Genomic DNA, 284707 nt, shown 5'->3' with positions numbered 1-284707 from the left:
TTGCTGGGAACGCCTGTAATTCATGTGAACAATAACTCCCGCTGATGAGTGGGCAGGCCCTCCCGTTCACTGCTGGCTAACAGCCAGTAACAGTTATTTCCAGGAGCGGGCCCTAGGGTCGTGCCATGTACGCAACCCCATAAATGCACACTGGAACATGAATGGAACTCCCTGTGCCCAGTAAAATGCCCATGTACTCCCACGCCCCGGAGATGCCAGCTCAAATCCCAGAACAGCTGTCAAGGCTGGGTCACGAAGCACAGTCCGTTCTGTGCTGGAAGAGGGGGGCAGTGGAGTGGTTTAGAAGCGGTTCCCAGTGAAAAGAAACAAGACTTCAAAGGACTTCTCCTCCTCTGAGTGGGAGGGAAGTTTATTAAATCATGCAGTGCAGCGGGGCGAGGACAACGGTCCTCTGGCCAGGCTGATCAGAGATTCGCTATGGAGAAAGTCAGTAGCTGATTTCACACCCCGGCTCCGACGCTGGCCCACACAACGCTAACTCAGCGGGCAGGGCTACAACGCTCCCTTATTCCTGGGCTCCTCGCAGTCAATCAATGGAAAGTGGAAGCTCCTTCACGGACACAAGCAACAGACAGTGCTGAGCTCTGATTGCCACGGAGGGGGCTGGCATGGTAAGGAGACATGCTGGCCCTCACCTCCAGACCAGGAGTTCACAGGCAACTCAGGCCAGCAGTGACTACTTTGTAGCCATCTAGTGGCCGTTTGCTGGCGTGTGTGAAGTAAGCCAGTGGGTCCCATCCTGGTTCCTTGTGGACACCCAGGTCACATAACCCTTTAGGGCCTTCCTTTGCAACAGAAAGGCAAAGGAACCAAGGAGGCAGAGACCATAACCTCCTCCCTTTTAGCAGGTCCCAATTCAGCAAGACACTTAAGCACGTGCTTTACTTTAAGCACATTTAGCCCCACTGATTTCAGTGGGACCATCGTATGCTTAGAGGGAGGCATGTGCCCTCGCACCCTGCTGAACCGGGCACATTGTGGAGGCATGTGGGAGAAGTCTTTTCTGGCACTCGGCCTGTGCTGTCCTTGTTCTGTGGTTAAACAGAGCAACCAGCATTCAGGGCTGTCAAGACAAGACCTTTCACCAGCAACAAGGGGCAGGCTTGCAAAGGCTCACAGGACAGTTACGCACCCAGCCCCCATCCAGCTAGGGGGCTCACTACCGCCTATGGCTTGGGAAGTCTCCCCTCTAAAATAATCTGATTGCTGGTTCAGATGACATGCTCGCCCATGGCCGTGTGACCTGTGGATCTCCTGGGCACGCATGTGGCTTCACTTTTAGAAAGCTGCGGGTTCATTTTGGCTTCCCCAGGACAGCATGTCTACTTGGAGCAGCCTTCTCCAGGTCTGCGTGGGTCTACCTTTTTGAGCTGTGCTTGTGAAGAACTGTCAGGCTTAGGGTCTCGATTCAAACTCTGGCCTCTCTCTCGATTTTTTTTTTTTTTAATTTGGTCAATTGGGTTCGCAGAAAGTTGAACTGATTTCATTAAACAATATGGGTGCAATGTCCTTTGACGACGACACCGTCCCAGCTGTCATCCTTTATTGGCTGGCCCATAGAAGAGTGTGAGGTTGCAATGTTTGCTCTGCAGCAACCACAGACAATGGGACGAACCCTGCTCTCTGTTTACACCAATCTAAATCCACTAGCTTCAGTGGAGTTACTCCAGATTTAGGCCAGTGTCACCTGGGAACAGAGCCTAGCCTACTATTCCTAGGCACAGGCTGTGATGCATACCAAGAGATCTCAAGCCCAGGGTCGCCAACAGGTGTCAGAGGGTCACAGAAACCCTCCTGTTCTACTTCTCAGCAGTAAGGATGTCCCATCTAGATCCAAGTTAGATGGGGTGGGGAGGAAGGCAAGGGTCCTAATATGGGAAAAATTGAGAACTCCTGATTGATATTGATGGTGCATTAGGAACAGGCAGGGTTGTTTAGTGGTTAGCAAGTGGCACTGGAGAATCAGGATCCATAGCTCCCTTCCTCTCTTGCTTTGGCTAAGTCACGTATGTTTTCCTAGAGCTGTGTATTACACCCTTCCTTCACGTGGTTGTGAGTGCTTAATGTTAGGCACCTCAATAAACATGACCTGATTTTGAAAAGTGCTGGGTACCCAAAAGACCCAGTGAAGTCAATGAGAGCTGCAGGTGCTTGAGGTAATGCACTGGGGTGTGTGTGTGTGCGTGTGTGTGCGTGTGCGTGCGTGCGTCTCTCTCTCTCTCTCTCAGGTCCCGCTCTGTGCCAATCTGCAGACGATACGACTTACAGCTCCCAGCTACATAGCATTGGCTCCTTAGCTCAAGCACTTGCAACTTATGGTTTTTGCTCTGGAGGTCAGTTCCTGGTGGCTCCGCCATCACTCAGCACCTCTGAAAATCAGCCCACTCATTTAGGTGCCCACACGCAGATGTAGGAGCCCAACTTTAGGCAGCCAAGTTTGAATATTCTGACCTTAACTCTCTCCCTTTGTGCAAGTGGGAATACTACCGACCCCCCTGGGATGCGGTAATTTATTTACGTTTGCAGTGTTGTGATTTCCTCACCTACAGGATGCTATCGAGGCAAAGTGCCGCTATTGTTGCAACAAAAAGGAAGTAAACCCAAGAATTGTGTGTGGCACAAAATAAACAATATCACAGGGCTGCTGCAAACAGAGACCCGCTGAAAAAATAAATAACTAAACAAACACCATTGGGAGGAAGAAATGTTTATCTTAGAGCTTTTGCAGGGCTTAGTATGAAAAAAGAAATGGAGGTTAACACAACAATTGGAAAGTATATAAAAAAGAGCAACTGACAAGATCCTTCGAAGGGATAAAATAAATCTCAGAGGAGCGGCATATGCTATTGGGCTTCGCAGCCTCACTCGAGTCGTTAACTGTGTAAACTCTGAAAAGGTTCCTCTGCCGGAAATGATTCAAGAAGAGCGTTAGCAGCCAAAGCCCCTCTGGAAAAGTCCATTTGCTGCGTGCCGCACGAGCAGGGTGCAGTGCCATTAACGGATGCTAGGGACATGAGGGCGAAGACTTGGCAGTTGGCTCATGGAGACCTCCCCTTCCACTACTGTGACTTGGCTGCTGCAAAGGCCACCATATCTACCTACCTTAAGGATCCCTCCGAGTCTCTGTGGCAGCCCATTAGGCCCAATCCTGCAAATACTTAGGCGCAGGTGTAGCTTTCATTACATGATGTGTTCCAATGGGGTTTGGACTGTAAGATCCTCAGGACAGGGACTGTCTCTCTGTTCTGTGTTTGTACAGCCCCTAGCGTCCTGAGGTCCTGCTCCACGACTAAGGCCCCTATATACTACTCTAGTACAACAACAGGGTTAGGGCCTTTATTTTCCAGGGATTGATAACCTGGCTATGATATTCTCCACCCCACCCCACCCATCAATGCTAATCTTGGTTTAAAAGAACAGAGCCTTGTACAGCTTAGCTGTCTGTTTGCCCAAGGGATCTATTTGCATTTCTGTTGTAGACAAGTAAAGAATAATCATCACTGTGCTCAAGATGGATGAGCAAACTGTGTGCCTCGGTTTTAACCATGCCTTTGCAAAACTGGTCTAGTATTTTAAACAAAACCTGCTCAGCCAATTCTAAATTACAGGTTTGCGGGGGGGGGGGGGGGAGTGCAAAGAATGCACTATATTATACACACACACATTTATGTCTATACATAGTTTGGAGGAGCAGTACGTGGTGTGTGTATACATGTATGCCAGCGTCACTTGGAATTGGCTGCATTTTGGGACTAATTACATTTTAGTTCGGCATTATATAGTTTTAAAAGTTAGCATTATGTTATTCCAAAATACAGACTAGACTACTTTTGCACTGGAAAGTGGAGGGGTTTGTTTCTTTGTTTTTAAATGCACGCCCACACAAATGATTAAGGCTCCGATCCTGCAACTGGCTATGCTTGAGTGCACCCCACAGATAGTACAGAGTCTCATTGAAGTCAAATCCGTGTGGCCGCAGGGATCTGCTCACATGGAGCAGGTAGCAGGATCGGGGCCTAAATATGAAATTGTAGCCACTTTTATAAAACATGTTTAAAGATGTGTGTCTGTAGTAATGTCACAATTGGAACAGGCCGACTGGAACAGGGGAAAGAGGGTTAGGTTTCAGGAGGGACCTAATTCAGTCTGATCCCTGGAGCTCAGCAATGCAAGCTGGTGCCCACGCCGCTACCAGACATGCAAAGGCCTCTTGGCATGTAACCCTGGCCTCTCTAAAAATCTCTTTCCTACAACTCTGCCTGTCTGTCTGCCCCATCACTTATTACTAATGAAACAATAATCATGTCATATTTTGGAGATCTAGCATATGGTGTGCTATCTATTTAGCAACCTCTGAGTATTTTCAGATCAAACTCCTCTAGTTTATTTCATTAGACCCCTGTAGAGATACTGGCCAAGACTGTCAAAAGTGACTGGTGATTTTGAGTGCCTCCATTTTTGAAGGCCCAAACTAAGACACTTTTAAGGGAGCTGATTTTCACAGAGTGCTGAAATGCGGCCCTCTGAAAACCAGGTCTCTTTCACAGTGTATAAAAGTGGGCATCTAAGAACTGAAGCCCACAAAATCACTAGCCGCTTTTAAATACTGGCTGTTTATGCAATGGATCTGAATTGTTCCAAACATTTATTAGGGCTGGGATTTTCCAAGGAGGCTATGGGAGTTAGGAACAAAAGTCCCATTGGATTTCAATGGGAATTAAATGTCCAACTTTCTCAGGCTCCTTTCAAAATCTCACCCTACGCGACTAATAGACATTTTAAAATGTGTCATTGCAGATCTACTTGAAATAAGGCTGAATCAACTGTTCTGAACAGTTACCCTTTCACACATACACAGCAGAGGTATGACAAATCCCTGATGGAGCACACAACTCAGTATTAAAGCTGGAAGAGTCTTTAAATGGGCCAGCTGTACCTAAATAATTTATGAGGTCTCTATGCTCCTGGTGATCTTACATTTGTGTTCTAATAATCAGGCACACTGATAGGATAAGGCTAGAGAAAGAGAATTCCCTTCACGCTGCAATCCCTGGGATTGATGAGTTTAAAAAAAAAAAACACAACCCACAGGGCGACCCTGAACGTTATCTGAATGCAATTTAATTTTATCTACCACATCCATTATTGCTTCAAAACTTTTATTTCCTCTTCAACTTGTAACCTGCTCTCTATAGCACTTTGCAATATCCTGCATGAAGGACACTACACAACCCAATCAATTCTATTATCGTCACCTATGAAGCAACGTACGCAGCACAAGGTAACTCAGATTAAACTTTCCAATTTACGCTGAGGACCTGTGGGTCAACTCTGACAGTTAGATTTCAGTTGTAGGGAACTGTGTAGACCCTGGTTTGCTCTTATAAAACCTGCGCCTACATCTGTTGCCAGCAAAACTCAGGAGATTTTGTTCCAGTCAGTTGTCAAGTTTGGACCTGGACTCCTCCTGTTTCAACCCTAATGAAATTTACCTTGAAGGCCCAACCTGGGAAAGCAACTTAGACCAGGTGCTTTAGAAGCTGGTAGAGCAACCTCTCCAGAGCTCGCACTCATCACCCGGCCGGGCTGTTTCTAAAGATTTCAGGCTCTATTATGCAGCTGTCTTAATGTTTTAGCACTACCAAGCTATGTGCTAGACAGCTGTACTTTATCAGTGGAGCTACACAAAGCTTCCTTACAGCATGAAAATCAAAGGAAGAGACTGCAAAAGAAGAGGTGATAACAGAACTTCCGCAGACAATTCTCTTGCAGAAAACATCTTTAATACTACCTCCCCCATAGTTTATCCCTGGAGGACGCCTGCTTGACCTCCATTTATCTAAAATGAGAAAGAGAACTTTGCCAGGATCCGACTATCCTACAGGCCAACACAGCAACAGCTCAGAGAGCTACTAGCCGCCCCATGCCAAATGGACACAGACAAACAATAATCTGTCATTGTTAAATCACTGGAAAAGAATGCACTGTTAAATAATTGAACTCCAAGACAGCCCTTCTCACTCCAACTAACTGGAGAAGGGGGAGCATCATGTGCATATGGGGGTTTAACTAGGTCAAAGGGTGTGAAGGAAACAAAGACCTTGGAGGTTTGCAAAGCCATACGCCCAATTTCCAGTGTAGTCCAACAGGCACTTCTTGTCCTGAGCAGAACTATAGTTAGAACTACAACTAAAGGGTAGGCGAAACAGCGGGTGAAAGTCAGCCACGCATACTGCTCAAATACAATTTAGACCATCAAATGGTGCTTAGGTCCTGGGCAGACTCTGCAAAGGAGTGCCCGTCACCTGATGAGGTGTGCCCATATTGCTACATGACACACATTACTGATGTTTATTGGTTTGCTTTGGTCTTTGAGCAAAACACAATGCCCCCAACAAAGTGCACGGCCTTTATCAACAGGGAAGTAGATGGCAGGGTTTATCTGCCTGTTGGCAGAGGAAACAGATTGGAAATGTAATTACACTCATTAATTTTATATCTTTAATTCATCTGTTTTTATATGCTGCAATTTCAAAACAAGCCTCCAGGCACTAGTAAAACGATGATGCAAAGAAAGCAGTTATTTTATCCTGTCGAGAGGAGGGTTTGCACTAAATACTCGTGTTTTGCATACAGGGAGTTAGGCCTCCTGGGATCCTGAACACAGCACATAGTGCTCTCTGGAAATTCTCCCCCTGCCTGGACTCTGCTTTATAAAAAGTTCACACAATTTCCTTGAATCATCAGGGTTTGATGCAATCAGCTGTGAAGCATTAGCTCTAAATATACGACGGGGAGGCCAGTTCTGTCTCAGTGCACACACCAATCCCGCCACCCCCATTCTAACTGTCAAGAATGCCAAAGCAGAGAACACAACTTGCAAGAGTAAAACTCTCCCCCCCCCCAACACCCCCCCCCTCCCCAAAATAAACCACCTCTCCACCAATCCAAATGAGCTTCAGGAAAAACAAGAGCTAGCTATCAGGGCTCACCAACATTCTATCTTTTGGTGTGAGCAAAGATAAAGGGCACATTGGCAGGAAATGAAGGAATCCTAGCTACCTACAGACATCATGTAAAGCAGCTCCTGTCCTTGTTTGCTAAACTGGGGCTGCAAAAGAACATTCTGCTTTGTAAACTTGCTTAGGTGATTGCTGGCCATTCAAGTCATATACATGGTTCAAATCCCAAGCACACCAAGGGATAACTAAAAAAAGTTATGTTCAGTCCAAGAGACACAAAATCCAACCTCCACAAGGGAAGTAAACTGGTCTGTAAAGACAGCCCAAGTTCACAGCTAGGTCATTACCGCTCAGCAGCTTTCTCTCTTCGCACAATAAACACATTTTCCTCCTTCAGCCCACTTGTGCTTAAGGAACAAAATAATCATCAGAAGCATTTAGAGCAAGAGGGAATTTGCTGGTATCACTTTCTCGGTCAACAGCTGTAAAGTGGATGTGCATGAAACTTGCAGCCCCTTCTGTTACACTTTGGTGGTGATGCCAACATATTCCTCGCTCGACTGGCAGCACCAAACCCTGCCTAAGGTCTTTTTTTTTTAACCTGTCATTAAGCATCCACTTTTGGTCCAGTTCACTGAGCTGTTTCTCCTGTTTTTTAATTACCTGTTGAAAATAGAGCAACACTGCAACTACTTGCAGTCAGAAAATCCTTACACGCAACTCACACACCAGTTTAGCACTAGAGCTAAAAACACTGCCTTGAAGAAGCCATTTTTGGCACCAACAGCTGACTCTGAGCACTTGTTTGCTTCTGGAACAGGTGGACTGTATATTAAACAAAAATCAGGAGACTTTTACCGTATAGTTTACAAATATAAATGATTGTAGAATCAAACATATTAGTGAACAAACAAACTTAACCCAAGTCAAAATAAGTCGAGTCAAATACCAATCGATTACAATGAAGCATCCATACATATATTTTCATGCGAGACGGGTACAAATCCAACCTGTGGGTCCAAATGCCTCCGAATTTTCAGAGAGTTGAGGGGGGGGTCATTCAAAATCCAAACTTGGATCTGAATTCCAGAAAGGGTTGTTATAAACCATGGAATGTTCAAACTCCAGCTAGAGGCCTGTCTATATTAGCTGTTTGCAGCGTTGTAGTCTCAGGATAGGAGCGAGCAGATCTGACGAAGAACACTGTGCAGCTCGAAAGCTTGTCTCTTCCACCAACAGAAGTTGGTCCATTAAGATATTACCTTACCCGCCTTGTCTCTATATTAGAGAAGTTTATTCTAGTGTAGCAAATCTGATGTAGCTGTATCGCATTGATGTAAAACAGGGCTTGCATCGACACAACTTACTCCACTGGTGTAGTTGCATTAGTGCACATTTCCCTAATGTAGACAGGCTCTTCAGATTTTCTACAGTGCCCATAACTGTATTATTATTATTTATTCGGATTACGGTAGTACTTCAAGGCCACAATGGAGATCAAGGCCCCTCTGTGCTAGGTGCTGTACATACACAGAGTAAGAGGCAGTCCCTGCCCCAAAAAGCTCACAGACTAAGGCCTGGTGTACACTTAAAAATTAGATCGACCAAGCTACGTTGCTCAGAGCTGTGACAAATGTCATACCCTAAGCACCAAAGTTAAGTCGACCTAACCTCCAGTGTAGATGCGTCTAGGTCGACGAAAGGATTCTTCCGGCAACCTAGCTACCGCCTCTCGGAAAGGTGGATTAACTACATCCAAGGAAAAACCCTTTCCGTTGATGTACGAAACGGCTACACTGCGGTGCTCCAGCGCACAGCTGCAGCGCCGTAGCTGTGCCACTGTGGTGTAGACATCATCTAAACCTGGCTGCGAGTACCCAAATGCTCCAAGCCTTGAGTTTTGCAGCCTGGGGCCTCGGCATGTTTGTAGAAGGGCATTTTAGCAACCAGCCAGGTGTCCAAGCCACTGCCAATTACTGGGGTGGACTATCAATTATTCTGGTTGTTGCATTTAGCCATTTAGTAGGCCTTTGCAGAAACTTAGCATAACTAAGGCGAGGGGGGAGGGCGCTTTAGCTATCACAGGAAATGGGCTTGACACTACAACCTCCCTGATATGCTGGGGTAAGCATCTGTGAAAAACAGGAAGTCTGGATATATTTCTGAACTGCTGTTCTAGGGAAATATGATGCCCAGACTGACTGCTTGCTTAACAATTATTTTTTTAAAATAATATATTTGTGTAACACCTGCTTTTTGCCTACTGACTGATTCTGTTTGGTCAGCCATGTAACATTTTCTTGTTTGACATGTCTCGTAACTTTTCAGGTATAAGAGGGGAACTGTGGGTTTGGGTCAAGCGGATCGCCTCGTGGACTTATCAAGACCTCCAGCCACAGACGAAAGGTTGGTTACCGGAAACCTGCAGTTGAGTCCCCCGAATACCGCTCCAAACTCCTGAGGGGTAATTATCTGCTTAGGGTGTTCTATAACCTATGGTGTTTGTACGTGCTGGAGACTAATAAAGTGTCTGGCTTTAAAGTGAAAGCACATGGTTTAGGTTTGTTTGTGTCAGCCATACAGCAGACGGAAGTGCTGCATCTCCCTTGGTTTATCCTAATACCACCTTGCATAGATTAAAGTTACCAAGAGCTTTGGGCTCAGGGGAACCTCGGGTAACATGTTGACAAGTTTTAAGAGTAGAATTTTCCATCCAAATCTCCTCTTCTATTTGGTTTTCAAATACTCAACTGGCATCAAACATGTCCTGAAAGTCTCAGAATCAGCTGCCCCCTTTCTCTGGGGCATCAAGGCCACAGCCGTGCCAAGACTTATGCACTTCCTTAACTTTATGCCTCATGAGGCATTCTATTGACTTTGACAGGGCTGCAGGCAGCACATAAAGTTAAGCGTAAGTATGCGTAAGTCTGTTCAGGCTCAGGGCCTATGCGATAGTACCCTAGTAAGCATTCCGCACCCACCCACGTCCACAAATACTGATTTCTCCTTCAGTGTGCTGTCTGCAGAGAGCAGCGGGGCGGGGCGGGGCGGGGCGGGGGGGGAGGGCAAGGCTCAGGCACACTGGCTGCCACCTGACCCTGTCCTGCCTTTATTCATAGCCAGACAAGTGAGTCCAAACTCATTCCTGAACTGCATTAGCAAATGTTTCTGCAATTAAAGCTGCCAACATTCATGTGGGGCCCCCTAAACAATAGGGGCCTGTGCCCTGGATTGAATAGGCTCTACTGTCCCGCCTGCCTGCCTGCCTGCAGAGGCTGCACATTCCTGACACCCTCTGGGACTAGGGCTGACTGAGATATAGATATATTCTTAAAACCATCTTGATTCCAAGGCCACAGACACCGACACTCCCCATCGCCCTGCCCCGGTCCCTGCAGGCCGGGGCATCTCTCAGCCCAGCCCTCCTGAACAGCAACCCCTGAGGGTGCCTGCAAGCCCCTCCCTGGCCCCCAAGGCAGAGTGGCATATACTGCGGTGCGGAGTCCCTGGCCCCTCTGAACCTAGAAATGGGGGTGTATAGGGAGCGCTAAACACAGGCAGCCTCTGGAGAGAGCGCTCTGCCCCAGGGGGCTGCTCAATTGGCTCCCAGCCCAGCCAGGGACCCGAGCCCAGAGCAGCCGGGATGTTCCTCCCGCTTTCTGAGCTAGGCCCGCTGCCTGAGGACCCCCTCCCCTGCTACCCCATGCACTGGGGGGCAGCTGATCCCCTCTCCCCTGAGACCCCATGCACCTGGGCGCAGTGAGTCCCCACCTTCCCTGCCCTCCTCATGCACCGGGGCACGGCAGGTCCCCCCCCCCCGCTCCTCCGTGCAGCGGGGGGGCAGCCAGTCCCCCCTTCCCTGCCCTCCTCCTGCACTGGGGCACGGCAGGTTCCCCCCCCCCACGCTCCCCCGTGCAGCGGGGGGGCAGCCAGTCCCCCCCTTCCCTGCCCTCCTCATGCACCGGGGCACGGCAGGTCCCCCCCCCCCCCCGCTACTCCGTGCAGCAGGACACGGCCGCTCCCCCGCCCCGGGGCATTATCATGTCCCAGACTCGGCGTCTCGCTGCCTCTCCCCGGCCGGGACTCACCGAGCATCGGCAGCAGCAGTAGCAGCAGCGTCCGCCGCCTGAGCGCCATGATGGGATGTGCAGAGCCCCTGCTGGCTGCCGGCGCCGGAGATTGCGCACTCCCGGTCTGGACAGGTCCCAGCCCGGGAGGCGGGGAGTTGAAGAGGAGGGGAGGGAAGGATGCTGCTCAGGCCTCGGCTACCAGGGCAACAGTATCTAGGAGACAGGGGATGCCGGAGCTTCGTTGTCGGGGCAACGGTATCCAGGACACAAGTCGGTTGGAGCCTGGGTATCCGGGGAACTCCATCTAGGTTACAAGAGATGCTGGAACTTGCTTACCATGGCAACACAATAATAGAACATAAGAACATAACAGCCATACTGGTCAGACCAAAGGTCTGTCTAGTCCAGTATCCTGTCCTCTGACAGTGGCTGATGCCAGGTGCTTCAGAGGGAATGAACAGACCAGGTAGTGCCAGGTGCCCCAGAGGGAATGAGCAGAACAGGTAATCATCAAGTGATCCATTCCCTGTCGCCCATTCCCAGCTTCTCGCAAACAGAGGCTAGGGACACCATCCCTGCCCATCCTGGCTAATAGCCATTGATGGACCTATCCTCCATAAATTTAGTTCTTTTTTGAATCCTGTTACAGTCTTGGCCTTCAAAGCATCCTCTGGCAAGGAAGGATAGGCTCCCAACAGGTTCCCCAAGTCTTAATAAATCTAAACTCCTCCTCACTACACCATCATCTCATCCACGCTTTGAGACCCTGCAGCTCTGCCAGTCTAACTGGCCCTGCATGTGGAACTGGAAGCATTTCAGAGAATGCTACCATGGAGGTCCTGGACTTCAGTCTCTTACCTAGCAGCCTAAATTTGGCCTCCAGGACCTCTCTCCTATCCTTCCCTATGTCATTGGTATCTACATGTACCACGGCCACTGTCTCCTCCCCACCACTACACATAAGTCTGTCTAGATGACTCGAGAGATCCTCGCAATGGGATTTCCCTATACCTCCCCTAGGGAGGGTTTACACACACACACCCATGAATTTCGCCATCTCCCCCCCCCCACACACACACACACCTCCCAGTGGTCAACTAGTTACATTTTGCCACATCAGTTATGAAAGTAAAACATTTGCTTGAGCCGCAGCACCTAATTGCTTGAGACCTCTTTCATTACAAATTAAGCACTGGTCACCCTCAACTGAACTGCAGTTGCTAAGCAGGGGATTTGGATGCCAGATCCCTTTGGGGAGAGAGAGAGAAGAGACATGTGTTTTGCTTGGTGGTGTGGGCTCTGTGTAAGAGTCACAGGCACTATTTGACCTGCCCCTCTCCCCATATAAAGGTAGACCTGATTAGGCTCCATAGAGAGTCTTTTGTTAAGTGACCATTAGAGCTGAAATCACTGATAATCAGGTCTAAGTGCTGAGATCTGCTGTGGGACAATGTTTCTGTGGAAGAGACTGTCCAGCCTTGAACTAGCAGTGAGGTTCCCTCGCTGAGAGCGGAAATCACTGAGACCTGGGTGGAACCTCAAGCAGGGCCAGCCTTAGGGAAAATGGTACCCTGGGCAAACTTGTATTTTGACACCCCTGGACCTGTCGGTTCAGTGCCCCCCCTTGCTCCTGTGGGTGCCCCCAATTGTCCCTGGCCCCTGTGGACTCCCCACTCCCCCTTTGCCCCTAAACCCTGCACTGTTCCCCCTTTGCCCCAACCCCTGCATTCCCCCCTTTGTCCCTAACACCTGTACCCCTCCTCCTGCACCCCTAATCCCTGCACTGTGCCCCCTTCATCCCTAATCCCTGCACCCCCTCCTGCACCCACATAGGGAAACTGAGATGGATGCATGGAGCAGCTGGCATTACTGCTCACGCCTCCTCTCAAATGCTGCTCCTTCACGCACCTGTCGGGAGCTGGGGGGGGGAGAGGAGCAATGTCAGGGCTCCCTGCATCCAGGTCACTTTCCCCACCCGGGCTGCGTAAGGGGAGGGCAGGTAGCAGGGAGAAATCTGGGCAACCCCCCCCCCCCATACACACACAGCACTCCCCTGCCAGCTGGGAACAGTTTCTCACTACACCGGTAGCGCACACCTCTGCACTGCTGCGCAGCATCCTCTTGGCCACCAGCACCTCTAGGCAGTTGCCCGGGTGGCCCACCCCCAAGGCCAGCCCTGCCCCAAGACAGCAACTTGCAGAGGTCACGGTGGCAGATGGCAGCAAAAGTTGATGGTGCAGGACCATCGGTGAGGGAGTGGTGGAGTGAACGGTGGCATGACGAACAACAGTGGCCAGAGTGAGTGGCAAACAGCTGGAGGAACCAGCGAAGTGCCTTCTCCCCCCCATACCCAAGCATGGGAGGTGAAATCACATGAAAGCACCTCTGTACCCGCTGACCAAGGACAAGGACTGTGAGTGGGGTGTGGTGGAGGGAGGAGGGAGGGGCATATTAAAGGAACATTTGTTTGTTGGACTGTGTTTTAGTGACTTTGCTCCAGAATGCTAGATTTGTGACTGGGAAACATATAGAAATATGTAGGCCAAGATTATTTGCCAAGGTCCATTATCTCACATCCTTACTATCTCGAGAGGTCGTTACCTTGGGGAGTTCCTGTACAGTACTAAACATTTTTTTTATTATAATTATTTTTTACATATGAATGGCCATACTGGTCAGACCAAAGGTCCATCTAGTCCAGTATCCTGTCTTCTGACAGTGGCCAATGCCAGGTGCCCCAGAGGGAATGAACAGACAGGTTATCATCAAGTGATCCATCCCCTGTCGTCCATTCCCAGCTTCTGGCAAACAGAGGCTAGGGATGCTCAGAGCATGGTATTGCATCCCTGCCCATCCTGGCTAATAGCCATTGATGGACCTATCCTCCATGAACTTATCTAGTTCTTTTTTGAACCCTGCTATAGTCTTGGCCTTCACAGCATCCTCTGGCAAGGAGTTCCACAGATCAACTGAGCATTGTGTGAAAATGTACTTCCTTTTGTTTGTTTTAAACTTGCTGCCTATTAATTTCATTGGGTGACCCCTGGTTCTTGTGTTAAGGGAAGGGGTAAATAACATTTCCTTATTCACTTTCTCAACATCAGACAAGATTTAATAGACCGCTGTCATATCCCCTCTTAGTCATCTCTTTTCCAAGCTGAAAAGTCCCAGTCTTTTTAATCTCTCCTCAGATGGAAACTGGTCCATACCCCTAATCATTTTAGTTCTCTGTACCTTTTCCAATTTCACTATATCTTTTTTGAGATGGGGCCACCAGAACTGCATGCAGTATTCAAGATGTGAGCATATCATGGATTTATATAGTAAAAGAGGAGGAGCTTGGTTTGCCAAACCAATCAGCAAAACCTATACTGACAACCTACATGAAAAGGCTTCAAAGCACCACGCCTCTGGATTGCATGGACATGCAGAAAGCCTTACAAGCCAGTGACTGTCAAGGCCAATTTTAGAAGTACATAATGAGGCTGTTAAGAATGCTGGAGGCACAACACAATGTATGCAAACAAACATGGCTGTCGCATCATACTTTCTATTTAAGCAAGAGATACCACACTCTACAAACTGGAGGCCAATGTTAAGTGCATTGTCTCTTGTAAATCCTGAAGTTGGACACTGGTTCCGAACAAGACAGGCAAATGCTCACTATTTTTCTGCAAAAAACTCAAATGACTGGTTAGAAGCATGTGGTGCAATGGTGAAAGACTCAGCAGTTGAAAAAGCGAAGATCTCTCTTACTACATGCAAAAAATGTGCGTACATGGCTGAAGAATACACCGATGCAAACGGGCATGTAGTATTAAGTCATTGTGTAACTTATCTTGATGTCAGTGGTAGGTCAACAGATTCTTTTCTAGATGGTCAGGTTATAGAAAACACATTGGCTGCATCTCTGACAACACACATCTTAGAAGAGTTAAATGCTTGTAAATTGAACCCCAAAGAGAGGGCTGCTTGTGACTCAACTCTGTCCCCCAGGCTGCACCACCCTGCAAGAGAGGGTGGCCTCAGTGACTTGACTGTGTCCCCCGGACCGCGCCACCCTGCGAGGGATGGTGGCTGCTGTGACTTGACTGTGTCCCCTGGACCGCGCCACCCTGCAAGGGATGGCGGCTGCTGTGACTGGACTCTGTGATCTGGGCTGTGCCACCCTGCGAGGGAGGGCGGCCGCAGTGACTGTACGTTGTGACCCAGGTCATGCCACCCTGCGAGGGAGGGCAGCCACAGTCACTTGACTGTGTACCCCGGACCGTACTGCCCTGCGAGGGAGGGTGGCCACAGTGACTTGACTGTGTACCCCAGACCACGCCACACTGCGATGGATGGCGGCTGCTGTGACTGGATTCTGTGATCTGGGCCATGCCACCCTGCGAGGGAGGGCGGCTGTCGTGAATTGACTCTCTCCTCTGGACCGCGCCGTCCTGCGAGGGAGAGTGGCCACAGTGACTTGACTCTGTCCCCGGTCCCGATCCATGCCCCCCTGCCAGGGAGGGTGGCTGCAGTGACTTGACTCTGTCTCCCAGGCTGCACCGTCCTGAGGTTAAGGGTTGTCCGGTGGACCCAGCTGTGGGGCTATAATGCCACTTCCCCCGCCCCAGAGGGGGACAGGTTGTATTTGCGGTACGACACTGTCCGATAGGCTGGTTTCAAGAATAGTGTAGGAGTTAGCTAGAGTCTTTGTTTCAATTCCCTGCTCTGAAACATGCTTTCTGTGTGACCGTGGGCAAATCACTTAACCTCTCTGGGCCTCATGTGCCAATGGTTAAAATGGTGATTGTAGCTGCTGCTTAGGGATTGTTGTCAGGATCAATACATTAAAGACTGTGAGGTGTTCAGATACTATCATTTTGAATGCTGTATATAAAGATAAATACGCTTTTAAAGATCCACATGAGAGCTGATTGGATTTTTTCCACATGAAAAATGTCAATGAAAACATTTTTTTTTTCCGTTTTGATGAAAATTCTTCTTTTCAAATGTTTAGGATTTGATCAAATCAAAATCTTGAGAAACAAAAAAAAATATTTTTCAGCAAACAAATCTGACAATTTTCAGTTTTCAGTTGCAACAATTTTCTGTTTTCTGTCTTTCGAGAAAAACCCAAACCTTTTTAATGAACATTCTTTGTTGTGGAAATTCCCATTTGATTTAAGAGCTATTTTCTATTGAAAAAATGTTTTGACGTAAAATTTTCAACCTAGTCAAAACCAACTCCTTAGATTCTATCCGTAAATCAACAGGCAGCCAGTACAGATCCCAGAGCACTGGTGTAATGTCCTTCTGGTTAGAAACTCCGTTCAACAGACACGCTGCATCAGCTTGTTTCTGCGATGACACAAGCTCAGTTTATTACTTCAAAAAAAAATGTGGTTCTGCCCTGAACAGTCATTCTGTGCAAGAGCATCACAAGCTTTCATGTCTATCATCTTTCAGTGACCCCAGAACCAATCTCCTCAATTCACAAGTAGAAAGATGTTTATTTTTCCAAACTGCCAGCCCTGCAAACTCACTGTGAGTTCTGAGAGTCAAGCTGGGTTGATTTTAGCTCTTGCATCACCACCTTTCAATATTCTGTGATTAGAACTTAGTTAATGATCCGTTGGTAATGCACCAGCTGGACTAAACTCCAGCTCCCTCTCCTTTCATTAGATTGGTTCTGCAGAGCTACCAGGAGTGAAAAGTAGTAACAACTTGTTTTAATTGGTAAAGTGAGTAGTTCTGACTCAGGATACCCATAGGAAGTGGGTTAGGGGCTTGAATGAATGGAAAAATTCCCATTGACTTCAATGGACTTTGGATCAGGCCCCAGTTGAGTAAGGAACCATTTGGACATAGTCACTTTTCATCTATCACTGCAGCTTTGATAGAAGTGCTAATAGTGCTTCATTGTGCGTTGGCTCAAGTGGCTCTCCAAAGGACCCTACTCCTGTTTCTAGTAGCAGTGGGAGAAGAGAAGGAAGGGAAGAAGAGAATAGGAGAGACAGGACGAAAGAAGAATAAGAGGGCCAACAGATCATCACTTATGCCTATGAACTGCCTGGTGCCTGTAAGAGGATAACATCAATGCATAACACCGTAAACATGCCCTTTAATGTAGCATCCATGCGCTAGAAATGAGGTGCATGAGATAATTGCAGAGCTCATAGAATTTTCACTAACCCTGGCCTCCTACTTTACCTTGCCTTCAGGGCCGGCTCTGGCTTTCTGGCCGCCCCAAGCAAAAAAAAAAAAAACAAAAAACCTGCGTCGGCCAGAACAGCAAAGCAAAAAAAAAAAACCTGCGGCGCGGCTGGAGCGCGGGTGCAGGGGGACTCCCTGCCCTGCAGATGTGTCCCGGCTAGCAGGGGGAGGGAGCGGGGGGAGAGAGAGAAGGGGGGCGGCCAGGGCTTCAGCGGGGCACTGCCACGCGGCCCCTCCCGCCGTGCCCCCTGCTGGGAGGGCTCCGCACCGCTCCGGTCGGCGGAGAGGGAAGGACGCGGGCTGCCCTGCTGGACTTGCTGCAGGGCGCTCCCGTCCTCCACGCCGCTGCCCCCTACAGGGCAGCCGGAGCGGAACAACAACAACAACAACAAAAAGCGGCCGTGCCGCCCTAGGATTGGGCGGAATGCCGCCTCCTACAAGCTGCCGCCCCAAGCACCAGCTTGCTCGGCTGGTGCCTGGAGCCAGCCCTGCTTGCCTCCACCGTGTTTGCATTAGAGCAATGTTCTGCCTTTTAATCTGCCATCGCCACTAAGGAGTCATTTGAAATGTGAAACCAGACAAGCAAACCTAGTCACAATTTATACAAGGGCCACAGTTCCCATCAAGCCGGGATGGTGAAGCGCTGCAGTGTAAAACATTGATTTTTCACACACAAATGGAGCTCACGTTTTATTATTTAATGCTGAAACAAGTGAGTAGAATAAAATATGGGCTAAGAGTTGATCTGGGAAGGATAGAGCTGCATTCTGCTGTGATGGGGGGCAGCATAAACCTGTCTCTCTCTGTGATTTCATTGCTCTCTGAAGAGCTCTCCGACTATGATTGGAATGAAAAGAGAGGTATCTGCAGGAGGTGTCAGAAGAGAAAGGGTATGTGATGAGGAGGAGCTCGGCCAAGTCTGCAGCTAACGTTTGCAATGAGGAGTGACGGAGGTGAAGCAAGTGAATGAACAATTTGCCCTAATACAAACAGCTTTTTCGTCAGGGGTGCTGGGAAAAGAAATGCAGAATAAGACAATATGGCCTAAATCCTGACTCGAGTGGCTGTCGCCTGGGTCAGAACTGAGTAAAGATGACAAGAGAACGAGGGAGAAGAGAAACCTGTGGGGATTTGTGGAGGTTGGTAGGAGAGGCGTGCAGCGGGTTTGGGATTTGAATGCTGCCTAAGGAAACAGGAAGACAATTATGATTATATTATTATTTGTGGTGCCTAGTGGCCCAAAAGGAGATCAAAGCCCCATTGTGCAGTCACATAGTGGGAGATAGTCCCTGCCCTGAGGACGGAGCTTGCACTTCAAGACAGGCAGAGTAAGTGTTATGATCCCCCTTTTGCAGGTGGGAAACCAAAACACAGAAGGGTGAAGTGATTTGCCCAAGGTGACATAGGAAGTCTATGTCAGATCTGGGAACTGAACCTAGATCTACTGAGCGCCAGTCTAATGTGGCCACAAGACCAACCTTCCTCTCAACTTGTGCTTTAAAAAAGACCCAGCCCCTTTGAGCTGTCTTTTCTTAGGGAGGTGAATGGCTCAGGGGATCGAACAGCTCCTCAGCTTTTCTCCCCTAGTTTCCCAGTTCATGTCTAGCCCAGGGGCTCAGTTCTACAAGTCTCCTGCACAGAAAATCTCCCTTTGAAATCAGCAAGTGTCCCACAGGCAGAGAGCTTGCAGGAAGTGGTCATAGATTGGTAGCACCTGGAAGGTGTGACCATGCAGTGGGTAATGAATTAGAGTCCTAGGCCAGTTCTGAATGGACACGAATGTTAACAGCCCAAATGGCCCCTCGTTGGAAGCCTCCTCAAAGAAGCCAGGGAGTGAATGGGCCATGGGATTAATTAGGGACGGAGATAGAGCACGTGTGCACTGCCATGGCCCATACTCAGCTGCGACGGGGGTGTACAAAACTCCAGTCTGGCCAGGGGTAAAGGAGAGTCTGTGGGTTCAATTAGCACTGCCATCTATACATGCTGTAGGTCTTAGGCCTGGAAGGAGGAACTAAACCCAGTCTGGTTGTGGGGCTGGCTGGCAAAGGGAGCAGGTCTCGCTCTAGCTCTTACTTGGTGAAAGAAATCTGGCTGGACCTAGGAAGCAGTGTTGGCTTGCTGCCTGTCCGAACCTCCCTGAGGGAAGGTAGGTCTGAATCAGGGAGCCCAGGAAAGTGTTAACTAGAAAAGACAGATGGAGAGGAAGGGCTGGGCTCAGCCAGGGATACCACGATAGATGTCCCTCCTGTTTGTTTTTGTTATATTTTGGAACTTGGAGACCCTGGAGGGCTGAGGACCCTGTTGGAGGTGGCTGCTAACCATTGGAGACCCACAGAGAAGCTGAGGCAGGGTGAGCAGTCCCATGGTGCGCTGCCAGGGGGTGCTGTGGAGACTGCCACATCAGGGTCCCTCATTCTGCAGTCAGGCAAGCTGCACTTTGCTGTGGAATTGTGCCACGAGAATTTGTTAACTATTTCACAACTGATTGTTTAGAAGAAACACTCAGCAGATGTGTTTATCCCACAATCCCAAACTGCCAATAACCTTAGATGCCCAAACCACCAGCCTACTCCTACTCCCCCCACAACTGTGTCTGCGATGCAGTTATGTGTAATCAATAGAGAAACCCCAAACTTCTGCCATGTTTGCTTAGACTGTGAGCTCTTGGGACCTGGGATCATCCATTTGTTCTGTGTTTGCACAATGGGGCCCTGGGGCTGTTGCTATTCAAATAATAGTCTTGGTGCAGTGCTAGTTGCCGTATGCATTTCCATACTTATCTCCTCTGGAAAAGAAAAAAAAACCCTTTTATACAAAAATGAAATGAAGATACTGCCAAATTTCCAGCCCAACACACCAGGGACCCAGCCCCAGAGCCATGCTGCACCTGTTGTGTGCGTAACCAGACATCTCCGTCTCCAGGGCTGTCCGCTTGGCACCTTTCGCCGGCATTAGAGTCACTACAGGTTGTTTTTAAAGATCTTCTAGTTGTGACAAGTTTCTGTTCTGCAGCCCATTTCTGGGGCTGATGTCCTGTCAGAAGATCTCAGAGGCTGGGAGCTTTGTGTAGGCTCATCACATTGCCCGGTGGATAGAACACCAGCCCTGAGGTTAGACCATTTCATTTGAGACGATGGGAAATTCCTCTTAAAACAACAGGAGGCTTGTGGCAATGCTGTTCAGTCAAGAGACAAATTTCAACAGACGGACTGGTGTTGGAAGGCCTGGATCCTTTCCCGGGCTCATCCACTCTTGTGTGCCTAATTGGTGACACAGTCAAATCATCAGGGAGTGATGGTATCTCGCTCAACCGTATTAGGAATAGCCCAGTGAGCAGCACTCTGCACTCCCAGCTGAGAGGGAATCCATTGCACTTGGGCATGGCTTTTACCCCACATTGGGCCAAATCACATGGCCCTTCCTACTCGGTTCTTCATCACTGAAGCCGATGGCAGATTTGCCTGAGTAAGGATTGTACCGGAACTTCTGGATCGCACCCACTGTGAGGCTATTTGAAAGCAAAATCCCACCTTCCATTGGTGAGTTTCCTGGATAACTTTTGGCCTCTGCACCTTTCATAGCACCTTTCATCTGAGCATCTCAGAGAACTTCACTGTTGTTGGCTGGTCGTCCAGCGCTGACGATGATGATCATATTATCGTAGTTCCCATCTATGGCTACGCATATGACTCCCAAGTCCGAACCCTAATGCACGGAGTCAGCCACGCTGAGGGCATGGGAAGGCCGTATCTATGATGTTTGATGATGCCTGGAGATGATTTTGTTGATCCTGCTCAATCCTGTTACATGCTGATCTTGTCAGAGACCACCAGTGAGTCCTGTTCTGAGCCATTTGCTCAAATTCTTTGGGACTGATGTCAGCCCACTGGAGACTGCTCTTCAGGTTATCTTTGAAGCTCTTATATGGATGACGCTTCTTTCTTTTGCCCTGCCTCAGCAGCCCATACAAGATCTGTTTTGGGAGATAGCGGTCCGCCATTCTGATGACATGTCCAATCCAGCTAAGTTGTGCTCTCAATAGCATTTCCTCAATGCTGGTTGTGTTTGCTCTCTCAAGGATCTTAATACTGGTCACTCTGTCCTGCCAGCGAATGCTCATTACTGAGCGAAGGGAGGGCATGTGAAATTGCTCAAGCTGTGTAATGTGACGTCTATAAAGAGTCCACGTCTCAGATCCATACAGGAGAGATGTTAGAACCACTGCATTCTAGAGCTTCAATTTGGTGGAGAGACAACTGTTGCGTTGGTTAAGGACTTTTGTTTGGAGTCGGCCAAAGGCCTGGCTGGCTTTACTAATTCTGAAGGAAATTTCCTTATCAAAGAAATTTCCTTATCACTCAAGACAGTGCTGTCCAAATACTTGAACTGAGCCATATTTTTCAGCTGTGTGCCTTGGCTGAATATGGCTGGCTCTGGAGCATTGGAATGAGGTGCTGGTTGGAACAAGACCTCTGTCTTCCTGAGACTGATGGTAAGGCCAAAGAGCTGAGATGCAGTAATTCATTAAGCCTTGCACCCCTGTATGAGTCAACCAATGGAGGGGAAACTGAGGCACACCAATATTCATGATTTTGCCTGAGGTCACACAGCAAGTCATTAGCAGAGCCAGGAATAATTAGCAGAGCCATTAATGATCTGGAGGATGGTGTGGACTGCACCCTCAGCAAGTTTGCAGATGACACTAAACTGCGAGGAGTGGTAGATACGCTGGAGGGTAGGGACAGGATCCAGAGGGACCTAGACAAATTAGGGGATTGGGCCAAAAGAAATCTGATGAGGTTCAACAAGGACAAGTGCAGATTCCTGCACTTAGGATGGAAGAATCCCATGCACTGCTACAGACTAGGGACCGAGTGGCTAGGTAGCAGTTCTGCAGAAAAGGACCTAGGGGTTACAGTGGATGAGAAGCTGGATATGAGTCAACAGTGTGCCCTTGTTGCCAAGAAGGCCAACGGCATTTTGGGCTGTATAAGTAGGAGCATTGCCAGCAGATCGAGGGACGTGATCATTCCCCTCTATTCGACATTGGTGAGGCCTCATCTGGAGTACTGTGTCCAGTTTGGGCCCCACACTACAAGAAGGATGTGGAAAAATTGGAAAGAGTCCAGCGGAGGGCAACAAAAATGATTAGGGGGCTGGAGCACATGATTTATGAGGAGTGGCTGAGGGAACTGGGATTATTTAGTCTGCAGAAGAGAAGAATGAGGGGGGATTTGATAGCTGCTTTCAAGTACCTGAAAGGGGGTTCCAAAGAGGATGGATCTAGACTGTTCTCAGTGGTAGCAGATGACAGAACAAGGAGTAATGGTCTCAAGTTGCAGTGCGGGAGGTTTAGGTTGGATATTAGGAAAAACTTTTTTACTAGGAGGGTGGTGAAGCACTGGAATGGGTTACCTAGGGAGGTGGTGGAATCTCCTTCCTTAGAGGTTTTTAAGGTCAGGCTTGACAAAGCCCTGGCTGGGATGATTTAGTTGGGGATTGGTCCTGCTTTGAGCAGGGGGTTGGACTAGATGACCTCCTGAGGTCCCTTCCAACCCTGGTATTTTATGATTCTATGAATAGATCCAGGAGTGCTGCTCCCTCCCATCTTGGTCCTGCTAGTGAAGGCAGGGGGCTGGACTTGACGACCTTTCGGGGTCCCTTCCAGTTCTATGAGATAGGTATATCTCCATATATAATAATAATAATAATAATTAATAAATCTCTGGGTAAGTACGAGCTGCTATCCCCCCTCCCTCTTGCACAGCTTCATACAGATGCAGTTGAATTTACAAATGTATCCCACTTAGGTCAGGAAAATAAGGGTTAAAGGAACACAGTAAGTTTCTCTGAGGTAAAACAGCCTCAGAAATCAACGTTAAGGTTACACCTAAAATACCCAATGCCCCCAGGAATTAAGAAGGATGAGAAATCCCAGTTAGTTAAGGCCACTCCTTGTATCCCATGTGCTTTCTGGGTAAGACTGTCCTGAATGTCTTGCTATCTGGTAAACTACCTACAGCCATTCACATAATTCCTGGCCCTTTCTCTTTGACTTTCCGTAGCTGTGAAATCCCTGCTATCCCCAAGTCAAACTGAGCACCCCACCCCTGCTATCCCAGAGGCAACTTGGGTCCCCACCCTGCCCCCACTCCAGCACAGCTTACTTCTCAGGAATATTCAGATCCTTGAAAATATATCTGTATGTGCCAAGCTGCTCAGCTCCTAAGCCTGGCTCCCCAACCTGGTGCGTGCTGCCTGCTCGCCTTTGTTTATGGATGTTGGGTATTTTTAACCCAGCCCTCCAATTTGAAATTGTTTCTCTGTTCATACTGCTCCTCACCCATCTCCTGTCCGAGATCAGCGGGAGTGACAGAGGGCCACAATCCTTGCCCAGTGGGGTTCATTGGGCATTGAAACCTAACCTTTTCATGTTCTCTGTATGTATATATGTCTCCTCACTATATGTTCCATTCTATGCATCCAATGAAGTGGGCTGTAGCCCACGAAAGCTTATGCTCAAATAAATTTGTTAGTCTCTAAGGTGCCACAAGTACTCCTGTTCTTTTTGCAGATACAGACTAACACGGCTGCTACTCTGAAACCTCAGGATAAACACCATTCCACTCCCCACTGGTGCAGTCCCTGGAGGCCTGGATATGGTAAGCCCCGCCCCAGGGGTGAGTCCACACTCCCTGAGTGTCCAGACACACCAGCTTGCAGCAGCGTGGCTGGTGGAATCACGACTACATGAGGTCACCAGTTAACTCCCCCATGGAGAAGGGACACAGCTGCTTTAGAGTTCTAGCAGCCCAGTGGATGTAGCAGCTGTCACCAAACAGCACTCCTTGCATGCCACAGCCTGGAGGGGTCTGTCCCCCATGGGGCATCCCTGAGTGAAAACTCATTAACGCAGGCTTGGTGCGGTGGGGGAGGATTCAGCCCTTGGGGATCACACTTAGACATGGCCTCAAAACGGGTGCTCTGAACTGGACTCCCTGAACTTTGGATTCCCTTTGGCAACAACAAAAGCCAGCTGATAAGGTTTTGCAAAAGCACAACCAGCATCATCCTTGTTTTTGCCTGTGTGGCCCATAATGACCCCACTGAGTCTCTCGCCAGCCCCAGAAAAGCCCAGGTGAGGTGAGGAAGCTGCAGCTTGCACATGGTGTATGCAATGGATGCTCTCCCTGAAAAATCAGCATCTGTTTTGAGAAATCATGCCCCACAGGCTGGCAGCACAGCTCTGCAGCTTTCCTTTGGCTTAGTTCACAGCCAGCTCCTCTCTCACCCACCCCTTTCCCCAGCAAACCACAGAGTTGCACATTACAAGGCCAGCTGGTCATGATCACATTAGGCTGCTCAGTTCCCAGGGCCATGAAGTGCTTGGGAGAGGGCACTGATTCTCTAAAGCCTTATCCTGAGTACCAGGCTTCCAGGCTAGCCAGCAAGCAGGGGCTCACAGCCCATCTGGGTTCCAGAGGCCACCAAGGTTCCTTTTCCTCTCTCAGGGGTGTGGAATCAGGCAAGAAAGGGTTACGTGTTTGGGGAGCAGCTACACCTGGGGCGCCTTACCCTGCTGGGTAGCCAGGTATAAAAGGAGGAGGAAACTAGCCTTCGGGAGAAGGCGCGTGCTGGGAAGGGCCACGGGTCACTCTGGCAGTATCCCAAAATAACAATCAATACCAAAATATTAATAACATTGGGGCTGTTGTTCTGAGGCCCCAAACCTGCAGTCTTTTCCCAGGCAAATTAAATTCTGCTTCCTGACTCTGAGTCCTGTGCTTGGCGTGCACGTGCTGCATCGGTGAGCTGGCAACCCCGATTCTACAGCGTAACTTCCAGCAGGACCCTGTGTCTTGGCCCTTCTTGGCTTCTTCTGTGGGTAAGTGTCAACAGCAGCTGTGTTATCTGCTCATTGCCCCCCACATTGTATTAGTGCCTGATTCTCTTCCTGTCTCCCACACCCCACTGTTTTCACTCCTTCCCCGGTTAGGTGCTGTTTATCCTGGCACAAGATGAGGCAGAGAGGCGTTTTGGTTTTCCAAAAATAACGATGTAACTTTCCAAGCTGTCCATTGCAATTGTTTATACATGCTTGAATTGTAATATACCATGTCAGCCAAGGGCCTTCCTGCCCCCGCCCTGCTTCAATAGCCAACTAACACACACCCTGGTATGGCTTATCGCTTAACCACCTGTGACGAAGTGGGGGTTTTTCTTGTTTTCTGTGGAGTTTCAATGGTTTGCATGCAGAGGGGGTGGGACTCAGTTTCCCTGGGTGTTACTGGTTTAACGAGGTGAGGGGAGAGGGAGTGTGTTTTGCAGAGGACCGGAGAGAGGACTTGGGGACCCAGCCGATGGCTGGGAGGATGGATACCCCAGCGACCGGTGACCTGGCGACCTGGTGACCCGGAGGCCCAGCTGAGGAGACGCAGCCGGTTCTGGCCAGTGGGAGGACAATGGGCTCCAGAGTGAGGACCCAGTGACCTAACCATCCGGTTCCAGCCAGAGGACAGAAGCGAGGAGAGGAGGCCCCGGTTTACAACCCTGTTTCCCTGAAGAGAAGACAATGGACAGAGGCGGGGCCTGGGGCCGGTGATCTCAGATGCCCAGCTGGGAGCAGGGGGGCTCTGGGCTGGAGAGGGGGAGCAGGCAGAGCCCACCTGGATGCAGAGAGACTGGGATGTGCTGGGCTGAGGGAGGCCAGGCCTGAGGCCCTGAGAGTTTCCTGTGCTGTGTTCAACTCTCAATAAACCCTCCTGTTTCATGCTGGCTGAGAGTCACTCCGGTCTAGAGAACAGGGTGGCATCAACCCCTTTGGGGGTGGAGGCCCGGGGGGTCCAGAGCGAGTGGACTCCCCGAGGGGGCCCACGGCGAGAAACAGGTGTGCTAGGGCTCCGAGAGGTGCGGATCCAGGAGGTGGAGGGGCCTGACCCCGAGAGAGAGTGGACCCCCAAGAAGGGCTGTCTCACTAAAAGGGGCACCCCCCACGGACCGCACGGGGCCAAGAGTGGGCACGATCTGTGAGTCCGTGACACCACCCTCAACCACCAACTTGCTTTTACCCAGTGCAGCTCTCCTTTGAGTTCCCGGCTAGTGAACAAGTCCATGCCCTGCCCTGCAAGCTCTCCATGTGCCAAACTCCCCATAGACGTCAACGGGAGCAGCACCTGGGCACAGTCAATCCCAGGCTGGTTGCTGCTGTAATAAGCAGTAGGCTGGAGTCACCTTCCTTAGACATGGGCGTGCAGGTTGTGAAGAACAGCCTCTCTGGGGGCAGTGTGTTCTAGTGGGTAGGGCACTCTGCTGGGAGGCAGAAGTCCTGGGTTTTGTTCCTGGCTCTGCCAGTGACCTCTCTTTCCTCACCTGTATGAGGATACATATATATATACTTTATATGCTGTATAAAGTGCATTGAGAGCTAGACATGGAGTGCTCTTGTGTGTGCATTGTTACATTAAAGGAAAGACCCATCCCATACCTGGAGCCCCTGGATGGGCCAAGCTCCCACATGGGCTAGTGAGACTGAGTATGGATTTTGGTATTAGCCCCTGAATGAATGTGGCAACTGTACTTCCTTTGTGCCCTGCATGGGTGGGGCAGCTGCACTCACCATAGGCAGCTCTAGAAGGCTTTGAACTTAGAGCCATTGCCCCAGTATGGACATTGAACTAATGGGGAAATATCTGCCCCTCACTTTCATGCAGTATTTTCAGACTGGTTTGGAGGAGAAATCCCCCTGAAGAAAACAGCTGCATCTGGGTCTGAGGCCCTGGGCCCACAGGCATACATTTGTAACGGTGGGAGTAATTAGTCATTGGAACAATTTACCAAGTGTCATGGTGGATTCTCCATTACTGACCATTTTGCCACCAGGATGGGATCTTTTTATAAAAGCTCTGCCCTAGGAATGGTTTCTGGGGCAGGTCTCTGGCCTACGTGATACAGGAGACCAGACTAGATGATCACAATGGTCCCTTCTGGCCTTGGAATCTATGAAACCTCAAAGGTATCTAGGCTCCTAAATCCCATTGATTTTAGTGGAAGTGAAGCTCCCCAATACCTTTTGAGGCTCTGGGCCTCGGTGCCTTAATCTCAGCCAGTTCAGTCGCTGTTGCAAAGGCGATTAGACATACGCTGCCTAATTCATGGTAATCGGGATGGAGGGAGAATTTGCCACTTATAAATGGCAGATGAGCAAACACATCGATCCTGTCATGCTTCGCTAATGCGCAGAGACACACACCCAGTTTAGCTGCAAATTTCTCATTGCTAATCCCACCTGTCAGTGTCTCTCCTTTCCTCCATATCCTTGCCTTTTTTCCCCTCCTCCTTTCTTTCCTTTTCTCCTTCATTCTTTCTCCCAGTACTTGCAACCCTGGGGCCTCTTCCAGCAGTAAAGTCCCACAGCACCCCTGTCTCCTTCACAGTCACTATTGTTCTCCTGACTTTCCAAGTTGTCAGTGACTAGGGAAGTGAAGACTCCCGGGTCTCCCGTGTGTGTCTCTGCCGAAGACAAGGGATGTGTGGGAAATCTCTGCAGCCTCTCGCGATGGAGGAATATTACCCCCTCTCCCCGTTATGCTGTGGGTCTCAGTACCAAATGATCAGGGTCTCTGTTACACTCTCTGCCCTTCCAGGTGCTGCTAGATCACACCCTCTTTCAGAATGTACATTGCTATATCCTAAAAATTCTCTGGCTCCGTGGGACGCCCTTCTAGAGGGGCAAGCAGAACTGTCAGTATTAACAGCCCTGGCCTTTGAAACATCCTCTAGTCTTCCAAGGGATTTCCTGCTGTCTGGGGTGAACTTCACTGAACAATGCTGAGTTCCTGTAAAATAGGCTGTGCACATCCTTGCAAGAAAGGTGGGATTTTAAGGGGTCAGGACCATTTTAACCCTTGCAGCCCTCCGGTGGGGTGCGTAAGTGACCTTCTCTCTAGTTTACATAGGGGGGAAATGGAGGTACAAAGGCGAATTGACTTGAATTGGCTACACTGGGAATCTCTGTCAGAGCTGGGATTAGCACTTGATAGCTCCTGGCTCCTAGCCCTGTGCTCAGACCATTAGGCCAGGCTGCCTCCCTGCGAGTGGCTCAGTACTTGTTTCATGGCTTTGGATGTATGTTAGTGGGAGAGATGGGAAGGAACAATAGCTTGGTCCAAGGGCATTTACCCTTTGCAGTTCCCAGATTTTTTTCCTCCCAGGTTGGAGGAAGGGCCATGAAGGGGTCTCTTGCTTCCTTTGTGCTGCCACCCACCCCAACGACACCCCTTGTGCACTGCCTCTGCTCAGCGTGTGTGTGCTGCCTCGGTGACATTGCTTAAAGAGTTGTCCGGAGATTAGCTCTCTGAGGGGATTAAACAAGCCACCAGGGAGCTCTGTGCTCTTTGCAGCAGGCCCCTCTCTGCATTTCCTTATGTCCATGCAACTCCACTAGCACCTGGATCACACAAAGGGTAGGTGCTGGCAGAATTTGGTGCTAATCTGTTCCCAGCAGCAAATATGGGACCTTCTTAAACTGGTCTACCAGTGAGGAAGCAGCCCTGCTACATCGCCCCCTTACCTGGGGGACAGAGGTCTGCTCTAACTCTGCTGTCATCAGAGTTAAAGAGCAAAATCCCCCCTGTGGGCCTGGGAAGAGGGGTGGGTGTGGGACTGCGGCACAGAAGTGTGCAGAGACTCTGATAGAGATGAGCTCTAGAGCCAAATCCCAATGTCAGATAGTTACAGAGAAAAATTCCAGAACATCTGGCCTGGGTAACCTGCATCCAGCACAGACCAATGCCTGACACTGCTGCCGAGCATGGAAAACATTCCAAGATGCTTGGCAAACTGCAATGCTGCCCCTCACGGGATGGGAGTCCTTCCTGGGTACCCTCAACCCAACCTCCAGCTCCACACACGAATTAGCCCTTGTCAGCAGATAGCATTGTCCAGTGATCAGAGTAAGGTGCCCTGGGGTCTATGCCCAACTCCCTCTGTGGGCTGCAGCAAGGTACCATTTCTTCAAAACAATGTCAGATACACAGAGCTTGGCAGCACCTGGTTTTTTTTCCCATTCCTCAGGATATTCCAGGATTTTTTTAAAAAAAATCCCAAATGGAACAAAAACAAGCTGAAACTTCCTGCAAAACAAAACTCAGAGGAAAGTTTTGTTTCAGGTCAAACAAAACATTTTTATTTTGACAATCAAAATATTTTGTTCCAATGTCAACCTTCCTTAACCTTTCTTTAAAAAAGAGGTAGAGGCCAATGAATTTCACTTAGGAATAAAAAATCAATACTTTTCATTCCAAAAATGTTGAGATCGGAGGTTTCTACATAACTGGAAGGCTTCATTTGGGGCTTTTTAAATGAAATGTTGTCAAAATGGACACATCTTTGCAACATTTCAATGTAGACATAAATTGCATTTTTTGTTTTCAAAAAAATATGTTTTTGTTTTAGGTACCAGGTGGGTGAGGAAACATCTTTTATTGGCGCAACTTCTGCGGGTGAAAGACAAGTGTTTGAGCTACACCGAGCTCTTCTTCAGCTCCAAGAAAGGTACTCCAGATACTTTTGTTGTCTCTTCTGGACAAGTTTCCAACTAGGTCTACTTTCAGATCCTCAGGTGAAAGGCAAAGTATTAGTTTCACGAAAATCTAGGGAGCTGTTGCCATTTGAAACAGGTCTGTGCCTGGCGTAAGTCAGGGTATATACAGAGGAGAATGCAGCCAAAGCTTCTTCTGGTTTTTCCTTTCCAGAAGGACGTGGGAGCCATGAGAGAGAGAGATTTTTTGATAGAGAGAAATTCTGACCCCGACTGTGTCCAGCCTGCAAACTCCCGGCTATCCCCTTTCAAAGGGCTGGCACAGTATGTTGTGTATCAGCGTTCCCAAAAACGAAGGGAGAGCTCTAAAGGTGAAGGCTGGAATGGAAAAATAAAACCCACAGCAAGGTGTTTTGGTTGGCTGTGCTACTCCCCAAACAATGTAATGGCTACAAATTAAGACTCTCCTTGGCTTTGTTAATAAACAGGCACTCCTTAATTCCTCTGATCCAAAGGCGTTCCACACGTGGGAACACGTATTGAATCGTAAATAGTCCCCTCAGGGTCATGAGCAAGCCTGGGGCTGCGTTTTAGTAGCCTCTGTGCCCATCAGTTAGGGGAGGTGAAGGGGCCAGGGTGAGACTCGACCCGCTTCTGCAGCAATAGCCAAATGTAGCCAGGGACCCCTGCAGCCAGCATCATGCGTCCGCATGGCCCTGGCTGTGCTTGTACAGACCAGACCAGCATCCTCATTACCTGATGAAAGGGACTTGCAGGATAAGTGCAACAGGGAGGGCTGGACCCTGCAAAATGGGCACCCAGCACCCTAAAAGAGGAACCATCCCGTCTTCAACAGGATCCTAGTAGATGGAGACTGTCCCCCTGCAAGAGCAGGATCTTCTAGTCCCTCTGATAAAGGGTGCATTGGATACGGGACACGGCTTTGGCTTGAGGCATGGTGAGGAGCTAGGCTGGCTTTGCTGCAGGGGTTTTAGCACAGGGGCTGCCTATCTCCCTCAGGAAGAATTTCTTCCAGCTCAGGGGCTCCCTCTTGTGTCAATAACAAGTTGTTATACTCTGCTCCCCCAGCTGGCATTCCCCAGTAAAACCGAACTATTGCATGTATTTCAAATGATTTATGAGGGGGGAAGGGGATTCCAGGATAGCCAACCACAGCCTGTCAGGGATGGAAATAATAGTGTTGCCTTCTAAATGAGCCCAGAGGGCTGTTTAAGATGCTGGCATCTCCCCAACTCAGCTGCATTTGAAATACACAAACAGCAGTATTACGGTAGTGTCCCGAGGCCCCAGCTGAGATCTGGGCCCCGCCGGGCTAGGTGCTGTGTATACATGTGGTAAGGGCCAGTCTCTCTTCTCTGAAGAACTTATAAGACACAGGGGAGGAAGGGCAACAGGCACCGAGAGGAGGTGACTTGCTCAAGACAGCAGTTGAGCGGGGAACAGAACGCAGGTGTCCTGATGCCCTGATCACGGGATCACGTTTCCTCTGTATAGTAACGCCCCCCACCCCACACACACCCCATGGTTTACAATACACTATGCAGAGTACTGTGGGCCATTGCTGCAGAACATCATGCTAGTGGTCTTAAGGTCACCGGTCTCAGGCGTGCATGTTATAGGGTTAGTGTGTAAAGTGCATTGAATGTCTACAGGGCTAGATAGTGGTAAAGTTTTGATGATTTATTATCTGAATGGCAACACCTGCTTCCAAGGGAGAGGTCACAGAGGGATCAGCAGGGTGAGGCTGTGTCTGCTAAGGGAGCTTGGCTAAAATCACCCCCGTTGCTCCCTGGGTTTGGCGAGCGCTAGGTCAGATAGGGCTCCAGGCAGTGGCTAACTCCAAGCAGGGGTCTGGGATTCTGTGTCACTGGCACCTGGCCCACAGCGGATCTTCCACTTTCCCTGCAGCAGCAGGGAATTTGAGTGCAGCTGAGGGCCAGGAGATGCAGTGCTGAGGAGAGGCTGAATCCTGCCTGTAGGGGGGCTGGGCACTTTCATGCCCCTCTTGTGCAGGGGCACCATAAGAGATCTGCTCCACTGGGGCTGTGAGCCTCTCCCCGCTCAGGTACATCAGCTGAGACTCTGGCTTTGCTCACCTATGGCTCTCTCTGCTTCTGGATTTCTCTAGCCTCCTCTCTGTGCTGGGTGCCCCTGTCCCACGCTTGGCGTGGGATGTTGGGGCAGGATGTGGGCTCTCCCTGGGGCCCCCAGGATGGGTGGGGTGTTGTCCCCTGGGTGGGGCCAAGCATGCTATTGTTGGGGAGGGCAGTGATCTCTCAGGCAGGGTGCCCAGGAAGCAGGCCCTGGGCTGGCTCCCCTGATTAGCTCCTCTCTGGCAGGCATGGCCCCTATGTCCCCGCTCCTGGCCTTTCAGAGCCCCCTCTCGGGTGGTGGTGGGGGGGCAGTGCCATAAACAGGAAAGTGCAAGTTCCCTGCACCCTTTGATGTGTCAGCAGATTTTCCCCATAATCATGAATACCACCTCCAAGCTGCAGGTGGGCGAGTCGTGCCCCCCCACCGGGATCAGAGTTTATTAATGTCTACGCGGGGGAGGATGTTAGTCACTGCTCCCACGGAGCCTAAACAGCAGCCTCTCCTCTTGCCACAGGGACAGAAGGATCCTTTGAGCTCGTGAAGTGTCCTCAAAATACTTCCGAGGCGTTGAGGCAGCAGCTCCCTGTTAGTCACACTTGGCACGAGGGCCGTGTTCCAGCGCCCACTGCAGGAGCTGATGTTCCACAGAGCCGTGTGACAGGCGCTGCGAGGGCTGCCAGAGCACGGTGCCCACTGCTGGGCAAGGACTGTGGGATCGAAACTCCTCCAGCTGGCCCCACTCCTTCAGCAGTCTGCATGTCTGCCCTGTCTAAAACTAAACAAACTTACAGCCTGTGGGGCTGGTAGATCAGCATCGTTATCCATAGGTGGGGGAAACTGAGGCAGAGGGAGATTAGCAACCTGGCCAAGGACACATGGTGGGTTTGTGGCAGGACAGGGAACATAACCCAGCTCTGCTGATGTCTAGGTGTTCAGGCAGCACAGTGCAGCTTAGCCCTTCCAGGTATGTCTACACAGCCCAGGGCAGAGAGCCTCCGAGCCTGGGTCGTGCAGAAAATAGCTACGCAGACGCTGTGGCTTGGGCTCTGATACCCCTGTCTCGGCTTCAGACCTTCAGCTTCAGCCTGAGCCATCTACACCGCCACCGTGAGCCCGAGTCTGCCAATGTGGGCTCGGAGACTCTCTGCTGCTCGCCATGTAGACGTACCCTTCCAGAGTAGGTTGTTCCCAGCACTGCACCTACCTGGGCTAGAAGAACTCTTCACTATGACAAGGCTGGGCAACATGAGATTTTTTTTATCAATAAAGGTCAATTTCACCATATGCAGATAAACTGCTGGACAACAAAAGTACAATCAGGCAAAGTAAGAAAAATGCAGCTTGAGAACTTAGGGTTGGATTGAGGGATATTTACTTTGTCTGTTTCGATGTGTGATGTTGACAGCTTGTGCTTTAATGGTTATGAAGCTTTATCTTTTTGAAACTTTCTCTTCCCCCCATAACTTCCCACAGCTGTGAAAATTTTAAATCCATAAAAATGGAAAAAAGCTTAATACAGGGATGTTTGTAAAAATTATTTTAAAAAATGGAACCTACCCCAGTCTATATATGATCATGCTGGAGACTTAACAAGATGAATGGGATGCGACTGAACAAAGGGACTGTAATAGACAGGAATAGGGCAGTACCCCTTGGAATAAGTCTGAATCTACGAGTGGTGCTCTTCATGTTTCGGAAGCAGCCGGAGCACCAGTCTAGACATAGTGAGGTCGGGCTGGGTATGTTTGTATGTAATTGGTAAACACGGTGACTGCTTGGGATTCAACTGTGCCCCTATGGTTCCTTCAGGCTGTTGTGTAAAGAGCAAAAGGCCCAACAGGGATAATTTTGTCTGGGCAGTAGGGAAGGCACCCCTCCCCTTGGGAAAGCCCAGCCTAGTAGATGGCATGGTAGGGAATGCCCCCCCATCCTTTGATACTCTGTCAACTGGACTAGACGAAGCAGTGCAGATCCGGCTGTAGGCAACAGCCCTGACTGTCTTGAGAGAGCGAGAGGGAGCTGATCTAAGGCTTACAGGACAAAATTGTACCTGGAAGCCCTGGAGTGCGGACGGATTGTGCATGTCGGTCAGGAGCTGTTCTACCTGACAATGTGCCACCTGTGCATTGGGGATTATATTTACCCACCTTGAAGGTGCAAAGGCCCATTTCAGTGCCAAATGCTATTGGTAGCCCCTCTAATGGGACTCCTCCCTCCGGGTCCAACATCCTCAGGTCCATGACACTTGCATGAGATTTAAGATGAGAAGTTTTTAAGGACTTTTTTAGCATCAAATTTTAAACAATACAGAAAACCTGACAGTCTGTGTTCGAAGGGGGCAGCTTAGCAGCCTCAGCAGTGGGGGACACACAAGTGGGGTGCCTATGTCCCCTCAGGTTTGAATGCTGAAGAGCTCATTGGGGAGGGGAGTACGCAGCTTAGTGTCTGAACCTGAGTTCCTCCTCCAGTGGCCTGGTTTCAGGGACAACTGAGGGCCCCCAGGGGAGTCAATGGGAGCTGTATTTACTCTCCACCCCTGAAAACCTGCACTGCTCTGGTCCTTGTTTGAAGAAACACGGGGGATGATTGATCACATTTTCGTCCCCAGTTTCCCATCCCTGCCCCTGTACTGCACCCCATTTTTGGGGTGCTGTATGAGTTTGCACAGCAATCTAAGGGTTTGTAAGAGTCATCACCACTTAGGGCTTTGTAGCTGTCACTGTGCTGTGTACTATGGCTATACTGAACTTCATAATGGCAGCAAGGGGGGGATTCTGCTCCTCCTACTCTGAAAGCTCAGGCTGCTGCAGAGGGAACTCCCCATTCGTTGTTAACATTATAGGGCATGTGACACACACAAGCTAGGTCACTGTAATATTGAGTCATATTTATAATTTCTCTGGGAGAGAGCATCCTATCTCCTCTACCTGTTGGCATTTCCCAGGGATGCTTTGTATCTCTCCACCCCTTTCCCTGCCCTGGATTTGGGGCCTGTAGCACTACCCATGATCAGCATTTCAGATGGCTCAGATCAGAACCCCACCAAGACTGTGCAGTGGCAGCTGTTGATCCAGCAGGATGGGGGAGGGTTTAACAGGAAAGGAGAAGAGAGGAATGAGGCGGTGCTGTCTCTGCCCATTTAAACGCATGGGGCTTTCTCTGGGCCCACTAGAGATGTTCCTGAGCATTTCACCAGGGGACAAAAATCCCGCCCGAGGGACCTGCCTTCTAAGTGTGGAAGCTGCAATATACAAAGCTTGAATTAAGCATCTCTTTGGTGCTTTGAGATGGGATTTTCCTGGGAGGGAGAAGGGGCTGACTTTAGCCTGAAGCAGAAAGATGTTGCAAAGTTTCCTGCAGTGTGGAGAGCCCCCTGCCCCCAGTTGATAAAGTGCTGCCAAGGCCCCCGTGGGGGCAGCGGAAGGGGCTCACCCCAGTGTCCTGGCCCCTCATTCGGAGCAGGTGTAGCAGCAGGAGGCGAATGCAGCAATGGCACATACTCTGCCATCTGGGTTTGCTCAGCTCCAGAATATCCAGCTTCCTAGCTGTAGTGAGGGCTTAAGGAACTGGGGGAAAAGATCCAGCACCTGTCCTGCTGGGGAATGTCCCTCCACCAGAGCTGTAGCCAAGTGATGGGAGGTAACTAGCCCTGGCCCAGCCTCAGCCCCCAAGCCAGCGCCCACTGCCTCCTGGTCACCCGTCATCCTCGGTATGCCTGGCTGCTTGGGTCGCTCTGACTTCCATTCCTTCTCCAGCCTGGCTGGTGCTTGAGCTGCTGTAGCCAGCATGAGCTGGCAGAGTCTGAGCTGGACAGCCCTGATTTCTACGTAGGCTGAGCGTCGCCAGCTCCAAAGGTGTGGTGGGTGCTCGGTGCCACAGAACCAGGCCCTAGAGGGGTTGGAGCATGAGTGGTGTAGGGGAGCAACATCCTGGCCCCAGTGCAGGGGCAGAAATGGGGAAGCCCAGGGTTAACAAGGGAGCCCTGTTAGCTGGTGCAGGCAGCCCCTGTCCAGCAGGTTGGGGTCTGGGGCGAGCCCCAGTTTCACTCTCTGCCTTGGTGCTTTGTTATTTCTGAAGGGGGTGTGTGTGTTCTCCCCCTGAAAACCAGCCCCTTGGCGGGCTCAGGGGCACATCGATGCCCTCCTAGCCCCTCTGCCTAGCTCTGGGTTCACTGGAGCGTTGCTTTGACAGGTGCTGTTGGAAAAGGTTCCCCATTTCCACTCTGTAGAACCAGGGGCCCACGGCAGCAACTGCCTAGGGGAAGAACGATGCTTTCCCCTACGTGCTCCCCACAGCATGCCTCCTTTCCCCTGGAATCCATTATCTGGCCTCACCCCCTTCTGCATAGGGTTGCCAACCTGCCGGGATTGTCCTGGAGTCTCCAACCAAAATTGGCAACCCTGCTTCCGCAGCTCCCCCGCCTGACCCACGGCACAGAGTGACAGGGCCACTCAACCAGCCTCCCTTTCTGGTGCCCGGCAGAATGGGCCTGTCCATGGGTTAACTCTGTCTGCCTGGCTGGGGCTGGCCTGCATGGCCCCTCAGCTGGGGAAAGCAGAGCTGCCTTCGTGGATGGCTTGGAAACAGCTGGCACTTGAAAACGTGACCCGAAACTCCCCCCGATGTGCGGCTGCCACCGGTCACAAGTGAGACCCCCCTGGAAGGGGAAGTCCTCCCGTTCCAGGTGTCCCCTGCAGGGCTTGCTGCCGCTAAGTCATGATCCCAACGTCACCACCTCCTTGTGTGCTGCAGGCTCATCCCCTCTGCAGAATAGGCCCCTTCTTTCCTGCAGGGGCAGCTGGGAGTATCAGGGACTGTCTGGGGGAGCAGGGCATTGATTCTGAGGAGGCCCCATCAGAACAGGGGGCTGGAAGAGGGGGCCCAAAGGGCTGTGCTAGCAGCTTGCCAGTAGCCGGAGGGCACCAAATAGTGCACACTCCATAAGCCATAATGAATGAGTGCCTGCAGCCCTGTCTCCCATCGGCCCCGTCTGCTGTGACTTTGGGCATCTTTCTGTACCTCAGTTTCCCTGTCTGTGTAAAGGGAGGGTAATGATACTTACCCTCTTTTGCAAAGCGCTTTGAGATCTATGGAGGAGAAGTGCCAGTGAAGAAGAGCGAGGTGGAGTTATTAACTGACCGCACAGTACAGTCTTGCCTTAAAGCTGTGACTTCCCAGATAGCAAACCCCATGTGCAAGGGAGAATAGCATCTACCCTTTCTGCCCAAAGCTCTTCACAGACTGCTGATTCTACACATGGTGCAGCCACCTTTGGGGTGATGGGAAGCAGCCAGCCAACAAATGGCAAGGGGACAGTTCTGGGCAAAGACACTTGGTCTAATCCCTGCTCTGGGTGGATCTTTAATGTCCACACTCAGCAGACAGGATGTTGGTATGCGAGGCCTCATCTGAATAAGCCTCGTAGTAAACTGCTTGGTCCTTGGTTTATCGGATCTGCCTTGGAGGTCTCCTTGTACCCTGCTGGGGTTTGAACCTCTGACTCTAAGGCACCTAGGAGATAATCAGCGAGAGGTCCGTCTGGTACAGCTCCTCACAAGTTAGGGCTGCTTACACCAGAGCTGAAGCTGTCCCCTTGGTGTATTGTACCTGCTGTTGAGGCCAGGGTATCTGGTCCTTTCCAGCAGCACTCCCAAATGGTCCTGCTACAGCACACCACCACTGAGAAAGGGCCATTTCCTCTCTGGTTCCCATAGCAATCGGGCAGCAGCTGCCTCTGCTGTTTAATTAGATTTTCTGTCCTAGGCACTTGTCAGGGAACGAGATGAAACCTGGAATTGGCCTGAGCCACAAGAGGGAGCCCTGGCTCATTGCGTGGAAATGCGGCTAAGGAGACAGGCGCCCCAGAGTAAGGGTTAGCTAGGAATAATCGGTCAGCAGCAGGGGTATTGGAACAATGTGTATAGCGGGGGTGCTGAGAGCCATTGAACCAAACTGTAAACCCTGTATGTGATGGAAACCACTTCAAGCCAGCAGCACCCCTAGGTCCAGCAGGGTAGACGATTGGCCAGTGATGGGAGCCAGCGGAGGAGGCTGGGTGGGCCCGGGGAGGTACAGCACAGGTGTCAAGGTGAAATCACCTCCGTGGGGAGCATGGGAGCAAGTTGCAATATCTGGATTTGCACATGGGGTTGGATCAGACAGAACTGGGAGGTGAGCACGTGGGTCTGGTGTTTGGGATTGGCCATTTATAGCCGGGGGCTGGGGGGCAGATGTGATACTCAGCTGCGGATTGGAGATGGGATCCTGATCGCCACCTGCCTGGCTGCCTCCTGGATTGTTGGTATAGCACACGTCAATGACAATCAGTTACATTAATGGGGGAGTGGAGGCAGGGGTTGAGTGCCCGTCCAGTCACTTCACCTGCTACACTTGTCTCGCTTCAGGAGTGCTCATTAGGGAAGATGAAGTGGCCTCGAATGCCTGGGTTCTCTCCCTGGGTCTGCCATTGCCTTGCTGTGTGACCTTGGGCAAGTCACTGGTCTTTCTCTGTTCCTCCGTTTCTCCCTTGATTTCAATGGAAATGAGGAGCCTAAATACCTTTGAGGATCTGGGCCTAATGTTCTTTGAGATCCTTGCCTGAAAGAGGCTGTCAAAGAACCAAGTGCTACTGGGATGGGACGAGTCCTCCTGCCCTGGCATTTCTGGATGCTTCTCTCCCTTCATTGTCTCTGCAGTGGCTGGACCGCCCCACCCCAACCGGTCCCTCTGGCAATCGGAAAGGCAGTCGCCTGGTGGCATCCCCGGGACCCCTGCAGCGTCGCAGTGGGAGTTCAGCAGGGCCTGCTCTGCTCTTGGCAGTGTTGGAAGGAAAATGGATTTGATTGCAGAGACACTGCTCTGCAGGCCTGGCTCCCAGCTGCTAGCATTGCCTGAGCCTGGAGACCCCCTCACCCCCTCTACCTCCGACCTATCCCTTCGCCAGCCGGAACCACAGCCAGACATCACCCTACAGAGAGAGAGAGAGGGTTTAACACTGTGCAGGACTGTGTCCTTGGGCGCTAACTGATCACAAGGAGCATATCAGGGCAAGGATCTGCTTTCATTTGAAGTCCCTTCCCTCCTGACTTTGTCTCTCTTTCGATCAGGGCCCACATCTCCAGTGGGTGAAGGGGAATGTGTTGGCTTTGCACCTGGCAGGTTGGCCTGATCTCTCCCTCCTTGCCAGCTGTCTGTCTGTGCTAGAGTCCAGATCAGCCAGCGAGGTGAGAGACCACTCTTGCCCTGAGCCATTGGGTAAGGCTGTCCCTGGATGCCAGGTGAGATGAGGGTAGACCCTCTTTCCCTTGAGCTTTCTTATAGCGATGGGGACCAGATCATCACCCCTGCCCAAGTCAGACGGGCAGGAGTCTGGCTCAGCTGTAGAGCTGAGTTCCACCCACCCTATTGCCCTGGCTGATACAGCCACGGGACAGGGAGCTGGATTCAGTTCTGTCTCATGCCTCCCTAGCCCGGTTCCCTTGGCACGATCCTCATGCCTGGCGATGCTGCCGGGAAGCACCAAAAGCCCAACTGGGTTCTCATTCCTGCAGTTGAATCTGTGGCACCCGTGTTAGAGGAACTGACCGACTGGGTCTAGAACCGCCCAGAGAAGGTTGGGCTAGTGACTTGAGCTCAGGTATGGGAGTCAGGACTCCTGGGTTCTATTCCCAGCTTTTCCCTTGACTTGCTATGTGACTTTGGGCAAGTCTCTGTGCCTCAGTTTCCCCACGTGTGACATAGTGATAATGATCCTGACCTACCTCACAGAGGAGTTGAGAGTTGGTTCAGGTTTCCAAACTGCTTACAGATCCTCCCAAAGAGGGGGTTAAAGATGTGCAGGGAATTATCCAGGGTGTAACCGACCCCCCACCATGCCATGCCACTCGTTTCTCTGACCAGACCTGCCCTGGGCTCTGCTCAGCCCCTTCCTGAAGGACACGGCAAGGTTTAGACTCTGTTAAATAGCTTGAGCTCTCTGCCTTTTCCTTTCTCTGACGTGAAAACCGCTCACAATCCCCTGAGGGGCAGGGGTAACTTTGCTGCAGATGGGAGGCTGCTGTGGAGTTTGCAGTGCTAAGGTCTGACCTGATGGGAGCAGAAGAGGAGAGAGCAGTGTGTGAGTGAGTGAGCGAGCATGCATATAGGTGTCCCTGTGTGTGAAGGCGTGTGCATGCATGCTGCGGACCTGGCTGCGTGAGCACAGTCGTGCGTTGGGAGGGGATTCTCTGTGGTGGGGCATGTCATTTCTCTCTTGGGTCCTCTCCTTGGGGAGGGAATAGCAGGGGGCCATCCTTCCCCACCCAGGCAGGTGGGACACTTGCCCAGGCTGATCTGCAGACAGCCATACGTGTCTCCCACCCACCCTTGTACCGGAGAGAAGAGAAGGAACACGACTTTGGGAGCGCCTGCCCCCTCTTCTCTCTCTCAGCTGGTGCTCTGCAGGCAGGCAAACAGCCTGTCCACAACCCCCTGTCGTCAGCCTCCCACTCCTTGCGGGAGGCTGGGCTACAGGCCAGCATTGCCGCAGTTCACTGGGGGAGTGTGACCTCAGAGACCTCCGGCACTGTGCTGCCACCACCGGTACGGAGCCCACCAAAGCACTTTCTCCCCCAGCCAGGCTGGGCAGAGGAGGGATCATTTGTCTCATGGTCTGAGTGCCCTTTATGAACAGGAATAATCGTAATAATACTACCTGGCTCTTCTATAGCGCCGTTCCGCCATAGATCTCAAAGCACTTTACAAAGGTCAGTAGCATTATCCTCATTTTACAGAGGGGGAACTGAGGCACAGTGAGGTGCAGTGACTTGCCCAAGGCCACTCAGCAAATCAGCTGTGGAACAGTAGTCCTGACTCCCAGTTCATCCCACGCTAACCACTACCCTGCGCCCCTTCCCCGCCCCTTCCCTGTGTCCAGGGCTCTAACCACTACCCTGTACTTCCTCAGTGCTAGGACTAGAACCTAGACCTGGCGCCCTGCTCTAACCACTAGACCACATGGAGCATAAGAAAAGCTGTAAATATATGTCCGACAGGACGTCCCAGAAAGCTCGAGAGATTTCCAGGCCAAAGGGTTCTGAAAGCATTGGAGTGTTGGAACTGACCCTTCTGCCATTGGCACATCTCTGCTGTTCACTTTTTCTCCCATTACTTCAGCATTTGGATGGTTTTTTTTTTGTCATCCAAGTTTCTTTTTCCTTTTTAAATCCATTCGAAGGGCAGCAGCTCAGCTCCCATCCCATGTGAGCACCGCCTGCCATCCTAACCCCTTGCATAGTGGCTTTCATAACAAGGCGCGTTACAAATCAGCATCTGAAATGCAGCCAGGTCTGGGGTGTGTGGTGATAACGAGCCGGCCCATTGCACACCAGTGCTGGCAGGAGGGTAATTTTGGCCAAGGACGCTGGAGCAAATCCCTGCACTTGTGGTCCTGTTCATTCTGTAATGCCCACAACACCCCACCCCCCCTTTATAAAAATGGTTTTATCTGCCGAGGAGTTGGTTCACTGCTTTACATGGATGAAGGGCTCATCTAATACTACTGGGAATAGTAACATTCAGTGCTTACCAGCCATGGCTTGCACGGGCTCTACAAAGGAGGATAAGTATAATTTTACAGCTGGGAAAACTGAGGCATGGTGAGACCAAGTGACTTGCCCAAGGGCACATAGGAGGTCAGTGGCAGAGCTAGGATTAGAACACAGCTCTCCCATGTCCTAGGGGAGTGCCCTACTCACCCTCCCCCCCCCCCCCGCACTAGGTATTTGAACCCCCATGCTTAGCCTGCCAAGCCACCGCCTCTGCTCAATGTATGTGTTTGTGCTGGAGAGGAGCATGTTGGCAGCTCTCCTCATGTGGCCTGTGCATCCATGTCACTCCCTCTCTGCCTCCCTTGGCCCCTCTGTCAGCTCCAATCCCACTGCAGGCAGTGGCGCTGAAAGGGTGCCTGCAGGTCCCAGGTGTCGGTCTGACACCGACAAGGCGATTGCTGGCACTGGCTGATTCTCGGGTGCCTGAAGCCCTGCGAGCAGCTGTCTGGGGCCCATTATTCACTGCCGAGGGGCTGAGGGAAGCCCATCCTGGGGGATGGAGGAGAGAGAGAGGTGAAGCAGAGCAGACGCAAGAGGGGCAGGGGCATACAGCTATGCCAGGAGAGGCAGGCACAGGGACTGGCATGTGGCCAGCTCCCTTTCATTCGCTGAGTCCTCAGGCTCAGACCTCATTGCACCACCCACAAATGACCTGCCACGGCCATGCCCCGCTCCCAATGCCACAGCTGCTCCCACTCACTCAGCGTGCGGCCGTTCAGCCTCCTCGAGAAGAGCCAGCCCAGATAAGCTGCAGCGCACACCTGTCTTTTCTCCAGCTTGGTTCCTCTGAGCCCTCGGCCTCTGCTGCTTTGCCTGGGGGCTTTGACTTCTGGCCAGCCAGTGTAAGCAGGGAGCGAAGCTTAGCAGCAAGAGCACAGCACTGGGCCTCGGCTCTCCCAGCCCTAGGAAGGAGAAGGGTGGGCTAGCGGTTAGAACTCGGCAGCGGAGCTCTGGGGTTTGCAGTGAGCAGCTTTCAGGCAGGCAAATGACTGGTAGGGAGTATGGGTTAGAGCAAGGGGGAAATTAGGACTCGTGTTCCCTGCTCCGCCACTGACTTATGGTGTGACCTTGGGCACGTCTCTTAACTCTTTCGTGCTACAATAATCTACCCTGCTTTCAAAGCAGCCCCTCCCCACCAGGACTGCCTTTCGCCCATGGGTTCTTCTGGATAGATAGAATCACAGAAAGGACTGGAAGGGACCTCGAGGAGTCATTAAGTCCACCCCCTGCGCCGAGGCAGGACAAGTCAATCTAGACCATCCCTGACAGGTGTTTGGCCAACCTGTTCTTAACAACCTCCAATGACTGTGGAATACCTATCTCCCTTGGAAGCCTATTCCAGAGCTTAACTACATCTCCCTTAGTGCAGATTGAGCCCTTTACTTCTTGCCCTACCTTCAGTGGACATTAGGGTTACCATACGTCCGTTTTTTCCCGGACATGTCCGGCTTTTTGGTAATCAAACCCCCATCCGGGGGGAATTTCCAAAAAGCCGAACATGTCCGGGAAAAATACTCCCTGGCTTACCTTAGAACGGGTGCTGGGGGCTGCTGTGCTCCCTGACTCCTGGGCTCTGTAAGAGCCGAGCTGCCCGAGCGCTACCAGCTTCGGGCAGCCCCCAGGTCTCCAGACCCTGCGCCGCCAGCTGGGCGCTTCCCCTCCCGGGCTCCAGCTGTGCTGGGGAAGCGCCGGACGGGGGCGCAGAGTCTGGGGGCTGCCCGGCAAACCGTGAAGCCGGTAGCGCTCGGGCAGCCCTTTTCGCGTGGCTGGGAAGGAGGAGGAGGAATGCGGGGTGCTCAGGGGAGGGGGCGGGGTTAGGGCGGGGACTTTGGGGAAGGGGCGGAGTTGGGGTGGGGCTGGGGGCGGGAAAGGGGCGGGGCCAGGGCCCCATGGAGTGTCCTCTTTTTTTATTTTTTAACTATGGTAACCCTAGTGGACATGAAGGATCTGAATGTAAGCAATTCCCCCTCTTCCCCTCCCCCCCCCATGCTATGCCGAGGTCTGAGAGTCATCTCATCAGCACATTAAAAACTCATCTCACACCGGCCTTAACCAGGGTCGCCGAATTCTTGTTAGATGCTGGAATTATACAACTTCCCCCGTTGAGGAGGGAAGTGGATAAAGGCGCTCACAGAAATCGCCTCCTTTCAGAGATGATAAGGCCAAGGAGACCGAGAGGAGGGAATCTGGCAGCCATTCAGGGAATTTATTAACAAAAGCCACAGCCCCAGGAAAGAAGGCACGGATTCAATTAACTCAGCAGTGCGGGCCGGATCCCGCTGTCCGTGCCACTGCTGTGAATCCTGAGTATGTCTGATGTATGAGGAGTTTGACTGCAGAATCTGGCCCAGGGGTTTCACTGCATACAGGGGCAGGCTCTTAAAGCCCAGGCCATCACCCTGCTTTGCTTCTTGGCCCTCAGATCCCCAGTTCCACCTGCCTGTACCACTCAGGGTTTGACGCTGAAGAAGCTGTCCCCAAGTGGCCAGTGTTGGGGACCAGCATGACCTGCTGGGATGAGAGTGGATATGAAATGTCACCTGGTGGTTTAAAAAAACAATAGTGATGAATGTGAAATAGCGACCAGCCCCAGGCCCTACAGATGGAGCAGAAAGGGCTCCAGGGAGCCGTTGTAGCCCCAGGGTTAATTCCTGGCCTGTGCAGATCTGATAACCCTGCATAGGATGCTGTCTCCCTCTCATGGTGACCCCAGTAGCTGTGATTCTCTGCCAGCCGGGCTGATCCCAACTGATGACCTCCTGTACGTATGTGGCCACAGTTCATTAGCACCATGGAAACATGCGAGTGGCTGGGGGATGAAAACTACCCCTCGATCTGCCGTTCCTGAGCTTGAATAGTCCATGCTCATCCCCTGAGCTGGAGTTTGTGGATCAGTGAAAACACAGCCCGGGAGTGCCCCGTGCAGGGGGTCCGCTGCACCTTCTCCGAGTGAATGTCACCTCCCGTGAACCTGGCCACAGCAAAGCTCATTATGCTGAAAGCCCTTGCTCATCTTGGGGCATCTCTGGGTGCAAGCTGCAACCTCCACTCCACAGCTGTCTGGGGTTGGGGGGGGGGGAATGGAGCCTGCTCTGCAGGGCTGCACAGTATGTTTCTGTTCTTCCTTTGCCTTTTTTACCTTTCCCCACTGAACTGCCAGGGCCCCAGGTGTGGCCTCATTCAGGGAGGAGAAGCCCCAGGGGGAGTGTTGAGTGCAGATAAGCGGCAGGATCGGGGCCCTACAGGGGAGTGGTCTCGCTTGACAGCTTTCAGATTTGAAATCAAAGCTACTTTGGAGGAAGAGGAGTTGTGATGGGGCACGGCCCCGCCCCAATCAGGAAGAAGCTAATGAGCTCTGGGCCCAGCCAGGACAGACTAGACACACCTGCAGTGCCTGCCCCACTTAGAGGAAGAAAGCTTAAAAGAGGGTTTGCCAGAGCAAGCAGGTGATAAGCTAGGGGAAGGGCTGCTGTGCCACAGAGTTAGTGAAAGAGCTGCTGGGAGGAACACAGCTTGTGAGTCTCTGCCGCCCAGATGGGCCTACCAGGCCAGGTACAAGCCAATTGCAGCAGAGCAGGGTTGAAGATGAGCCCTGACCTGGTGTCTAGCTGTACTTACCTTTCATAAACAAGCCAGGCTTCTCTAGACCTTTGAACCCCTTGGTTACTGAGTGTGCCCATAATTGGAAGAGATTTTGATGGGGAAAGGTCTCTGAACCTACCCAAATGTGACCTAAAAAAGCCCTGGGGTGAAAACATAAGTATCTACCTGTTTTAGGGTTTTGCTTTGCTGCACACCCCTGTGGTAGCTGGGTCAATTGTGTGTGAATTAGACTGCCACTAGCCCAGTCCCTGAGGGAGTTCATGGAGCCTCTGGCTCTTCCCTTGCAACACGGTGCAGAGAGGTCTGCTGGTGTCTCCTTTTTGGGGAAGGAGCGCAATAGACTGGTGAATCTCATTCTTGGGGGGGAGGGAGAAGAACCTTTAGCAGAAAGGAAGGGAAATGGCATCCCATTCAGAGGGCTGTGGAGAGGTTTAGTTAGTGAACACGTGCAGGGATAATAAATAGTAGCAGGCCTGGTGCCTTTTGTTTTGAGCGATTCCCATTTGATTCTTGTAAACAATTCCTTTTCTTTGCCAAGTCTCTGCTCAAAGTGACATTTTAGAGATGGTGCCAAAAATCTTTCCCCAGAAGCTGCAGTGATTAGTCCTGAGTGGGGATTTCTCACCAGCTGTGCAGATGCTGTGTCTCCCCAACCCCACGTGTCTCAGGAATTGTCTGGTATTTGCCCCCCTCGCACTTTGCACTCGGTGGTGTGCATGCACACACGCTAATGTGTTTTGCAGTCACCTCCAGAGGTCCCAGCCCCATTGTGCTAGGTGATGTACATACATATAGTGAGGGACAGAAGGTGCCACTAAGTGCATACAATTGAAATAGTCAAGACACACGAAGGAATAGTCCATTTTACAGATTAAGTGATTTACCCCAGGATGTCGGTGGCAGAGCTGGGAATTGAATCCAGATCTCCTGGGTGCTTAACCACAAGGTCATCCTTCCTCTTGTGCTCAGATGCGTGCACACGGTCATGGGCCCAGCAGGGGTTAATGTCCTGACACTGCAGTCTCCTACTCTGCTGCCTGCCCACTAGTACTCCAGGTACAGAAACACACATGGAAAAACCTCATTTAAAAAAAAAATTAGCCTATAGTATGGAGATGAGCATAGGAGAGTGGGTGCCAGGACTCCTGGGTTCTATTTCTAGCTCTGTCACTAATAGCCTTAGGCAAGTCAGTTCTCTCTGTGCCTCAATTTCCCCCATTGCTAACATGAGGACAATGATAGTTTGCTGAGTCCCTGGGATGAAAAGCACTGTTAAAAAGAGGGAAGTAAAACTGGCCTCAAAGTGGGTGGAATCACTGAGCTGACAGGGGCTGGAACATAGCAGGGGAGCATGGGGGCATGTGCCAGAGAGGGATGGAGGAGGGGGAGTTATCTATGGAGGTGACTTAAGCACAAGCAAAGGGAACAGAGGGCAATCCAGCCGTGCTGGAATCCAAGGCGAGGGAGCCAAGCAGCTGTGCGTCTGAGCAAGCAAGCCTTGCTTTCCAATTACGGCGCCAGACAAAGAGCCTGCGCTCAGCACCCGCCGTGTCTGTCTCCAAACCCAAACCCACCCGCCAAAATAGAAAGAGAAGCGAATCCGCATCAGCAGAGGGATAAAAATATCCCAGCTCCACCTCTCCGCATCGGCCGGGTTTCTGGTGAGTCAGTGCTTTTGGGGGCGCGTTCACTCACACGCACCCCAGCAGCTGGGCCATGAGTAATGGGGGAGTCAGCAAGGCGGTGTGTAGGCCCAAAGGACATGCAGCTGCCTTGCCCTCCACCTTCCGCGCTCTCCTTTTCCCTGGGATCTGCCTCATTATCTCCTGAGTCATCGACTTCCACCTCTGCTTGGGTGCCAGAAGCTGCAGGCGTGAAGTGTTCCTGCCCAGCGGGGGGCAATTACCTGGCATTGCTGCAAAAGGCCGGCGAGGGCCAGCCCCCCTGTGAGAATGGAGAGCGGCGTTCGGCCCTAGCAAGTGCCTGTGAGGGTTGGTGGGCTGAGCCCTGCACAGGGTTGTGCCCATCCCCACTCTGTCCTCATCCTGCTGTCCAGCGGGTGGCCCGTGGAATCCTCTACGGGGCAGGCCCTGAGCACCAGTGCACAGAGCAAAAGCCCTGCCTCTGGCCCGCTGGGGAAGCCCATGCAAGATTTGGGAGTGTGCTCTGTTAACAGCATTAGGCTAGGGCATGGGCGGGCAAACTTTTTGGCCTGAGGGCCACATCGGGTTTCCGAAATTGTATGGAGGGCCAGTTAGGGGAGGCTGTGCCTCCCCAAACAGCCAGGCATGGCCCGGCCCCCGCCCCCTATCTGACCTCCCCTGCTTCTTGCCCCCTGATTGCCCCCTGATGGCCCCCCTGGTACTCCTGCCCCATCCACCCCCCCCCATTCCCTGACTGCCCCTGGAGCACCCACCCCTGACTGTCCCCCGCTGCCCCGTCCAACCCCTCCTCTCATTCCTGACTGCCTCCCCATGGACCCCTACCCCCATTCAACCCTCCTGTTCCCCACCCCCTAACCACCACCCCAAACTCCCCTGCCCCCTTACCGCGCTGCCTGGAGCACCGGTGGCTGGCGGCGCTACAGCCACGCCACCCAGAGCACCAGGACAGGCAGCCACGCTGTCGGGCTGGAGCCAGCCATGCACCGCGGAGCACAGAGCACCGGGTCAGCAGCCACGCCACCGCACAGCACAGAGCACCGGGTCAGCAGCCACGCCACCGCACAGCACAGAGCACCGGGTCAGCAGCCACGCCACCGCACAGCACAGAGCACCGGGTCAGCAGCCACGCCACCGCGCAGCACAGAGCACCGGGTCAGCAGCCACGCCACCGCGCAGCACAGAGCACCGGGTCAGCAGCCACGCCACCGCGCAGCACAGAGCACCGGGTCAGCAGCCACGCCACCGCACAGCACAGAGCACCAGGACAGGCAGCCGCGCCATCGGGCTGGAGCCAGCCATGCACCGTGCAGCACAGAGCACCGGGTCAGGCCGCAGCTTTGCAGCTGCGCTGCCCGGCAAGAGCTCGCTGCCCCGCCTCCCAGAACATTGCGCTGGCAGCGAAGTGAGCTGTGGGGGAAGGGGAGCCGCAGGGGAGGGGCCGGGGGCGAGCCTCCTGGGCCAGGAGCTCAGGGGCCGGGCAGGAGGGTCCCGCGGGCCGTAGTTTGCCCACCTCTGGGCTAGGGGCTTCGCAGAGGGGTGGGCTATGCATGGGCCTGAAACCAGCCCTGGCTGAGGAGTGGGGGGGGTGACTGCACTGCTCGGAGAGCTTGGGCTGATGCTACAGCACAGTATATCCAGCTTGCCTCAGCTTGCTCCCTCCTTTTCTCTCCCCGTTCGTCTCCATCTCTAGATGAACTCCTTTCTCTCGCTTTTCTTCTCTTGCCTTTCTTCTCTGTCCCTGCAGACAGTCCTTCCCTTCCTCCCAGTTCCACGCTCTTCCCCTCCTCCGGCTCTCTCTCAGGCCAGGTCTAAGTGAGGCATGCTTTGCTGGTGGAGTGATCCCGGCACACTATACTGTCCAAGTGCTCCTAGGATGGATGCAGCTTGTCCCGCTAGAACTTAGTTCAGCCCCGACCTGCCCAGCAAAACAAGCTTAGCTGGTATAACTGTGTCTGCACTGGGGGCTATTCCTGGCATAGCTACGGTGGTCAAGGATCACTCCCCTTCCCAGCCCTGAGTGAGAGAGCTGGGCTGGCAGAAATCGGTAGACCTGGCTCTAGGTCTTTTCCCCCTAGATCCGCCTATAGAAGTTTGACTTTGTTTTAATGAGAGCTGGGAGAAGCCAAACAGATCCTGCTGCGTTCACCCACTGGCTTTGTTTTCACCACGGATGAATCTGACCCCTCTCGACTGACCAAGTGACGAAAGGAGTATGTGAAAACAGCCAGCAGACTGGGGCTAGACTTATCAGGGAGCTTGGCACATTGGGAACTGAGTTCTCTGCAAAAGCTGGCCCTGTTTGCAGCATTGCTGATTCTTACCAGATTAGTCTGAGTCTCATGACGTTTGGCATCTGGTTTTTTAAAGCCCCAGCTCCTGGAGTCAAGTGATTAAGTATGTGAGAATCTCAGCTTACATTTAAAAAAAAAAAAAAGATAGACCATTGTTAGCTTGGTGGCTGCAGAGAGAGGCTGGGAAATGTGACCCTTAAAGACTCAAACCCCCAGAAGGCAAAGAAACCGAACCCAGCATTGATACATACTTTCTAAAATCTCATGATTTTATAGCTAGTCTCAGAATACTTTTGGGGGTGGGAGGGCTGGCTCATGATGTCTGAGAGCTGGGCTGGCAATACTGCATTTGTGAATGCCAGGCACTTAGAAAATCTGCCAAATATCTCCCAGCAGGGAGGCGATTGTTCTAGGGCGCTCTGGGGAGTGGGGATATTACAGGTAAGGGGGGAGAAATGAGGGAAGGGGACATGTAGGCTGAGCATCAGGGAGAGCTTCCCACCAGAGAGAGCTACTGAGTTGTGGGTATAGCATCCCCAAGGGAAGGGATGGGGGCTGTGTTGCTTGGACTCGGAGCATCAGAAACCCAACTGGACAAAATGCTAGAAGACGGATGATGGGGAGGTGCTGAGAACTGGCTGTAAGGGCTGGGCCAGAGGGGCCCTAATTCATAGACTTGAAGGCCAGAAAGGACCATTAGATCATCTGGTCTGACCTTCTGTAGAACACAGGCTGGAAAACATCACCCAGTTACCCCTGCACTGAGCCCAGTAACTTGTTTGGTTAAAGCCTGTCTTCTGGAAAGGCCTCTGGTCTTGATTTGAGTTTCTGTCCTAGTCCGTGTAGGTTCTTCTCCCAAACATGTCAGCCTGGAGACTCCACCAATTCCCTGGGGAGTCTGTCCCAAATGGCTAACCTCCCTCTCTGGTAACCAATTTGTGCCTCGTTTCATTCTAATTTGCATTTGTCTGGCTTCAGCTTCCAATCTTTGCTTCTTGTTCTGCCTTTCTCTGCTCGATTAAAGAATTCTTTAGTGCCTGGTATCTTCTCCTCAGGAAGATCCTTATACACGATAATCAAGTCACCTTGATCGTTTTGATAACACTGATTGGGATCATTAACTCTCTCACTGTAAGAGGTGTTCTCCAGCCCTTGGATCATTTGGGTGGCTCTTCTCTGCACCATCTCCAATTTTTCAATATCCTAATGGGTCTCTTTTTGAAATATCTCTGGCTTCAGGTTGTATGAGGAGCCTCTCCCACTGTGTCAAAGCACCAGGTTTCCCCTTCTGGGAACCTGTGATCTTTTTGAGGTTCAAAAGCATTGAGTTAACTTACCCTCTCCCTTCCGCTCCCCATTATTCTGGATCTGGACTCTCCTCCCTATGCTTGATTTGTACCCACCCTTCTTTGGCTTTTTAAACAGCCCAGCTCATGAGTGCTGGGTAAGGAGCCCAGGCAGGGCCTGCCTTGTCACCCGGAATGGAGTCTTCTCCCGCCTGCTCTGTCTGTTTCTCTTCCTCAGATCCGAGCACAGAGACCCAGCTGGGTCCACTAGGGTTCTTGAAATCTCCCTGCCTCGTTCTCTCCCTCAGGGATGTGGGAGACACTTGTGCTGCCCAAGCAATGAAATCCCGCCAGGTAGTGGCCTTATGTCCTGGCCTGTATTCTCAATGTCTCCTCTACCCATCTCCTCCCCTCCCATCCCTGGTGCTGCCCCATCCCCAGCTCCAGAGCCCCTGACTTGAGCTGCTCCTGGCAGATGTAAGGACTGTGATGGATGATCAGTGTGAGAAGTGATAAAAGGGTGAAACCCTGGCAAGAGCCAATCAGATTAGCGTGACAAACAATTTGTCAGAATCATTTGGAGGGGCAGTGGTGGCTGATAGCACCTGTCCAGCGCATCTCGCTGTGCTTCTGTCTGTTTTATGCCAAGCCGATGCTGAAACAGAGGTGCTGCTAGCAGTTCAAACCATGCATTTCCACGCGCACACACGTCATCTGCCCCTGCAGCTGCATCTTCTTAATCTGCCATTTACAGTATGATTGGTGTTAAATAAGTGCCTTATCCAATGGCTTCTTTTCATCCAGTAACTAAAGGGTTTACCCTGCCCTTGTTCTCGGTTCATTACATATGGGTTAGCTAGAGAAACAGATGCCCCTCGGTTCCTATTGGCTCAAGGGGCGTCTGGGCAACAGTGTTGCAAGGAATGTTCTAGCTTGCACCTGTGACTAAATAATTTTGTCTGAACTGGTATAGAAAGTGCTCTGCTTTGGATCTTGGGCCCAGATCCTCAGGTATTTAGGAGCCTAACTGACATTGAAATCAAGGGGAGTTAGATGCCTACATACTTCTAAGGATATGGGAGACCCTTTGGAACTTCTTTGTGGGCCAAAATCTAAGAGGTGTTGATCGCCTGCTGCTCAGTGCTTCCCACAGCTTGGACCTCAGTCTGTAATCGGATTATTATCATTTATTATTTGTATTACAGTATGTGACGTTGTACTCCATTATGATTTTATGGAAATATGCTAATGAGTGTGAATATAATGTAACTGGAATACGTTTCATGCAAAAGGTCTCTTGTAAGCTATCATTACAAAGCTTATAATCTGAGTGTGGTCATCCTATTTGTATGAATGTATCATTCTTGTATCCGAAACTAGGAATATGAAGCATATCTCTGAGGTCCTATTGTAATTATGCAAAGTGTGGGCCATTAATGGTGGTTTAGAATCTTGATGGCTCCCATTGACTAGGACAATTGATTGCAGATGGTTCTGTTTACCTGCAAGCCTCCACTGCATATGTGTGGGCCAGTCCTAGAAAAATGGAGGGGGGCTCACAGGACATGTCCCATGATACTGGAATCCATCTTTAACCTGGTGCTTTTCCATTTAGAAGGAGGGGTGGGAACCCAGAGAGAGACAAAAGATTCCCGCCTTGTGCCAAAGTTATAAAATGGGGTGGAACTGAACAAAGGAGGGTGACCAGTTATGAGAAATCCCCTAGTTACCACCTGAGCTGGAACTGACAAGAATTGTACCAGGGGAAAGGATTGGGCCCAGACTAGGAAGGAGTCTAGTCTGTGAAAGAAGCATATTGGCACATCTAAGGGTGAGATTTACTTGTATTCAGTTTCTTAATGTATTAGGCTTAGATTTGCGTGTTTTGTTTTATTTTGCTTGGTAACTTACTTAGTTCTGACTGTTATTACTTGGAACCACTTAAATCCTACTTTTTATACTTAATCAAATCACTTTTGTTTATTAATTAACCTATAGTAAGTGATTAATACCTGGGGGAGCAAACAGCTGTGCATATCTCTCTATCACTGTTATAGAGAGCAGACAATTTGAGTTTACCCTGTATAAGCTTTATACAGAGTAAAACAGTTTTATTTGGGGTTTGGATCCCATTGGGAACTGGGTGTCTGGGTGCTAGAGATAGGTGACCTGCTGAGCAGTTTTTGGTTAAAGTCTGCAGCTTTGGGGGCGTGGAGCAGACCTGGGTCTGTGTTGCAGCAGGCTTGCGTGTCTGGCTTAACATGGCAGGGTTCTGGAGTCCCAAGCTGGCAGGGAGAACAGGCACAGAGGTAAATTCAGCATATCAGGTGACAGTCCCAAGGGGGTCTCTGTGACCGAACCCATCACACAGTAGATTTAACAGCTGAGATCAGGGCCCCACTGCAGTAGGGACTGTACATACACGTAGCAAGAGACAGTCCTTGCCCTGAAGAAGGTAGTCTAAACAGATCGGACCAAGGGCAGGAGGAGACACAGGCAGAGAGAGGGGAAGTGACTTACACAAGGTCACCCATTTTTTGAGGAAATCCAGGTGGTGCCAGGTGATTCCTCAGTGCACCAAGAAACATGGCTACAGAAATTGCAGTTACTGAGATCGAGCAGGCTGATAATGAAAGCCCTCCTGAGTAGAAATGGATCACTCCCACCCCTGGGGCATGGCTTGTGCCTTAAGGTTAACTTCGCTCCTGCAATGGGAGAAGGGGTCCTTGAGTTCTCCTCCCATCTCTGCTATTGACTCCTTGTGTGACCTTGGGCCAGTCACAGTCTCGCACGGTGCCTCAGTTTCCCCATCTGGAAATTTGAATAATGGGATACTCACCAGCTGCCCAAGGTAGGTTTTGAAGCTTAGTATTTGTAAAGTGCTTTGAGATCCCCAGATGGAAGGCACTGTGCAACGACTTGATTTTTGTGAAACAGGGCACTGCCATAATTTAGATTTGTGGTTTATAATTAATGTCACCCATGCTGGAGCAGCACAGCTCTTGGAATGATTATAATATGTGAGGAAGCCTTCCAAGGGGGTAACGAGCAATTTGAAATGCGTATGGGCACCAGCTGTGCCATAGCCCTCTACAATATCCCCATAATCTCCCAGAGCAGACATATTATTCCGCACAACCTGATCACTAACCAGCGGGGGCCCCTTAGATAGAGAGATCTAGCCGTGTGTGTTAATCAAAGCGCGAGCAAGAAAAACAAGATGATGCCGGTTACCATAAGAAATGCTGCCCCCAGGAAATGAAGAAGCAGATGCTGGGAAGTGATGTGTCCCTCTGCGTAAGGCTCCTGGAATATTGTGTTCAGTTCTCCGGTCTCCCTCCCCAAAAGATAGTGACAAATGGGAAGGAGCTCAGAACAAAGAAGCGTAGAAATGATGGAGGAGAAAATTAAATGAGAGAGAGTTTGGCTGAGTAACAGCTTCCTGAAGACAGGAGAGTAATCTACATGTATGTGAAGGGTTCGAAAAGCAAAGGGAAGGAGGAATATTAGGATACTGAGAGGACGGCTGGCCTTGTGGTCAAGGCACTAGACCGGGACTCAGGAAATCTGTCTTCAGTTCCCATCTCTGACACAGAATTTCTTGTGTGACTTTGGGCGAGCAACTTCCCCCTGGCCTCAGTTTCCCCGTCTGTAAAATGGGGATAACACTTCATTCTCCCCCTCACACACACACTTTGTGTATGTTGTACATTTAAATTGCAAGCTCTCCAGGGAAGGGGCTGTCTTAAGAGGTGTGTACAGTGCCTACCACAGTGGAGCCCCAAACTCAGCTGAGGCATGTAGGTGCGAATGGAGACCAATAATTAATAATAGTCATAGTGCCAGGGAGCAGAACTACAGGTAATGGGATAGAATTAGGAAAGAACAATGCTGGCTGCACTTCAGGAAGAAAGTCCTGACAGAGATTTTTAGGGACGATTACAGTTGGCATATGTGAAAAGCCATCTTGCTGAGACTCTCAATGTATTCACGAGACTATTAGATCTATTTTACAGATGGGGAAACTGAGGCATCAAGCTGGGAAGGGACTTGCCAGTGGTCACAGACTTTCAAAAGAGCCCAGCTGCCCTTTAGGTACCAAAATAAGTGGCTGGTATTTCAGAAGTGGGTGTGAGCTGCTGGGGGCTGGGCACTTGAAAACCTCCCCTTATATAGGTGCCTAAAAGGGAGCTGGGCTCTTGAAAATTTGACTCTGCATGACCAGGAACAGATCTTCTTCTGTGCCCTATCCATGACCTGTAGATCGTGCTTTCAATCAGGCAGTGCAACAATCTCCCAGGGAAATGATGCAAGCCCCCCTCATCTTGTGGCAGGGTTTCAGATCCTGGGCTACAGCCTGAGTATAACATCTACACAGCTAGTTTTAGCCCCGTAGCATGAGCCTGAGTCCCTTGAGCTGGGCTCTGAGACTTGCTGTTGCAGGTTGGTTTTTTTTTTTTTTTTGCTGGGTAGACGTGCGCACTGATGCCTAGGATTCATGAAAGAGGCAGGACTGATCCTGCTCCAACCCATAGGAGGGACCATTGCACAGAATCTTAGAGGTTGGGGATGGAAATGATCCACCTGTGTCTGTGCAGCCTGGCAGCGTGCGGGGTGTGCCGTTCTCTCTGGATAAGAGTTTGGAAGGAGTTTCTGCAGCAGAGGGAACTAGGGGCAGGGACAGAGAGGTCCTGCACTGATCAACAGCCAGGGTCAGGGCAAGCTCAGGCGGCAATGCTTGTTGTTCAGGGTAATCCTAGAGGCTTGCGCAGAGAGGGGGGAGATTTGTGTGTGTGGTGGTAGGAGCAGGTTGAGATCAGCAGCGGTCTTTGGGCTAGACATGGACTGGTTTATTTTTAGAAAGATGTGTTCTGCTGTTCACCTCTCTCTCCTCCCATGGGATCAGCCCTGTGTAACTCATGGTTTCCATAATAGGGAACCAAATGAACAGAAAATGCTAAGGTAGGACTATGCTGCAAATGGAGATGTGATCGTAGCATGGACAGACATACCTGTGCTGGCTTTCATCTAGTAACAACAGTAGCAAACATGTGGAAGCACAGATTTCCACCCAGGTTAGGTGCCCAGTACAAACCTGACCAGGATCCTGGGTACATACGTGGGGTTGCCAGCCCTGCCGGTGTCCAGGCTGACCTGTCTTCGCTAGCGGTAAAGCTTTGCCTACTTTGCTACAGTCTCGCCTTCATTTGCAGTGTAGACGTACGGTAAATGACAACCCCCACCCGCAATAACCTTCCTTTTCCAGTGGTCCCCAAATGCTGCATCAGCTCTGTGCTGACAACGCCGTGACAGAGCTGGATGGCACCAATGCCTCGTCCAAGACCCTCCCTTGTCCCAGCATCACTTATGAAGGGGGGGGGGGAGAGTTGGCCTGTATTCTCTGTGGGGCCGTGAACAGGAAGATGAAGTGCTGCTGGCTCTGATTGCTAATCATGTGCAGGGACCGCACACCTCACTGGTTCCAGTTCTCCCTGCCCCAGCTCCTCCAATGCACCTGAACCCTGTCCCTCTAGTCCTCTCCTCTCCTACCCAAACCATGCCAAAGCGCCTTGTCTGTGCCCCAGGGCACCCACTATCATTCCAGTTCTACCCACCTCAACCCTGACCCACGGCAGCCTCTGCTGTTGCAGTACTGGCCCTAGGCACAAAGACCGTCTGGATTCTCCTGGAGCATTACACTCCTATTCTGTCCTCCTTCAGCATGAGTCTCTGCTGCCCTGAGCTATGTGGAGTCATTTATACCAGTGCAAAGAGGGCATCAAACCCTTACTAAGGGCTTGGCTACTCATGAAAGTTAATCTGGAGTAAAGTAGGGTGTGCATTTAAAGTGAATTAACTATTCCAGATTAGCTCCATGTGTGGACACTGTTATTCCAAGTGGATTTAGCTAATTTGGAATATGGCCCTCTTATTCCAGAATAACCACATCCACACATGGAGTTGAGCTGGCATAGATATTCCAGAGCACCTCTGCACATAGACAAGTGCTGAATCACATTAGCTTTTCACACTCATTTTGCATTGGAGTAACTGCTGGAGGGGCAACAGGTCGCCAGACCCTGTGCGCACATTAATCCAGACTTGTGCTGCGCCCCGTCACCCTGCTCTTTGCCGGAGCCTCTTGCAAATATGCCGTGTCTCTTTCTGGGGGAGGCGACTGGCTGGCGTGTATTTCTGGCTGCGCTGCAGCTGCCTTGCTTCCCTAGCCTTTATTAATCTCCAAGGTGCACTCACACTCTCCTGGACAATCTGCACGGCATGGAAAATGGGCTCTTTACACGCAGAAAACAAATCACTCTCTGCAGACAGCTGTTCCCTGAGGAACAGAGCCTGGCTGGGTTAAGAAGTCTTTTCCGGAGCCCTAGAAGTCTGTGACCACTTTGGGCCCTGGGTGGCTTTGGCACAGGAGCAGCAGCTTTCTGGGGGGCAGCTGGACCCCCTTGATTCAGGTGGAGCTGGAAGGAGTATGCTTCTGAAAGTCAATCCCGGGCAAAAGCAACGGAGAGCAATACCCCCTCCATCCTGATATTGGCGCGTTTTTTCTAGGGGATTCCCTTTCGTCTGTGATCTGAGGATCTCCAAGCTTTTGACACACACAAGGCTTCACAACGTGCTTGGCAGGTAGGCGGGTATTATCTCCATCTCACGGCTGGGGAAAAGGGATGAGCGGTTCAGTTATTGCCTTTATTTGTATTACCGTATTGCTTAGGAGCCCCTGCCACAGACCAGGACCCCACTGTGCGAGGCTCTGAACAAACACAACAAAGAGATGGTCCCTGCCCTGGAGAGCTTATAATATAAGTTGAGAGATGACAGGTGGCTGCAGGCAGATGAGGCAGCACAAGGAAACAAGTGGGTGACTGGTTAAGCAGAGATAGTGTGGTGCAGTAGATAGGGACCCAGAAGACTTGGTTTCTCTCACTGACTCACTATGTGGTGGTGGTGGCGCCCTGTGCCTCAGTTTCCCCATCTGTATAATGATATACCTGCCTCTGGAGCTCTGTGTTTGACTTAAGGTCACATGGTGAGTCAGTGGCAGAGCTGGCGATAGAGCCCGGGAGTCCTGATCCTCCGCATTGCCCCTCGTTGGGCCAAACTTTGCTCGCAGCTGTGGCCCTCTTTGTGTCGATGGGGCTGCGGTCGGGTGAGTGAAAGCCTAATGTTGTTCTGCCCCTTTCAGAAGGGAAAAAGGAAGGGTTGGCAGGTGTGATGGGCATTAGTAACACCGGTAGCTAGCTGGCAGACTGAGGTGGGTGATCAGAGGTCATGTATCTGTGTTTTAGCTGATCAGCTGCTATAGGCATCAGGAAGGACACTTGCACCCCATATCCTACCTCCCGCCGCCTCTGGAAAAGCCTTGCACTATGGGCTTGGTCCATTACTGGCTATTTCCTCTAAAGCATCAGGTACTGATGGCTGTGGAAAGCAGGATACAGGGCTTGACGGACCAACAGTCTGATCCGATCTGACAAATCCTGCGTTCCTCCATCCGTGGCCACATCTTCGGGTAATGGAAACGGCAGAGAGGGGGGGAAACAAACAACCCAACCTCCAGCCTTGATCCACCTATCAGCTTCCTGAGGAACCAAGAGAGACGACAACCTGCTGGCAGAGAGTGGGGAAGCTGCCCAAGTGGAGAGGCTGCCAGGGTGGGGATCTGTTAAACAGGGAGCTGTTCTCTTGCTAAGAATAACTTGCTGCCCTGGCTGCCTCTTGCTCACTGGAGCTGCTCCTTGGCTGTGCTATCGCCTTGTAACCAAGCCATTAAGGCTCATGTTTCTGGCCTGCCTCAGCCACCACAGCAACCCAACAAGCCACCCTGGGGCATTGGAGCAAACCCGTCCCGTTTCTGTGCCTAGGGTAGCTGGCAGGCAGCCTGCAGCCTGTCTGAGCATGAGCCAGTGCATCAGGGATCTGATAAAGCACTGGGGAGGAGAGGCCCTAAATAAACATAGGCGCCCAAGCCATATGCCAGGGGTCACACGCCTCCTCTGGGGCCCTGTGCCAAGGGGGATCTGCTGGGCTGTGAGACCCATGGGAGTTCTCCTAGCGGTGTGCCAGGGGGAATGCTCTTGGGCCTTGATCTGAGGAGAACCTTAGTCTCTGTGTGAAGGTGCAGAGAGGAATATCACCATAGCCATCGCGTCAGTCCACACCACTCTACCCTCATGGACACAGGATCCACCCCACGGTCCTGTCCAGCCTTCCCAGCCAGAACACTCTTCCCGCTGCCTGCCTTCACCCTGGGTAAGTGCTGCTCCAAACCGCAGACAGGCATTGGAATTGGAGACCAACTGACCTGCTAGGAACTGACCGAAGCCCCAGCCTCACCAGAACTGAGAGTGAACCCTGGCCCTGAGCCCCACGCCTCCCACTGGGGCTGGAAAATGCTTTGAGGAAATCTGGCCACCAGTTATGGTGCTTAAATGGGGGCTGATCCCTTTTGAAAACTTGGCCCATTATACTTCGCTTCCAGTTCCAGCCTGGGGGGGGAGGGGGAAGGAGAGGGTTTGTGATACTAAATTCATTCATGGCTTTAAAGAGCTGAGAGAGCCTCTGATGGAAGGTTCCATAGACATGCAAAGTGTTTTAATTGTGTGCGCTGTGCCTGACTCTCATGCAGTACAAGGCAATGACATGAATACACCGGCTTTTACGAATAATAATCGCCAGAAGAAGTGGGGGGAGGAAAGTAGGGCATGAAATGCAGGGGAGTGAGACCAGCGCCTGCAGTGACACCATCTAGGATATACACTACAGTGGCTTTCAGTCCTCAGGCTTCAGGGCATGAACTGAATCCCAGCTAGGGTCAGGAACAAACTCCCCCGTCGCCTGGATTGAACTGCACAGTGCGTTATTAGGGTGTTAATTCCTTCTTTAGATGCATCCTGCACTGGCCGCTCTGAGATGGGGTCTGGGACTAGACACACTGGGGGTTCCTACGTTCTTAGGCACTTGGGCCAGGCAGAGTTCTGTATACAACAATACCCCCTGCCGGAGGAAAGGAAGCAAGGCTGGTGCTCGGACATAGAGGAGAGAGATGCTCTCTGCTGTCCTAGCTGGGGTCTAGTTAAGAATTAGTTGGGTTTATTTAGCTTGCTAGCAGAGCATGAATCCACAGTGCGGATGGCCTTGGCCCTAGAGAAGGGGAGCTCTCCCAGCTCTGCGTAGAACTGGGCCAGGTGCTTGGTCTTTTCTCCAGCCTGGGTGCTTCCTGACAGCCTTTCCCCAGATTTACCACCCTTTGGGATGAGTGAATCTGGAGTCATCGTCATTCGTTACCTATGTTATAGCTGCATAGACCAGGCTGGCGTCTGCGGGTGCACGCATGGCTCCCTGGGGGGCGAGGATCCAGAGAGCGAACAGCAGGGACTAGACGGGGAGCTCTGGGTGCATGCGTGCAGGGTGTGCAGTCAGGTCTGTGTATGTACACTTCCATAGGCAGGCTTGACACTCTACCCCCAAGCCCGACTCTTCTTCCTGACCCCTCACCTCCCAGGATGGGCTCTTGTCCTGAGTCCTTCAAGGCCCTCTCTGCCCTCTCTTCCTCCTTGCTTGTTGCTAAGGTCCCTGCCGCTGCTCACGCTTTACGTGTGCTGTGTCTGACATGCAGGCGTGATCCGGCCGGGAGGTGTCCCTCATTGAGTCTGGGAGTGGTGAGTTCTCTGGACGCCACATGCCAGGATCACTGGCCCCACACACGCGTAGCCGGATAGGGGATAACAGCATGGGTGTGTCTGAGGACAGGGCTCTGGCCCGTGCCTTTATACCCCACCCCGATTCTTCGCAATCCGCTCCACCTTTTCCATCCTCTTTCTCTTCAGTGCTGCCAGTTCCCCGGCTGTTAATGTTCGCTGTAATTGATCATCTCCTATGCGATAGCTATGTGTGTACTGGCAATGCTGCAGTCCCACTCCGCCTGCTGCAGAACGGGGCACAAAGGGCAGCGTCAGACCTGGCTTTTCAGATGGTTGTTTCTGTGCCTGTGCTGCTAGCAGCGTCCTTGCATCGCTATTCCTGAGAAGGCTGGCACAGGCTCTCCTTCAAGGGGCAGCTGGTATTTTAGGCAGGAGGCAGCTACCATGCTAAGAGGTTACTCCTTGATTAAAGATCCTAATCTCCAGGTCTCCCAACATAGAAGCAGCCCAGCCCCCTACCGGCTTTTTCCCTTCCTTGGGTTCTCTGTGCCCCCAGTTCACAGACCCATGACGATGGAATGAGCAATGGGTTAATGCGCTGGTGCCGCCGCTTCTTGAGAACTAGGTTCAAACCCTGATGGGACACAAGTGACATGAGTCTGGCCCAGTCTCAGCCTTGTTCGTGTTTTTGCACATCTCCGAAAGCACCAGGGATTGGCAGTTTCTGTTTGGGAGGGGCCCAGGAATGGAGGAGCAAGGGGAGGCTGCAGGGCAGGAGCGTGCTGCATTCATAGAGCTGGGGGCTGCAGATCGGAGCTGGGCTACACCGACAGGGCTGGGCTGCACGTGGGAGCCCTGGACTGCTATAGCCGGGGGCGCTGCAGGCTAGCATTGAAATGCATTGGCAGAGCTGTGTGCGGGTGCTCTGGAAGGGGATAGCAGGAGGCGCTATGGGTCATGAGGATTAAGCAGCCATGTAGGCCAAGTGGCTGTGAGCCTCTGCAGTGCTCTGCTGAGGAGCTGGTAGCATCTCAATAGGTGTCAATAGACACACACCAGCTCTATTTATAACTCTGACAACAGGCCAAAGCTACTTGGCTGGGGGAGCTAATCCCTTACACTGCTCGCCTTTGTCTCCTTCTCCCCGGCTGCTTCCGCCCAGCGGATGCACACGCTTCCCATTCTAGTGCAGCAACTGGAAGCAGTACCCCAGCACAGAGGGCAAATGGCTACTACTGGCCATGCAGAGTGCAAGCTGTCCCCTTTCCCTAGTGTCCTGCCCCTGACATTGTCACCTGTGGGGCTGCCTAGACAGTAAAAACGTGTGGCACTGAAGGTGCAGGTGAAGGATGGCCTGGTGGTTGGAGTGCGGGCTGGGGATGTGGGAGACCAGGGCTCTACCACAGCTGCCTTGTATGACTTTGGGCAAATTACTTAACCTCTCTGTGCCTCTGTTGCTTATCTGTACAATGGGGATAATAGCACTACCCTGCTTCCCAGGGGTGTTGTGAGGCTACAGACATTAGACTGGGGGAGGGGCTCAGATACTGCAGCGATGGAGGCCAGATAAGTACCATAGATCGATGTATGTACATGCAACACAACGGGGTATGTGGACAGGCGTTTGCATGGCTACTCTAGGGTCCAAGGGCCAGCATGCCCCTCCCCTCAGTGGTTCTGAGAGCCAGCCTGCCCCCCCCCCTCTGCTTCAGTGCTTCATTTGTAATGAAAGAGGTGCCAGGGTTCAAGCAAGTGTTTTACATTCATAACTGATGCAGCAAGCCCAGAGGTGCCGGGGCTATGAACTGCCAAGCCGAGAAGTGCCAGAGTTCAGCCCTGCAAGCCCTGGCACAAATTAAGCACGGCTGTGCTCCCCGGAGGCTATGGATAAATCTGAACCCCGACACGAGGCTGGTGATTTGGAAGGAGTGAACGGAAGCCCATGGGAAGTGTCCATGCTCCGCTCCTCGGGACAGGATTGGGCCTGTGTCTGTCTCTCTCCCCCCCAGTAGCCATCCTGCCAATGCAGAAACACAGGTTGTTCCTGGCAACCGTTAGGAATGTGTTAGCATCTGGCTGGGGAGAGATGCTGCCATTGAAAAGCCATGTACTTGTGTAATGGGGCAGCTGCCTGCCCTGTCCAGAGCTGGGGAACAAGGAGAGGGGTGTGAGGCCCCTGCTGCCTCTGGAAGATATCCAGGGATCAGGAATACATGCTTCTGGGGCAGGGTGGGCCTTTCAGGGGCACTAGGCTACTGTGCTGATTTAACAGCCTCTGGGCACTGTCCTGAGCAATTAATCTGGGTCATGACATTCGGAGAGCAAATCGGAGAGCCCGGGTCTCCTTAGCACCGGGGCTAACGCCGCCAGGGAAATGCACAGCGCAGCTCCCCGCTTCCCGCCTGCTTATTATTCCGGGCAAGTAGAGCACAGTGCACAAGGTACGAACACTGCGGCATTGGAAAGTTCCCCTTCAAATGCAACCCTCAACGGGCTCGCGCCCAGCAGCGCATTCATGGGCGGGAGGGCTGGGAGGGTGTGCAGGGAGACGCCAAAAGGCTTGCGGGATGGATATACAGGTGGCCAGGCAAGCTAAGGTTAGGTTCGCCGGTGGGAGTGCAGTTGAGCGATGCCTGCGGGCTATGGTGGGCTCACAGCCCAGCTGGCTGGGATTGGGGTGGGGGGTGGGGGGAGACTCTCTAAGCTCCATGCCCAGCTGGTGGGGAGTTTAGGGCTGGTGTGTGTGGGGTGGGGGGGGAGGAGAGGACCTGGAGTTAGGAGAGGGGACCTGGTGGGATCAGAGCCCTTGGCTAGGGTCCAGGGTAGCTGGTGGCCGAGTGCCCAGCTAGCAGAGCAGTGAGTGGCTGTTCATGTCTCACCCCACTGGAGCAGAATGGCTCTGTTTTAAACACCATATTCCCCAAGCATGTAAGATATCCCCCCCACCCCCCACACAAAACGCACATCCTGGCGTGATTTGGAAACAGGACCCGGCTCCTGTGCTCTTATTTGGTTCCAAGCCCACGTCAGAGGCAGCAGCTGGGCTGGGGAACAGGCCTAGAGAGGCGAGGCAGGTGTGAAATCAAGAAAGGATGGTGTCAGCGCTTGCATCCCATCCGCCAGCTAATCTCTTCTCCCCCCCCACACACACACATTAGCCAGTCTTAAGGATGACATCACAGCTACAAGGGGCTCAGAACGGGATTTTTCTAATTAGCAGGGAAGCGCTGCATTGCATGACTCAAGGACTTTTGAGGGTCTCAGCCACTCTTGGTTGGTTTTTTTTCTTCCCTTTTGCATCAGCTGCCTGAGTCCTCGGTGATGACCTATATCTGTAGCCAGCCCTGTCACACAAGGCACCTGGGTAATAACTTTTTCCTTCTATTCAAGGATCTACAACCACTCTTAACGCATGCTAATTACTAAGCCTTGAATCGCCACACCAGGCGAAAATTAACTGAGGCACAGGGAGGTGAAGTGACTTGCCCAAGGTGGCACAGTGAGCCAGTGGCGGAACTGAACATTGAGCCTAGGACTCCTGATTCCCGTTCTCCTGCTCTAACCACTAAAGAACGCTCCCTCCTTGAGCTGAGAATCCATCCCAGCAATCCTGACTCTCCTCTCCTCCTCTGTTCAAAGCACTAGAACGCACTCGCTCCGAGAGCTACGAACTCTGGTTTCCTAACACCCAGGCCCCTACTCTAACCACAATCACGTCCTCCCTTCTTGGAGACGAGACCAGAACCCTGGTTGGGATTTCCAGTCCCTGGCTCTGTCTGCTTCATCACATTTCACTTCCCCCCGCCCTGCATGCTGCTGAGGAACATGGAGGCTAGAACTGGGTGGCTTTGTGCTGCAGGGTTTCCAAGCTGCCCTCTAGATCTGAGCTGGGGGAATTTTGCACCCTCAGAGTGTTGGCCTGGAACAAGGTTCATTTAAATCCCAGTGGGATCCACCTGGTTTCACAGCAAAGCTCCAAGCTGGGTCAGCTTTGCCCAAGGAGTGAGGGTGGAGTGTGGGACAAAACCCTCAACCCTCAACCAGGCAAATATCTAGTGCTGTATACCCCACTTGCTCTGGGGTGCCCTGATCCCCTGCCCGTTGGTGCCCCACCCCTGTCCTCTTGTTTTTGTGGTGCCTGTCCCCCTTGGCCTGCAGTGTCCCATCCACAATTTTGGAACATAGATTCCGAGCTCACAAGCAAAGATCCCAAGTCTCTGGCTGAGATTGGGGTTGAAGACCCGGGAGCGGAGATCCAAGTTTGGGATGCGGGGTCTGTGTCTGGGGTGAGTGGTTTGGATTAGGGCTGAAAGGCTTGATTTGGGGGGTCTGGGATTGGCTTGATTTTGAGGAGTGGAGGGGGGAAAGGTTTGGGGTGAGTAGGTTTGATTTTTGGCCTTCAGCTTTGAGGCAAGGGTCTTGGATGTGGGGTCTGCTTTTGGGCCTAGGTGAAAAGACGAGGGCCTGAGTTTTTTGGGGTGGGGCTTTGGCTCTGAATTTGGGGTGACTGGGTTGCCTTTATCTAAACCAGCTGAAGCCTCCTTGCGAACTAACTCCAAAGCGCAGTTCCTTCTCTGATTGCTTTGGGAACAGCTGCTGTCTGCCCTCTCCTGGCCAGGCTGCAGTGAGGCGGCATCTCTGGCCCTTCCCCACTCCAGATCTGTGGGCTTGACTTTCCTTTCACCAATCAGACTTCTAGGCTTCATGGAGGGTTTTGCCATCCCCTCTCAAATGCAGATGTTGCGTTAGGGTGTTCTCTGCTGCTAGCAGCTTTAGACTGGCGAGAGTTATAGCCTGAGCCAGGAGAAACAACACATTCATGAGGAAGCTGCTGACGCAGAGGCAGATGGGGTAACGCTTTCCCGACCAGGATCCTGCTTTTTTTTCACCCTTGACAGAGACTCATCAACTCAGGCTAATAATGAGAAAATATTGTCGCATTTGTACTGCCCGGGAGCAGGGATTGGATGGGAGGGAGCCGGCTGGAGTGGGGAAGTGAATGATTTAAGAGGCCAGGAGTGAGAAGCACAAATTACAGTGGCAGAGACCCAGAGCCCTGGGCTGGGAGGGAAGAGCCAACCCTGAATTGTTCTATTATGGTTCTCGTGCCACACCCATCACCGTGGAATCTGGATGCCTGTAACAGAAAAGCAGCATGGGCTACTGTAATGAGCACTCAGCACTGGTGGGGTCTATTCTCAGCTCTGCCCTGACGCGTAGCACGGCTTCGTTTCTCCGTGCCCCGGCCTTGCCCTCTGTAAAATGGGATCATTGAAACCGCCCTACCAAGGAGGGGGCTTGTGGGGAGCAGTTAGTTAATGTTTGTGTGAGGCTAAGCTGGGCTGTTATTGCTTTGCATATTGCAGGTGGTGGGAGCGGAGAGAAGCCAGGCAGACCTTGGCTGCGCGTTCCTCCTGGATCCCTTCACGTCCCAAGGTTCTTCAGGAGGATCATAACATGGTGTGCATTGATGTCGTGCTTTCCATCCCATGGGATTCCCAAGACGGGCTGCAATAGGTTATAAGTCACGATGGCGTTTAGCTTTCTCTGTGTACATCAATATATAGGTATAAATAGTTAGACAGATATATCAGCTTCTTGCTCGTTATTGAAATGCGGCTGCTTCTGGGCTGGAGGGGAGCAGCCATTTGCCAGCGCACAGCAATGCCGTACAGGAGTTTAAGACAGCAAGTCAAGACAAATTCTGTACTCAGGTGAAACTGCCAAGGTTTTTAGCTCATCCGAATGCTGTTACCCATGCAGGAATTTGCCTCCTGTTAAAAGTGCCATGGGACCGTTAATGATCTCAGGTGGTCAAAACATCATTTTTATAACTCTTCTGCAAGTCCTGGTAGAGCAGTGCCTCCTAGCATCATGCTGGGGAATTGGCGCTTTCCTAACTCAGTGGGAAGTTTCCCATTTCCGGAGTCCATGTCGCCACATCCAAGAATGCCACGGCGAGGTGGCTGTTCTTGGCCTGCCACACACACATGGCCCGTATGTTTATGAATGGCATCCCAGGGGGAGGATGGGGAGTGGGCAGCTGCCAGTCAATCCTGTGTCCAGATGGGTGGCTCACAGGACCCCAGAAAGAATGACTGATGGAGCGGAGAAGAAGAGTGCTAGTTCCCATTAAAACAGGGGTGGGCAAACTTTTTGGCCTGACAGCCACATCTGGAGATGGAAATTGTATGGCTGGCCATGAATGCTCATGAAAGTGGGGCTTGGGGTGCAGGCTCCGGCTTGGGGTGTGGGCTCTGGGGTGGGGCTGGGAACAAGGGATTTGGGGTGCAGGAGGGTGCTCCAGGCTGCAACCGAGGGGTTCAGAGGGCAGGAGGGAGATCAGGGCTGGGGTTGGGTTGCGGGAGGAGGTCAGGGGTGCAGGCTCTGGGCGGCGCTTACCTCAACAGCTCCCAGAAGCAGCAGCATGTCCCCCATCCAACTCCTACACGGAGGTGCGGCGCCGGCCAGATGGCTCTGCCCCGTCCGCAAGCGCTGCCCCTGCAGCTCCCATTGGCCATGGTTCCTGGCCAATGGGAGCTGCAGAGCCGGGGCTTGAAGTGGGGGCAGCTTGTGGAGCCCCCAGCTGCCCCAATGCGTTAGAGCCGGAGGGTGGACATGCCACTGCTTCCGGGAGCCACTTGGAGCCACAGCACACATGGAGCGGGGCAAGCCCCTGACCCTGCTCTCCGGCGGGAGCTCGAGGGCCGGATTAAAAGGTCTCCTGTGAGATACATTAGGAAGGAAACCACCCAGCTGACAGGTGGATTATTCCCTGTTTGGATCTCTAGGGTCTGGTGTTTGGCTCCTCAACAAACAGGGCTCTGTGCTCCTGCTTCCATCAACTGAGAATCCTGTGCAGGCATCTGCTCCCCAAACACAACTCCTCCCCACGCACACAGCTAGCATTGCCCCACAGTGTGAGTGACTTTTCACGCACCTGTCCCTTCATCTGTCTGTCTCCTTGCCTTTCTCTGCTCTTCCTCCATCGCTCGATCTTCTCCATTCCCATTCATCCCTCCCCCCAGCCATGCGGAGCTCGCTTTCTCATCCATATTCAGAGACACGGTGAGACCTGCCTTGATTTTATCTGCTGTAGGAATACATTGATTCAAGGGCTATAAACCACGGTGTGCAGCCAGCAAACACAAGCCTCTGTAGACCAGCATGCAGCAAAAGAGCTTCCAGAGGGATGTCCCTTCTCCAGCCCTGCCAGCAGCTTTGGAGCAGAATCGACTTGCAGCTTGGAGCTGCTGAGAGCTAAGGCATCAATGGCCCACACTTTGGGAGTAAGTTTCCCCCTCCCCCAAGTACCGCACTCTTCCCTGGAGCTGCCGCTGAAGAAGCGCTGGGGTGGGGAGTCTGTTCTCCCTCACAGCACTGAGGAGATGCTGTGGAAAGGGCAGCATGGATTGTGAGCGCTGTGGGGCACCAACTGTCTTTTTCATTCTGAGTTTGTACAGCACCGAGCACAATAGGGTCCTGGCCCATGACAGGCTCCTAGGCACTATTGTGATACACACAATGTGCGTACAGGGCCGGTGCTACCATTAAGGCAAAGTAGGCGGTTGCCTAGGGCGCCAAGATTTTGGGGGGGCCAAAAAGCGGTGCCCCCAATTTTTTTTTTTACAGCGTTCCTACGCCCCCTCCCCGAGCGCGTGGTCGCTGCTCCACTTCTCCCACCTCCCAGGCTTGCGGCGCCAATCAGCTGTTTGGCACCGCAAGCTTGGGAGGGGAGGAGAATTAGAGCCGGGGCGGCGTGCTCCGGGAGGAGGTGGAGCAGAGGTGAGCTGGGGTGGGGAGCTGTGGCACGGCTCCCCGGGCCGGGGAGAGGTGGAGAGCTGCCGGAGGGGTGCCTCAGGGCGGGGGGGGGAGCTGGCGCAGGGCTCCCCACCCCAGCTCACCTCTGCTACGCCCCCTCCCCGAGCACGCCGTCGCTGCTCCACTTCTCCCGCCTCCCAGGCTTGCGGCGCCAATCAGCTGTTTGGCGCTGCAAGCCTGGGAGGGGAGTAGAATTAGAGCAGCAACGGCGTGCTCGGGCAGGAGGCGTAGCAGAGGGGAGCTGGGGAGGGGAGCTGCTGCACGGCTCCCCGGGAGGGGGCGCTGCCACGGGGGGGGGCGCCTCAGGGCGGGGGGGGGGGGGGCAGGGAGCTACCGTAGAGCTTGGGGGGAGCGCAAGGTGGAAGTTTCGCCTAGGGCGCGAAACTTTCTTGCACTGGCCCTGTGTGCATAGTGGGAATGATGGAGATTGTGTGGGTGAAATTCTGGCCTGGTTCCTGTCCAGGGGCCCAGGATTCCGCCACATGAGTCCTTGCATTGATGGGAGCTGGCTCCAGTTCCGCTCCCCAGCTCTGTCACCCTCCTGCCTCTCTCACCCAAGGGCGGAGGCATGGGGAGACCCCACCTCTTCCAAAGCTGGAAAAAAGGGAGAGTGGAAGGATTTGGCCCACTAGCTCCATGGAGCAGGATGTGATCCCTGGGTGCAGCATATGCTGGCTTTCCCCTGGGGATGGGATGGGTTCCGATGGTGGAAGGAGATGGTTAGAAGCCCACGTGCCCTAGAGATCTGTGCACATCCTGCTTGACTCTAAAATGCTTCTTGATCATTGAACCCTCCAGGCTGCTGTGAGCCCAACCACTGGCCCATCCTGCTTCTGCGTGGAGAACATGCCTTGCTGCCTGCCTCATCCTGTAGGGCTCAGCTACTCCACGGCTGTCGCTGGGGTGCCCTAGAGAAGCATGCCCTGCATCTATCCACGGAGCAGGTACAGCATGGGGAATAGCAGGGCAAGCCTCCCCTCACCAGTGTCCCTTCAGCAGGCATCAGCTCAGAGCAGGACGATCCACCTGGAGTGACAGCGAGGGAGGTCCGGGTTCAGGAGCCACTCCGCCCGTGGCGCGTCTGCTGAGCCTGCCCACATCGTTGCCAGCCGAGCTGGTGGGTTTTTGTGATGCGGACGCGGGGAATGCACATAGGTGTCTGGAGAGGCAGTAGGCATGGGGAGGAGTGTTAAAAGATGGCGTGAGCGAGACGTATGGAGGAGCTAGGAGCTGTGACGAGCATGGTTAGAGAGGAACAACCCCCAGGATGGGGAGCGGTAGGTGTGAGCAGGGCCGGCTCTCGGTTTTTTGCCGCCCCAAGCAAAAAATTTTTTGGCTGCCCCCCCCACCCCTGGGCTCTCTCCCCCACCCCACCCGCACCCCCTGCCGCCCCAGCGCTGGGCTCTCTCCCCCACCCCACCCACACCCCGTGCCGCCCCAGCCCTGGGCTCTCCCCCACCAGTGCTGACTCCACCCGCTCCCCCCTCACCTCTAGCCGGTCCGGCGCTGGCAGGGTCTGGGTAAGCAGCGGGGCTCCCGGGCCGTGCCTCAGCCCAGGGTTCCTCCATCCAGGGCTTCCGCCTCCAGGACCGGCCGGGACCCGAGAGGGCAGAGCCGGGTGACCGCTCTGGCAGGGGGATGAGGAGCCGGGGCAGGGTAGCCCCAGAGGGAGGGGAGCCCCGGAGAGTGGGATGCGGGCCCCGCAGGACAGCGCCCCTCCCTCTATAGCCCCGCTGCTGCTGCTGCTTCTGGCCGCCCTGCCGCAGTCCCTGGGCGGCTCGGGCCGCTTCGCCCAGCCCCAGCTGTGGCCCTGGGGGGGCGGCCGCACTGCAGCATCTGCAGGCGGCTCCGTGCGCCATGAGGGGCGGCCCCCAGCCCAAGTGTCCCCGCTAGGAGCCTGCCCGGCCCAGCCACAAGGTGCGGCGCTGCTCCCCCGCGGCGCGAACCGCAGCGGCCTCAGGGCGCCCCCCGCACACAACGCGCTGCTGCTGCCAGGGCTGGCTCTTGGCTTTTGCTGCCTGAAGAAAAAAAAAAAAAGATGGCCAGAATGCCGCCCTAGAAAATGTGCCGCCCCAAGCACGTGCTTGGTTTGCTGGTGCCTAGAGCCGGCCCTGGGTGTGAGCCAGTGCAGTGAGTGCAGAAAGAACAGGGGGAGATGTGATTGGAGGGGCAGGGAGAGTGGTAGCCTGGGGCAACTGGTATGTTACATGGGTTAACATGGTGTACATGGAGCATGGTCGGGGTGGGAGGAGAGGCAGGGCGGGTATGGGGCATGTATGACATGATCAGGGGCTAGCTACAGGCTTGCAGATCACAAGATGGGGTCAGGACGGTGACAGTGGGGCATCCCATCTCTAGCCCCCTTGGCAAGGCAGACACCACCTCTCTGAACTCTGGCCACGGCACAGTAGACCATTCGCTGGGTGCTGAAGCAGGCCATGGAGAGACATCAGCCAGGCTGTGGGCCCATTCTGCGTTAGTGTGTCTGTGATACAGGTGGCAGGGAGAGGTGGATTCAAATGCAAGGCTTTCTCTCTCTGGCTGGTGGTTGGGTACCGGGCTAGCAGACACTGCCTCTGGGTGACAGAGACTGTTGTAAGTCTCTTGGCATGTGTCAGAACAGCTTTCCCTGCACCCCCATCAATTACATGGCAGCACCTCAGCAAGCGGCTTCATTGCTTCATTGGGGAGAGGAGTTCCCCACAGCCTCGCTTAAGGGGAGCGATTACTGCCACTCTTCACGCTGTCCCCTCCTCCATCTGTCACTTCTCTTGCTCCTTCTCCTCCATCCCTCCATCCAATTTGTCTTCTGCTTCCCTTTGTCTCTCCTCCACTTTCTCCTCTCCATTTCTCTCTCTCCTTCATTCTGTCTCTTTCCCTGCTGAGATAGGAGGCTGCAGCCCCCCCTTGGGTCAGACCGAGGTTGCTGATCTAATAGGGGCTGGCTGCTTGTTTCAGAGGCGGGTGCACAATTCCTCTGACTCTCTAGATTGTGCTGACTGTGAAGGACTGTCTGTCAGTGCTGCAGGGATGGGGTCACCCAGCTCTAGGCTACAGGGCAGAGCTGGCCCCTTGCTATGGATAGCATTGACAGCATCCCATCCCTTAGACCCAGCTCTCAGTCAGCCTGGCCCTTGAGTCTGCTCCCTGAACTTTAATCCAGCCAATTAACTCATTTGCTTCTGGTCCTTCAGTGCACCTGCCGTGCTGCCAGCACCCATTAGCCAAGCAGCAAGGATCTGGGGAAATCCGAACACACTCAGCTATGCAGCAGGGTCTTTCTCCTGGCTGATTCCAGTACTTAGAGTGCAAGCTCTTTCGGGCAGGGACCATCTTTTTGTTCTGTGTTTGTACAGCACCTGGCACGCTGGAGTTCTAGGTGCTTTTGTAATACTACTCCTGATGATGCAGCCAGACACACAGTATGGGCCTTTCCCCGGCGCACCTCGGATGATCAGCAGCAGCCCAGGGGAGAAGGAAAACCTGCCACAGGGAAGAGGATCTCAGGTTTGTCCCCTGCTCTCCCATCAGATGTCTGGGACTTTGTCCATCTGTTTGGCTAGCAAAAAACCCGTGGGTGCCTCCTTGAGAGAGTGATGCCAGTGTCTAGCTCTATTGGAACCCACCAGGGTGACGGACTGGACCAAACACCCCCATCTGGGTTGGCTGGAATATCCCTTGCTACACACCGAGGCGTGAGAGCTGTGCTGAATTCGCTCACCGAGCCCTCCTCACTCTCTTTGGCTCCCTGTCCCCAGGGCCTGCTGCTGCACAGAGCTAATATTGACATTTTCCAGTCCTTACGTTTGCTCCAGCCTGATGGGTTTGTTAAATGTTTCAGGAGCCCCTGAGCCCGCCTGCCCGCCTCTCTCCCTCCTCCCTTTGTTCTCTTGATGTTGTCACTCTCCTGTCTCTTCCACACAGTATTTGCTTTCAGGATTTATTTTAACTGTAACAATCAAAGGGGGGAAAAATACCCCGTCCCCCCCGCAGCTCCTCTGCCACTCCACCCTGAGCGCAGCACTGAGGGATGCCCTGACGTCTCCGTGAGGTACAAAGGCTCCGAATGCTCTATCCAAAAGGCACCTGCTTTTCTTGCAGGCTCAAAACGTCCTTTGTGGCTGCCGCCTCCCACTTCTCAAGGTTTTATTTATAGTCTGTCTTGCTCTTGCTTTCTCTCCGGCACAGCTGAGCTGCTGAACTCTTAATATCTTGGAAATGCTTCTTTGTCAGCTCAGCTATGCTCAGGCATTGGAAAGGTAGCAGCTAAAAGCGGGGGGAAAATCACCTCAGGTACTGCCAAGGGTCCTCACTAGCACCGCTGATTGCTTCAGCTGTCTGCCCAGTGCTCGTGGGAGCTGGCGGGGGGGGGGGGGTGTCTCAGCCCTGCTACTCCCTCATGGCTGGTCACCTCTCTGATCCAGGGCAAGTCTGAGCTGATTCCACTAGAGCTGCATGCATCTATCAGGAGTGGCGTCATCCGTGTCACAGGGATGGGAACAGATTCTCCCCTGGAGACTGGCCCAGATCCTCCATGCTACTTAGGTGCCTAATTCCCCATTGATGTCCGTGGGAGTTAGGTGCCTCGGTACCTTTGAGGATCTGGGCCAGTGTGGGTGAGGCTAGGTGGATGGTTCCACTGGCCCAGCATTGTATGGTGCAGGAGAGCGAGTCCATTTCTCACCTGGGAGAAGTTGGGCCCTTACAGGTTGGGGGTGGGGAATTGGAGCCTGAATCTCCTCCCCAGCCATCAATGTGAGTCTTCAAGGCAAAGGGTTGTAGCTGGGCTGCATCGCAGAAGAGGCTTCATCTGTCCCTCAGCATTGGGTGCTTCTGCCTCCTTATGACCCTCCTATAGATTGAGACAGTGCCCCTAAAGCCCACTGTGCAGTCAGAAGTCCCAGCCGTGAGGGCAGAGTCCAGCCCCGGCCTCCCGCAGTGGAGACGCGAGGCAGCACAGGCTGCGTTGTTTGACATGCCGGCCAGCGAGAACCTCTGGGTCCGGGTGTGTCCAGCAGCCTCATTAAGAAATGTGTATTATTCATGTTGGCTGAGCCCCCTCTTCTCTAGGGGTCTGGATGGCCTCCTCTCAGGCTGGTATGTAACTCCCCATGCTTCCTCCATGAAATCGATTCCCCAGAGGTGCTACTCACTCCTCCTGCCTGGAGAGGACTGAATGCTCCTTCCCCAAGAAATCTGGGCTAGTCCATCCCTAGCTGGTGGAAGGGAGGAGCTACTGGAGGGAAGCCGCAATGGGTGAGGCTGGGGCAGGGGAGAAAGGGAAACTGGGGGGCCAGGGAGTCTGGCAGGGACAGTGTGGAAGGAGCAAATCAGAGCTATAGGAGCAGAAGGGGTGAAATATGAGAGTGGTGGAGTGTGATGAACTCAATGGCAGAAGGGAATGGGATACAATAGCACCTGGAGAAATGACCCCAGTAGGCAGAGTGGTGAGAAAATCGGTCGGAATTGAATAACAACACCTAGTTCTGATCCATAGATCTCAAAGCACTTCACAAAGGACGCCAGTAGCATTATCCCCATGTTACAGATGGGAAAGCTGAGACACAGGCAAGTGAAAGACTTGCCCAAGGTCACCTAGCAAACCAATGGCAGAGCCAGGAATTGAGTCCAGTGCTCCTGGGTCCCAGTCCAGTGATCTCTCCACTAGGCCACACTGCCTCCCTTTGATTCAAATGCTTTGGGGTCCTTAGCACTAAAGGCTCATGGGAATCTCTGTGTTGAGCATTAATTCCCCCTTTTCCCGAGGATGCGTTAGCTAGCAGCTGCAGGAGCACCGCTTTGGGATCGACAGAGACACTCCGCCACTGCGTCTAAGAGAACATGAAAGGCTTGGACGTTACAGCCGATTTTTCCTTGGCTTCCTTTCAAGCATATTAATGACTTCATTAGGCTCTATCATAGCAATTCCTGTGTGCCTATTGCCCACCTATTATTTGAGAAGCCTCAGTAGTCACTGTTGCCTAGGTCCCTTGGTATTTCTCGCGGTGCTGGTCGGTTTCCTTGTGCTGCAGTAAAGTCAAAGCTGAACAAAGCCCTATCTGGGCTGGCCCTAATCCTTACACACAGCAGGCTGCCACGGGCTGGAGCTGGGCCCTCGGTTTGTTTGTAATCTTTAAAGGTGTAAGTCAGCCATGTGCAAAGAGCCAGCACAAAGGCCAGGCCCCACTCAAGTCCTGTTTAAACCCGATTGTCAGGATTGGAGTGAGCACAGGCCATGTTCTGGTCCCACTGCAGGGGGACACTTCACCCCATAAGGGAATGGCACAGTGGGAGAGGATGAGGGCTTGACGGCCTTGCAGGATGAAGCCCTCTGTTTGCCCACAGAAGAGGGACAGCATGGGTAGTGGCCATACAAGCTCCCCACTGCTCCCTTTGTCCCCGTCTGCTCTACCAGTGCACCCCAACCTTGACCTAGAAGGACCGCCTTTAAGGTGGAGAGGGGAGATCAGACTCTGTGCTTCAATGCTATGGTGACTGGTGCTACAATACAGACATATAGTTCTACCATAGAGAGAAGGATAGGTAGCTAGGTGGACAGATGGCATGCATGGTGGTTGGCAGGTAGGTAGAGCAATGGTGAAAGGTAGGCAGGCAGATAGCTGATATGCGTGGTGAGAGGTCATCAGTCATTCCTTGGTCTCCAACTGGCACTGACCCCAGTGAGGCCAATCAATGCCAGTCAGTTGTGTGATGTCATCTGTCCACAGGGAATTTGACTAAGACCCACCAAGCTCATGGGCCTAAACAGCCCTCAGGCGGCGCTGGCTTTCAGTCACTCTCCTCCTGGGTTCTGTGCTGCGTCACAGAACAGCTGGGAGTGACACTACATGGGTGAGGTAGTTTGTGAGGAATAAATTACCTAGATTGTTTTACCCTTGGGAGACCCATTAACCAATGTGGTAGGTTATGCACATGGAGGTGCTGCAGCTCCTGTGTGATTTTTTTTTTTTGCCTGCCCCCCCCCCCACTTCCCCGCTAGTGTACCCAGAGCAGGAAAACTACCTGAACCTACAGCTGCTGGGCTTGCTCACCCCAGGCCTCTATCTCTGAGATAGGTCACTGGAGGAGGCAGTGAACTGTGTCCCCTTTTGGCTTCTCCAGCCTGCCAGCAGCTCTGCCTGTGAGTTTAGGCTGGAGACAGGAGACCTGAGCCAAGGAGATGAACGTCCCAGGATTGAGTGGCAGACTATAGGGCTATGGGTGGAGCAATGCAAGGGGAGCCCAGGGATCAGTGTGGGGACTGTGGTGTCTTTCAGCTCACAGTCCGGTGACTGCATTCCTCTTGGAGCAGGTGTCCCTCCATGGCAGGGTCAGTGGAGCGTGCATGCAGAGCAAACAATGAGGTATGGCTAATATTTCCCAAAGGGGACCACTGATTGTGGGGGCTGCAGTTTTGAGAGCCCAAATCAAAACACCTCAAAGGGTTTCCAGAAACAGCTGAGCTCCTGTTGGCTTCCATTAGCTCTGTGGATGCTGGCAATCAGGCCCTGCGGAGGTGTCCCAAGTTGCCTCCCTCCCCAAAAGAAGATGCCCAAATCAATGAAAAATTGAGGATAAAGACTAAGAGGTGAGCTCCCTCCCTGTCCATCTGCTTCAGCGGGAGTCGAGGGGACACAGCAGGTTGGGGTCGCTGCTGTGGGACAGGTTTGGGGCTGATGAGAGAGGCGGTGGGGGGTGAGATGACCGGCTGTTGTCTCCTCAACTTTCTGTGCTACCAGGCTGAATTCCCCCGCACCTAGTTCATCCTCTCGCAACCATGTCCTCCTCTCACTGGGGCCTGGGGGAGGGAAATTCATAAAAATAACCACCAAAAAATAAACATGATCACCCAGCAAGAGGCTGCCATCTGCTGTGTGGGCGAGAGAGCACGAGATGAGCTGCTGGCGCCCGGCGAGGCGGCTTGGCGAGTGGCGATGCCAAGTGATGAAGTGTAAGAGCAGGAATACACCGCGTTCCCCTGGGATTCCTCAGCGGTTGGCTCCCTTCGGTTCCTGTTCCCTTATCGTCCCTGCCACAGCGTGATGGGGCTGAAATACGGTGCTGCACCCTTCCCTCTTCTCTCCCCAGAGCACTCTGGGGATGGTGGTTGCTGGGCAGTAGGGGGTGATCACAGCCGGGGTGCAGGCTGCTAAGGGGCAACAGGTGGGACTGTAGGTACGGACAGGCAGCCGAGGTGGGGTGAGCTCTGATTGTGCCTAGGGAGAGATGAAGAAGTGAGCACATGCAGCTCCAAGTGGAGTCAAGAGGAGCTTCAGGAGTTTCAGCTCTGTGCTTGTCTCTGTCCCCTGCCCACGGCTCCCTGTCCCTTGCCATCTCCTGCCGTGTATTTCATTTACTCTAATCTCCCTCTCTCTCTGTCACTTGCACACACTTTGATCCAGCAAAGATCTTCCTTTTCCTCCTCGAACACACACTTTGATCCAGCAAAGATCTTCCTTTTCCTCCTCGAAACACAAAGCAGCCCCCAGGATGTCACTGACCAGGCAGCTCTGGTGCCCCTCGCAGTTACCCAGTCTCCCCTGCTTCTCCACTAGCTGGCTCACAGGGAATACATTCTGGCTGGTGTCAAACCCTTCACTCCTCAATTAGTTGCTTTAAAAAAAAAAAGTGTTATTGAATATTTTTGAAGGAACGGTGTTTCCATGGTACCCAGTCAGGAGGTGCGTTGCCGTAGGTTTAGTGCTTCGCAGGGATCAGTGAGCACTGGAGATTGGCCTGAATTGACTCTCCTCCTGCTCTACCACACGCACACGCGCACACGCACACAGGTGTTCACAGGCATGCACACAGAGATAGACACAAGCCATCACATGCGTGTGCATGTGTCAAGGCTGCTTCCCCACTTTGAACTTTAGGGTACAAATGTGGGGGCCTGCATGAAGACTTCTAAGCTTAACTACCAGCTTAGATCTGGTCCGCTGCCACCATTCCCAAAGCTAATTCCCTTCCCTGGGAAGCCTTGAGAAACCTTTCACCAATTCCCTGGTGAATACAGATCCAAACCCCTTGGATCTTAAGACAAGGAGAAATTAACCATCCCCCTTCTTTCTCCCACCAACTCCTGGTGAATACAGATCCAACCCCCTTGGATCTAAAACAAGGAAAAATTAATCAGGTTCTTAAAAAGAAGGCTTTTAATTAAAGAAAAAGGTAAAAATCATCTTTGTAAAATCAGTATGGAAAATAACTTTACAGGGTAATCAAACTTAAAGAGCTCAGAGGATCCCCCTCTAGTCTTAGGTTCAAAGTACAGCAAACAGAGATAAACACTGTAGTAAAAGGTACATTTACAAGTTGAGAAAACAAAGGAAAACTAATACGCCTTGCCTGGCTGTTTACCTACAAGTTTGAAATAGGAGAGATTTGTTTAGAAAGATGTGGAGAACCTGGATTGATGTCGGGTCCCTCTCAGTCCCAAGAGCGAACAACAACCAAAACAAAGAGCACAAACAAAAGCCTTCCCCCCCCAAGATTTGAAAGTATCTTGTCCCCTTATTGGTCCTTTGGGTCAGGTGTCAGCCAGGTTACCCGAGCTTCTTAACCCTTTATAGGTAAAAGGATTTTGGAGTCTCTGGCCAGGAGGGATTTTATAGTACTGTCCACAGGAGAGGTGTTACCCTTCCCTTCATAGTTATGACAGCATGCTCATACACACATGTACTAATACACAGACGTGTGCATACTTGTACACTCCTGGCCACTCACGCTCTGTCCCCGACCTCTTGACAAAAAAAGTTCCCTTTAATAATTCTCTGGTGGTGGTGGTGGTGGGTAATTGATCCTCATTTAATTAAGATCATAGGAGAAGGGGAATTTGACACAGTCTTGCTCTTGCCCCAGGAGGAATAAAGCAACGGGCACAGGAACAGCAAATGAGTGCATCCCAGCGATTATGGCACAGAGCCACAGGCTGTGGGTGAAAGGTGCCCACCCAGCACTCAGGAAGGACCAGGAGTTAATCAGCCCGGTGGCTCAGTGCCAATCGTGCTGGACACCCAGTCTGAGTAGTAGTCAAGGTCTAACTGGACATCAGTGTCAAGGAAGTTGCACCTGCTTTTGCCCCTAGTGACTGTGGCCCACAATGATTGCAATTTGGGAACCTCTAGCCTAGGGATTAGAGCTGGGTGTCAGGACTCCTGGGCTCTGTTCCTGACTCTGCCACTGGCCCACTGTGTGTCCTTGAGCAAGTCACTTCCCCTAGTGCTTAGAGCACTGGATTGGGACTCAGGAGATCTGGATTCAGTTCCTGACTCTGCTGCGGGGTGAACACGGGCAAGCCCCTTCCCTGCCTGGTGCCTCAGTTTCCCCATCTGTAAAATGGAGGTGATTCTAACCTCCTTTGCAAAATGTGCTGAGATCTACGGATGAAAATTTGTTATGTACGAGCTAGAGGTTGTTGTTACAATGGGCTGGGAATATTAGGCTGACCTATGCTTCGGAGGGAGGGGGGGTTTGCGAGGCAAAAATGTTAAGGCATCTTTGCAGCTGCTAGGTGAAAGCAGCTACTGAAGGACAAGGTATTTGGGAGGGAGGCCAGCCTGTGATGCTGCAGGGCAGATGGAAGTGGAAGATGGTTGATCAACGTCAACATCAGTGATGCAGCACTTACGGCCTGGCCCAGTGCTGCCCTGTGTTGCATAGGTGCATGGGGGAAGGATGGCATAGGGATGCTCTTCTTGCTCTAGAGTTGAAGTGGCCCAGAGCCCCAAGGGCCTGGCCTGCCAGCGAAGGGGTGTTACCAGGTTCCAAGTGGCTTGTGCACGTGCTGCCCGGTCAGCTGGCAGCCAAGCACTGTTCTTTTTGAACGGTCCAGCCAAATGCATCCCTCTACTGAGGTATGCCCAGGCCCTGCCCCGGGTGTGATGGCTATCGGCGTGGGTACACATGCCCTGTGGTGCTCTGGTTCCCCTCTCCCACCTTAACGCTTCCACTAGGCAGGGCAGGATTTTGTCCTCAGTCGCGAAAGCTGCTGCTGCTTTTCGGCCCCTCCCAGTGGAAGTTCCCTGTTTGTTCTGTGAACAGAGCGGAAGGGCTGCTGCTGGAGTTCAAGGCCCAGATTTTCATGCTCAAGCTCACAGCCCTGAAGGGACAGGCCCCTCCTCTCACACACACACACCATCCACCCCTGCATCCCCACCAGCTGTATACAGACCCCCGCAGCAGCAGTGTTCTCCAAAGGGAGTCCCATCTGTGGCCTACTCAGCTGGGCTGTAGGGTTGACCGCACCATACAAAGCCCCAAAGAGGGGACAGGTAAAGCAGTTTATTCCCCTTGGCCAGGAGCAGAAGGGGCAGCTACTCCAGGGACATCTTGCTTGCTGTGCAGAAGTGCCAACGTAGAGCAAGTAATGCATCATCTGGAATCTCTCTCTCCATCCCCGTTAGCCTTCTTAACCCCGAGAGTCAGAGCCAGCGTGGATCTGACCTCAAAGGCACCGCGTTCTCCTGCAGAAGGCAGTGCCAGCAACCCCTCTCCGCTGAGGGAAACAAAAGCTTTGCTACTCACTGCCGGAGAGGAACAGAACGGCACATCACTCAATGGCTTTGGCAAGAGGCGGCTGTTCTTCTCTGTGCATCAACATGGGGGAATGAGATTTTTGATTGCTGACAGCCCACCTACCCCATCCTCCTTCTCCCCTCCCCGCCCTGAGCCCTGGTACATGTGACAAAGAGCTCTGCTGTGCTGAACAGATGGGGGAAAAGCAGGCTGAGCTGAGCGATGAGCATTCCCGAGCCCACGGGCAAGGTAAGGTGGCCCTGAGTCACAGCGCTGTGATGGTGCAAACACCTTGCTCACGGGAAGAGGGACAGGGCTGTGGGAGGGGTGGGGGGCGAATGCGTCAGAAAGAGAGCTGCAGATCAGGGGGGGGGGAGCGAGGGATGGACAATAGGAGAGAGGGTTTGAACGCACTCATTAGAGGCACTAATTGGAGGTGATTAAGCCGAGGAGGAGATTCTGTAGTCAGCACTGACACACATGTAAGGCAGTGCCAGGTCCTTGCAATGTGGCTCTGGCTCATTCCCACGTCACCCTGCTCTGCTCCTCTACAAAACTTTCTCTGCTGTGGGCTGAGTTCTAGGGAGAAATGATGCATAGGGCAGAGGGGGGATGTGGTGGGGGGGAAGAAGGTGGGACACAGCACTAGGCACTGCTATGCACGGCATAGGCCTCCTGCACTTCAGCATGTGTTAAACTTTCAGCCCTATTGACTTCAATGGGACGGGAGGACCTCCTTAACTTTCAGCCTGCACAGAAGTGCTTTGGTGGATAGGGATGGACTTAAGCCCGTGTTTTAGTGCTTTGCTGAATCGGGGCCCCTGAGGAAAGGGAGAGGGGTGGGTGGGGTCTCCAGGGCCTGCCTGAGACATGAATTTGTCTCAGACCCTCGCACAGCAAGCCGACTGGGGGTCCCAGTTTGCTGACCCCAGGAGGGGCTGGAATTTGGCATTGCAGGGAGGGAAGAGAGATACTTCTGGCCCTGACGCTTAGGCCACCAAGCCACCCGCTCTTGGGAATGGGCCACGAAGCGCTGCAGGTCTGGATGTGCTTTTCTGCCTCTTCTGTGGGCTTCCTCTCTTCCTCGCTTGGTTTCCCAGCTCTGACTGTGTGGCTGCAGCCTCCATTGTTCCAAGCGCCTCTCTCTCCAGTCTCTGCACCTGCCTCCCAGGGCCCCTTGGAGGACACAGACCTGTTGTGTTGGAGCTGTCTCTACTGCAGCAGCAGCCGCCCCAGGAGCATCTGAATCCCCCGGCTCTGCTCGGTCGTCAGCTCGACAAGGTTCAGGCGCTGGGAGCTGTCAGGCGGAACTAATGCTGCTGCTCCGAGGCCGAGGCCAGGGACGCGGGGAAGGAGATCCCCATCAGAGCCAGCATGGAACATGCCTGTCAGCGGGAGCCGAGAGAGCTGGAACGTGGGCCTGACGGCTGCCTCTGCGGTCTGGGAGTCTGTATCAGAGCACGCATGATCGGAGAGAGGGCTTGTGAGCATGGGAGGAGGTGGTGTGAACAATAACACTGCACCAGCCTGAGTGCCTGGGGTTAAAGCAGCAGCGACACTGGGGTTAGCCACTCAGATTAAGTGAAAAGAACAGGAGTACTTGTGGCACCTTAGAGACTAACAAATTTATTAGAGCATAAGCTTTCGTGGGCTACAACCCACTTCTTCGGATGCATATGCATCCGAAGAAGTGGGTTGTAGCCCACGAAAGCTTATGCTCTAATAAATTTGTTAGTCTCTAAGGTGCCACAAGTACTCCTGTTCTTTTTGCGGATACAGACTAACGCGGCTGCTACTCTGAAACCTAATACATGGAGATGAACCACCATCAGCATATAGATTGAAGTGCTAATGGAGCAGAGCTAGAGATGATGGGAGCAGCTTCCAGAGTGAAACCTGCTTATGAATGGCGTGAAATGATGAGCAGACCATCAAACTTGGGAAGGGAAGCTGGCCCTTGAAAGGGGAAGTCCCTGCTTTGTTACTAAGGAGGCCCTACAGGGAGATGGTGCTCAGTGTGCAGAGGATGAATGGCGAAGGCATTTCCAGGGTTACCACTGTCCTGGCTGGAGGGAGCTGTGGTAGGAGGGGGAACATGGCGGAGGGATCCAGGAGGGGCCAAAACTCATTTATTCTTCTAAGTGTTTGCTCTTCTACCAATTTGTCACACTATGTCTTTTATCAGCTGGGGGGTGTTGGTGAAAGATGAGGTGGACCCATGTGCTGCTGTTTATCCACAGAGCAGGAGTAAACTCTCCTGCCCGTAGACCAACACACTCCACCCCCTGACCCAAAGGGCCATTGTTCCTCATGGTGGCCTGGCTAGGCCTTGGCCTCAGCTGCTGGGGAGGGTGGTTTCCATGCTGGGGATACTCATCCACCAGGAACAGGACAGAGACCCCCACACCTCATTTCACATAGGCCACTGGCCAGCTGTCAGGTGGCTGGAGCTGGCTTAGACTCAAGCCGGTGGCCTAGAGGCAAGGCTCTGTCCCTTATTCCCAGTTATTCTTCTAAGGAGGCCTCCTGGTACAAAGAGCTGCTGCTCAAAGGGGATGCAGAGACTGCTGTCAGCGATGGATTCCGATGACGTAGGGGCTGCTTGTGAGTCAAGTCTGTTGCTTAGACTTCCCATCCATGTGAACCTTGTTACTAAGTAACGAGGTAATGGGACATCACACAATGAAGTTGCAACACCATCTCATTGTAACACTGTAAGGTTATGTTCCAAATAAACACAGGGTTAATCCATTGTTCCAGGGCCCCTGGGGCACAGGAGATACCTCAACACAGAGGGACGTGTACGTTGGTGGCACCAAATAAGTGCCAGAAGTAGTTGATACCACCCCAACAACACGGGGCCAAACTCCCTGCTGCAGTGACTCCATGAGCTCTAGGGGTGTTGTCCCACAAGAGGATATAGCCCCAGATTTTTATTGTGGAAACAAAACATCAAAGGGGAGAATGTGATTGGGTGTCTACCCCATACTGGCCTTGAAGGGGTTAATGGAGGCCAGCTGGACCAATTATCCTCGTTGGCTGAAGGCTGAGAGGAAAACCCTAATTAGGGGAAGCTCACCTGTGTGGGAACAGGTAGGGCTTCTATAAAGCCAGGAAGTTGAGCCCAGCCAAGGGGCTGTAGGGAGGTAATCTGCAGCTGTTTCCTGGGAAAAGGGAGGTGTGTTTGGGGGCTGAAGTGGTAAGTAGCCCCAGTTGCTCCCTGGGAGGAGGAAGTAGAGCAGTTGGCAAACCCCACAGAGGAGGAAGTGCTGGGGAGTAAGCAGCAAGCTTGGGGACTGAGCAGATTGGCTGCATGTTGACGGGGCCCTGGGTTAAAACCTGGAGTAGAGGGCAGACCTGGGTTCCTCTCCCTACCACTGGGGCAGTGGTACTGGTGGGGTAGTGAACTGGAAGCCTGTCTGAGTTGCTGTGGGAGTAACAGAGACTGAAGGATTATAGCTGGGGGGGAGGAAGGCTGAGTGACCTGGCCAGAGGGCTGAGTCCTGACAAGGATGCTACAATTCCTGGAGTGAGTGAGAATGAGGCAGCAGACAGGTGACAGAAGGATGGTGTGACTGCATACAAACTGTAGAAGAGGGCGTTGACCTCGAAAGTTAATCACCAGTGTGATCATGAGGCAGCATCAGACAAGTGGTAAGTGGAGCACTGTGTGACAGAAACAAAGAGGCAGGCTTGCCTCCAAAGCACTAGCCCTATACCAGTGGTGTTACCCCCTGGAAGACCTCTGTGTACCCCCAGGGTACTGCTGGGGGATGTTAACTCATCTAGATGTTTGCCTAGTTTTACAACAGGTTACATAGAAAGCTGTAATGAAGCTGTAATAAACTAAAAATGCATACAGACAATGAGTTGTTTATACTGTTCTATATACTATACACAGAAATGCAAGTATTTATATTCCAATTGATTTATCTTATTTTTATATGGCAAAACTGAGAAAATCAGCAATTTTTCAGTAAGTGTGCTGACACTCTTTTGTATTATGTCTGATTTTGTAAGTAAGTAGTTAAGTGAGCTCAAATCTGGGGGTATGCAAGACAAATCAGACTCCTGAATGGGTACAGTTGTCTGGGAAGGTTGAGAGCCACTGCCTGGGGGACATGTCCTATGCAAAGGACTGGCCTTCACACAGGTAGGAAGTCAATCTGCCTACCCCCAGTTGTTTCTTCTTTGCCTGCCTGCCCTATCCTCTCCTCTGGCTTCACTTTCTTATAGGAGCCCCTCCCAATATGCTCTTGTGCTGGTTCTCCCTTGAAATGGGAGAGAGATAGCAGCAGCCACCCTAAGTGACTGTCTTGTCTGCTGTGGATTGCATCTTTCCCACCCTTTTAGCTGGTGAGTATTTTTTACTCCATGTAGTTCTCACCACCTAGGGTTTAAATGCCCACCACCCTGGGCTGTGATCCTGCTGGATCTCGTGCTAAGGTTGCATCTAGCCAGTCCTTGCAGTGGAGGCAGGCAAGAAATGTGCAGGAAGTGGTTTAGGCAGGCTCTCTCAGAACTGACTCCATGTGTCTGTATGGTGCTCGTGCTGTGTTGCTACAGGTGCTCTCTAAATGTATTGTAATAGGATGGTGCATTGTCTAGGAAATGGACCTGTTGACAGTGGATGTCAGCAACAGGGGGTAGCTGGGTTGTTTTACTGCAGAGTAATAATAAAAATATATGGAGATATACCTATCTCATAGAGCTGGAAGGGATCCCGAAAGGTCAAGTCCAGCCCCCTGCCTTCACGAGCAGGACCAATTTTGCCCAAGATCCTTAAGTGGTCCCCTCAAGGATTGAACTCACAACCCTGGGTTTAGCAGGCCAATGTTCAAACCACTGAGCTATCCCTCCCCCATCCCACAGGACCAACCAAGGGTCAATGTCTTCTAATATTGAATCAAGGGGTGATTTGTAAAGCATCACTTTAAGCCAGGGGTGCCCAATTTATGGCCTGTGGGCCCTATATGGCCCATCAGAGCATTTCATAAGGCCCAGGGCCTGCTTCACCACAATATATTAATGGCCAATTCATTAGCGTTTTGTTGTCATGTTTACATCATTTTAGCTTTCACAAGTGTGTAAATAGGCTGTTTCTATGTATTGTCTGTCCAAATATAAAGCAAGCTGAACTTAAAATATAAATCCATACAGGTGACTCTAAATCTTATTAAAATACGTAGAATCTGTAGGGCCCCACCCAAGCTTGTGCTTAGGTTTATGTGACTGTCCTGTGTAGTAAGGTTGGGCCCCATTGCCTTTAAGCTGTGAGAGTAATTCAGCCCCGGTAAAGGAGCCTTGAGCTCTCATTTGCAGTACTTCAGAGCTCCTTTCTGATCCAGCATATAACTTGGGTCTGGATTGGGGTAGCTAGCACCCCAAGGTTTGTTAGCATTTGGCTCTGTCTAAAACTTTAGCTCCAGAATAAAATTACCCAAGGGGGAATTTACCATGCTGCTAATGTAGTGAACAGCTGGTTCTCCATGGACTTTGGATTGGCTCTTAGCGGGAGTTATGGCCAATGGGATCTGCCTCAGCCATTCAGGTTACCAGAGATGGTTTGTGTGCAATGGTGCTTGGTCACGCTGTGGTATTAGGATGTGACTCTAGATTGGAGCTTTCCCAAAGCATGAGGCATTCTGGGCTGGCATGCCAGTTCTGGCTAATCTTCTACGTTTATATATTCATGCCCTTTCCTCTGCAGCTCTCTAATGCTTTACAAACATTAATGAAAGAAGCCATACCGCCTTCCTCCTAGAAGCTAGGGAAGTCTGATGATCCCTCATTTTACAGACGGGAAAACTGAGGCAATGGACAGGAAAAGGGAATGGCCTAAAGCCGATGTGACTTGTGGGGGTTCATCCAGACCAGTTGGGCTCTGTCACTGCCTGCCCTGTAAGCCTGGGTGCCTCTGTGCTGTGCAGCTTTGGCTCAGAGCCCTGACCCAGCGGCCTGCGTACAGCACAGTGCTCTCCCCCTAGCTTCCTTCAGTCCAGTTACTCCTTGCAAGGTGTCCCCGGCAAACCTTCTGGTCTAGAATCTCTCCAAAATGGTCTCCCCTGCACTGTGCAGTCGTTCTTCCTGTAAGCTCAGTTTGCTGCCTCAAAAGCCCCAGTGAACCCAACCGCTTATTAGCTCAGCCGGGGTTAAACACCTCACCTTAATACACAGCACTGAGGTGGTTCGTAGGAAAAATAAGAATAAATTTATTAACCAAGAACATAGATTAAAGTTGTTTCAAGCAAGGGGGAAAGATAGGAAAGGGTTACCAGCAAAACACAAATAACAGGCTTTTTAGTGTCTAAAACTTGCTTCTAGCAAGATGCACCTTTGCCTACCACAGTTTCTTACTCACACTGTCAGCATTCTCCAGCTTGTTTAGCAAGTTGACCCATCTTTCATAGATACAAAGGGCTGGCTTCTTTGTTTTCTCAAGTGACAAATCCCCCCCCAAAATTTACCTTTGTCTTCAAATTCAGCAGGCCCTCCTGGTGCTGGGGGTGGGGTGGGGTCAGCTTTCCCTGTCCACCAGGGAGCCAATGCCATGTTAACTTTGCAATGTCCTGTGATTCACAATGCACATGATCTTCCTATAACTTTAGATGCAAATGAATAGCTCATTGTCCCTGTTCTTGGTTGCAACTGAGCCTGAGGTGTTGGCCTCTGGAAGAAAAAAAACCTGTTTTGCCTCCTTTGTCTGTTTACAGGCTCCAAAACCTAACACCAGAGCATGTCCATAATTTCACATACAGCATTGTGACACATTTCACAGTGATATTCATGGCTTGTAATAGATCATTTGGAAACCACTACCACACTGGTCTCCATTCCACAGCATATATTACAAGACCTCCTTCAAATGAATATCATGACAACAGTGCATGAGGTGTATTGAGCTGGCCAGCTGAGCTTTACTGTTGCATCGCGGGGAACCTTTTGCCACCTGGCATTGGGGAGCTGGCAGGATCACAGCCAAACAGCGAGCTCTTGGTAGGGCCAGGAATAAAACCCAGTAGTCCTGACTATAGTTCTGGTGGTGACCACTAGGCAGCCTTCCCGCCTAGCATTAGGAGTAGAATTAAGAATAGGTTAGGAGTCAGGCCTCCTGATCACCAGACTAGACTCCCTCCTGCAGCCAGCTGTAGAACTGCGGAATTCTCACTCAGAATTCCTTGTTTGCCTGTAATACTTAATATCCCCCCACACACAATCCCCCAGAGCAATTAAAAACCAAATTATCCATAAAAATACAATGGACAATGTAATGCTGAACTTTTACCAATAAGCATGTTACCGACTGGCACAAGCAGGTGAACCGCATCCATTCTCTAAGCCAATCAGAGTGGAGTGTGATGTATCGTTTTAAACGGTTGCCTCAGCAACTGTCACTCTTGCGGCAGCATCCATCATGCTGAGCATCTCCGAGCCATTATCATTCCTTCAGAATAGCGAAGCTGCAGTAAGCAGCATTCATTTAGGTACCTTAAGGGATAAATGTGACTCGCATCACCTTGCAATTTATCTAGCAGTGGGCATAAATATCCCGTGGCAGAAGTATAATCGCACTGACATAATCTCTTCACCTAGCGGAGCTAGCCGTGCAAAGAACGGCCCATCCGGAGACCCATGGCGAAGGAAGATTTCAGCGGAAAACAAATTACATTTTTAGAAACCAATGAGTTCTGCTAATTGAGTTTCTCCTTCTAAATGAATAAAGTGTGAGCTTGTTTTACTGTGAATGCGTGTGTGAATTTAGTTTGGGTCTATTTAAATCCTGGGGGTGGGCAGACCAAAGCAATGGAAGACCCCAGCCCCTCAGATGAGGGAGGGGCCACAGAAGGCAGCGCTTAACTGATTATAGGGGATGAAGAATGAAAAAAGGCAGGTTGCAGGTGACACCAAGCACAGAACACCAGACAGCATCCACCCTCCTGGGAAGTTCAGGGAGTCAGTGAAGGCCTCCCAGAGGAATTCTGCAGGGAGGAGGGACCAGAAAAAAACTCCCCAGTCAGAACCTGCTATTCCATCCCCCTGACCAGCTTCTTCCTCCTGGAGTTATGGTCTATTTGAAATCCTGGAAGGGTGGGCAGAGCCCACCAGGATAAAAGGTCCATCACCTCAAATAGGGGAAAGGCCACGGAGCCAGGAATTGACCTATGCATAGAGGATAACAAGTGGTAAGACAAGAGCGGGGTGTGTGGCTGAAGGTGTAAAACAAGGGAGCCGAATGCGGGCACTGAGCAGAGAATCCAGATAATGCCCATAACTGTGTGAAGGCATCCCAGGAGTCCATGGATGCTGCTCAGAGATGGAAAATGTCCAGGGAATGGAAATAGGTCCCCCAGTCATAGAGCTCATCCCTGCTAAGTTTTGTCTTCCTGGGCTGATGGATGGACTGTTCTGGAGACTGAAGTCCTCTGTCTATCCACAGAGCATGGTTGCAATGCAGGCATCAGCAGGACAATCTTCCCTCTCCACATCTGTCCCCTGCCAACGTGCTTCCTTCTTTCCTGGAGGGACGGTTTCCAAGTATCCTGCTCCACTGCTTGTTCAGACTATGGCTTCTGAGTGTGCCACTAGGTCACCAGTGAGGGAATATAGTATAGTGATGCCTGAGCATGACACATGCCAGGAAAAGCTGGGCTGTGAGCACTTAACTCATTTCCCACAGTCCACGGGGGGAAAAAACACCCAATTGTGCCAACTTTTGGTTGCTACTCATGCACCAGCAGCCTGGTGGTGAAAGGTTCTACTGCCGACTACATCACCCCTTGGGCTAAGCAAGCCCCACGGGGTTATTCTCTCAAGTGCCACTTCCACATGCCCATGAGCCTGTGCCCTTCTGAAACAAAACATAGGGCTTGTCTACATGGGGACACTCAGGAAAGCTAATCCAAATGAACCAAAACTCTGGATTTTAAAGTGAATTAATTAAACTTCATTAAACCCCTGCATGGGCACTCATTCAGAATGCATGTGGCTTTAGTTTAGTTTATCTTAATTCCCTTCCAAAGTGACTGAAGTCAATGGGACTGTGGCAACTTGCGCTAGCAGAGAGTTCAACCCTGCATGTGATCTTCAGGACCTAATAGTCCAGCAGGAGTTCATGGCCTGCTGAGGGTAAATTCATAACACCTAGGTGGTCCCAATTGTTTGCTCCCCTGCACCTTCTACACCAGTGCAAAATACTCCCCAATCCTACGGGGGTGCATTGCCTCCATTTGGCGCTCTGCTCTCACTGCCTGGGCAAGGTGCAGGGGTGTGGAGTGAGACAGTATTTTAGTAGTATGGCTAGTGTGCTCAGCACTGTACAGACTGACATGGAGAACAATAGCTCTGTCATTAAGACAACAGCAACAGTCCCCTGGATGCTGCACAAGGGAATAACCCCTAATACAATATCGTTGTCAGATGCCAGCCTCCAGTGTGTATACACACAATGCAAGAAAGGGGCTGGCAGGGAAGGTGATAAATATTGGGCCATCTGGCACTGTTCCAAAAGCAGGCTGCGGGAGGGGTGTGTGGTGGTGGTTTTAAGGGGAAGGGACAGGTTGGAGGAGGGAGGGAGTTCAATGCTGCGGGGCCCACCATAACAAAAGGGCATTTGCTGGTTGACCTCCGAGGCAGTGGGTGGAGTGAGTGCATGTGCTAGTGCAGGATAAGACTAAAGGAGCGGGACTTAGCCTGCCTCAAGCAGCTTGCAGACTAGATCTGGGCTCAAACCAAGAGTACAGACCCACACTACTTCTCTGAAATTTGTGGTGATTCCATGCTGGATTCCTGGCTGGGCAGCATCTCTGGAAGCAAGTGAACCCAACCCCCCATGTATTTATAATTTATATTATGGTAGCATCTAGAGGTCCCAAATTCAATTGGAGGCCCTGCTGTGTTAGGAGCTGTACAAACAAAAGTACCCTGCCCCAAAGCATGGGAGGGGAACAGAGGCACAGAGGTGAAGTGACCTTCCCAGGGTTAGTGGCAGAGCTGGGAAAAGATGCCAGGTCTCCTTACCCGAGGCTAGTCCCTGAACCACTTGGCAGTGTTGCTTCCCTGACCGTGTGGGCAGGTTGGCTCTGGGCTTGTCTTGCCCTTCTCTTATCTCAAGTCACTTTGAGCACATACTGTTGCCCCCTGCTCTAAGTTGGTCTTGCCTTAGTCACCCCCAAGGAACTGTTGTAAGGAGGGTCTGACTCTGACAGGTCCAGGCTGAATGAGCAGCTCCCTCCTCTGTGATCACTCATAAGGAGTCAGTTCGAGGCCCTATCCCTATATCTGGTTCCCAGGCTGGGCCCTGCACTGCAGTTGTGCTGCTTTCTCCTAATGGCTCAAACCCTCAGGTCCTCGCTCAGTTCTCGTTCAGGCACAAATTCCGCTGACTTCCATGGACTGGTCCATTCGCAGTCCGAGGCTGTAGCAGCAGGAGAACATTATGCAGTCTCAGCCAGGCGGGCTATAGATATGAGTGTAGTGTCCCAGATCGCCCAGAGCCTGGAAGTCACACCCAGAGATGTGGTATTAAAGAGACACTGCTAGTGCGCCAGCCAGATTAAGAAAACATCCTTACCAGTAATAGCTCCTCTAATTATTAAAGCAAAATTTTTCCTAGTTTACTTTTCACCATTGAGATGGTTGGCTGGCTTTTTCAGCATTCCACCCGGCTCAGAGGGTGCAGTTTGTGTCTCCCCAGAAGAACAAATGGAGATCAGTCAGTTTTGCTATCCCGTTCTCTAGCCTGATGCTGCTGTGTTTGGGTTGCAAGGGGCACGTTGACGTTTTCTCTCTCCCTCTCTCTCTGTGTCAAGAACGTCCATTTAGAGTGAAATTCATTGGAAATAAATGAAGTTATGATGAGAAGCCACGTCCTCAGTGGGTGTAAATCAGCAGTGTGGTGGAGCTGTCAATTTATGCCAGGTGAGGATTTGGCCCTGTATTTATAGTGAGCTGTGCAACTCCACCCTCCCTCTATTTTTTAACACTGAAATTTAAATTTTGGCCCAGATGGTTCACCCCAAGGGAAACCCCAAATAAATTTTTGCAGAAAGGACCAGCTCAGCTTAAAGTTTAGACCTCCTCCAAGATGCTGTAAATAGTGTGTGTAAAATGCAGAACGGGCTGTTTGAACACAAGGCGTCGTGCAAGCACGAACACAAGGCGTCGTGCAAGCACGAACACAAGGCGTCGTGCAAGCACGAACACAAGGCATTGCACCCCTGGTTTGCTGTGATGGCCTTTTGCCTACTTTAGACCGTGCTTAACGTACGTGTGTGTGTGTGTGTGTGTTTGGGGGGTGGGGGAGCACAAGGGGTTGCTGACCTGGCAAAAGGAAAGAAAATTAACAATTGAGCTGCCCCTCTGAGAGGTGCATATTAAGCGCTGTTTTACCAAAATGGCCACTCCTACATTATGATAGACCCCTCCACGTTTTTTCAGACCACATGAGGCACAGACTGCAGACATGGCCTTCCCTTATGTTTAATTTCTTCTGTACCACTCAGGCATCCAGGCTAAAGCAGCGCAGCTAGCAACCTTGGGCTTCCTACCACATGCTTAAACCATTGCTTGCAATGGTTGGCTGCACGATGCCTTGTGTCCACACATGTTCCATGCATTTTACAAGTACTGGCTCCACCAGCGGGAGCCCCTGGGCCTTAAACTCAGATCCTCTTAACCGGGACCATGTACAATGGTGTGGATGGGAAGCTGCAAGTGTCGCAGCGTCACTGGTTCATCTGTTCTTCCTAGCCCCGTTCCACAATGTTGTGTCTTGCACTGGAAATTAACCTGCCTCTTCCGTTGCTGCTGAGCACTGTGGGATAGATGCTGTGGTGTCCCAGAATGCCCTGGGGTAGATGTGGCTACAAGACACCTAAGAATTGAGGGCCCTGCAATAGCTTCCTCGTGGTTCTCTACCTGATGCATGTTGAGTGTCTGCAGCTTCCAGTGGAGTCAATGGGAGCTCCAGGAGCTCAGCACCTCTTAGGATCAGACCCTTCCTGTAGACAATGGGGGAAATCCTGGTCTTCTTGAAGTCAATGGGAATCTTGCCATTTCATTCAAGATAGAGGCTCTCAGGGACTGGATTCCTCTATCCCACCCCTTCCTCCTCCACTGCTGAGTTCTCTGAATATTTCATTCCAAAGACAGCCAGGGAGGTCTCCGCAGATGGCTGGCAGGAGCACAGTTTGAGACTCATTGTCACCGGTTGGCTGGCCCTTTAAGGGGAGCTGGGCCCCACCTCACCTGTGACTGATCAGCAAGAGGGCACTGTTGGGGTGGAGAGCTATAGGAAGTAGATTGTCTCCAGTGGCAGGCCTGGTACTCATGTGAGTGGCTGGTACAGAGGACCGTGTAGGGAATAGGTTGGCCCCTGAGGAAGACCCAGGCTCAGGGGTGATTAATGGGTTTATCACTGGAACGATGCTGAATTGTTATATTGTGAAGTCATAAAGCTGAAGTCCTGAGAAAGAGGCGGGGCTGGAGCAGACTAGAGGATGGTGTCAGTCCTATCAGGCCAGTAGCTTATGCTCACTGAGTGCCTCTAGCAGGGAGTGGGGTCACACTGGGCATGACTAGGACATATTGTGCCAATGGGATCAATGCACAAAGCAATAGCATCTGCCTTGCCCAGAGCACCAGCAGGTTCTGTTCCAGTGTCTAAGGCAGTGACACCCTATCCCCCACCCCTTTGGCTGCCACAAGAACAAGGGCATTTCATAAGGGGGAAGAGACATGAACCGCCAACCCAACGTAGCGTCATTCTCACCGTGCAGCAGGAAAAGGCTCATCCCTGCTGGCGTTTGGGAGCTAATTGTAGTGCAGCAGCTGCTGCTTGGAGCGGGGAGACCGCAGGTCAGTTGGGGGCAAAGGGAGGGAGGAGGCTGAAATGTCAGCAGCGTGTGGCGCTCGTGGGGTCAGCTCTGGAAGTGCCACAGCGAATGTTTAAAAAGCACTTAAGAGGAGCCTCCTTAACCCTCTAAATTTTCTGATGAGTAGCACAATGCTGCAGCACCAATAGCTTGTTAACTCCCCGGCCTCAGATGAGTGGGAGGCAGCGTGAGGAGGCGGGAGCAGGGGCTCTTGCTGTTGATTGTGGGTTTTTTTTTTTTTTTTCATATCTTCTTAGGTTGGTTTGTTTGAATTTTTTTTTCATGGCTTTAAAAATAACCTGGTGTCTCCCTGAGGTCTGCCAATGCACTAATTGCACAGCTGTCTTGTAGGCGCCTGTTGCATCCGCGGTCCCCATGGATGGGCAGCCTTAGGGTGCCTGTCTGGGCCTGATGACGGGATAGTCCCGGGCTAGCTGGGATCCTTTTGCTGCCTTTGCTTAGAAAAGGACCTCCTTCCTGGCTTGCGGTGCCCTGGATTAGAATGCTCCCCTTTGTTGCTATAACAACCATGCATGGTGGGACCTTGATTTGACACCTCAGCCCAAAGACCTCGCCCTGCTGAGATACTGGTTCAGTGCTAATGCCGAGAAAAGGTGACACCTCCAGCATCCTCTTTGCAAGGTCTCCCATCCGATTTACCTTGCTTCCCTTATGAACTGCAGCAAGGTCGTATCCGACCAAGGTCAACAAATTAATGATACTGGGTCAACTGTTTATTCCAGCAGATCTCCCATGGGCTTCAGTGGTTGGTTCAGCTGAGTAAGACCTGCAGGACAGTTCCCCTGTTGGTTTTAGAAGTTATTGGCCAAGCCCATACTGCTGCCCTAAAGGCTGTGAGTGAGGTCCCATGTGTTTTTTTGCCAAGTGAGTTTTGCTTTGTAAGCTGTTATCTTCTGCATTCATTGGATGGATGGATGCAGCAGCGCGTGGGCAGCTGGGCTGTTTGCATAATAGGTATTTTGCAGGAACAGTTTTGTTTCTTTTTAAAAAAAAAAATCTTGCACAATGTGGCTGGTTGGAATATATCAAGAATCAGCTGTGAACCACTGCTTGTCAAGCAGGAGTCCAAGGTCGCACTGTCTGTCCTCTGCAAGGTGATGTTCCTCACCCCTGTCTGCTCCCCCGCCCCCCAGATTTGCAGTAAGATCTTGGATCTCACCTATCGCCTTGTGAGCAGCTAAGATACCGTGGAGATGAGTGAGGACTAATGTCAGGATGGTGGATGCATGGAAAGAGGGAGATAGTTGTGGGGTATTGATGGTTTCCATACTGTTGTTTTCCATACACTTACTAAAAGGCTGTTTTTAGTTTTCATGGATGTGCCCAATTCATTGTTACTCTGCAGCCTGTTTGCACAAGGTAAGGGGCCTCAAATCTGCCTCAAGTTCCCTGTAAGGAACGCCTTTGGCATAGGGAGCCCTGCACTACTGCCTTGGGCACGAAGGGCATTGGTGGGCTAGAGGAGAGATGGGTGGGAGGGGACAGGGTCAAAGCAGATCTACACCCTGGTGATTCTGCAAAGCCCCATAGGGATCATGGCAGCAGGGGCACAGATTAGGGCAGCTCTAGCCTACGCCAACAGTGAACCCAGTCCCGCCGTCTGTGCAGTGTAGGGATGACTGTCCCACAGCCATTACAACGGGCCAGCTCCGAGGCAGTTGCCCTGTGGGTACTCGAGTAAGTCTCATGTAAATGGGTGGGAGCTGGGATTCCAGTGCATGTGAGGACCTGCAGATTGGGCCCATTGCTATTCCTTTACCAGAACGGACTCGGCAGCCGTCACTAATTCCTAGTGTCTCTCTCTTGGCCACAGGTGTGAGATAGACACAAGGACCATCAGTACTGTGCCTTTCCAGCTGATGGTGTCTCTGATGTAAAGATCCCTTGAAGCCCCAAAACAAGAGGGAGAGAGTCAGGCGTTCAGCTCAGCTGTTTGAGGGTTTCGTCCACACAGTTTGGCATTAGGTAGAGTCCGCAGGGGACTGTTTGACCTCTGCATGTCCTGCTGCTGTTGCTGCCTCACAGTGCAATAGGCCACACAACCCTTGTGGAGCAGAGGGGACCCTTTAACACAGCCGAAGCAGACGGGCTATGCCCAGAGGGCTGGGGAGAGAAAGCAGCCGGTGCTGGGGCAGTGTTTGGACTGGGAGAAGACTGGCGAGCTGGTGTCATCGCCTCGTAACATTGAAGGCCAGGTCTCAAGGTTGGATTGAGGGTGTATGGAGCTCTGGGAAATGAGACCCTGAAATGAGCAGCAAAGCATGGCTGTACTGGGACACTGATGTACCAGAGCCATGGGCCCAAAGCCCGGTGACACAACAGCGGACCCTCGCACTGTGGTACGGCACAGCTATGGAAAGGCACTGCGGCGACGGCACGGGCTTGCAACGCTGCAGTGCTGTGTAACCATTTAGCCTGATATTTATTGGGGACATTACTACTCGATATTAAGTCCTGCTATCGGAAGGCTGCTGTCCCCTACAGCTCTCACCTCCATCTACCTTGCAATTAACTCAGCACGGCTTAGTGAGCTCAAACAGCAGCTGTAAATATGGCTGTTTCTCTTTACATCCGATCGAACAATGCTGCTCGGCTATGACAGTTCAACGTGCCCTGGTGATCCTGTAGGACTTGGTTTGTTTTAGCAGCAGCAACCTCTGGAGCCCTTTCTGAAATCATGCTTGTACTTCAATAAGGTAGTGAGAGAACTGCTTCCACCTGCTTTCAGGAGCATAAATCTGGGCCTGTTTTTTTTTTTTTTTTTGCGCAGCATTAATGGGCGTTGTTTACAAGGTGCTCTACAAGTTCTTTCCTCCTTCCCATGAAATATTTGCATATTCAAATACCCTTTTCTGCCAGCACTGAAAGGCACCGCTTGGTTTGTTTGTTTCAATTTAAAAAATTTCCTATGAGCTTCATGCTAATGAAGAGCGGAGCGGAGCCCACCTGGCAAAGGCAAATGGAAATGTGTTAGGAGAACAGGCAGGGCTGACAGCCCTGGAGACAGAAATCCAACTGGGTCACTACCCTGTCTCAACCCTTGTTTGGAAAATGGACCCTTCTATGGGTAAGAGAGGAGCCCACTGGCCCATTCAATCCTTGCCCCGTCTACTGAGGTGGCCAGCAACGGGGCCGTTAGTCTCAGTTGTGGTAGTGTTGAGTTTGTGATGCTGGCACCAGTGCCAGTGGGGAACTGGAGAGGCTTCTATTAGGACAGCTGCTAGAGCCTTCAGCTCAGGTCTGGGCCCTATTATGCTTGGTACTGTACATCCATGTAGTAAAAGACAAGCCTTGCCTGGAAGAGTTTGCAGCCTGACAAGACAAAGAGTTGGAGAAAAGAAATACCATTGTCCCCATTTTAAAGATGAACTGAGGCCCGGAGATGATGTGACTTGCCTGTGGTCACACAAGGCGTCTATGGCAGAGCTGGGAATGAACGCAGATTACCAGAATCCCAGCGCCGTATGCGCCAAAACATCTTTCCTCCAATTCCTTCCCTATCCTGGCCATGATCACTAGGATGTCAGTGCAGGTGCAGGACAGCTCAGAGGTGAGAGGCCCCTTGCTAAAACTCCCCGCTATCCAGTGCTTTTCAGTCTGTCCTGGAAACTGTTCCCAGAGCATGTGCCTTTGCAGTAGTCATTCAGCGTTGAGCAATGTGCCTTCTGTAAGCATTGGGCAGGAAGAGAGATGGTAGAGAGGGAATCATGGCTCAAGTCTGATGGAAGCTACAGCAGCAGTAAAACAATATTTGTTTTTGCTGCAACAGCTTTCTAACAGATTCTTTTGGCGGAGCTGACTGCAAACTGTAATCTTAACTGTAGGACAGCTCCCGTTTCCAGCCTTTGGAATGTGAGAGACAAATTGTTTGGGTTACAAAAACATATGAAAAGCAACACATTTTGTTTTTGCAATATATATCGCTCTTCATGCCAATTTTTTAGGAATGAATTTCTAATCCACTTTGCAGATGCTTTTTAATAACTCCTTGTGTAGCTAATTGCTATGGCTCATTTCAAAGCGCTGAGCATGGGGCTCCCGCTTACATGATCCCCACTGACTTTCACATGTCTCACAGATGCAATCAAACGCAATGATAGGAAATCTATGATGGATATGTCCCAGTATAGGAACAGAGGGGTTGCCACATGGATCCAACCAGGCCAGTATCCTGTCTCTGATAGTAGCTAATACCAGTTACTTCAGAGGACGATGCAGGGAACCCCATAATCAGAATTATGGAATAACCTGCAGACTTTTCTTCCTAGCCAGTTGGTCTTGTGCTCTGAAAGCATGAGGGGTTTATACCCTTTACATATTTATCTAATGTAACTGTTTTCATTATTCATATAAATAACTGTGATACTTTAGGGTTTAACCCAGACCAGTAAGGGGTCGTGTTACCACCTGCCCTGTAACACTGGGTGTCTCTGTGCTGCGCAGCCTTGCTTCAGAGCCAGGGCCGGCTCCAGGCACCGGCGCACCAAGCGCGTGCCTGGGGCGGCAAGCCGCGGGGGTGGCCTGCCGGTCCCTGTGAGGGTGGCAGTCAGGCTGCCTTCGGCGGTGTGCCCGCGGGAGGTCTGCCGGTCCTGCGGATCCGGCGGCAATTTGGCGGAGGGGACGCCGAAGGCGCGGCACCGGCGGACCTCCCACAGGCATGCCGCTGAATCGGCGTGACCAGGGGACCGCCTGCAGGCGCGCCGCCGAAAGCTGCCTGCCTGCCGTGCTTGGGGCGGCAAAACACATGGAGCAGCCCCGTTCAGAGCTCACAGCACAATGGCCTCACCCTGGCTTCCACTGGCCCAGTTACTCTTTGCAGAGTGAAACCAACACCCTCCCAGTCCTGAATTTCCCCAGTAGCCCTCTTACTGAACACATACAGAGTTATGTTTGCTGTTCCCTTCAAGGGACAGTACCCAGCATCTTATTCCTTTAACTGGGATTAAAACACTCTACTTTAATCAAAGCACTGACTGAACTGGTTCATATAAAGTAAAACAAGTTTATTAAATAAAAATACATAGGTTTAAGTATTACCAAGTATAAGGAATAAAGGTAGAAAGGGTTACAAGCAAACAAAAGTAACAATACACTTCTAAGACCAACACTTGATTTTAACAAACTAGAGTTTCTTGTTCAAAGGAGTGTTCTCACCAAGTCTCTTTCCCAGCATGGCTGACCAGACTCTCTGGCCAGGATCCTTCACAGAGCTCAAAGTATATGGTTTCTTTGTCTCCTCAGTTGAAGGATAACTTAAGCTTCTCTCCTCCTCTAGTTATACTCCAAGAAATCCTTGAAATGTATTCTTCTGAAGGGTGTTCACAGAGAAAATCCCTTTCTCCTGCTGGCTGTAGACACCAGGCTGGTTCCTCCACTGCTGGTGACTTTTACAATGTGAATGATCTCTTCCTGCAACCTCGGATACAAATGAATAGCCCTGAATTTGGCCACACCTGGTTTAAGGTGTTGGCCTCTTTCCTTTGTCTGGAGAAAACCTGTTGATCTCTCCCCCCCCCCCCCCTCCCCACAATGCCTGGTGAAAACATGTTTTAGTCACACATGTCCAGCACTTTTGCACAGTTCTTTGTGGTTAACATGTCAAGGTGTGTCATCCTCAGGGCAGACTGTGAAGAGCAGGTCACAAACCCCAAACTGGTTATGAGTGCTAGACTTAGATTTCATCAACTGAGTGTCAACTCCTCAAGCACTGTGACAGACAGCCTTGGAATGGAGTCACAGACAGTCCCCTTGGGTTCTCAGATCTATCTTGCCACCCAAAGCTTGCCTTCATGATAAATGGTCCTGTACACCAAAAATCACAACAATTTTCAGGTTAGTCCCTTACCCCAAGTCCATTGCACCTGCAATCTTATACCAAAGACAATGCTTGTAGCCAATCCCATAATAAATTAACACAAGATTTATTAACTTTAAAAAAGTTATAAGGTTAAAGCAAGTAAACATGCACACACAAATGAGGTTTCAAAAGGCGATAAAAGCTGCTGTGATACACAAGCTGTGTGTGTCCTTAAGGGCTAACCCAGGTTAAGCAGCTGGAGATCCCTTGTTTATGCTTAGAAATCTTTTGCCCTTCAGCGTGAAAAGGTGATGGGACAAGTTCACCTGCACATCTGCTCTTCATGGGTGTGGGGAGAGCAATCAACAAAGTCTTTTGTCCTCAGATGTTTCACAATAGCTTGTCTAGTGTCTATGGGCCTACTTTTGCTGGACAGGAGATGATACTTCTTGTGAGAAACTAGTATTTCACACTTGGCAATGCTTCTCTCCTGACTTTGGGGGATAGGGGGGTTTAACTGTTTCAGAGCAAACATCTAAATACTACCTTTATAACATAGGATATAGATATTACAGGTGAGATTAACGCATGCAACAACTCACAAGAATTTCATAAAGGTAAACACATTTTAATAAATTTAATAAATAATAAATAATAAAAAAATAATAAATTTTTTTACAATACTAACACACAGGTGAGCCAGACTGGTTTCCAGTTCTGCGTTTGTCAGTGTTGAGTGAGGCCGAGGAGCCTGGCATGAGCTGGCACCTGGTCTCCCAGTATCACAATTCATATGTACATAATGCAAGAATATCAATGATCAGTGAGTTGTTAGTTTTCCATTGCTATATTACATGCCAACCTTTGGGTAAATATCATGCCAATAGTGTGCCAGCTGGCAGTGGGGTGCTCTTAACATCACAATGTCTTGTATTTTATTGAATCCTGCTATATTCTTTGTCTAAATGCTATCTTGTGGCAGAGAGTTCCACAGGAGTCATGGTTACAGGGTTAGCTGCACCTCTGACCCTTCTCTAAACTCTCCAAAGGTCTCAGGCCTCATGCCGGGCGTGGAATCCTACAATTCTCCCACTCTTAGCCTGAAATACTGCACCCTGTATGTCAACTGTGCTTTCCCAGTATGTCTGACTGGGTTCAGGTACCTGCGGTTCTTCCCTTTTGTGAGTCTGTAGCCAGCAGCAAATAATACAGTGACCCCAAAGGGCCTTCTTAAACCAAATATTGTTTAATCTCAAGAGTAGGAACAAAGCTTAACAAAAGAGAAGGATTTTTGAAACAACAAAAGGTCTACACACAACTGTCTCTCCTAGAGTCCTAGGCAGGTCTGTCTTACCCCAAACTCTGAACCTGTGGGATTCTGGGACTTGGTCTGTTCTCTTTCACTCCTTCTCTGCCTCTGAGGGCCTCTCTTTAAATCCACCCACAGTTTTTTGTTCTCTCAGTTCTCACGCTTGAACCTGCTGTCCAAAACCAGTTTGAGCTCTGCCGGGAGTCCGAACCAGAGCTGCCAAAGCAAATGGCTCTTGAGCTGTGCCGGCATTTGCTGGGAAGCGTGTATCTGGTTCTAGCTCCCACTGCCCTTCCTGGGTGCATTTCCTGACCATCCTGCTGTGCACAATAACCATGTATAAGTCATAAATTATTATGGGCAACTTTGAATCTGTTCTAACAGACTAAGTATGCGTTGTGTTTAAAATCCAAAGGTTTTCTTTGATCCACTTAAAATGTATTGTCTTCTCTTCCATGGAAGGTCCCTTTGCTCTCTTGAGGGAGTGTCTGGTTTCCCGTCTCTGTTGTGTTCCTTATTCTGTATACCTTTCTCACATCTCCCTTTTTCATCTCCTTGCTCATCGGTCCTTATGTTTGCCATCTCCTCCAGGCTTTGGAGCTCCTCTAGCACATCTCAGAGCCCTTTCTATTTCTGCTGTTTGTTTTTCGGAAATGAGATGATCAGAATGGAACCCAGCATGCTTTTGGCAACGTGTTTGTCCAAGCTGGCATCAGCCGCTCTTCACATAACAAAAAATGGCCACAGACTAATTACAAACCAGTTTTTTTTTTTAAATTAAAGTTCTTCTATTAGAGAAGTACCAAAGAACCCTAGAAAGTTGACTATTTTTTCTATATTTAATTCCATTGCTTGTGTTTTCCTCAGTGACTGGAGTTCCAATTAAAACAACCTCCTTATTAAACCATCAGCTCTTCAATAAAAGCAGGAGCTAAAAATACAGCAACCCAACTCCCCCCCCCTTCTCCTACATTTATGGCTCTGTATCCATCTGAGTCCTGATAACTGCATCTGCTTTTCTGCCCCCCCTTTTTTTAAATGGAGATATCCTGTCTCCTAGAACTGGAAGGGACCCTGAAAGGTCATTGAGTCCAGCCCCCTGCCTTCACTAGGAGGACCAAGTGCTGATTTTGCCCCAGATCCCTAAGTGGCCCCCTCAAGGATTGAACTCACAACCTTGGGTTTAGCAGGCCAATGCTCAAACCACTGAGCTATCCGTCCCCCCCCATAATGTCAGTTGAGCAGCATCAGGATTTGCCACTCTTGCAGTTGCTGCTTGTGGTCACTATGTCAGCCTGGCAGTCAGGACTCCCGAGATCTATCTATCCTCCTCACTGTGTGTGACATCGGGCAAGTCGCTTACTCAGCACTTTCCATCCAGATGCATCCTAAAGCACATTGCAGATTGCAGGTGAAATCCTGGCTCTGTTGAAGCCAATGGCAAAACTCCCTTTGACCGCCATCGAACCAGGATTTCTCCCTGCATACACAGGAAAGGCTTCACCTTCCGATGACGTGCGGCCGCTTCTGGGGTTGAACGGCAGCGGCTGTTGTACATCACGCGGCAGTTGGGGATGGGAAGTGAAGAACTGGAATAATTTTGCCCACTGAAGTTTACTGGGAGTTGGGAGTGGAATTTATGGAGGAAGAATGTAGTTATCCAGACTAGAAGGTGTCCATGACACTGGACTTCACACTCTATTCTTACAAGCGCTATGATATAATAGCCACAGATGGTCAGGATCTCCATTTTACATCTCATCTAACAGGCAGATCAAATCTCACTAAAGATCAAGCCAGTGCATGTGCAAGCAGCTGTCTGTAAATTACGTGACACATTCTTTGGTGATTTTTTTTCAAGACTCCCTCCCTCCTTGTTACACTGAAACAAACAGTCATACATAATGAAGGACCCCCGCACCTCCAATGCGTTATGTAATATATGGACCGCCCCCAACTGCAAAACAAGACTCCAAATCCTTTAGAGAGAGACAGAGTGACTTGCTTTCATTACTGCACAATACACTCAATGATTCCTCCTATCTTGCCATTAATCTGCCTGTAACATTAAAATGCAGCAGTTCTTAGCTGACCCTGGGAGCTGTTGTTGAACTTCCCCTTCTAACCATATGTCTAGAGACACGGCAGGTAAATAGCCATTAACTAATAACCAGAGTCAAGCCCACATGGCAAAGCAAAAAATGTGTAGGCAATTGAAAGATCATGAAAATGGCTTAGATTTACAGCCAGAGAAATTCAGTCAGACCCTTCAGCCCTGTTTGGCATTACCCAACTCTTGCAAATAAAATAAAGCCGAGGGAATTATACACCGAGAACCAGCTTTGCCTTTGTAATTGAGGCACAGGGTGGCCTGCCTGGAAAAGTGGCTCAGAGCAGCTTAATAACAATGATTGTATACTTGTGCGTCGTGCCTGTATCCAGCAGGATCACAAAGGGGCTGTACGTCTCAGCCTGCCATGGCTCAAATGAGGGACTGCAGACGGAAACGGGGAAATCATCGTCGAGAGGGTGTGATTTCTGTGGGGCCCTACAGGGATGGGTTCCTGGCCCTACGATAGTTAATATTTTTGTCAATGACCGGGAAGAAAATATAACATCTCTGATAAAGTTCGCCGGTGACCCAAATTGGGAGAGTGGTAAATAATGAAGAGGACAGGTCACTGATACAGAGCAATCCGCATTGCTTGGTAAGTTGAGAACAGTCAAACTATGCATTTTAATACGGCAAAATGTAAATGTGTACATCTAGGAGCAAAGAACATAGGCCGTACTTAGAGGATGGGGGGGACTCTGTCCTGGGAAGCAGGGATTGAAAAAGATTTGGGGGCCGTGGTTGATAACCAGCTGAACATGAACTCCCAGAGCAATGCTTGAGTCAAAAAGGCTAATGGGATCTTGGTTGCATAAACAGGGGGATCTCGAGTTGGAGTAGAGAAGTTATTTTACCTCTGTTTTGGCACTGCTCTGACCAATGCTGGAATCCTGTGTCCAGTTCTGGTGCCCACAGTTCAAGAGGGATGCTGATAAATTTGGGTTCAGAGAAGAGCCACAAGAATGATTAAAGGATTAGAACATATGCCTTAGTGATCAACTCAAAGCTCAAGCTATTTAGCTTAACAAATAGAAGGCTATGGGGTGACTTGATTCATGTATAGGTGTCTACATGGGGAACAAATATTTGATAATGGGATTTTTCAGTCTAATAGAGAGAGGTGTAATATGATCCAACGGCTAGAAACTGAAGCTAGACAAATTCTAAAAGATCTGTTCTTGGAATTATTTTGAAGACAGTCTCTGGCCTGCATTACACAGGAGGTCAGACTAGATGATCACAATGGTCCCTTCTGGCCTTGGAATCTATAAATCTGTGACCCTTCTAGGTGCTACTGTAATATTAATAGCATGCTCATCTTCAAGGTATCAGGTATTATTATTACAAATGGCCAAGCTCTCATATAGCATTCTTCAACAGCAGATCTCAAAGCACTTTACACAGGAAGTCAGTATCATTAGCCCCATTTTACAGTTGGGGAAATTGAGGCACAGAGCAGTGAGGTGACTAGCCCAAGCTCACCCAGTGGCAGAGGCGGGAATAGAACTCAGGGTGCACTGTCCTCTAGGTACTCTTATTGCCAAGAGGCGGGACATGGAACGTTGCAGATAGGGTAACCAGACAGCAAGTGTAAAAAATCGGGACAGGGATGGGGGGTAATATAGGAGCTTATATAAGAAAAAGCCCCAAATATCGGGACTGTCCCTATACAATTGGGACATCTGGTCACTCTAGTTGCAGAGCACAGACACTGAGGTAAGAGCACAGCTTCACGGGACTGAATCTTACCAAGGTAAGAGCTGAGCTGCACGGGAAAAAAATGTAGCACAAAATCGTATGTTCTTTATCCTTGATGGCTGCTTTCTGAGCAGGGCCAGCTTTGTAGGATAACTGTCTATTCTCAGCCCTTGTGGTCTACTTGAGTTGCAGATCCATAATCTCTTTACTCTTTTGCCGTTTGTGCAAGAATCCGTTCAGGACGGATGGTGCCCTTTCAGGTTCAGGCCTTTTCCTACGGTCACTAAATGCTCTTTGCCTTTTGAATCTCATTATCATTATTTCACTTCTCTTAAACTCTACATGGTGTAAGTCTCAAAACAACCACATCTAAGAAATCATTTAAAAAACCCTCCTGAGCTAACTCAGTACAGCTAGCAGGGCTCTCAGGATGACATAGGAACCATTCCCAGCAGTAAGCGATTGAAGGGAATCTGAGTGTAGCGCCATTTCTTTTAACCAGCCTCTAGGCCCGAGCTTGATACCCCTCCCACGGGGGTGAAACTATGCTCAAGTGTTAAGTCAGAGAGAGTCACCCAACAATCCGACTGTGTTTGGTGTATGTCAACTGGAGCTGGGACTGTAAGGGTTTGTCTACACTGCATTGTAACCCCGGGTCTGTGGGGCCTGGGCTTGTGGTCTGTGTGTATATCTACATTGCAAAGAAAAGCAAACAGAACTGAGTCTCAGACCTTAAGCCCTGGATTAATTGACTCAGACTTGCAGGGCCTGGGCTGCAGGGACTAGAAAGCCCAGGCTCTGAGACCATCTCCCTCTCTGGGGAGAGCCTCCAGCCCAAGCAGGCAGGTCCACAAATGCTATTTTTTAGCCTTGCAACCCAAGCTCTGTGAACCCGAGTTAATTGGCGCCAGCTGTGAAACTTGGTACCATGGGTTTGTCTTTGCAGTGTAGACACACCCAGTGCTTCCACTACGCTGCATTGTAAACCTGGGCTTACAATCGACGGACTTGGGTCTCTTAGCCACACTAACGCCTCCGTACTGCACTGGGCAGGGACCCAAGTCAGAGTGGGACTTGGGCTCTGAGCCACTCCCCAGCAGGGTCCTGGTCCCAGGTCCTGAGCGCTTGCTGACCCGAGTCAGACTGATTTGAGTGTTGACGGAAGGGGGATTTGGGTTCAAACCTGATTCAGAGCCTGGGCTTATTGTGCAGCATAGATGACCCTTCTGTACCTTGGGATTTGGGGCGGCAATTCGGCAGGAGGTCCTTCGCTCGGAGCGGGAGTGAGGGACCGTCTGCCGAATTGCCGCCGAATAGCTGGACGTGCCGCCCCCTCCGGAGTGGCCGCCCCAAGCACCTGCTTGCCAGGCTGGTGCCTGGAGCCGGCCCTGGTACCAGCATTGGGCTGGTTGGGGCATTGCATCTTTCTGGTCAGAGGCTTCCAGCAGTGTTCAAAACAGATGGTGGTGGCTGGCTAAGCCAGACTCTTCTGAGACAGAAGGAAAAAGAAGAGGGTTATAAAGAGGAAATAAGATGGAAAAGGATGCACAGAGAGTGATGTGTGACACAGCCTCACATTCCAGATGGTGGTTAGGATTTAGCTAGAGGTGGCAGTGTCATTTGGGTCCCTCTTTCTGGCCCACTTTGGCCAGGACATCTTTCAGAATCAGGATCAGGAAAGTCCAGGGTCCCGGGAGACAGTGGGAGTGGCAGGTGTGATGGAAGCTAGTTCTTTCCACTTTTGTCAGTCAGTGTCGCAATAGCCAGCTTTCCCCCCCAAAGTCCTTTAAGGACCCCAAAAGGGCGGAACAGCCCATCCCCTTGTTACGTTATCAATCAATTAGGCCTACTTTCCGATGTGTCAATTTTGGTTCATGGATTTCTGGTCTCACACTGTTTACCAAGCGTGATCTTAACGCAGTCCTTGAGTTACATCCGTCAGCCTTTTTGCTTTGACTAATTCAGCGTTTGTCTTGCTTTTGAACCTTCTCCCGTCGGCATTTGTTCCTAGGTCATTGTGATATTTTGTGAACTTTCACTCTTTTCAGTTGAACTCACAATTAAGGTAAATTTATAGGTGCAATTACTACAAGTGGCCGTATCTAGGCTCAGGGCCCCATTGTGCTAGGTGCTGTACAAATATATAGTCCGAGACCAGCCCTGCTCTGAAGAAGTTGCAAGAGAAACTGAGGCACAGACCAGGGACTTGACCTGCCTGAGGTTACCCAGGAGACTAGTGGCAAGGTTGTGATTTGAACTCAGGACTCTGGAGGCAGAGTTGCAGCCTCTCAGCTACCTTTCTTGAGCGCTAAGGTACCTTTGGAAGAGTGATGTACGGGACATTTGATTGCTGTTGCTGTGAGCTGGGTTGGGAGCGATGACTTGGCTCCATCTCTCATGTCAACTCTTCTGAGTCATTCTGTGCTCCTCTTGTGGTTTTGTCTGTAGGCTCACTGCAGAGCCAGTGCTAGACGGGTGCCCAGCTCATACCCAGGAAAAGCCACTTACTACCTCGGCAGCCTGTGCCCGCGCACACTAGGGTTGCCACCATTGAGGTATAAAAAGGGGGATACCCGGGATATTTCTGAGCCTATGAAACCAGACAGCTGGCAATACGTAGTGAGCACTCTTACAGATTTCCTGGGACAGTTTCCTCAAAAAGGGATGATCCTGGGAAAACCTGGACAGGTGGCAATCGTAACGCATACAAGCGCACCCGCTGCTGTCTCCATTTTTTTTGGTCCGAATGTGCCATTAGCATCTGATAAGAAGTTAACTGCGATGATCTCAGTCGTGAGGGAAAGTGACAGGCCTGGGAAGAGGGGAATCCATCACTGTCATGTCCAGAACTACTGGGAGATCCTTCTTAATGTCGCCCGGGCCCAACTCTGCAGCTGCTGAGGCCAGTGAAAATCGAGGTGGTGGAGAAATAAACAAACTGGGAAAGTCACTATTGCCCATGTATTCCTCCTTGTCTCTCGGGATTTGAATGCTAAAGTTCTAATGATGCAGCCGATCATTTTCACTTAGGTGGAGAATTCCCCCCCATACACACATACACGCCGCTCTTCTCCCTGATGAGCCATTTGTTCCTCTGCCATTCTTTCTTGATATCTTTCTCCCTTCCCCCGTTTCTCATCAGTGGATTTGATCTCGCCTTCTGTCTCCAGGGTTACACAAGCTGCCAGACCCTTGGAGAGAGCCTCTTCTTACTGAATCCAAAGCAGGGAAGACACCATTTGTTTGTTTCACAGACGCTAATGCTTACTGAGCGCTCCCTGTGTGGGAGGGTGTGTGTGGTCTGTGGGTCAGGCCGGGGGGGGTGTCAGCAGGGCTGGATGGGGCAGGAATTGGCTGCAGGTTGGGACTGTGGTGCATCATCAGAACTGGATGGGGGGAGGGAAACAGGGTGCTGCAGGGTGTGGGTTGAAGCCCCACACAACAGCACAGGCCCCAATCTCATTGACAGGCACTGCAAGCCCAGTCTGGGACGGCTTTCCTGGGGGAGCTTAAATCCACAAATGGATGCCCCCTGTTCTGTTCTCATTCAGGGGCAAGGGAATGCCAAGAGGGGCACCGACACTGGAGTGGCCTATTGTAGGGTTACCATATTTCAGCAAGCAAAAAAGAGGACGGGAGGAGCCCCGCCCCTGCCCCTTCCACTCCCTCCCACTTCCCGCCCCCCTCATAACCCCCAACCCTCCCCCCGCTCCTTGTCCCCTGACTGCCCCCTCCTGGGACCCCTGCCCCTAACTGCCCCCCAGGACTCCAACCCCTACCTAAGCCTCCCTGCTCCTTGTCCCCTGACTGCCCCTTCCTGAGACCCTCCCCCCACCCTAACTGCCCCCCTAGAACCCTACCCCCTACCTGTACCCTGACTGCCCAAAACCTTATCCACCCCCCCCACCCCCAGAAAGCCCCCCCGAACTCCCGACCCCCCCGTCTCTTGACTGCCCCCTCCAGAACCTCCCTGCCCCTTCTCCGACCCCCTGGCCCCCTTACCCTGCCTCTCAGACCAGCGTGCCGGGGAGGAGGAGCAGGGGGAGGAGCTCCAGACTGCGGGTGCGAACGGCTGGCTGGTGATCTGCGAATGCAGGGAGGGAGGGAGTGCTCTCAGCTGCAGGGGAGAGAAGGGGGAAGCGGAGGAGGGGCTCTCTCTGGCTGTCGGAGCCCCATGTAAGTGGCACCATCCGGCCGGCTGCCCTGTCAGCCGCACGCGCTCTGCATGGCGGGGGAAGTTCGGACATTTACAAATTCCCCCCGGATGCTATTTTTAACTCTAAAAGCCGGACATGTCCGGGGGAATCCGGACGAATGGTAACCCTACCTATTGGTAAAGGAAGCAAAAAGTTGGCGTCTAATTGGACTGAGCCAGTACCTGCTTCCGTCGTGTGGGCCAATGATCTGTAGGTCTCAGCACAAACTTGGGAGCTAGGAACACCTGAGTGCTAATCCCAGCTGTGTGACTGACCTGCTGGATGACACCTGCCCTCTCTGGGCCTCGATTTTCCCAGCTGTACAATGGGAATATCTGCTTTCCTATCTTCTAGGGGGAATGGGACAACTAATTGCTCGGAAGATGAAAAGTAGGAGGTTGTCAGTAGTGCAGCTGATTTCACTTGGAGTATTTCTCCTTAACTCTCCCACTATGTGCTGAGCAGACCTTGGGGCTTTAACCCACTTCAGCTGTGACACAAGCTCTGCAGGCCAGATTTTTGAAGGTATTTAGACATCTAAAGATGCAGAGGGGCCTCGCAGGATTTCCAAAAGCACTGACTGGGAGTTAGACACCTAACAGGGTTAACAAAGTACCTATCTGCATCTTTAGGCCCTTCGTTCACATGCCCATGCACTAAATCTAGGTGACCGGCTAAGTGCATGCCAAGTTTGGGGAGGTAAAAGCCTCTCTCCGTTTCCAGGCAAGCGAGCAAACGCTATAAACAAAAGAACTCGCCCTGGGCCTGAAAGCTCTAATCTCAATGCACTTGGTGTCCCTTTCTCGTGCGTCTCACATCCTGTCCCGCCTCCCCAACCTCTGAAGCCTTTTGTAGAATCTGAGTCACTCCAAAGGCCTCTGCAGAGCAGCTTGGATTCCAGCCCCTCTTCTCCACACCTGGCTGTTGCTTAGTGTCGGTTCGGCTGATTTGTACCGAATGCCCTAGATCACTGAGTTACTCTGCCTCATGAACAGCCAGCTAGGTAGGGTCTGATCCACTGGCTTTAGAGAGAAGGGGGAATTTTGCTAGGGACTTTGCTGAAGGCAGGATTGGGTCCATGAACGCCACCGTGTTTCACGTCTTGCTTGTAGTTCAGACCCAACTCCCAGGCAGGGCCTGTTGAAATCGGATTACCCCTGCCTGCCCTGGGTTTAGTTCAAGCACCAGTTTAATTGTGTTGCTTTTCCAAACAGCCCACATGGCTGATAATTTTTTCCCAACCCTTTCCTTTCTCTGTGATGGAGAGAAGCAATTTTTGGGGTGTGGGTGGGTGTGTGCTCATAGCGAGCCTGGTGGATGCACCGAGTAGTAGTAGTCATGAGGAGAGGGGCTCTGCTCTTCCATTTCACGCACAGCACTGAGTCAGGCAATGCAGCCAGCCAGCACCCAGAGCCAAGAAGGTGCGTGCAGCCCTCGCGTTAGTGTGTTGGTAACACATGGGTGTGCGTGTGGTGATTGATCATAGGGACAAGAATAGGACGATGCCATATGTATTGTGCTAAGTCTGGATAGTGAAATACCATGGTCGCTTGTACAAAGGGAGCTGCCGCGTGGCTAATCTGTTATGATTCTTTGCATTCGTATGGTGAGGACCTCAGTGCTTGGCCAACGTGCATTAATCCGAGTCACAGCTCCCACCAAGGGATCTCCATCTTATAGATGAGGAAACAGAGGGGAAAGAAGTGGGAACGGGGCAGAACCAGGAATAGAACCCAGGAGTCCTGACCCCAATCTCTTTGCTGTACCCAGTAGCTTGCACACTCCTCCTTCGCCAAGCTAGTATCACGGGGGAAAGCAACAATAGGAAGAAGAAGGTGCCGGATGTACTTGTTAGATTGCTGTGATTACGGCACATGCTGAAGTTGGAGGTCTCCATAAAATCCAGCGATTTCCAATTAACGGTTGCTTAATTAACTTCATGAATATTCAGAAGCCTCTCGCCTTCTCACCAGCTCCTCATGTGGCTGCGCTCTCCCCTGGACTCTCTCCATTCGATTCCATTAGCCATGCCCTGCCTGATCGGGAGGGATTGTAAGAGACTCATTCTCCCTCTGCCAAAGTCCCAGTCGAAGATTGTTGCAATTTGCCACCTCGGTGAGCACTGCCTCCTGCTGGGATGCTAGGTGCTTGTGGGTGTTTGGAGGAAATGGTGTAACTGCAGGCGTGAGACTAAAGGCTTTTCTACCTGGAACGCTAGTGCACAGGAGCACCTCGGAGCACACTACAGGACTTTCAGTGTGCTGCAGCAGGGGCCGCGTGGGACGTTACTGTGCGGCCAGCTAGTGTGCTCTAGATTCACACCCTGGCTTGCTGCACAGAACTGTCCTGTGTAGACAAACCGTAAGGAATCCAGGGGCGTTCACTTTGCATCCGAGTGATGGGTAGAACAGGCCGAGCTGCCTGATGCTATGTGTAACAGGTGCTTTTAGTTGTATGTTTCCTGTGTGTGAATCAGTGCTGCTGAGAGGTGCCAGATTCAGCACAGGTAAAAGGTACTTGGGGGCTTGTGGCCTCTATCAGTCCACAGAGCAGGTACGAGACAGACAACCGCACCACAGGCCTGGTCTCCGTCTCGTCTCTGCGAGAGTGGCCCAGCCCTGCCCTGCCGGACCTGCTAGCACTAAGAGGAGAGTGAAATCTCCATTCGGCCTTTGGTCTCACCACTGAGGCTGCCAAGTTTTCCAGCCAGTGCCAGCGGTTTGTTGTGCTCTGGATTCCTCTAGGAGCTTGGCTGAAACCCACCCAACCTCATTTCACATGGGTCACTGAATACAAACAACTTTCTCTCGCCGCCAGCCTGATGTGGATTTCGGGCCCCGTGACTTCGGCCTTGTTTGTAGCTGGTGTTCCGGGCGTAGAATTTGCTCTGGTGCAGCTAAGTGTAGACAAGGGGGGAGATGATTTGTACCAGCTGGGTTTAGTGCTGCTTGAAAATGGAATGAGCTCAACCAGCACAAATCCTGGCTTACCTTGTCAGGACACTCTGCCGTGCCTAGAGACTCTATCTGAGACCAGTGTCCCTTTGTGATGGGTGCTGCACAAACGTACGTTGAGAGACGGTGATTCCTGGAGGACTCGCAGGAAGCAAACTTGTATCAGAGGGGTAGCCATGTTAGTCTGTATCCACAAAAACAACAAGGAGTCCGGGGGCACCTTAAAGACTAACAGATTTATTTGGGCATAAGCTTTCATGGGTAAAAAAACCCACTTCAGCTGCATGGAGGAATTGAACTTGGGTCTCCCGCGTTGCAGTCCAGCCTCTTACCCACAAGACACTTCCTGCAGACAAGCCCCCAGGCAAATGGCCGTGGAGCCCCTTCCCAGTCCCCTAAGCCATCCTGCCACACTCCTAGCACTGTGGCATTGAGCCTGAACTCCCAGATCCCACTCTCTGTATCGAAGTGCAGGCTCCCAATTCTGCCCCGAGGGCCTCCCAGTTCTGCCCCTAGCACAGCATCCCTGCCCTTGAAGAAGGTGACAGACTTAGACAGACTGTCTCTTGCCTCCAAGGCGTTTCATTTGCTGCGATCTCTGTTTAACTGGGAGGTAATTTCCCAGAGGTGCCTGCGGTTGCCTTAATGTGAGCTGTCAAAATGATGTAAAATTGCACGGTGCAGGCTGCACCGCTCCCTTTATTCCGATACATCTAATGTGACAATTTTGTCAAAGCTCATTTTAAAAAGCTGTTTTGACTGGGTGCTAATGGCTTCTTCCTAATCAGCCAATTGCTGGCGCTGATTTCCTCCAGCTCGGCTGTTGGGAAGTGATTTTTACGAGAGAGTAAGCGCTCCCGTCCCGGGGACAGCGCTGGGCCAAGTGCAGGTATCCCGATGGCCCCGCTAATGTCACGTGACCTTTCCCGATGCCTGCAAATGTGTTGTGAAGGCTGGGCACTTCGACTGGCGCGCTTAGTGTTAGTGTATGGGATGCTGTGAACGCCTGCACTGATGTGTCTGCTGCAGCTCAGGTTCCGAGGAATGTGGGGAAAAGCCGGGGTGGGGGGGGTGGGGGTGTGTCAAGCAGTGAGTTAATGCACCAGCCTCTCCTCTCTGGAGGCCAGAATGTAAATGAACGGCTTGCAGATCATCAGTCTCCTCGATGCAGGACAGAGCTGGTTACATGATATTGCACTGGAAATGAGCAGGGGCCTCAGACCGGGAGCGCAGAAGGTGCCACAGGGCAGGATGGAGGTTCACTGCCAAAGGCTTGGATGGGGGTGTGTCGGGGCTGCGCTCGGGACTAAAACAGCAGCAGGTGCTGTAGGACAGGATGAAGGTGCATCGGCGGAGCTGCATGGATGCATCCGGGGGTGAAATCCTAGGCATTGCTGTGGGTCAGGACTGAGGTGCATTGGGGGCGGAGGGCGCAGTGGAAGGCTGGAACGAATGGGATACTGCAGGTTTGGGACTGAGGTGTGCTGGGGGAGGGCAGGCAAGAGTGGCCCAGGACTGGAACAGCAGGGGGTGCTGCAGATTAGGCTCAGGATGCATTGACCGGGGCAACTTTGAATAGAATAGCCAGGGCGCAGAAAGTCCAGGCTGAGATGCATTGGCAGGGCATTACATGTTACATGTTCTTCCAGGATGGAGTGAAGGGCAAGAGAACAAGATTTGGGGCAGCTGTCAAGATGGGTACTTGGGAAATGAATCTGGAGCGGAGTAGGGGCTGGGCAGGGCATGTGCAAGGGAAGCTGGGTGGGGAAGGGGATAGGGCCTGGCCTGCCTTCCCAATGGGGGCGCTATCATGCAGTTGTGTGTAGAAACTGGGAGAATGCTACTTTTGGGAAGTGCTTGGTTGGGAGAGACCGGCACATAGAGGCAGGAATAAAGCCTGAATGTCACATGATCTTGACTCTCCTGCTTGAACGCTGCACGGTCCTGACATTGGCCGCTCCCAATGAAGCCGGTGCTTGGCATCTCTCAGGATCTGACCCAAAGGGCAGGCTACGCCGCAGGCCTGTGTGACAGCTGCTCTCCCGGCCAACGCCAGGGATCTCCGGTGTCAGGAGCAGGAGTGTCTACAGTCTGACCTAAAGAGCCAGGCTGAGAGTTGTAACAGGCCCACATTGACAGGGACGCAGTGCTCACATGGGCCAGTGGGTTCCATTCTGTCAGGTCCCATTCAGGCCAGAGAGGCTCAGCATGATTGAGTGTGGGCAGGTCCCCTGGCCATCTGAGCCCAATCTACCCGAACCACTGGGAGACTAGAAGGGATACCAGGTGGCCCGCGGGCCACAAGAATGGGGCTGATGCCTGTGCTCTCCTTAATAACGTGAGTTAAAAATAAAAATCAATAAATGTCAGATTACCAAAATGGGATTAATATAACATTTAAAAAAAAATCCAGCTAATGAGATTTGGAGGCTACATAATCAAGGCAGAGGATTAGAGATGATCAAAATAAATCCCAAATGATGAGGGACATTTCCAGTGTATCTCTGTAAAATGCGTCTCAGCCGAGCTGAACCTGGCTGTCAAGGTGGGTTTGTGAGCGCCACATGGCGTCCTCTGCAAATGCCAGGTTGCCTGGGGGTGGATGATGTGAGAACTGTGGGTGGGAATTCTCACCTGTACGGCAGCCGCACCGTTCGCGCTTGACACATATTAGGGTGCGGCTGTAATCGCACAAGCAAGTGGCTGCCTTTCTGCAAGTGTGAGAGCTGGATGGTGTAGTCAGCTGAAAGATCTGACAATCGCTTCCGTGGCGTGGCAGTAAGAGAGATGAAGGGCTGTTTGGGGGCAGTGGTTTCCGATGGACACCGAACAGGAATGCCATTTGATAGTGAATCGGCTGCTTGAGAGGCAGGGTGCATGGGGACCTGGTCACATTAATCAGGATGTTCCGTTCTGTGAGTGAGATGAACAGCCGTCTACATGCCCCTCTACTTATGAACTGGCTGCAGTTGGTGAGGATAGGATGCTCCCATTTCTGCAAGGTGAAGGAAAATCTGCATTGAATGGAGCATCCTCTCTTGGCTTCAGACCCAGCTGGGCATTTCCTTCTTGTAAGCCGTTTCCACCCCTACAGCTGCATTTTCCCTTCATGTCCCCCTTATTCCCCAACTCAGCGCACGCTGGCATGCAGATCCCCCCCACCCCCAAAGTGGCCACTACCTGCCTGTAACCCTAACCCTCTCCTGGAAATTGTCCATACAGCACCTCCTGTATAGACGCCCGCAGACAACACTGCTGCTAGATGCATCCCAGACACACACGGAAAATTGGGATTAGAACCCTCCTCCTCCTCCAAAAATGCAGGCCGTGGCCACGTAAGTCAAAGAACACCAGTGCCAGGTGGTAATAGTAGGTCTCTTATACCCTCTGCCTTGAGAAGGAGACATCCCCTAGATGCGCACACCTCCTCGTTCTCCCCTTGCATTGCAGCCCTTGGCTACCTGTAGCCACGTTCTCCATGCCATACCTCTTGGCTTCTAATACGTCTCTTCCTTTCCAGTTTCTGGCTTAATACCCTTGTGCGTGTTTTAATGGCTCTGCATCACTTTAAGCCTTTCTGTACCCAAAAGCCAAATGCTCCTTGTGGAATTGGTACGTCTCCTCTGTGGATTAGACATGATGGCTGCAAAAGTAGGGGATGATTCTCCTGGAGATTTATCAGGAGCAGGTTGGGTGGGGGGAGAGGATCTGTGCACATTTCCCATCTGTGCAATAATCGGCTGGGAATGAGGTTTAGCGAACGATCCCTCATAGTCACTGATTCAATTGTTCCCCGCTGCAGGTTCGTTTGTGGTTACCCAGGAAAATAACCCCGGGACCTGATTCAATTTCCCACTTGCCACATCATCAGTTCCCTAGGGAAAGGGAAGAACAGACATAACCCTGAGCTCTGCAAAGGCAGGCCTGAGATCCCAGCTGGCAGGGCCGGCTCCAGGGTTTTGGCCGCCCCAAGCAGCCCCCCCCCCCCCCCCAAAAGCCGCGATCTGCGGCGGCAATTCGGCGGGAGGTCCTTCGCTCCGAGCGGGAGTGAGGGACCGTCTGCCGAATTGCCGCCGAATAGCTGGACGTGCCGCCCCCTCCGGAGTGGCCGCCCTAAGCACCTGCTTGCCAGGCTGGTGCCTGGAGCCGGCCCTGCCAGCTGGGGATCCCTCGCTGCACAGTGAAAGAAACCTGAGCAAGGTCTGCGCTGCGCTGGGGGAAACAGGCTCAGGAACAGCCCCCCCCCCCTTGCCATAGCCAGGGCCCCAGGAAGAACTCAGGCTAGGGGATGCTGAGGGCATCTGGCTGGTTTGGGGCTTTGTGTGCTTCTCCTCTGCTCCTCCTGCCGGAGGTGGTGGTTGATTGCAGCAGAGCCCAGAAGCAGCAGGGGCATTGGGACCCCACTGGGCTCTGCAGGTGCAGAATGAGTGAGCTTGCAACCTAGATTCTATGGGACTGGCTTGTGCCTCGTGGTGGGCCCCAGAGTGGTTTTCCTCCCTTCCTCTCAGCAGCCGAGACCTCTGTGCTCTCGAGTACCTGAGCCTGCATTTGGGCCATGACATGGGGATGCTCTGTGTAGTGGCCCTCGTCCATGAGCCTGCCCAGGAGCTAGACTGAGAGAATCCCATGGTTGGTCTGTGTCCAGCAGCCTCGGTAAAGAATCCCCTTTGTGTTTGCCACAGCCGGGTCTTGGCTCTTCTTTACCCCGAGGGACACAGCACGGCCCATTCCGCAAAGCTCAGAGGCGGATTCAACTTTCCCACAGCTCACCGGTGTTTGGATCTGGGGTCTTGCTTGGACCATCCTTACTCGCTGCATGGACCTAAAGGCTGCTGCTGCTTCTGCTTTAAATCCTACTTCCCCCACCAAGCAGTAACTGCCCATCTTCCTGTTCCTCTGGCAGCTGTTCTCCCTCAGACCTCACCCCAGCGTCCTTCTCCGTGGGAGCAGCAGGGCCTATAGAGGGCAGCGAGTAAAGCTCTCCGGAGAATGACGTTTCTCCCCTCACAGCTGGGCTCTCATTCTAATCCCCTGCCATGGGGAAATAGCCAATGTGTGTTCTCAGGTCAATCATCTCCAGTATTGATTCTAGCCGGAGATTCCTGTGGGCATTGGCGTGTTAAATTAATTACTTGAGGAGAGGAGCTCGCTGTGTCCTTGGTAGGTTGAAGATCTAGGGAAAACTCATCCTTTCTCCAGGTGGGAGCTGAAAGGTCCTTGGTGCCCTGACCCTGGGAAGGGGTTTTACATTCCCAGCAGGTCTGGTTCCTCCACGGAGGGCGGGGGGATGCAGCGTAATCCGATTGCCTGGTCGGATGGGTGACCCTCCAACCTGATGCACTGGGATTCCTCAGAATGATACTGGGCACTTGTTGATGGAGAACGGCCCTGGGCTAAGGCAGAGGCATTGCTGGGCAGGCTGAGGTGCTGTGCTGCTCTGACAGGGGACTTGGGATAAGACTTCCCTGTCTAGTCTCTTGCCCATTCCAGATCTAACTGGCCTGCTTTACCACTAAGGAGCTGTCTTTTCCCTATCTGCCCGCACCTCGCAAACCGAGAGTGCAGCTGGGCTCTTTCTGGCTGATGCAGCTTCACCAGTAGATTCGGCTGGACAAATGCCGCTCAGAGTGATGCTGGGGTAACCCCATTGGGCCTCATTTTCTCCTGCCCTGTGCCGTGGGCAGCCACTTACACCCGTGACAATGGGTACAAAATGCCATCCTGTCAGAATGCTGGAGTAAATGACTATGTGGGGTGCAGGGCACTGGGGAATCAGGCTCCCAGCATTCACTGAAAGGTGGGGGAGATGCAAGTGAGAGGAAGGATGGCTCAGTGGTTAGGGTGCTAGCTTGGGACACTTGGATTCAATATCTTGCCCTGTCACAGACTCAGTGTGTGTGACCCTGAGGAAGTGACCTAGTCTCTCTGTGCTTGAAAAAGGTTGTTTAGTAGGCGTGAAGCTTGGAAAAGACCATAAGGTTCAGGTAGCCTGTTCTCCTGCCTATCCCAGGTTATGAGAAGGCACCAAGTCACTTTGACACCATGCCCATAACTTCTGGATCAAGCCCTTATTTTGTGTCAGTGGGCGAGACACCCCCCTTATTAGGAAGCTCCCCTTTCCTCCTTCTGGTGTCTTTGGGGGGGCTCTGGCCAAAACGAAACACTTATATTTTGGTTATTGGGGAAAAAAATGAAAACTTCTAACAAAATGAAAAAACAATTTCTTCTGGCTTCTCTTCATGCAATATATGCATCTCTCTTTGACCAGCTCCAGTACAGAATTCACTTTCAATACCATCTCCTTGGTCTGGGATGCAGTTTGAAGACTTTTAACGCATCGTCTGGCTCTGAGCATCCTGGTGGCTCTTTCACCCTCTCCGGGTCTTTCTTAATTCCCTCCTTGCTCCCCGTCTAGCAGAACTGTCATCCCGGTTAATCAGTTGCCCTCGCTATTAAGTATCATTAAGGCGTAATTCTGTTCCCTTGGAAGTGTCTTGCTTATTAAGTGGAATCGCTGATTAAGCGGGTTTGGAGTAAGGGCGAAATCCTTCCTTTACGGATGGGAGCAGAGGCACTAGGTGGCGGGCCGGGGGCAGGCATGGAAGCATTGACTTCCATGGGTGCTGGGGGTTGTGTTCTGTAGTGTCTGGGTGATCATCTAATGCCCCTCTTCTCTTCCACTTACCTGGCCCGGCCTCCCCGGGACCTGCAGTTCCGTGCCTTGCTGGCGAGCCTCCTCATTGCCCTGCACAGCTCTCGGTCTCCCAGGCCAGCAGCGGGAGCGCTAATGAGCTAAGCAGTGCCGCAGACCATGCTGAAGCTTTACAGTGCGTTTCCTCACCTCGTAGATTTACTCGACATTTGCCCTATAAATAAAAGCCAATTAGGTTGTTTGCTTGTACAGTAAATAATGGGCCAGTGACCTAGGAATCGCCCATTCATCTTGGCCAGTGACAGCCGGCAGGCGCTGTCATGGGACAGTACGTGGCCAGAGGACAGACCAGCCTGCTAACAGAGAGAGCTGGATTCATGTCACGCCTCTGCGGCACCTGAGCTGGGCTGCTTTCTGCCTCCACGTAATGGCAGCAGCTGTCAGACTCTTGTGGCGAGGATCACCCTCCCCTTGGGGGGCTGTTGAATGAGGAGTGGCCAATCTACTTCCTCAACCCCCATTCACAGCCAATAGCAGCATGTGCCCGTGACTAGGCACTGGGCTGGGACTCAGGAGACCTGGTTCTGTTCCTGCTGTGTGATTTTTTTGGGGCGAGCCTGTCTGTTTGCCCTCCCACACCTGCCATCACAATGGTCCCTTTGCTACCTGTTCAGGATTCCACCTCAGTCTGTGCCAGGAGAGTGTAGCAGCTAGACCAGGTCCTGAGTGCCTCCGGCTGCTGGGGCTGGGCAGAGGGTTGCAGTAGGGCAGGCTGTGTCTAGGGGAAGGCTAGGATTTCATTGGGAGGATGCTGTGAGGGTCAGGGAGGCGTTTCTGCTTACAGCACAGAAGGGGGTGAGACTTGTTTTGCCCAGGCTGCAGTGGGGAAGGCAGGGGCAGTGTTTTGAGGAGGTTGCATTGGACAGAGCAGGTGTTGTATTTGGGGAGGTGGCACTGGGTAAGGGGAGGGGAAGGTCTCTTGCTGGGAGGTGGCACGGGAGAGGGGCACCCTGTTGCCAGGAGATGGCTGGGTAAGGGCTGGAGCCAGAAGTTCAGATCTGGAGCCAGAGTCCCAAAGGGTTTTGATATGAGCCTGGGGCACAACACCCCCACCTCCTCCCATCACACCACCGCAGGCCCTCCTCCCTGCTCTGAGCTTCACACCTCCAGCTGCTGGGGCCTGCGACCCAGCACTCCCTAGTGCTCAGCACTTTCAGTGCACTGGAGGGGACTGGGTGTGCTCACGTGGGGGGTGAAATGGGAAAGGGAGGTGTTCGTTTGTTGGGGATTGCACTGGGGGTCCTGATGAGTAGCTAGGGGAGCTGCCCTGGGGGAGAAAGACATGTGGCCCTCCTTCGTTTGAGGGGCGGGGTCCGGGGAAGGTCTGTTTGATTATTTCTACAGTGCCCTAGGGGTGTGTGCGCTTGCTGCTGCATGGAGGGGTAGCACAGTTTAGCTGGGTGATTGCAGTGCACCAGAGGGCTCAGATCAGGGAGCTGCATTTAATGCATCCCTGACACTGATTTTAGGCGTCACATTCCTCCTGCAAGCGCTGATGGCAGAGCTGTCACCTAAGGCAGCGTAAGGGCTGCTGGAACGCTGCTGTGCAATCTGTTCTGGGTGGAGAAACAACAGCGGGAAAGACAAGGGGGTAAGGAGGAAGAGCTGGAGGCTGAGGGAAGGGAGTCAAGGTGTGTCTTTGCAGATAAAGCACTGAGGAGGCCGTGTTGCTTAGTGGTTAGTGGACACAACTGGGAGGCAGCACCACTGGGTTCTGTTCTTGTTCTGCCCGTATGACTTTGGCTGAGTCACTTTTCCCATCTGTAAAATGGGGCTAATAAAACTTGGTGCCTTTTACCTATAACCGCTTGTCCTCTGGAGAAATTGTCGTGTGCCCTATCCCGCTGGCTAGAAGTAGGCAGGCTGGGTTGGGATGGGCAGCCCCGGTTCTGGATCCCTGCTCACCCGGAATGTCAATATCCTTACCACACAGTCGCGCTCCATCATGCAGGCCTGGTAGGAGACTGTTGTCCTTGAAGAAGAGCATTTGTGCAGGAAATCCAGCTTGTGACAATGGTGGGGCCCACAAACCCAGCATGCTGCCAGACGGGAGGAGGGGTGGTGAGAGCAGCATGACAGGTAACCTCACACTGCCCTGGTTCACATGCTGCTCTGCTGCTCCTTGGCACCCCTTAGCCAGTGCAGAATGGGCCCTCTGTGGCTAGTGAGTAGGGTCTTGACCCAACTCCTGTCCATGTCCACGCAACGTCGCCTCTTAACTTCAGTGGTGCGGGCTCAGCTCCTGGCTGTTACTTCGCCCATTAGCTGCTCGCACGCTGCTGCCCTGAACGGATCTGGACTCCGGCTCCACAAGCACAGCCGTGTGAGAAACACAGGGCTGGCTGGGGCAGCTGCTTGGGTGGGCAGCTGCTGCACCGTGTGTCCTGAAGGAGCCGTGGCCTCCGTGTGGAGAGGCCGCTGGCTCCTTAAAGAGGTGTGGGCTCGGATTTGTCTTTCTGATGCGCTGGTCGATGCCATCGATCAGGTAGGAGTGAGGAATCAATTGTAATTTGGTTGAAGGACCCACTGCAGGAGCATGAGAGGAGTAATTAAAACAGCAGAGACAGTGTGCGCCGAGGCCTCCATGAGACATGGGCATCAGGGGCTGCTTAATGGAGTCTGCAGCCAATTGAATAGTTATTAAGGTGAGAATGGGGTGTCATCTGGGTGGGTGGGTGTCGGGGGCAGGACAGATCTCAGCCTCTCTCTCTCTCTCTCTCTCTCTCTCTCTGATTCTGATTCCCTGCCATGCAGGCTGGCTAGCCACAATGCAGGCTCTTGGGTGGGGGCTGAGGGGAAGAAGAATGGGGAGGGGGTGCGTGGTAGGATTGTGATGGACCGTGCAAAGGGATTAAGAAAGAAGATGGAAATGGGGAGGAGGCTCACAGGGCCAGATTCTTTCTTGGAATAAAGGGGGCTGATTTACACCAGGAGAGGCCCTGGGAAATGCAAGAATTAAGAGTATTTTTTTGGGAATGCTTTTCCCCCACCGTAGCATGTGCAATGAGTAGGCCTCAAAGCACTTCAGAAACATCCATGACCTACGTCTCCCCACCTCCCTCCCCCTACAGGTAGGGAACTGGCATTTGCTAGAGATGGGGAAACCGAGGCAGCGAGCTGGGATGTTATTTGCCCAAAGTCACCCAGTGATTCAGCAGCAGGGCTGCAAATAGAACCCAGGAATCCTGCTGCCTGGTTCTGCGCCTTGATCACATTCTTCCTCCCCCAACCAATGCCATCTTTCTACCCCTTCCCCCCACCCTAAAAACCTCGAAGTGTACATTTTGCAGATGCAACCGAACATATTGCTAAGTAAAACCACTATCAAAATAACAGCAAAATCACAGAATTCCAGTGGCACTGAACTCTTGGCAGCATGCAGGGTCGAGGGGGTGGGGAGGGAAGACCTTTCATTGAAGCACTAAACTAAAGTGAAAGAAACCAGCCAATGTGTTTAAAGTCCCATTTCCCCTGCCCTCCCCACAACTGCCTGGCAAGTTCCTCCCACGCAGCAAAAGGCGGCTGATTCCCAGAGCTCTGACTTTATAGGCGCTCCGATGAAAAGGCCTTTCTGACACTCCCCGGCAAGAATTACAGACCATCTGGAATTTGAAAGAGCAGGGAGGCAGACCAGTTAATTGTAAGCTCCTTCTACTAGATGTAAGGAGCACTTCTACCCAAGGGAGAGCTCCTCAGCAGTGTGTGTGTGGGGGGGGTGGGGGAGACACCAGTGAGTGTGATGGTTGGGCTTGGGGGTTTGGTGGGTTGTTGTGAGGGGGGGTCTGGAGCTGTGGGTGTAGGGGAGGAAGAGAGAGTACGTGAGCTCGGGAAAAGGTCATGGAGACTATAAATAAAGGGGATTCGGGGAAGGAAGTGTCATTGTGAAGCATGAGTAACACAATGCCTGGGATAGGGAGGGAGAGGAGGCGGTCCACCAGGATGTGCGGGAAGAATCAGGTGGGGTCATGGGCCATAATGTTTGTGTTGATGCACCCCAAGATCGGGGTAAGCAAATCTCCTGCTTCAGGGCATATGCTGACTGCTACAGCCCCCAGGCAGGTGTCTCCACTCCCCGCAGCCAGCCCGGGATGGACAGAGCTGCAGAACTGGCCCCAGTTGCCTTCCCTCAGAGCATCTGGAACTGGCCAGGCTGGGAGGCTGGATACCATGGCAAAAAGCCCAGTGGTCTGATCCACTGTGTTGCATGAAACCAGAGAGGGAGGGTCCTGTGGGATCCAGGCTGTAGCCCCTTGTCAGGACTGATGGCTCCTCTCAGTGACCTTCCTCAGCAAAGGAGAGCGAGGGAGATGGAAGGGGAACAAAGATGGAGAGGTGGGAGGGGAGAGAAGTCAGGGGAGGACGGTCTTCCTAGGAGAGTTAATAGAGACAGATTGGTACCATTCTCGATTAAAGACCTGTATCCAGTCTGCTGTTGCCCAGTGAGTGCGGTGTACAAGCTGGCCTGGTAATGAATTAATTGGCTGGGCATGTGGCTGTCGTATTGCTTGTGGTGGTGTTAAAGGTACCCATAAAGCCAAGCGGGGCTGAAATCTGGTGGCTCTGCCATTGTCCATCACAGCCCACCCCAGGCTTCCTTTCTAGAAGGGTGAGAGGGGAGCCTGCTGAGATTTGAAGGGGAAAGACTGGCTAGAGCATGGGTTTCTGCCCAAGGATTTCGCACCCCAGCTAGCTGGGATCTAGCCAGCGTAGCAAGGTGGGAAGAGCTGTGTGTCACCTGTTTGTGATCCCCCGAGTTGAGAGGCCAGGGATTAGAGCGATGTGCAGGCTGGAGACAAACGGAGCAATAGACAGGACACTTGAACTTTCTCCAAGCACTGGGCTGGACTTATTGCTTTGGTCACACTGTTGCAATTCTGGGGTACACCCCCCCCTTTCCCGAGCAGGGATGGCAGCACGGGACTTGTCCTGGGCCTAGCGCTCCAGAATATTAAAGCTAGAATCAGGGCTACAGGAGTTTCTCTGCAGCCGGCTTTCCTTTCCTTTCCAAGTCGGGCTCTCCGAGACAAGGGAGTGAGCGGAGTCAGAGCAGAGGAAATGCTGACAAAATGCTAGTGACTTCAAATGCACATTAAAGGATGGGGTTGGCTGCTTATTTGGATTGGGCTAGCACCTAAGGACACCAACCAAGGCTCAGGGCCCCATTGTGCAGCCAAAGTTTTAAAAAAAACAGACCTATTCTTGGCTTGGATAGGTCAGGAGCTCTTTGGGGTGGGGGCCTTGCCCTTTGACATAGTCCTAATTCAGTCTGTGCTGAGCAGCATTACTAAAGGGGTGGTGGGTGATCTCCAGCCAGTCACTTTGGCTTTCTGTGTCTGAGGTGCTCAGCGGCAAATGGGGTGATACTCTCTTCCTCCCATGCTTTGGCTGTCTTGTCTATTTAGATGGTTAGCGCTTTGGGGCAGGGCCTGTCCCTCACTCTGTAGTTACAGTGCTGAACATAACAAGGCTTTGAACTTGGCTGGGGCTTCTGTGTGCTACCGAAATCAAAATACAGAAGGGGTTAAGGTGGCCAGGTAGGCTGATTAACTCCACAGGCTGCACCTGGAGGAAGATCCAGGGAGCAGGGAGTTGATTGCAAGCAGGGTCAGCTGGGCAGGAACAGGTGGGGCCTAAAAAGCCAGGAAGCTGGCAACAGACAGGGCTTCTGGGAAAGGGCAGTTGCTCCCTGGGAGGAGGGTTGGAGCTGGTATACTGTGGGAACAGAGTAGTGGGAAGCAGTCCAAGGAAGGAGCAGTGAGGGCTGGGAGAGGAAAGGCCAGAACTGCTGGGTTGAGGTTTCCTGGACTGGAACCAGAGTAGAGAGCGGGCCCAGATTCCCCTACCAGCCACTGAGGGATTGGCACCATGGGGCAATGAGTGAGAAGACTGCCTAGGGCTGCTGAAGGAAAGACTTCAATGTACCCTGGAAGGGGGGGGGGGAGATGCTGAGTGACCTGGCCAGAGGGCTGGGGCATGAAGAGGATACTGCTGTCCCTGGAGTGAGAGGGGGCACAGACCAGGGAGAGACGACATGATGGCGTCCAACTATGGGAAGGGGAGTTGACCACATGAGCTAATCCCCAGAGCGGCCAGGAGGAGGCATCAGACTAGCAGTGAGTGATGCGCTGTCACAGCTGCCCTGGGGCGGGGGGGGGGGGGGGTGCTTCGCCTGGGGGCTGAGGGAGGATAAATAACCCCATGGGGGGGGGATGGTGCTTTGGAGGAGCTGCCCTTTGGATGGTGGGGCCCCGTCAGGCTTTCCCCCACTGTACAGACCCTCGGAGGCATTCAGCGGTGGTTCCATCCTGGGGAGTTTCCCGATGTGTTGCTGCCTCAGATGGAAGGCCCCGCACTCTCCTGTACAGCGCCTCAGTCTCTTCTCCCCCCCCCCCCCCCCGGGCCACACCACTGCAGGCTGGCAGCCCATTTCCCAGGCTGTTAAAAACCAGACCAGAGACGGCACTAGTGGCTGTCGAGAACAGCCCTGGGCTGCTGGAAGGACCAGCAGGTGTCTGCCATGGCTCATTCCTATGATCCAGTCTGCTAGTGCATGCTGCCTTCCCAGCACTGTGGGCTGGGCACGCTTTGGAATCATTGCATGGGATTGGGACCAATCCAACAAGATGCTGAGTGCCCTCGGTTCCTGGTGAACTCGGTGGGAATGGGGGCACTCGGCAGTGCTCAGCGCTTGGCAGGACTGAAAGCTGCTGTATTGGCTGAGCGATAGCCAGAACCTGGAGTGGGTTCGGCCCTTCGGGTGGGCTGTGCTTACAGGGAGGCTGGGCTCAGGGCCGGTCTGTGTCCTGTATGCTGTGGCAGATGAGAACAGAACCGCTGCTATGGCAGAGAGCCTGGAATGGATAGACGCAGGGGCCCCGTTCTCCTTGGGAGAGGGGCAGGCAGCAGCTCCAGGTGGCGAGGGAGAAGGAAGCCGTCTCCTGGCTCAGCAGCTTGCATGGCTGAGTGGGCAGGATCTGGTCTAACCTGTGGAAGTTGCTCTGTGCAGATCTCTTATGGGGGTTATGCTCTGTAGAGGCAAGGCCCTAGTTGATGCACTGTGAACTGTCCGTGGTCCTGCTGCTCCCAGGGCCAGGAGGGGAGCGGGTGGCTTGGGCTGGCCAGAATCCGGTAGTGGAAAAGGTATAATTAATACACTCTGGCATGGCTGCGCAGGGAGGAGGGGCGGATCAACTGCTTCTTTTTCCTAAATTTCTCCTCCACCTGCCTTGTAAAGGGTCCCTCCCCCAGGCTCTCCCGAGAAGGGTCTGAAGAGGATTAGAGATATGCAGAGAGCGCTGATTGCTCACTGGGTTAGAGCTGTCACCAGGTTTGGGTTTGAGAGAGATTTCCCCCCCCCCATATGGGCAGGGACTGGGGGCTTTATGCATCTTCTGGAGCACTGACTGGGGATTGGCCAGGTGGGGATATCCCAAAGGATCAATACCAATCCATCCCCTTTTTCTACATGTCTGGCCCACAGAATTCCAGCCTGGCAAGGAGAAACTGCAGCTATTGCAGTGTTCTTCCTCCTTCCCCCAAGCCAAAATATACCAGGAAGGGAGGGTGGTTGTACGTTTCCTTTTGTGGGCTGGAGGAGAACTATAGAACTGATTAGTAGGGTGTCTCCCCCCGGCTTCTGGCCTTCTCCTGCAGCCCCTGCCCTGAGCTGGAGATGCAGCCAAAGCCTGGCGTGCCTCAGCTCTGAGTGCAAGGAGTGCTCTGGAACGACAGCCCACTCAGTCCTTGGCCTCGCCTATCCTAGTGAATGTCTGGGCTCTGTCCACCTGGGCTGAGACCCACCCAACTCATCTCACCCCGCAGAGCCAGGTCCTTTTCTTGGTGAACATCGCCCAAACAGTCTGTTGTTTGGAGGCATTTGCAGGGTGAATTTGCCAATCTTTATTTCTCTTTATATTAAGAGCATCAGGTCCCAGCCCAAGGGGGGTGGGGCAGGGCACAGAGTGGGGGGGCAGCCATGAAAAGCAAGAGACTGGAACATGAAAGAAAAATCTTTGGGCAGTGAGAGAGCTGGCCCTACCTTCACAAGGCCCTTCGCTTCCTGCCCTCCCCCATGCACCTGTCTTGCAGCATCTGGCAGGCGATGGATAAGCAAAGGCTCATGTTCAGCTATGCACGTGTAGACCGGGGAGGGGTGCTCTGGGACTCTGAGCCTGGCTATTTCCCCCCTCCTTTCTCTGTTTTTCATTTGACTTTCTTCCTGAGTCACTGAGCCCGTCTGCTCTGAAGTCGAGGCCACACCCGCTACAGGGGGGCTTCCCAGCAGGCCAGACAAAACCACTCCCATGCCTGACACGGACTAGCTGTGCCAGCAGAAGTGCCAGGACCGGACAGCTCCCAACAGCCCTTGGGGCTTCAGGTGCGTCCCCTGCAATATAAAACAGTGGCTCTCAACCTTTCCAGATGACTGTACCCCTTTCAGGAGTCTGATTTGTCTTGTGTACCCCCAAGTTTCACCTCACTTAAAAACAACTTGCTTATAAAAGCAGACACAAAAATACAAAAGTGTCACAACACACTATTACTGAAAAATTGTTGACTTTCTCATCTTTACCCTATAATTACAAAAAAAATCAATTGGAATATAAATATTGTTCTAACATTTTAGTGTATAGTATACAGAGCAGTATAAACAACTCATTCTGTATGAAATTTTAGTTTGTACTGACTTTGCTAGAGCTTTTTATGTAGCTTTTTATGTAAAACTAGGCAAATATCTACCCCCTGGAAGACCTCTGCGTACCCCAGGCGTACACGTACCCAGTGGCGCTGGAGCAGTTTTCAGAGTGGGGGTGCTGAGCTGCACCCCCCTTACCTCTGTCCGTGCCCCTCGCTGCCCCCTAGAGCTGGGGCCAGGAGCAGGGCCGTGGCTCCGGAAGGGATGAACGCTGAGGGGGTAAGGTGGCTGAGCCCGGAGGCCACAGCTGGGGGCTGGCAGCCGAGTCCCTGGGCGTGGGGCTGGCAGCCGAGTCCCTGCACAAAACCTGGTGGTGCTGCAGCACCTCCCACGCCCCTAGTTCGGCGCCTATGCATGTACCCCTCGCTGAGAACCACTGATACAGAAGAGTGAATGTCTGTGCCAGTGGCCAGGTCCTGCCTGGTTTCCCAGCCAGAGGGAAAGGTGAGATGCGCACTCCCAGGCAGAAGCAGTCCGGCTCCGTGCTCTTTGTTTCAGTATCACCGTCCTTGCCCACGCTGGGATGCCTCTGTGCAGGTACTAAGGTGAGGGAGATCTGCAGGGGTCACGTGTCTCTCTCTGCCCTGCAGCAGAATCTCTGTCCTTGGACTCCAGGGCTTTTCATCTCCCCACGTGGAAACGTGCTTGTCCTGCTGCTGTGACCTGCAGAGGGAACAAACCCCTTGCTTAGTCCTACCAATCCAAGGAACAGGCTGAGTGACCTAGAGTAGGCCTGCCCCATCCCCTTCCCGGTCACTCCGTCTGCAGAAGCCAGCCTGGCTGAATCTATCCAGAACCGCTTGCTTCAGTCCCCTTCCCCACCAGCTGCATTGCTCTGGCATGAGGGGTTTCTGCTTCGGTTCACTTCCTCCTGGATCTTCTCTGCCAAGAGTCCCAGCCTGCCCATGGTCCTTGTGTCCCAGAAATGCATCCTGGCTGAGTGATGGTGGGTGCGTGGCCCAGCTGCTTGAGAAGTGCGACCACGGGACAATCCCGAAGTGGGAGGGGTGGATAAAGGCCAGCGCCACAGAATGTGCATGATTTATGGATTTGTTTTTATCATTATTGCAGCTATTAGCTAGATATGATTCCCCCTGGCGCCACCTGCTGGCCACTGACCTTTAGTGCTGGCAAAGTGCTACACGAGTCCCTGGTGAAAACAGGTGGAAGTCCATAGACTACACAGCCAGGGTGACTTTGGGTCAAGGTGCTGGGTAAAAGTTTGGCATTAAGAAAACCAAGATCTTGAAGGAACATTGGGTACCTGTTGAGTCCCTTAGTGGTATAGCAATCCTGGAAGATTGGGCTGTGTCTAATCTTCCATCTAGACCCCCTAAACATACACACAGTCTACGCTCTTTCTATCTGCACATTTTGATGTCGACTATAATAGAGGGTTTTTTAAAATTTTATCTAAAGAAAATGACTCCGCTAATTAGAGAGATGAGGCATCTTCTGGAGATGCTGTATGGCAGATAGATTTGGGGTTGGAAGACAAACCTGTGGCCAATGACACTTTAAAACATGGATTTTTAGAGAGAAGAAAATGTGATTCAGTGGCTGGTGCATGTAACTGCTGCTGGGAGTTCTATTTCCCACTCTGCCACAGATTCGCTGGGGAATACCTCACTCTGTGCCTCAGTTTCCCCATCTGTGAAATGGGAATAAGCATAGGGTTAGGATTCAGTGTTTGCAAAGAACTTTGAAGATGATCAGGGATGAGCATTATTTCATTTGTAGGGGGGAAAGGTGAATATCATCTAAACACTCTCCATTTAGAGAAGATTAGAAAAAACAACTGTTTTTTCTGTCTTCCATGAGCAGATTTTTTTTTTTTCTCTTGGGAGCTCTGTTAGCTGATTCAATTTGATTCTAGTTCTTGTATTGCCCCACTTGTCGTGGCATCTGAGCATCAGCTACGATCAAGAATAGACTGTCACTTGAGGTTTCCTCTCCATTCACCACCACCCCCAAAGAGGGAGATGTTTGTATGTGATTTTTCTTTTCCTCTTTTTGGTGTAAGTCTATCTTCTCTCTATCGTGGCTAATAGGCTGAGGCTCGTGTAGTGCAGACAGCTTGGGCATGCTGTGTGCTCAGAGTAATCCTGTTACAGGTGGATTTCCTGATCGTCAGACAATCATTTAAAAGGGGGAAGATATTGTAATGGAACATTGCAGTGGGGAGCTGGTTGGCATGTCTTGGTATTGCATCACAGAGGACAGGGGTGGGGTTGAGCAGAGAAGGGACAGTGGGCAAGTGAGGGTCTTTCAAGAGCCCTTTTCTTTAAAAGAAAGAAATGGCGAGGGAGGGTTCAGGATGCTGGTGAAAGGCCCTTAGAGACTGATGTCCTGTTTGCCTACAGCCTAGGTTCAGTGCGGGGAAGGGGCGCACAGCGAGCTGTCCCGCCGACGGGCCTCAGCCCTGTCCTAGGTGATCAATTCCAGCAGTAACAAGGGAGATCAGTCTCTATGGCCCAGGCACGGCTTGGCATCTCTACCACAGCGGCCACAGAGTTAGTGCCCATTGCACTGGGGATTTGTGAAACTTTGTACCATGAGACTGAGACCCAGCAAACTCAGCCCACCCAGCCTCGCAGCAGCCATGCAGGAGACCCAGCAAACTCAGCCCACCCAGCAGCCACGTCGGGCTGTTTTCATGTGCTGACCTGAGTGCAATCTGCAGGCACGGCCCAGATGGGGAGAGGGCTATTATAGCACCCAGTGTGGATGGGGAGAGGCAGGAATATGTGCCCCTGGGCCCTCATCAGCGGCTGTCCCTGAACACCTTAACAAAGGCTGCTTTGAGCTTTGAGCTTCCCGAAGTCTCTTGGCCAGTCTCCAGAGAGCCCTTCTGTGCGGCAGCATGACTTTTCCCAGCTCGAGCAGAGCAAAGAACTGGGTTGTTGGTTTGGTAGCTGACCCCAACATCCCCCAGTAAAATCTGGGTCCCCTTGAACCAAAACACAGCTTTTGGGGAGTTTCTTACCAAAATGACACAAATCCAGCAATGGTGTTTGGGTTGAAATGAACGTCTCTCTGCATCGATCCCAGCCCCTCCCTGGGGAATGCGTCTTGAACCATCCCTGTCCCCTGAGTAACCTTGGGTGCTGGCCAGGAAAGGGGGTGGGGGGACTGTTCCCAGCCAGACCCATCCCCCGCTCTGCCAGCTCCCTCCCCTAGTTCCGCTGCCACAGGCCGGCCTTGCTGCACCTCAGTGTCTTGCTCTCTGAAGCTCCCGGCTGGGACCCCAGAAATCGCTTCGTCGTGGGCAGTGCCTGGCCCAGGCCTCGTGTGGCCATCTCTGGCGCAGGCCAAACGGGATACCTCGTTTGCGGGGCATTGGTACCTGCAGCCCTGAACAGCTTGTCCCTGCTTGCCTGTCCTGTCTCTTCCTCTCGTGGTGGGAGGAAACCCTTCTCTCAGCTCCCCCATGAGCAGAGGGCACCTCTGGTTCCCAAACATGCCCTGGAATCTGCAAAGGCCTCGGGGTGAGGCGGAGAGACGACGGTGGCACCCGCTGCATAGCAGAGTGGGTGCAGGCTGGGCTGCCCACTTGGCTAACTGTCAGGAGGGAGCCAATGGGGAACAGCTACCCCCTTCCAGGGGGTTTATCATTAGCCCCATTTAACAGAGGGGGAGAGTGACCTGCAGGTTGGGAAGTTACTTGCCCAAGGTCGCAGAGCCAGGAGTAGAGCCCAGAGGTCCTTGCTCCCAGCCCCCACCCCTGCACTAACCACTAGGATTCACTTCCTTTGTATGTGCTTTATAGTCCCTGGAAAGGCCTAACGGCAGCCAAAGGAAGGAAAGATGAAGGAAGAGTGAGGCAAAAATGTGGCTGCATTGATCCAGAGCCTGCTGTTTGTCCCATTCCCCAAACCAGGGTGATTCTGTCTGTCTGGTATCCGTCCCCCTGGACTCGTCGTCTGCACCATTTCCTGCCCTGAGGGAGGTGCCCTGAGAGGCTGGGGAGCCCCTTGAATAACGATCAGTTTGGCTGCCTACTTGTCATTCAACGACGCCCTTGTGCTCCTTGCCTGCAGGATGGAGCTGGAGATGCCAAGCGGAGGGTGAACTGGAGGCCAAGCACAGGCCATAAATAACCCCTTCTACAGCCAGCCCATCTCCAGTCATGGAGCCCTGGCCTTGTGCATGGGCTCCTCCCAGCTCCATCACACTCGGAGGGGTCTGGATGGAGACGCATGCACTCTCTCCTTGCTTGCTTGCCAGGTTCTCTCTATTCCCTCACCTCGCTTCCCCTCCCTTCTCCTTGTCTCTCTCTCTCCCTCTCCCTCCATCTCTTCCTCTGTTTTCCCCATATCTTCTGCCGCTTCACACTTCCCCTGGGCTTCTCCTTCTCGCTCTCCATCCTTCTCCATCTCTTTCTCCCCTGTCTCTTTTACCTTTCCCTCCCCACCCCTTTCTCTTCACTCCATTCACCTGCTCCAGTCCACGTGTCTTGTTCCTTTAAACCCTTTGATGGCTTCCTCCCTGATGTCATTGGGAATGCAAGAGACAGAGGGTAGGTTGGGTTAGATACACCAGCTCTCACTTCCCCACGGGAACGCCTGGGACACCAGCCCCACTAGACAGGCTCTTTGAGCAGTGCTCTGCATCTCTCCTCCCTGCAGCTGGGGCATCGGCATCAGCTGGAGAGCACATGAGGTCCTTAGGCTGTTTCCCTGCAGTCTGTCTATTGGCCTCGGAGTGACACAGCAGTGGGAGCTGTGCCTTTGCTTCCTCCGAGCTGAACTCTCTTTAATGAAGCCGCCTGGCCCCGCGGAAGTGGCATTGGATCTGGGAGAGACCGCTGTCAAGAGGATCTGCGTCGGGTGCCGTCCGTTCCTCCAGCCCATGCGGCATGAAGGCCTGGGAGGGAAGCAGCCGTGTTTAAAGCTCAGCTGGGCTGCTGTGGTCAGCAAAGGAGAGAGATGATTGCAGAGTGAATCTCGGCCTGTTTTCCCTGAGTTTGATGTGGTGGGAAGTGGAGAATCAGCCCAGGAGAGATCAAGGAGCCAGCCTCCAGGAAAGTGGGCATGAATGAAAGGAAGAGAAGTTGGCTCGTGGCCTTTCGCTCCCCAGGATTTATCCGCTCAAGATGCAGGTGAAAGGTCTACCCTGCATTTGAGTGCCCATGAGTGGGATTGTGGCTGAGTCCATTTGACTCCGGTTTGCGGGGCTGGGGCTGCCGGGTTAAAAATAGCCATGAGACATTTGGTTTTGGGCTGGGGCTTGGGCTCCGAGACTCTGCAGGCCAATCCCAAGTCAGCCAACCTGGGCCAGCTGCGGATCTTCCATTGCAGTGTAGATATTCCCTAGAGGCCCCACTCACGCTTGGGATGATGCTTCCTGCTCCTTCGGCCCGATACACCTGCTTTGTCTCTCCCCAAGCATGGTGACTTGCAAAGAGTCAGAATTCTGTGTCTGGGCCTGCTTGCCTCTCACACTGCCATGCCTGGGCTGCCCTTACACAGCTCTGGGGGACCGGGGAGAATTGCCTAAGGGAGTGGAGAGGGTTAATTCAGTCCCTCCCCTGCCTCTTGTTGTTAGATGGAATAAATGGGCCCAGAGAGTCAAAGGTGTTACAGTACCTATCTGACCCTGTCACACTCCAGCATTAAACAGTTTTAAACCAGGTTCAGGGGTTGGTATAGAGACCTGAGCCTGCTCCGTCCCATGGCAAACACACCACTAACAATCCTTTTAACCTTTTATTAAAGCTACTAAAAAGAAGGGAAAGTAGCTAAAGCATTTGAAATGTAAATCAGTAAAGAAGCCTTTCCTTTTAACAATTTCCCTTTAGCTGGAGCGAGCTTTTTAGAAGGGAAAATCCCCTTGTTTCTTAGCTGGTATCAAAGATGGTGGTAACTGTCTGGGGGACAGTGACATTTGTGACTTGAAATGGGCTGGAGCTATTACTGCCGCTGTTCAAGTCTGATCCCGTTTCCTAGCAGGCAAAGCCAGACAAATGCAGGCAAAAGCGGGAGAGAAACAAACAGCAGAGAAAGAAAATGCAGGTTCTGCCTCTGAGGTTGCCTTTGACTTGTAACCTCACTGTTGAAAAACACAGGCCCAGCGCATGGTCTTGTCTGCCGCGCTGAGACCTGGCCCATTTGTACTAGCATAGGCTGTTTGGGGCACTGCATTTAGCGGCTTACAGCAGTGTTGAGAAATATACATTCTTGGCCAGCTAAGCCAGACTCGTTAGGCAAAAGGGGAGAGGTAGGAAAGAGAAGACATAGGAGGAAAAGGACACACTGGGCAGGTGTGTGTGGGGAAGTGACAGTCTCACATCCCCTGTGATGGTTGGGATTAGCTGGAGCCAGTAGAGGTGGCGATGTCATCTGGCTCCCTCCCTCCCTCTGGTCTGGTCAGGACCCCTCTCTGGATTAGGATGAAGGTTTAGGGTCCCAGGAGGCGGTGGGGGTGGCAGTTGTGATGCTGAAGCTAGTTCCTTCCACTTCCTCTAGTCAGCCAGTGTAGCAGAAGCGGCTGTCTATTGATCCATATTTTCCTCCCAAAATCTTATTTTTAAGAAACCCAAAAGGGAGTGATGGGAAGAAGAGGCTCCTCCTCTTGTTGTTTTGTCTACCAATTAGGCCTAATTTCTGAGACACCAATTTTGGTTCATTGATTTTCAGGCTTACTCTGTTCTTGTTTACCAGGCATGATCTTAGCACAGTCCTTGAATCAGTCGGCTTTTTTGTTTGGACTAATTCAGTCTCTGTCTCTCTTTTGCACGTTATCCCACCAACACTTGTAGGTTATAGTGACATTTTAGGAACGTACACTCGTGCTCACAATCAAGGTATGTTTGTAGGTTCAATTATCATAAGACTCCTCAGCTGGACCCCACTGCTCCCAGCTTTGTCCACAGTGACTGTACAGTTCACACCCTCAGAGATCAGCTCTGCTCAGCCCTGGCTTTCATTTCCTGTCAGAGGTGGGTGCACTCGCAACCTCAGTGGGTGGTCACTTCTTCAGTTGGCCTTTTCCTTGTTCAGATGACAGTGAAGAGCTAGCTACAGATGACAGTGAAGAGCTAGCTAGGTAATCTAGCCTCAAATTATCAGTCAGAACTAATCTATATAGGAGAGGGTCTCACTCACTTTCCTCTGCTCTGCTACCTACTGGGGATTGAACCCAGACTTCTTGGTCACTGTCTGTGGGTTCTGCCAATTGAGGACTGAACCCACGGCCCTAGTTACTGTCCAGAGGTTCTGCCAGCTGGAGATGGAACCTTCAGGAGCTGTTGGCCGTGGTGCAGGAATGTTTTGTTTTCCAGGTGTTTCTTGGTCTCTCCCGCTCTAGCGGCTGGAATTACAGAGCCCACATGAGTTGGGGAGCAAGACTCACCATGCGTGTATCCTGCACATCACTGTAGCTCAGGCCCGGAGCCCTGGTGATTCATAGGCAGCAGCTCCAAAAAACAGTAGGGGTCTCTCCCACTGGGCTCATCTGTTAGAAGCGTGTCTCAGCTGGAAGCCTGACAGTCACAGCAGGGCTGGTCTCTTCACCCGTGGGCGCTGTGCATCCCTGTGAGGATGGGCCATGCAGGGAGCAGTCAAAGCGGGGAGGACTCTTGGTGCTAGAGATTCAGGTCTCGTGATTCAGGAACAGCAGTAGTTTGTGTTAAGGGATCAGGAAAGGAAGCGGGGTCTAGAGATTAGAATGGGGAACTGGCTCTGAGGCCTGCTCCCCGTTCAGCCGCCGACTCCCTGGAGGACTTGGACAAGTCACTTGCTCTCGCTGGACAAGATTTTCTAAAATGCGCTAGGGCCAGGTTTTCAAGTGCTCAGCCCCCAAAATTGGGGCCAGATTCTCCAAACAGCTCAGCTCTCATTATGCTGAGCACAATGGGAAATCTGGCCATTTTATTTTGGTGCCTAAATGGGATCAGAGCACTTTTGAAAATCTGGACCTCGGTGCCTCAGATTCCCCACGTGGAAAACAAATGGAAATGATGCTACTTACCTGACAGCCAGGGCTATTTTGAGGCCTAATTCATACGTCTTTAAAAACGTCTTTGAGATCCTCCGATGAGAAGTGCTGGAGATGCACAAAGTATCTTTGTCGTCGTCATGAATGAAGTCAACGCAGTCTCCATGCGGTCTGGAAGCCGTCGAAGAGCGCTGTACTCACCCTGTGGCTCCCCTGTTTGATTACATATCGTTCCAGCGCATCATTATGTAGGTGGCAAATGTAGCTGTGCTGGGATTGCTGCATGAGCCCATGATCTAGATAATATTACACCACAGTTACATCTGAGACGGAAAGCAGTTACAGTGCAATTAATGTCACTGAACAGAACATGCTTCAGCTCCACCCCTCTGGTTTTCAATGGAGCCCCTGGGTTTACTCATCCAATCAGAGATGCTGTACGCGTGGGTTAGAAACGTCCCGGCATGACTGTGCTGTGCTGTTGCAAGCTGTAGAGGAAGGGGAATAGCTTTGGGGCCAGATCCTCGGCTGCTGTAGGTGTAGCCACGTTGTGCCCAATTCTCCCCGGCCCTCATCCTTGTGTAATCATTTCACATCAGTGCGAATTGGCATGGTAGAGCGTTAAACTCACTTTGCAGTGGGGCAGACAGCTACCCAGGATGGAGGGTAACGGAAAAAGTGGCCCACCAACTTCAACAGAGCGACTCCCATTTACACCCATTGCCGTGCAGAGAATGTAGGACCCACGTGAGCCCCAGAATCTCTCACCTCCCCATTTCCTTTTACAAAAACCTGTCTGCTCTGAGGTTGAGCTCTGTGCTGCTTTTCTGAAAGGGACATCGAGTGGATACAAATCAGGACACCTGATTCTCCACCCTGTGAGCCCAGGGCCGACGAGGAGTCACTTCCGTAAAGAAAGGCGAGCTAGAGCAGTGCAAACCGCTCTAAGTGACAGGAGAGTTGGGCTCTGTATGGGATATCTTGTTCAGCATCTTTTCCTGTGTTGCTGATAATACCCTATGGGGCAAATTCTAGCTGCCCTGAATGTATATGCTGTGTGGGCCAGGGGGAGAGCCACACGCAGGGCCTAACATCCTAGTGCACTTGTGCACAATGCAGCTGATGGCATGGACTGAATGCAAGTGGGACGGCTGCTGCACCTTCCGAAGCGTGCACTGAGGGTATCGGCTAGTGGTGGGAGTGCAGCACTGTGGGGAAGCGCACGTTCTCCCTTTGCTACTGGTGCAGCAAGTGCCAATGCTCTATGTGCTGTCCCCAGTGCCCTATACAGACATGGTCCCCCTCCGCCACTACTGCAGGGCTCCCCGGCTCAGCCTTTCCCTGCCCCTGATGTCTGAGAGCTGTGACTCAGCCCTAAGTTATTAACATGGCAAGGATATTAAAGCTGAATTCCCCTTTCCCTGTGGAGGCTGTTTTCTTTCCAGCCCTTCCCTTAGCTCAGTTAGGGAGCAATTCATTCCTGGCCTAAACGGGGGTGAATCTCAGCCCAGTGATGCTAAACCAGTCGGCTTCACTTCCTGGCAAGGCTGTTGGGTTTGAGCTTCCTTCACAGTGGAAAGAAGGTTAACGACTCTTTTGATTTTTAAATTTATTTTTGTTTTTTACAGATGCAGGGGGAAAAAACAGCCAAAAGGAACCGAGATTACAGGAGAGTTTAAAAAAAACAAAAAACTTTGATTGAGTAAAGGGCCTGAGGCTGTTTTCTAACTGTGGCTGAAACTGAACGAAGCGCTTAAGCGTGGTTACCCGCGTCAAGGAGCGTTAAGCATATGCGTAAAGTCAAACACACACTCAAGTGCTTTGCTCGATCGGGGCCAGTCTCCTAGGCCCCGATCCTGCATTGGGCCCTTGTCCCAGCATAGACCCCACAGATGCCAATGGGTCTCTGGCGGGGGGGACTTGCATGGGGCAGTGAAGGCAAGTCCAGGGTTAGACCTGGAGAAGGATCCAACGGGCAGTGATTTATTTTTTTCAGGGATTTATTTATTTTCTGTAATGTTCTGATATTTTCTCTGACGATGAGAGGTTTGGGTGACCTCACTAAAGAAATAAAACTGTAAGGTCTGACCCTCCCAGTCGTCTCCATGGGTAATGCAGCCTGTGACCCAGGTGCCAACTGAGTTGGAAAATTTGGGGCCTGATCTTCACCTTCAGTTTCTTTTGAAGTCAGTGGGGCTGAGCATACTCTGCACCCCACAGTCAGGGCTCAGCACCCAGCAGGAACAAACCCATTTTTTATGGCTTCAATGGGCTTTGGGTCAGGCCTGTGGTATTTTACGCACAGTGGGCCGGATCCTGCACCCACTGCAGTTAGCGGGAGTTTTTTGCTATTGACTTCAGCGCAGCGAGATCAGGTTAAATGAGTCCAACCTTGCACCCTTTACTCACCTGAGGAGGAGTCCCACTGAAGTGAATGTGACTGCTCATGTGAGGAAGGATTTATCCTAATGGGACTTTTTTGCGTGAGTAAATATCACGCACGTGAACAAAACTTGCAGGATCGGGCCCAATGACTGCTTGAATCCTGCTTTTCCTCCTCCCTGAAGTGTTAGAAATTTGCCTCCACTCCACCAGAAGGCATTTTCTCCACTTCTCTCGGGCCAGGTGGAAATGCAGAGGAGAGGGGAGACTAAGAGATGGTTTTGTTACAAAATTGACAAGATAAGACTGGGGTTTATATTACCAAAGCTGAATCCTTAGATGAGGTTATGAAGACATGACACACGATTCCTACAGCCTGATACGGTGACTGTTTTACAAGTCAGTCTACTGGTGGGATTGATGACTAACACCATACGTTGGAAACTGGCTGATGAGAGGGAGAGTTGCAAATCTGATTCAATTGACCCTCCCTGCACGAATTACCACGTCTCTCTTTAAATACCACAGGTGGATTGTTCCGAGACTTGGTGCCAGAGGAGGAGAGGAACGTCAGAAGAGTCGCCTGTACGAGCCAGCTGCTACTATGAGCCAGGAACGAACAGCTGATCACCCAGGGAAAGCGAAAAGAGAAATGCGCCTAATAGAAAAGGCCCAGCGCAAGCCACATGCAAACTTGAGCCCGTTTGACCGTTTGTCCTTCGAAAGCTCAGTCAAGGGGCTGTTTTGTTTTTCAGATCACAGCTCTGCTGTATTCACAGCGACACTTAGGACTGGCTCAGCATTTCCATTGTAAGCTCTTGTTTTCAGGGGGCTTGCGTATGCTAGGGGGAAAAAAAGCACCCAGCCCTGACCCCATCGCTCTCAGGGATGCAGCATGGATGGGGAGGCCCCCCTCTCCCTGCTCTGAGAACTGGGCTGTGGGGAGGACAGCTGTGAGATGATCACATCTGATGCATGGGATAGGGAACCCCCTGAAATGTGGGATGCTATGGGACGCTGTGCCCCTCCCCCAAACATGGGACGCAGATTCCTGACATGTAGGATCCAGGTCTCCCTGTGGATCAAGCCCTAAGACGTTCACGTCCTGAACTTGCAAACACTTACACGTGTGAGTAATTTTATGCAAATACAGTGAAATCTCCCCATTGGCACAGGGCCAGCACATTAAGCCCCCGTTGAAGGCTTAAGTGACATACTGACCTCACGCAGGCCCTCTGTGCAGGGCGGGATTTCACCCATTGAGTTGTCCCACTAGTTCTGTGCCTAAGGTGCTAGCAGGATCAGGGCCTCAGCTTGTTCTTTTGTGATGGAGGCCTGGGGTCCTGCCGGTCCACCATTACCAGGAGATTGGCCCATGCAAGGCCCAGCATGCCTCTTCCACGGCCCCACGAAAGCAGGTGATTTGGGGGACTGCAGATGGAACCCATGAATGAATGGGATTGCATGACTGCCTCTGCGGATTGCATGAGGCAGAGCTCTGAGCGCCCTCTGGAAGAAGTCAGGTGTGGTGGGGGTTTTAGACAGACAGCCCTCAGGAGCAGGCTTGTGTTGAGTGGAACTTTGTCTGTTAATAAACCAAACCCCAGAAGGGAAAATATAATTTGGAAGCCCTAGCTAGGTACTGTTTGACTTACAGAAAGGAAACGGAAGCCTGGCCAGACCAATGATGGGAGTAAGCTGACCCCGTTGCATCTCTCTCAGCATGTGCGAGGCCAGAATCCGAGCCCAGGTTTTTTCTAAGGATCCCGGCCAGTCCTCTGCTCTGTGTAATGCAGAGAGGCAGCTTATCAGCTCGCGTGAATCAGTTCTATTGATGCACATGCAGCTATGTGCGTTTGCACCGCTGAGTCGGCTGCTGAATCTATTCTAAGTGTTTTGGTTGTAATCTTAAAAAAAAAAAAAAAAATCCTCACTTTTTTTTATACTCCTTGTTATTTAAAGATGGTTTAAATTTAACAGTGGCCAGTAGTCAACTGACTCATCCATAATTAGCATGACATGGTGGTGGTGTATTTTTGGTTGTGGGATAGAAGCAGCAGGGAAAGGCCACGTTATTCAAGTTTCAATCCTGATGTTTGGTAACTTTTTCTTTTCTCCCAATGACTTTGAATATACGGATTTTACGGCTCCTCGGAGGGAGCCGGCGTAACAGATTAGTGGGTAGTGGTTCCAAAGGAGATGGGCTCCACAGGTCAGCGAGGGGAAAAGGGGGGGGGGGGGGGAGAGATATGAGGGCTGGGGATGTCCTCATTTTGCTGCTGAAAGTTCAGTTCTTTAAAAAGTGCCTCGATGGAGATTTACACCCTGGAGTTGCCCCAGCTCCCTTGGCAGGGACATCTCTAGCTTCAGGAGTGAGTGCGTGTCCCCCATCAAAGCCATGATACCTTTGTCTGTCCCAACTGGTCATCTGTCTCCAGAGGGGATGGGGTCTAAGGTTCTATCTTGTGGGACCAGCTGATGGGGCTGCCTTGCGGGGGTGGAGTTAAAGGACGTGGCATGGGTGTGTTTTGGCAGTCTTGGCACGGTGGCTGCCATGGCGTGAGGTTTGTGAGGGTGGCAGGTAGGGGGTCGCAGGGCTAGTGTCCTAGACTACTTGTTCTTGTGATGGGATGGACATGGACACACACACACTCTCTGTGCCATATGTGAGCTTTGATCAAAGGACGTGGCATGGGTGTGTTTTGGCAGTCTTGGCACGGTGGCTGCCATGGCGTGAGGTTTGTGAGGGTGGCAGGTAGGGGGTCGCAGGGCTAGTGTCCTAGACTACTTGTTCTTGTGATGGGATGGACATGGACACACACACACTCTCTGTGCCATATGTGAGCTTTGATCAAAGTTAGGGGCTAAGCCAGGGGCTTAGCTAAGCACCAAAGCCCCCCAGCTGGCTCTAGTGACACTGTCACAGACTTCAGTAATAACTGGAATCAGGTCTGCGACCCAACCTGCCATGTGCCTGGAAATTCAGAGTTGTGCCTGAAACTCCATTTGCAAGGGGTAGGATTCAACCTTATGCTGAGGATCCGCACGAGGCACCACTGTATGGTCTTTGTCAAAAGAGCGTTTTGGTGTGTGTTTGTACAACGCCTAGCATGATGGGGGTCCTGGTCCGTGGTAATATAAATAATTGATGCACCACTGAAGCCCTAGGAAATAGAAATCAGGTCTCTTGGTTCCTAGTCTGAGCCCTATGGGATGTAATTAGTGCAAAAGCCTCAAGCTGGCCTTCTGGACAGGCAAGAACGCCCCCTCAGCCCCAGTGAAGTAAGTTTGTGCCATCCTGAGGCGCTGAACACTTGTCTCCCATTGACTCCAGTGACAGCCGCACGTGCTGCTCAGCTGGTCTCTGGAACATGCGTGGGAATTACTTCCGGTCCAGTTAACTATTGGACTGGCTCTTCGACCTAGACCTGGGGCTCAGGGCCATCACGCCTTTCTCGTATGGCTAAATGGGAGGGGTCTCCTGGCTCGATCCCAGCAGGTTGTGCAGGAGCTCTGAGGGGTCCTGGCATAGTCAAGATTGAGACCCACTTACCTAAAGAATGCCATGTGCCCTATTGTACTCATTTGATCCTAGCTTGATCCCAAAACCAGACCGAGTGAAGGGACTCTCCCATCTCTATTTAAATAAATGCAGCTACAAATAGAGATGAAGTGTGAAAACAGCAGGGAAAGAATCTCATATAATTAACAAATTAGACTGGAAAAACAAGGGTGTGAACCGACCCCCGTTCTCCAAACTGATGAACATATTTTCAGTCTCTCGATGAATGATGATGGCTCCTTCTTTCTGCTGTTCGGCTCTGAAAGCCATGTACCAGGAGCAAGGTTGGTCTGGCTCCATCTATCACAGGCTAATTATACTTATGATGCCTCCCAGCTCTGGCTGCATTAGTATATGTGTAATTGGTGTTTTTATTTTTCTTAGAATGGGGGCAAAATCCCAGCTAAAAACACCAGGAGTAGCTGCGTCTGGACAGGAAGAATTTTTTCATTGCTTAAATCTGGAACCTACTATGTTGACTCTAACACAGGGGTCGGCAATCTTTCAGAAGTGGTGTGCCGAGTCTTCATTTATTCACTCTGATTTAAGGTTTCGCGTGCCAGTCATACATTCTAATGTTTTTAGAAGGTCTCTATAAGTCTATACTATAGAACTAAACTATTGTATGTAAAGTAAATAAGGTTTTAAAAATGTTTAAGACGCTTCATTTAAAATTAAATTAAAATGCAGAGCCCCCCGGACCGGTGGCCAGGACCTGGACAGTGCGAGTGCCACTGAAAATCCGCTCGCATGCCGCCTTTGGCACACATGCCATAGGTTGCCTACCCCTGCTCTAACAACTTGTGTAAGTATAAATAAAGCACCAAAACTCCTCTTCTCCCTGCTCTTCAAAACGTCTCCCTTCCTGCTCTTTGCTGTTGGTTTTCCCTTTAGAAGTGTATCTTTTAACTCTGTAGCAGGACTGGCTACAGTTGGTTCAAAAGATGCTCGATAAGATAGTTATGTCCTATCTGCTATTGTAACGTGTGGTCCTGTCCAGTGTTCCGTGTATGTAACTGAAAACCCATGTGCCTTCTGGGCTCAGCTCTGGTGGCTAGAGGGATAATGGGGGATGTAGGAATTAAGCCTTAGGAAAATGAGGCTCTTGGCTTACAAAGTGCAGAGCATTCATGTTGCTGAGTGACTATCACTTGCACTTCTTGAAAATCAGGATCATGGTTGCTGGGGGCACTGTGCCCACCAAGGGCAATTACTGCCCCTGTAAAGCAGTGGTACCAGCCACTCCTGTCCCCACAGCCACTGAGCTGACGTTAACAGAGGTGGGAGTTGGGAAAAGACATCTGGCTGAGGGAAAGTCATGGGAGGCCTGATCCAAAGCCCGTTGAAGTTGCTGCAAAAAGTTCCATTTATCTCACTAGGTTTTGGATCACCCCCTTGATACCAGAGGCGAGTGGATCTGCAAGCTTTCACTTCCTACCTCAGGATTAAGAGCTGAGTCAGAATTTTAAAAGGTCTCGGGTTTTGCTAGCAAAGCAAACTGCTTCGAACTTGGGCTAGGGTTGGTGGGAACCTCTGTAAGGTCTCTGCCTCGGAGTCCCTCTCCCCATAACTGTCTTCATCAGGCCATCTAAAAGCCTGATGCTTAATGAGCATAATTAAGGAAGCTACCGAAACGGGTTTTTTTTTGTTTTTTTTTAACTCCCCAGTCTTGCCCTATCCCCCGTGGCTCTCAAAACTGCAATAACAATCTGCTTTAAGGAACTTTTCTGTCTATCTCCAGGGACCACAAGAGGGAAGAAAATTAAGCTGAAAGGAAGAACATCAGTAATGCAAAACCACATCCCCAAGTAACACACAACCAGCATGGCCATTGCAAACACAGCTTGGGTGGGAAGCCAGGTCTCCGGTTCAATTTGTAGGTGTATTCACAAAGTCACATGCTTCTCCCAATCCATGCCTGGGCTCTCCACTCCCAGCCATGGCCCAGATCCTCTGTCTCCTCACAGCCCTCTGCTCCCAGGACCCTCAAACTGCCTCCTAGCTGGGGTTGTCATCTTGCCAGGAAGCTGAGTGGCCTGCTTAGCCCTGTGATGTGTTTCAGGAGAGGTGAGTGAGTCTCTTCAGGAGGGTGCAGGGGGCAAGTGTATCTCCCCTGTGGGGCATCTTCAGGGAAAAGGGGGGGGCTTTTCTCCTCACTGTCTCGAAAAGTCCCTCTCATCTACCCATTAAGATCCCCTCCTTCACCCACCACCTCCTCTGCTGCTCCCTTTATGTCCAGTTAGTGATTTACTGGTATTATGGTAGTGCTTGGAGGGCCCCACAGTGCTAGGTGCTGTACATCTCAATAGTGAGAGATGGTTCCTGCCTAGCAGATCCTACAATCTAAACAGACAGGGCAGACGAAGGTTAGGAGAAAGAAAGGATGGCTGTCTCCCTTTTCTAGATAGGCTTGTGAGGGAGAGAGAAGGGTCAGATTTTTCCAAAGGTCTCAGCTCCCTTCTGTGCGTCAAAGTGAGTGGTCAGCTGTTCCCAAGAGCTCAGCGCATTGGGTGCTATGGAGCCCCCATGGGAGCTGCTGCGTGCTGAGCACTTCTTTAAACCTGGCTGTGATGCACCCAAGGTCAAGCAGGGAGTCTGTGGCAGAGGTAGAAACTGAAGCCCTGGGTCTCAGTCCAGTACCTTAGCTACAAGACCGTCCTCCCTCTTGAATCTGACTGCCCTCTCCTCCCCCAGCCCGGTCTTAGTCTCTTCTCCAGAGGTATTTCTGCCTCTTCTCTAGCTACCCCTGAGGTGACAAATACCCCCACCATGTCCCTACTGCACAACATCTCCTCAGTTACTACAGCCCATGTATTACGAGCAGGGAGGCCTTTAATAGCAGGTAGCTCTCCCCAGATCTGGCTGCTCTAGAAGGCCCACTAGAACTGGATCCTACCAGCCAGGGAGGAGGTCCCTCAATATTTCCCTATGGGTCTGAGAGGGATGGGGGTGGGATGGGTCTCCTCCCACTCCCAAGACAGCAGATGGGATGCAGGCTCCTTGGTTAGGCCATAGAGGGGTGTGTGTGTGAGAATGTTAGTCAACTATGCCCCCTCTTCTATCTGTAAGAGCACAGGAGAGGGGACCATCTCCAGATGACATGGAGGAAGCTGGGGGCTGATGAGGGAGGAGGAGTGTGGGTCCGAGAGAGGAGGGTGGGGCATGTGGCTTTGTGGTCAGGTTGTCTCCTCTGTTCTCCAGGCCTGGGCCTGATGTGGGGTGGGCAGCCAAGCTGAGATCCACCTGTTCCATTGGCTCCTTGGGCAGGGCGGTTTTGTTATGGGGAGAAACTTCCCTTGGGGAGTGATTGGGTCTATGGGAAAAGGTTTTTAGAGTGAGTGCAGATTCCCGGAGGGAGGGATTACCTCGAGGGTGGGGATGTGGGCTGGGGGACATAGGGGCCCTTGGTGGGAAGAGCAAGGAGAGGGGCTGGCCGGTTGCTGGGAGGGGGTGGCCACATACTCCTCTTTGAAGGCAGATAAGGAGAGGGAGCGCAAAGAAGGGGACACCGAGTGGTGATACACAAAGCAGAGAGCACAGAGGACAGGGCACCACCTCTTTGTGCAGAGTGGGGGAGGCAGATGGTGAGGGGCACAGAGAGGAGTGCAGGGCTGGGGGTGGCACAGTGGGAAGTGGGCACTGGGTGGGGGTGGCACAGTGGGATGGGGTGGAGGGGAGTAGGTGGCACGGGGGGGAAGGGTGGCACAGTGGGAAGAGGGTACTGGGGGCACAGTGTGGCCAAAGGGGAGAGGGTGGCATAGTGGGATGGGGGCATGGGGATGGGATACTGGGGTAGGGGTGGCATAGGGGATGGGGGTGGTACAGAGGGGGTGCAGCGGAGAGGGTGGGATGTGGTACCGGGGTGGTGGTGGCAGCACAGGGGGATGGGGGTGGCACAGTGGGGGTGCAGGGGAGAGGGTGGCACGGGGATGGGGTAGGAACTGTGGGGGTACATGGGAGAGGGTGGCTCTGGGTTGGGGGTGGCACAGGGGGATGGGGTGACAGTGGGGGTGCAGGGAAGAAGGTGGCACGGGGATGGAGTACCAGGGATGGGGAACATGGGAATGGGGTACTGGGGTGGCACAGGGGTATGGAGGGAGGAACAAAGGGATGGGGGGTTCAGGGGAGAGAGAGGAACAAGGGGATGGGGTACCAGGGATGGAGGGGGAAATAGGCTGGGGTACCGGGGTGGCACAAGGGGATGGGGGTGACAGTGAAGGTGCAGGGGAGAGGGTGGCAGGGGGATGGGGGTACTGGGGTGGCACGGGAATGGGGGGGTCAGTGGGGGTGCAGGGGAAAGGGTGGCATGGGGATGGGGTACAAAGGATGTAGGGGGGAACAAGGGGATGGGGGTGACAGTGCAGGTGCAGGGGCGAGCGTGGCATGGGGATGGGGGTGACAGTGGGGGTGCAGGGGAGAGGGTGGCATGGGGATGGGGTACCGGGGATGGAGGGGGGAACAAGGGGATGGGGGTGACAGTGGGGGTGCAGCGGAGGGGGTAACAGGCAGATGGGGTACGGGGTTGGCGTGGGGATGGGGGTGACAGTGGGGGCGTAGGGGAGAGGGTGGCGCGGGGATGGGGTTCTGGGGTGGCACAGGGGGATGGGGGTGAGTGGGGGTGCAGGGGAGAGTGTGCCATGGGGGTGACAGTGGGGGCGCAGGGGAGAGGGTGGCATGGGGATGGGGTACTGGGGTGGCACAGGGGGATGGGGGTGACAGTGGGGGTGCAGGGGAGAGGGTGGCATGGGGATGGGGTACCGGGGTGGCACAGGGGAATGGGGGTGACAATGAGGTGCAGGGGAGAGGGTGGCATGGGGAAGGGGTACAAGGGGATGGGGGTGACAGTGGGGGCACAAGGAGAGAGGGTGGCACAAGGGGATGGGATAACAGGGTGGCACAAGGGGATGGAGGTGACAGTGGGGGCGCAGGGGAGAGGGTGGCATGGGGATGGGGTACCGGGGTGGCACAGGGGGGTGGGGGTGCAGGGGAGAGGGTGGCACAAGGGGATGGGATAGCGGGGTGGCACAAGGGGATGGAGGTGACAGTGGGGGCGCAGGGGAGAGGGTGGCATGGGGATGGGGTACCGGGGTGGCACAGGGGGATGGGGGTGACAGAGGGGGTGCAGGGGAGAGGGTGGCCCAAGGAGGAGCGGTGCAGGCTGGGGGTGGCCTTTCCCCGCCCAGGACTATCAGCAAGCGGGGGAGAAGTTGCCGGACCAGTGAGGGGCCCTGCCCGCCCCTCTGCAGCCCGGGAGCCCCCGCCTGTCCTGCCGGGCCCTTGCCATGCAGTGTGAGCAGGCGAGGGGGGGGAGAGGCGATCCCGACGCCTTCTCCCTGGCAATGCGCATGATTCTGCGGCTCTGTGCACTGCGCGCTCCAACCCACCTTGAAACGGGGCCTGCCTCCCTCCCTCTGCCCACCGCCCCGGCACTGGCAGCGCCCCAAGCCAATCAACGCCCACTCTCTTTCCCTCCGGCCAATAGACGCCAGGCGGGGGCGGACCAGAGGAGCTAAAGAGCCCAGGCTAGGCTACGCCCTGAGACTTTGGCTGAGCTGTGCCTTAGCTACTAGTGCAGGTGCTTGGTGCATGTCAGGAGAGAGGGAGAGGGGGCTGCAATAGGAAAGGAGGGATGGGGAGAGTGGAGGGGAGGCAGCAAGATACAGGGATGAGGGCATGAAAAGGGCACCAGGAGGATCCTTTGCACCAGCCAGGGGCTCTGCAATGAATGGTCTCCAGCAAGAAGGGCACTTTTGAGATAGGATGATGCTCCTTATTGATGGTCGGTAGTACTATGATTTGGTATGTGGCCACTTTGATAGCAAGTGTAATCACCACCAGAGGACTTGCAGCTCAAGGTGAGTTGAAGTGCAGCATCTCGCTGCTGTTTCCCCCCCGTCTCCCAGTGCTTCTGCCTCTAGCAAATAGCTTCTCAATCTGCCTGCCCCTCTGCCTCTTTATTTTATTTTTATTTTTTGCCAGCATCCCCTGAGTTGCAAGCATCTGAGCCTTTTTGTTGTTGTTGCAAGTTTCACTCCGGGAAGGAGGAACTGTCAGGGGGATTGTATAAACTTGCAAATCTAAAGCAGCTGATTTGGGTGCCGGGAAGCTAGTTGTGAGAGTATTTCAAGAGTCTGCCTGCAGGGAAACCGTTTGGGCTGACCAGTAGAAGATGCTTACAAGAAAGAGCAGGCTAGAGAGAGAGAATTTTTCTTTCTCATACTTTTCTGAAGCATCAGAAGAAGCATGAGTTGGTATTTTATTTGTAGCCTGTCTATTATATTCTTTGCTACAAGAGCATCTTCAGCTTTTAAGAGCGGTGGTTTCTTTCTTTCGTTATTTCTCTCCCCCCCCCCCCCCGTTTTTTAAGATGTGGGGAAAGCTTTCAGAGTCTGTAGAGAAATTCCAGGTAGACAAATGTAGAGTTGGCCAATACATTTTATTTGTGATTAAAACGTTATTGTATTAGCCAACAATTTTCTTTTAAAGTGAGCACTCAATGTTGCTATTTTAATAATGCTACTAGGGAGCCACTGAGGGGCTATTCACTTTTTTTTATCCTGAAGAAAAATATCAAAGGGGGGGGGGGACCCAATTTAGCAGAGAAGGAATTTGTTTCTGCTGGTCACCAGTTAACAGCTCACCTTTTGCGTTAGAAAGAGGTGACTTTAGAGACCTATTTTGAAGCCCTAGAATTAATAGGGGAAAAAACCCTGAGTCCTTTTCCATGTATTTTTTTTTTTTAACTTAAAGCTGAGTAAACTTAATTATGTGGCAAATGCCAGGTAGGAAACCTTTTTTTCCAATCTGTTGTGGACTTGTAGGTGCTTGTGATCAAATGACAGGTGCAAACTTCTAATAGGAGGTGTTGAAATCGATGCAGTGGGCTTGTTTGGGAGGCGGTGGAGAGGTGGGGGGAATGCAAAATCTTATTCAGAGATGTGACTTCAGAGCAAACGTCCTTGCCTTGAGCAACGCGCTGGTAAAATGGGCTGGCCGTTCTGCTATACGGCTACCAGTTACAGCGTGAGATGCGACTCGTTTCATGTGCATTGCTTATGTATGATGGTTAAGTACTTTAAATGATTCCTAATAGTGCCTGGCAAAACAGGGTTTTTTATTCCTTTTAAGGAATCGGCAGAAAAAGAGCTAGAAGCGCCTCAAGCATCTTATGAAAATGCTAATCATGTTAAAATGACCTCCCTGAGGGCAGTCAACCAAAACTCATGAAGTTTATGAAACATTAGCTTGCACACAGCACTGTGCATTGTGTTCTCGGGTTTGGAGTCATTTGAATGCTGCAAAAATACTCTCCGGGGCTTTGGAATTTTCTCTTTCAAGAAGTGAACCAGATGAGCCGGGGCTGGGAAGGCGAGGAGGCTGTGAGTGACTGATCCCTGTGTGAGGGAAGGAGAGGAAGCCAGGATATCTCTCGCCCACGCCGACAGGAGGCACGCTTCCTATAGGTTTTTCTTCAGCTACTTTTCACTGGGCCAAAGTGGCCTCACCAGACCTGCCACTCAAGGGGGATGGAGCAGGATGAAGTTTTCCTGGTTAAAAGCCCTTCCCTGCTTTAGTGAAGGTGCAGTAGGATGTGGTCAATGCAAAGTGTGTCCAGTATTTTTTTTAGAGAGCATATCTCATCCCCTCTTTTTCTCGAGGCATAGGGGCTTTGGAGCAATGTCAGCCCTGCCCCACTGGTCGTTAATGGCATTTCTCCAGTGGCTTTCATGCTTGGATCCCCAGGAGCATTACACTTACTAAATCAGCCTCAAACGCTCCCTTTGTGAGGTGGGTGGTATCCTCTCCATTTTACAGATCAGTAAACTGAGATGGAGATTTGCTCAAGGTCACTAAGGCAGAGCTGGGAATAGAACCCAGGAGTCCTGATTTCCCATCTCCTGCTTCAGCCACTTGATAGCACTCCTTCTCATCAGTTGCATTGCCTCATTCATTTGGCTGTCACCAGCAAACCCCTTCAACTTCAATGTGGATCCAGCTGTGGATCCAGAGGTGTTTCTTTAGCCAGCTGACCCTATTACGCCTTCCAGCCAGTGGTGACCAATAGGTTATATAGCTGAAGAGGTCAGATGACTACTTCAGTTCCAGCAAATGCCTTAATCAAGGGAGCCCGATGGAAAATTAAATTCTTGACTTCTTGGCGAGAACTTAATGCTTGGAAGTGAGATTGGCATCTCCACGAATGAATCATAGCAGTCCAGTGGGCTACTGAAAGAACATCTATAGTAGCCCTTTTTCGCCAGCCCTCCATATAATTTTCCAATTGCCTGTATGCTTATTGGATAGAAAGGACATTTATCAAGAGTGGTAATTGACCAGGTTTCCCCTCTCAGCTGCCTGAGCCCAAGGCTGTAGCCCTGCAGGTAGACAGTGGTTGCCATTAAAAGTGACCCTTTCCTGATAGCCACCACCATTATTTCTTCTTCGAAGTATAGGGGAAAGCTGGCATCTCAGTCCCATATTACTGTTTATTCTGGGTACTGTGGTAGTACCTAGGAGCCCAGTCAAGTATGGTGCTAGGTGCTGCACAAAAACTGAACAAAAAGACCAGACAGTACCTGCCCCAAGGAGCTTTCAATCTAAGACACAAACCGGTGGAGACAGGCAGACAGATGGGTGCACAAGGAAGAATGGTAGCCTCTGTTAGGCCAATGTACTCTGAGGCCAAATACTGTAATGGCCCTCAGATATGGGCCCCGATAGGCAACTCTACTCTCCAAGTTCTCCATCGTTGCAGGGTCTGTTGCGCCCTACACTGATGGCAGGTATATGCTGAGTTAGGGATGTGATGTGATGTCCTCTGCCGTGGTTACTCCCTGTAAGTTGCTGCTTCTCCCTTGCTGCTGATGGGCTGCGCTTGGCATCTGTAGCTGGTTCAAAGAGTTGGCCAAGCCCTTTCCACCAGCTGAAATGCTGGGGTCTGCCGGGCAGGAGGATAATTTGCAGGGGCAAGTCCAGAATGATCCTCTGTCTCAGTCATGGAGAGATAAAGAGGGGAAGTTCTTGTTGCTTAAAAATACCATGAATAGAATCTCTTCTTTGCTGGAGGGTCGGGGTGGGGGTGGGGAGAAGCGCTCTGCCCTCTTCCTGAGTGGAAGGGGATGCTTAACTCTACGAGTGCCGTAGGGAGACCGAGAGCTCCCGGCTGGGGCAGCGCCTGCATGTTAAACATGGGGAAACAGGAATTCTGGGGCAGAGCGTGTGCATTGATGGGGGTCAAGGGACTTGGTGTCATGCGTGTGTGCGGGTATGCGCGCACGTGTGCGTTGGGGGTGTGTGTGATGAGTGAGTAGAGTAGACGTGCTGAGTGAGTGTACTATGAATAATGCGTGGGAGCAGACTGTGAGTAGACTGTGCGTGGGGCGGGCGAGCTGTGTAGTGAGTCTGCATGTCGATGAGACTGGAGTGCCATTCTGTGTATCATGAGTGAGTCTATTGTGGATGGTAGGGGAGTGCGTGCGTGTGCTGTGTATAGTGAGCCTGTGTGATATGAGTGAGTGTGACATGTGAGTGCACTATGCATAGTAGGTGTCCTGTGTGTTGTCCGTCGGCTTGTGTGTGTTCTTTCCGTGTGCTGTCCCAGCTTTGCGCAGGTAGCCGACCAAGTAGACCTTGATATTACTACAAAGGGTTAAGGCAAAGGACCCCAGCATTATAAACAAAAACAAACTGGAATAAACCATTTACATCCTACTTTACAACATTTGTTTTATAACATTTGTTTATCATTTTTGTTTCTAATGTTTTAAACAAAACATCCCTATTTATTTCCTTAAACCACCTTCTCTTGTACTAAATTAAAATGCATTTGTACCAGCTGAAATATATTTACGTAAATATTTACTGCCTAGAATGCTAACAAGAGCTTTGCCAAGTTTGTGTACTGAACAGTGAACTTGTCAGCATTTGCTTTAATACCTGGCCCAACTTTAGTTCTCATCCTCTGCTTTAGGCCTCAAATCTTGCATCAGGCCCAGTGCTCCAAGCTCTCTCTCATGCACAGTGAGGGCCGTGGGGGTGTGTCCCCTGTGCATAATTGTCCTGTGCACGAGGGGCCCGTGAGCATGTGTGTTGTGTGTCATGAGTGAGCGTGATAGAGGTCAGTGCACTGCAAGGGCCCTGAGTATATGTGTACTATGCAGTGTGTGGAGGGGTAATGTGAGCACAGGACGTCCGTAAGGATTTTCTCCTTGGGCTCTCAGGCAGGGCAGGCTAATGGGGAGAGCTGTCTGTGGAGGGCTGCTCTATGTGATTCCTTAGAGCAGTGGTTTTCAACCTATGGTCTGCAAACCTCTGGGGGTCCACAGACTACGTCTAAGATTTCCAAACAGGTTCACACCTCCACTGGAAAATTTGTAGGGGTCTGAAAATGAAAAAAGGTTGAAAAGCATGGTCTTAGAGGGATGACTAGCCTGGCCTCAGAGTCCTGGCTCTGGAGAGCTGTTCTGTATCCCCTTGGGATGCCTCCATGGGCATCATCTCTGTGGGTGCAGCCCAGCAAGGTCTTACCCTTAACCTGTGGGTCTGAGGCAGCTGTCTGCATGAGCCTGACATGCTATCTTGCGTTTCTGCAGCTCTTCAGCCAATAAATGAACTGCGAGGAGTCTTCTAGGCCAATAGAATCTGGAAACCAGAAGTTGTCCCCACCAGGCTGGTAATGGGTGGGAGGAGACGGCCCAGGGTTCTCCTCTGTCCTTTCGCTGCAGCTATATGCCCCAAAAAACCTTGAGCGCCCGAGACAAGCTGGCCAAAGCCAAGGAATTCAGAGTGAAGGCTGAGGGTCCTGTGGCACCTTTAAGACTAACAGAAGTATTGGGAGCATAAGCTTTCTTGCTTTTCAGATGCAAGAAGTGAGGTTCTTACCCACGAAAGCTTATGCTCCCAATACTTCTGTTAGTCTTAAAGGTGCCACAGGACCCTCTGTTGCTTTTTACAGATTCAGACTAACACGGCTACCCCTCTGATACTTGACAGAGTGAAGGCTGTAACTCCGTATCACCTGCGAGTGACCCTGGAGGCAGCTAGGCAGTGGCAGCCTTCACTCCCAATGACTTGGCTTTGCTAAGTTAGTGCTGAAATCTGCAGTGTGTTCATTCTAGGCCCTGTGTGTTCTGGTGGTGGCACTGCACCAGCGTGGGTGGTCTCAGATTCCCCCCTGTGTTCTACCACCGTGCTCTACAGCACCCCCTGCTGGGAGAAGTGGGCACTACAGCTGTGTGTGCCTCAAGCGTTCTTTCACTGGTCCCTGTAGTAGTTCCAGCTGGGAGATGCTGGTACTGCAGCAACTGCGGGTCTGCTCGCAGCTAGCACCCCGTTCCCTGCAGCCTCTCCTGGCAGGTGAAGCTGGGATTGGACTAATTGTGAGCTGTTCCATAGCCACAACCTCACATCGTTCCCTGCAGTGCTGCTGGAACTGTGGGCAGGCGCGTATGCCCCTTGTTGCTAAAGCTGCTGCTGCCTCATCACAGCGTGCAGTAGATACGGTTCTGGAGTCTCCTTCTCCTCCCCTTTGAGAAGTGTCAGTCCTCCTAAGTCACTGATTGGAGTTCTTAAGGGCAGCACTACGTCGCCTTGGCTGCTGTCTTTGCCTCATCTCTTCCCCCTTTCTGCCTGCTTCTGGCTTCTGCAGCCATCCCCAGGATCTTGAGGGGTGGGCAGTTGGCAATGAACTGCTCCAGTGCAGTCTCAGCCTTCTGCTCAGCCCTCCGTGCCCCGGATGAGGAAATAGGTGCTGAGGGGTCACATGGTGATGGCATGGTGCTGTGCTGTGACTGCCTTGGCTTTGTGGTCCTGGCCTTGGCCTGGTCCTTCTGGTGAGCGCTAGCTGGGAGTCTGCACTTTGGCTACTTGGGGATCTGCCCTTCTCTGTCCATCTGTCTTGCTGCAGGGCGGAGGTGGGTGTGTAGATGTCTCCCTTGTGTTCTCTGTTGTCTCCTGCCCACAGGAAGGAGGAGAGAATCAGGCTACAGGAGACGGATGGTGGGCTGGGCTCTCTGAAGCCTAACCGCTAATAGCACTTTTGCCTGTTACAGTGCCTTCTGTCTGAGGCTCTCAAAGACCTGACAAGCATGAATGATGGGAGAAAGCATTGTTATTCCCTTGTTTCAGTTGGGGAAACTGAGGCACGGAGCGGGGATGTGCCTTCCATGAAGTTATCTTGTGAGCCAGTCGCAGAGCTGGGATCAGCACTGATTGACCCTGACTCCTGATCCTGTGCCTTAATTAATTACAAGACTTGGTGATTATCCTGTAAGGTGACCCTCCCCCGCCTTCCCAGGGAATTCCCTCCCTTATCCTCAGCTCAATAAGGAGTTCCACCCTCTTCATGTAAATGAGAATCACTGTAGCTGAGGACCTGTGGCAGTCGTGGCATGGCCCTGAGGCAGACCATCACTCCGTACGCACTCAGGAGCTCCCTCCAGCTGGAGAAGTGGCCCTTTGCAGTGCAATCTCTCAAGACCAGGCTGGTAACATTGGTTAACTCCGTGCTGCTCCCCTTCCAGAGTGGAGCCCCATGACTTGGTGTAGCAGATCTCCCCCTGAGAGCTCTCCATCCCTTGTCCTGGATCAGAAGCTCCGATTGCAGGGCTTAACCAGCAGGGACCAGAAGGATCAGTTAAGGCCTTTGCTAAAAGCTCTGGGTTCCTGCCTCCTGCCCCACTGAAAGTGGCTCCTATGCCACGCTGCTCCTTCCTTCCTACAACTTGGGGACTCCAGGGGAAGGGAGGGCAGCAAGGACCTCTCTGGCCTGGTGACCCCGCCACCCCAGCCCAGCTTTCAGAGATGGCTAGGAGGCCCACACCATTGCTTTAGTAACAGGATGGACCCCCCAGAATGGGAGAAGGAATAATACAAGGAGTTGTGAACTCAGTGGGCTTCTGATCTCGCACCAGTTTCACAGAGGTGAGATTCTACTGGGTTCAGTGGCGTTATTGTAGCTGTCATTGGAATAAGGCCGTATCTGTCAGGGAGCGGCAAGGGGAGGGCATCTGTAAGGATAAAGTTGTGGGTGGTTTCTTCATCCTTGAGGGTTTGGAGTGAAACACCAACGTTTCTCTAAACAGTCTGCAGGAGCTACTCTGGCTTTGTACCCAGGTTGCTCCTCTGGTGCTACAGGGATCATCGCCGGTGGGACTGCTTAACTCAACCGAAAGGGGCTGCAGAAGGTGATGCTGAACTCAGAGCCCCGGGGTCTCTGTAGGTCCTGGCTGTCCCTGCTGGAGCAGCGTCTCTTGCCTTGTCTTGCATGAGTTAGAGCACAGGGGGCTGGGAAATGGCATGCCAAGGACTCGGTGTGGTGTTCCATGCCTTGGATATCAACACCCTGCTGGGTGTTCGTGGGAGCGTTTGGACTGGCATCTGGCCCCGTGCACCTGGCAGGGTGTTCAGTGGGAGGGCTTGGCAATGGGATTTGCACGGAGTATAAATGGGGGAGCTCTGGAGTCAGCACATCCTAGGTCGTATGCTTTGTGGACATGGCTTTCTCTCTTCCCCTAGTGTGTCCCCAGGGCCTGGGGGCTCAGAAAGAGAGGGAGGCGCATGGGTGGCTGTCAGACTGGGAATAAGGGCAGATTGTGGTGGTGATGATTTGGTTTAGTTGCATGTTGTAGAAAAACCCACCTGGTGAGGTCTGGGTCCTGGGACACCCCAGTTCCACTTCTGTGCTGCAGCCACAAAGAGGAAACCTCTGGATGGAACGTGGGGCTTGGGAGAGCTGGGGCAGGCTGGGCTATTTCCCCATCTATCTTTTAATCTTTGCTCAGAGGCTGAGACTTGGGGGATCTTTTCCTCCCCCTCCCCGATGTCTAGCAGAGGGACAGTGGGGACCAGTAATTCCCCAACCTCCACGGGGGAGCAAAGACTAATCTGATTTATCTTGATTACTTCCGAGCCTCTAATCAAAGAGCAATGTAATCGCCCAACCCCAGTGGCAGTGAATGTCTCTGCTGGAGTCCCAGCCTGGTAGCATCTCGCTGATTGGGGAGGGGCAGCTTGTGCCTCTTGCTGGCTGTGGCATGCCCCTTGTGATCCTCAGTGAAAGAGGCATCACGGATAGGAAGGCCCCATCTCCCTCCATGGTCCCAGCGCTCTGTCTAGCAAGAGGCCTTGCTACTCCTTGCTTCCGTGCGTGGGGGCATCCCTCCGGGGAGAGACCAGAGGAGGCAGGGCTCTGAGAACTGCCCCCTCTGGAGCTGTGGCAGTGGCTCGGCGCTCTGAATAGGGGATTGAGGAGGTGGGTGCATGGCTGGGTCCGCTGCTCGGCCTGGAGTGCCCATGCTGGCAGAGGTCGGGGGCTGCTGGCAGGTGTCTAAACTGGCAGAGTACAAAGTGTTTGTGTCAGAGTTATTAGTTTTTGGGTTGTAAAATCGCTGTGTCCGGAGTTGCTGTAAACATGAGCTGGTTTCATATGTACTGGCGATAGAAACCACCAGTATCTGGTTACCGGCGTTTGCAGGAGGCAGATGGGCTCTGGCTCGGCAATAAGTTTTGTCACACCCCGCTTGCACCCACTGGCCCGGGCCTGCTCGTGCCCGCTCCTCTCCTGTTTCCTTGAGGGTGTTGGGGGTTCATTTCCATAGGGTCCTGATGCGCCAGACGCTAGGTTGACCCATTCTCCCTGTGGGATGGGGTCTGCTCTGAATGGGGAGAAGGATTTGTGTGAGTGCAGCATGCAGACAGCTGGATTCGCTGGGGATGGCTGGGTCTGAAGCAGGTCTCTGACCCTGGGGGTTGTTTCCACTTGACTTTCCTGCCGCAGCTGATCAGTGCTGAGTTTAGGGGTGGGGGGAGCTGGTGGATGAGCACGTGCGAGCGGCTCTAGGGGCAGCCATGTAGGCAAGCGTGTGCGCGCTTCCTTTGTGTCCCACTGCCCTGCAGGCGAATCCCAGGGGATGCTTGTTCCGTACGGGCTTCCCTTTCGTGGCTGTCTCCTGCTCTGTATGCATGCCAGGATTGGCTACCAGTCTCCAGCAATCCCCTGGCACTCCTGATTGTAGGGCTGACCTGCATGCGCCCAACTAACTGCTTGGCAGCTGGCACTGTCTCACCAGCAGGGCAGAGCGCTGCCTCCCTTAAAGGCACCGTGCTCCTATTCAGAGGGAAGAACGATCATCTTGTTCATGCGTGTTGGAATGTCGGTGCTGCGAGGGGACTGGGACTGATGCTTCAGAACAGGCAGCTTTGTGCTGTTGTGTTGTGCCTAGGTCAGTGTTGTAATATTCTTAGCAGGTGGGAGTGTGCTGTGGCTTGGGTCAGACAGGAGAGGGCCAGGGTGTGGGTAGCCTGTGGCAGAATACTAAGGCCCTCGTCTGCTGCCCTTGTGAGAGGCAGCGGTACATGGGGATGGTCCTTTGCCATGTGCATCTGGAACTAGGAGAGTGTTGCCACAGGTTGTGGCTGGTGGCAAGTTATCTCCTAAGGGGAGAGTTGGGTCTGGGACTAATGTATGAGATGGGGCTGGAGTTCTGGGTTCTACTCCGGCTCTGCCACTGATCTGCTTCGTGGCCTACGGCAAGTCACCTCCCGTCTCTTCCTCAGTTTCCCCATCAGTGATGTGTGGATAATGCCAACCTCACCAGGATGCTGTGGCTTAATTCCCAGCTGCAAAGCACTTGAGGACCCTAGCACAAACCAAACCTCAAAGCTAATCCATCGATATCAGCGCTGCATCTTTGTGAGCATGCTCACTTTCTGTGTGTTTGAAGGGGAAAGGAGCGCCCCCCCATGGAATAGGCAGAGCAGTCCCACGGTAAGCAGTGGGTCTCTGACCATGTTCTCTGGGCCAGAAGGTATGGGGCATGAATCCTGCAGCGGGGCTTGCTGAGGATGTGGAGTCTGTGTTTTGGAGGTGTGATGGAGTTTCCGCCCCACACAGGACTGACAGGCCTTAAGGTGGTCAAGTAGGCCAGTTAACTCTGCAGGCTGCACCTGTTGGAGGAGGAGCCCGGGAGCTAATTGAAAGCTGGCTCAGTTGTGCAGGAACTGGTGGGGACCATGAAGCCAGGTAACAGACAGGGGCTGCTGCTGGGACAGGGCAGTCGCTCCCTGGGGGGAGGGTTTGGAGCTGGTACATCCAGAGAGAGAGAAGGGGAATCAGAATGGAGGGATGCAGTCTATGGAAGGAGCCGTGAGGGCTGGGAGAGGAAAGCCTGGAAATGCTGGGTTGAGAGTCCCTGGACTGGAACCCGGAGCAGAGGTTGGGCCCAGGTTCCCCTACCAGCCACCGTAGGTGTGGCATAGACCTGAGGCAGTGAATGGGAAGATTGCCTAGGACGGCTGACGGAAAAACTTTGATATACCCCAGAAGGCGGGAAAATGCTGAGTGACCTGGCCGGAGGGCTGAGTCACAAAGACGACGCTGCGGTTCCTGGAACGAGAGGGAGACTTGGAGCAATGGCATGCAAACCATGGAAGGGGGCGTTGGCCTCGAGAGCTAATCCCCAGAGTGACCAGGAGGTGCCAGCCCAGTGGTGAGTGGAGCACCCCGTGGCAGGAGGGGAGCGGTTAGAGGCTCTGTCCTTCAGGTGCTAGGTAACCATGGTCTGTTCTTTGGAGGTTGCTCCAGGAAGAAGCAAGATACCCTGGCTGCTGCTTGAAATGAATAAAGGAGATGAACATTGCGGGCATTTGGTGTCCAGTAGTTTCTGATCTCAAGGCTGTGTGTGTTTTAAGCTGTAGGTGAACACCTTAAAACTGCAGCATTTGGCCACGTGGCTTCTGGGGGAATTTTATTTTTAACAACTTCCGCATTTAACTCAGCAGAGGCAGCATAGTCTAGAGCAGTGGCTCTCAAACTTATTTACTGGTGACCCCTTTCACACAGCAAGCCTCTGAGTGCGACCCCCCCCCCCCTTATAAATTAAAAACACTTTTAAATATATTTAACGCCATTATAAATGCTGGAGGCAAAGCAGGGTTTGGGGTGGAGGCTGACAGCTCGTGACCCCCCATGTAATAACCTTGCGACCCCCAGTTTGAGAACCCCTGGTCTAGTGGGCAGGGCACTGTACTGGGAGTCAGGAAACCTGGGGTCTGGCCTGGCTCTGCTACTGACCAGCTGTGTAGCCTTGGGCAAGTCTCCTCTCATTCCACCCTTTGTCTTGCCTACCTAGATTACAAGTTCTTGTTACTGTGTGTGTGTGTGTGTGTGTGTGTGTGTGTGTACCGCGCCTAGCGCAAAGGGTCCCTGATTATAGCTTGCACCTCTATGTCCTACTGCATTGACTCCCCCTTCCCCCGAATTGATGGTTACAATCTTACTACAGTTTACCAAAGTTATTTCTCTAGGAATTGTCTTGATTGTATAATCCCCTTCTCTCATTCGTGTGGCCTGGAGGGTGGTGGTGGGGACTCACAAAACAGCATTTTGGAAAGAGATGGTGGGTGGAAGATAAATGCTGTCCAGCATACTGGATGGGAAGGTCTATGGACACTGCCATTATCTTATACTCTCCCGATGGTGCCGGGGGAACTTAAATGCAACCATAGAGGAGACATGATCTTACTTAGAGGGTCACCAGTGAAAGCCCTGTCCCCTCTGCTGCATGGTTCTCTGCTTCTGAAGGAGGAAAGAGGGGTTTGAACTTGAAGCTTCAGGGAGCCTGGTTCCTCTGAACCTGATGCATAGACCATTAAGCTGTCCCCTCTGGTTATTCCAGGTCTTCCCCTCCCTCCTTCTCCCATTTCTGCTGTGTGACCTTGAGGCAAGTCACTTGACCTATGTGTGTCTCAGCCAATCCATCTGGAAAATCAGGTTAAAAAAGCAGGAATCTTGCTGCAAACCCAGATGCTGCTTCTGAGCTGAGGCGGAGAAGTGAGGAGGGAGGGGGAAGGTCCCTGATTATGGGACCAGTGGGGCTGTTATCCTGGGTGATGGATTCAGCCAAAGGGGGTTGGGTCAGGGAGGCGGGTCCCATCAGAGCGACACAGATACCCCACCAGCAGTACAGCCAGCCAGTGTTCTGGTTGGGAAGGGCAGGCAGCCTGCAGAGTCAGACGGTCTTCCTCAGTAGTTCTTTAGATGACTGAGCAGCTAATTGCAGCTTTCTGTCATGTGCAGTTTCTAACTGGCTGAGCAAACCCCCACCGCTCAAGCCGAGCCACTCGTTCCTGTCATGTTCCACTGGTGATGTGATCTGGGAGGGAGGCGGATGGACTCCAGCTCTCTGCTACCCTCCTGGTTAGCAAGGGCGGGGTCCTCGCCATCTTAGTCTCTCCCTAGAGTAGATCCTCCTGCTTCCCTCCCTGCATTCTAGTGCTCCCTCCCCCCGATGAAATGCCAGTGGCTTGTCGTCCCCGATCCCTGCAATATTCTGCCTTCGATGCTGTGAATGGGATGTGTCAAAGCAGATTTCATCTCTGCACTGCGGATTCTCGCACTGCTCTGCGGGGTGAGAATAGGCCTCTTTGTTACTGGTCTCTGAGAGCTTTGGGTTGGGCTCATCCTGCACCCCCGGGGTATGTCTGGTGGATACATCATCACTGCCCTGGGGTTGGGTAGCAGGGCGCAGCTGGGCTTAGTGGCTTGTGCATCTTTTCTTTCTACTCTCCAGAAACTGGGCTACGATTGGTGGGGGGTGGAGGGGCGGGTCGGGTCCAAATGGGTCAGCGGTACCTCTGTGCTGATTGGTGGAGGTGCACGCAGGGTCAAGGCTTCCAGGCCTCTGATTGGTGGTGGAGTGGGGAGGGGGGACACACATCTGTCACTGGTCTCTTGGCCCCTGATTGGTAGGGAGGCACATCTCTCAGGCTTGTTGTCCGAGTCCCAGCTGGCCCTGTGGAGTGGCAGAGTTGGTCAGTGAGCCCGTTAATTACTTGTTGATGGCAGGGGGCCCTGCACACATCACGCTCCAGCGGGATGGTGCTTTCGCATCCTCTGAGCTTTCCCGCGACCTCAAGTGAACCTTGCGATTGTGCTGGCTGAGCGCGGAGAGATTGCTCCAGCGTGCTGGACGCTCCGGGAGCCTCCTGCTGCACGGCGTCCCGGGGCACCAGTGGAGCATTAAGGGCACAGGCAGCTCTGTGGGCACTGGCACTGGGGGATGGAGGGAAGGCTCATGTCGCCATTCAGGCAGCACTGACTAGGGTAGGATGTTTGTCTGCTGCTCCTCTCTGGCTTCTCTGGACTGGTGTCTCATCCATTATCTGCCATCTGGGGCTTTCAGGGAGAAGGCTTGGCTGCCCCAGGGCAGGGCCGGGGTTCATTTTACCCGATTGCGTGCCTGTGCTGTGCTGGTCCACAGGCAGCGTGTATAATGAGTGTACCAGTTGCCTGGTATGGATGTGAAGAGTCTCCCAGCCAAGCCCCTCTGGCTGCTTGAGAATCCCCCAGCCTCGCCTTCTCCCTGGCAGGTTGGGGTTATCCCCGTTTTCACGAGGGACGTTGAGCACAGAGAGGGGCAGGCCAGAGATCTGTGCACCCAGAACCAGGAATGAGACTTGGGGATCTAGACTCTGAACCCGCCCTGCCCTGCCGGAGTCAGGCACAGAACCCAGGCGCCCTGACTCCCAGCCCGCCTGCTCTAAACATGGGACCCCACTGCCCTGCCAACCGTGCACTGTTTCAGAGGCCCAGACTGCGCTCTCATATGGGATTGGTAGCGAGAGGATGGCAGGATTGAACCTTTGGGGTTAGCGGCAACCCGCCCAGTGAACTGTCCTTCCTTTTCTTCCCCACTTGTAGTGGAGCTTTGAGGGATTCTCTGTCATTTGATGGGTCCCATGTGCCCAGCCGGCTGAGAGAGGGTCTTTCCGCTGGGCTCGATGCACCTTTCTCGAGCCCTTTCTGCCTCTCTCCTCCCCCTGTATAGCAACTCTGCACCAAAGTGAGAACCGCTGCGAGGCAGAGCTGGTGACAGAGCGTTAACACTCCTGTTATTGGACACTCTCTGTCTGAAGTGGGGCCTGGATTCATCCCACAAGCGGAGTCCCATGTGCTTCAGTCAGAGTCTGGCACCCTAGAAAGATCTGGGGCTTGGAGAATCAGTTGGAAATGTCTGTTGAACTGCTGCTGTTGCCCCCTGGTGGAGGGGGAGGGAGCCATGGTGGCTCTGACCCATTGGGATAACCCTGGGAACGAGATGGCCAAGTGGAGCAGTGGAACCCAGTTCTGAATATTTGAAGCCTGTAGGCATCCAGATGAGCTGACAGGGCTGTCTTCTACTTGTCATGGGCTGGGTGGCTCTGCTGCGATAGGCAGAGCAGCTCTGAGTGCATGCCCCTTCCCCTCTCCCTCTGTCAGCTGAAGGGAGTTTATGGGGAGGAGTAGGCTGGTTAGGTGGAGGGACTGCAGGAGCTCTGAATGCCCAACATGTTTCTACCGGACCAGGGTGACAGGAGATGTGCCCATATGCTCGGGAGTCTATGGAAATACGGTAGTAGGGTGTCTCCTCCCTGATCTCGCTAGTGAAGCCTTGCTCATGGACTCCTATTTGTGAGGCAGGTGTTGTCTCCACTTTAGAGATAGGGGAAACTGAGGCACAGAAGTTGGGTGTGTTGGCCAAAGGAGCAGAATGAGTCTGTGGCAGAGGTAGAAATGGAATCCAGGCGTCCTGACTCCCAGTCCCCCCTCACCAGTTACCGCAAAACAGTGCTTCCCTCGGAGCTTGAAGTAGCCCCCAAGAATCCTGATGTCCAGGTTCTCCAGGAAGGAGCTTGTAGCGGAATCCAAGGGATCTGACTACTTGGGCTGCTGGATGCTGCATGTTCTCTCTCGGGACTCGTAAAAGGCCCTGCCACAATTGCATGTGCGTGGTTATGTTGTGTTGTGTTCTAAAGCTTGTTAGAAGGACCTAGACAGAGCATGGGACGGGCACACCTCACATATGGACTGAAATAACCCCCTAGTTCTGCCTTTCCTGTCATCGCTGATTGATGGACACAGCCACAAATGCAGTACCTGTCCCCGTACGTTCGCTCTGCTCCACTATTCCATCTGTCATGTCACAGCTCAGGGTTGGACATGCTGCAGTCCACAGCTATGGCTCCGTGTTGATCCAGAGTGTTGGACATCCCTCATGGCCACTCTGTGTCCTGGGGGTGATGGGGGTGTTCGGAGTACTCATGATGGGGCAGCAGAGCCATGAAGTTGTGTCCACCAAGATGGTGGGGTCCAAGCTGTCAGAGCTGTAACAAACAAGAGGCCCTTTCTCACCCCGCCATGCCCCAGAGAAGTGAGAGAATCCACAATGCAGGTGTGAAAACAGCTACCAGAGCTATCAGAACACCTCTGAGACCTGAATGGATCCTACAACAGACAGTGTTCGCTTAGAAAGATACTGCCTCATACCTGATGTGCCCGCCTCCTCTTGTTGGCTTGTATTTCAACCAAATGGGCTGCGGAGTGCAGAGGACATACTCATTTGACTGGGGGGCGGAGAGGGGAGGGAAGAGAAATGGAAGATGTGGGGGGAAGAGAAAGAGGAGTGGAGTTACTTCTGTTGCGTACGCACTGACCTGCCCAGGAGCAGCGGGGCCTGTTTGTGTGTGGAAGTTCCATCAGGGCCATGTTTGAAATGTGAGCACCTATGCCGCTCCTGCAGAGTTGGCATACATGCCAGCCCTGCATTTCTCTGCTCACCGTGCAAAGTGGCGCTTGCAGCGTGGTACTTGTGCACATGATTCGCAGAGTTGCGTGGGGCCTTTTAGTACCCATAACTCTTCTGTATCTCTCCGTATGGCCAATCGCAAGCGTTCAAAAATCATGTGTCAGACCACAGAAATCCATGATATGTTTAAATAATACCTTTGGGATTCTTTTCATTTGCCCTCTGGCTTTTTAATCTTTAGGTCCCATATGGGTCATGCTCTCAAGCTTTTCTTCACAAACACAAGGGCCGGAAACTTACTTTGTAAATGAAAGCTGAAATTCTCACCTGATCACATGCCTTCAGGAGCTGGGGCTTTTAAGAACACCCAATATTGTGAGACTCGTAAAACTCTGGGAGCTGGTGACGCTGATCTCTCCGGCACCAGTCACTCTAGTATCTATAGTGCTGTGCTGTAAATGGCAAGTTTTTTGGAGTGCACCATGGGTGTGCATGCATATTTTGTAGACTCAACAGGTACTTAAAAAATGTGACCCCACCCTGATCTGGCAGAGTTACTGAAGAACCCTCTGCTGTTGTGGATGTTGTCCCATTTCCATCATCTCTTTTGCCAGATCACACAGATGTGGTTAAATGCCTGAAGGTATCCTAAATGTGTGTGACTGCGTGGGACTGTCCCCAAATGTACCGCTTGGGTTGGTGGTGCAGTTAGCTTTCCCCCTTGTCCCTCTTCCCTGCCGCAAGGGCATGGGATGCTGGCATCTCTTGCGAGATTTTGAGCCCTGTGCTCCTCGCCCTCCCTCGGAGAGGGGAAGTTACTAGACTGGAAGGGTAATTCTGGGCCGAGGCCACTAATGTGCAGACAGAGTGAAACTTGCTAGCGAGACGGGGGCATCTAGCCAGGTATGTGAACCAAGCAAGAGAGGGAATCCAGAGCGAAGAGCAGGGCTGGGGGGTGAGAGCAGGGATCCCCACAAGAACTGGGTGCTTGTAATTGTAATGGATGGCAGACAGCTTTCCTCACGTGGAGGTGAAGCCTAGCCATGCATGTGGTTACTCCACTGCCTTTTTGATTAGATACCAGCACTGCAAGCGGCCAGAAACTGACCTATTTTCCTTCACTCACGTCTCAGCACTTCCATTCCAGAGGCTACTGCAAGGCGTATGCATGCTGCCCACTCCCTCTGTGCCAAGACTGTTTGTTTGGGCAGCAGTGGGCATGAAGCACTTGGCAACCTGTGAGGGCAAAGTTGCAGGTGTGTGTAGTGGATCCTGCTGATCCACGGGCCCTGCAGGTGGAAGAGGACCAGGCCCATCAGTGTGTACAGGCGGCTCTGACATGCCTGGACTTTTCTCTCCCCTCTTGGAAAGAGGGAATGGGATTTCAAACCCGGCTTGTGTTCATTCGGCTCCAAATGGTCTTAGCCCAGGCAACGGCTTAGAGCTGGGCCTCTAGTCACTTGGTCCTGGCTCCGTTTGAAATGGGGATGTTTTTGAAACACCCGTGTGCACCCATGCACACCTTTCGCTTGCTCAGGCTCCCTTGTGCGTTCCTTTTCTTGTTCATTTGTTTGCTCTTCCCACACTCATCTGTTCTTTCCCACTCGTTCCTTCCTTCTCTCTTTCTCATGCTCATCCATTCTCTCTCCGTTTCTCCATTCATTGTTTCTCTCCATTTGCCTTGTTGGTTCTCCCGTTCCTGTGTGTTCACTCATCCGTTCTCAGCTTTGCTCTTTCTCCATTCACACACACACACTCCCATTCCCATCTTGTTAGTTAATGAGCTGCTTCTTGGAGCTGAAGTTAACCGCCTCTACTGCTTGTGGGTGGGCTGTGAATCTTCATGCCCAGCTGACATTGGCTTCCCCTGGGCTCTCTCCTGATTGGTGGGGGGTGGAAATCCCTTGCTTTGGCCATGCTGCCCGGAAAGGGCTTATTGCCAGGCCAGTTAGAAGGGAGGGAGGAAAACGGAGAATTTACCTCTGCATGGGACAGTTCTTGTCTGTTCTGCTCATCTTTCCAACAGAAAAGGGGATGGTGCAGTCCGTCCCCTCCAACTTAGCTGCTGCCGCCTCATGGAAGGATTCCAGGTCCCAGAGTCTTCTGCAGTGATTTGTTCCATCACTTCTTAGCTGTCCGCCTGCCTTGTTATGTGGATGACTCTGATTATACCCCTTGGTCTTAGCCCCCTCATGGCCTGATTTCCAGAGAGGCAGAGCACCTGCAGCTCCTGGTGAAGCCGTGTTTCTTCAGCAACTTGGAAAATCAGGTTGTCTTTGCCCGGGGCTGAAGGCTGGGACGGTGATCTTCAGAGATGGATTGCCGTGTGGAGGTGGACGGCAGGGACGTCTGTCGAAGAGAACTCCTCACCTTAGCTTCTGGGCACAGGATAATAGCGGATGCTCATGAATCCTCTTTCATCTGGTGATCCCAAAACACTTTCCAAATGCCATCACCGATCAATCTAGTGCCCTGGCTCTGCCTAGCCTGTCAGAGACACGCGCCCTGTCTCTGAGTTTGCAGGCTCAGGCAGCGCGAGGTGATGAAGACGGGCCAAGAAAGGGGGTTCAAGCAGCGCAGCGTAACGGACGGCATCTTACGGAGAGAGCGAAGCCTGTTGAATGCTGGTGGTTTTGAGAAGGGGCTGAGGCAGGAGGGGGAATCCAAGGAGTGGGATGGGGTGCGGGGAGAGGGCTTTGGAGAAGGTGCGTGAGGAAGACAGACCCTTCCAGGCACAGGGAGGTGAGAATGGGAGGAGGGAGTGAGGTGAGGAGCATTGGGGGCTGGACTCAAACCCCTCCTCCTCTCTTCATTCTCAGTGACGGGGAGCCAGTGGAGAGATGTGTGGAGCTGGGGTGGGGGAGATGTTGTCAGAGCAATGCATTACTTGCTGGGTAGATGGGAGGGTCTAGAGAGAGAGGTTGGAGATGGCATGGCATCTTGCACCGGGCTGCGAAACACATGTTGGCTCTGGGAGTGGGGGGTGGGTGGAGGTGGGTGTGCGAGGAAGGAGTGGGAGGATCCTGGCTGTGAGGGGTGAGGAAAGGGAGGGGTCCCAGACAGCCCTGAGCTCAGGTGCCAGGGAGGATGGTGGCAGGGGAAAGGGTGAGGTGAGCAGAGGGGATCTGCGCTTGCCGTGCATGGTTTGCGGAAGCAGCGGGGCACCCCCGAGGAGACACTGGGGAGATGGAGCTGCAGAGCTGCGCGTGTTGCCAGGATAACGCCAACAGCCAGAGCATGGGAGGTCACTGGCACAAGGGGGGCAATGAGGGAAGAGTGCAAACAGCTGGCTCACCAGCACCCCTTCCTGCAGCACCCTGGGTCTTCCCCAGATAGCCAGGGAGTCCCTTCCTGAGCTGTGCACTATATTCCCTTCCTTCCCTCCCTCCCTCCCCTCCCCACACCTGCTCAGAGGCCTGCGTGCTGCGATGTGCTAGGGAGGATGGTGTTAAACTGGTGCAGGCTGTGTATTAAATGGCTCGTTAGTCTGCTTGCCATCCTCTGTGCCGAGAAGGGGTGCCTGCGGGGCCGAGGGCTCAATGGCTTCCTTCCAGACGTCACTGGACCCTTTGTATCGGGCCTCAAAGATGCACGCCTGGTGCTATTTTTTGTCTCTCGTCTGTAAAAACCTCTTTGAAGCCGCCTTGGAGAATGGGCTGTCCTGTCCCAGCGATTCAGCAGTCCCTGAACAGAAAGATTTGACGCGTCAGGGCTGGTGTCATACTGAACACGAGACTGTTCCTCACAGGTTGTGCATGCCAGCGGAGAGCACTTCCAGCTCCTGCAGTCCCAACCTCACTCAGCAGGAAGCACTGTAAGGCATAATGTTAGGGATCACGTAGCTGCTCCAGCACGTGGCCCCTGTCCTCTCTTGACCGATACCCTAGGCAGGGCAGTGGGGAAAAGGTGGTACCGCGGTGTTGGGCATCCGTCCTGTGGATAGCTGTTGCTTGTTCTTTCCTCTCCACCAGGCCGTGCACAAACTGCTGCTGCTATTTTTTCACCTTTTGTGCTGAGAAGCTTGAAGATTGAATTACCGACTCCCTGCGAGGAAAGGCCGTGAAATACAATCCAGTCGAGAGCAAATTAAAGTTGCTAATCGTGCCGAGAAACCCAGAGGCTGGCTGTGAATGGCCACGGTGGGGATCAATCAGCAGTCTTGCCTGACATAGCACTGGGGGATCTGCTTCCAGTCGAAACTCACTTATTCCCAGCTGGAGCCAGGTGGTGGGCTGGAAGCTCCTCCCTCCTCTGCCCTTGGTCCCTTGCCATCAGAGCGGCGTGGGCTGTGCTCTCATCAGATCTAAGCTAAGCAGCATCAGGCCTGGACAGCAGTCAGATGGGAGCCCACTGGCTGGGGCAGGAAGTAGCACTGGTCATGCTTTATGCGACTCACCTCTGAACCCAGCACCCCAGCGTTATGAGGGTGGTGGTGCAGGGGGTTGTCAGCTGTGCTCCCGCGGGAGCATAAGTAGCTGACGCAACGTGCTGTGGTCTGCGCTGACCACAAAATGGGCTTGGTTGGCTAGCTCAGTTCTTCATAGCCACGTTCAAACGCGATTGAGTCCTTCGAGAGAGTCCCTTCTGGGTCTGGATTGGTGGAGCAGCGTGCCTCAATGTGGATGAAGCTTGCGCTGCTGCTGCATGAATGAAGAGGACTTCAGCCAGTGGAGGGCCTTATCGGAAGGGGTCTGAGGGCATGTCAACCTGCTTGAGCTAGCTTGAATTCAGCGAGAGCAGGTAACAGGAGAGGTGAAGACAGTGCAGCGTGGGTCCCAGAGGGGGCTAGTGCGCCGAGCACCTTCCCAGGGTCCGTGCCGGGCTTGCGTTCCCCATGCTGAAGCCTGTGCACTGTTTGCTGTGTGGACGTACCCTCGGCTGGGGGTCCTGCAGTAGCTTATGACGGAGGTTGCGGCTTTTCTTGGGATCGGCTAACCCTGTGGCTCTCCATGTGAGCGCCGTAGCTGGCGCCTTCCTGTCACTCCCCTTGAGCGCTGTAGCCCTGTTTGTGCAGGGGGGACAGCATCTGCTGGCGTGGGGTAAGGTACAGTTTGCAGCTGGTTGGTGTTGGTCCCTTCCGCTGCAGCTGGCCAAACTGCCCTGAAACCGTAGGGGTGTGAGCTGGTTGGAATCTGGCTCTGAAACAGGTTCAGCAGCCGTGGGGGTAGACTTGTTTTGAATGGGGCCTGCGCACATGCGCCCTGATCCCGAAAAGCGGGAGCGGAATCCTCAGACCTGGAGTGCAGCAGGCGACGTTGGGACATCAGTGCTAGCAAGGGCTGCTCTACAGCGAAGCTGGGAGCACTGGCTCAGCAGGGCTCTCCTGGCCAACACCCAGCGTCAGGCAGCCCCCTTGCCTGGTGATGCCAATGACCAAGCTTCCTAGGATGGGCACCGTCATTGGGTCTGCCTGGCCTTAGCTGAGGAAGGACTGGGCCCTGTGCTACTCTGCAGGGCTGCCTCTCTAACTGCATTGCTCTCCCTTCCCCCCACCTGCCATGGCTTTCCTGGTGTCCCTTCCAGGCCGGGCCAGCCCAGCTCCTGCGTGTAGCCAGTGGGGTTCAAGGCACTTCCTAGTCTCTCAGCCTCCTCTTGCTGTGGGGGCAGCACTCCAGCATCCCCATGCTGGGTTGGGAGCAGGGGTCTGCTGTCGGCGAAGCCCCCTGAGCCAGGTTTAGCTTCCCCAGTCGTGAGCTCCTGGAGGCAGGTGTTGAGAACCGTCGCTGCTCCTAGCGCACGGCGTCCCTGGCTGAGGGGGCTGTTTGCTTGACAATGTGTGTTGGGGCAGGAAACGAGCGTTATTGGACCAGACGGAGATTAAAATTCAGGGCGAGAAGCCGGAGCTGGCGGAGGGAGCTGCTGGAATGTGGGGAGAAGGGAGCTGGTGCTGCGTCAGTACCAAGAGCTGCTAGTGCTGGGTATCGGGGGCTGGGCGAGAGCAGGTGGCTGCCACTTTCTCCCTCCGGCGAGGCAGCCTCTGGGTCTCCTGGCCCAATCCTGTGAGGTGCTGAGCACCATCCGCTCCTACTGACGGCAGGGGGCTCTTGCACTGAGGCTGTGTCTGAGGCGTGTAGGCAAATATCAAAGCCCTCTTTAGCTCATCTTTCACACACGCTGCCCAGACCCTTTGGGATAGCACGGCTGAGGCCTGGCAGACTCAGCCCACCAGTGTTCCTGGGTTGGGTGGCATAGGCGGCAGTATGAGACCACTGGTGCTGCCAGTGCATATGGTGGTATGCCTCTCCCTCCTCTCCAGCCAGCCCCTCCCCTTGCCCTTCTGCTGCTCTTGCTGGCCGTGTGGAAATCTGAATGCTCCTCAGGTGAATGGAGGGCCTGGTGCTGACTGGAGATAAGAGAGCTGGGGACTGTGCCAAGGTGCATCAAGTCCTACACGCGCTGGCAGGACTCCAGCTGTGCGTTAGGGAGACACTGCAGCTGCTGCGTACCGGCGAAGGCTTGGATGGGCTCCGAGCTTCTGCACTGCACAAGCTGCTAGCCGGGGAACACTGGGCTGGCGAGGACGTGGGAACCTGCTCGTTCCCTGTTGGGTGGGGGGCAGGATGGATGCAAGTCCTCGGTACCCTGAGACTTTGGGGCATGGTAAAGAGGTCTTGCAGATTCTCCTGTGGGGCAGAAGGGTTAACACCCTCTGCCCCCAGACTGGGGTGGCTGTGAAGTTTTGGGAAACTGAAATCCTGCGGCCCTTGCTCAGCCAGTCGTCCCCTCCCCACCCTGGAGTTGAAGGAGATTAGCACGAGTGCAGGATTGAACCCTCATCCAGAAGGGGCTGCTGTGCCTAGCAGGGGAGCCTGCCCCTCCTTCCTTTGTCCCAGCTCGGGCTCACACAAGGTGCTCTCACCAGCATCAGTTTGAATGTGGTAGCTGCTGTCCCATTTAGATGGGGGGAGATGGTCATACTGTGGAGCCAGGCAGGTGGTTGGGGGAATCTCTGGGCAAACCCCATGATTTCTCCTGCTGGAAGGAAGGCTGGCTGGCTTGGACCAGGCTCCTGGGCAGTTGGATATCCGATGCTGGCTGAGGCCCAAGGAACGGTTTGGCCTTCAAATGCCCTGTGCAGACCCCGGCCCCTCCCTCTTGCTGCTGCAGCGGCTGTGCAGTATCTCGGCCAGGCTGTGCGGACCCTGCTGCGGCATCTGAAACAGGAGCCACTCCAGAGCTGTGGGGGTGCATCTGGAGCCGGCCTGTGGCTAGTAAGCCATGACTTTGGTTCCCCGCAGCGTGGGGTGGTTGCATTGTGGAGGAGAGGGTAGTAGCACAGAAGGAAACGTCCCCGGGACACTGGAGTGGGAGAGGATGGATGCCAGTCCCAGGACCCCCTCAAAGCATTGCAGATTTCAGGGGTGGGGTGGCAGCTGAAGTCACCCCATCAGCTGACAAGGTGCAAAAGCCTTGGCCTCATTAGAAATGCAGCGATAATGAGGCCCAGCGAGGTGCAAAGAAATCCTGCACAGGTGGTGTGAAGCCCGGGGATGGGATGATGATGATTGGTGGAGAAGGCTGCAGCTACTTGCTGCGTGGCTCCCCTCTGCTTTTAGACATGTCCCCACTCCCTGGTGGTGGTCTGCAGCCATGCACCTGCGGTGTGTGCATGACCCGAGTGAGCAGTTACCCTCCCAGGCAAGAGACATGGCCCCTCCATGCCCACATGCCAGGCAGCCTATCTACCACTCAGCGTGCGCACACACACACACACACACACACACAGCATAAACCCTTCTATTGTCCCCAGGTCCCTCCTACTACACCTGCACCCCAACCACCCCTTTGCCACGCTTCTGCCTGTTATACGTCACCCCAGGTACACTCCTCCTCTGGCTACAGACCCCATAGCCTTCGCCTGTCCCCGTGCCTGTGCTGGGGAGCTGTAGAGGTGCTACACTCATGGCTGGTGGCCTTGTGCGATCAGACTGGTGCATGTTTTTCCCTGCACTGGCGCAGCTTGCAGAGGAGCGAGTCTTTGGCTGCTGCCTACGCTATCCCAGCAAGCCGCGGCTTGCCGCGGTGCCAAATCCACCTGGCTCCTGCGTCCCCAAAGGGACTTTGATTATCAGCCTGCACAGGGGCCCCGTGGGGGCCGTTTGCTGGTTTACGTTTGTGTCTGAGCCAAAAATAACCAGTGATCTTACTCTCCTGTTGTGGAAAAACAGTGATGTCACTATTGGCCAATCAAAGCTGGCTCTGAAGAGCAGAGCGAAGGATCTGGGAACATGCCTCCCTGAAGAATGAAGATTCTTCGCTGGCGGAGGCAGCAGCAGCCTGAGCCGCTTCCCGGCTGCATGCGGAAAGGAGCCTTTTCACGCTATAAAAGCTCCGATACCCGAAGCCGCAGTACCACGGAGCCGCTTCCCTGATTCCCCAGGCTCTGGCTTCTGCAGGATCCAGGCAGGAGTGGACTGAAAGGAGCTTTTAAAAACCGCTGCTCTCCTGCCCCTGGGAGAATGGCGCAGGCTATAGGGGAGCTCCCAAGCAACTCCAGCCCCAGCCTCTTCCAGCAGGCATCTCTGCAGGGAATGGGGCAGGGCACTGGTTGTGATGTGGCAGATGGCTTCATAAGCCACTGCCTTGCTTTGCAGATACCTTTTGTAGGGGTGCTAGTTTTGGGGGAGCTCACAGTTATTGTAGTCCCAGCATTTCATTGTAACAGATGCTCTGGGGAGCAGCGCTGGCTGCGGCAAGGGGCTCAGAGGAACAGCAAAGCTAGCCTCTCCCAGCAGGGGGTGCTGTGGGGCATGGTGTGGGAGCAGCAGGGGGCTGCGAACAGCTGCTCCAGCCCTGATTTGGGTTGGTAAGATTGTGCGGAGGCTGGTGGGGTGAAGGTTGTGGAATTTCTGGGTTGCAAAGGGTTTTAAAGTTCTCTCTCCTTGCCTCTGTCATGCTAAGCCTGGCTGGCAGAGGAGACTGGCCCTGTGTGCCATGAATATGGTACCCCCAGGCCTTACCACACAGCTCCTGCTGTGGAGAGACCCCTTGAATGGGCCTGTGCAGGGTAGGACTATGTGGGCTCCCACCCACCTCCCAGCCCTTGTAGGAGAGCAGCTGGTTCTCCTCTTCTCTGAAGCTGGTTCAGAGGATGGAGAAGGGGAGGAGCGGGTGTGCCACAGCGAGCTGCTGTGAGCCCTGCACCTTTCTCGCAAATCCTGTACCTGCTAATAGTTTGCTATATATACCTCAAGGGGAACCACAAACCACTGCACTACCCCTGCGATTGTGCGAAGCCTGGAGGAACCATGTAGGGGAGGCAATGGGGCCTAGTGGATAAAGCATTGGACTTGGACTCTGGAGATGTGGGTTCTGTTTCTGGCTCTGCCACTGGCCTGCTGGGTGACCGCGAGGAAGTCCCTGTGTCGCTTTGTGCCTCAGTTTCCCCATCTGGAAATGGGAGCGGAGGATGCTGATCTTTGTAACACACTTGGAGCTCTATGGATGAAGAGTGCCAGGGCTTGCTTTTACCTGGCCTTGAAATACAGCCTGCCGTGGGGTGGACCTAGCTGTTCCGCATTGAAATTGCAGAGGGGTGAGTTACCCCTAGTAGAAGTTGGCCAGAACTTCAGTGGCGCAATGGGCCTTTGGTCGGAGGATTTATCTGAAAGGTTGCGCTGTCCGCAAACTAGCACCCCCTAGGCGCAGCCCTGTAGGGCGACCAGACAGCAAGTGTGAAAATCGGGACAGGGGGTGGGGGGGTAATAGGAGCCTATATAAGAAAAAGACCCCAAAATCGGGACTGTCCCTATAAAATCGGGACATCTGGTCACCCTACAGCCCTGGGACTTTTGGGTCAGAGCTGACTCAAAGGAAAGAGCGCCACCTGCTGCAGCACCGTTTTCTGCAGCACGTGGGTCTTTTTCTCTCCTGCAGTGACCTGACCTGAGCCAATCCTGCTAAGCCTGGGCGAGTCCTGTGTTCGCAAGGGGAAATGGGCTAGTTGCAGGCTCCCGATAGCGTGTGGGAAGGGGCCAGCAGCAGGCTTCGGGAGAGGTGGAAAATGCCTGTGTTTGGACTGTGGGGGCTAGCTCTGGTCTTTGGGAGGGGTGATGTGGCTGGTGCAGGTTAGTGGGGTATGGACATTGCAGGGGGATGCCGAGCTATGGGATAGGTCTCCTGGCTCTGGGGAGATGCATGTGGCAGGTGGGGTGGCCACAAGGGCAGGGCAGGGCTGGCTCAGGGTCTCGGGGTGGATGTGTCAGGCGGGTTCCCGGGGCATCCAGTTCATCAAGCAGCTGTTTTAATGCTGTCACCGCTTGCTGGGCTGAGCCTGGGTGGCGTCAGCACTTTCCCTGTTGAAAGGCCCGTTCCAGGGGCTTGTAGCTTCTTGCGGTAATTGGCTGGTGAGGCGAGTGGGTTTATGAATGGATGTCTCCCCTGCTGAAGGGAGGAGAGGCGTCCCTGAAGATATTATTAAGCAATTCAGAGCTGATAGAAGAGCTGTGCATTTCCTGCCTGCACCACCACCACCTCCTCCTCCAGAACAGGAGGCAGGGGCACCTGCATGTGGGGGTGGGGAGCGTGGGAGGAAGGTCACCTTGGAGGGAGTCTCCACGTGCTGAGGGGGCAGGGGGAGCTGGGGGGCCAGCTGGGCAGTCGGTGAGAGGCCTATGTGCTCAGGGGGAGCAGGCCTCAGGATGGGCAGCCTTGGGGGCCGCCCCCTTCCCTGCCGTGCTTTGCTGGGCTAGACCAGAGCACTGTCTGCTCTCTGCGCCCCTGGCCTGGTCTTTTGCACTCGCAGGCAGAACTTCGAGAAGGGGCCATCAGTAGGCAGCGTCTATCCATCACGTTCGCCCTCGCTCTTTTTACACTCCCAGCCACTTCCCTTCAGTCTCTTGCCCCCAGTGTCCCCGCTCTGCTCCCCTTCCTTTCGGAGTTAAGTGGCCAGCCCTGGGCATAGCAGCGAGGAGATGCTCTGCAGCAGCCTTTGGGCATGCTCAGTAGCTTGTTGTGGCTCCCCAAAAAGGGGGGGGAACACATATAATGGATCCGCCCAGCTAGCAACCCCAGCGATCCAATGAACCAACCAAACAAACCGGTGGCTGCAGGGTGAGCTGTCTCCTCGGCCCGCCTCTGGCTCTGGCGAGGTGGGGAGGGGCGGCTTAGGTGCCCCTGGAGCAGGTGTGGGACCCAGCCCCCTTGGCCAAAGTTCTGGGCCTGGCGGGAAGTGGATTGTTCTCTGGCCGGTCGCTGGGAGGACAGCGAGTAGCTGGAGCGAGGGGTGCCTCTGGCAGGTCTTGAAATCGCACTAATAACCCGGTTGCACTGGCACCGTGTGCGGTGTTGGCAGACTGTGTGTGTCTCAGTTGTGGAAGCCGCTGTTTCTCAGCGGGGTGGAGGGGCTTACTGGGAACATGTTGCCCTTTGGATGCCGCGACACTCTAGGTTTGGACGGTGTTTCCCGTTCTCAAACTGCTGATGGGGAGGCTAGCACGATCCATCCCCGGCGCCATGGTGAGCGGCAACAGAGGCCTGTGGAGTGGGATATCCTTAGTCTGCTGGCTTTCCTCCACATGGCCCTGCTGCCCTGGTCTGCTCCCAGCCTTCGGCTAGCATCGGGGCACTATGCTGCCGGCTTGCTGCCCTGTAGAGCCTGGCCATGCGCCCTTCGTTAGCGTGGTGCTGTGGGTGACTTGCTGCTGCACAGTCAGGGTGCGCGCCTTTTCTCAACGCCCCAGCGTGGCAGTAGGGAGCTCAGCTGCTAGAGGGAGTGTCTCTGTTTCCTAACCAGGCCCAACTACTGGTACCCAAGCCCTAGTGTGCCCTGTGAAAGAGTCGCCACGTGTACCTGCAGGAATGAGGGGAGAGGCTGCTTGCAATAAAAGCCACCGACTCTGCCCGGCTGATTTTTTTTGTTTTTGTTTTTGTTTTTGTTTTTTGTTTTCTCCCAGGTGTCTACGGCTCAAGGGAGGAACCCGAGTTTGTGACAGCTCGTGCTGGTGAGAGCGTGATCCTGGGATGCGACGTGATCCATCCGCTGACCGGGCAGCCCCCTCCCTATGTGGTGGAGTGGTTCAAATTCGGAGTCCCCATTCCCATCTTCATCAAGTTTGGGTTTTACCCTCCCCATGTGGACCCAGAGTATGCAGGTGAGTTGCCGAGCCATGGGCTCCTGTGCTGAGAGGGGATGGGGCAGCCGTGGCCCTTCCACTGGGCTTGGTGCTTCAGCATCTTCACCTGGAGCAACCAACCTGCCGTAGGCTGAGGCGGATGCACACTGTGTCCTCCAGCCCTGAAGCCCCTCCCCCCGCCATCCGAGGGCAGGGGCATTCCTATGCACCGTTCCCCAGCGTGCTGACTGTGTGTGAGGAGCTGCCCCTGGAGCGCACTGAGAGCTGGCTGCTGGGCACAGGACTATCTCCAGTCTGCCCCCTTCCAGGAAAGTCTCTCTCCCCCTCTCCCTTTCATTCCATTCTTTCCACCCGGCTGGTTTTAATTAAGCGGCAGCATCGGGAAGCCAGCTGGGCTGTGTGGGACGAAAGGAGCCAAGGAAGCAAAACCAAGGGCAAGCCTTGCTGCTCCCTGGGAACAGCGGAGAGCCTGGGCTGCTGCTTTTGGGGACAGGAGCCTTGCTTGGTGTCCTCTCTGCCGCAAGGGGAACTAGTCCTCCCACTGCGTCTTGCCCTGTCCCCCTGGGTGTTCAGTTCCAGGGGACACCCCTGGGAGGGGGAGATGAGACTGAATTGGGTGAGTGGGGCAGGACTGAGCTAGGAGGTGCTGGATCCAGAGGTCCCCAGGGTATAAGGCCAGCGTCCGAGCTGTTGAGAGAGCCCGAGGTTCTCGGACACCAGGCCCCTGCTGCTCCCATTGAGGTCATTGGGGCGTTTGCTGGGGTACCTGGGGGCTGCGGGAGCTCAGCACCTCTAGAAAGCGGGTGGGCGGGGGAGAAACCGAGTCAGTGAGGAGACTGGCCTGACCTGGTGGAGCGACTTGCCTGAGGGGAAGGGGAAGGGGAAAGGGAGAGGGGGCAGTGAGCTGTCCATGTGGGTGGCTCCATAGGCCTGCTTCCCTTGGGGACCTCTGCCCTGTGCAGCCCCGTTTGCCCATTGCTGGCTTCCTAGGGGCTTGTGCTGCATCCCTTCGCCACCGCATAGTCCCCTGCAGCCTCCTGTGGTTGCTGGGACCCGAGGAGGGTTAGGATCACACAAGGCAATCAAGACAGGGAGGCAGCTTGCAGATGTAGCAGCAGCTGGCCATCCTCGTGGGGGGGGGGGAGCGGGGGGGAACAAGGTGCAGAAGGGGTCGTCCCTGGCTATGACCTGGTCTCTGGTGACTGTAGCAGGTGTGCAAAGTCCTGGGGTGAGACGCTATTGCATCTCCTTAGATGCCCTACCAATCCCTTCCAGCCGCTGCCAGTCAGCCCCTTGCAGCAGTAGGAAGCTGGAGGTGCAGTGACTATTTCTTGCATGTGGTGCATGGAACTGCACGGCTGTGGTAGGGGAGGAGGGAATCATGTGGATGGAGAATTGATGCAGCACAATCCATGTCCTGAAGCATCCGTGGGGGGGGAGAGAGGGCAGGGATCCTGTTACCAGGCGGGCTTTGATCCCAGCCCTGTGTGGACACAATGTATACACGGGGGTGGGGGGGGGGACCCTAAACTGAAACCGTGCAGACGCACAGCTGCCCCTGAATGATCTCCCAGTGAGATGGGGAGAGTAGCAGGACCTGGGAGAGCAGTCACTTGGCCAGGAGGCAGGGAGGCACCCCACAGCTGTTTGGTTGGCTTGAGCATGGGACTTGGCAGACGATAAAGGGGTTACTGCCAAGGAGGTATTAGCAGGGGGTGCGGGGAGGGAATGGTTTCCTCCTGCAGGTAGGTACATCAGTTCCCTGCTGTGCTTTCCAGGAAGGGGAGGGATAAGGTGTGAGTGTGCACCCTAGGAGCAAGGGAGAGTCTCAGATATCCCATCCGTGCCTCTGCTTCCAGCCAGCGCCATCACTCCAAGGTGGGAGTTGGCCAGGAGCCCTGATTCCCAGCAAGCAGCGTGGTTGGGGAGCTGGCAGTCCCTGGAGGGTGTCCAGCAGGGAAACTAGCTGGCGGCTTGCTGTGTGGTTCTCTTTTCTGGCCAGGAAGAAAATGATTTTATCATGAGTGGCTGGGGTTTTCGTCCTCTCGCTCTGGCCTGCGAATGTGTCCTTGCCTGTCCTATTCCACCAACCCTGCGCACCAGCCGCAGGTCGTACCTGGTTTGCATTTTGCTCTGCTGCGAGTCAGTTTTCAACGTCTGTCTCCTCAGCACATGCCTCAAGGCTGCCCCGGAGCCATCACCTTGAGGGGGGGTTGGCTTTCTCTGCTCTATCCAGTCCGTGGTCAATGGGGGGCAGGTTAGTGCCAGTGGGGCTGGTGGTTTCTGTGGTGGGAGCACTTACCCACTGGAAGCTGAGTTGTGAGGCTCCCCTGGCACGCGGCTGCCCCACGGCTGCAGGGGGTAGCTCTGAGTCACTGCACACATGGAATAGACTCTGAACTAGAGGTGAAAGGCTCCTGTCTCGTGGCCCGTCCCCTGGATGCAGTGATGTGTGCTAGCCCAGAATGGGGGCATGTTGGAGCTTCCTCCTGGGGGAGGGCTGGGCTGCCTTTGAGAGGGAGCAATTCTGTGGCAGCAGTGGCTGGTGAAAGAGCTCCAGGACACATCTTGGCTTGAACACGGAGCTGGAGCCAACCCCGACGTGTGTCCGTGCAGGGCCCCTCTGCTGGCATTAGAGTGGGTGCTGTTAATCCTCATTGCAGAAGGTTGTCTTCCCTTCTGAGACGTTGGGAAAGCCCTGTGTCCCAGATGAGCTCCGAATCCACGGGGCCCTGACCTCCTGGTCTCTCTCATGGTCTGTTGGCCCTACCCGTGTCCCTGGGGCACAGATCTCAGATTCGCAGTGTGCATCGCCCCCACCTTCTTTAGCATGGGGCTAATCATCAGCGGGGATATCCTGACAGACTGGATGGGCAAGCGAGAATTTTCTAAAGCAACTTCTAATTCCAGGGGCCTCAGTTCTTGGGTGCCCAGCCTGAGACCCCTGTGGGAGGTGAGCGTCGGCTGCTGTCTTTGAAGTCAGCAGGCCTTGTGGTGCCTGGAAAATTGGGCCTGTGGTGCGTTGTGTTGGGCCCCCCAAAATAGAGAAATCAGTGGCCCCTTTTGAAAAAGCCCGGCCTCAATGTTCAGTGGTGGAGAGAGAGCCTGGGCTGGGGGCAGGGTGGACTCTCCGCAGCCTCTGTAAGTGCCATTTGAGAGGCTGGGTGTCAAGTGGTGGGTTGAGGGGTGAGGCTGATGCCGCATTGCGGCTTCAGGGCCCCCTTTCCCGGCCGAGAGCTGAGTCCCTCTGACTCTGTCCGTGTCTCTTCCAGGCCGCGCCAGCCTTCATGACAAGGCATCCCTGCGCATCGAGCAGATTCGCTCTGAGGACCAGGGCTGGTACGAGTGCAAAGTGCTTATGTTGGATCAGCAGTACGACACCTTCCACAACGGCAGCTGGGTGCACCTCACGGTCAATGGTGAGTAGGAGTTGGGGGGGCTTCCCCGCTGCATGAGTCTCTCTGGGCAAACCTGCTCCTGGCATGTGACTGACCAGAACCCCAGGAGACCAAGTCCCAGAGCTCAGCTGCTCTCTTGTCTGGTCTGCACTGTCCACTAATGAAGCCCTTTCCCTTCACCCAGGCATCTCCCTTCTCCTTTGTGTCTCTGTTGAAACTGCCAGCTAGGGCCTTCCATCATCTCCGGCTTCTCCCGTCCTGTGTTACGGGGAGAGCAGCCATCTGTTATGAACGGGCCTCGAGGCCCCATCTGCTGCCATTTCTCAGATGGTGCTCGCAGCAACCAATACTGCATCGCCAGGGATCCAGGGATATCCTAGATTGAGACTTTAGGATGAGGAGAGAGGAGTGGATCAGAGGGAGGAGGGGAGATGGTGGGAGAGAAGGGATGGAGGAGTAATACCAGGAGGGTCTCCAAGCCCTTCACTGGTTGTTTAAAGCCTCAAAAGACACCTGTGGAAGAGGTGAAGGATATAAAGTGAAAGGATCCCTATATGCCACAATGAAATGCAGCCACCTCTGGAGTGGAACATGGCAGCTGTTTAACAGTAATACTTGTACAACTATTTGGGAAATGAGGCAGTTTTATACCCCCATCAAAACTGCAGTGGGAGTTGGGGTAATGGGATATAACACGCCTACAGCTCCCCAAATTTACCTCAGGTCTTTAATGACCACAGCTGGTCAGGACCTAACTTCTACATGGCCAGCAGTGCTGGCATCAATACAAGGGAAGAGCCCCACTCAGAGTCAGCAGTACCACTTCCTGTGTGTCCTTCCATGTAGCTATTCCTTGGAGGGCTCCCATCCAAGTTCTGGCCCAGCACATCTCTGATCAGCTCGATACAGGCTGTTACCAGCCTGTTTTGCTGCCCCTCCGCTAGTTCCTGTTTCAGGGCTGTTTCTCCAGGTTTTCTTACCAGCACTTTTCAGAGTGTCCCGTGCTCGTTGTGCGGTGCCTGTGGATCTCTCTGGGAGGAGAAGGGCCCAGAGCTGCCCTCCTTCTCATCATGAGAGGCGATGGGGGGAGAGATGGGTATGTAGTGCTGTCCATTTCTCGTGCTTCTCTAGCCCCCACCACTGTGGTATCTGAGAACCAGCCTTCAATATCTTCACAACCCCCCCCTCCCCCCCCCCCCCCCGTGAGGTAAGGAAGCACAGTGCTTCCCACTTGACAGCTGGGGAATGGAGGCCCAGAGAGACGAAGTGACTTGACCCGGATTACCTAGGATGTGTGTGTTGCTGCAGGAGTTGAACCCAGGCCTCCAGCAACCCAGGCTGTGCTCTATTCACTGGACCACCTCTCGTGGGTCATTGTGAGGTAGAAGGCAGGTGAGCTGCGCTGGGACAGAGGTAGGCAGCTGCTCAGACTAGGGTAAATCCATGGACATTTTAGCTAGTGAGCAGTCAGGGACCAATCAGCCAAGTCCAGGAATAACCCAGGTGGGGGCAGGTCTAGTCTTCCAAGCAGGACCCCGGGACAGCCTGGTGCGCATTAGCATAAGGAATGTGGTTCAGGGCTTACTGTGCATTTGGTACACCTGAAAGGTGCAGGGCAGACTGGGATTGCAGGAGGGTCTGTGGGCGTGGGTGGTATGGGAGTGTAGCATATATATGGTCTGTATTAGCAAGAGGAAAACCAATGAAGGTAAGAAACACTGGTACATGGTAGCTCTCCTCTCTGCCTTTGTCACCTTTCTGTATAGCTTGCCCTTGGCTGAAACGTCTCTCGGATGGGTTTGCTTTGTCCCCACAGAGCAGCTGGGGGAACGGTGGGCTGGTTGTTTGCATTCTGCTAGCGAGTTTTTTGTCACTGCTTTTGAACGAGCTGATCAGATGAGCTCGGCAATGTCTCAGCGAGACGAGACTGAATCCCACCCTGGATGGGGGGAATCTGGATGCCTGGCTCCTGACCCTGCAAGCACTCCAACTTAAAAATTGATTATTTTTTTTGTTTAACTGGACCCATTTTTGTAGAGCAGCTCTGAACCTGAGAATTGACTACACTTTTAATTACGAGTTTGAAACGCTTTCTCTTTGGGCCACGTATGGGTGCTTGGTGCGGACAGCAGCATTGGCAGTCTGCAAGTTTGAGCGCACGATACATATTGCATAGGTCCTCCCTTGGGCTCTATGCTTTCAATTGGAATAATAAGCCAGCCGTTGAGACTGAGAATCTGACTGAAAAGAAAAGAATTCGATAAGGAATGCGCTTCCATTCATTATTGTATTTAATCAGAGCCAAAAAGGTGCCTGGGGAAAGAGGTAAAGAGAAGTGGGAGGATGAGGGTTACAGATTTTGATCCTCCTACTTATGCCGGTTAGCACTTACTCTGTGAGTAGTCTCATTGGCTTTCATGGAACTTCTGAAGGAGCAAACTCCAGCATGTGTCAGAAGATCAGAATCTGGCCCTTTTTTTTGCCTTGGCTTGTTATGTATTCATTCTTCTAGTTCCTATTTAAAAATCTCTGTCTCTACGTCGCGCTCGCGCGCGCTCTCTCTCTCTCTCTCTCTCTCTCTCTCTCTCTGTTTTGTGGTCTCTGAACTCTTGGGTAATGCTGTGAGCAGGATTTTTGAGAACACAATGTGCCTTCTGACGCTGCGAGTGGAGATGGCTCCACCAGACTAAAAAGCAACAGAGGGTCCTGTGGCACCTTTAAGACTAACAGAAGTATTGGGAACATAAGCTTTCGTGGGTAAGAACCTCACTTCTTCAGATGCAAGACTGTATTCTAGCCTGATGCACCAGCACAGACTGCTGCTGTGCGCTTTTGCGGGTGGATTTCAGGTTGGGTTAAGTAACACACATAAATGAAACCCATCTCGAGTTGGCAGCTTTTGCCCACAGGCTGCTGCAGGTCAGGACTAGCCGAGCGGTGTGTGGAGGAGCCCCATCCTGGAATAGCGGGGACAGGATCAAGGTATATGCCAAGTCCTGTGTGGGAGGCCTTGGACTGGAATAGCAGGGAGTTCTATGGGTCAGGATTTACAGGAACGAGCCGATCTGGTGATAAGAGAGGGATAATAGCTAGGGATGCTGCCGACCAGGATAGCTATGTACCAGCAGGAGCAAATGACAAGCTTACACATCATCTGCCTATTCAGTGACACTCTGCCCTTCTGTAGCACTTCCTGTCCCAGAATTGCAAATGCTTTATCCGTGTTAACTAGTTAAGCTTTGCAACCCCTTTGTGATTTGGCCAGCGGCTGTGTGTGGATTGCTTTTCCTACCTCTGGAGTGAAGCAGGGCAGCTGTTGAACAGTGCACGGCGGCACTGCGCAACAATATGAAGGGCAGGAAATAGACGCCTGAGATCAGTTGAAACTGCAGGTTGCCAAGATGCTATTAGCTAGCAAGGGGCTGGTGTTAACCCCTCCCCTTACACACAATGTCCCCAAGGACCTTAAAGGGACACACGTGGTGGGGATTTCAGTTTTACATCTCATCTAGAAGCTGGCACCTCCAGCAGCAATGGGTAGGTGTAGGGGGGTAGCTTAGAATAAGTAACATTGGGATCGTTTCTGTCTGTGTAAAAGCAGACATAATGATTAGCGCAAAGGACTGGGAGTCGGGGCTGCTGGATTCTATTCTCTCTGCAACTGACTTGCTGCGTAACATTGAGCAAATGACTTAACCTTGCAAAGCCTCAGCCTCCCCGGCTGTAAAACGGGGCTAATAACATTTCCTTACCTTCCAAGGCAAGGCTGAATTTCTTGATAGGTTGTAAAGAGCTTTCAGATCTTCGAGTGGACGGTTCTGGGGAAAGGCAAAGCAGTAGTTTCAATAAACTAAAAGACACACAGGAAAGTCAGTGGCCTCTTAAAATAGCTCTTGCCACCCAAGTTAGGCATAGGGAGAAGGCGTGAGGAGAGCGGTATGAGAGAGTGCAACTTGCCCTAGTTTAATAAGCCCTTTGCACTTGTATAACACCTTTCATCCAAATGCCTTAAAATAGTTTGCTCAGACAGAGTCAGATTGTGCTCCCAGAGGCACCTGTGCAACCCTTTGGACGTGAAGTCCATGGGGCTGCATGGGCATAGCGAAGGGTTGCATTTGGCTGTATTTAAGCTTCTCAAGATCCCTAGGGAAAAGGTACCATTCTTCTTCCCATTTTACAGCTGAGGAAACTGAGGCAGGGAGAAGTTAAAGTTAGCATTTCCCAACATGGTCTCTGATTTCCTAATGGCTCAAGTTGTGGGTGCAGGACTTGAGCTGACTAGGGCTTGCACTTGATTTTCAGAACCAGTGTGAGACGGCTCCACCTGAGGTCAATGAGAACTGCGGGTGCTCAAGTGTCTCAAACTGAGCACCTAAAAATGGAGGCAGCCAAAGTCAGACGTCGCTCTTAGAAAATTCTGGGTAATGTGACTTGTCCAGGATCACACAAGTGAGTCAATGGCAGAATCAGGAGTAGATCCCTTGGGCCTGGACTCCCTTTGCTGCACCTTAACCACTACATCATTTGTCTCCAGTCATTTGAAAGCAAATATTTTGACCTAATTGCCTTGGTTCTTTTCCATTCCCAGTGTATTAGAACGTGGGAGTTGCTGGTAGGAAGTGGCAACCCACTTACAGGGATGTTGGCAGCTTTGTGGAGACCCCAGTCTAAATGTTGTGTTTTGTTTTTTTTTTTAAATAATAAAACACAAGTTTTCATGACTTTCAGTGAGAAGAGAATTTGTTTCATTGAACACTTCCCTGCATTGTTCACAGCTTAAATGCAGCAGCATTGTGGGTGGTGCACTGCAGCATTGTGGCCGGAGAACCAGGAAGTGAAACCAATCCGTTTAGTTTAATTGTCTGAAGTTAATGAAATGCAAAAAGTAAACTTGTGGGCTGGCTCACTTGCCCCAGGGTGTTAGGTTTCCGTCTTGTCCTATTCAAGAACTAAAGAAATGAGACCTTAGCTTGGCTGAGTGCAGATCCAAGAGCATGGATGTAAGGTCCTTTTTGCTCAACCCAGGATGTTTGGACTATGGCTGGAATTTTCCTATCTCCTTTAGGCCTCCAGTCTCAATTGCCTGTACCTCGGCAAAGAGTAATGCCTCCCTCCAGATCAGGGTTTAATAATGGAGATATCCCATCTCCTAGAACTGGAAGGGACCTTGAAAGGTCATCGAGTCCAGCCCCCTGCCTTCACTAGCAGGACCAAGTACTGATTTTGCCCCAGATCCCTAAGTGGCCCCCTCAAGGATTGAACTCACAACCCTGGGTTTAGCAGGCCAATGCTCAAACCACTGAGCTATCCCTCCTGTGTGTGTGTGTGTGTAAGTGCCCATGACTGAGCCTAGAGAGCGGTTCTTTCCTTTTGTCTGGAGGGCTGGGAGGTCCCTTTGGATCTCGGCTAGTCACTGGCACACTTCGTAGATAAGATCATGCTGTCCTGGGCTGATGCAGGGTCGCTCCCTCCAATCCATTCTCTAGTGCTTTGTCCAATCTGCTTCTCTTGAGGAGTCTGTTCCACAGCCCGATAGATCAGGAAGATCAGATGATACTTAAGCCTACGTTTTCCTTTTCTTCGAGTTATTCCCCCCAACCCCAGTGTCTTGTGGAGCAGCTCTCCTCCCTCTGCACATCTGCAGTCTGACTGCTTGGGTTGGGTCAGGAAGCGGAGCAAGTTTTGAAGATGGGCAGGGATGTGTCCCGAGCCTAATTAGGGAGCAGCCCAGGATCCTAGCGGGTTTGAGATTGACTCAGTTATTAACTTGAGCAAATCAGACTGAGTCACCAGGAAGCAGATAATCCAAACAGGATGGAGCTTTAATCAAAACAGAGTCTCCTCCCTCCCCAGCCCCCAATACTTAATAATCAGGAGAGTCTTTGGAAGGGCCCATGAGGAGTGGAGATTGAAAAGCGCATGTGTCAATGCAGGGGGAGTGGAGCCTGGTGCTCTTTCCCCTGTGTGTAGGGGGCCCTGCAGCGGCTGTGGTTGTAGCCTTTGGGGAGGGGAGGGGGTTTACCTCCTGCACCCGCAGCTTTAGAGACTCTCCCCCTCCCCCTGTGCCCCACTGGAGGGCAAGGTGGGGGAGTGGAACACAGGTGGTGTGTGTTGGGGCGGGAGTATGTCTTTGGATGCTGGTGTGCCTGTCTGTGGAGACCTGTGTGGGGCAGGGCAGGTGGTAAGTGCTTCCCTGAAGGCTTTTGTGTGTGTCCATATGTGCTGGGACAGGCGGGGGATGCTCCTGAGTGGGGCCCATACTTCGCCTCAGCTGCACATAGCTCTTGGAAGCTGCATAGACGGGAGAAGATGCTGCGGTACCTTCCCACAGCACCTGCCATGGGACCAGCTCAGCCGCTGCTTCCTCTCCCTTGTGACAGGTGCCCATGGTGGCCCAGCATGGAGTGGAGGCTGGTTGGGGTGAATACCTGCCCCTTTCTCATGGCACGGGCTAATTCTTCCTTTCCCCTGGTATGGCTAGTTCCTATGGCACCCTCCCCATTCAGGGGTGAAGTGTGGTGAGCCCTGGAAAGCTGCAGGTGAAGGTGACCCCTTCCTCTCCCTTGCTGTCTGTTTCCAAGAGATCCTGTGCCATTATTCCTGCAAGCTTTCCTCAAAGATAGCCCGTCTGAGTGCCGCATAGCCTTGTGTTGGCTGCATGCGCCCTGTCCCACGGAACTTGTTTCTCTGTATTTCATATAGTGCTGAGCACGCAGGGGTTTAATAACCGAAATAATCATCTTAATCCTCTAGGCCCAGCCGTACAGTATAAGCAGAATTGCTTTTAGAGGGAGGGCTTTAGTGCTTCTGGAGCGCATTAGCTCACTTAGTTTTCTTAGGAAAAAATAATCATTTGGGGGAAAACCGCATATACTTCTTTTCAGCGTAGATTAAATTGCCAACATGTCTTCCTAGAAAGTGGGATTTAACTGCGCCTGATAATTAGGGGCGTGCTGTAATTCTGCCAGCCTCTTGAATCGGAAGGAGACTCTCTCTCTCTGCAGTGCAGTGTTTTCATGTGTTGTGACAATAACAAGTTAATGCATATGGTGGGGAAAGTAACTTGGAACTGTAAATGGGGAAGCGCCCGGAGTGGGAGGAGGGAGCTGGGGCTCTGGCACGAACCATGGCTGTGACACCTGGAGCCGGTCGCTTTACCTCGCTGTGCCTCAGTTGTGTACTTCACAAGAGGATTGTGAGGCTTCATGGGTTAGGCCAGCGCTTTCAAGAGTGGCCCCAGTTTCTGGGTGTTCAGTGTCCCGCCCCTGGGGTGATGCCCAGAAGGGCTGAGCTCCCTCCCCCCACATCCTGCAGAAGTCAGCGGGAGGGAGCTGCAGGTGCTCAGAACCTTCGAACACCAGCCTTGACTATAAACAGAGGCATCTGAAATTGGTGGGCATTTTTTTTATTAAGTGTTGGCCTTGCTGTTTGCGACTTGTGCTGCTATCCTCTGATGGAGGGAGCTAGGGACCTGCTAAGGGTGGCTGTTGTTTAATGAGGACAGGTGACTCAGGGTTGGCTTTTGGCTTTTATTCTGAACTTACTTCCAGCTGGAGTAAATGACTAAAGACAGTGCATGCAACTGTATCGCTTACTGCTCTCTTTGGCTTCAGTCGAATGACTCGTTCCAAGTGTTCGGTACATGGCTGTTGGCCGCTGCCTGTCTGCACTGCAGGATTGGCGTGTGCAGGTAGACCATCCCATGCGGCCCGGTGTGTAGCAAGCGGCCAGGATGGATTGATGGTGTCTTTTTGCTGAATGCAGCATTGCCTCTCTGTGTCTCCCCCGCAGCTCCCCCCACCTTCACGGAAACGCCCCCCCAGTACGTAGAAGCGAAGGAGGGCAGCAGTGTCACCCTGACCTGCATGGCTTTCGGGAACCCCAAACCTATTGTCACCTGGCTGAGAGAAGGGGACCTCGTAGGTGCCAGTGGGAAATACCAGGTAAGTGCTTGGCCTGGTCAGCTGCTGTAAATACTTAACCCTGACCCCTGTGGCGGGAGAGCCAGGCGTGTCACCACTGCAGTGAGTTGCAGGGTCTCAGCCTCGATGTAGAGGAAGCTCCTTCATATATCAGATTTCTGGCTAGTATCAAACAATAGCTCATGGGACTGAGATAGCCCCTGCCCCTGCTCTCGCGAGAGGTCCTCTCAAGGTTGGATTGGGCTCCAGGTGTACAGAAGACCACAGGAGGTGGCACAATCAGGGTTTCTTAAGGAGGGGTATGGATGTTGCTGAAGCAGCTGGTGTTTCTGGAGCTTTTCCTGCTGCCTCAGCACTCCCCTCCCTCCACAGTCTGTTTCCTGGCTGCCTTTTGAGATTCAGTTTCTCCTGTCTGAACTGCAGGTAGCATCAACAGGCCTTGACCTTCCTCCTTCCAGCCTGCCATGGCCATGAAGGTTGGGGAGCAGCGCTTGTGCCCGGAGCCTGCTAGGCCTGGTTTCCATACGGGCAACTGCTTTTCCGATCTTGTTTTCTCACCCCCACCCCCATCTCTGTTCTATTCCATCTTCCTTCCAGCTACACTTAACCCACACGAAGGTGCCAGGCCCCCAGAGAGAGCTTCCCGTGCCTCTCGGAGAAGAAGGTTTTCTCTGCTGATGAGATGCCTTCCTGAATGCAGCCTGTGGGAGCTGCTCGGGTTTCCTTCCCCCAGGATGGGATCACGGGAGGTTCTGAGAAGTGGCTTTGGAAGTCCTCAGTTACTAGAAACTCCCAGCCTGATTCTTCACTTGCTTTCCCCTGATGTGAATCAGGAGTAACTCCCTGGAATTGCAGCCTGGTATGGGAGGGAGGAGAGCCAAGCCCTTCGCCCTTACTTTATCTGGAATGGAGGAGCTGGCTGGGACCAGGCAAATGCTTGATCCAGCCATCCATTTGTGCATCTCCACACGTCCATCTGTTCAGTTTGCTCAGTCTCCCTCCTCCCTTTTTTGTCTTCCAGTTCTCTATAAAATGTGGGTTTAAAATCCAGAGTGTTTTGAAATGTAGAGTAACAGTCAATGAGCCCTCAGCTCGCCTCCCCCTGCTCATCCGCCCCATGCTGGGGGCACTATTCCTGCCCCGCAGTCTTGACTATATTGTTGCTTCATCTTGTCCCCTCTGTACCCATCGGTGCTGCTCGGTGGCTTTTCCTTCCTGGGCTTGGAGTGGTTCTTACCTACATGTAGGGATGTAAGGGCCTTGCAGGCAGGAGCTCCGGGTCCCATCTGAACCTGCACCGAGGGAAGGGATGGGCCGTCCTGAACTGCAGTTGTGGATGCCACAGCCTCGGTCTGAAACCCAGGCTCTGAGGCACTGCTAGGCCTATCCCAGCCCTGGATGCTGTTGCCGTGTATGAGAGGCACAGGCCAAGCCCATTGGGTTCAGAGGGAGCAGATCTGGCTCATAGAGTCTGGATTTGACATGAGTTTTCTTACTCTCATTGCCAGTGCTGGAAATCTCTCTGATAGGGAGGGATGTGTGTGGGGGGTGTTGTGGGGAGGGGAGTGCCGGCAGGCACACGTGGGGGGCATTCACTTGGGGATTGCTGCACTGGGGTTCCCGTGACTGAACAGGGTCAACTAGGAAGATTTGTTCCCTCCTGTGTCAGTCCCTAAGAGATCCTCCGGGTGTCCTCAGAAGCCTCTGATCCTCAGCCCAGCCAGGGATTCCATACAGCTGTAATTGGCAAATCAAGCATTGGAATCAGCGCAGGCACTAATGAGTCATTAGGAATAATTTGTTACTAATTGAAATAGAAGGATGAGGCAGAGTGAGTGTCGGGGAGGGGGCAGATGGAAGTGGGGTGAGGCTCTGGCTGTGGGGGAGGGGGTGCGTTACCTCTGGGTTGCTTCCCTCCCATCCTTCTGCATAGCGGAAGCTGTATCCTTCCTCTGCCGCTTGCCCAGTGCCTGGAGTGAGGAGCTGTGCCCTTCCCCCACCTCTCCAGCCCTTGCTGCCATCAGAGGCAGGAGCCCAGCCATGCTAAGCAGAGGATGGGGAAATTGAGCAGGTTTGATAATGGCTCTGTACAACACTGTCGATTGCACCACAGCCCCCGTGGGACAGGTTTCTGCTAATGTGCCTGCCTAGAGGAAGAAGGGAGGGGGGAAGTTGAAATGGGGATGGTAGGGGATGACCATTACACATCTCCTCCCCTGCTGAGCGCTGGCAATCTCTCACCTGCCAGTGGTAATGGACGTGAATCGCTGGAGGGCTTGAGCAGCCCCCACTTCTGCCATGGAGGGGAGGAGGAGGAGGAGGAAAGGCAGGGAAGGAAGCTGCTGCGCAAACCGGGGAGCATGCAGTTGGTTGTAGTGAGCGCCAAGCAGCAGCTGCAGATGATGATGATGTCTTGGTCTTGTGTCTCAGCCCTGCAAGGGAAGGAGTCTGGGGCTGGCTTACAGCAACTTGAGTCCCTGTGTAAAAGTAAGGCATGGACTTGTTGGGCCAGATTCTCTGCAATGGAGTTGGTGGAGTTACACCTGCAGAGAACTTGGCCCCTTAAGGACTAGTGAAAGGTACCACGCTAGCAGCCCTGGAGGCGGAAGTGCTGTTAATCCACAGCACGGGCAGGGCTATGCAGGCTCCTCCTCAGCACCCGCCTGCCAGTGCACCCAAGCCTTGCCTTAAGGAGATCACCTCTGGGAATGAGAAACCAGCATGGCCCCCTGGTTGGGGAAAGGGGGCTGGGAGTCGGGCTGTGTTCCCAGTTCGGTCTGCATCACTGTGTGACCTTGAGCGAGTCACTGGACCTCAGTTTCCCTAGCAGTGACAAGGGGGTAATGAGAGTAGCCCCCCTTTGTGAAGAGCGTTCCAGGTATCCGGATGGAAAGGCCGACAGAAGCGTTCTAGCTGACGTCGTCCCTTGGCCAGGGGCAGCAGGGCAGCGGCAGGCCTCTAACTCGTCACTGCGACAGCGTGACGTTGGCTTGGCGGATGGGAAGGACTCAGTACCATGGGGTCAGAAAACCTGCTCTGAACATGTGCAAGGCAATGGTGAGATCAGCTCTTCTAATGGCCTGGGGAGAGGGGAGCCTGCCATGCAGATACCTTTGATCCCTCCCTACTGCTTTATCAATGGACATTAACCCAGTCCTTATTCAGTCCTGGCCTCCCGCAACCTTTCATCACCCGTGCATTGCTGGAGGCAGGGAAATTCGAAAGAGAAAATTCTGAACAGCCAACAGAGAGTGTGTGCAGGGGCATGCACGCCAGCCTGGGGATTGGTGACCGTGTGGATTAGTGCACCGTAGTGAGGCTCTAGGATGGGAGTGTGAGGTGGGTGCTGGGGGTGGGCGTTAGCATGAGTGCTCATGTGTGCTGAAGCGTTTCCCTTGTTCTTGGTCCAGGTGAGTGATGGGAGTCTGACTGTCGTGTCGGTCAGTCGGGAAGACAGAGGCGCTTACACCTGCCGGGCTTACAGCATCCAAGGGGAGGCTGTGCACACCACTCGCCTGCTCGTACAAGGTAATTCCTCTCATGGGAAGCTCCTTGTGGGATTCCTAGCCCTGTGCTTCAACTACGCTTAGCCTTGCAATGAGGGCATCTCCAGAAAGCTGGGCAGAGGACGGAGCGCCCTCAGAATTGGCACTCGAGAGCCTTGTCAGTTACTGACTGGCTACAGGAATGATGGGAGTTTAAACCAGCCAGTCACATGCTGCCAGGGAAAGCCCATCCATCAGCATTGCTCGTATATGCTGTGGGGGAAAATGATTGCGTTCAGCTGCCTGTTGCTGATACAGATAGAGATTCTGGTGGCAGCACACAACGTTGTTGTTTTTTTCTTTTTTTTTTTTTTTTTTTTAGAGGCTGAAGACGAATATAGCAGCCAGTAGGAAAGCAGGGTTTTGTTCTTGGCTTTGCGTCAGTCTTCTAGGGGTATTCCATGTGATCCAATGTACAGCGGCATGAGCTAGTGGTTAGAGCAGGGGATTGGGAGTCAGGACTTCTGGGTTTATTCCAGATTCTGTTGCTGACTCACTAACAAGTGCGAATCACTCTCTCAGCTTCGCTATCTATGAAACTGGGAGTTTTTACCTCCCATTGGGGTTGTGAAGCTTAATGAGTTAATGTTTGTAAAGCGCTTAGAGATCCTAAGCTTAAAGCTCCATGGAAATGCCAAATGTTTTGAGTTCTACTGGGGAAAAGTGCTATATAAGAGTTTAGGTATTATTATTATTTATTTTATTTATTATCATCATCCTATGTAGTCCAGTATATTATTAAACATTTGTATTCCTCAGACAGCTTGGGCCTCATTGCGCTAGGTGCGGTACATACATATGATGAATGATAGCCCCTTCTCTGCTGTCTAGGCCTGTATAAAATAAGGCATGTGTTGTACAGCCTGGTGTATTCAGTGAGTAGCGTATGCAGCATCTCCCGCTAAAGGGCTGTGAGGGGAGTATGCAGCTCTGGTGTAGGGACTGACCTGGCCCATTCTCCGGCCTGTGCAGCCTCTTGCAAGAGAGACGTGGCCTCCTCCCAGCCATCCATTAAACATGCCATCAATAAATAAACAAGGAAATTAAGCCTAAACCCGAGATGTTTAAATAACATTACAGGCTGCCAGCTCAACTGACCAAAGCAAGGAATGTGAAGTGAGGGCTGATGCGGCATCCTACAATATGCTCAAGAGTCTAGTGGTAGCAGGACCTGTCCTGGGCCTTGAGGGACATATCTCATGCTGATTTGTCTTCCCTCCCTTTGCTCAGCAGATGTCCTCTGAACTATACTGTGCTTAGAGAGGGCTGTTCCGTGGCACAGCGTGACATTGCATCCCCCCCCAAACTCGTTTTGGGAGGTGGTGTGTTGAAATGCATAAGGTGCCAGGCTGAACACCAGGAGACTGTGGTTCTGGTTCTATCACTGACACCCTGTGTGATCTTGGGGAAAGTCACAGCCCCTCCCCGTGCCTCAGTTTCCCTGCTTATAAAATGGGGATAACGATACTTGCCTGCTTTTCTAAACTGCTTTCAGGCCTGTGGCTGAGAAATGCTATATGGTGGAGGAGGTGATGATAGGAATGTCCTAAGAACCGTAGTCAACATGATACAAAACTGACTCTACCAGGTTTGATGGTATCCAAGTCAGGACTGTCCCACAAATACTCGTTTTGGTGGCAACCCGCAACCTGTCCAGAAATTGCATGACACACCTGCAGCTCTTCATCATCCTGTCATTTGGTTTTATTTATGGGGGGAGTTATTTTTTTTGAGGGGAAGTGTGAAATAGCTCTAATTGTACCCTAAAGCATCTAAAACCCCATTGTTTATGGGGAAGCAGGCAGTGCCCCCCACTTTTCCTTTAAAACTTCGTGTAACATGCAGAGCCTTATGTTAGGTCAGTCAGGCTTCCAGGTGTTGACAGTGGCTTCATGCTGCCGTCTGGATTAGTTCTGCTGATACTGTGGTCTATGGAGCACTTGCTGGGGGTCTGTGCCGAGCTAGCTGGTCACGTGCTGGCTTCTCATTCGCAGCTGTTAAAATTGCATTAGAAGAAGCTAAAGATACATAAATACTTTGTTTCCAGAAGCAATTGCCACAGGGATGCCACGTGATCGCCAGGGAGGGAGATGAGCCACTCCCACGTAAAGTCACGGCTCAGACATCCACTAGACAATCTCTCTTAAGCTGTGATCCACAGGATGAAAACGTTTGCGAGCCTCTGTTTCAGTCTGCGAATCCCTGGTCTGTGGGGGATGTGGCATTGTGGGACTTCACAGTAATCGCTTCTCTGATGGGTCCACACCCCTTTTTATTAATAACAGGGTCGGGCTGTCACCCCAGAGGAGCCCAGAGCCCCTTTCAGACTTTGGGTGTGAACGCGTGCGCATGCGGGGCATACATCTGCTGTGTTAGCACCTAATGGTTCTGCATCCCATTTATACTACAGCAAAATCTGCTTAATTGGGACACCCCAGTGGAGGGCCTGTCTCTTTGATTAAGCAGCTGTCCCGATTAACAGAGAGGCTCTGATGATTATTTTTTTTAAAGAAGTGTGGGAAGACTTGCAAAACACCAGAAAATGCTGTGCAGAATAAAAATGACACCTGCTGGGTCTTGTCCTCGTTGCAGGCCTGCTTCCTCTCCCTGTATAAAGCTTTTATTTGGTCAATTTCTGCCGCAAGATAAGGGAGCTTAGCATTTCACACCTATTGAAGCACTTAATAATGCTCTGTACTTGTACGCTATTTCCCATCTTCAAAGCGCTTTGTAGACATTAGCTAACTAATTCACCTAGCGTTCCTGGTAGGTTGCTGCCACCCTCCTGTTTTTTTTACCCCTGGGCCATGTCTATGCTGGGCAAATGCCTCCTGTTAGGAAATGTGTTAGCTGTCATAGACAGGGACAGGCTGTGTATCTGGTTATGTTTTTTGTTTTCTTCAAGCATAGACGGGGTGGAGGAAGGAATCTGAGATGAAGTGACTTGCCCAAGGTCAACTAGGAAGCCAGTGGCAAAGCTGGAAATGAACTTAGGAAACTTAACTCCCAGTCCTCCTTGCTTTAACCACTAGACAGCATGTGCTACTATAGCTGCGAATAAAACCCAGGAGCCCTGATTCCTGGACCTCGCTACTGAGTAACCATCTCTCATCACAGGTGGTGTTAAAAACCACTGTGCTGGTTCCTGGAAAGAGGCTGAAGGAGAGGAGGTAGCTCGGGGGTGAGCTCAGTGAATGGAGAGGTTAACAGAGGGTGCAGTGCGTGTTGTGTTAGTGTGGTTGGCCTGACGACAGCAGCAGGGTGGGTGCCAGCCTGGATGACATTGGCAGAGCGTGCTTTGTTAAGCTGTCTGTATTCCCTGCTGCCTCCCCCCGCATCCCCTCTCCACTTCCGTTCCTTCCCCTCTTCCCTGCCGAGGGGGATCTCAGAGACTGAATATTGAGCGTCTGTTTCATGCGCTGAGCTCTCCCTGCGGAACTGATTAAAACTGCCCTTTGGGGGGGAGTTTAGGGGGAGACACCGGAGACTAGCTAGCTGGAAGCTCTGTCCTCTCATCTAGACCAAGGTCAGAGCTTCTGCTGCTCTGGAGTCTAACCCTGTTCCGGTCCCCACTACCCCCCTTTTTGCTGCGTCTGCATGATCCTCTTACAGCACTCCCTGCGTGCCTTAAAGGGACAGAGCCCTCTCCTAGGTTAGTGCTGGGCACCCATTAATCCCTCTCTCCCAGAGGGCCTTGGCTCATCAGAGTAGCCCCAGTGCGAAGAGCTTTATCCCTAATCTAGTTATGTTTTGGCAGAGGCTCTGGGTTGAAGGCCCGTCTTGTGGGAGCCAGGCCAGTTGAATACATAGAGGTACTTGCAGGTGTCTGGACCCTGTGTGCTAGGGAGAGAGATGCTGCCTCTTCCCTGAGAGGCTGTTAATGGCCGGAGCTTTTTGGCGGCTGAGGTAACTGGTTTTCTCGTGCTCTCCCTCAGGACCCCCCTTCATCGTTTCCCCTCCAGAGAACATCACCGTCAACATCTCCCAGGATGCCCTGTTCACCTGCCAGGCCGAGGCGTATCCGGGGAACATGACCTACACCTGGTACTGGGAGGAGGAGAACGTCTACTTCAAGAAGTAAGCTGGGCTCTCGGCCTCTCGGTCCGTGCTGGGAGGAGCGCCTCTCGTCGCAGAGCCATTCTGTCTGTCTCTCAGTAAAGGAAGGGGTCTGCTGTTCCAGAGGTCCCCGCATCCCCACCAGGGAATCAGGATACCCTCCCAGCAATGCGCCTCTGCCCCCACCCTGGGCCAATACACCCGTCCAGGCATTGCTCTGCTGCCCTTGGGGTTGCCCTGACAGCTCCCTGCAGCCGGCTCTGAGAGCCGCTCCCTTCCCTGTATGAGGGGAACTCGGTACTGACTCCTCATTCCAGTTCTCTCCCCGCCCTTTTGCCCACCTTTTCCCTTCTGTTCTCTCACCCCCTGCAGTGACCTGAAACTGAGGGTCCGGATCCTGATTGATGGGACGCTGATCATCTTCCGTGTCAAATCAGACGATGCTGGGAAATACACTTGCATTCCTAGCAACAGCCTTGGCCGCTCACCGTCAGCCTCTGCCTACCTGACAGTGCAGTGTGAGTGGAGATGGTGGGGCAGGGAGGCCTGAGGGATCTACAGGCCAAACCTGCCATGCAGGAGCGGCGCCAGGGTTTTTACCGCCCTAGGCGGCAGCGCTTCTCCTCTGAGCATTTGGCGGCGGGGGTCCTTCCGCTCCGCGTCTTAGGGGCACTTCGGCAGCGGGTCCCGGAGCGAGTGAAGGACCTGCTGCCAAAGACGCAGAGTGGAAGGACCCCCCCGCCGCCGAATTTCCGCCGAGGGCAGCAAAATGCCACCCCCCAAATCCTGCCGCCCTAGGGTCGCCTAGTGGAAGCGCCGGCCCTGCTGCCATGGGAAGAAGATGACTTAGATAATGTCATTGTCGCAATCCTGCCTAGAGGCATTTCTTGTGCTGTCCCAGTGTAACTTTTAGGGTTACTGTGACATGACAGCAACATACGGAGTGAGGTGGAGGGGAATAAAATCACACTAGATTATTGGGTCTGATGAGACTAGGCTGGCTGGCAGAGTGTGTGGGTTCATTACTTTGTTTAATGCAATGGTACCTGGCATTTGCCATAATGAATCAGACAGTTGATGCATCAAGTACAGCATGCTGTCAGTAGCTGATATTTCAGAGGAAGATGAATACCCTACTCCCAGCTAACAGCTTGATGCCATGCAGCATGGGTAGGATTCCTTCCTTGCCTAGGTACCCATCACCTGTATTGGCACCCACCCCAATGTGTAAGATATTTTCCAAACACCCTGCCCCTGCCTGCCCTGAAGCATAACGTTTGACCCATCTTTATTCCAGAGTTTTTCCACCATAACCCAAGGCAAGGAAATGCTAGCGTACGCTCACATACAAAATACCCCAAACCATCCATGCAGCGTCCTCGGACCCTGATTCACCACTGCCCTGCATCTTGTCCCGGCACTTACCCCACTGCAAAGTGGGGATAAAATAGTACTAGATCAGAAAGTTAGAGATTGCACCCACTGTGTGCTGGCATAAATGACTGCACTTTGTGCAGTCTAGCTGTGAACTGGGATGTTGCTATATGGGGGAAGAGAGTGTGTAGAACCACTGTGACTGTCTGTCCTGGGCAATGCTATGTAGATCTAATTTACTGGGGTCAGATATGACGGTGAAGGGCATTACTGAAATGCCTAAGGCTGATGGATGGGATTGCGCTCCTTTTTAACGTGTCTAGGTGCAAAGATTACTACTATTAGTTCCAAACTCTCCAGCCTTTCAAATGCTAGCCAGAGTATCGGACTCGACTGCTGATGGCTGTGAACGCTAATAATAGTGTGTCTTGATTATCAGTTGTATTCCGTCTACTTCTGTGTGGGAAGTAGGGCCGTGACACATCATATCAAGTGTGTGGTTATATTTTTATGCATAATTATAAAAACCTGTTAATGCTGCCTTGTCTTCCGGGTGTGTTGGCATCCTGGAAACATTAAATACAAAGCAGTAACTGATCTAAATAAATTGGAGAGAGACAGACTCTGAAAGGAATGTTTCTCCCAGTGTCTTCACATTTAACATACCTCCCCTCCTACAGCGTTCTGTGGTAAGGGGCCAAATGACTGTTGCTTACAAGAGTGATGTTGGAGGCCGTGGGCCTAGTGGATGGAGCACTGGCCTGGCACTCCGGTGACCTGGGTGCTATTCACAGTTTGGCCCCTAGCATGCTGGGTGTCCTTGGGCAAGTCAGTTTAATCTCTCTGTGCCTCAGTTTCCCCGTCAGTAAAATGGGGCTAGTGATACTGACCTCCTGTGTGAACAGTTTTCAGATGCTCTGATGAAAAGTGCTACAGAAGAGCTAGGTTCTGTTGTTGTTGATTTGGAGACTGTAGCATTTGATTTTGTAAGGGGAGGCAAAAGTCTGAACAAACCAGTGGGCCTTAGGCTTTCTCTTGAAGGCCAATAGACTCAGGCTATGGATAGATCATTAATAAATGTACATTAAGGAGCTGGGAGACCTAAGAAGCCAGTTCCTTCTCTTATATGAACTCCCAGAGAAGCGAAGTCCAGAGCCAGGGGACTGCCCCCAGGAAGTGCCCTATTCAAAAGGATGCAAGTTTAAGGACTGCTTATAGAGGCATCTGGGCGGACCTCAGATCCAAACCTCACTGCAAGGCTCATAACCATCAGAAACCGTCCTGGAGATCAGGCATACAAAGATGGGGTTTGCACATGTTTTTCTTTCACCTGGGTCCTGGAGATGCGGAGAGGGCTTCTTATATTTTGTCATTTAAAGCTACAAGGCGTGCTCGGCGTCCCTTCGCAATAATCAAGTTCCTTGGTTGGAATAAACACCTCTGCTTTTATCTTGTTCTGGGATCTTTGCTAATGTTCTGTGAGCTAGAGTGCCTCGTTTTCACATGGGTCAACTTTCTTCCATTAAAAGAGAACTACTTTTTGGAAGTAAATTTAGCAGATTGGCAGCCTTGGAGAATGCAGTCCTCTCTCCCTCCTTACCTAGCAGTGCTGGGGCAGTGTCAGCACAAACTTCCCATATGCTGTTGTGTCAGGGAGCTTCATCTCTCGTCTGGAAGGATCAGCTTTAAGATTGGTGGGGAGAGTAGGTGAGGAATTTGGTCTCCAGGGCCCATTAAGTCCTTGGCCTCTCTGCTAAGATTCCTCAACAAGAGGAGTGGGTGGGCAATTATTGTGGTGGTCACTTCTCTGTTAGATTCTGGGCTGAAACCACAAACTTGTTTCACATAAGCCACCATTGCAGCTGTCAGATGGTAACAGCTTTTGGTAGTTACTGAACTAGGCTGGATTTCAGCCAGTGACCTAGAAGTGAAAGGCTCTGTAGGCCATTACTGATCCCTTGAGCTATCCAGTCTTGTTGATTACATTTCTTAAGACACGATGTTAAACTAAGGGGGAATAAAGCAAGTTGCATACGATAAACTACTTTCCAATCTGGGTTACGATGCCACTACCACAATCACGTGACCTTGGTAACTCCTGGCTGGATATTAGCAGTTTGGAGAGAGTGATTAGGGTTAAAAATGTCAGTGAGCCTGTGGAATAAAAACACCTTCAGCAGTCCCATATTCCCCTGCTCCACATATGGGCACCCAGATTCCTGCAAATATCAGTGCTGAATGGCCCCAGGACACAGCCAAAAAGCAATAATGTAAGATTCTTGTAAGGATTTTAATAATTCAGTTTCCAGCCTTTAATATCTCTACGGTTTTCTTGTTTTTTGTTTTTTCCCCTCTGGCCGGCCATCAAATCTGGAGATGGGGAAGGAAGGAAACAAACAACCCCCACCCCAAAACCCAACTAACAACGATTAATTCTTTCCTGTTGACTTGTTCATGTTCCCATCAGTCTTAGAATGAAACCTTCCTTCCTGACAATGGCAGGGTCGTCCCATCACTCTGTACTTGTCTTGGGGAATTACTGACACCTTCTAACATTTTCCCTCTCTATATAATGTTTGGGGAACTGGAAATTAAGCAGGTGATTGGGTAGCAAAAGGAGAAGGGGGGGGAGGAATGATTTCATATGCAGATACGGTGGGTGGGAGTTATATGTAGCTAAGTAGCACCTGGGGATCGTAATTTGACATTGGGGAACGGCATGTGTGCCCTTTGCTATATCATCTTTTCAACAGGAACACCTTTTCCTTCCAGGTGCTTTCAGTTTAGGAGCTCTCCGATCTTCCCCCTCTCTTTACCCCCTCAAATAGGGGCTTCCTGTCTGTTGCCCATTTTCTCTTCCTTCCCCAGTGGTTCACAACAATGGGCTCTCTTTACTCTCTCTCTTTTAACCCTTGTGTATTTCCTTCTCTAGCTATTTCCAAGTAGCATGGTTTTTGTGGATCTGTGGAATGAATGGTGTAAATACCTATCCCTTCAGTATGGTGGGCAGAGATGGGGGGGGTCTGACAACCTGCGGCTCCCAGCTTGGCTCACCACCTTTGTTAAAACATTGGAGTCACTAGTTAGCTGTTGGCTTTGAATTAATTGTTGCTATGATTTGACACGAAGAAGCAAAACAGGGCATAACCCTGGGTTGTCTTTGCTTTGTTTTGTTTCCCTTGCATGCCACCTCTAGCTGGGTTACCCACGCTGCTACTACGCCCTGTGTGTGTTTAGCTCCCTGTGTGCTCAGGGGAGTACCCTTGATGCTAGGGCTTACTCTGCTTCCTCGATCCAACAGTGTACTGAGTTGCAGAGCCTGAGTGGTTGAGGTTGAGTGAGAAGGAGCTTAGATTTTTGCAGGAGAGGGAGTGTTTTAATGGTGCCGTGCGGACACTTGTAATTATGTTGCACGTGTATTTTTCTTTGAACGGTAATTGTACATGGGCCTGCAGCTTAGGGTAGGGAGGTCGAAGTGAAATGCTTTGAGTACGTAAAGCTCGATAGAAATTCTAAATGTTTTTAATGGATTCAAAGAGGCTAATGGGACTATAAGGATAATGGTCTTCCAGGACCAGGGGGTAATGGATGCCGCAGAGTTAGCGTTTAGGCTTTGCACTCCATTATAACGATGACGTTGACCCTTCCAAACCAGGGTACAGTGACAAGAGCATATAGCGGGGTGGCCAAAATTACTGACCCTATGAGGCCGAAGCCCCGAGACCTCCCTCTTTGCTGGGTAGAAGCCAGAGATGACGTGGGGGGGGCGCATGCCACCCCAGATTTTTGCCAAGGTTTGCTGGCCCTGCTTGGTCACGTGGTGCCGCTGGGTCCCCTCCCTGCATGGCAGCTGCTGGGAGCCACGGCCATGGGGAGAAGCAGTGGCCAACAGCTGGGAGCTGCAGGGAGAGCCTCTGCTTTTGCTGCTGCGTCTCCCTGCAGCGATAAAGCAGCAGCGCCTACCAGCTGTTTGCTGCTGCCTCTCCACGGGGAGCTAGCACCTGGGAGTTGCAGGGAGGGGCCGTTAAGGGTAAGAAGGGGGCATGACTCAAGCTATTGGGGTGGGCTGTACCTTTAAATTGTGTGTCCCCCCTCTCTCAGCAGGCACTAGTCGTCTCTGGCAGAAGCCCCTAGCCCCACGACCCTGCAGCAGGGCAGAAGCCCTGAGCTCCGCCCCCCCAGTCTGGTAGGCGGAGAATGTGGGGACCGTGGGGGCTCTGCAAGCTGCACTTTAACTGTAAAAGAGCTGCATGTGGCTAGTGAGCAGCGGTTAGGCCACCCCGGCATATAGTTTTGTTCATGTGGAGGGAAAAGGAGGGTAAGACGATTCAAAATAACTTCCTACTACTCCCCCCCAGATCCCGCCCGTGTGGTGAACATGCCACCCATCCTATATGTTCCCATTGGGATACATGGCTACATCCGCTGTCCAGTGGAGGCAGAACCGCCGGTCACCTTCGTCAAGTGGAACAAAGATGGACGCCCCCTGCGAGTCGAAAAGGTAAAGTTGTGTCTGGGCAAAGACAAACAGGGCTATTTTGGAAAGAGAAGTGGGGGACGCTTCGAATGTGGTGGGGAAGTGTCAAATGGTGACACCATAGGGCGCTACGGGGAAGGGTCTGGCAGCATGCGGCTGTTGGTCCGGAGTTAACGGGGTGGGCAGGCACGTCACTGGGAGCTGTGAGGGAAGGTTCAGCCACCGTAGTGGGGCAGACAAGTCCCCAGTTCGGTCTCCGCTCACCAACCTGACCGGTCCCCTTGAGGACAGGCAAATTTATAACCGCCTGTCTGCCCATGAAATACTCCCTCTGCTGCTGCCAGCCTCCCCTTGAACCCCACCCCCCCATGCATACATGGGGTCAGCCATTCTCTTTGTGTGTCTCCTTTCCCTTTCTCCTCCCCCAAGCTGCTGCTATGGTTGCCTCTGCTGTGCTGCAGGGGCCGGAGACTAGAGACCGTTTCCTCCACCTGTCCCTGTAGGGGGCTTTGAGGGCTGCCCGTGGCGGCACTGAGCTACCCCTCTCAGCAGCAGGCTCCCCATGCTGAGGGAGCACCAGAAGGAGGGAAGCAGCAGGGGAACTAGAGAGGACTGAGGGAGACACAACCTGGGCTGGCCTTCAACCTTGTTCCCCTTCTCTCAGCTGTGTGTGGTGGTTGGTTGGCAGACAGGGAGCTGGTCAGGCCAGGGACCCAGTGGGAGAGGTTGTGGCAGTTGGTTCAGAGTGGGCCAGTCAGGTGGGGATGCTGGTGGGATCTGGGGCCAAGGTGCCAAAAGCGTGTGGCAGTGGAAGTCTGTTAGTGGGAGGAGCTGCCTGTTCGTTCTTGCCCCAGGTGGCCCTGAGATAGGGACCGTCATACAAACGTGCTTAGAGTACAACTGTGTTGCGCAAAAAACAACGATGAAAAACATGGCAGCGAGTCTCAGGGCATGCGTCAACTGGCTCAGGTTCGCGGGGGGGTTATGCTATGGAGCTAAAAATAAGTGTCGATATTTTTGCTTGGGCTCTGTAACGTGTGGAGGGGGTGACGTCTCGGACCCCGAGGTCCAGCCTGAGCGGGAGCATCTACACTGCTATTTTTACCCCTGTAGGTTAGCCTAACTCATTTAACCCAGGCTCTGGGGTTCGCTGCCTCTGCAGGTGTTTTTTTGCAGTGTAGACATACCCTTTGTGTGTCCTTAAGGTTATGGATTCCTGTGGTGGAAAACTTTCTGTTGAGTTGGAAATGGCCAGATTGCCTATTCCCCTTGTTTGTGGTGATTTTAAAATAAAGTTGAGAATGAAGGGCTCAGTCCAGAAAAGCGCTTAAGAATCATAGAATATCAGGGTTGGAAGGGACCTCAGGAGGTCATCCTGTCCAACCCCCTGCTCAAAGCAAGACCAATCCCCAACTAAATCATCCCAGCAAGGGCTTTGTCAAGTCGGGTCTTAAAAACCTGTAAGGAAGGAGATTCCACCATCTCCCTAGGTAACCCATTCTAGTGCTTCACCACCCTCCTAGTGGAAAAGCTTTTCCTAATATCCAACCTAAACCTCCCCTACTGCAACTTGAGACCATTACTCCTTGTTCTTTCATCTGCTACCACTGAGATCAGTCTAGATCCATCCTCTTTGGAACCCCCTTTCAGGTACTTGAAAGCAGCTTCAAATCCCCTCTCATTCTTCTCTTCTGCAGACTAAACAATCCCAGTTCCCTCAGCCTCTCCTCATAAGTCATGTGCTCCAGCCCCCAATTTTTCCACATCCTTCTTGTAGTGTGGGGCCCAAAACTGGACACCGTACTCCAGATGAGGCCTCACCAATGCCGAATAGAGGGGAATGATCACGTCCCTCGATCTGCTGGCAATGCTCCTACTTATACAGCCCAAAATGCCGTTCGCCTTCTTGGTGACAAGGGCACACTGTTGACTCGTATCCAGCTTGTCATCCACTGTAACCCCTACGTCCTTTTCTGCAGAACTGCTGCCTAGCCGCTTGGTCCCTAGTCTGTAGCAGTGCGTGGGATTCTTCCGTCCTAAGTGCAGGATTCTGCATTTGTCCTTGTTGAACCTCATCAGATTTCTTTTGGGCCAATCCTCTAATTTGTCTAGGTCCCTCTGTATCCTATCCCTACCCTCCAGTGTATCTACCACTCCTCGCAGTTTAGTGTCATCTGCAAACTTGCTGAGGGTGCAGTCCACGCCATCCTCCAGATCATTAATGAAGATATTGAACAAAACCGACCCTTGGGGCACTCCGCTTGATACCGGCTGCCAACTAGACATGGAGCCATTGATCGCTAGCCATTGAGCCCGACGATCTAGCTAGCTTTCTATCCACCTTCTAGTCCATTCATCCATTTTTAACTTGCTGTCAAGAATACTGTAGGAGATGGTATCAAAAGCTTTGCTAAAGTCAAGGTATATCACGTCCACTGCTTTCCCCTCATCCACAGAGCCAGTTATCTTGTCATAGAAGGCAATTAGGTTAGTCAGGCATGACTTGCCCTTGGTGAATCCATGCTGACTGTTCCTGATCACTTTCCTCTCCTTGAAGTGCTTCAAAATTGATTCCTTGAGGACCTGCTCCATGATTTTTCCAGGGACTGAGGTGAGGCTGACTGGCCTGTAGTTCTCCGGATCCTTCTCCTTCCCTTTTTTAAAGAAGGGCACTACATTAGCCTTTTTCCAGTCATCCGGGACCTCCCCCGATCGCCATGAGTTTTCAAAGATAATGGCCAATGGCTCTGCAATCACATCCGCCAACTCCTTTAGCACCCTCGGATGCAGCGCATCCGGCCCCATGGACTTGTGCTCGTCCAGCTTTTCTAAATAGTCCCGAACCACTTCTTTCTCCAGAGAGGGCTGGTCACCTCCTCCCCTTACTGTGCTGCCCAGTGCAGTAGTCTGGGAGCTGACCTTGTTCGTGAAGACAGAGGCAAAAAAAGCCTTGAGTACATTAGTTTTTTCCACATCCTCTGTCACTCGGTTGCCTCCCCCATTCAGTACTGCTTCACTGGGCTGCTTGTGGGGCTTTAGAAGTAAGCAGGTGCTCAAGTGCTTTGCTGGATTGGGGGCACAGTGCTCAGCACTTTTCAGGATTGAGCCCTGAGCTGCTGGCATTTAGCACCTCCTAGAGGCAATACTCACTTCTATGTAGATGTCCCAACCTCCTCCCACTGTTTTATTCCCTTCTCAGTTAAACAGAAGGTGCCAGCCTCCTGCCCCAGAACAAATCTCAGTAGTATGCGCTGCAAAAGGGAGACGCGTGCTATTTTTAACAGAGAACACCTGAAGGAGAACTCTGCCATTTGTGCTGAGTGCCAGAGCTCTCACCTCTCCTACACGTACAGAGTCATTCTGCCACTTGCCCTCCTTCACCTGGGGGATGATCAGGGCCCATGTTCCCTAGAGCTTCCATCCCTAGAAGACTGGGCATGGTGTAGAGTAGGAGGGAGAAGTGAGGGTGGGAGAGAGGAAATGGAAGGGGGAATAAACTTGGCCAGAGAGAGGGAAGAAATGCTGAGTTGAGATGTGGGGAGGAGGTGTGGTCTGTCTCAAAGGCTGCAGAGGAAAACCCTTTTTAACAATTACGAAGAAACCCCAGCAAGCTGGAGAAGGAGAAACAGAATGAAGGAAAGGAGTGGGGGGAAAGGAACTTGTCTGGCTTTCTAGAAGGCATGTGAATTAGGAATCTGACTTAATGGTTTGGCTCTTTCTAGCAGTAACCCCTCTACCACTGAAAAAAACATGCCCTTCTGTGGATGTGGGGATGGATAATCTCCCTCGTCTCAGACTCGCCCCCTGTGAGTGTTTATAGCCACCCCCAGCTTTCTATTGCAAATATTGACAGGCTTAGGGACAGCTCTTTGTAAAGCCACCTTTCCCATCAAGAGGGGGGAAAAAACCCTGGACTTCATGTGCCAGTTAAACTTATCCTACCATGGAGTCTTTGGCCTAGGTTTTCATATGGCTCCTATCAGTGCAGTATCTAAATCTCACAAACCTAATGCCAGTGTTGCTGTTAAAGTGACCACCTTGGCGACTCGGCATTTTATGGGAGGCTGATGTTAAAAGCCGTTTTAAAGAGTCTCCATCCTGCTATAATCCTGGTATAACAATCCGAGCAAGGATTTCAGGCTTTTAATATTTAAACTAAACATTCAATATTTACAGTTTTTTGTTTAAATATTAAAGGTTTAAAGTTTTTATTCTGACTGTTCAAACCAGGGATCGCAGCGGATCTAGAACATGGCCTGTCATCTCCGGTATCAGCCTTGCGTGGCATGGGCATCTCAGATGATGTGATTTCCGTAAGATGGCTGCTGTCAGCTGGAGGAAATTCAGAAATTCTAGTTGTGAATATAAACTCTTGCCCCAATTATTCTTCGGGGAAAGGTCTCCTTTCAGTTTGTTTGGCTGAGTGAGCTAGATATGGTCTAGATCAGTGGTCCCCAACCTTTTTCGTCTGGCGGGTGCCAGACGACGAGTCACGGAGGACCGTGGCGGCGGACAAGCATCCACTGAAATGCCGCCGACAAGCGGCAACGTCAATAGGTGTCACTGCCGATTTTCCTCTGGATGATGATGCTTGTCGGCGGGTGCTCATCCGCCAGCCAATACGCGGGCGCATTTAGACGCCCTGGCGGGCGCCATGGCACCTGTGAGCACCGCGTCGGGGACCCCTGGTCTAGATAATACTTTAGTCCTGCCTTGAGTGCAGGGGACTGGGCTAGATGACCTCTCGAGGTCCCTTTCGGTTCTGATTCTATGTTAACTTCTTTCACCGTCCTTGGCCCCTTTAACCTGGGCACTGCACTCATTTCAATACCAGAAAAAAGGAGTGGTGGCAGGTGCTGCATCAGTAGCCCTGGAGACAAGCATCCATTGTCCGCAGCACAGGAACTGACCGTGCCAATGCCCGCCTCCCCCATATTGCCTCAACCCTGCCCTGTTGTTGGGTCCACTGCTAGGACTCAGAGAGGAGTTCAGTGTCTCTGGCACATTGAGTCCTTGACCTCTCCGAGGAGAATAACAAAGGCCCAGTTGTGCTGATGACTTTTTTTTTTTCTCTAATGGGGATACAAAAGAGAATGGACTGGGACCCCCACCAATTCATCTGCTGATAGTAATGACTTCTGAACACTACTGATCTGGGTAGTGTATTTAAATTAGTGCCCACGGCTAAGTATTCCATACCCCATTACCAGGGCCCTCTGCCAACGACTTTCCCTAAAGCAATAGATTTATACCATTCAGATAGATCCATTATAACTAGCCATCACAGCTGGTAGCCGCAAAATGATTACAAACATATTTTTAAAGCAGTATTTAAACCCCACTGCGTTCAGAAGAGACTTTTTTTGTTTTGTTTCTGAAATCACAAGGAAAGTAACCCTGGTTCTGTGTGTGATTCTAAGTGTCTCTTTAGATTGTAAATTCCTGGAGGTAGTGACACTGCCACTCTGTTTTCCTTTTAAACCCGTTGTTGTTACAGATAGCATCTTAAGTGTTTTACAAACATTGGATATGTTACCTTAGGAGATTTTTTTTTCAAAACAGTTTAGGGGATTTAGACACACACCTTCCATTATATTTAAGGTAACGTATCAAAATCTCAGCCATAGCCTGTACGCAGCAAATAGGCAGAAGCAAAATGATGGGATTCACCATTTCAGTGCCACTTGACACCAAGCACCTGGCATAAGCCTGGTGATGTTCCGGAGAAATGTTAGCTTAGTAAAAAAACGCATCTGCTTTTGGCTGCAGCACTGTTGACAAAATTGGTTTCAGCAGCTGTCATGTTAAGTTCAAACTCTGTGTCTCTCCCCACTGCTGAGGAGCTGAATCAGAATTATGTAGAGTGTTGGAAGAATTTCAGAGAAGCAGCAGCAGCAACAGGACTTCTCTCCGGAAGGATTAAAAGAATTTGTTCAAATGACGTTTTGAGTGGGTTTCGTGACTCGGTACAAATCTTTAAATGGCAGAAATGTTGTTTAGGGCGGTCTAGGAGGAAGGACCGGGAGTAATGGCATGAAATTGAGCGAAAGAAAACTCAAGCTGAACATCAGGAGGAAGTAACTTTCCGAGATCAAGAATGGTTCAGTTTTGGAGTGTCCGCCCGAAAGAAGTGCTGGCACCTCCATTGCTTGGAACAATAGAAACTAGATTGAATAAAATATATTCACCAGTGAATTAGACAGCAATCCTTCATTGGTGCCTGGGATGATGGCCTTGGTGGGCCTGATAGAGTACAGGTATTTTCCATCTCTGAAGAGAGGATGTCACATTGCAAATAAAATTAAACATCTTAATGAGACCATTTTTGCCCCTGCTCCCTGGAGGTAGGAAACTATAGAGGTTAAAGAGCTCTGGAATGCTTTGAAGAACATTTGCACCATCTGGATGTTCCATTGCTGTTTATTAGCTCCTAAAGGTGGTTTTTATGCTCTTTGAGTAGCCTGGCTTTGTGGCAGACTCGAGGAGAAATGTGGTTGATGCATAGTTTTTTTGTTTTTGTTTTTGTTTTTTTTAAGTCCAGAAGGGAGACCATTATGCTAATCAAGTCCAAACGGGCCAGGAGAAACTATTCTAATCATCTGGTTGGTGTCTTAGTGGGTTTTTCATAATCTAGAGAGAAATTCAAGGAGCTGAAAAAGAAAAGTCCTAGAGTGGTAGAAACTCTGCAACCAGGGAGCAGAGGTTCTAACTCCTGACCATGAAATTCCCATTTGTCTGATCTGCAAATGGGATCCCATTTATGATACGAAGCTATCGTTAGCAGCTGTGCTGTATTTGAAGGTGTTGCAAGGTGAGAGCAGAAAAGGGACTAAAGGGTCTCAGACAACACACAGGATCTCCAGTCCAGAAATTACAGGGACTCGTTAATCCATTCTTAAGTTTATTTGTAATAAGATTTGGACAGCTTGCAGAAGCATTGCAGGCAACATTGAGGGGATGTTTTGGGATCATGGATAGCAATAACTTCTATTGGCCTCAGGGTAACTCCCATCTCTCTTGGCCTTGCAGTATTCTGGCTGGAACCTGCTGGAAGACGGGTCAATCCGAATAGAGGAGGTAACAGAGGAAGCTCTCGGCACTTATACCTGTGTGCCTTATAACGCCCTGGGTACGATGGGCCAGTCCCCCCCTGCCCGACTGGTACTGAAGGTAACATACCTGTTCGATTGCAATCAGAAAACTTTCAGTAGTTTCTTAAATGATGGAATTATCATGCCAAAGAAGAGTTCTCTGGGGTGGTGTTGGGGATTGATGCACATGCATGTGTTTTATAAAAATCAGGATGGATAAAAATCTTTTTATTTTTTTATTTTTTTTAAGAATGAAGTTTTTATATTGAAATGATTTAAAAAAAATTACATGTCGCTAGTTCTTTCCATTGTACAGTCTTTAATTGCTGCAATGGATGGTTTGTACTTGTTTCTTTAGCTAGCTTTCGAATAGTTAGGAGAGTTTCAGATTTTTACACATGTTTTTTCTCTATGAAGTTTCATACTTCAAGTGCTCATGTATGCTGAAAAAAATAAGTGTGTGCCCTCAGTAATGGTTGCACTGTGTGGAAAAACACAAGCTCAAACACAAAATTGATTAGCAAATAGCCTGTGCTAGATTTGTGACCAACAATACCTTCATATATATTGAAGTTTTGCAAGTTAAGAAAGCTGCGATGTTTGAAGTGGGTTATAAGTCTCCATCAGGGTTTATAGTTTAAAGTCAATGGGACTTGTGCTCCTAAGTCACTTGGATGCTTTTGAAAATCCCACATTAGGTGCACAAATATGGGCTTAGGCTCCTATTTTTGAAAATTTTGGTTTGTGGGTTTTTTTTAAATCACAAGAACTTTGCGAAGACATTGAGTCAAAATAAGTTACCATCAAAGCAAAGATTTTTGCCACTAAAAGATTTTATAAAAAATATAAAATTTTAGCCCTCAATGCTGCAAACACTTATGCACATGCTTAACTTGAAGCACATTCGTACTCCCAATGAAGTCCACAAGACTGTTCTTGGGAGTAAAGTTCCTGCATAATCTTTTTTTAAACAAAAAGACAAGCTCAGTGTTGTGTTGGTTAACATTTTATTTTGAAGTTTACCTGGCAATGATTTGTAAACCTGTTAAAGCTTTCAACATAAAGAAAAAAGTTAGTTACATAGCCGCTTAAGTGTTCGCAAGTTCAGGGCCTTAATTTCCAATATTTTTGTCCCCCCCCCCCCCCCCCCACATTTAGTTATGTTCAGTTCAGAGATGATACCCAGCTGAGTGGTCCTCTAGAAATTTTCCCAGCATTTATAACTTGCTGTAAGCTTAAGTTGCTGAAGCAATTCGTTTTACAAAGCCCCAACCTGATTTTAAATCAATGAATTAAAAAAAACAGGTGATTTAAATCATTCTGCCCTGATGAAAACCCACTAGTTCTTAACTTGATTTGTGAGTAGATCTTCAAGGAGCGATTGTGTGTGTACACATGCCAATTGTGTTTGACGGTTACTTGAGTTTTCCCTCCGCTGCAGGACCCACCCTATTTCACGGTGCTACCAGGCTGGGAGTACAGACAAGAGGCAGGGAGGGAGCTGTTGATCCCTTGTGCTGCTGCAGGAGACCCCTTTCCTGTCGTCGCCTGGAGAAAGGTACCCGGCCTGCCAGACAAATCTGCAGTGCCTTTGACTTTTGATGAATATTGCAGACAGAGAAGCCACACTCTCTGTCCCGGTAAGAACAAACTGCGGGTACAGCTGCTTCGCTTTGGGCTGCACCACTGCCTGTCCCGCAGGTGGGTGGGGGAAACCCAGATCCTGACAACAGTGTTTAATACCATGAAACCTTCACAGCAGCATCTGCAAAGCTGAGCAAGCCCCCCCCCCCCCGCCCTTCCTCTGGCTGCTCCACACTGGTATCGACTTCAGGAACGCTCACCGAAGCTTCCCCATCCTTTCTGCTGGGGTCGCCACCTGCAGGATGGAATAACCCTCCTGGGGTGCTAGCTTGGGACGGTGCTGCATTGGCTGCATCAGCAGATGGAGCATTGGCAATGGTAGGGCAGGGGTTCCCTGTGACTGGACGTGGCTGCACTTTTGAAAGTGTCCCTCACTCGGTGGAAGCTACCAGGCTTTTTTTAGTGCAGTCCCGCAGCTGCTTTGGTTTCCTCATGGAATGTATATTCTGCAGCCTTGGGCATTTGCCTGCACGTGCGTTCTTCTTTGTGAAGAATCAGCCTGTTACTTTAACGCCTCCGGAGGGCACATAAATATTGCTTTCCATTCCAATTCTTAGTTTTGTCTCAACTGTGTCCCCAAGTGCCCCTGTGGTGTGGCATAATAATGATGTCTCCATAACCTGCTTTAATTCAGGGCTCTTGAACTGGCAAGTCATGGGATGGCTCTATGACCATGGCTATGATAGCCCGGTGGATTTTGGCCTGAAGGGCAGCCTTTTCCCCCTTCTTCTGTACAGTCTGGCAGCTAGGGATGGAGAGTTCCATCCTTTGGATTGGTTCTTCTGCCCAAATACACAAACTTCTTGTTTACCAGTAGCACCAATAGTCATTCCTCAGCGGCCAATATAGTCACTCGTTGTGGGCTTCCCAGGGCCCCCTCCATGCTACCCAGCATGCCCCTTCCCTCAAGTCTCCATTCTCCTTATAGAAAAACAGTCAAACCAGTGGGACCTACTTAGGCCTTTGTCCCTACCGCAGGACCTTCTCCCCAGGCCTTTCATCTTTTTACTGCTCTTTCGTTTCTATTTGCTGCTGTTTTGTGGAGCTCTCCAACCCTGCATACGTGATGTACAGGGCTGGGATTTCCCAAGCACTACGCCACATCTAGCTTAGGAGAAAGAGTGGGAGATGGAAGGGCTCCCACCAGGACAAACAAGTAGTCCTGTTGGGGCAGTCAGTGCAAGGGTACGCTGGCTCACGGTGGAAGACCATGCACAACTGGCGTTGCCCTTGATTTTTCTGGCTTCGAGGCAGAAGATAATAAAGTAGCCCAAGTGCAAACCTCAATGGACACGGGTAAGAAAATGAGAAATTGAAGTGATTTGCTCACTGCTCTACAACGCGTGCATCTTTCGGTCCATCTTATTTCCTTTCTCCTTCATTTCTTTTAATCCTCTTCTTTATTTTTCCTGCTTTTCAACACCTCCCCTTCTGCCCCAGGTTTTTTTTCTATTTCTTCTGCCTTGATTATCCCTGGGTATGTCATCCTCCGATGTTTTCAGTCAGGACTTGTCTGGACTTATCTGAGTTCCACCAGAAAACATAAAACCAAAGGCCCTCACACACACTACAGGCTCATGAAAACTCCTGCCACCTCAAACCTGGCTTCTGTGGCGAAGCCACTGAAGGCCTTGGATTCAGCATTGGTAGCCACTTGGGGCGGTTGATCGCCCTGCTCCCACCAAAAAAAAAAAAAAATCTAGCCCTTTACAGGTGTTCCAGGTGTTGAAAGAGAACATTGCAAAGCAGCCCAGCAAATCCCAACAAAGCTATGCACAAGAAATCCACAGAAAAGCTATGCACACATTATGGAGAATGAGGACTTCGAAGCGATTTAGGATTTGTACAACTTCAGTTTATGGGTGTGAATGTCACCGGTTATGTAACCCAGCGTCTCAGCCATCAAAAGAGAGAGGGTCCACCTTTTTTTTTTTTTTTCTTCTTTTTCATTTAAAACAAAACACCTAGGCTTTTCTTCCGAAATGGTTCCAGCCTTGGTAGCCCTGTTTGTGAAATGTCCTTTTTGAACCTTTACTGAAGAACACTATGGTGTAGATACAATTTACTTTCTAAGAGTAAATCAGAGTAGTATTTAAAGCATTCGTATACAGACATATTCTCTACTCAGTTGTACCATTGCAACTGAGACAAATTTGACCTCTACTCTGGAAACGTAGAACCAGGTAAAAGGTGGAGATCACATTTTTAAAACGGGGCAGGTTTGTTCTTAATGGTGCATTTGCAGGCTCCAGTGGGCACTAAGTGGTTACTCATTTTAGGTTCTGAAAGTGTCAACTGGAGCAATCAAAGATCCATATCACTCACCCTAACTGACATAAAACACTGGCTTCGTGTGTGTGATCATATCTCCTTCTAGTGGCTGGAACCAGAGACTACAATAGCCTGCTACTTGCAGCTAAAGGAGTTCTCTTTTATCTCAAGTGCTAGAGAGACTTGTGCTTTGGATGCTCAACGTCCCAGGTTGAATCTCCTCTGAGGTCCGTGGTGTCCGTATGTCTGTGTGTTTATGCTTGCGTAGCCAAGTTGTAAACACGGCTCTGTTCTGCATGCGTTATGTCTAATTATCCCGCCATTTTAATTGGCATGTTTAACTGAAAATCCGTAAACGTGCTGCCATCTGCCGATCTTGGTAGCCAGCCCCAAGTGCTGGAGCCTCTTGACCCCCGGCTGGTATTCTGGGTCTCACCATAGAGCCTAGCTAACAGTGTGTTACCTCATGCTGCTGCCTTGCACTGTGCTTCTGAGTTGTTGTTTTTTTCTTCCCCTCTGCTCTCTCTGTTCTTTGCTCAAGGTAGGGAAACCCAGTAGAAGCAAGCACAACACCCTTCCAGGTGGCAGCCTGCAGTTCCGATCCCTCAGCAAGGACGACCATGGGGAGTGGGAGTGCATCGCTACCAATGTGGTCACAAGCATTACTGCCAGCACTCACCTTACAGTCATAGGTAGGAGAAGGCCAAGGGCTGGTGGGCCAGAGAGAGGGGGCTTGGGAGGGCATGGCGAGAGGGGATAACTGAAGGGGAATAGGGAAGGGTGGAGGTTGGGGAAATAGAAGGGAAGGAGCAGGTGTGGTCGAGAAGGTGGGAGAGCAAAGGCCATGCAAGGGGATAAGCAGGCAAAGGGATCATGGAGGAAAGGACTGAGCTGGAATAAAGGAGGTTGGGGATGGAGGGGGAAACAGAGGAGCAGCTGAGGGGTGGGAAAAGGTGCTGAGTGGGAGGGATGAGGTTAGAGAGGGAAGGACAGCACTAGTCCCTTCAGGTGCCCTCCATATAGGACACTGGCTGTGACTGTGTGCGTGGGGAGGGAGGGTGGGGAAAACATCTTTGGATTCCTCTCCTAGCCTTCCCTACCCTCCTTTGTGTTCTGAATTGATCTGAGCCCTGCATCTCCAGCGGCTGGCTCCCTGATGGCGTTGGGTGCATCGACGCTGCAATTTAAGGTGTAATTGTAGCGTGGGTAGGCATATCGGTGCTAGCTTTAATCTAGCTACCGCAGGTAACATCATTGAAGGTGCAGCAGCATGGACTTGAGTGCAGGTTAGTAACCCAAGCACATACCCAGGGTCCCTGGTGGGCTACAGTCACACCTTAATATGTAGTGTAGACGTACCCTTTGTTTGCTCCTGGAGTCGATTACCTGGGCTTTCAGCTTGTGAATGGATTGGCTGTTGGATAATTTGGAGGCAGGGGTGTGCTTCTCTGTGTCAGGAGAGAGGTTCATGTTTCCTGTCTATGATTGCTCCAAGCCGTGTGTCTGAAAAGCATTACTCAGGGACGCTTCCCATGAAAAGAAGAGCAACGTTTTCCTTTAATTTCACGCTCCAGTGGTGCTGTCTTTAAATCTCTGTCCTTTTTATTACGGCCACGTCCTGAGGCAGATCGAAGGGCTCCCCTCCTCGCTGGCCAAGTGTGTCCTCCCCTGCTGCGGCACTGTTAGAAGACAATTTGGTTAAATCTTGAAGGGTTTCTTAATCCTGTGAGCTCCTAGATACTAAAGTATGTTCCTCTGTGGTTACTCTAATTAATGGACTTGCCTGCTGAGAAGGCTAGGTGTGCAGTAGCTCTGTGTGTCCAACACACCTGCATGTTTCCCAATAATGCTTTCTGCTGGGAGAAGCTGGTGCTTGGAATGGGCCCCTTCTCTGCATTATCCCCACCAGTACAGACAGAAGTGGTCAGCACCACTGACCTATCTGGATGCATTCTCCAATGGGACACATCTTGCCTCCTGAAAGTAAAGTTTTAAAAGCCCTCTGAGTGCACAGAGGCAGGGGAAAATGTCCTTCCACTCCTAAGAATAAGCTCCCATTTCTCTAGGCTCCTGTTGTGTCTTTAAACAACCATAAATTCCACAGTCCAAGGGCTACCATTGTTCTGGGTGCTCTGGTGACTGGCCCCACGTATGTGTATGTATTTTTCTGTTTTGCCTCTTACACTGAGTTTCTCTCTACCTTCAGGCACAAGCCCTCATGCCCCGGGTAGTGTGCATGTCATGGTCTCCATGACCTCTGCCAACGTCTCCTGGGAGCCTGGCTATGACGGTGGATACGAGCAGACATTCTCAGTTTGGTACGGCCCTCTGTGAGTCATCCCAGCATGCTTTGCTCTCTGCTTCGTTTCCTTTCTCCTCAGCCAGAACTTGGAGCCAGGTGTAGGCATTGCCATTTCTAAGCAGGGGTGGGTGAGGAGGTGACGGGAGTTTCCCATGGCCAGGGTGGCTGTGAAAAGCATGAAGTCAGATTCCGAGCCAGTGTAAATCCTCATAGCTCCATTGACTTGAATGGGGCTACACTCAATTACATCCTCTGACATTTTTTGCTGTGTGGAGCCCTGGTGACCCAGAACAGTTGAAGTGTGGGCAGCTGGGAGGAGTGGGGTCGGGGGTGGGGGGGTGGGTTCTGATAATTTTTTGCTAAATGCTCTGCTGCTGCTTAGTTGAGGGTTCATCCTGGTGGACTCTCTCTCTCTTCCCCCTCTTCCTATCACCACTGCCAATGGATCTGAGAGACTGATATACAAGTCTCGACACGTACAGTTGTCAACCCCCTTGCCCTTGCATGTGTTTCTGTTGTAGAAGGCTCTAGGTCCGCCATTCATTGGTCCTTCTGTCAGCCCTGAAAACGTACTCTGCTTATATTAGAGGGGAAATACATTTTTATATTAATTCCCACCTGCATTTTTCATGTTATTCCCACCTGCACCTAGTTAAAGATGAACTGAAAATCCTGTTTTGAATGCTTAACAGCCAAATCACTGACAGAAAATATAGAGACTTTAAAGTATACTCTCAAGAAAGTGACTACGTCAAAAGGCCACTTCTTTACTCCACAATTACCTGTGGGTATTCAGAGTCCTAGAACAAAAGAATGGCCATACGGGGTCAGACCAAAGGTCCATCTAGCCCAGTGTCCTGTTTTCTGACAGTGGCCAATGCCAGGTGACCCAGAGGGAATGAACAGAACAGGTAATCACCAGTGATCCACCCCTTGTTGCCCATTCCGAGCTTTCTAATACCACCACTCAGGACTTACACAGAATACGTCTCCTATTTGCTGACTTCAGTGAGGCAAGTGAGTTTTTGTTCCATTTTTAGTCCTCTTAGCCCTGCTGAGCCACCACAGCTGTAAGAAAGCAGGCTGTGTGCTACTCCCACTGGCACATCCACAACATACGATCCTGCTCCCATTGAAGTCAAAGATGGAATTCCAGCTGGCCTCAATGGAGCAGGATCGGACCCTACATTCTGAGATGAAAAGCACTTCTACCTGTTGAGATGCACTAAGGGCGAAGGCCATTTCCTGCTCCCACTGGCTCTGTGAAGAATCAAAGACCTCTAAGGAAGAAGACAGTTGCTTAATGGAAACAAATGATGCAACAAAAGGGACTCTGATTTTTCTACCTGAATGGTCAGTAGTGTTCTGTTTTACAATAATAATTGGCCATAACAGTTGACGGTTGCTAGATTTAAAAAGCTGTTTAACACCTGTCCAGAGTAAACACCAAATTCTGATGGCTTTTGAGTGTTTCTGGATCCACACATTAAGCAGTAGTGCCAAGATTCACACATCCAGCATCCCAGCACAAGGAGGCCCACAGCACAGGGATTAGTGCCGGCATTCAATCTACAGCTTCCCGGCGTGGAAGGACCTGCATGATAGCACCAGGATTCGTACACCTGGCTGCCAGTGGTGGTGTGACTCTCGCGTAAGTGTCAGAGATTCACACTTGTGAATGAAGTAGCCCCCTTCCCCCCAGTAGCGCTGCTCTTTAAGCCAGCCTTCCTTTTCCCCACGGGTAGTGGACTGTGGAGATGCTTCTGCAGTCTACCCTTGTCATGGGAACCGTGGTGGGCTGCAGCACAGGCCAGTCTCTCATTTGGATGCTGAGCTTATTCGCCTTCTGTTTCTTCTCAGGATCTCTGTCAACTGAAATCTGAAACGTAAAGGTGACGACGACCTTCTGTGTTTCAGCTATGGTTTTCTTCTTCCCCCTCCCTCCCCCCCAGTTCGTTCATTCGTTCTTTCTTTTCTTAATGTGGCCAGATGGAGTCTTCTGATAGAGTGGAGATTGGATACATGCTTCCCATGATAAATTCTGCTCTGCTTGAGACAGAGCAACGTACCAGAGCTCGGAAAGTGGGGGCTGGGCAGTAGCATGGGGAGACAAAAGAAAGCGGATAGAAAGAGGGAGAAAATGAGAGAGAGAGAGAGAGAGACACGAGGGAGGAAGAGAGATCTGAATGAGCTTAGAGTGCAGAATTCACACAACTGCCTCTGATTAAAATGTCCTTGAGAAGGAATGATTAAACCTCCTTCCTTTTGAAACACGTCTCACCTTGGAGGAGGATGTCAGCTGCTGCTGTTCGCTGCCAGCGTCTTTTACTGATTCTTTGTCTACTTCCTGAGAAGCCAGGATCCCCCATTTGCTTTGAGATCCCAAACAAAATGAAACTAAAGTTTAAAAAAAAAAAAAAAAAGTGGAAGGGGGAAGTGTAAATGGGGGAATATTAGCCCAAACCTTGTGTAAGGACTGTACAGTGGTGTTGGACCATAGGTCCGGTGTGGTGTGGGAACCACTGCTGGGTAGAGGAGGAGGAGCCTACTTTCCTTGTAGAAAGTCATCCCTCTGAGTATTAGCTGCTCATGGGACGTGTCAGCCAGGGAGACCCTGTGGGATATGGTGCCAGATGGATTGGCGAGAGAAAGCCAAAGCAGGCTTGTCTGCTGCAGAGTTACTGCTCATTATTAGTGTCCACTTATCAATGCCAGCCCTCCTCTCCTTCACAGACTGGAAATCTGGGCAAAGGTTATGCATTCTTCTCCCTGCTGTATTTATATGACCCTCCTCAAAGAGAGACTTCCTGCAGGTCAAGCCCTTTGGAGTCTGCTCTTTCTTGCCTTTGTCCTTATTGGCAGCTGCTGCCATCCTTCTAACTCAACGTTTTCTCCTGTTGTGCTGAGCTCCCCGTGTTGACAGTGTTATTCCATATCCCACCCTTTTGGCTGTGCTGGGACGCTTTGATTATAAATTTCACTCACTCTGTCAAAAATGGCAATTTCTCTTCCAACGAACAAACCAGAATAAAGTTCCAGGGAACTGAAAAGTTAATTCCATCCTGCCAAGCACGCCGTGTTCGGAACTATGTTTCAGTGAGACTTTGTGGTCTGTTGTGCTGCTTTAGGATAGTATTATGTGGGTTTGAACAGCACCTTCCATGGGAGTGAGACCTGGGCTGGGGCTTTGGCTTTGTAGGCTAATGCAGAGGCCAGGAGCTCACATATAGCCATGGATGTTACAATCTATGTGGGTAAGAGGAAAATTGGCCATGACTCTGAGGCTGCTGCTCTTTATAAAAAAAAAATCTAAGCGTCATTTACTTCTGCCTTTATTAGCTGTCCAGGTGGGTCTGAGAAAGGAGAATGGCCTTTAAAAAAAAAAAAAAAAAAAGCACTGTTTATTATTAACTTTCCTTCCTTCCTATAGAGTGCATTTCATCCAAGGACCTTAAAGAGCTTGTAAATATATCAGCACCTTCCGAATATATCTATAGTAGGGGGATCACACACTGGTGGGGGACCAACAAGTCCCATGTGTAGCCCAGACTCCATTTCAGCTCTTCCCCCTTCTTCTCTAGTTGTCAGTGAGTGCTGTGAATGCAAGTCCAGCTCCAGAGAGACATTTGGAGAGAGTCCACGGGGACAGCAGCTGGGTAGCTCAAGCATGCTGCTTGTATCTGTGCAGTATCTTTAGGGAAGAGCTTTCCCCATGCTTTGATGGTGATCAGTGCTGGATTTATAACCAACACCCCTCCTGTGTCATGCCGTTCCAGTTATTTAGCTGCCTTACTGAGATTGACAGCTTAGAGGCCTGGGCCAGGCATCAATAAGGAGCCAGTAGGAGGGAATGCGTGAAGGCAGCAGGGTTAAATGCCGCAGGGAGACCATAAAAGGAGGCAAACATTTTTGACAGCAGCTTCTTCCCTGCCCCCATACCAACTGCTGGTGTGACAGAGGATTCTGGGAGCTGTAGTTTTTTTAAGGTAGTTTTGTTAAACAGGAAAGACTTTCTATCCACTCTCATTTCTCCGCAGCACTTTTTGGTTCTGGTGTACAATGAATTCCTCTGTGCATATGGCTTTGTTCCCCACTTGGTCACTTCCGTAGCTTCATGCTTCCTTTTTCCCTCTGTTGCGGCATTATCTGGACTGTCTTCTCCCCATCCCTTATCTCCTGCTTTGTAGGCTTGCCCAGATGAATAGCTAGTGGCTTGACATGTGTTGTGTACATTGTAATTCATTCTCTCTCTCTCTCTCTCTCTCTCTCTCTCTCTCTCTCTCTCTCTAAAATAAATTAAGATATATAAAATATTCTACAGCAGTCCCTTCTAAATACTCTGACATGATTATAAACTGCAGCTTGTGGGGGTTATCACTGCAGTATATATTCCTAATAGGGGTGTAGAGTTCATAGCTATTGCTGTTTTCCATCCCATTGCAAGTCAGGGATGCCACTTTGAGGCATTTAAGTGACATTTGCCATGACTTCACATTGCCATGACTTGGAGATGTAATCTCACAAGGTCATGAATCCTGACGAGTACACCCGGGAACCTTTTGGTCACCCTGTTCACACTGGGTTTGTGGAATGGATTAATAAAAAGACCTGAGGCTATCCTGTCTGAAAGGTTCCCTTCCCTCCCTATTCTGGTCCAGAACTCTCTGCAAATGGTTTGGATAGGTGATGTTTTCCTTCGTGTGATTGTGTATGTATATGTTCCACTGTAGGTGTGCATGCACCCACTGTAGGTGTGCATGCACCCAATGCACTTGAGACCGAGACTTGCAATACCCATTGGTGGCGCATGCATCCCACTCTCCATGTGCCAAGTGATGGCATAAAAGGGGCATGGGCACCACTTCCCTCAATTCCTTCTTACCACCCCGGCAAGAGTTGGAGCTCCCTATCGTTCTCTGAGCTTCAGTTAGCCAGCCATAGAGAGAAAATAAATCGTGTGTGTATAGTTGTAGCTTAGTGTTAGTTTTAGTGTAGTTAGTTTAGTGGGTTTAATATGCGGAAATCCGCAGGTTTTGAACAATTTGTCACATTCAGGGCTGTGATTCCTATTAATGACAGACAAAAGCGTTGCTGAATCTGCTTAGGTGAGGGGCATGTGGGGACAAATGTCTTATTTGTACCTCCTTCCCAATGAGAATAAAAAAACAGGGATTTCCGCCTCAAAGTACATGTTCTTGAGAAGGTGATATGTCACCATTCAGAGCCCAGCCCCAGTCACAAGGCAATGGAGTGTTCATCCATAAGGAGTACCATTCCAGCTGCCCCAGTTTCTAAACCCAAGACAGGTGAGAAACATCATTCATCTTTGTCTCCAGAGGCCTCCTCGAAGTGCTCAAAACCCTTCTCGGTCTCTGAGATGTTAAGTCTCATTCTTCACCTCACAAAAAGGTTCTGAAAAGTCCTCCAGGGCCAAGTCAAGGGCTGGTTGGAAGCATCGACACTCGGTTACCATCAGAGGTGACGCCATTATCTCCGGCACCAGAGGGGCTGTTGAGACTGGTGCCTTCACCCCTACCAGCGAAACAGCTGTCTTGGGCACCACCACCTTTAGCAGCCGAGCACTTACTTCTGCTATTGGTACCTTCGCCGCCACAGGCATTCTTCGCAGTAAAAGACCTTTCATGTGTCCCTTTCCTGGTCTCTCCTTTGTTGCATCATCCAGTCCCAATCTCAGTGGCCTCTACTTCAGCAGCACTACTGGCACCATTGACTACAGTCGCCATGGTACTGCCAATTCTGTCCACTTCATGGGTGTATGTACTGCATCAGCTCTGCGGGAACTGTCAATGTTCACTCGTTTATTTGCATTCCGACCACCTCGTCCACCAGCACTGTCAAATTCATCATCAACATCAGTTCCTCTGGGATAACACCAGGTGCCAGGACTTCCTCCTGCGACTGCTGCTCCTTTTACTGAAGAGAGTTGCATCTCCTCTTCTTCGGACTTTGAACGTGATAGACAGTCGCCTGGACCCATATCTCTGTCATGATCGTTCAGGTGTCCAGACCATCAGTGTTCTAAAGATTTCCCAAACTCTAGAGCAAGATCTTTATTATAAGGCTGCTCCAGTTTGGAATTCTCCATTGTGGACTGTTAAAAGACTGGACTGTCCACCCTGGCTTTTTTGGGCCCCTTGGCCTGCTCTTAAAATATCTAGACACCTTGTTGGTTACTCAATCCAGAAGAAAGTCGCCTTCTCTTGTTCCTATAGTGCCTAGGGTTGATGCTTCTCTAAGCCTACAACCTCTCTTTAATGGAACCCACAGATGATGAAGGGGAAGGAGCTTTTAGCTGTGGCCTACCTGTATCTCTTCCTCTTCTCCAGATGAGGCCATCGCTCCAAAGTCAGCATCACCTTCTACTGAGGACTTTAAAGTTTTTCAAGATCTAGTTAGGAGAGTGGCCGTGTCTTTGGGAACACAAGCAGAGCTTATGCAAGACAATCCTCACACGCTATGAGATGTTTTGCAAACTCCCACTCCTGAAAAGGTTGCCCTTTCCAATAATGAAGCTTTACTGGAACCTACGAAGGCCCTTTGGCAGACACCTGTCTCTGTCCCATCCATTGTGAAATCGGACAGATACGCCTCGGTTCCTCAGCAAGAATTTTATTATTTCTTTACCGATTCCATTCTAGACTCATTAGTGCTCACAGTGGCTAATGAGCATTCCAGGCAGCCTCACACTAAGGCTACCTCGAAGATTATAAAAAGCTGGATCTGTGTGGCAGAAAGGCATAGACCATTGTGAACCTTCGGATAAGGGTCTCAGATTGTCTGGCATTGTTGTCCAAATATACTTTTATTAATGGGACAGCAGTTTTCCAAATCCATGGACAAACTGCCTAAGGAATACTGGGATCGGTTCTTGGCCATTGTTTTTGGAGGGCATGTCGCTGCTCATACTTCCCTCCAAGCAGCAATCGACGTGTCAGATACTGCATTAAGTTTGATGGAATGCCAGAGGCCTGCTGTAGCCAAGATTCCAAGAGAGATGCAAAATACAATAGAAGTTCTGTCGTTTGAAGGGGCTCAACTGTTCTCTCAGACCGGTGATGCAACATGCACGGTAAGACTCTTTTGTGTGAGCCTTAGGGCTGGTCTACATTAGGGGGGGGGATTGATCTAAGATACGCAACTTCAGCTACGCTATTCATGTAGCTGAAATCGAAGTATCTTAGTTCGACTTACCTGGCCGTCCTCACGGTGGCAAGTCGACCGCCGCGGCTCCCCCGTCAACTCTGCTTACTCCTCCTGCCGAGGTGGAGTACGGGTGTTGATTCGGGGATCGATTTATCGCGTCTAGACGAGATGCGATATATCGATCCCCGATAGATCGAATACTACCCGCCGATCTGGCGGGTAGTGTAGACGTGGCCTTAGTTTGTTGCGTGTATACACCTCAGTAACAAAAGAGGAAGCAGGTTAAGCCCCAAACAAAGTACAGGCCCTAATATCAGCAGAGACCTCTAGGAGGTCTAAAACTTAGACGATGTTGGTGGGTGATGCCTAGAACAGGCACTTCTCACCAGACTTCAGTGACTTTGAAATAGGAGTTTTGATGCACCTGTCTAGGACAACTTACGAATTGTGACTCATCTCATGCATTCAGACCCCCTGTTTGGGAGGAACAAGTGGGTGCTCGGCATTGTAAAGTAGGGATGTGTTACCCAATTTACCACCCTCCCCTTCCCCAACTCATCCTCTCTGCTCTTGTTCAGGGACCAATCTCATGAGATTGTTTTTAGACCAAGAAGTACATTGATGAACATTGGGAACAATAGAAGAAGTTCCTTATCACAGAGGGAAAGGTTTCTATTCCTGCCATCTCCTGATTCCCTAGAAAAAGAGGCGGTCTTTGGCCATTCTGGACTTAAGAAAGCCAAACAAATTTATCAAGACAACCAAGTTCTTTCCAAAGCTTTATTCTTCCAAAACTGAAGAGAAGCTCCATTTCTTGGGTATTGTGGCATTTTACCTGGACCACACACTCTTTCAGATCCCCTCCCAGACTATTGGTAGTCTATGCTGAGATGATGACAGGGCAATCTGTTACAGCCCAGCATATTTCACGCTGGATTTCGCACTGTATCAAGCTTTTCTATGATCTGGCAAAAGTCTCTCCTCAAATTTGAGGAAACAGCCCACTCCAATAGGACTCATTCCACTTTGTCAGCCTTCTTGAGCTACACCCCTATAGCAGGCATTTGTAAAGCTGGAACGTGGTCCCCTATGTGTGCCTTCTCCGGGCACTAAGCTATTACTCAAGCCTCTCAGGATGGTGCCAGATTCGCCAAGTCGATGTTGTGGTTTCTCTTCAAGTAGTCTGAAGTCCTTCCACCTGTATAGCAATTGTTGGGGAGTCTCCTACCGTGAAATGTATATGTGCACAATCACTTGAAGGAGAAAAAATGGTTACTCACTTGTACAGTAACTGTTGCTCTTCAAGATGTGTTGCTCACATATACTCCACAACCCCCCTCCCCCCCCCCCAATATTCCCTGTTACTTCATTTTTCAACTTACTGGTGGTTTGAAGAAACAAAGGGAGGCAGCAACCACACGCCTTTTATGCCCTGGGCTTGGTGCAAGGGGTGAACGGGGTGCATGTCCCACCTATGTCTTCGGCTGGCAAAAGCCTCAGATTCAGATGCATTGCTTGCACATACACCCACACTGGAATGTATACATGCACAGTACATCTCAAGGAACAATAGTTACTGTACAGGTAAGTTCCTATTTTTTCTGGACGGTACCATCCACTGGCAGACGCTTTCCTTTGTGGAGACATGCTAGGATGCCTGCTACTAGTTAACTGTGGGGAAAGAGGGGCTGGAGCAGTAGTGGTTGGAAGAGGTAGGTGCAGGCTGAGAAACAAGAGGCCCCTATCTTCCCAGACTGAATGAGCTTTGTCGGTCTTGCCATCTCCCTAGATACATTAAAATCACCCCTTTTCTTTGCTCTTCTGGCTGGATTCCTGGATCTTATATGATGTGGGTATGGCAGTCAGGTGTTCACAGTTTGAAAAGCCATGTGTTTTGAGTCACAGGAAGTCTCTGTGAGGATTGCAACTGCAATCTCTGTCCTCTGGGAGGCCAGGGTAGCCACCATCAGAGGGTAAAAAAAGGAGATCAAGGGAAAGAAATATGGGACATGGATGTGCCCAAATCCTCCGCTGATGCAACTCCATTTACTTCAGAGAATTTGGCCTCTATGTTCTTAAAGTGCAGCTATTCTTAAGTGACATGGCACCGAAAGTGTGCCGTTCTGTCTGAAAAATGACTCTAAAAATTGTATCCAGGTGTTCCTTATTTGTCTCAAACACTTTTACTCGTTTCCAAGTGAAAAGATGTAGGGTTTTGTTTTCGTTTTCGCAGGGGAGAGTGAAGGGTTCCCACTAACTACCACTGCCAGCCTTGTAATTCTGGTATCAGATCCCAGCTTGACTGATTCCCCAGGCCCCTAACTGGCATGTGCTTAATCACCAGTTCTGAAGATTATCGAGGACCGTTTCTATCCTCATAACGCCTGCGTAAACCCATTAGGATTGATTCTAATTTGCGCTAAGGCTCCTTCACACTGCTCAGAAATGTAAATAAAATTCACTCTCGCTTTTAAACCCTTTTACATTGCTCCGGCGGCATAAAGGGGCCTTGGTTTAAGCGAGAATCTGGCCAATTGTCTGTAAAATTCTGCTCTTCTTTGCCCCAGCATAAATCCGGAGTGTCACTCTTGGTTTCTTTGGAGTGGTTCCTGGTTTGCTCATATGTACTGGTATCACAATTTGGCTCCATGTCTCAATGGGGTTGCACTGGGGGGGGGGGGGGAAATTGCTCTGTATTGGGAACTTAGTTAATTTTGCTGATGAAGTGTGAGCCAGAATAGACTCCACCTCTCTCTGGCATAGCTGTGGCAGCGACAACAGGAATAAAAAGTAACAAAATGTCCTTTTGTCATGACCAGTAATCAGGATCTGACTCTGAATACCCACAGAGAGCAGGGAGAGAAGGTGCTATTTGTGGCCATCATCCGACTGTAAGGGCTTTTCGTTAAGGGCCTGATGTAATGAGGGAGGGCTGGCTGGAGTGTCGCTGTAAATAAGTGTGTTTCTGACTGGGTGTACCGTGGGACTGAGTAGAGAGCCCCTTGGCCCAGCAAATGTCTTTAGTCCCAGTCTCTCTTTCCTCTGACCCAGTTTCAAGGCAACTCACTTCTGTAGGTGTCAGAATCTTACAGCAATATGTGTGGACAAGGTGCTACCTTGGTGTGAAACCCAGCCCCTCATTCAGGGTAGTTCCATTATTGCTTAAGGGATTGGCTCTCTCTCTCTCTGTCCTCTTTCTTTCATTCATTCACACTTTCTCTCAAAAGCACCTCCACTTGAGTTGTTTGTCTTCTCTCTTGCCAGGATGAAGAGAGCACAGTTCGGACCCCATGACTGGCTGTCTCTTCCGGTACCAACTGGTCCTAGTTGGTTGCTGGTGGACACCCTGGAACCAGAGACCGCCTACCAGTTCAGTGTCTTGGCTCAAAACAAACTGGGTACGAGCGCCTTCAGTGAGGTGGTCACTGTGAACACGCTAGGTGAGTTGAGACCGCATGGGGATAATAAAGGAGCTCAGAGAGTCCCTGGATATGAAGAGAATGGAGATGGGTGGTGAGATGAGGCAGGGTCCTTTGGTCACATTCAGTAGGCCCACTCTCATGTTAATGGTGCCAGTGACATTGCCTATGCAAGTACCAATATGCCCCATGGCTTAGTCATCAAGCACCATAGGATTCACCAGATTGCAGAGATAAATGTTGAAATCATGTCTTGAGTGGTGATTTGTTGGCTCAGGAGTTTCAGGAGAAATTGGAGAGGGTCCAGAGAAGAGCAACAAGAATGATTAAAGGTCTTGAGAACATGACCTATGAAGGAAGGCTGAAAGAATTGGGTTTGTTTAGTTTGGAAAAGAGAAGACTGAGAGGGGACATGATAGCAGTTTTCAGGTATCTAAAAGGGTGTCATAAGGAGGAGGAGAAAACTTGTTCACCTTAGCCTCTAAGAATAGAACGAGAAGCAATGGGCTTAAACTGCAGCAAGGGAGGTTTAGGTTGGACATTAGGGAAAAGTTCCTAACTGTCAGGGTGGTTAAACGCTGGAATAAACTGCCTAGGGAGGTTATGGAATCTCCATCTCTGGAGATATTTAAGAGTAGGTTAGATAAGTGTCTATCAGGGATGGTCTAGACAGTAATTGGTCCTGCCATGAGGGCAGGGGACTGGACTCGATGACCTCTCGAGGTCCCTTCCAGTCCTAGAATCTATGAATATCTCAATATCGTTTACCTCCAGGTCTCTGTTTCACATGCAGCCCAGGCTGGTAGTAACCAAAACTCATTGGCACTAACCGATTGTAATGTACACCCTATATCAGACCAGGTCACAGCACGAAATCACCATTCCCGCTGGTTCTCTTGTGGGTGGTCTCAAAAAGGTCCAGGAATGAGTGGACTTTGAGACTGTATCCCTCTTTCTTCTTGGCCTCCTTGTATCTGTGGCTGTTCCTTTTCTCATAAAGCCTTCTTGGCATCTTTCAGAGAAGAGACCTTGTTGATGCTACCTGTGTGGCTGCATGTCTTAAACCTACAGTTGCAGAGCAGTAGGAACTGCCATAGTGGATCAAACCAGAGTCCCTCTAGTCCGTTATCCAGTCTCAGACAGCAGCCAATGGCCAGTGCTTATGAGAAAGTATTAAAATGCCCTTAGTGCTCCTCCATTGTCCTTTCCCATGAATCTTGCAGGTGGTTGATGTATGCCTTGAGGTCTGTGGAGTCACAGCTCTTGAGGCTTAAATCCTGACCAGCACAGCTGCAGGTGGTGTTGGATCTGCAGAGGAAGGATGACAGAAGAGAAGGGAGCATGTGCACACTGAAGTGAACAGGAGAAAGTAGCCAGTTGTAGAACTTATTGCTCTTTTTTTCTGGACTCCACTAAATGCTTTCCCTGCCCCATCCCCTCCCTGTCCTGTGTCTTCAGCATTCCCTGTAACAACTCCAGAACCACTGGTGCTGGTTACCCCACCGAGGTGCCTAACAGCCAATCGGACGCAGCAAGGAGTCCTGTTGTCGTGGCTTCCTCCAGCCAATCACAGCTTTCCAATTGACCATTACATCATGGAGTTCCGCATAGGGGAGAGGTGGGAGATATTGGACGATGCCATCTTGGGGAGTGACAATGACTTTTTTGCCAAGGATTTGTCTCAGGTAAGAGGTGGTCTGACTGAGCGCCCTTTGGTTTTTATAATGGATTGGCCCTTTGCCTGGGTTACTGATTGTGCACCATATGTATTGCAACACTGGGAGAGCATTCGGGGAATACTTTTAGGATGTCTGTCGCTTATTTCCACAGTAGGGGCTAATTTGGTGTCCCGAAGTCTAGACCCAGTGAAGAACAAATTCCCTTATCAGCCCAAGGGAAGGGCAGTCCCTCTAGAACAATGTTGAGGATTCCCATTATCTGGTCTGGAGAAGGCATCCTGGTGCCTGATTTGCTTTGGTGTGCTAAATTGTTGAAGGAAGCTTCTGACTAGTGGCTCATGTTGTGTTTGGTGTTGTAGGACACCTGGTATGAGTTCCGAGTTCTGGCTGTCATGCAGGACCTCATCAGTGAGCCTAGTAACATTGCAGGTGTCTCCAGTACAGGTAAGTGTCCTTCCGTCCTTCCAGCCCCAAACAACTTAAGCCCAGAGCCCAACACGGGAAGGCAATATTGCAGTGTGGTGAGATGCAGGGTCTGATCTTGCCAGGTACTTCGGGAATTGAGGGCCCTCTGACTTCACCAGAAACGGAGTATTCTGCAACTCCCATGCAAAACTTGGTGTTATATACTGTAACAGAGCACAATATGGTACCAAATAACAGTCATAGCCCAAACCAGGGAGTCGCAGCACACCACAGTTCTGCCAGATGCACTGAGAACAGTGCTCCAACCCAGGAAATATGCAGCATTGACGTGAAAATGAAAGCTGCATACGTGGCAGTGTGATACTGCACCAGGGAGTAAAAACAAAAGCATTGTAGCTCCACAAAAGGGACTGCAACACACAGCAGCACAAGAAAGCACAATGCAGCCCTGCATACACCACCGCACAGAGGAATATTTCCCAGTCTGCAGGAGAACCTACCATATAAAAAATAGCAAGTTGTGATGGAGGGAAATATAATCCAGGGAAGGAGAGATGGAAATAAGAACTATGGGAACCTAAATTACACCAGCTCACGATATGAGACCAATGATATCTCAATTATGCTGTGTACAGGACAAATCCAGACTAGCACTGCCCTCAGGTGGTGTTATGCAGAAGCACTTTGCTGGATGCAAGTTGCATACTTGACTTTTTTTTTTTTTTTTTTTAAGATTAGATTCCTCTTTTGTCTGCCTGAATTTGCTAGCTCTTGGGTGTGTAGCTGACCTCAGCTTATGGCCAGATGTAATTACACAATGTCAGTTACTACTGTCTCAGTCCAAAAAGTTCTACAAGCTGGTGCTAGTGACAGGTTTACAAGCACTGATATGAACAACTAAGTGGATAGATTTCGTTAGCATAAATCATGTAAAATCACTTCCCAGTAATTGTTTACACACACTTATAAATAAGCTAATGTTAAGTTTGCTGATTCAAATCCTGCCAGATCAGCTAACACTGAACGTTGTTGGATAACTGTTCAGTGGCCTGTGAGTACTGATAGTGTGGGTCTCAGTGCATATCCAGTAGGCAGGTGTGCACATTAACTCTGGGGCGCTTACATATCACAGTGATATGCATGATGTAAGAACATGGGGTGGGGGGAGACTACCAGCACATTTGGTCTCCTTGTTGGTAGTCTCCTCAGAAAGACAAAGGACTGAATGGGGACACAGGGACTGAATTCCCCTTTCACTCCTAGAGGTGATCCCTGCAAAGCTTCCACCACTACTGCCAGTGCTATGACTGCTCTCCAGTTAAGTGGATTGCCAATAGTGATGATACTCTTTTGTGATGTGGATCTGTCTTTGTTAGGCTCTGGGCTGAGACCCAAAAGTATCTCCTAGGCCACCTCCCAGGCATCTGAGAGTAACAGTGTTCACTCACTACCACTCTGGGCTGGATTTAAACCAATAACCTAGTTGGGAAAGGCTCTGAACCTGAGCACCAATCCCCTGAACCGTCCTGTTCTGCAACTCGTTTACATGCCCTGTGCAAACCTCACTTTCCAAACAGTGATGAGGACCCTGGTTGTGGAGAACAGTTTCTTTTAGAACTCAAAGGATTCCCCTTTTTCTGCAGACATATTCCCCCCGCCTGACCTGACGGACGATGGTTTGGCCCGACCTGTGCTGGCGGGCATTGTTGCCACCATCTGCTTTCTGGCTGCTGCCATCCTCTTCAGCACACTAACTGCCTGCTTTGTCAACAAACAACGCAAACGCAAGCTCAAGCGCAAGAAAGGTGAGCCCTGCTACTTTGTATTTTCCCCCTGTGGCATTTTGTGGACTTGAGAGAGACTTGTCTGTCTCTCTCAAGCGTCTTCGGGTGAAGCTTGCCCGAACTTTATCCTTCAGCTGTGACTGTTTGGATCCTGGCCCTTCCTCTCCCACTTATTCCTCACCTCTAATCTGAACAGATGGGTTAAATAAGTAACAAGTGCCAGATATGTGTGCTGAGGTCTGGAGGCTCGCTTTGAGAAAACCCCAACATCTCACCGTTGCGAGAGAAGAAGAAAGTGCTTATGTGCTAGAGCAGCGTGAGGGAAGAGATGCGTTCTGGCTATACTGGAGCCTCTGCCACAGTCTGAAACATCTTGTGATCAGAAATGGTAGAGGCAAGGTGGGGATGAAGATGAAATTGAGACAGGTACCTAGGTTGACATGGCAGGGGGACCTTCCTAATGGTGATATCTGTTAGGCCAGTGGGTTTTAGGTTTGGGGATTTTTCATTCTTGGGGAGAGAACCTCCTTGCAGACTCTTTCCCTTCCCACGGCCCTCCAGTGCTTGGTTCTCAAGTCATTTCCTTCTGAGGGCCGCCAAGAACAGCTGCTCATATCACTGGTGTTTCATGGATCCTATAGCGTGAGAACTGTTGCATTTTAGACTATAGAGCGGGAGTGGCCAAGTCATGGCTCTTTTACAGTTAAAGTGCAGCTTGCAGAGCTCCCTGTGCTCCCCCCACATTCTCCGCCGACCAGACTGGGGAAGAGAGCTTGGGGCTTCTGCCGTGCAGGGGAGGGGCGGGGGGTCTCGTGGCTTTAGCCCCCACGGGGGGGAGGGGCGCCAGGGCTCAGGGCTCAGCCAGGTGCCCCTCCCTGGCAGGTGCCACCCCACGGGGCAAGTTGTGAATGTTTTGCAGCTCTCAAATGTCTGAAGATTTATTGTATGCAGCTCCAAGGGTCAGTAAGTTTGGTCACCCCTGCTGTAGAGAATCACCCAAAGGAAGTGGTGGAAGCCTCATCACTTAAGTTGTATAAACTGGGACAGTAATGCCCCGTGGGGAAATTCACATGGGCTGGGGATGCGGAGGGTGGACTCTTTTATCTCTAGTGTGTATGATTTGGTGATAACAGAAAGGATAGGAAACTGTCTGGATTTGTTTGTTGTCTGCGACTATTAAAGCACTAGATCAACCAAAATTTGGCCTCTTGTCGAGTGTCTTTTTTTTTTTTTCTTGCTGTTGATTGTAAGATTTTTTTGTTGCCTCTTTCTGCCTAGTTGCGCCTCTTTAGCGTTCTCTTCACTCCCCCTTTTATTCTTTTCCAGACCCTCCTCTCTCGATAACCCACTGCAGGAAGAGTCTGGAGTCTCCGTAAGTATCTCTGCCTTAGAGGTGCCACTCAGGCTGTGTTCTGTCTGGTAGTTTTGGAGACGCCTCTTCGTAGGGATGCTGCTCGCAGGAAATGGAAATATCTAATGTTGAGTGTCTCAAATCTGCTGATCCTGGGGTCTGATGCTTTTGGTGTACCTTAAGTCTTTGGAACAAAATAGGCTGCAAGAGACTGCCTGGCTTTAGAGCAGAAGCAGAGGAAGTAGTTACTAATGAAGCCTGTCACAGGAGATTTCCCAAGGGAGTAGTGCTGGACTTTTTATTTTCAGGTGGAATTCATGGAATCATAAAAGATTAGGGTTGGAAGAGACCTCAGGAGGTCATCTAGTCCAATCCCCTGCTCAAAATAGGACCAACACCAACTAAATCATCCCAGCCAGGGCTTTGTCAGGCCGGGCCTTAAAAACCCCTGCAAGGATGGAGATCCCACCACCACCCTAGGTAACCCATTCCAGTGCTTCACCACTCTCCTAGTGAAAGTGTTTCCTAATATCCAATGTATACCTCCCCCACTGCAACTTGAGACCATTGCTCCTTGTTCTGTCATCTGCCACCACTGAGAACAATCGAGCTCCATCCTCTTTGGAACCCCCCTTCAGGTAGTTGAAGGCTGCTATCAAATCCCCCCTCACTCTTCTCTCCTGCAGACTAAACAAGCCGAGTTCCCTCAGCCTCTCCTCATAAGTCATGTGCCCCAGCCCCCTGATCATTTTCGTTGCCCTCTGCTGGAGACTCTTCAATTTGTCCACCTCCTTTCTGTAGTTGGGGGGCCCAAAACTGGATGCACTACTCCAGATGTGGCCTCACCAGTGCCGAATAGAGGGGGATAATCACTTCCATTAATCTGCTGGCAATGCCCCTACTAATGCAGCCCAATGTACCGTTAGCCTTATACTGGCAATTTTTAAGTGGCTGCTTAAAAGAAGTGGTGGATCCTTAATGCAAGTTTCACTGTATCTAAGAATATTTCACCTTTTTGTTTTTTCTTTAACTGGGAAATTTAAGAGTTCTATGAGCAACTCTTTTTGCCTTGAAGATTCCCCCATTTTATCTTCCTCCTCACACTCCATTAAAGACTGGATCACTGTGTCCCACTGGTCTCAACTCCTTCCAGAGACCATCAGCAGTACTCAGTGCATCCGTCAGCGAGAGTAGATAGAAACAGGGGGTATCTTTGGTGTGAGAGTAATAGTCTGGCCTCTGATCACCTCATGTAGTAGCTTCAGGAGCATCATGCAGGAGACCTGTGCTGACCCTGACATTTGGTATTCTTTTTTTTATCTTGTTCTGCTGATGTCGTTCCCCCCCCCCTCCTGTGGGCTCTTCCATTTCACTGAGAAGACCACACTTTTCAATTTTCTTGCCCCCATTATCTCAATTGGATCTGCTAAGTCTGTGTGTCTAATCCTGTTTGTCCCAAGCCTTCTGTGTGTGTGGTGGTGGGGGGGGGGGCAGGGCAGTGAACTCTTCTGAGGAGGTGCCTCCTTCTTCCCTTTTCAAGCCTTAATCCTTAGACTCCAGGGTTGGGGGAAAATCATAAGTATTTTTTCTTCTCATTTTGTGAGCTGGGATCAGAAGTTGCCAAATTCTGCAAGAGGGGATGTTCTTGTGTTGTTCTTCCCCAACAGCAATCTGAAGCACTAGAAATGAAATCACGTGAGGGAGAACATCTTACTGAGAGGTTTCCCAGCCTAGTTTTGCAAGAGGCTCAGATAATTCAAATGAACATACAAACCTTTGGGTACTTAGCCAAACCGAAGCTAAACTCTGGACTTTTCATTCAGACTTATGGGTCTGTCGAGCTAATTTCAAGAAATTGCAGTGGATTGCCTGCTTGAGGGGGGATGAGAGAGGAAATGTTTCATATTCTGTTTGGCAGTCGGGAGGGAGAAGTAGTGGCCACCTGTTTTTTGTCTTCCTTCTTACACATGCCTCTGCCCAGCACGCTGCTGGGGCCTATGTGAGAACCACGTGAGCTTCTGCCATCATAATAATGCCCACACTAAATTCTTCCAGGCCTCCCTCTTCCGGGAACAATTAAGGCTTTTTCTTTTTGTGCCCAACTGGCCCGTGATCCTGCTGCGCAAGCCCCAGATTTTTCTCCTTTCCCCATGACCATCCCCCCCCTTTTTTTTTGGTTTCTCTCCTCTGTGGTCCAGGTTGTCTTCCGGTAAAGTGAGTCCCGAGAGCATCCGCACACTCCGTCCCCCCTCGGAGTCCTCTGATGACCAAGGCCAGCAGGGCAAGCGTATGCTGAGCCCCAGCAAGGAAAAGGAGTTGTCCCTTTACAAGAAGACCAAGAGGGCCATTAGCAGCAAGAAGTACAGTGTCTCCAAGGCTGAGGCTGAAGCCGAGGCTACTACCCCCATTGAGCTCATCAGCCGTGGGCCCGATGGCCGCTTTGTCATGGACCCCTCAGAGATGGAGCCCTCACTCAAGACCCGCCGCATAGAGGGCTTCCCCTTTGTGGAGGAGACGGACATGTACCCTGAGTTTCGCCAGTCAGACGAAGAGAATGACGACCCCATTGTGCCCTCATCTGTGGCAGCCCTCAAATCTCAGCTGACCCCTCTCTCTTCCAGCCAGGAATCCTACCTTCAGCCACCAGCATACAGCCCCAGATTCCACAGGGGCTTGGAGGGCACAGGTGCTCTGGAGAGCCGCCTGCAGGCCACTGGTCAGGCCAGACCGCCAGCCCCGAGGCCTTTCCACCACAGCCAATTTTACGGTTACCTCAGCAGCAGCAGTCCTGGGGAGATGGACCCTCCGCCCTTCTACATGCCAGAGGTCAGCCCTCTCAGCTCTGTCATGTCCTCCCCTCCTCTGCACCCCGAGGGGCCCTTTGGACACCCCACCATCCCCGAGGAGAATGGAGAAAATACTTCCAACAGCACGTTGCCCCTGACTCAGACGCCAACGGGGGGCCGGTCTCCTGAGCCATGGGGCAGGGCTGAGTTCCCTTTCAGCAGCCTGGAGGCTTCTCCCATGATATTCCCTCAACAGCTCCACCAGTGCGAGGTGGCAGAGTGTGTGCAGCTGACGGCCTGTCTTCCTAGGGGCCCGCCCCCTTCCTCCCTCCAGGTCCCTGCATCCTACCCTGGCGTTCTGCCCCTGGAGGCACCAAAGAGTTGGACTGGCAAGCCACCTGGCAGAAGCCAACCCTCTGTGCCCACCACCACCAAATGGCAGGACAAACCTATGCAACCTATGGGGAGTCAAGGGCAGCTAAGACATACCAGTCAAGGTATGGGCATACCCGTGTTGCCTTACCATGAACCGTCCGAGTCAGTCAGCCACAGTGGCACAAGCACATTTGGCCTGGACACCAGGTGGTATGAGCCCCAACCCAGACCTCGGCCTAGCCCTCGGCAAGTCAGGAGGGCTGAACCCAGTTTACATCAGGTGGTGCTACAACCTTCGAGGCTTTCCCCTCTGACCCAAAGCCCCCTCAGCTCCCGCAACAGCTCCCCGGAGCTGACTGCACGTGCCAGACCGCGACCGGGTCTCATCCAGCAAGCGGAGATGTCGGAGATCACCCTGCAGCCCCCCGCGGCAGTCAGCTTCTCCCGCAAGTCCACCCCGTCGACCGGCTCCCCGGCTCAAAGCAGCAGGGGAGAAAGCCCCAGCTACCGACCTGCCATGGCCTTCACCTCTTTGGCCACTGGCTACCCCTCCTCTCAGTGCCCCTCCCTTCCCGGGGACAGTATGGATGTTTTTGGACAAATTCCCTCTCCGAGGAGGGCTGGGGAGGAGATTCTCAGACCTGAGCCTACACCGACAACATTATCCACTTCGGGGTAAGTGTATGAATCCTTTAGCTGCCCTTTATCTGCCTTTCCTTCCCCACCCCACCTCACCCATTGCCTCCAACTCCCTCCTCCCATCATCATCATGATCATCATCATCTGAAATCATAGGGGTTGTCTGGACATGCTGCAGCATCCCTTTTGGAGGTGACTTCCAGTTGTCATTGGTAGGACCCTGCTCTGAAGAGGCTCTCGCTACTGGCACCGTTAGGACATTGCGTCATGTTAGTGGGTTAAATAGACAGAGGAACAGTTGGTCGTTCATGGTGCGTTATCTCCAACAGCTGCTCTTCCCCTCGCAAGTCTCTTTGGGATTGGGAGTGTGTGTTTTCGGATGTGTGGAGAAGGGCCTGTCCATGTAAGGAACTAGATTAGGGGTCTCGTTACCTGTGCTTGTTGGGTAAGTGACCAAGGGTCACCGGCAGTTTCCTTTCTTATTTCCTGGCTCTTGACTTTCCTGGAACAGTAGTGTGTGCCTGGCTCTCTGGCTTCTTTCTGCCCTTCCCCACAAAGTCTAGTGACCATAGCGAACCACAGATGGCCTCAAAGGTCACCGTGCCACTCCATCTCCAAAAGCGATGCTGCAGCCCCAAGACTCGGGCGGGGAGAGGGTACAAGGACTTAGTCCCATGAACAGCATGTCAGGAGAAGAAATTCACCCGAACGGAAATCAGGAAGCTGCCGGTATTCTCAGATCCTGCCCCAAAGAACGAGGCTGCTGCACTAAACTCCAGCGGCTGGTTTTCCAGGTACCAGGGTTGCACCAGGCAAAGCGTCTTTCTGTTTTTCTTCTCTTTCGCTCCGTCTCTGCCTCTTTTTCTTCTTTCCCTCGTCTCCTTCGCAGAACCTTAGATCCTGTAGACGTTCTTTCCTTCCATCCTTTTGTCTTTTGTTTTAAATTCTATTTTTTCAAGTAGTGGGGTTTAACCTCTTGATCCCTCAACTCGTGGAGCTCGGGAATTTAATGGCTTGAAGTAAACTATTAAGCTCAGTGCAGTTAAACTCAGTGGAGAGAGGAGCTTCGGGCAGGCAAGGAGGAAGGACGATGTTCAAACTTGTGTAGCCAGCGTTGGCTGAGGTGTAGGGAGGTTAGTGTCACATCAGGAAAACAGCAAGGTTTGGGGGTGGGAGCCTGGCTTTTCACCCTGCGGTGCCCCTTGCATTTCACTTATTCTCTCTGGTACCTGGAAGCTTTAAATCCTTAGAAACCCAATTAGCCCATTCAGCACTGTTGTTTATTGCTGGTTTCAGGAGACTGGGTGAATGGGTCAGAGAGGGGTGCTTATACTGGAGCGGGGTCCGTAGTAACAAAATCAACCTCAAATCAATTCTGTTGTGGCTTTAAAAATCTATATAATCATCTCGTGTGTGAATATATATACAACCAATCTAATATAGCCAGGACACTTTGATGAGGCCCAGCAGGTATAGGGAAGTCACAGGACAATTCTGTGTTAGAGCACTGTTGTCTGTGCTTTTATGCAGTGTTTTCATCCGCTTTGTTGATTTTTCTTTTCTGTTTCTTCCCCCTTTTGTTTCCAGCCTCGTTTGGTTTTGGGGTTTTTTTTTTGTTTGTTTCTTTCCCCACTACTTCTCCTTTGGCGTTTTTGACGTGCTGATGTGTTGCGGAGCTCGGCTCCTTGCGGGTGTTGTTAACTGCTTTGTTTTTGATTAATCTCAGCTATCTGGGCAGTGTTGTCGAGACAAGCTTCTCCTCAGCTCAATAGGTAAGGGTGATCCAAGTCCGAAAGGATGGCGTGGGGGCTGTCGGAGGGTGGTGGGGAGTGGGGCATGGAAGGGGCTTTTCCAATCCCATCTCTTCCTTTAAAGGGGAATAAGGAATTGTAAACTACTAGGACAAAACCTTTGCACACGAGGTCTCTGTGGCTTTTGGGTTTTCCCACTCAGCAGTGCCTCAGCGCTCTCACAGGATCAGTGAGGCCTATTCACAGTCGGGATACAAGTAGAAAGACTTGGTATGGCTGTGACTTTTGTGGGGGCAAGCCTGGTTTTATGATGTCCCGATTTTATAGGGACAGTCCCGATTTTGGGGGCTTTTTCTTATATAGGCTCCTATTACCCCTTACCTCCTGTCCCAATTATTCACACTTGCTATCTGGTCATCCTAAAGCCTGGTGAGAAGGGGAGACAGCTCCTCATTCTGTATTCTGTAGGGAGGTGCATGGTCTAGTGGATTGAACAGGGTTGGGAGCCAGGAACATGTAGGTTCTAATTGCAGCTCTGCCACTGACTCGCATGACCTTGGGCAAGTCACTTCACCTGTCTATGCCTCCACTTTCCTCCTCTGGCAGTGGGGATAGTAATACCTTACCCGGATGAGTGGTGAGAAATGGTCTGTGAAAGTGTTATATAAATGTTCAGTGCTATTAGAAAATTAAATCTTAAAATACCGGGTTTATCATGTGGATACAAATAAGGGACTAACAATACAAAATGGGCACGTGCTCAGCAACACCTAATAGTAGCTCTCAGTTTGATATCTGCTAGCAAACAGTTAGTTATTTAGGACTATGATCTCATTCCATGAATTCAGTAAAGGGAACCCAATTTCAAAATACTTCTCCAATTTTATTTTAACAGCTGAGGGTTCCCCCCCTCCCCTTCATTCCCAAGATTCCTAAATTATATTAAACTGGAAGAGTTCTGTTCCCCCCCCCCCCCTTTTTCTTTTGCCGTTTGCAGCGGTACACTGCATAGCTTCAGCTCATCGGTGTTAAATCTTTGTTTTGAACTGTAGTAATTCAATTACAATAGAAGCCTCACCTCTCTGAAATTTTCTTCAATGAAACTTTGCATGGTGGCTTCAAACCCAACAATGATTACAGTGACTTAAGCAAATCTTGCAAGATTTCTCCAGGAAAATACCTCTTGGAGACTTTCTGGGGGCAGTTTCACAGATATAGCAAGGTCCTGGAACAGAAATGGAAGAGAGAAATAGGAACTCGTTTCCAGACTCGTTTGTGGTGGTTGAGCTTCCTCCTCTTCTTCCTTTCACTGAGTCCTTTTGTGCTTTAAGCTAAACGTTACCAAGTACTAGCTCTGAAGACCAGAAGGGAAGGTCAACTGAAGTGACACGCAGGCCAATACCAACTGCATTGGCTGCCAGGGATGTAGAGTCCCAGGCCTACTTTTATTTCCACTATCTGAGAGCCTGCCTGCACCCATAGAGCAGCAGATTCCCAGAAATTCACAGCTGCTTATCAAAGGGTGAGATCCAGCTCCTAGCCCAAGCGTGAGCCTGTGTGGCTGGATAAGACACTACACCCAGCAGGTCTAACAGCGTAGCGAAAGCTGGAAGTGATACCCAAAGGGATACAATCCTCCTAGCTTTCTCCGAGGATTGTGATCAGGGAGACAGATGGGGATGTCTGGAGGGTGTGTTGTGGGGGGGATGGGAGGGCAATACAGAGTTGGATATTCAACCAGGGGAGAGAATGAGGTGTCGGACTGGTGGGTCTATCGCACCGAGGCCCATCTGGGTGCGGGGAGAGTGCAGAGTGTGCGACTGATAGAGGGAGCAGTGACGTCTTTACTACTGTCTCCTTCTGGAGCATTACCCTCATAGCTGCCAACCAGACAGCTTCAGTCCTTTCCAGAGAGCTTCAGAAGCCACCGAGAGAGAGGTCCTCCTTTTGGGATGTTCTGTTTAGCCCTGGAAACTTTCTGCCCCACACCCCACTCCAGGTACCCATGGCAGACCTGAAGCCTTTTCAATCCTCTTCTCATGCCGATTCCAGGCCGAGATGTTCATGTGTGCCTATAAAAGATCTCAGCAGCAGCTAAGCCACAAAAATGTCTGCCAGCAAAGGCCCAATGACCAGGGACTGAAATGCATCTTACTCTGGGACTTGGGCGCAGAACCCATTGTAGTCGAACCTGGGTTCACTGTCAGGTTCTCCCTCAGCTAGAGGAGGGAGAGAGCCATTATCTCGAATGGGGAAGGCAGAGGGATAATAAATCCTGCACGCTAATAAGAAAAGAATCCCATAAACAGCGCAGCCAAGTAATTTCTTTATGATTTAGGGTCGTAAAATTGTCAGTGGATCAGGGGCACCGGAGTTTTATACCAGACCAGCCAGGTTTTATGCTGCAGTAGTAAAAGCAGAGACGGGGAGGGGAGATGTGGTTTATGAGCTCTGTGGTGGCTTACCCATCAGCAGCCGGGCACTGCTAGCAGTGTGAATGGGATCTCCACTGTGGGGATGCATGCAGATCAGGCTGGCCTGGATGGGACAGGCAGATGGGGGCAAATAGAGGGATACAAGTGACTCTCTGCATGCAATATTCGTTTATATTTCCCCGGCATGGCTGGAGTGGGAAGGCTTTTGCAATATCTCTTGCTGTGTGAAGGGCAGGCAAGTTTTATTTAAGGGTGTGGGTAATTTATGCCATGATCAAATTAGCGCTAGTACCTTTCCCTTTTCTTTTAATTGAACCCAATGTGCCGTGAACGTCTCCTAACTGGGAAGAGTTGGTTCTGTCATCTCACTGCAGTAGGAAACCCAAAAACCACAGGGAAGGCAGGCGAGCGCCTGTGCCACCTCTGCATCCTAGGCTGTCGTGTGCTGGCAACCCCAGCTCCTCTCCTCCCTTTGGACAGCGCAGTCAGTACCTGGTACGCAAAGCCTCTGATGCCTCCTAGGTGCAAGTGGCAAAGCCATGTCCATTCCATGGGTGAGGAAGCTGCCCCACCCCCAGTGTGGGGGAGGACGATGACTCCTCTCGTTTAGTTTGAAACAAGTAGGTTCCCCTTTAAAGACTGTCCATGTGCTGATCCTCTGCATGTGTTTCACACCCACTCTCGCTTGGAGAAGTTGAGTCCGCTTGTCTGAGTGATTTTCTTTTCTTTTCTTTTCTTTTTTTTAATTTTCTCACTCCTGGTTTCATTTATCTTCTTTTTTTCCCTCTGATCTTTTTTCTTCCTGTCCTCTCCTCTCCCACCCTTCTTTTCCTCTCCTTTCTTCCTTGTTCCTCTCCTGTCAGCATGGTGAAGTCCGTTGTATAGATGAGTTGTGTTGTCTGCAGACCTGTAGACGGGATGCCATCTTCCAGTGTGCGCCCTGCTGTTATCCGCTCCTTTTTATCTCATTGCGGTGGTCGTGGCTGTGGCTTGGCAGCAGCTCTGTGGAAAGGGAGTGTTGACTTCTGTGTTTCTCTAGCATCTTTTGATTTTGAAGGATCCTAAGCTGATCCCAAGTGATGCACCCACAGCATCCTCTGGGGTGGAGGCAGCAGTCAATCCCGCACAAGACTGGAGGGGAAGAGGAAACTCCTACTCCTAAGAAAAGTCTCCTGGGATCTTTAGTGTCCATGCAGCGCACACAACCGATCTTGGCTTGTAATATTTCCTTGCATGAAAGAACCCCATGTTGATCAATGGAGTTTATAATCTTGGAAGGGTGTAGGATGGAGTAAACCTGGGCAGGATTTGAACCTGTGGGATATAGGCTGTCTAGATGGTTTCAGACTGGACCTTTAGTTGCCAAGCTGTTGCTGAAGTTCTCTGCCCGTTTGCTCAAGGGAAGAGAGTCAGGGAAGACGTGTGTGGTGAGGGAAAACGTTTATATTGTGCCCTGGGATCTTCCTGCCTCTTCTTGTGACTTGGCTTCCCATTCTGGTGGAGATGGGTTGCCGTTCTTCCCTAGGCTTCGTCTGCTACTCTTCTAACCTCCTACATGCAAAGGCATTTGAAGAAGCGCAACAGATTCTTTGCTGGGTTGGACAAGTGGAGCTGCTCTTTTAGCCTAGGGATAAAGCCCTTGCTATGGATACCGGAGACTCTTGTTTCAGCTCTGCTAAGGAGGAGTGGTGAGGTGTGCAAGCTTTGTAACTCGCTCTTCTCTTCTAGATACTGCCCTTCGCACACTCAGGAGCTGGCTGCTTTGAGCACTCCCTCAATAACTGTGAGGCGCCTTCAGTAACTTTCTGACCATATGGTTCTGACTCACGCTCATCTGGAAGTGTGGTAAATTGAAGACCGAGAACTTCTCCATTAGTTCTTCTGACCCAAACCTGATGCTTTGTAGACTCTGGGATCTGAGTTCACTTCAGAACCTTGTAGAAAATACCTGCTACATTTTTAAAGCTACCTTGCCCTGTTATGACTCAGTGCTCCAGAGTGAATGAGTGCAGTGACAGGTTCCTCTGCATCACACATGGTGTATTCTGGATGGTCTTTGTGCATAGGCTGCTGCCCAAAACACTACAGAAGGGGCAGGAGGAATGAGAGGTCTTTTTTGCTGGTCTTAGAAACAATCACAACAGGAGAGTTGGAGTTGACTGCAGAAATAAAGGGTGGTAGAGAGGCTATAAATCTGTTGCAGAGTACCTGTCCTTTCCTCTGCCATTGTCCACTCTTTACATCTACGACACCTGAGGTCAAACTCTATTTATGGTGAAACATGGGTTTAGTGCACTTGCTCTGTGTGTGGCTGGAAATGTGGGAGTGGGGAGTCCTATTTTAGAGAACAAATGGAAATTAGTTTGATGGAGTTTCATCCTAATCTCTAGTGGGCATTTTTCTAGCATCATAAATGTCACAATTGCAAATATCTTCTTAGAGGCCTGTGGCAGAAGTGGCAGGGGCTGCTACAGCTCAGGGCTGAGCGGTATCGGTATAGTTGTGTGGCAGTGGGGACCAGCAGTGGAATAGGTGCTGCAGGTTAGAACTGCTTCTCGGTTCAGGATTTAAAGAGCAGAAGCTGTTTCACCTTGTGATGGAAGACCAGGACTGGAATAATGGGTCACTCTTGGTCAGGATTGAGTTACATTGTCAGAACCGTTTGGAGAAGTTCACTCAGTACCTGTCCGCATATAGCAGCCACGCACTTGCTTGTATCCCATTGACCTAAAACTGAAAACTCCGTAAAATCAGGCATGGAGTAATGTGTGTGTAAGCTGGGTGCAGAGGAGGGCAACCGTTAGCATTGCCTGTATCGGTGGTTGTTCAGCGGCACAAAATAATGTGTGGCTCATCAGAGAACACCAAATAGATGTTACGGGGACACTAGCTTCTAAAATTAAGCTATAACCCTGTATTCACCATTGGAGGCAAACATTGTCTTCCTGAGAGGAATTTAACTGTAGTCCCATCGCTCTTACACATCCTAAATCTAGCCCATCCTAGGAGGGTGAAAGTCTCACTTGGTTCCAACAGGAGGGAATTGTGGCTTGTCTAAAAAGGTGTTTTCTCCTCTGCTGAAGTTAATGCCGCCTGCTTTGTGGGGAGTTCCAGCTGTTCCATCAGAGATGGTCCTGAGGATCTGTATCTTTGCACGTTAGTCAAATCTTGACGTCTGTGCTTGAGCGATGAATATGAAAGGAGCTGATTTATACCCTAAACCTTACAGCTTCAGTTGCATCTGCTGGTCCCCAGCTGCTCAATCAAATTGCTCATTATGTTCCATATGCTTCTCAGTGCTGTTAGCAAAATCAAGAATCTTTGCCAGTCATATCAGTGTCTTTAAAAACCTTGGAAGTCACCAGCCTGCAGCATTCTAGCTAAGCACCTACTGCTACAAAAGCCACTTCCCACGTCAGCTCGTCTTGTCCCAGCGTACAGTCTCACCATGCCACTGTGGCCTTAGCCCCAAAATGCAACGAGGGACGTAGCATCGAGTAATGGGAAGCCCGGTTCTGTAGATATGAAACACTCAGGGAGTTCCCTCCTAGAACAAATGTTGACTACAATGAGATGTTACCAGCTGAACAGGATGAGAATAAAGAATAATCTCCGCATCCAGATTTTCACAGCTAAATGGATGAAATGCCCTGAATTTGGCCCACAGATACCTAACTCCTCCTCTGTGATGTCTTTTATCAGGACATGTTGCAACACTTTAAGCCTCACAAAACCCCATGTGTGGTAGGTATTCTCTTTATTTTGCAGATGGGGAAATGGAGACACATTGAGGGATAAGTTACTTGGCCAAGCTCTTGCAGTGACTGAGCAGAGAATAAAATCCAAGTATCTACTCCAACCCCCCCTTCGTTCAGTCCTCCCCAGACCTATTCAGCACCAGACTGGTCTGATTACAACCAGGGATTGGGATTCGTGTCTTGCAAGTTCTTGTGCTTTGCAAGGACAAATCCTTCTCTTCCTGACCTGCTGTTGAATCGGGCTGGTTTCTTGATTCATACTCCACATTGGACAGGAAGAGTCTTCTGTGTATTGGATTGATCTCTGGGAGGGCTCCAAATGACCAGATGGCCGATAGAGGAGAGTTCGCACTGGCATCCGAAAGTGAAAGAGAGCTGCTTCAGTTTAGGGCCATTAACAGTGCAGATTCCTCACAGACTGTCAGGCAAACCGGACCGGCTTTAGGTCCTTTCATATTTTCTCCATAGATTGCACTTTTATCTGTGGGAAATGCACTGGCTAATGTAATCATTGTCTTTGTCCAAATCTTTTTTTTGCTTCTGCTGCTCCAGCCTGCCCTATTTGCTCTCTCCATCTCTTTGTATGGAAAACTAGAATTCCCCCACTTTTTTACCGTAGGCTGCCATGCAGCAGGCAAGTAAAAGTGAGTTTTGCCTCTCTGAACATGTCGTCTTCCATCAACCCCACGCTTATCGGTTTCAGCTCAGTTTCTTCTGCTGTCTTGACGATGAGCACAGGGGAGTCGATGGGAGCGAATGAGAGTCCCAGAGTGCTGGACTGCTCTTGGTTAATCTCAATGCAGTGAAGTGTGAACAGAGGACCAGCTCCTATTTGGGTTCAGATTAACCCTTTCAGGGGAGTGTTACTGAAGTGTACATGATCTGACACAGACACCCCATTCTTGCTCCCATTGCCCAGTCTCTTTCTTTGAACCCTCCAGTTGATGGGTGGGAGGTGTAAGTGCAGTATTCCTTGCTGGTGCTAACTCTTTGAAACTGCCACCCAGGAAAGAATTGTTGCCTTTATTTTCCTCTTCCTCTCAGAACTTTCTGTGAAGCGTGGTCAACCTTTGTGCATCCCCAGGAGATGCAGAACAACAGACTTTTTTGTCTGACTGTAGCATTTACCTGGCGTATAGCAGGAGATGGGGGATAGGCTGACATTTGATAACACTACCAGGACGAGGAGAGCCTGGGAATTCAGGAAATGTTACAAGCTACCCCTCTCTTAGCAGGTACAGTATTTTGAGACGGTTTGATCAGTGGTCTCCATTGAGTCAGTAACGATACCAAAAGAATGTCTCCTCCTAGTTGGAAAGGTGTGACAGAGGGAGGGGGAATGTATTGGAGGCTCGGTGGATTAAATCTCTGCCCTTTCATCTCAGGAGAGCTGGGTTTGAGTATTGGCTTGGTCTCTCAGTGAAAACTACTTTGTGGACCTGGCCTATTCACTTACGGGCACGTGCTCATATCTCAAAGCCCCCACACTCTTTGGCACTCTGCCTGGTAGTCAGGAATGTAGCACTCCACTAGAACAAAGGGCTCCAAGGCTTGAGAGAACTGCAGGTCACAGCTGAGCTGTGTGAAGGCTCCAGTACAGCCCTTGTCTGTAGTCTATCTGGCCCTAACTGTCAAGACTCAGACTCTTTCTTTGGTGGATGGCAAACTCTCAGTTTTGGCGGAGAGGTGCCTCAAGATAGAACTGGCAGGGGAAAGGTATGGGAAAGTCAATAAAGACTTTGTGAAAACTGGAAAATTTATAGTTGGACAGCCTTCGTCCAGAGGGAAGGGTTTTCCTATACTCACCTGGCCCCAGTGTCCTGTCTTCCAATATCTAGTCAGGGAAGGACTAGCAGACTGGAAAGAACTGCACAAAAAAACCTTATACAAAGAGCCCGTTTCCCATGCACCAAACTCTAGAGAAAACATTTACCTTGTAACAGGCTTTGGTGGAAGAATAAACCAGCCATACAATAAATCAGTGAAATGGGCTGGGGAAACTCATGAATGAAACCACTGAATGAAAATACCGATGTAGGAAATAGAGATCTGCTCCCCCTCTCCCCATGATAATATCTTGTAAGTACTTTAATTTCAAAGTCATGGTATGTCTTATCCTACTGGGGAAGAAAATCAGAAGCCTGGCATCGAAGGATTAAACAAAACCTATCATCAGCTCTTATTTTATTGTGTTTGTTGTGGCTCTGAGCCGTGATCCTGGAAGGGGGTACCAGCTTGCCAGCCCCAGCAATCCTGGCTTGTAAACTCTTTGTGTTTCTGTTTGCCATTTGGTCCCTGTTTTTGCTGTGGGGTTGGGGAAGGGAAGGGTCACTGCTTACATTTTGTCTGTCTGGGCCACTGTTGCCGTAGCTGGCGATGTGCATAGCGGTAACATGGGTGCCGCTGTCCTGTTTCCATACGCCTTTTGCTTTCTCTTTCTTTAAAGGGGCTTGACGCGGGTTCCCAGAAGTGCCTTGTCGGACATAGGATCTGCCCCTTTCTACCTACTTTAATGGTTTTGAAATTACAGAAACAAATGCATTTTTAAGACGTGAGCCTCGGTACCGGTTGTCTTACAGTGTGGCTCTTCCAATTCCTCCACAGCTTAGCCATCGGCAGGCATTTGATTCTGTCCACAGGAACAACCAGGGCTGGAGCCTAACACCTCTCTCTAAACTTTGCCTGTTTCTGCCTGACCTACACTCATCCATGGTATGAGAGGGAGGGAAACAGTGGACAGGGAAGTGTGTATGTGTGGGGGGGGAAACTACAGCTGTCCCAAAGGCAGTGAGTAGATGGTGTCATGTTTCCACCAGCATCGTATTTAGCTCCAGTGCAGCTGGCTGACCTTACTCCATCGGCCCAGGATTCCTCACATTTTCCTTTCCATGGCAGAGGATGACCGGTCCCTCCCCACCCAAGAACTCTCTTCTGGCCGGAGTGTGACAGGGGGCCACTGATGGCACGTGTCTGCTTTTCCTTTCTAGAGAACGTCCATCTCCATCCGGGAACGCTGCTGCACCTGAGAGGCTCGAAGCTCTGAAATACCAGCGGATAAAGAAGCCCAAAAAGTCATCCAAGGGCTCCTCAAAATCCAGAAAACAATCCAGTGAGTGTGAGGATCACAAGACTCCCCACTAGTCTCCCTGTCCATCCTCCGTTTGAGGCCTGATCCAACACTCATTAAAGTCTCTGACTCTAATGGGAGTTGATTCAGGCCCGTGGTCTGAAGGTCTCTGTTTGAGCTACTATAAAACCTATGTTTTATTCTCTTGCTCAACAATTCCTTACAAAGGAAGCAGGCTCTTTTTCCATGAGGCCACAAGGGCTTCCCTGCTCCTTTCAGCTGTAAAACGGAAGGCCCCATCTCCTGTTCGTTTTTTTGTTTTTCCTTGGGACGTTAGTCCAGATCTTAGTCCAGAAGAGGAAGGGGATAACTTCCCTTTGTAGTCCTGAAATTAGCTGGAGAGCCCTGGAATGACCCTTCTTCCAATGCCTTTAGTGGCTTTCTGTCCATTTAAATTCAAGATCCTCCTACATCTCTCCACCTACATCTCTGCTGTCATTTCCTCCTGCTCCTTCTCCAGCCCCCTATCTTCTCCTCAGGTCCTCTGTCCTGACTCTTCCCTTTGTCTCCTACTCCCCCTGCTGAGCTATGTGCCTTCCCTTGCACTGTCCCCTACACTTGGAACAACCTTCCTCTTCCTATCCTCCATCAAATCCTTCCAAAAATCCTCCTCCGTCAGCTGAGCATCCTATGTTAACCTTCTCCCCAGCCAAACCACGGAGGTTGGTATGTTATCCTGACTTAGACTGTGAGCTTCTCAGGGCCGGGCCCAGGCATTTGTTTTACACGCTCTGTAAAGCGCCACATCGACTCATGGCATTGTTATAGATAACTAATCCTCTTGTCCTTCTCCTTCCCTCTTCCTCTTCAGATGGTTCTGCCTCCCAGGTTCAGCAACTTCCCAACTCTCAGGTACTGTGGCCTGACGAAGCGGTCTCCCTCCGCAAGAAGAAGAGACACTCTCGTCAGGATCCCTTCGCTCGCCTCTCCGCATTGAAGGATGACCTTTGCCACCGGCAGCTCCCTGAGGACCAGACAGCTATTCTCAACAGCGTGGACCACGATGATTCTGGCGGGCATGCCACCTTACTTTAGCATAGCGCCAGCCAGAGAAGGTTCAAAGGGAGGGGGGAGGAGGGAGAGGAGATCTCATGAGCTACAGACACATGTGGGGAGAGATGGGGTGTGAGCTTCAGCCTGGGTTCTCATACCAACAAGCTGAATGTTTGGTATCACATCCAGGGAACCCAGCATCCAGTCTTTGCCCACTGGGAGAGGCTCTCCCCTTCATAGGACACCTTCCATTTAGTGCAGATCATGGGGGGGTGGGAGGGAGGAATATCCTAAATTAGAGGGATGGAGGGGAAAATACCCCAGCCTCACCCACCCCCTGCCATTTGGAACAGGAAAAGGTGAGGTTGGGGCTTGCAGGGCTCAGAGTGAGACGGATTCAAACTCAGTGTTGTCATAAGAATCTGTTGCCCCTCGAATCCCCCTCTCTCTGCTACGGCTTCAGTTTTATGAGTGCTGGAAGAGGGATGAGATTTTACATCCTGGTTTCCAAAAGTATGTATAGATTTAAAAAAAAAATTATCGGTGCAGATGACAATGTATATTTATACAGTGTGTATTTAGGTAGGAACATGGAAGTAAACAAATGGCCTGAATTCACAGGAATCATTTCGATTCCAGAGAAAACAATGAAGTGACACACAACAATCCAGATTGGAACTGATGACCCAGTTAATCTGATAATTTTGTAACGCATTATTCTAAAATTATCCCAGAAAACGTTACCAGTGCAAAATCTCATGGCCTCTCCACCTTTTTGCCTGAGGATGATGGGTAACAAAAACACAAATGATCTTTTACTTCTGTCCAACCCCCCCCCCCCCCAAACTCCAGAATAAGTAGATGTGTGGAATTGTGCAAGGTCCCGTACATGCACACTCTTGAAACTTATTAACTTATGGTAACCTCTCTTTGCAAACCTGCAAGGATGGGGGTGGAGGGTGGAATTTAAATCCAAGGATCTTCTGTCTCAAACTAGACTTTGTCAACTTTGAGGAGGGGGTTTAGGTTGACAATTTATTATTATTCTTAGTAACATTCTGTAGTTCACTTTGTAAAATTAATGAAGTCTTAGAATACAAGATCTCACTACAGGAGTGTTTGCATTCTTTAACCTTTGCTGCAAAGTGAGGGGAGAGAACTGATTTTTTTTATCCTGTGTAGTGTGTGAATGGAAATGGTTCAAGTGGCGTACTCCCCCCCCCCCCCCCCAAAAAGTGTGAACTTCAGTCTGCATCTTCCAATCCATTGCCCCACTGATTAATGTAAACAGGGCAAACACAACAACGCCTGAGAAAGAGCTTTTGGTAGGTAACTTTTGGTCCCCGGAGCTGAATAATTGCTTCTAGCTGCAAGCAGTAGAAACAAATTCTGTCACCTTGCATCAGTTCTAAATGTGTTCCTGATATGTCCCCTCCCCTGTTCCATCTCCACCCCAGTTTTAGAATGAATGTGATAGATGCATTGGGTTTTAACACTCCCAGGATTCAGTCTGAGGAGTTATGTTCTCCTCCTTTTACCAGTGCCATTCCAATTTTTCACCAGAGTGTATTTTCTACTCCGATTAGTTTGACAGATTCACATGTCCATCAGTTTCTCTCTGGATTGCATAGGTCTATATACAAGGGGCAACTCTGGTGTAGTGAATGGAATGTGAGGCTAGGAGTCAGGATCCCTGGGTTCTATTCCTGGTTCTGCCACTGGCTCATTGTATGGCCTTGGGCAAGTCACTTAACCACTCTGTGCCTCAGGTTCCTCATCTGTAAAATGGAGATAATGATACTTAAGCTCCTTTGTAAAGCACCTAGAAGTCTACAGATGAAAAGTGCTATATAAATGCGAAGTATTATTATATTCCTATATTCAAAAATATTTAGGTATTTTCTAAGTGGCAAGATCAAACAGTGCATCCAGGTCTTTGTGTATTTCTTCCCTTGTGCTGGAGTGCTAAGATCGTAGCCTGCCTGGGAATAAAAAAGTTACACTTAAAGTATTTCATGTGGGTGTTTTTGCTTTAAGTGAATTCAGGATGTAGAAAAAGTCTCAGGTGAATTGTGGGAGGACCTAGGTACTTCTTTGCACAGAATCTCCAAGGCACAGAATTTTCACTTGTATACTTCCCAAGGTTGATTTTTTTTTTCCCAAGTGGGATGGCCACAACATTTTTACCAGTCTTGCTATGGTTAACACGTGCTTTGACTATTTTTCTTGCTAATGGTTGAACCTCAAAGGGCTCAGTGGTTTGGAGACGATCCAAGAGTTTCAGATGCTTTGTAAAAATGAACAGGTTAGATCAAGCAATATCAGTGAGTCAAGCTGTGAGGTGAATTTAAAAATTTCACCTAGAAATATCCCAAGAAGACTTTTTTATTAAGGTTTTTGTTTCCAGTCTCATCAGATGTTCAGAAACAACAATAAAAATTACTGAACACTTTCAAACCTCAAAACCCTGATGAGGTTCAAACCACATCAGAGAGAACTCTGTGATAAACAGTGGTATTTTTTTCCCCAACTTAAAAAATTCCATCCAAAATGAGGCAAATTTGCTCACAAGGGAGAGGAGGATACTCGGAGAACAATCTGAATCTTGAGCACGGATTGAGGCATTTTGGCAAGTATACAGTTGGTGGCTCTGGCTAGGTGAGAAACCAACTCTGCCTGTGGCCTGAATGCGTATTTCTTTGGTTACTGTGTGTTTAAAGGGTTGCCCTAGACTTCACTAGGACCTGGATTGGATTTCATGTCACTTGCACACAAGGTGTAAAAACTGAGCCCATATTAGCACCAGAGAGAAAAACAGAAACTAATTTCTAGCCCCAGTCCAACAGGACAGCTGTTTTTTTAGAAAGACTTTTTGTCAATGGGGAAGGAAGCAGTTGGCAATAGGTACCGCCTCAAAATTTTCCAGGAACCTCTGCCTGCAAGGTTCCCAATCTGTGGGTGTGTACCCACATATGCTAATGTCACAAGACTCTGGACGCCCTCCAGTTGGTGGCACTGCACAGAGGTAGGCTGTTTACTACTGCTTCCCATCTATAGGTGAAATTGGTCCCTGTGCAGAGGGGTAGCACAATGTCTATGCACCACTCAAGTCTCCCGGAAGCTCTATTTTGATGAGGTGCATAGGCCTTCTACTGACTCTCTGTACAGGGCAAACTTCACTTCACTTCACTTCACTTGCAAAGACCCTTCTTTCTTCTGCTCTTGCTTTGTAACCGTCCATGCAGGATGTTTACTTTTTGAGCACTTTCTGGGTTAATCGTGGTAGCTCTTCGTATTAACAGGGCAGTATCTTGGGTCTCTTGGGATGACTTGCCTCCAAGACCCTCTCACTGTCCTGACTTATGTAGCCCTAGAAGACTTAGATGGAGGGACGATTGGCAGAATATGCCATCTCACTTGGTCAGTCTTCTACGGGTTTGTTTCTTGTGCAGACACTTTGAGCAGACAGCCCCCTGCTTTCCATGGTCTTCAACCATTAGAGACCTGGAGCTGCTGCCTTCTCCATCTCTTTCAGCTCTGTGAGCCATTTAGGACCCTGGAAAGGGAAATCCAGCCAGTGAGCCACATGGAAGCATCTTTCCTTTTTCAAACTATTCTTTAGCCTTTACAGCTGCCTCCTCCCCGTCTCCTTGACCTTGGCTACTATTGTGGTTAATGTTTGGGGAAGGGGGAGGTGCTGGGCATGAAGGGAGAAAATATTGGCCCCTTCAACCATAGCAAATGTTGCCTGTGCTATGGCAAATGGCCTCTCCTTTCATTCTGGAAACTACTTTCACAACCATCTGGCTTCAATGGTCTACACGGGGGGGGGGGGGGGTTCTTTTCACCTTGGCAACCTGGGATGGTTGAGCTGTGCCAAAGGATGCCAACCGTTCTCCCATTTCTACCCTGTTGAAAATGTTTTGCCTTTTTCTTGGTCAGCTGCAAACACAGCTTTTTATTTAACATGGCAGAAAAATTCCTGGGCCAAACTCCTTTTTTGTAAACCTGTCCTAGTAGGAAATTTTTGCTGTTTCATCAGTAAAATTATGGCCATCCCCCATGGAAATACCGCCTTTTTATTGGTTTTCCTGAAAATCCCAGGCAACATCCAAAAAAACAAAGTTTCACGGGAACCGTGAGGCACCACCGACAGCAGGAATGTTTTTCATCTGGCTCTACAGAGCACTCCTGCTTTGTCAAGAATGTAAATACTACAAGATCATAACATCAAATCCATAGATTTTTTTGCACCTTTTGGGAAGTTGGTTTTCCTGCTGTGTAGAATATTTCTGTGTAAGAATTCTCCCCATCACAATCCTTCAGCTCCATTTCCACATAATCTCAGTTGCCAGATTTTTTACATGACAACTTTTCCTATTGCAGCTAGGTGTGGTGATTGAGGACATGGGCAACAATATGTGGGGGATGGGAGTGCAGGTGCCACTGCTACCATTTCTGCAAATCGACAGTGAAGTTGTACCGCAGATATAGACCATGAGTGTCAGCCGTGTAAGTACAGCCAACTGACTGAAGCAGGAAAAGTTTGATTATGACTTTAATATTGTTAGTAGTAGTAGTAGTAGTAGTATTTAAATCTGACTATACCTTAGACTTCCTTTTAAAACTGGGGGAGGGAGGAGCCAAGCAGAACTTCCTCCCTCACTTTATTTTGTTAAGCAAATGTATATTATCTCCCAGGATTGCACCTGGATGCCCTGATGTAACAGTTTTCTCTGCAAAGGGCTAGTTGTCCCTCTCTGAGAAAAGAGGAGAACTGACTAAACTGCTCTCTAAAAGTTGGGTGTGGGGGGGTCCTCCTGACCTCCTCAGAGCGCAGGCTTCGTATGGCATTCCAGCCAGCCCTGCAGGTTTCTTTTGAAAAATTTAGGCCCAACTCTTTGAAACTCAAATTTGCCTTGCAAATCTGTTCGTTGTTGAGAACGTCTTATGTTTATAAGTAAAGTGTACTGGTGTGAGGAGGGAGACTTAGTAAGTGGATTTGGGGGTTTATACCTGCATGTAAAGTAGGCACTTGGAGAAAAATTACTTTGCAGTTAAGGTACCGGACTGGAATTCTAGAGACCTGGCTTCTGTTCCCAGCTCTGCCATAGACTGTGTGAGCTTGAGTGAGTGACTTAATGTCTTTGTGCCTCAGTTTCCCTGCCTGTAAAATAAAGTAGGATTAGTATCCCAATCTCAAGGAGGAGCTATGAGGCTTAGTCATTAATGTTTGTTATATGATTTGAGATCTTCAGATGGAAAATACTATGACCTGTATCGTCATCGTATGTATAGATAGTCCCCAGATACCATGGTGCTGGATGCATTATAAATTCACAGGTTAGCAGTGCAACGTATTTATCAGATGTCTAAATATCCTTTGTGAGTGCTGACATACCAGTCAGACGCTGCCCTCAGATGCAGAATTGAGCACCTTGTCTTTTACTCCCAGATTTCTTGGATCTTCTTTTCACTAATACAGGAAGTCCTGGTTATGGGAATCCATGATAATTTTCCAGTGTCTGGAGCTTGCTACCTGAACAGCAACTGGAATACCTCCTTGGTCACTTACTTCCATTCTCCTGTTGTGAGTTTTGGAGGCAGTTCTCAGTATGTTGAAGGTGCTATGTCTGTTTGTGATGTCTCAGTTTATCTCCATGGCACTGGACTGTGATTCAGCCATACTTTCAGGGAGAATTGGAGACGATGATCCTGTTTCTAGTTAAGTGTGGAGGAAAAGCTGAGTCAGACACGCATGCAGATTGCAGGAAATTGTGTTGTGATAGCTACTGAACTGCATATGTAATGTCGGCTTGGTAAGTGAAGTTATCCCTTATGAAATGGAACTGAAAGGCGTGGTTTGAGCATAGTACTGGGAGTCCGGATTTCTATTCCCATCTCTGCCACTGGCTCCCTCTGTGGGCCTTGGGCAAGTCACTCTCTGCTTCAGTTTCTCCATCTGTAAAATGGGGACAATAATATTAATTTACCTACCTCACAGGACTGTCGTGAGGATTCATTAGTTACTATTAGTAAAGTCCTTTGAGGATAAGATGCACTAAAAATGCATATTTGATGGGGCTGTTGTGATGTACATTTGATGGGGCTGGCCAGGGAGGGCTGAAGGACAGAGCCCACCAGTACCACTCCTAAGTCTGCCAGGGGGTCATTTGCTCCTCCTTCTCCTGTTCCAGCCCCTATCGGCTTGGCAGAGAGCCTGAACTGTAGTCCCAAATTCATTATAGAGGTGGAGCAGGGTTTTTCCAACTTAGTACAACGTATCAAGAAGGTGCAAGATTGTCTGGGCAATAAGCAAAAATCATGGCATTTGTTCAGGGACACTCGTGTGGATGCAAAATTCTTGAAGAAATCGGATTTCAGAGGCCTAAACGGTGAGATTCTGATGCACTGGTGTGTAAATTTGGAGTCCCTCCATTAACTTCAGTAAACAATATAACTAAAAAGAGACGTATCCTAAAAAATGTACATTTGGGAAACTGACCCTGTTTGTTGAGGTCTAATGACAGTCTCATAAAAGCAGAAGCTTGATTTTAATAAATAGTTTCAGAGAGTTAATTGATGGCTATCTAATGAATATGTAATGCACAGCTTAATGTATTATTTGAGGTGTGCTGAGCTGCACCACTGTAGCGGCTGTGGTGTTAGTTTGAGGGATTAGTAAGCACACCTACATGGGGATTTGGCATCTCCTAAAGAGGTTTACATCATTCCCCTCAGTGAATATACGTGGGTACATCCATCTCTTCTGTAAGTCCGCTGCAGTCAGTGCTGTTACCCCAGGGGTACATGTGGCCTGTTCTCCAGACTCGGGTGTATTTTATGCCCGGTGACTTTGCTTTCATTCTGAATTTGCTCTTTATTTGAGAGACACACCATTTTTAGAATTGCTTCTTATTGTTGGGAAAGGAGGAGAGAGAAAAGTCTCCCCCCGGGCTTTAAGGCGTCAGAGAGATTAAGGAGGGGGGTGGATGGAGAGAGAGCATGGACATGGTTAGTTTTCTCCAGCACAGGTTTGTCCTTGTCCAATGGCTTCTGGACAAGGTGACTGCATTTGAGTCCCATGCTGCTGCAGTTTTAGAATCGCTCCCTGGACAGCATCAGCCTGAGTGGATTGGTTGGGGTTTTAGAATTTGTATTTCTTCAACTTTTTTGTCCTATGTCCCCATGAGGCAGCTGAGATCCCCCTGGATCATCCTCGCTGGCTGTCCTGACATTCAGGGACAGGACCTCCAGTGGCAGGGCTGTGTCTTCCCGCCTCATGAATGGTTATTGGAGTCCCTCCATAATGAGTTTTCAGATATTACTATGTTAGCTGGGTCTGTTTATTGATGACCATTTCATTTGTTTTTCCATTTGCCCTTCCATTGGGGTGGTGGAAGCTTTCACTGAGCAAGTCGGGGGGTGGGTGAGAGGGCGCCAGGCCGATGATCCCAATTTAGGATGATTAAATTCGGAATTAATTTTTCCTGGCCATCACTAGTGCAAAAATCCAACACTTCTGGCCCGACAGTCCAGATAGGAGAGGCAAAAACTAGTAAAACTTTCTGGCTCATATTTAACAGATGCTCTCTGTAGCAGCTTGGGTGGCTCCCTCTTATCTGCCCTTTTTAGCTGAATGGTGAGGGCTCATAAGCACTACAGTGATATAAATAATAATAAGCTCTTTGATTTGGCAGCTGCTGTTGGTGCAGTGGATTTTAATGCTCCATGTTAGCTGCTGGGAAACATAACTAACCCCAGCCCAGGTCAACAGCTGTCCATTGCTTTTGGATAGGAGACACCAGCAAAAGGAGGCAGTATCACCGTCTGCCAGTACACCGTGCACAGGCGAAGGAGGAAGATGCACATGGGTGACTTGTCCCTTTTGTTTTAGTGGTAGGCTAGAACCAAATCCTTGGATCCAAACACGTCTGGACTTTGAGACGTTCGGATCCAAGTCCAAACTCGATGGCTCAGGCCCGTCTCTACTGGGATGTGGAGGCTGCAGAAGTGGTTTCCCAGTGAGGATGGGCCAATCAACTCCAACTTCCTCTATTTCCTCACTTCCTGTGAACCTCTTGGGGTTCACCAGTCACTCCAGCCCGGAGCTGGCAGTTGATCCTTGTATAGAAAGGAACATTTCTGAAGAACTGAAATAGAGATGTACATAAGCGCTGTATAAATAGGTAGAGAAACGTAGGAGAAGAGGTAGATGTAGATGCACAGGATTCTGATATATTTGCATGTAAAGGGGACGTTGAGGGTGACAGGGAGGATGTTAGATGTTTGGTGTGGGGTGGGGGATAAGGAGAGGGCGGGAGGGAGGGAAGGGGAGAGAAGCAGTAAGACTCGGGGCAAGGGATAGGAACAGAGACAAGGCATGGAGAGCCCCTGTTAGCTACTCCATATTACAGGGGTCTGATCTTCATTTTGTTCCTCTATCCCCAAATCAGGACCGGCTGTTTTTCTTTCTCTAGCCATAGAAAATAATTTAAATCACCGAATCATGGAACCAAGATGGCAGCAGTGGGATGCATTCAAGCTAGCTGGCCCAAGGAGCGGGGAGGGGAGCTGCTTGAAAAAGGTGTTTAGCCCAGGCCCCATCTGGACTGGGAAGGAACCAAGGCTAAGCAGCCACTTGTACTGGAGCTAAAAGTCAGTGGGCCCTGGGCCCCATGAGGCACCAGGTTCTATTGAGTCTACAGAGACCTACACCTTCACTCACTGTTTTGGGTCTTTGCCTTGCCTATGGTCTCAGGCAGGGGGAGAGGGCCATTGAACAGTGAGACGGGGAGTGAGCAGGGCAAGTCGGTGGCTGCTCAGGCAGAGTCTTTGTTTCCTCACAGACGTGTGATAGTTTTGAGGTGCATTAAGTGATCCCAGCAGGACAGTGTCCGAGGGACGCTGGGCTGAGAGGGTTCTCACTTGTTTGCTACCTAGCATCTGAACTGAGGGCGATTTGAAGCACGGGACACCATTTACTGTGCAATCCTCCGAGACCTCATAACTATGTCTCAGCGTGGCCAGGAACTGATTACTTGTGCCACCCGTCTCTCCGCGTGGCTGTGCTGGAAAGTGGACTGTCAGCGCAGTTTCTCACTTGGCAATACAAAATGGCAGCTTATTTCAGTTTCTGCTCTTAGCACAGGAGTCAGGAGTGGCTTTGCTTCCTGTAGGCCGGCAAGGGCTACACTCTTCCAGCAGGGCTGTGAGCTGCCACTGGTGCCCAAGCCAATGCTGCAGGAGGCCTCAGGATATCTTTAAAGCAGCCTATCCTGCTTTGTGATGGATGTATGCAGATGCACATGTTGCACACTGTCAGGATCTGTGTGTGTGTGTGTGTGTGTGTGTGTACGCATGCAGGTGTGTGATGTGAAAACAGATGCGCGTCTGTATCACTAACCCCAGCGTGTGCACGCGTGGGGGTGATGTTTGTGGTGTTGGACAGATATCCTTATAATACAAGGAGAATCGAGAATATCTTGCTGCCAGCCGCACGTTAAGATCTGAGTGTGCTCCCCGTGATGTGCGTTGGAGTCATTTGTCAGGAAGTGTGTTGTGTTGGGGGAGGGGTAATGAATAATAGTGCTGTTGTTCACTGTTTTGATGTCCATTTAACGGAGAACAAGAGCTGAATTCTGATCTCACTCTGCGTTTATACTAGTTTTATCTCCATTGACTTGACTGGAGTTACTCCAGGCTTATACCAGTCTGTGTGAGAACAGGTTTCGAGGGGTTCAGTAACCAGGTGCAACTCCCATTGATTTCGGTGAACTTACACTTGCTTATACCAGGTCTGTGTTGCCACATCTCTGCTTACGTGGTCTCCTGACTATCTTACATCCTTGGGTAGAGGGCCTGTGTCTGAGCATCTCTCAAACTGGACTGGCAAAATTGCTGGGCATAGGGAGTGCTGTAGGCAGGAAGCATGTAGATGCATGGGGAGGATCAGGAGAGGCATGTATATAAAAATCTTCTCTACAACAAATGCTTTGCTATGTAGTATTTAATGGCACCTCATTTGTTCTGACTTTTTTAGTGTTTGTTTTTAAAAACAAACGCACAAAAGCCCTCTAATGTAAAATCAATATGGATTTTACTCTCTGGTCACTTATGAGAAGTGAAACCTGCTCTTTTCAGAAACCCTTGCTTCTGAGGAGACAGATGAAAACCTATTTCTTTTATTCCTTGATTTGCGAAATGTAGCATTTTCCATGCCCGATTGCACCAATGCTCAGTTGAAACTAGTTCCCTCCCATAGTGACTTATGCCAGAAACTTCAGGGAAAGATGAACCCCCTATAAAATGCCCTGTCGTGCAGGGTTCTTATTTGGGGTGGGGGGTTGGGGGGGGAGAGTTTGTGTGGTTTTAGAGTCTCAGATACTGAGCACAAGGCTCCCACAGCTAACACCACCCAAGACTGTCACTTGCAAGCTGTGGCGTTATAGTTGAGAAACTTGTCCTTGCTGTAACATTTGCGCTATTGCAGCAAAATGCTGAACTGTTGCAATGCACCGTGCCAGAGTGTTGTGATGCCATCACAAGGTGGTGGTGGTGGTGTATTTCTGCAAGTTTTTGAATGGTCTGTCACCCTAGCTTGTGGACTGGTTCACCCCTTACCTCTCCAAAAAGGCAGCAGTAAGCGTCATGCTCACTGGTCCATCCAAAAGTAGCATATACTGTATCTGTAAAGGAGGAAGCATTAATTGCTTCATGAAAAGTGAAGTTTGCATTGTGTGTGTATAAACTAGAGATTTGCAAGTCTTTTTTTTTTTTTTTTTTTTTTTTTTTTTTTGCATTAAAAAATTAGCTAAATTCTGTTCTCGCTTAAACCTGTATAAATTCAGAATACCTCAGGTGACTTCATTACTGCGGATTTACACCTGCATAATCTAGAGCAGAGTTTAGAACTGTGTATGTGTGCTCTCCAAGACTCTTGAAAATCAGTGTATTTAAAGGGACACTAAACTTCAAAATCACATTGTCATCTGGAAATGTTGTACTTACTATTGTTATAGGTCACCATGAAGGTGACGAGTAACTGACAAGTGATTTGTCAGCACTTCGTGTGCAGTCGGTTTCGCTGTTTTGTGGGTGGTCAGTTGTCACATGCAGGGGTTTGGAGGGAATTCACTGTGCGTGTTTTTCTCGGTGCTCTGCAAGAGGGTGAGCACACGGTGAAGCAGAGGAGGGGTGGTCTTCACAGGAAGACTGGGAGTCAGGATTGAGTTCCCATTTCCACTGTTGACTTGCTTTTTATTATCTTGAGTCGCTTCCCTGTTCGGTGACTCTATTTACCCATCTCTCAGACCGGTATAGTGCCTCACAGGGAAGGTTGTGAAGTTTAAATTCACTAATGTTTCAAAAGTGCTGATGGTAAATACAAAGCATTGAAGTCTCATTACAGCTGAGAAAGCAGTGATGGCCTTGGTGTATAAGGCAGTGTGCCCTCAAACTAAACTGTGGTTTGTCAAGATTTTTATACACACACACACACACACACACACACACACACACACAATTTCACTTTTGTGGTAGGAAAACAGATCCCTGTATGGAATTATTAGTGTCCAGGGAATGCTCATAAAGCCTTATTCTGCTCTCCGAGAAAGGGGCTTGAGGCAGTTAGATTTGGATGAGAGCTGGGGAAGCTAGGAAGTGAGTTCAGTTTTTCCTTGCCCTTTCCGCAGGATACACTCCATGCGGAGAACATTCTTCATCAGTTTGTTCTTCTGTCCCTATCAGTGATCCTTTCAGAGATGGATTTTTCCCCCTCTTGTGTTTTAACCTAGTAGACTACTCAATGCCGGAGTCTCTGTTCCTGGTCTTTTTGTATGGCAATACGCATCTCACCCAGTTTTGCTGGGTAACCTCAGGACACGTGCAATTGAGAGGTCATCCCCAACCCAAATCCTAAGGGCTCTGGGAGTTTGCTAAATGCATGGCTTAGAACTTTAAGTAGGGAGAGGGAGGGGGGAGAAAGGGGAGCAGGATGTGGGTTGGTCTGGGTCTTGGGGATTCAGATGTTGCAAGCATGCTTTTTGGTGATAAGTTTAAAAAAAAAAAATTAAAAATCCTTTAAGTAGAGTGTTCTTGTAACTCCCAAGTAATGAGGGGCTGGTTGCCAGCTGTTTGCTTCGGGGCAGAGTCTAAGAGCTGATGAACACTGGCAACTTCTACGGAGGTCAGGTGGCCTTCAGCTCTCAGGATTTGGTCCTTTAGCTGCCAGTGCGTTGCACAATGCAGTGAAATATCTCCCAAATGGTTGGAAATTATGGGGAGGTGTGGAATGAGGGATGGGATGTCGCATGGCTGCCACTGTGTTTAGGCGAGCCTGTTTGTGTGAAGGAGCTGGGAAACCACGCCCCTTTCGCTCCCTGGTGGGCCCAGGAATCTCCTTGATCCTTCTTTCATTCCAGACAGAGCAAGACTTGGAGCTGAAATCTGCCTTCCCAGTGCCGCCATGCAACCCAATTTACCTCTGGGTGTAAACAAGAGGAGGAAAGTTTGGCCCAAGATTTTGAGTGACCAAAACCAAGGTCTCTCTCAACAAAGCAGGAGGGCTTCTTTTCCATTCCTCTTGAGGTCACAGGATAAAACTGCCTTGAGGAGTAAACAGACCTGTAGGGGCTATACATCTCCCTTGGAGAAGTTGATCCTGGGGCCTGAAACTGCAAGTATGTCCCCTGTTGTTTCTGAAACACCAGGTGACAATGAAACCGGCTTGACACTGTATGACCCCATAAATACGTGATCTTTGTGTATTGAAAATGGCATTGTATATACAATTATATAAATATATATTTACTTTCTATTTTAAAGGGGGAGGGAAATAAATAAAAAGTATTTAAAAGAAAGTACTTTATTAATATGCATCCAAAATGTCCAGGAGGCTAGAGAGAGAGGCTGTCGGAGGTGGAGAGAATCTAACCGCAGGAGCAGAGTTAGTATTTTTGAATTGTGTTGCATTTAGAGTTCTCCACTTCTTCATCCATATATAAATATAGACAAATATATATAGTAAATCACATAGTTTGCTTTATTTTTGTACCTATGCTTAGCTCCATTTTGAGCAACACAGTATCTTAGGGTGATCGTGGGCTTTGTGATACAATAGATCTTCTGCGTGGCCCAAACAAAATGTCCCAGCTGAAGATGTCCTCTGGATCAGGTGGGTCCATTAGGAATTCATGTGATCTTTTACCCTGGCTGGAAGCACGGGGTTTTGGGCAACACAGCTGGTTTGGATTGCTTACTGTATGAGCTTCAAATCTATCTGCTCCACAATAGTTATTGTGATTTGTGCCTGTGGTGCAGCTTATCTGTTCTGTGAAGTGCATTTAAGTTGTCGCTATTGTATACTATCACTTTGGAGTAAAAGGAAAAATAACTGGGGAGGGGGTGAATGGAAAGTGGGAGACGGGAGTGTTTAAAAAAATAAACCAGCGGCGGCGGAATGGCTGATGTAAAGACTCACCAGACCACTATAAGCTGGGTGTGCAGACCTCGCAGAGTATTACAGCATTCGTTTTTGCCATGTGCGCCTCCTGAATGGAGATGCAGGATTGTGGATGCCTATTCTAGGAGGCATCTTGTGAGAGGAAAGAGGGAATCTGCTGCTAATGTGAATTAGGACTGACTGACTGCAATGAGGAGAAGGTGCCTGTAGCTGTAGTTCTGCTTTAGGCAGTGTTTGAAGTTTGTTTTTCAGAGAAGGGAATTTGTACTTTATTTTTAAAGCCGTTTATTGGAAAACAAATGAGCCTTTTTGTTTTAGATTAAGAAATCCAAGTCCTTAACACCACCTGCAAATTACCATCAGAGTGGGATGGCTGTGTTTTCACCACCCAGCCGGGCAGCCTCTGCATTGGATGAGCTGGATCTGGAATGACCTGAGAGGAAGGTTGGATTTGGTAATGTAGAAGCTGATACTGTTCTGCGGATCTGTTCTGGGCCCCTCCTGAGTTTCTCCAGTTGTAGTAGGTCCTAGAAGGGGCACGCCATTACCTCGTTATGGTTTCCATTGGTTACCAAGCCTTGTAGGCCCTCTGTCTTTTAAGAATGTGTGTTGCCTTTACAAAACCTGCAGAGAACTCAGCATCTAATAACAGGACGGATTGGGGCTGAGGGCAGCTGTAGCTGACAGAGATATTTTGTTCAGCACATTGGAATGGAGCAGCTCTCAGCAGCTATAGACTTTGTCCACTGGAGGCCTCCGGTTTTCAGGGGATCCTCAGTGGAAGCAAGGCTTTAATTTTTGTAAGCTTGGGAAGGCCACGGAGACGTCTGATGTTTGCAGGGAGTCCCCCATGCGACCTCTAGACAGGCTCAGTTGGGGGCATGTTGTCTGTAGGTTTCACCCGTATCATGGAATTCAGTTGCCCACTGTAGCAGGGCATCCTCTATCTAGGTACTTGTATACCTGTTCTAAAAGGATCGTAGACTTTGAAGCCTCAGTGGGTGTCCTCTGGGACTGTCTTTTCCTGTCCCTCTCACCAGGCTGTCCAAAGCCAAGGTGTCCTGTCTGTGGTACAAGCAGAGAGAGTTTTAGAGGTGTAGTTTTAGCTCACCACAATTCCTCTTGGCCTGCAGGGTGAATTCCATGAAATAACACTCAATTCCTGAACGAAAACAAAACCCCACTCCCTTCCTATTGAAGTTTTAAAGGGGCAGGACTGACAACTGCGCTGCAGGTGCAATGGAGTCTCCTACTGAAGTTCTTTTCAATTTTTCTTCAAAGCAATATTGAACCAAACAAAAAAACATGACTCAGAATTTGGGCGAGAGAGAGAGGGGGGGGGGGCGGATCAAGCCTGAAGGTAATTTCTGAATGATGTGAAAGACTCTTTTTAAACTTAAGGCAAGGATCCTCACTCTGGGTTTCTACTGCAAGTTCCCGTTGCTGCCCCACCCCCATGGCATGGACATAGATTGCACAGGCAGAGAAGAGCAGAAGATGGAACTGAAATCTGCAGTGTAGTTCAGAAAGAAGTTTTCACAATCCTGAGGGATTATCTGTTTGACAGGTGAGCCAAACCAACGGTGGTTCCGTTGAGGCTAGCAGCAACACGCCTGTGGTCTTCTCTAAGACCTGGGATTGGCTCAAGACCTTGAGAAATGTGTGGCCTGCCTGCAGGAATGAGCAGTAGGAAGTCCTGAGTTCTAATCCTGACTCTGACACAAGTTTCCCAGAGTGCCTTTGGGCTTGTACGGTGGGAACCAACCTTACCTGCTTACCTTGTAAGGTTGAGGATTAATGAGTTAATGTTTGTGCAGAGCTTTGAAGCTGGAATCTTGGCCTTGAGTAAGTTCTAAGTATTATTATTATTGTGGACTTGAGGCTTCCAGCTTTTGGCTTACTCTACCTCTTATTCTCTTCCTCTCTTTGGGCATCTGACTCTGCACCACTGGAGTCAGTGGGAGCAGAAGCCGGCCCTAAATGAACAATGGGGAGGCATTTGCTACTGTTCCCATTATGCTCTGAGGTCGGCGGCTTGGTGAGAACCCCCAGCCGGTCCAGTCTGCATTTTCTTTGGAATTGTTGTCTGACTTTGACAAAGGGAGGCTGAGCTGGTGGCCAGATACTAGGCAAAGGGCCTTGCCCTTCTCTTGGAAAAAGCAAAAGTGTGGCTCAGAGATGTGGTAGCATGGACAGGATTTCTGGGCCTACCTAGCATGGGCTCTGGCTGTGCTCCTCCCCTCGTGGGCCCTGTAGCCTGACGCTCTCTCGCTGAAAGGTGTTCTGACTCCCTTTGTGGCCACGTAATTCCCACAGCTGAATCCATGAAGAACTGTAAATGTTTGGTCTCTTTCTATTGGATTTTGGTCAGTGTGTTTTCTTAGTGGGTGACTTTCTCCCCACTCTGCAGAGAAACCAGGCCAGCCATGAGTTCACGAGCATGATCTAAAACCTGAAAGAGGCGATGAAAACTCCCATCCTCTTGCCTCTCTCAGGCTGGGTCTCTTCACAGAAACTGCTCTGCCAGTGGGACAGGCGAGTTGCCTAGGGCAGTGGAATTCTTATGTATTTTTTGTGACGTTGACCATGTGGCTATGAGGGGCATGCAAGCTCCAGATGTGTCACTGATTCGTGCTCACGCAGGCTAGGGAGCCTGTTCTGCCCACACTGCTTCAGTTACTTGTCATGAGGCATTCTGGGCTCCAGCTTTGAGAGCCCAGCCAGCAATAGTTTGGCTGACCTGAAAAGCAATGGATTGTGGTTAGAGACGCAATTTGTGTCCTCCCCAACCCCAAATCCTGCTTGGCTTCAGAGGAACAGCCACTGGTGGTGGGGCAGGGGAGGGATGCATACTTGGGGGAAACATAATCACCCTTCTCCTCCATACTAAAAACTCCTAGCAGTCTTCTCTTTTACATATGGCTTCCCAGCTAGGGGAAGGGAAAGATAAGGAGGAAAGAGCAATGATGTAAAAAACCGCAAAATAGACCTCAAATCTCTTCCATCCCCTTCCTTACTCCAAAGGGGCTGTACATCAAGCAAGTAAGTAACAGGGCAAAGAGTAAGTTATCCACTGGAGGTGGCCTAAGGGAAATCTCCATATAGAGCAGGCTCCAGTCCCTTTCTCAAGATCTTATCTTGGGAAATCTCTTTAGTCCCCAAGAAGGCACTGCAACATGGTGGGGCGGTATCGTGAACCAGCCCAGTAAGCTCTACTGCGCTGCGATCACCAACTCTTCCAAAACGAACCCCGCACACCAAGCTCTGTACCAGGGTGACCCCAACCGGCCAAAGCATGAATGTAACCTGTTCAGGAGGGATAGGGACACTAGGAGCTCAAGCCCTTCGAAACCGTGCAATTTCTTTCTTCGTTGTCACCTGTTACGTTTCTTGATCTTTTATATATATATATATATATATATATATATATATATATAAATAAATAAAGAAGTGTTTCCAATTACAAGCCAAGATTTGTTCAGCACCAGTTGCTAAGAGAGCATGTTAGATGGCACCGCTAAGTTGCATTGATTAGCAGTAAATATGTGAAAGACTAAACAGTAAGAAGGACAAGGACTTCCCCAGTCACCTTGTTCTCTTGTGTTCAGGATGGGTGGCTTAGCACGCACTTTGAGCTTGGGACACTCAAATTGTGGTGGTTTTTGTTGGGGGCAGGGGTGTTAGCAGCTTTCTTGTTTCCCCCATCCCCCTTTACCCCAGAAATCACTTACGGGGGGGGGAGGGGGAAGAGAAAAAATAATGGCAAAAAGACGTTTATAAAGCACACTTTCTAGAGTAATATTATTAACCCTCTTGATGCCAAATGCAAACCAACGACGCCTCGTTTCCACCCCGATGCTCTAGGGTTTAGGGAGTCATCTTGGAGACGAGCATCTGTCCGCTTTCTTCTTTTTACACACGAGCCCCAGTGTCCATCCGTCCACCTGTCGTACCCACTTCAGATGTTGCACATGCTTTTGTCGTGGTTCTTGCAGGATGAAGCGTTTGGGGGATTTGCTTTAAATGGATGTTCTGGGAACTTGAGGATTTTTTTAAAACCTTAAAAGGACAAATAAGAGGGAGGGGGAGCGAACACAGTCAAAAAGGCGTTTCGGTAAGGGCCCCGCTTCTGGTGCCCCCAGTGAGCCTACATGTAAGCCCCCTATGGGATCAGAAGTAAGGGAGGGTGAGTTTACAGCTTTTCCTGAGCACTCCTTTGACTTCCATCTACCATGTGGCTGCTTATTTGGAGTGCTTCATCCATCCTCCCGCCCAGACGCACTTAAAGGGCCAATCTTACTTTTCAGGTCCCAGTCCCACTCCTGCTACTGCCCAGTGTTTTTCACAAAGGCCAGTGCAAGGCATGAGGGCTGCTGACTGCAGAATGGATCTGGACAGGCTAATGATCTTGGGGATGCCTTTTTCCCCTTCAGTTTGTTCCCTCTATGTGCTTTGCATACACGTCCTCCCTTCTCCCCCATGGTCAATAACAACATCGGCTTCTTTTTAGAACCATCCTGCTCTGGGGCAAGGATGGAGTGCCCAGCACTCTTAGTCTCAAAATTTAAAAAAAGACAACTTAAGACTTTCTGTACAACTGTGGACTTTTTGTTTGGATTTCTCTTGTGGGAAAGCCCTACAGAATTTTAATAACAAATGATCACCTTTCTATTGGTCTCTTGAGTCATCCTATGGAGTTTAATAGAAAATTATATCCCTATAGAATTCTGTAGGATAGTTTGAAACTCCTATATTCAGCTTATCATTTTCTATTCAACGTGATAAGTTTTTTAGAGTCTGTGGAACCCTGTTAAATTTCCATAGACCCCTATTGGTTTAATTCCCTGTTAAACCGCTGGGATTTTCTTTAGAACGCCAAGTGATCTTCTGTTGTGTAGGGTCTTTTTTATTTCCTTGTTAAAAAAAAAAACAAAAACTTGCCTATATTTAAAAATGACTTTAACCCTTGAAGAGACCATTCAACCTCGTTTCCATTTCTTGAATGTCGAGTATTACAATGTATAACACACATTAGGGTGCTCTTTGGTGCTGTTTAAATGGTAGCCAGTGGAACTGACTTTTTTAATAATAGTAATAAAAGAAACATTAGTCCCACTGGTTCCTTAATGTTCGTTGTTGTGGTTTTCTTTCTTTTTTAATAACGGTTAGTGCTCTGAACTGTGATATTGGTTACTGACATGTGCACGTCAAATTCTTAGTCGCTCTGTCCGTGTAACGACAGTGCCGGCGGCTACTGCAAGTGAGGGTGGCTGTGTAATAATTTGACAATAGTTTGACTCTTTGTTTTCAGTGTGTTTTTAAATTGCACAGGTGCACACAGCAAAAATATTCGACCTGAACCCGAATGGCAACTAGAGGGTTAATTTTTAACTTCAGGTATGTTATTCAAGAGAATAAAATTTAAAAAAAAAAGAGGAGAAACAGAACACTATTTTTTCAGTAAGCTTTTTTTTCTGTAAACGATTTAGAAATAAATCCAAGACATGATGGTGCTGTACCAAAGCCTTATACAAAACTTAATTCTGCGCTCTATATAATCTCTCTCTAGCTGTATTGTTGCTCTCAGCCTCGGTTTTGTGAAGGTCTGTAAAATACCAGCAGGGGGCAGTAAGGACTGGGACATGGTCCTGGAAGTTTAGCCAGCGATGGTGCTTTGTCACTTGGGAGCCAGGGCAGGGGGCCTCGTTTCTGCTGGGGGAGGACATTGGTCAAATTTTGTTCAGTCCCTGACTTTGTAATGAGGGGAGGAAACGGGAATGCTCTCCCCAACTGGGTGCTAATCTGTTCTTGGTAGGTAAATGTAACCTCCTGGGGGATAGGGACAACTCCTCTTTTCCCCCCCCCCTCCCCTCCCTGACTGCCTCCCGGGAAGCTGACTATGCAGAGAACCCCCAGGAAGCTGAGTGTTTCCCTTTGAGTCTTTGGGGCCCAATTCATTTCTCTCACACTGATGCACCGTGCTTTTGACGTCCGTGGATGTGCCCAGGTGTTACGGAGAAGGGAATTTGGCACTAGTGGGAATACAACCAGCCGGTACTGAGAAATCTTCCAACTCAGCCATTCTGGCACTATACCTCATTTGACCAAAGCAAACACAGACCTTGCCTGGTTTTCTCTGTCAAACAGTGTCTAGCCCCCCCCCCCCCCCCCAAACGCTCTTTTTTTCCCTATCCCAAATGAAGAGCTAACCTGCTTGGCATTCACTGGAGGCAACTCCTAGCTGCTTCTAGTTTGGTGGCTCTAAGCAATAAACCCGCTCTGTTTGCCAAGGATGTTGGCCCCTTAGGCACCTGGACTACTGCCAATTAAAAAACATAGTCTAATGAACATTGGAGGAAAATTAATTTGAAGCCCTGCCTTAATGTGACTGGCTTGTCCCCAGACCTTCCCTTGCTGGTATTTTAAGGCCTGCTGAGTACTAAACGACTCATCACCAGTAACATTGCATGTCCATAGATTGCTTTTTTTTTTTTTTTTAAATATACCCAATTAAGAAATTATGGCAGTGTTGCAATGTTAAGTAAAACTAGCCATTCTGTAGGAGAATGATGGATTTTGGAATCGATAAAGTTTAACATTTAATTGCTCCTCATGTAACATTACTTTGCTTCAGAAATGTTTTGTATTTTGATATAAATAAATATTTGCTTAAAAAATGCTGGCATGTGGCATTGATTCGTTTTTTAGTTTCTTGGTGTTTTGGTTATAACTCCCGGCTCTGGGGTCATGTGCTCTTGTGAAATCCCTTCAGTTCTCTAGTGACGACATCTCAGTCCATGTTCCAGCTGATGAGACTTTGGGAATATTCCATCAGTGTCCTGTAGGTAATGATGAGTGAAACTTCCCTGGTTCATGTGGTGTTGCTCCCATTGGGGTGAGTGACGGGAGAATCTGATTTGGCAGCATCTTGCAGTCGCGTTACCCTTGTGGAAGTAGAGCAAAAGTGTAAGTGATGAGACAGGGCTCAAGAGAAGAAACTGAACTGAAGTTCTGGGCCTGCCTAGAAAGCGCTGTCCCCTCCCTCTCCTTTGCTCCAGCTACCTCTCCACAGCCTTAAACAAAGAGAGAAGGTACTTGCTGTCCCAGGGGTTCACATAGCTGGGACACTGCTGGCTATTACCAAGTGCTGCCAGATCAGTCATGACCTTTCAGAGGAGCCCTGGGAAGTCCATGGGAATGGACACCCGGAACTGAACTAAACCATTGGTTCCAACCTTCCTTTTCCTGGAATCCCCCTTTCGATAGACCGGTGGGCATCCCCACCTTCTGCGTCTCCTCAGGTCATGCCCTGGCACAGTTACTGTGTCCCCATGTCTTTTTTTTTTTTTTTGCCATCAACCACACAGTCAAATTAAAAAAAAAAATTAAATTAATGGAGATATCCAGCCCCCTGCCTTCACTAGCAGGACCAAGTACTAATTTTGCCCCAGATCCCTAAGTGGCCCCCTCAAGGATTGAACTCACAACCCTGGGTTTAGCAGGCCAATGCTCAAACCACTGAGCTATCCCTCCCCCCCCTGTCAGCTCTAATGAGTTACTGGCAGCTTGATCACCTAACTTCCAACCATGCTGCTAAAAGCAGAGTTTCGTTTTTGTTCTTGCTCCAAATATGAGCAACGTTTTGAAAACCCCAACATTTTGAGCAGAGTTGAGCACTTTTTCCTGTACAAGTACTTCTCCATCTAGGCATGTCAGAAAAGGGCTTGTGTGTTCTTTTATTGCGCACAGAGCTTAGGGAGCAAGGCCCTGTATCAAACAGCAATTATTTAGCAGCTTTCAACCTGGAAGATCCCCAAGTTCTTTCCAAAACCTCTACTGGAACCACTTTGCCCACTGCTGAAATGCAGTCGCCTCTAGTGTGGGATACAACAGCTGTTTCCACAGCGCACGGCGACGTGACACAGAAAGTGAAGAATCCCATAGAAGCTGCTGCAAGGATTTACAGGGGTGGACGGCAATACTTAACAATACGTAGCTAGCTAGAAACTGGAATGTCCTCCGGGGAATGGGGTTAATGCCTCATCTTTTATGAACAGTACCATGGGATCTTTAATGGCCAGTGCCTCCGTTTTATCCATCTTGTGGAAAAGATGGCACCTCCAGTAGCACAATGCCTCTGAGCAACATGCTGGGGCATTGGCTCGATGATGAGTCAATGGAAAGGAGATCACCACACCTTCCTGCAGCACCTGCGGGTTCCTTGGTACCCTCTACTAGGAGTAAAATATCTTCCAGTAAACACACTTGCCACAGAAAGCGTTGGATGGCCCCAGGGCTCTGGCCTGGGATTTGTAAGACCTGAGTTCAATTCCCAGCTCTGCAATGAACACCATGTGTGTCCCCGGGCAATCACCTTGTGCCTCAGTTTCCCCATCTATAAAATGGGGAGAGCACTTCCCTCCCTGATGGGGGGCTAGGAGGATAGAGCCCGGGGGCTGAAAGGAGTTAGGTGACCAAATGCCACTGAAATTCAATTAGGCACCTAACGCCTCCCTTAGGTGCTTTTGAAAAACAGCGCAGTGCTTCAGCACCCCGGGTGAGGAGGGCCTACATACCACAGAGGGGAGGAGCCCAGTAACTTCCAAGGAAGTGCTAGAGGCTTCAGAAGGGAAAATCCCTGCTTAGAAAACACAGGAGCCTCCGCCTGCCTCTTTTATGAGCGCGGGGGGGGGGGGGGGCAAGCACAGGGAGGCACATTGCTGCCGCCACCTACCATTGTGACAGCGTCAGCGGTTGCTGTGCCACGGAGCCTGGTGATGCAACAATGCTGCCCCTCAGCCAGGACTCTTACTGCAGAGACCAGTTCCTGCGGAAGAGGGGAACTGAGGCTGAAGGAGGGCTCACCTCCCGGGGGAGAGGATCCCCTAGGATGATTATTTCCACGTGGGGCGTGTACATCTTGATCTGTAAATCAATTGGCCGTCGGTTCCCACCCAGCAAGGCTCCGGTAAGGGGGCGATGGGGTTATTCTGTGGCTTAGCTGTGAGCTCCCCATCGGCGGGGCGGGGGGAAATGCACAGGGTTCATGCCAGCCTCACCCTGTCTGATTCCTTGCAGGACATTAAAGTCGTGGAGACAGAGATGCTGTCCGTGCTAGAGCACTGGCTGAGGAAGGTGAGGATGAGAGCCAGAGAGTAGCAGCATGCCCAAGTTAGTGAGATCCTAGCCAATAAGACGCCAGCAAGGACGGTAACCAGGGAGTGGAGTGCTGTGTTAGCACCCAGATGGTAAAGGGGGGCACTAAGCCCCGATTAAATCAATTCAGTGCCTGGACACTGAATCGGGGAGGATTTTAATACTTTGGTACCTTGCTAAGCCTAGAGGTGGGGTGGGGGGCAGGATCAGATCCTGGATCTGATGCATGAATACATTGCTACTACGTGGAGGGACCCTGGATTTTAATGCCTGGTTACCTGGATGCTAACTAGGAGGAAACCACGTTGAATGCCCAGTTGTCTGGATGGATACAGACTAGGGGGCATGGTTTTAGTGCCTGGGTACTTGGATGATAACCAGGACGGAGGGGAGAAATGTGGTTTTCATGCCCATCTGACTCAATGTCGGGGTTGTTACCACCCTTGTTATGAAAAAGAAAATCTTGGTGAGGAGACTGTCCCCCAACACAGTGGACTTCTGGGATTAAATGGTATTCTGGGGACTTTGGTTCAACCTTGCTTTGAAGGTACTTTGAAGCCAAAGGCTCTGAGATCATTACTTTGCCTAAACAGACACCACGGTGGGTCTTCATATTTAATACACACCCAGCTAGGAGACGACATTCTAGCCTTCTAAGAGGACTGGTTTGGCAGGTTCCACTCTTCCACCCTTCTGTGTTCTGAAGATGAGATGGTACCTGCTAGGAAGCAAGGGGCCCAAGTGTTTTCCCTAAATGGATAGTTGCTTTGTTATTAGCCCTCAGTTACCAAGAAGTATAAAGTAAAACCCCAAGTGCCTAAGAGCCATTGAGGTCTGATACCTGCACAGTTCATTCTAGTCACTGCTCTCCCTCAGGAGTTGCTGGCGAGGAAAGATGTTGTTATTTTGCTTCCCTTTCAGATTGAAGAAGAAGCTTCCAAGTTCTTTAAGCAGAAACTGGAAAACAAGGCAGAAACCAAAGCGACCCCTTCTGCTGGCCAAGGTTCAGGAATGACAAAGTCACAGGTATCGCCTTGGGACAGTGTCCGGGGGGCGGTGTGTGGAATGAGAGGTGGCGGCGTCCTGTGACACTGTACAGGAGAAGGTGGAAGAAGTAGAGTCTGAGTGGCATGTGCTAGTGTTAAGACACTTCCCTCACGTGGGGCTATGGGTAGCATGGGCCAGGGTGTCCAGTGGGGTTACACCGGGGAGACGTTAAGTGCTCTAACACCTTAACAGTGGCTGAGGTCTGAGAACCTCAACAGAATAGGAAACAAGACTCCGTTTTCCTTCTGCTGTTGATACCAAGCTTGGCTTTGCCAGTGAAACCATAGCAGCAATAGATGGCTGGACTGCCATCCATCCCCTGGAACTTGCTTTAAAGCATTCCTTGTGTACACCAAACCTCTTGGGCAGCTGGGCCAGGTTCCCAACGGCTCATCACGCACATTCAGGGCCAGGTTTTCAAGAGTTTTTTTTTTTTTTTCCCTCCCCTTTTGGCATCCTCCAAACAAGGGTCACATTTTCAAAAATGCTCAGCAGCCGGCTCCTCCCGGCATGCCACTTATGTGCTGAGCTCTTTGGAAAATCTGGCCCTTGCTGGTTCGAATGGAGTCTTTCTCCACAGAGGATAAACTTCCCAGGCAGTAATTCCCATCTTTGTTTTGGTTTGGCTCACTGTTTCCTTCTTCCTCTGCAGTTTAAGGGGCTAATCAGATATCAGCTACAAAAGTGCAAGGTGATCTGATAATGCGAGGAACGCTTATCCTCCTGTGTAGACAGCATTATATACAGATAGGTCATTGCGTTGTGGTTTTCCTCCTCTTCCTCTGAAGCATCAATTGACCTCTGCCAGAAGCAAGATTTAGTGACTGGCCCAAGGTGCATTGAAATCAACTGAGAGACTCCCATTTGACGTCCACGGGCTTTTTTTTCCCACCATGCACACCAGTGGTTCTCTATGATGCATAATGATGCCAGGATACAGACTTGCTTCAGCAATGGTTTGATCCAGTAGGGCAAATCCTGTTGTCCCACTGTGTTCCACATGAACTGGAAAAGCAACCTTTCCACATAACTGAAATGTCACTGCCTTGCATTCAGGGGTAATAGGCACTTCTCAGCTGCATTTGGCATTAGCCACTGCGGTCTCATTAATGCTGATATAAAGTAGATAGTAAAGGGCTTTTTTTTCCCCCCCCTGGTTAAGACTCTGAGCTGCGTTTCATCCTATTTCCCTTCATGCCAAGGTTTGCGGCTGTGAATAATATCTGCTCTCCCCTGTTTTTCCTAGTCTGTTCAAGTCTCTAGCACGAAACTGCCAGTGTCATCGTCGAGCCGCGGTCTTCTGGAGGAGAGGACAAAGATCCAGTTCATAAGATGGAGGTAGAGTCCCTTGTAGCTATCCCCTAGGAAGAGGCAAAGGGTCTGATTCTGCAAGGTACTGAGCTGGAGTATGAAAGGGGAAGCCCCGCTGAAGTGAGGGGGGGGTGGACGGAAGAGAAGGCAATGAGAGTCAGTGGGAGCCAGGATGCTCAGGACTGGACCAAAAGACCAGAACTTCAGCTGGTGTACGTCACTGCGGTGAACTCAATGGAGCTGTGCTGGCTTACGCCAGCTGAGGATCTGGCCCAAAGTGGGCAGTGTTTGGTCATGGAGCTGTGGAGTTTATATGCATCTATATTGCAATGTATAAAAAAACCAATCACAACCTTTTACAGCATCATGCTTACATATCAGCGATTTTGATCTCTTGGGTTCTACTAGAACTAACGAGGAGCACTTTTAACTTGGAGGATACAGTCCTACCATTGGGTATACTGGGATAACACAAAGATTGGGGACCTGTGCAGAGCTGGGCTTGGGTGGCATGCTGGATGTTTTTTATGGGTGACCAGGCCAGCGTCATAAAACCACCTGAATCGACTTGTGTGGTTCTTGCAGTCAGACCCGGGTCTATCGAGTATCGAGTGACATGAGGAACGAAGCCATGCGGGAGAGGCTGGAACAAGTGCGAAACAGGTGAGATCTTCTTGGCAGGGTCCTTTAAACATCTGCCAGCTCATACTGAGGTCACGCCCAAAAGGCACCAGGTGCTGCCCCCATCCACAGGAAGACACAGTCCCTGCCTCAAAGAGCTCACAGTCTCGGTGCTGAGCACTCTGGATTGTGTGCAGTGGGACTAGGCACGTGCTGGAGTGGGGCCAGTGTGCTGGAGCCCTAGGGTAATAATGTCAGGATCCTGGGCAAAGGTAGGCCGGACTAGGGGTAGGCGCTTGGAATCCCAGAACTGAAACGGGTCAGAGCCAGTATCGGGGTCAAGAGTCAAGATGAGGTTCGAGTCAAGACAAGGATCTGAGCTGCACACAGAGTCAAGAATCAGGCTGAGGGTCAATACCAGATAATGGGGTCAGGGTCCCAGGGGTCGTTCGGGAATCAGAGCCAAGATCAGTACCGGGAGCTCAGAAACAGAGAAGCAGGTCGGTCGTGGAAGCTAGCTCTGTTGCCTGGACACATCCTGGTACACCTCGTTGGCTTTGTTCCTATATAAGCCCATCAGGGACTGCTAAGACCACTCTTTCAGATCACTTGAGGTGGAACTTCCTGTGGTGTTGAACCTCTGCAGATTGTGGGTTGCTGGGAGTGGCCAGGTTACAGTTGCTGCTGCATGGCACTGTGGGGATGTTGGTTGTCTAGTAGCCCTGCAGGCCTGGTTTCAAGTTGTGCTGATCCTTAAAAATATGGATGTGTAGCCAGATACTCGGAGTGGGCCCCCAGTGAAAACTTCGCCAGACCTCCGTAATAGGGAGAGAATTCAGACCTGTTTGCTGCTGTCCAGATTTGTCACCACTTGGCAATCCAACAAAAGTCCTCTAAACCAGGTGTTCTTCTAGAAGAAGAGGCCAAGTTCCTTGGCTATCCAGAGTCCTCATTGGCTAGAGAGATCAAGCCAATGGTCACCATGCTACTAGAGCTGCTCTAGCAGGAAATTAACCCCTTGTCTCCTTTTGCACGACAGAAGAACAAGGGGACTTTCAATTAATTGCAAGGTGGAAAATTCAACACAGATAAAAAAATACTTTTTCTCTCAACATGAGATTAGATTGTGGAACACACTGCCACAGGATGCCATTGAGACGAAAGAATTAAATAGGGCCAAACATTTATCTGCATAAGAAAAATATTCAGTGTTGTTATAGTTAATGCAAAAAGAAAAGAATTTTGGAAGGGATAACTCCTCCCTGCTTTAGGGTTTAAGCCAGACTCCAGTGATTTGGGGATGTGGCGAGGCCTTTGTGGAGGCAGATTATCCCACATCAGCCTGTTGTAGGGCTCTTGCACCTTCCTCTGAGGCATCTGGTGCTGGCTACTTTTAGAGACAGGATTCTGGATTAGATGGACCATGGGTCTGATCCAGTCTGACAGGGCACATCAAATTCTAGCGTCTACCTCTGCAGACTCAACTGCAACATCTGCTTTCTCGATGCTTTTACCAGTTGGAGATTGAAACATAGATCCCCCTAAATGACATCCAGGTGCAGGAAACCCAATTCTGCAGTTAGGTATCAGCACATTTTGGGTTCTGGCTGGCGCTCAGATCCTGCAGTGATGGACACCTGTGCAAAATCGTGAGATGGATGGATAGAAGTCCTCCCTAGTGCATTGCTGGGTCCGACACCTCCCTATAACTTCTTGTTTCTTCAGTGTTTCCCAGGTCATGCTTCAAGCAATGCAGAACAACAGGTCGAACACTGAGATCCGAGCCACGCTTTCAAGCTAAATATAGCAGGTAAGGCGTGTAGGCCAGGTAGAACATTGGAGGTGAGTCTCAACTCATTCCTTGATTCACTGCTCCTAGCTTCCTCAAACCTGCCACCTCCATAGACCTGACCCTACAGAGTGAACCCTCTGTTCCTGAGGTTAGAAAGGAGCTTGTTCTCCATTTTAATCCAGCCCTGAGTTTCTTCCTATCACTGCTGCTTCACCAGCTGGCCTCCCCCAGCTAGTTCCTGGGCTGAAAGTAAACTTAGGCCCGTGATGAAGGGCCAACATTTGTACTGAGACATGTAGGTCCAAATAAGCGAGCGTCAGGATAACAAATAAAAGCGATTTCCCCAGAGTGAATTATGCCAAGATTCCCTCCTGGCCTCTATTGCCGGTGCTGTAGACCTGGGGCAAGACAAGTTGTGACCTTATGACGCACCTGGCCTAGGCATCCAGGGGCATCTGAAACTTGGACCCTCGCTGGCCTTATCTCTCCTATGGGAAACCTCAGGGCACGTGGTCCCATGCCATCCTGGCTGGCCAGTTTGGGATAGTGTCAACTGTCATTCTAAATCACCCAGGGGGCTGAGAGTCCGCTTACCTAAATCAAGTTCTACCCAGAGCTGCTTGCCGTCAAAACCTGACAGTGGCCAGGGAAGCTGTCCCGGCCAGCAGCTGGTGGCCAGGTCGGTCTGTGTGGGCAGGGCTAGAGGGAAGGCACCCAGGTTCTCTTCTGCTGTCTGGGGCAGGCCTGGCTGGGCCTTGCACAGTACTTTGCCCTGGCTGGAAAGACTGCTACGCAGGGGATAAGTGGTGATTCTGTCCAGCTTTGCTTTCTGCTCTCAATGAGCCCCGATGCCTGTTCACCAAGAATTCAGTGGGGGGAATTCCCGTGGTTGTGGGGTCTCTTTGTATCTTGACCCCCAGAGACAAGTGCTGGGTTTTGGCCTTGGCTCTGGTGGTACATAGGGGAGGGGAAGGAGCTGCCATGGCCCCAGGGCAAATCCCCTCCCCCCCCTGCAGAGAAACACAATAGATTCTGGTGTACACACCGGGGCTGGTCTACCTTATGCTGGAAGTCATACTGTCCTCTGGAGCAGGGAGTGTCCAGGGGGGACACAGGTAGTTTTAAAGCCACCTTTGTCGTCATCCTCCTCGGCTGCCCCTCCTGCGTGGTATCTCCCGAGAGGCCCAGCACGGAATCTAGCCCAAAGCCTGATCCCTTCGGTAAGAGATTGCGCCCTGCCGTGGCCTGAACCAAGCTGGCTAGCTCAGCAACTCTGAAACTCAGGACCCTTTAAGGTGAGCCGAGCTGGGCAGCCCCATGCTGAGGCCCCTCGGTGGCCGTGTTTGAAGACGTTGGCCTTGGCATTTCCGTGCCGGTGCGACACGGGACAAGAATCCTCGTCTTCCCTATAGGGTATGGGGGGGTTGTGAGACACAGGTGCTGGAACTAGGGTGCGGGGGGGCTGCAGCACCCCCTGGCTTGAAGTGGATTCCATTATAGACAGAGTTTACAGGTTCAGTGGCTCTCAGCACCCCCCGCTATACACATTGTTCCAGCGTCCCCTGTTGTGAGAGGTCATTAGTGAGTGGGGATGCTGAGGTCAGCCAGGCTCCGCTCTTGGGGAGGGTCCCTGGCTGTGGAACGTGCTTTTCCCGGGCATCCAGCAGAGACAGATTCCTCTGACCTGTAGGGTACGGTGCCAGCTCCCACCTCCTGATGAAGCGTTGGTTGGCCTGTAGATCATGGCAGACTCATGTACTAAGGCTGGGGAGGACTGTTTGCAATGCCCGGCAGGGAGCGGCTTCATTTGAAGCAGTGCTGTTGAATTTTTGCATGTGCCCCCAGGCCACGGTGATGGGGGCATAAGACCCATTAAATAAGGGAAGTGCTTTGCGATCCCTGGTGAAAGGCGCTAGTCCTATTTACCTCCTTAGGATCCTGGCCCATCTGATGCCATCGCTCTTGCTCACCTCTCTCTCTTGTTTCTCTTTTGCAGCGTTTTGTCCAGCCTGGGGCTCCTACTGCAGAGACAGGCTGCATTTGAAGTTTTCCCTCCAACTATTTCAGAGCAAATCTGGCGAACATATTAACTCCTGTTTCATAAACCTGAGCTGGTCATAAAGACACTTGTTATGTAGAATGTGCCCTGGTCTGCTGCTGTGCTTCTGTCTGCCCGGCTCTAAGGTGAAGCGGTATTCGGGTGGGGAGTCTGTGAGGCTCTCTGGCCTGCTTAGCAATGACAGTCCACAAGATGGGGATATTTACTTGCAAGATGGCAGTGCAGAGAGAGGTGGAGCGAGAGAGAAGGGGGCGGGTGGGTGTAGGGGAGGGGAGGAGATGAGGGAAGCTGTGACACAATAAGGGAATATGCACATCTGTAAAAGACCAGACGTTTCCCTCCTCTGCCATGTTGTCTGTCTGTCTTAGGGTGACCAGATAGCAAGGGTGAAAAATCGGGACAGGGTGTGGGGTAATAGGCACCTATATAAGACACAGCCCCAAATATCGGGACTGTCCCTATAGAATCGGGACACCTGGTCACCCTAGTCTGACTGTGCCTCTCTCTCTTCTGTTTGTCTGGTACTCAGTGCCCCAGGTGCTTTCCACCTATGTAAGACAGGACAGTCCCAGCCCCAGATGCTGAGAGTTTAAGGCTGGACAGAAGTTAGGGAAAGAGGTTCTTTATCAATGTCAGTGGGAAATGTTTTTGAGGGACTGAAGTGGGAAGGAGGGAGGGGCCTGGGAAATGAACTCCGAGAGGCTGTAACGTGCATCGCAGCTGGGTGGAATTAGGCATGGAGGGGAGTGTGGGAGAAGCTCTCCATCCCTCCATTTCCCCATGAGCAGGCAATCGCTGCAGTATCGAGACTGTCCTTGTGAGCTGTGATTTCCCATCTCAGAACCCCCCTCCAATATGTAGCCAATTGCACACAAGTTTCTCTTTCCTAGGGTAAATCTGTCCCACGTTTCTCTATAGATCTATTTGTGTTGTAGCTCTACCTGGAGACGGGTCCCTGCAGTGCTTGGAGCTGTACAAACACACAGGAGGATACAGTCCTGGCCCCAACGAGCTTACCAGTCAAACAAGAACAAGTAGATGAAAATTCAGGGCCTGATGCACAAGACAGGTGCTCAGGGTCCCAGCCGACCCATGGCCAGTTAGTTCTGGGTCTATATATTTCCCCCCATGGGTTTGTTTATATTCCAAACACTTTGATGACTGGAAGGAAGGAGGTTGGGAGCACTCAGGATTAAAATGGGGGAGTGGGATTGTTGGTCTGAGACAGCAGGGGTAAGGTGGAGATATTATTTCATAAGGGTTCTACTAAAAAGAGCCTGGGGCTATTGCTGGATCCTGGATCAAATGAATGGTGTCTAGCCTGAAATGGCCAGGTGGGGGTGCTCTCGCCCGTGGAAGTGCAGCAGATGCAAACCAATCCTTGAGGTTTCCCTGCAGACCTCCTTGCTCTGCGCACCATGTAGCTAAAGCAGTCCTGGCAGGACTGTAAAAGGCCTGGCTGTAGAAAAGTCCCCTGATGCTCTTCATAATAATTATTATTCTTTTATTATTTGTGTCATTGTAGCACCTAGGAGTCCCTTGATCCAAGACCCCATGGCGCTAGGTGCTGTACAATCACAGAACAAAAAGACCGATTGCAAAGTCTTTGGAGTAGGGACTATGTATAAGACAAAAGGCACCAGTTGATATGGACTGACGGGCACGGAGACAATGAGGCCATATTGGTCAGCGTGATTAGCAAACCAGCAGTCTAATGTTGTTAATCATCAGCTGCCTTGTCCAGTAATTGTCTCTCCCACCGCCATAACCATCATCTTCCCCACCCCCATCCCGCTTCCTTCTCTGGGACCCTGAACCTGTTGATGAGTCCCTCTGCTTTCATCCCTCCTGTCAGACCCCGCAAGGAGCATAGCAAAACGCCTGGATTCACCTGCCACCCATCCTTGCTCCCTCACCAGCTGCTCCTCTTGCTTGTTTGGCAACAACAATAAGCCCTGAACAAGGGAGAGGAGGAGGGCAAAGCCATTATTGTTATTACAAGCCCAGCTTCTCCAGGCCTCTGGCAGGAGCGAACTCATTAAGTGGCTCAAATGGAGCTTTGTTCCACGCATGATTGAGCCCCAGAGGGGAACCAGTGCCTGCTGCACCTGTGTTATAGGGGGCACTGATTCATGCTGGATTAAAGGGAAATGAATGGCAAATGTGAGGTCATTCAGCCATGACCAAGGCATTAGTGTAGCTAAATGGTGCTGATGAAGCTAATCAAGGTGTTTGTTGGGTCATGGATTTTGCAGGGGCACGGGGCTGTATATGGCTGTGGCAGGAATGCTGAAGGGACCACAGTCTGAAAACTCATGCTCGGCGTGGTTTAAGTGCTGGGCCGATGTGAAAGTCCTAAAGCAGGCCTGGGCGATCCCGCAGATGGGGCCAAGTTGCCAGCCTGAGGCTAGAAGTGAAACCAGGGAGGGAGGCTGGAATGCCTCCTCCGAGCGAGTGCTCTCAGCCATCGCTTGGAAAGGCCAGTTGGTCACAGCTCAGGTGCAGTGGGAGTTCCTCAGGACAACTGACTTCTCTGTAGAGACCCTGACTGGCCGGCAGGTATTTTAGACCTCCTTACAGCAGGGCTCAGAATATGCCTCTCCCTGGATGGAAGAGACTAAATGGTGAATGGCCCTGGATGGGGGAGCGAGGGTTTGGGCAGCAGGCTGAGCTGGGAGGTTAGCTCTAGCAGTTACAAAACATGCCTTCGTGATAGACTCAGGGAGCCAACAAAATCAAGGTTAAGAGGTGACTTGATTGCAGTCTGTAGGTACCTACCTGGGGAACAAATACTTGATAATGGGTTAGTCTAGCAGAGAACGGTCAAACACACCCCAATGGCCAAAAGTTGAAGCTAGACAAATTCAGACTGGAAGTAAGGCCTACATTTTTAACAGTGAGGGGAATTAAGTATGGGTAGTTAATTGTGGTCGGTTGTGATTGGTTCTCCATCACTGGCAACTTGTAAATCAAGCTGGAATTGTTTTTCTAAAAGCTCTAGGAATTATTTCAGGCAGTTCTCTGGCCTGTTACACAGAAGGACAGACACGATGATTACAGCGGTCCCTTCTGGCTTGGGACCTATGGATCTATGAATTCTGAAGGTCCCCCTGTGACAGCGATGGTAATTTCCTGCAATATTGTTGGGAAGCCTTACTGAATTACCTTTAAGTATGAGGAGCATTGTATTCAATGAGCGGTTTGTCATAGCATGGGCCAGGACTCTATGGAATCTCTTTAGAGACGGATGTGAGACTTGGGAGTTCAGAGGACTATCCTGAACAAGGGGCCAGACCTGAATGGCCTTTTGGAACAAAAAGTGTGAAGCAGTTTTCCTGGGGAATATCAAGGGGGAGGTGAATGCAAATTCCCACTCCGGTTATGCAAAACTTCACCCTTTTGAAGCTACGTCCTGAAGAGTGGGCCATTGTCTGCTTATTGCCTATTACATGAGGCCAAGATAAAAGGCCCACGCTGTATAAAGAAAGTGGGAACTGTTTCTGGTTGTTCTGGTTCTGAATCTGAGACCATTCTGAACTTGTAACCACGGGGAAAACCCAGGTTAGGATTTTTGACTCCTACCAGAGCTCATAGTTGGGAGTCAGGAGAGATGATCTCTGGAAAGCTTTTTAGCATGTTCATAGGTTCTGTTATTGGTTTTTAATACGTTTTTTCTGTAATGCTTTCACCTTACGAATAAACGTGCTTGCTTGAAAAGAGCTGTGTGGTGACTAGTAACTGTGGGCCATTATGCTGTTGGTAACCTCTGGAGAGAAAGCAGAGTGCAGCCGCTGGCTGTTTAAGCAGTCTGGCTTGCTGGGAATATCACAGTGTAGGCAGGGAACTGCAGCCTGGAAAAACCCTGGTCAGAAGGGAGAGAGACTCAGGTGGTTACCCAAGAGAGGTGATGGCTGAGGAGCCTAGAGCGGGGATACAGGGGCAGTTGCCTTGAACTGTGACACCCCCATTATGGTTATTTGGGGGGGTATCGTCTTCAGTCGCTTCCTTCCCCTCATCACCCTTCTGCTCTGCCTAAAATAGCACGGCCAGGTGAAGCCTTGCTCAAGTTACTTAGCAACAAACCCCATCCTGCTCCAGTCAGGGCTCCCCTTGCCTTTGACAGGGCCCGGGCACCCATGCGTCTTTGAGCCCCAAGCCAGAGTAAGGGCTGAATGTTGAATCCCAAGAGCTTTGTAGGGAGGTGTTTATCGGCTCTGTTGCTTTCTCCCAGGCGAAGCCGCCTGGCGGATGAGAGGCTGCAGTGGGTAGTTCAGCTGCAGCTTGCATTGCTGTGCCTGGCACGGAGGCTGGGGGCAGGAGTGTTTTTAAGGGAAGCCCCACTTGCCTCCCCACAGGCAGACACCATGGCTTGAGGCGCAGTTGCAGCACATCAGTGAATTATTGATCGGTGTTAACGCTACAGCTCTGACAACACCATTACTAGCTTCGACTTCATGTTTAAATCATCACTCCAACGGCTCTGAAATACGCCATCTTTTATTTAATATGTGCTCAACGGCTCTTTCTGAGCCTGTCACCTTCTTTATTCTCCACGCTATTGCTCGGGGCTGCGGGGAAGGTGGGCAACCAAACCAAGCGCACCAGGGATGAGGCAGATGGAGGGATCGGGGCTATGGGCGAGCAGATGGAGAATGCACGCAGTAATGGGGCCCAGTAATGGGTTAGGGGCTTCAGTTGGATGATGCAATCAGGTGGAAGATGGGTACCAGGTTCTTGGGTGGGGGGGCAGATAATAGTTTGGGTTGTGGATTTTGTTCTCATATGAATGGCTTAGGGCAGCAGGTTTGGGAAGTGGATAACAGTTGGTGTTGAGGGTCACCAGCCAGCAAAGGGGACTTGGGGTTGGTAGGTGATCCAAGGTGGTGCTGGCACTCAGGTGGAGGGGGTTGGGGTACCAGATTTGGGGATATGCAGAGCAGCACAGGGTTCATGCTACTGGTGAAAAGAGACGCCCTCTTCGCCGAGTGAGATGGAGCTGTTTGCATCTTTGGGCTGCGGAAGAGGGCCGGGGCTGGAAAGAGACTTTGCAGAGATAGAGCGGCCATCTGTGGTGCATTCTTATTTGTCAAGGCAAAGTCGTGGCTGCTTGAAACTGGAGCCCAACATCCGATTGTGTGGCATTGAGCTGATTAACCAGCAAGTGGGAATACGCCAGGCAGAAGAGATCTGTCACAGACAGGAAAGGAACTAAAATAGAGTGGCAAAATTGTTCAGCCGGTTTTCCATTATGTGGCAGGCTCCCAGTGTCAAGCCCCCTCCCCATAACTCAAAAGCAATCCAGACAGCAGCTGTTCTTTCAAAGTTTTGGTAACTTCCTTCAGGGGCAGACAGATGTGAGCAGGCCCCGGGTGATATGGCGGAAAGCAGCTTTGATTTCATGATGAGGGCTCTCTCTTCCGCACCTCCACTCCCCCTTCATTTATTTGGGGAGCAGGGGGAGGCCGAGAACAGCTGGGGTTGCAGATGTATATTTAACCCCTTTTCTGCTGACTGATAACAGACACATCTTGGAGTTGCCGTCCCATGGAGCAGCATGGTGGGGGCTCTGCATCCAGCCAACTTCGTCCTGTCAAGGAACTGGATGGACCCACCGTGTTCTTGTATCCCCCCCCCTCCACGCCCACCCCAAAGCATCTGGAAAAGGTCTGGTGTGTCTAGGAGCTGGCCCGTGTGGAGCAGCCAGATGGCGCTGCTGACCCAGTTCTGAAGGCTGCATGCTCTGACTGAGTTGTGGGCTGTCGGTACCAATCCTCACGATTGCCCCCCAGCCAGAGGCCACGCAGCCAGCGGTGTCCCACTAGTCTCTGCATGAACAGCTCTGTGGCAGTGGGTGAGGTGCACTCCTGCTCTGGGCCCTGAACAAAGGAGCAGGAAGGGGAGGGTTTGCCGCGTCGGGGCGTGTGGGACACGTGCCCATGAATCCATGTATAGACTGGATGGGTGGGGGCTCATGCACCATTGCACTTTCCAGCTAGCTGCTTTGTGTGTGTGTAAGTTCTCCCTCCCCTGCCAGCTGACACTGACCCTTGAGCTGCGTGGTCAGGGAAAGTAACCACAACCTCAATTCTGGGCTGTGTTTGAGCCCCTTGACGGGCCTGGTGCACAGGGGCTGGAGAGCAGCAGATCTTACCTGTGAGGGCAGTGTTTCCCCAGCACGACTGCCGTGCATGACCCTCCCCCATGCAGGGACGTGCCCGGGGTCTGAGGGGCTGTGACCAGTGCACTTTGTGCTCTGGCCTTGCTCAGCTGCTGGATGGCCTCTTGGGACCTGTTGTAGCCCGAGGTGCCAGTCAGAGCAGCCCCGGGACTGCTTGAGCTCACACTGGGAGTTGAACTGTCTCCTAGTGGCCCCAGAACCCTGGAGGCCCACAGGCAGCATTTTACACTCTTGGCCTCCGGAGAGAGGCAGCTTAGAACTGGGGCACGTGGGTTCTGTCCTCCCCTGACCCATACAAGTGCTGGTCAACCCCTGTGCTTTGTGTGACCTTACAGGTCCTTATACCCCCCAGCTCCTTACTCGTACGTCACTGCAGCAGATGAGATATGCAGTTGGAGGAGGCGGAGGCCTTAGACACCTCTTCAAGGCAGCACTGCCCAGTGGACAGGATCCAGGAGCCCTGTGTTCGTGTTCGATCACTAGCTCTGTCACTGGCTCTGCATCTTGCTTTCCTCTGCTGGGATATGGGGATAACTATGCCCACCTCCCAGGAGCAATGCAAGGCTGATGCATCCAGTACCTTAGAGCTGCAGAGGGCTCTGCTTCTTCCAGGCACATCCGTGCGCTACCCCTTGCAGCCCACAGCGAGCCGCGTTGTCTCCGCATCTGGAGCGGGCTTTGCCTCGCACCTTCTCTGCTAGCACAAAAGGGATCTTTCCCCACTTGCGTCACCGAAGGCAACAGACTCAGATATGCCAAGTGTAATTACAGTCCCTGCAACAGAGTGCCCCCTGCCTCCATCCCCAGCCAGGTAACCCCTCCCTTAATGCATGCAGCCCCCAGGGAGCAAGCTGGCAGCAGAATCGCTCTGTGCTCCGACTCCCAGAGAGAGGGAGAGAATAAACTTTCATCTTTCACGCTCAGGATCACATGTAAGATGGAAGGCAAACGCGCGCTCACTTGGTAAAACAGCAGCTGCAGAGGTTATGGCTTACTTACTCCACTGAACTCTCCCCTTAGCCCCAGCTCACCCGGGGCCTCCACCCTGCATATGGCGCTTACCCCATCTCCCTGCATCCCTCACCCGACAGATGGCATTCCTCCATTTCCGCCCTGCATATGATGATCCCCCCTTTCTCCCCACACCTATCCCAGCACTCAGCCTTCGGTACTAACCCGACTAGTACCCCTCCTGCCTCCATCAGAGAGCCAGTCTAGTGCAGTGTCTCTTCCGAAGCAAGGCCCAGGCTGCTTCCCCCCCCCTCTGGCTGGGTTACCACCTGGCCTGTTCCTATAGTGATTGCCAGCTCTGGGGTCGTTCCTCAGGGATTGCTGTTGATCCTTATTGCCCAGCATAAAAGGCCTTTTCGAGAGAGTGGGGGAAAGGAGAGAACACACAGCCGCTCTCTGCTGGTTCCTCTGGGCCAGCCTCGCTTCTCCCCCTCACGCACTGGGTTGTCTTCACCGGTCCTGTTACCAAAGCTGCAGCCCACCACTGGGCAGCTGCTCCTCTGAACTTTCTGGGGCTGGGAGTAAACACTGGCAATCAGACCAGCTGACGAAGCGCCCGTGGGTGAGCACCAACCTGGGCAGAGCGTTGTCAGCCAGGAGAGACTCTCTGCCGAAGCTCCGTCCCGTGCCATCAGCCTGCCTGGCCCGCTGTGCTGCTCGGAGCCAGCCAGCACTGCCCTCGGGGGAGCAGGCTGTACGCCGACCGCCCCCAGCGCAATAAGGGCAATGGGTTGAGCCTCGTTCCCTGCACAGAGCGTGCATTGGAAACCGTGGGTCTGGGGCCTGCCGTTCAGAAGCAGCTCAGGGGGTAGAGCAATGGCAGAGCTGGGTGGGGGGTGGAACTGCAGGAGCAGTGAGTGCTGAAATCAGGAGTGAGGGGCCGGGGCAGAGCTGGGTGAGAGGCACGGGCAGCTGAGCAAGGGCTGTTGCCTTCAGGCCTTAGGGGTGTCTGCAGGACTGGACTGAACTCGCAGGGAAACGTGCAAGGCGCTGCAGGTAAGATGTGACTGCTAGGGTGGGGCTTTCACATTTAGGAGAAACCCTTCTCCTCTCCTAATAGTTTCCACCCTAGAAACAGGATGGCGCTTGCCTAGGCGTAGGAGAGCAGGGCCAAGGAAGGCAGACCGATAGCAAACTAGGAATCTTCTGCTGGGGAATCAGGGGCCACCCACCCATCAGTGGGCAGGCTGGTAGCATGCGCGGGTTAGTTCAAGACTGCAGCCAGCTGTGTGCGGCTGTGTGGGGGTTTCTCTGCCCCATGAAGGGATTCCAAGGTCATTTTCAGGCCTTGGCAACATGCCCCTGTTGGGAAGGGCCTGGAGCGGTCTGTGCCCGCTGGCCCTTTCGGAGGGGAGTGGGACAGCAGCATGCACAGTCAAGTTGCATGTGTCAGGAACACACACCCAGGTGCATGGCAGAGTGTAGCCTGGGGCAGGGCTGCGCAGTCCTGCGTTGGCTGCTGTTGATACGGTCTCTATGGCGTTTTTATCAGCGTCACCATCCAATATCCCCTGGCTGCTTTGTCTTTGCTTTGCATTTTATCAATATTATCATCTGATCCTCTGGTCCCCTTGCGTGGGTTTATTAATATTGCCCTCTGATCTGTGGGTAGCAGCCGTTCTTTATATTCCAGCCCCATCCCTAGCTCCTCCAAGCCCAGATGCCATGTTTAATTAGATTTTTCTCCTTCACTCCGGCATACACAAACTGAACGCTCAGTATCTCTCTCATGTGCTAGAGTTAGGGCCTTGTGTTCCCTGGTATTAATATTCCAGCACCATCGTGGGCCTGTGTTCATCTCAGGGCTAAAAAGTCCAGAGAGATCTCTCTCATCACGAGCTTCGCTTTGGATGAATAGTGGGGAACTGGCTTTTAACCCCTCCCTTGCTTTTATACAGTATTATGACACCTAGCGTGATGTGAAAACACATGGAAATACAATGCCCACCACTGGGAGTCAGGACACCTGGGTTCAGGATGTGCGTACGTTCAAATGATCGGAGATGGAGCACGTGACGCAGGATTCCTGGTTCTGTTCCCGGCTCGGGGAGCTAATGTGTCTGGGGATTAGAGCAGGGGATCTGGAAGTCTGGACTCCTAGGTGGGGCGGGTCAAATAATCTCCATGTGTGCTGTTCAGCTAAGGATGCTGTTGAGTTGTGTATATAATTTATTGAATGAATCATCTGTTTTGCCAGTAATTGAGCAGCTCTGGTCTTAGAATCCATCCTTGGCTGTGGGAGGGAGTGTGTCTACAACACACGATTGAGAGTCAGACCCCCTGGGCCCTATTACTGGCTTGTTTGACCCTGAACGAGCCATTGAAGGACCTGCTCCTGACCCCCTCATGCAAGTGCGGTTGTCTGCAAAGGGAGCGTTCGTGGGAGGTAGGCTTGTGGGGTCAAGCCCTGTAAACTCTCTGTACCTCGCTTTGCTCTGCAGCTCTCCCTGGGGAAGCGAGAGGAATGGATTTTGGTGAACTCGCTGGGTGAAACGTGGTACAACTGGCAAGCATCATTAATGAAGCAGGGGGCCAGGTGTGGAGCTGGAAATCGGCGCTGGGAGCCTCCTGCTGCTCATCGGGAGCTTTTCCAGATCAGAGGGAAGGAAGATTGTTTATGCAAAGTTGGTCAGCTCGTTCAGGCATGAAGGAAGCTAATGACTGTTCTCCATGTAGCTCAAATCTTTTGCCAGTTTTGAAGATTAAAACTCTTCCCCACATGGTGCGGAAATGTCTGGTGCTCTCTTCGCCAGTGAGACATGTCAATTTCCATCTCCGCCTCCCGCCAACTTCAGCAGGCTCTTGGGTCTTCCTGGTCTCTCTGCCTTTCCCTTTCCCTGTGGTCTTGGGCTACTCTTGTTTCTCTCGTCCTAGGGAATCAGGCCATGGTTTGCAAAAGGGACTCAAGATTTTGGCTGCCTCCATTTTTGGGGAGCCCAACTTGAGATGCCTTAAAGGGGACTGGCCTTCAAAAAAAGTTCAGGTCCCTTTGACTATGTCTACGCAGGACAGGATTAACCCCTAGGCTAATAAGGCCCTTAGACCCTTCTATTTTTAGGCCCTACTGTAGGCCCGCCATTCCATATTGAAGTAACAGCTGAGCGACGGTAGCGGGGCCATCGGAAATGTTTTGTCTCCTTAGAAATTGCTTTGTACAAATGAATCCATCCGGATTGTGAATTCAATTTATGGTGGTTGTGATTTTTGTCTTTGTGGGCTAAGTCAGTGTTTGTGGGCGCTAACAATATCAAACTTTGTACGCAGTAGGCCTACAATGGGCAATGTTGAAGAAAGGAGGAGGACAGAAATTGAAGGAGATAGAGAAAAGATGACTAAAGCAAATCGATTTGGCTATACCGAGTTATCACTGAATCCGGTGTGACAGAACGTTTCCTAAATGTTGAAACTGCATTACGGCTGTATTTGTCACTAATGACCACTAACTGTAGTGGAGAACATTCCTTCTCTCTTCTAACAAGGGTCAAAAATGGCCTCCAATCCACCATGACTCAAGAGCATCTCAGTGCTTTGTCCCTCTCGAACACTGAGAATGAAATCGTCAGGTCTTTGAATTATGATGACATTATTCAGGACTTTGCCATAGCTAAAGCTGGGGGGGGAGGGGGAGAAATTCTTTGAAGAATTGAGTGTAGTGAGAGTAGAATCAACTTGTTACATATTTACAGTTTTATGTAAAACTATGGAGATACATGTTTGATGACCTCATAACTTTTTTTGCAATAGGTAATTCTTTCTTAGGCCCTTCATAACCTTAATCCAGCCCTGTGTTGACGCTGGTAAAAAAGACCCCTGGAATGGCCGCAGCTGGCCGGGGCGAGTTTCGGATCCCAGACTCCAGCCTGAGTGGGAACGTCTACACTGCTAATTTAGTCCCACAGCCCGAGCCTGCTGACCGAGAGTCTGAGAGTTGGAGCTGTATCACAGTGTAGACATACTCTTTTTAAAGTGTCTCAAGTTGGGCACTGAAAATCTCTAGTCACTACTGGTCCCAGTTCTCATTTCCAGCTGAGCTCTCCTACTTCCCTGCCAGCTCTGCTGGCATTTGACTCTAGCTGGGAAGTTTGGGAGTGGGCTTTCCTGTCAGCCAGGCTTTGATTACTAGCCATCTTGCTCATAGTATCCTCCCCTTCTAGCTCCCTGAAATAGCTGGTGGTGGGTTGGTAGCACCCAGCAGTGCCCTGAAAAGCCCCCGGGTGGTTTCAGCAGCATTGTTTGCCGCTAGGGGTGAAGTGAAAACCTATCCCCCCAAGTGAGTTCACCAGAATCTCCTTTACTGAGGTGAAGGGCTCTCTCTCGAACTGAAGCCACGAAAGGCGTTTTAATGGGAGACAGGAAGGTAAATGTGCTTAAAATAGTCCAGTTCTCTGAGCAGGAAGCCGGACTTCTGGTGTCGTCTTCTGCCCAAGCTCCATCACTGAGACTGCGGTTTTCAAGGCTGATTAAGGGGTGCTCAACTGGAGCCTGATTCTCCATAGGTGCAAAGCACCCAATTCCCTGGGCTGCAATTGGGTCCCTTGGCATCTAGTACTAGATTCCCTAAAATGGATGCACCCAAATCCGAGTCTGCTTCTGAAAATGTGCCTAGCCTGCCATCCCCGTCACAACACTCAGGCCTCTCAGGACAAATGTGCTCCGCTTTGGAGGGCCCGTGCTCTGAGGACAAGAACGTTCCTAGGTTCCTGGCCCCTCAGCTGTCTCCACCCCTATGAGGACACCCCCTTGTGCCCTGTCCCAGCCTCGCTGCCTTCCTCTCCCTCTCACCCCTACCTACAGCACCACACTGAAAAGCCTGAGACCGGCTGCCCCCCTCCTGGCGTTCCCTTCCTCCTCCTGCAGCACCAGGTACAGTGCTGGCCATGACTGGAGGCAGGATAATGGGTCGAAAGGACCGATAATGCCATAGGATCTGGGTTGTTCCTGAGTCTGGGATGATGGTCCTAGGACTCTGTCCCTCTGGTTTTGTGTCTTGCTGCTTGTGCCTGGTGGGGTCACTCGAATGGGTTTTATGGCTAGCTGCTGCAGGGCCCTGTGGGAACTGGGATGGAAGGTGAGTGGCCTGTT

General features: G+C 51.1%; 2 protein-coding genes across 2 annotated transcripts; both read left to right on the top strand.

The window, feature by feature from the left end:
- The first annotated feature begins 145360 nt into the window (after positions 1 to 145360).
- On the top strand, positions 145361 to 243030 carry IGSF9B (immunoglobulin superfamily member 9B). Its single transcript, XM_065417219.1, has 20 exons — positions 145361 to 145439; positions 173042 to 173239; positions 176494 to 176640; positions 184411 to 184562; positions 187952 to 188069; positions 192022 to 192163; positions 192515 to 192660; positions 197875 to 198017; positions 205023 to 205163; positions 206526 to 206642; positions 209541 to 209691; positions 211206 to 211329; positions 221730 to 221905; positions 223343 to 223569; positions 223923 to 224007; positions 225633 to 225794; positions 227100 to 227145; positions 229323 to 230960; positions 241856 to 241977; positions 242807 to 243030. Exons 1-20 carry the CDS (start codon positions 145361 to 145363, stop codon positions 243028 to 243030), a joined length of 4338 nt encoding a protein of 1445 aa, XP_065273291.1.
- Positions 243031 to 265340: 22310 nt separating this feature from the next.
- On the top strand, positions 265341 to 270386 carry SPATA19 (spermatogenesis associated 19). The gene is made up of 6 exons (XM_065417048.1): positions 265341 to 265418; positions 265529 to 265585; positions 266528 to 266632; positions 267900 to 267991; positions 268550 to 268627; positions 270311 to 270386. The coding sequence occupies exons 1-6, from the start codon at positions 265341 to 265343 to the stop codon at positions 270384 to 270386; spliced, it is 486 nt and encodes a 161-aa protein (XP_065273120.1).
- The last annotated feature ends 14321 nt before the right edge of the window (positions 270387 to 284707 follow it).

Source organism: Emys orbicularis, chromosome 15 (genome assembly GCF_028017835.1).
Source record: "Emys orbicularis isolate rEmyOrb1 chromosome 15, rEmyOrb1.hap1, whole genome shotgun sequence".
In the NCBI taxonomy this organism is placed as follows: domain Eukaryota; kingdom Metazoa; phylum Chordata; order Testudines; family Emydidae; genus Emys; species Emys orbicularis.
This window is presented reverse-complemented; position numbering and strand designations above follow the sequence as displayed.

What these genes read in the sequence shown, in the direction of transcription:
- SPATA19 (XM_065417048.1), top strand. Translation starts at nt 265,341, where the DNA reads ATGATTATTTCCACGTGGGGCGTGTACATCTTGATCTGTAAATCAATT. An exon ending in TCCCACCCAGCAAGGCTCCG is followed by an intron (nt 265,419 to 265,528) that starts GTAAGGGGGCGA and finishes GATTCCTTGCAG; the next exon opens with GACATTAAAGTCGTGGAGAC. An exon ending in CAGGAATGACAAAGTCACAG is followed by an intron (nt 266,633 to 267,899) that starts GTATCGCCTTGG and finishes TGTTTTTCCTAG; the next exon opens with TCTGTTCAAGTCTCTAGCAC.
- IGSF9B (XM_065417219.1), top strand. Translation starts at nt 145,361, where the DNA reads ATGGTCGGTAGTACTATGATTTGGTATGTGGCCACTTTGATAGCAAGT. An exon ending in CAAGCTCAAGCGCAAGAAAG is followed by an intron (nt 225,795 to 227,099) that starts GTGAGCCCTGCT and finishes ATTCTTTTCCAG; the next exon opens with ACCCTCCTCTCTCGATAACC. An exon ending in AAAATCCAGAAAACAATCCA is followed by an intron (nt 241,978 to 242,806) that starts GTGAGTGTGAGG and finishes CTTCCTCTTCAG; the next exon opens with ATGGTTCTGCCTCCCAGGTT.